This window comes from Aythya ferina (genome assembly GCF_964211825.1).
Source record: "Aythya ferina genome assembly, chromosome: 3".
NCBI lineage: Eukaryota > Metazoa > Chordata > Aves > Anseriformes > Anatidae > Aythya > Aythya ferina.
Genome location: NC_140298.1, coordinates 88,564,336 through 88,852,693, shown reverse-complemented (window position 1 = coordinate 88,852,693; position 288,358 = coordinate 88,564,336). Strand labels below are relative to the sequence as shown.

Below are 288,358 nucleotides of genomic sequence, written 5' to 3'. Positions count from 1 at the left end.
CTGTTTGCACTGTTTCTGCTGCAGTTGCTCAGTGAACAAATATGAATTTATGGCAAGAACAGTGCAGTTTACAGCAGATTTATACATTTCAAAGAATACAGCTAGACATTTCCCTGCTGATCTTTTTTATTCTGTTCCTGAGTTAGTCCCCACTACGTCCACAGAAATAAATGGAAGTATTCCTCATTTTCAAAGCTGTAGACAAAGTCAGAATCTAGCCTAGGAATATATACTTCAAAATAGCTCATTGACATTGTATATGAAAGCCCCCTAAATGAGTAAGGAACTCTTTGAGTGTGTCTGCTTTGAGTGCATCTGATCTGCTGCTTGCATAGCAGACACTGAAAGAGCTGCTAGAGGAAAGATAGAGGCAGTAGACAATTGGGTTTATCACAAGCAGTGAGGCTAACAGGGCTTGGGCAGCACCTATTCAGTGAGCCTGTTAACTGCCAAAAGCACTCCACTGTGAGAGAAGCTTATGTCTACCCATATTTTTCTTATTGAAGACAGAGATATTTTAGAATTCATGATGGTGTTCCCATGGAAACTTTCCCTACGTCATGCACGTTTTCTTTACTACAGGTCACATCCTATTTCATCGTTAGTCATTTGTATTATTAAGGTAGACAATAATTGTTTTATGACTGTCTTGCAACTCTATAGCTTGAATGCTCCTAAGACCACCCTTTAAGATAACTGGCCTAATTGTTAGGATTTCATCTGTCATTTTCTTCCTGTGTAGAATATAACAAGGAAAAGACCCTCATAAAACAGTCTGTAGGCATCAGCAAGAAAAGCTTAAGTAAAATACTCACAAATATCATCCAATTTGGTTTGCATAGGATACTTATTTATATATTTAAAACATTTTTATGTCCTAATAGAACTAGCGAGGGTCATTAACAGTAGTTTTAATAGTTGGACTTTTTACAGGGCAATACACACAGGACAATTTAAGATTTAAAAAAAAAAAATGTATGTAGAAAAAACAGCCAGTTGTGCTTGCTTCATTTTGACTAGTAACATTTTAGGTGTAAATATTTCTGGACAGATGCTGTAGCACTCTCCCCTGTGATCTTCATTCTCCCAGATATTCGTTCCAGAAATTTTTACATGTTGGACCCAGATTACTTTAGTCCAAGACAAAGCAATCCTGGAGCTTGACTGAGTAACAAAACTTATATATATATGTATATATGCGTGTGTATAAAGACATTTTTCTTCTTTTAAGTAGCTGCAGTTCCAAAAGTGCTTCAGCAGAAAATTGATTTTTAACAAAATAGCCCTCACTCAGGAAAAGTATATGAATGTGCTGATGAAAATCAGTTTAGATCTGGCCAAGTTACAGTTTGCTGAAAATAATACTTGGTGCAAAAGCAATCTTTTTTTTTTTTTTTTTTTTTTTTTTGTAGAATGATCACTTAAAATTGAAAAAATACTGTACCTGAGTGCACAGCTAGTATTATCATGTATTTTCTTTAGCTACTGTTTCTCAAACAACTCTCTGTAACGTACAGATTTTTGCTGCACCATTTCACAGTTCTTTTCAACAAATTACATTCTTTGTTTCTGGATGCCATATGCACAATATGATGTAAAAATGAAGAAAATGCTGCACATTTATGGTTAAGGTGTAGAAACCACACAACCGCAGACAGATGAGATGTCCTAAAGAGTGATTGAGCAGACAGATTTGGTCGGGACTGATGTCCCAGTTTCCTCATGTTTTTGCAGAGGGATTTATCCTGGCTCTTTATAGATTTAAGATGATGGAAAACTATACCTACCCTTACTGGCAGTGCCCTATTGTCAAGTGTCTGCCTGGTTACAATTTCTTACCACCCACAACAGAGTGTGAGAAAATGTACAGACAGGGAGTAAGAAGTAGGGCACTGACTCCATTGATGCTGCTTTCCCTACAGTGGGCTGGAAAGGAGGAAATTAAACAGCGAATTGTTTTCTTGTTTTTTTCACTATATTGTAGCAAGAGCAGAAGTCATAACATACTTCTCTTTTACATGGGCTTTTACAATATTTTTTACCATGTACCCTTGTCTTTGTCCTAAAATAAGTGGTGCCAGTATTTTCAGTCTTCTTTCTCTGGAGAGAAACCTTGCTGTACCTTTATCACTTTTCTCGCCCTTTTTTTAAGCATAACGTACAGTATCTCTGAAGTAAATCTGCATAGCACAGTGTATGCAGATGAAGCTGCTCCAGTGATTTGGCCAGTTGCATGTTTCTGCTCTTATTTACATCTTTTTTCTTGTGCATCTTAATATGTTTTTGTTTTTCAGTACCTAGTGGCTCATGAGCTTAATAAATGATACATGTTCTTTTCACAGTGAGATGTTGGTCTCTTGTCAGTTTGATAGAAAACAGTAGGCAAACCTGTGATTGCAGGTGACTTTTTAATATTCAGTTACAGAAGAGGGCATCCATATTGACAGTGCACCCTGAATTCAAGATGGTTTTACTGTGATGGAGTCAGTGGTATTACTTTAGTGTTCCCTGAACACATTTCTGAAGAAGTGTAGAAGTCACCATGATGAAGAAAAAAAAATAAATTGAGTGAACTCTACTTAGTTGGAATTCATGTGTTATCAAAACTATCAGAATAATAAAATCAGGATGACAAACATCTCTGCTCAGAGTATTTCATGTATCTCCTCCTCTGCAGTGTCAGTATCTTCAATCAACTAGCTGATTTCTTGAAAGAGAGTTTTCATTAGCAGAAAGGAAGGGTGACATATCCCATCTTTTAAAAACTGTAATAAAATTATTAAAAAATACATAAAAATATGTAGTGCAGATTGAAAGCAGGTGGTTACATGTAACTGATTCTGTAGGTTTTAATTTCTTAAAGCAGTGACTGGACAGAACACAACACCTTTTCTTAGATCTAAGTCTCTTTCTGACTGCAATAGAAGATTATGCCTTTTAAATCACTTTTTATCTATTGAACTGTTTCAGAGAAACACCTAAACAGGCTATCTCTATTTCCTCAGGATATAATGCCCACAGAACATGAGACTTTCCTGTGTTAGGATGCACAAACAACCATGGAAGATAATACAAGGGCATTCAATGACAAATGACTGTATGGCATAAATATAACTTCATAGTTGCTCTGTGCAGCTTTATTGGGAAATAAGACAAGCTCAGAGGCAGATTGCACAACTTAGCTACAGCATTACTCCAATTTCTATGGATCCCACAGTATTATAAGAAAGATTCATTAAAACAGAAAAGTTATCAAAAGCCTCCTGGTTTAGTGCTGTGTTTGTAGTCTAAATGGAGACCCAGGGGACACAAGCCAATGTCTTGTTTGAGCTCTCTTCTAAATTTATAGTTTTTTAGTTATGCACTGAGTAAGGCTGCAACAGACCCTGGCTGCGAATGGTGTCCAGGCAAGGGAAAGACACTCAGGAATAAACTGGAATAGCTGTAAGAACAAATCAACTTAATGACAGCAAGAAGGCTCCTGAGTCATTTAACTTCCATTAACTCTAATTAATCAGAATGAATTTTTCTCCATTCTCCAGTGTGTTTAGAAGTTGGGTTTTCTTTTAAAATCTATTTTAAAAGCCAATCCATTTATCTTAGATCCCCACAGTTGGCCAGCTTTTGCTCCAGATCCACTGTTGCCTTAAGCCATCGATACCATACATCAGTTTTGGATTGCAACATCCTCCACGAAATTTCACAAAAATAGTTTGCACAGCCCCAGGCCCTTATCATCTATGCATGACCATCCGAGCTAATTTTAACTTGCAGTTTCTTGAATACTCTGCAAACCTATAGTTGCCATGGAAACCCCTGCACCTCAGCATGCACGTATAAAACTTCCATGTGGAAAACCAGACAGGGTAGCGGTGCCTGTTTTCAGCTTAAACACTAAGGAATGGTTACGAATTTTGTATCTCCAAAATATTAGCGTTTATGCGTTTCATAGAATGATATGGCTGAATTTCACATGCATGAAGTGATGCCGGGTGAACATCGCCCATAACAGGAGGGAAAGCATGTTTTGCTATTGTCAGACTAGACAACTCAATAAGAACTTCGCGAAATTTTCATAAAAATTTAACAGCCTTTGTATAAAAGTCATCTTGTCCATGCTTATTATGCTGAGGAGAAGAACTCAAAAGAATAATAATGTTTTCACTTGACCATACAAAAAGTGACCTCTCTCAGGCAAACAAGCAGCTGGAATTTTGAAACGATGTCTCAGTAATAAATGCTTCAGTAAACCTTATAACGCTAATCTGAGAAAAGACAATGAGCTGAAATAAACAATACAGACAAACACATTAATACATTAGTCAATGGCCATAAACATATGCTATTTTGGTGATTTTTTGTTTGTTTGTTTGTTTTTAGCAAGGGCAGGCTAGCAATAAGCAAAAAGACATACCACAGAAAAGAAGAGAAATAATATGACCCAACTGAAATGATCCAGATGATCTTATCATTGGGTATCACTACTATTACTTGTAGTGCATGTTTATTCTGTATTGATTGTTTCAGATGGTTAGGTCTTATTTTTTTTTCTTTTTTTTTTTCTCTTTAATTTCCTATTAAATTGGAAAATATAAAAAACATTCTCAAACTTATATGGACAAAATATTGGTCAACCAGCAGATGTAAAGGTCACAAGAGATATCCCATATACTTCCACTCCACTGGTTATAGTTAACATTTTTAAAATTGTTTTGCCTTTTACCACCCCTCTGTACTTTGTAGCGGGTTAAATCTAGAATAGAATTGAGGCACGCCTGACTTCTGGTCATGGTACTGACACTTTCGGACTGTTTTGGCATGGCTCGTTTAACCTCACTCTGTTTGGTCTCCACATTTGCATAATGGGAGGTCATATTATCTATTTTTAGTGTGTACTTCTGGTTCAAATTCATTATATAACATTGTAAACAAACAAAACAACATAGATACTAAATTTTATAGTTTAGTAAAAAAAAAATAAAGTAAGCGTTATTGCTTACTGCAAATAAGTATCATAGCTAGATTGAAAAAAATGAAGAAAAAGAATGATACCAAATGAAGGAGCCACATATAACTTATGATTTGCATGTTCCTGATCCTAGCTTACGGAACTTTGTAAGCAAATGTATGAATTTTAATCACAATGATTGTAATTTTTAATATAAAGAAATAAGTATCTTTGCTGCAGAACTCTCTAAGATCCATTAAGAAATAACACAGTAGATAATTCTTTATCGATTTCAGTAGATTACCTCTTCCTGATAAAAGACTTCTCTATTGATTTCTTGCCTATTAAACTCCACGGGGTCTTTCCAGAAGAAAGACATGCTTTTAACTAATAGCATTACAACATCACTTCCACCTTCTCTGTCAATAATAACATACAACAAAACAAATCATTTGTATTGGAACATCTGTTATGGAATAGGAAACAACTTTATTCACCTTCGTGTTGATGGGCAAAGGTCATTCAAAATGGAAAACTAATCCAAATCTTAGTAATTTTCATATACAACCCACCTGATTTGAAAATGGGTTCTCTGTTCTGAAAGGACTTGGTATCCTTCATTCAATGTTGTATTTCTACATATGTTTTTCAGTCCACTGACCTCAAATACATGAAAAATGCCATCAATAACATCATAAGTCTTTCTTATGATCAAAAGTATTTTAGTTCTACTCCGTACCCCAAACTGAGCTGTTGGGAGATGGTTAGGAGTTGCTGACATGTTCATGTCGAAGTTAGACTTGATGAAAATCCCTTATTCAGGTCAGGTGCCCTCTTTTCACAAATGTTACAAATTCAGTCATTGGGTTGAAAATATACAACATATCAAGTTCTATTTAAAAAATAAATAAAAGTAGCCTTACATGTGCAGGATGGAATTCTGACATGATAAGAATCAAATTTAATTGCATTAAATTTAATTTCTTTGCTCTTTACCATCCAGTGGAAGAGAGGGATTCACTAACTCCTTTGACAATATAAGAGCATAGAAAATCAATGTTGTCTATGTGAACATGTCTATTTGCATGACTCTAACAGATCCCATCTAAGACCTTGAAGGAATTTTACAAACAAAAATAAACCACGACAGTAAAATAACATTTCAGGGAGGTGCATTTTATCTTGGTTTCATGGATGGAAAAACTTAGGGAAACTGCTGTGTCAAAGATCAAACAATGCATCAATAGTAAAGCCAACACAGAAGATTCGAGTCCTGACAGCATATGTTAGAATTGTAATTTCCAAATTCATAGCATGGCCAATTAGGTTGCTTGCTGAATAATGCTATGATGATGCAATCTATCATTTTCTAACTACAAGCTGTCAGGATTCCTGTCTTCCATGCTGAAGATGCTTACTTTCTGAAGAGTTTGAAAGATTGTGTAAGTCAGAAAAATATGCTGAAGAACTTGTCATGAGGTAACTTAGTAGCTGGTGGACATAAAACTATTTTTATAGGGTAGGAACATTTTTCTTGTTCTTTTCCCATGTATCTGAGCCTCATACAGGATCTGGAGTCATGTTATAAAAGGAAGGTGATGGTTGGGTGATAAAGAGGAAATCTCTTCTCCTACAAATGTTTGTTTGATCCATTAGGATGAGGTTGAAAAAGGAAGTTCAAACTATGCACTCTATCAAGGCTATTTTAATAACCTTCCTAGTCTTTTTCTTAATGGTTTCTCAGCTTTTTAATTGTTGGTTTGGAGATTTTATTGCTGGAATCATTTTGGTAGAGACAGGGACAAAGAGAAGGCAGATGTCAATGGAAATGATGTTACAGTGCTGTATTGACTCTAGTTGCTGTACTGGACACTTTTTTTTTTTTTTTTTTTTTTTTTTGCTGAACTGAGGCCAAAGAGAATCCATTTACAGGATATGATCTTTATCTTTTGACAAGCAGCTACACTGCTGCCAATACCAATTTGAATGTTAGCATACACTTTTGTACTTAATATCTTTATCTATACACTCAGCTACTTAAACTTAGATATTTTTTCACTTTTTGTGGGTCTTTTGAAACATCCAAGCAATCCTCTTGTGCCAGAGAGCATATAATTACTGTGACCACAGGATACAAGTCAAGGAGCATCTAAAGCACCACAGCATTTCAGCCATAGCATTTGGGAAGCCCTTCCCAACCAAAGGTGGGGAAGTTGGTGTGGCTGCATCAGGGCAAAGCAGATATGAATGAGGGCCAGAATGTGCAGGCAGGCTGTCTCAGAGGAGGGGAGGCATCCTCGCCCAAGCACACCAAAGGCTGCAGCTTCCGTGCCACCTGTCACTTCTGCACTAGGAGAGCAAACTCTCTCCCCACAGGAGCTCCTGCATGTGTTTTGGTCACCGGTGACAAGGAGTCACCTTACAAGACTTTACAACCAGTCTAGGTGGGAGATATTTTTCTCCACATTCATCTCTGCTAAGTGATTGATCACACTAACACCCTTGTCATCTCTCACTCTTCCTTTGTCTCTTCCTTCAGGGTTCTTTCATGTCTTTCTTATTAAAGGTTTGTAGTCTTGTAATCAAACATACCTCAAGCAAAAGGCAACAAAAAAATGTCCCTGTGTAGGAAAACACTTCTGCTGCAAAGTACAGTAAGGCTGGTGAAGCTTAACCATGCCTTTCTACAGTGAATAAACTCTATGAACTGAAAAGTGGTGAGCTTGGGCAGCAGTGGATTAGACGGATGAAGCAAAGAATTTGATTGTTATGAGTGTACTGCTTGCTGAAAGGCCTGCGCAGTTCTCTTTTAGCAGCCCATAGCTCCTGCAGTCTGTGTACCTGTTAAGTAGAGAGCAGGATATAGGGGATGCTGAGTGTGGTCTACTGTTACTGCAGAAATGAATTTAGATATTCACCGGTGCTCCTCATACATCAAAGTCAAGCAAATGACATATATATCAGTGAGTTATGTCCTCAGAAACTATGTGGATTTAGATTACCATTAATCACAAGCACTTGCTTACATGTCATCATGTTATACTTCCAACCACAATCTCAGCAGCTGTGATGTGTCATACAGCCTCTCATGCTTTAGGAGGCGAATCCCTTTATCCAGATTTTAACCTCACTTTTTTTTTCTCTTCCCCCTTCTTTACTGCTCATCCTCTTTTGCTTGCCCTTCTGATTCTCCCCTTTCTTCTATCACAGATTTTGTTCTTCCTCCAGCCTTCATATAGGACTTAACCTGGCACTGCCCACCAGAGTGGGATCGAAGCTTTTAGCCAACTGATGACCATGGAAAGTGTTACTCATGAGTGTATGGTATGTGATAAGTTGATCATTTAAAACATGTGGTTGCTCTTTGCAGTATCTGATGAAGTTATTTAGAGGATGCAAGTAGATGTTGAAAAGGACCAAGACAACGTGTATGTTGACACTGAACATCTATACATTGTGTTAATTGGTGGATGTAGAGTTTCCAACAGCTTTCATTAGCTGCATTTCTACGAACTAGTTGCTTTCCTTTTTAATTTAGCTTCTGTGAAACTCAGGGAGAAAGGATTATCCATCAATGTCAATAAATTAAATAAAACTATAAGAATGGATAAAAGCTTTCTTTAAGTGAATAGACGGTCATCAGAGACTTTAGTGAACAGGTCTAATGAAAGAACTCAAGATTCATTCACTTACTGTAGGACTGAACTCAGTTTTGCAGGGAGAGCAGCCACTTTTCCTCTTACTTCTGCACACTGCCTCATACGCCACAGAACAGCCATGTTCCTGTTGCTTTTCAAATTGGTCAACAGGCACAGATTTGCACAAAAGTAAGGAAAATAAGCAGTGGCTGTGCAGTGTGGAATGTACAGCATAACTGGAGAAGGGTATTTGAAGGGAACTCGTAGTGCATTTGGTCAGAACTGGCAAAGCCAGAAGCTGCGTGGTGTAGGCAGCAAAGCCCAAGTCAGAGCCCAGGTTGCCTTTGGTGGGAGCTGCTCTACGATGCTCTGCAGCTTGGCTTTCTACTCCAGTTTCTCAGTTTATCAATGACGGCTTTGAAGATGCATTTGCATAGCCCAGCTGATAAATGCCTCTTATTATGGAAAAATTTTTGAAAGTCTGCATTCAGTAAATTACAAAGTACTGTGAGTCTGTTTTGTCATACTCTGGTTTTGTGGTTAGAAAGTAAGTTCTGGTAGCTAGAGAAGTGTTACAAAACAGCCCAATTAAGCAATCATGTTCAGATGAGTGCAGACAGAGAGACCAATTCCTGTTTAGATTTAGTTAAGTACACATGGTGAAAGAATAATATTAGCTTAAGTTTTCTTGGTTTTCTTCCTCTAGTAATGTAGTGACTTCAGACCACAGGAAAAAAGGGGCACTACTTCTGTCATGTCAAGAAAACAATACTTTTCTGTAATTCTTATACCGTGGCACCCAAAGCTGCCCAAAGTACTGATGTAAGGCCACACCAGTGAAGAGTGGAGTGGGACATTCATTTCCCTCGGCCGGTTAAATAGGGATACTCTTACATGCCTGTGTTCCTTATACACACAGGCACAGCACAGCCATCTCCCATCCCTTCCCTTCTGTGTGTAGTCTTTGGTGTGAAAGCCATTTTAGGGACAGTGGAGGTACGTGGTGCATCTCAGTGCACTAGTTCCTAGACAGTCCAGATCAAGGTCTCTTCTGGGAATGCCATTACTCCCTTCTAGCCCTTACAGCTGAGTTTGCTCATGAAAAATTGAGATTTCTATGAGAAAATAAGGATTTGGGGGAGATGAGGGAAGGTGTGGTGAATGCTGAGACCTCATTCTGACATGGAGGTGATACATGAGCAAGCAGAGGATGTGACTGGCCTTAGGAGCCTGGAAATGTTCTCGTGTCCCACAGGACAGACATAACCCTGGTCTGTTGTTAGGATTTCAATTTATCCCTAGCCCGAGGCTATACTGTCTGAATCTGTTCTCAGTTACAATGCCCTTGGATGAAAGCCTGACTTACTGAAATCATCTGAACAGCTCCAGTCCTCAACAGGACTAGAATTTTGGCCTTTATTTTATGCATTTTTTAAAATAAATGCATATATATATGTGTGTGTGCAAAGAAAAAAGTCAGAGGTGCTGCTGTTCTGTGTTCATTGAATAACTGAACATATTTCAGTCTTGCCATCTCTCCACTCAAACCAGAAACTGAGGACAAATGTTCCGTTTTATTTAAAACAATACCATGATTTTCAAAGAAGAATCACAACATGATTTCTTTTTTCATAAAAGAAATGGTATTTAAAGTCTTAAAAATATGGGTGACAATCAGAGCTTTTTATTTTAAGTTATTTATAGCTAATAGTTTCTGCAGAGCAATATTTGTGTCTTGAGGGGGCGACTATCACAGTAGCAAACTGAGACTAAGGTATGAATATTATACTTGCTGTGACAATTGTACTAACAATCCTTTGTTATGAGTGGATATAAAACTGTGTGTTATAGGAAAAGACCTCACCATCTGTTTATGTTCTACAGATTTACCAGTTAAGGGTGTGTAATACCAGACTCCTAAGTATCCATCTGAGTTCTTAGTCCCCTTTCTTTCCTACCTTGCTCAGTATCATTTTTACTTTATGTGAATATTCACATTACTGTTTTCACAAATGTCAACAGTAAAAAAAAATACACGTTATTTCTCTTTTTTTAATGTTTATATTAGAGATTCTCTCATCTGTCTTGGTTACAAAGTCTAAGCTCAACACGTAACCTAAGGTAATAACCATAACTTTGAAAGACAAAGAATAAGTTTGTCATGTGAGGAATTTGCAAATGAATATCTATTGTACACATTGTTGATTAGTGACTATGGATGAATCACCAGATGTAGAATTCAAGAGAATAGATGATATCGGTAGTCTAAGAGCACATGACATAAGTGCACTACAATTTAAAATCATGCTGTTTTTCCAACCAGTACTCCTCTGTGTCACTGAAACAAGAATATATAGTAATCACACTTCAAAAAACATGACGGTGCTGAAGGCAACAGCTTATACATGATAGTTTTACTTTCTGCTGGGTGAATACAATTGTGGTAGCGTAAACTTCCATGTATTCCTAGTAATTCCCTTATAATTAACCAGATGAAGCTACACTGGGTATCTATGCTAAGGAATTCTAAAGAGTACTGATTGTTAACTTCATTTTTTGACATATAAAAGCAAGTGTATTATGAAGAATACATTATGGACCTTTGAAAGTAATTTGTTTCTGTGTTTGAATAAATATTCATTTAACTCAAAGCCCTGAAATCATAATATTTATGGAAAAAATATCAAAAAAATAAAAGAGAAATGTATTGCATTTTAATCCTCCCAATTCTAATTTCTGATTTCCTTCCACTCACTTGTAATCTTATAAAATATTGAGAAATTTAAAAAGTGAAACCCTTCACTTACATAATAAGGAAGGGGAGGGGAGGTAAATAGTGTAGATTCTATATACTTTACTCCTCGGAAGGCTGCATGCATTTGCAGTGCTTGTTTTGCTATGCACACATGTATACAGCAGTCTAATGCTGGGCAATATCAGCATCACAACTGTTGCATGTATGTAATAAAATTCAGAATGTAGACTGTGTCTACCTGTTCCTAAAAAAAAAAAAAAAAAAAAAAAAAAAAAAAAAAAAAATAATAAGGCCTTTCCTCCATCAGTTATTATATATTAAACATTATCTTGCTGCCTACGCTTATTCTGCAGGCTCCTGGAAGATCACATATAATGCCTTTGCTAGCTCCAGTAGAGCTTGATATCTGTTCAATCAAGTTTGCCTTCTGGGCATTTCTAGAGATTCTTACGGTCTCTGCACGTACATAATGCTTTCTGTCTGAAAATGAAACCATTACCACAGTGAGTTTTCAGAACTGCTGAACTCCTAGGCATCTGCGCAGCCTGCGGTATCTTGAGGAAAAGTCATACCATGCAGATTGTTCTGCTTTTTGTTTTTATAAGAATCGCGAACAGTTCAGCTGTGGTTTTGTGGACAACGAGATACAAAAAAGAGGTACGCATCTGTAAAATGCAAAACATAGATATGTGGAAGAGACACTAAGGACCGTGTGCTGTTTTCTCTTTATTTATATGGTATACAATGGTGTTTGGGATTTTTGTTGACAGGACTGCAGTTAACTCACAGTTTTTAAACCAATGTGACAAAATAGCACAGGCTTGCTTAGCCTGTGTCACAACACCCCACTGGGACTTCATTTCTGTTAATTTATTAGTGGCTTAAAGGAGCAGAAATTTTAAAGTTACAGGGTATATATCATATCTCTCTACTTATATAGTTTTCTGAAAACTACCCATCGAACCTTAGGAGACCTGTATTGCTGCTGTTCTGTGTTCTTTCTAAATTGTCATAAGCATGGCTCAGGTATTATTTATTTGTTTGTTTGTCTATTTTTGCAGTAAGTACAATAATTTTTAAAGGCATGAGGGAATATTGTTGAACCTGGTTTAGATCCAAGCCTTCCTTTTGAGCAGAGTAATATTCAGCCTTACCCACGGGATCTGTCCAACCGATTGCCAACCATTCTGTTGTTGCCTGATCCTTTTTAATCTTGCAGTTCAGTTACATCCTAAAACCTCCTTTATCTTACTGACATTTTACATACACAACTCACAGTAATGCTGCTATCCTTTCAATTAAGGCAGGCTATCGCATTATGCTGTTGATGGACTGTAGTGGCCATCCATCAGAGCTGTGTTCTCCTTATCTTTGAAAGAATGTTTTTCCCTGTTTTTAGAACAGAGATTTGGTTGACACTCCAGATCCCCTATAACACTTTCGGAAGTATTGAGGAAATCCTGTGACTAGTCAGGGAAAACTCGTGCCAAACACTGTTATCAGTTAAAAAGGGTAAGTTTGTTTTTTTTAAAAAAAAGTCTATCTGTCAGCCTATAGCAGGTCCTGAGTATTCACTACAAAACAGGAGCCACCATTGACTGGGGACTTGAGCTCCTTGAGAGTCTATGCAAAGCGTGAAGGGACTTATTCCTATTTATTCCTTATGCAAATAATATGGTAAACAGAAAAACTGAAAAAGGTCTGGTTTATTGGTAGAGACTTGGAGTGAGTTTCCACTATTACCAATCTCATTCTCTGTGAAGCTGGCATTTCTAATCTTGGTGTTGACATTTATATCATACTGTGAAGGGGTTTGGAAGTTCTGTTTATCGTGTTTGCTCATATTCCGTAATACGCTTTGGATAGATGATTCCCATCTGGGAAGAGTGGGCATAACACGCTCGCCTTGCTCAAAGGGAGGGATTACCTGCTTGAGCCAAAACAATACGCAGCACAGGCATTGGAAAACAAGTGATTATGGAGCTGATGATGCTGTCAGCATGCTAATGAACTCAGTATTACTGTTTTTACCTAAGCCAAGAGGTTGAGATTGTTTTCTGTAAACTGAGATGAGAAAATTCACAGCCTACATTTATGTTCCAAAAATAGGGACTTTCATTTTCGCAAGTTTTCTACTGAAGTATGTAATTTCTGAGTTCATCCATAATATCCAGAGATTGGTTAATTTGAATATAAATGCTGAGACAGTGGGTCTTGGAGCCAGATGTATTGAAATTGCTGCCCCAGTTATTACAGAATTCATAGCTAACATGTTTAATATGTCCTCTGCAGTGGCAAATTACCATTTTGCTTGGCAGTTTATTGAAATTAATTTAGTACCTAGGAAGCCTGTCTCCTCATTTAAATAATTATTGACCTACTTTTTTTTTTTTTTTTAAACAAACCTGGTGGCAAAAACTGCAAACTGATGGTAATATAGGGATATCTTTCTGAACAAAATGACTGGCTGTGTTTTAATCAAGCAGAAATTAAGAGTTCAGAGGTAAGTGGAAAAAAAATAGAACCAAAGAAAGGCTTCCATATGAATAAGAAGTTAAGAGTTTAAGTTCAAAATAAAATTACTATGAATAAGAAGAGACATAAAGAAACCTGTCAATGAAAGGAAATTTGCCAACTGTAAGCTGCAGAGGTTCTCCTACCTACCTTCCACTTAAGCATCTTTGTGGGGACCCTGTTCAGTTACCTAACTCTGCTGTGTCAATCCAAAATTTCCCAAGGTCCTCTTCAACTTAAAAGGCACACAAATGTTGCACCTTTTACCCCTCAAAATCTGGAAGTGCTTTGTTACCCCCTTCATTTGTTGTTTTAAACATTCAAAGTTGCTGGGGAGAATGAAAGAGCTCCCACAGAAGTGCCGGGCAGAGCCCATGGGCTACTTCAAACCTGCCTGATAAATGCCCAACAAAGACTTCATAAAGGCTGTCCTTGCTCCCTTCTCTGTCAACAGGACTTTGAGACAAGAGCAGAAACAGGGAGAAGTGGCCCCATCCTGCCTGTTTTGGAAGGAGCCCAAGGGCTCTTCTTCCTGCCACAAGGACATGGCCAGGACTCTGTCTGCCAGGTAAAATTCTCCACTGCCTGTCCACAAGTGGTGTGAAGTAGTAGCATGTGGCTAGTAGATACCTGGACAGGCATATTGACCCTTCTTAGGAGGATTTCATAACAAGGGATGGCTGAATTTCTACACAGCTAAGCTAAGGACTTGTGCATCACATGCCAAATATGCTGCTCTCCTTACAAGATAATATGGACGTGTCCATTATCTATTTTCTGATCATTATTGTGCTACTACCACAGAGGTGGTTTTTATTTTCTGAAAACAACTGTGCAATCCTTCTTTCACTTGGATTATACAGGAGACATTTAAGGGCAAAGTCCATGTGAAAAGCTGAGTGTAACAGACCAGGACACCACTTCAATGCACTATAAAAGTCGGTCATTATGTGCTGTGCAAACAACTCCTTGAAGAAAGGAACCATAGAAAAGCAGTTGTGCAAGGATATGCATATGAAGGAGGTAAGCATAACTCGTCATCCCCATATTGTCAGTGTTTATAGTTCTTCCATGGTCTCTGTACCAGAGTACCATGCCTCACCACACCATGCATATATGTATATGCTATGCATGAATAGGTGTGTCTGCATGGATGTGCAGGAAGCAACAAACATGAACAGGACAGTTGTATCAATAATAATGGTGAGTTCACGTGGGTGAAGGTAGATGTACTGTCTTATAAATCTAGGACAACAGGAAATAATGTCTCATTAAAGCCATATGTAAGAAACAGACAACTCATCCATTAAGTCACTGATTCACATTCCAAAACTCCCATATCAAAATTCAGAGCAATTACAGCTGAGTCACGCAGACAAGGAGACGACCTCTGAGCTGCAGTAGGTATTGCCAAGACAAGATGTAGCAGCAGGGGTGGGGAGAAGGGAGGTGCTGCATCAAAATCTTGGACAGAGCCCAGGGCCACACGATAAGATCAAAGTATCAGTGTTTAATTTAAAAGAAATGTTACTTCTTCTGTCTGATATGAAGAAAATATTAAAAAATATAACAAGCTACCTGTTGCTTGAAATATTAGCCTGAAATGTGAGCTTGATTAGGAGTAAATTGTTCTGCTGTGCCTCTCTCTACAAACTGTTGCCAGATAAAGGAGGAGCATGTACTGCAGAGGCAAGGGGGAGCAGAAGCGAGGCAAGGTTGGCCAATGCAGTTGTATGCAAAGCATGCCCTGCTTTTGGCTCCAGAAGGGCCTTGTGAAGCCTCGGTATGATCTTCTTTGTGAAAAGCCTATCCACTTACATTTTCCTGATTCCCTTCACATGGTGACTTAGTGAAACCATGAAAAGATGATTTATGCATGAAGTACAGAGGTCTGTGAGTCACAGTCAAGCCGTACCAGCTCATTCAATGAAGTGTTCCACACTCAACCAGCCATTATTTGTACTGACTGTATTGGTTGAAGATTTCCCTGCTCCTTTGTGCAGCGTACTAATAAGGTGCATAGTTAATTAAGCTACCTCCCAGGAACACAGCAATACATCTTTAGAAGGCTTGTCCTGACAGAGCGAGGGATCAAATAAAGAATGCTTTGGGGACATGGTAGCACTCAGGAGAGCCGAAAGTGTCAAAGTTTCCTGTCAGCACTCTCTAATGACTAAAGTATTTCCAGGCATCTAATCCCCATACCATGAATGTGCAATTCCATTGTAGTTGCAAGGGACAGACGTCTCACTCTCCAGCTGCAGAGTGCTGCACTTCTTCCTTGGCCCGTTGCCTCTATCGTAATGTCTCTGTGTGCCAGCACTAAGGCTGCCACTGCACGGTAGAGTGTTGCAGCTCTAAGAAAGTGCAGACTCTCCATTTTTTATGGATCTACAGCCTCTGTTTTTTTTTTTTCTCCAGTAGAAGTGTGCCAATCCTGTTGGCTATTTAATAAAGTACTGATAGACAGACAGATTTCTCCTGTATGAATTTATTGTGGCAGCTTCATGCTTTCTTATTTAAAATATGCATAAGTTTGTAGAAATGCATACACCCTGACATAATGATTTAAATAAAAAAAAAAACTCAATGTTCTCCAAATATATAATACTCTTGAAATACAACAGGCTTAGCAAGATTTTTGTCTTGTTAGTACCTATGTGATTAAAGATATCTTGCGGCAATACATTTCCATTATCACTTTGGACAAAAATTCTCTCAATCACTTAGCTAAAATAAAAGTGACATTGTTATTTCCTAAGCAACCTTCACTCTGCATTCTCTGCTTATGTAATGTTGATTAGAGAGTTTGAGAATATGGAAATGGAAAAATCCTAAAACCTGAATTGTGTTTCTGTGTTTGCTGCTTTTTTGGATAGATGGGAATATAGTTATAATGACCACTGATGGAAAAATTGCAGAGCTGTCTTTCCGTATGTGGACTAGAAAAGTTCACATGCAGGGATAAATGTGTGGTAAAACATGCCTCATAAGAGCACAAATTACCTAAAAAGAGTTAAATATAGATGTCCTAGAGAAACAAAAGCAGTAGGCCAAATTGGAAGAGCTGCTGCCATTGGAAGTTGTTACTCCTGGAGTTGGGGACTGTTTTTGCAATATCACTCTGCTTGTTGGATATAAAAAACCACCATGACTAGAATAAAACAATATAGTTGATATTGCTTACAATGACTATTTTATTATTAACAAAAGGAAATGATATGCTGGAAGGAACAGCATTGTAAGGAATAGATCATTTTGTCTTTTCCATATCCCTCTATAGAAAGTTACTGCTGCTGATAGCTTTGAGAGTGAGTCTGTTCTTGGAGGGGCGTAATGAATCTGTGGGATAAAACACAGGGGAGACAGTGGAACAAAAGCTGTAAAGCTGAGCATGGGACAGAAATCCAGTTACTGGTCCTAAGGACAATTCTGATCTCTTTGTTAGGGATTCTAATCTCTTTGTTTGGTGAAGGATCTAGAAGGGAAGACATTATTAGAAGAGGTATGAGAAGAGGCTGGGGTCCCTTGGTTTGTTCAGCCCCGAGCAGAGCAGGCTGAGGGGAGGCCTCATTGCAGCCTGTAGCTCCCTCACGAGGGGAGCGGAGGGGCAGGCGCTGAGCTCTGCTCTCTGGGGACAGTGACAGGACCTGAGGGAACGGCATGGAGCTGGGACAGGGGAGGGCCAGGCTGGGTGTTAGGGAAAGGTTCTGCACCCAGAGGGTGGTCGGGCACTGGGACAGGCTCCCCAGGGCAGTGGTCACAGCACCAAGCCTGCTGGAGTTCAAGAGGCACTTGGACAACGCTCTCAGCCACATGGTCTGATTTTTGTGTCATCCTGTGTGGAGACAGAAGTTGGACTCAATGATACTTGTGGGCTGGGATACTCTACGATTCTATGGTTCCTTCAATAACAGGAAGTCTACTTATTATGTATTATAAATACCTGAAACAATGTGTAAAAGGACTGATAAATTCTTTTATGGAAAGATAGATCCTGTTTGCTATCACAGGTAGCCTATATAGCCTGTTATCTATATACTCTTTATTAACTGTATGTTGTGTATGATATAGACCAGTGAGAGAAATGAGGCTCAACATTTTAGTAAATCTCCTTCATTTAAACTACATTCAAATGAGCTAGGTTTTATATTTTTAAATTTAAACTCTGTTTCCAATAAATCCAAATAGCTTTACTCATGCAAATCTTGCAGCTCACCAAATGAATGGTTTCTGACTTTTAAGTAGCTGTTCAAGAATGCATTATCATTTTTTCATAATCTTTTTTCTCGTATGAGAGTGGGTGTCATCTGAGTCATTTCTTTTTGAGTTGTATAAGCCAAAGGCTTGTGTATGCCAGCTGGCTAAATTAACTTCCCAATTAATATAAATATTCTAACACAAATAGCTGTTTTTCTCAGTAACCACTATTGCACCTTACTATACTGCACATAATATTCATTCACACAATAAGGGTACCAGAAAACTACTCTGTGGTACATGTTGACATATATAAAACATTTGCATCTGTAGTCTTAAAAGAGATACTGTTTTAAACATTTAAATAAACAAGGTTTTTTTAAATACAAATTATACAGAGCTAACAAATAACCTTGGTAGAAAAAATTGAATGATAAAGGCTTGCTTTGAGATGGAAGATTTTAAAATGTTCCCAGAAGAAAACATTTTCAGCAAGAAATGCTTTAGCATCTTTTTAATATATTTAAACAGAAAATTGGTGCCAAGAAAGAAAGTGCCATGAAAGGCCACCATGACTGTCCTGACTGTCCATGAGCACCACCCAGGCACCCCCCGGCCCAGGGTCCCACCATCCCCAGGCTGCCAGCCCCTGCCCCAGCCAGGCTCCAGCTCCCTGCAGCCCAGCCCTGCCTGGCCATGGCCCCCACCGACCAGGACCACATCCCAGCCTGGTCTTGGCCTGTCCCTATTCCCCAGGAGGTGCCTGGTACTGGGGCTGCCCCTGTTCCCCCACTGCCCTGCTCCTGGCTGGGATGGTGGGACAGGTCCTGGTGCCAGGCCCTGCCCTTACAGCCCCAGGAAACTGTTCCCAGCCCCACCCCAAGGAGCCATCAACCCCATGGTGCTTTACAGGCCCTCTTATTTCTGCAAAAACATACTTCTAGCCATATTTCTTTTTCTTTTCCTTTTTCTTTTATTTTTTTTTTTAATCCACAGATTTCAATTTAAAACACGACTATGCTACAAAGCCTGCTTTCTTGAGATAAAGAGCATATGCTTGCCAAACCTTGAAAGGCAGAAATTTCCCATTCTTCACAGAGGAATACCTGTTGTTAGATTTATTGAGTGCTTCTTGACCAAAAAGCAGGTACCTTCAGAGTCTGCTTTTTAATATATTTTTAACTTACAACTGAAGACTTCATGCAAGTATGTCTTATGAATAACAATATCCAAGCTCACCTAAATTTTCTAACAGAGATAAGAGAGAATGGTACAAAAAGTTAAAGCAAGTAAAAACTAACATGTAAAATACAGATTTTAGTGTAGCACAGAATCACAGGTTAATTTACATTGGAAAGGAGCTCTGGAGGTCATTGAGCCAAACTCCTTGCTCAAAGCAGGGCTAGTTCTCAAACTGGATCAGGTTGCTCAGGGTTTTGTCCAGTCAAGTTTTGTATTTCTGCAAGGAGGGGCATCCCACCACTGCTTTGGGATCCTGTTCCAGTGTCTGCCTATGCTCATGGGTGAGAATCCTGAGCCTCCCATCCTCAGGATGAACAAGTCAAACTCCTTCAGCCTCTCCTTATACATCATGGCCCCAGACCCCATGGCTTCTATTGCCTTTCAAAGGTCTCACGATACTGCTGGCCAGTTCCCTCAGAGTACTGTCTGAACCTATGGGTTTATGTCCAATGTGCTTGAGCAGTCCGTAGCTCAGTGCTCTTTTACTACAGGCAGTACTTTTCTCCCCTAGAGTTAATCAGTCACCATAGAGATGCCTGAGGAAATACCTAGTTTGTAAAGACTAAGGCAAAGAAGGTACTTCCATGTGTTTTCAGGTTCTTTTTTACCCATCCAGTTCTGCAGCTGGACACATATTTGCTTCATTTTGCTGCTGATGAACCTGCAGAAGCCATTTTTACCTTACACGTTTCTCAACAGCTTCAAATTCAGCTGAGCTTTGGCTTTTCCCTGCATGCCTGGGCAATGCTGCTACAGTCCTCCCAGTTAGCCTGGCCCCACTTCCACCTCTTGTACACATCCTGCTTCTCTTTAGGCTCAGTGAGGCACTGTCTTCACACCTGGCTCCTAGTCATACCATACACACTGCCTGCTTAAACATATGTAGGACTTTCAGAAAAACAAACAAACAAATGAAATTCTCTAAACTAGTTATATATTCCAAGCATTTTGGTTATAAAATATGTAGGTATTATTAATAGACATTTTGAATAGCTTTGAAGTGAATCACTAAGGAACATATCTACTTCGAAATTTGGATTCATCAGCAAAAAATGATTAAAAATATATTTTTAAATGTCTAAATTTTGTCCTTTTTTCCCAGATTTATTGTATTATTTCTTACAGCCAAGATGCCTTTCTGTAAGACTTTTACCCACTTCTTTACAGATGTATGGGTAAGGTAACATGCCATCAGTCTGTATATTTTTGTGAGAGTAAAAGAAAATGGTAAGTCATCCAGAAAACAACACTCAGTAGTCATCAGATGACAGTAGTCATCTTAACTATTTTCTTGACTGTTAGAAATTTAAATAGCTTAATTGATTTATCATTATTAGTCATCTATTTAATTTTATTTTAATACTTTTATTTGGATACATCTTTTATTCTGATAAATTTTATATTCTAATACATTTCATTCATCTTAAGATATCTAATACATTAAAATATCTAATACATTCTAATACATCTGAACACAGATCCAAGAGTTTTGTTCATAAAAACTATTGAATCACAAATTGCTAGGAATCATACATATCATACATATTTTAATGCTTCATTACAACCATTGCAATTTGTACACAAATTACATCCTCTTATTTACTCATTTAACTGTCAGATAAGAAAAAAAATGAAGAAAGTTATAGAAAATATGGGAACTGCAAAGAATTTACTTACAAGTGTTGCAAAAATCCTTAAAAAACAGATTATATATATTTTGAGATTATGATGCATAATTATCTTTCATCTGTTTTATTGTCTGCATTTATGGCAAGAAGGTGGTTTACCCTGTGAACTGAAAACTCCTTAACCACTCATTCTGTCTTCCTCCTCACATCTCACAGACTGATCAGGAGGATGTGTCACTCTGCACAAGCAACCCAGGTAGTATTTCAGCAAGGACAGCAACTGAGAGGATTACTTGTTCATACATGGTGCATGGTGACTCAGTGGCTCTTGCTGGAACCTCTGAGGTGAGAGAAAATCTTCTCTCCTATCTGAGTGCCCATGGCACCTGGCTTTATAATTACGATCTGACTTGAATTCTGGTTTTGGTTCTGCTGAGTCACAATGATTCCTAATCCTGACCACACTGGAGAATTAAAGGATACTGTTTTGCCTAACTATCCTTTTCCCACCACTGACACTGATTTATTGATGTGTCATATGTGATTTATTTAAAAAGTATTTATGATGCATGGCTTGCAAAATGTTACAAAACCCAGATACTTTCACAAGGTAAGCTTGTAGCTGCAAGTCAACTCAAGGCGTGACCTATAACACCTATAGAGATGGAAGATTCAGCCTTCTGAACGCCCTCTTCTCATGTCAAAGGGCAGTCATTCCAAGCTAGCCTTAAGATGTCTCATTTGGATTCCCACTGCAGGTCTTGAGGCATTCATGTAAATTGTTTAGTAACTTAATATTAGTAGATCTAGTCTTCCACTCCTGGATGTATTTTGGAAGGATCAAAGATGTGCTGGGACAGACCATGCCCTTTGCAGGCAGAAGGGCCATGGACCAGGTTTACCTTGCAGACTGATTTGCACAGTGGCTGAGTGCCCTCAGGAAAATAATCTTGATATGCATCAAGTACTCATCAGGAAATACATTCATAAAGAACTGAGAAAAATTGTATTCTTCAGTACACAATTCAATAACTAAATACAGGAATAAAGAACAACCCCTCCACAGTCCACAGATCAGTTTAATGGATATTTCTGGCTATATCATGATAGATTTCCAAGGGGTGGATGGGGATTTAAGAACCAGTTTAAGAACTGATTACATCATCTTTGGTTATCAGAACAGTTCTCCTAAGCCAACAAAATGAAAAAAATGGCACAAAATCTAAAAAATTGTGCCCAAAACATATTTATACCTGACTCTTAGAAATACTATGTAAGATTTCTGACAGAGGATGAGATGAGAGAAAGAAATGACTTTATTCCATCTACTTCATGCAGTTGACAGTATTTAGCTGACTGCTTTTCCCTAGCGTGGCCTGATCAAGCAGCTACTTGCATAATTTTACAGACAGGTAAGAAATTCCCCTCACTTCAACACCACCTGGCTTTACAAAACCAGGGTTCTCACCAGCTTGAGGATGAGAACGTGAACCACCATTGCAGCAGGTCACAAAAGACAGAAGAAAATCAGAGACTTAGGAAGACAGCATACATTTTTCACAACAGTTTAAGTGACAGCCAGCCATAGCTGCTCAGCACTTTCCTTTCAGACCATATATCCCACCTCTGTGCTGGCAAACCACTTGTTGGATATGAGCAGTTCATACAAAGAACCAGTGAAAAGCTATTTTCTTTATATTTTTAGTAGGATCAGTTCTCTGATCATTTATTTCCTGGGATAAGCTCGCCATGGAAGCAGCTCTAGGCTGTCCAAGTGATAGTGCAGAATTTTTTTTGCATTTGTTTTTTATGCAAGGCAGGCTACAATATTAAAATAAGCAGACACATCAGGGGACATGTGTCAAAATGCATCTCTGGGGCTTAAAGCAAGCAAACCAGTAAAGTAGCTTCTTGACCTAACAGTGTTCTTTCAATTTTATACTAACTTTGATTTATAAGAACCAGCTGGTTTGGCTCCAAGGCACTGCTAGAAATCATTAAGTCACTGAGCAAAACTTGAAATGATTATATGAAGCGCAACGCCTTGAATCATAATTCAATCAACAGCATCTTCTGAACCCCTACTTTGCTTCAGTGTGTTTTCTGCCCCCAAATAATATTTCTTCTATTGGCATCCACAGGTGTCTAAATTTCTGTCCTAAAGACTCTCATACAACCCCTGTGCCTCTCCACAAAACAGGCTGTCCTCTCCTCCACCTGCCTTAACTCATGACCCATTGGAAAGTCATTCTCAGAGCAGTGTCAGTGTTTTTTCCAAGTCTTAATAGTTGTGCTACCTAGCCTAGGCGGCCTCTTTCTTAGCTTGCCAAATTCTTTTGATCCTGATGTTAGCATCTACATAAGCACGTGAATGAAGGGGTAATGCAGAAGACCTAAACTCAAGGAGAAGGGAGTCCCCACCAATTTTTCACTTGTGCAAAATTCTGTAGGTGTCTCTGGTTTAGGTGTGTCTGGTTTTACCACCACAGCCTCTGAGGCAACAACATGTAGCTGTTACTTGTTGTGGACTAAACTGTGCTTCACATTACCTAAACCCATTTGGATCCAATCCAAGTGCTCATAGTCTTTCCCTCTAAGTCCCAGTCAGGTGGGCAAGACACAGATGTTGCTAAAAAGACTTCTCTATAATACTAAGCAGTATTGTTGCATTATGAAAAGTCCCTCTCTGGCTTGGGCCTCTCATCTCTCAGACATCAATAGTTTTCATGTACACATGAGGCTTTTTTTTTTTAGTGTTACAAGTATGCTTTGTCATGCTCTTAGTCCTGGTTTTCTTATACCATTTGACTTCAAGAGAACAATAGGAACTAGACGACAGTGCTTGTGGTATAAACACTCCTCATAAAATTATGTCCTTTCTTCACTATTTCATTTCTTTTTGACAATGTTCAGGTACATTTATTTTCCCTCTTCTTGTTTTCCCTTGAAATGCATCTTCCTTAAAATATGGTTACACTGCCAAGATTCAGACAGGGTTCCTTTCCTTTTCTCTGCATTGCATTGTACTTATTTTTATTTTATTTTTTAGATATTCATGAAATTGATAGAATATTTGCACTGAAAATTGGAGTCCAACAGAAATAGAGATATCTGAATTGAGCACAGAAGTATCATCAGGAATCAAATCTTATTTTAAATGCTCTCAGAATGGGGTACAACTTACTGAAAGAGGGAGACAATACCTGTTGTTTAACCATGCTGCTCACTTTCCTGAAGACTTTAAGCCTTTTCTTTCACCCAAACCAAAGCTATTTCAGCTCAACTGACTTTCAAAACCAAATACAATTTCTCATTTATTTATGTGACTTCGCGCTGTTTGGTTTAGGTCTCAGCCACAGGCAGCATTAGCAATTCTAATCCTACAAGGACAAACAACGTGTACGCGGGCATGGAAGGTTAAAATTAGGTTGTTTGTTACTTGTCACATGCTGTAGTAGATTGTATCAGATCCATTTATGTTACACTATACAAAGATAATCAAAGCCAGTGAAAGGAAAATATTGCAATTTTAATACACTGTAAAGAAAAAAAGAAATAAACTATGTATTGTAGCAGTCCAAGCCTTGCCTTCAAGTAACATTTTCAAAATTATTTTTATTGGTGTTTTGCCCACTTTATAAAGTTGTAGCATATTTTTAGGGAAAGCAACTAGTTTACAGGATTACAGTGTTTATGCACACAAAGTGAATGTAGAGCAAAATGGTTCCACAAAAAGGATAAATGGTTAAATGAGTGCACGATTACCCATGGAAAGCTATGTCTGAATGTCTGAATCACAGATTCTATTAATGAAAGAGATGTGTTCAGTAAGACCAAACCATCATGACTCATGATTGCATTAATTAATTAATTCAATGCAGTACATTTTTCACAGCAGCTGTAGTTAATAACACTCAGGAGAAATGAGTGGCCTTTTCAGCATAGACTGCTCAGACAATGACTCCATCTTTCTCTGTTGCTCTTTATGTGCTAATAAATGAAATGGTGGAGAAAAATTCTGAATAAATCCATGATTAAGTATCAGACCCAGGTTTGCTCAGGGCACTGGGAGAGATCCAGAGCCAGTATAGAACTGGGCAGAATTCTGACTGCTTGATATGTTTGATATAATCAGAAAATAATTTTAAAACATTAGGGAAGATGGTTTATACTCCCTTCCTAAAAATAAAGCTAACAAAAAAGTTTGAAATGATAATATTCTCTAGTGGTCTATCTTTCCTGAATTAAAAATACTGGCATTGTTTGAAACTGGTCTAATATATGGACTTTATTAATATTGTGTAACACACACACACAAAGAATAATCTATGTCATTATTGGGTGATATTTCATAAATTATGTATTGAAATATCTTTCATAGTGATAATATTGTTTTTCAAATCAATTTTTACTTCATCAGAAAAAGTGTTGGGCCAAATGTCTTAATGAATAATTAATTTGCTTAAAAAATGAGTTTTAGCCAAAAGTAAATGATATTTTCTGATGTAAAAATTAATATACTGTTTCAGAAAAATGGAAATACTTTGCTTAAACCCTTTAAATGATTTCAAATCCCATTACTCTTAATTTCCAAAAACATTACTTGTTTAAGAATGTATCTAAATTTACTACTTTGAAATAATACACATCTAGAAGCAGCATTTCATATTCAGCTAAAAGAATATTTTGAAGTGAATTAAACATATTTTAGAGGTTTTTTTTTTCAAATGTTTATCCATAACAGGTAAGAATTTCTGTTTCACTTGACCTAAACAAAACAAAAATTTCCAGTTTCCCTGGCTAGTCAAACAAAAAAATACTCAGGAATTTCTACTATATGTACATTCAACTACTAGAAAAGAGAGCAGTGCCTTATATTGGTGATTCATTGGTAAATATTAACACAGATGTTAAACATCATACTATACTCAAGTAACAAACACAGGTTATAAATATAGGATTAAGCATAATGTGAAATTACCAATGTAATTTCTTAGAGTCCTAAGAAAAGATATCCAGGCACAAGCAAAACGGAAGTTTGCTGCATAGCTGGTAAGTGATAAAAATAATGGAAAACATTAGAAAAGTTATTTATAGCATTTTGCAGTGATTTGTCAGAATAAAAGTAATAAATTATGTTTTTAAATCACATATTTAGCCAAATTCTAATAAACTAATATAAAAATTAAAAACAAAACCATATTAAATATGTATCATGTAAAACCTACTTTTTATGATTGCAGTGATAAGGAAAGGTGAGAAATAAAGACAGAACTTTATTTACCCACTGAATATGAACATGCTTGTTCCTTAATTAATTAAATAAATACCTGTAATGGGTTTTAAAATTACTGACACAGTAAGTTGATTGCTAAAAAGAGAAAAACATGCTGTCCTTTATCAGACTACAGTGTTTCTAAAATATCCTGTTTTGAATAGTAAACAGTTTCAAAAGCTTCAAAAATGCCTAAATAAGAAACATTCAGAAATGTTTGTTTCATTCTTAGAAATGAGAAATAGTTGTAAGTAGTTACTTAAATATTTATTGATCAATAAACTGATAACAGTCTTCAACTGCATGTTCCCCATTTGCACTTCCATTACATAATCAAATCAACATATCTTAAAATATGTTCATGGTCAAGATTAGCAGATGGCTATCTTTCTCTGCTCAAAAAAATCCTTAAAAAGCTGGTCTCTGAATAGCAATTGGAAAAAACAAATATGCAGATGCCAGAAGTAACTTTTATAGCCATCCGTTACTGATATTAAATCATATGGGATAGATAATTTCACAGCGTAATCACTGATGATTAATTGCAAACAACAGACAATGTATACATTTCACTTGCTTGTTCTGAAAGTGGACTGCTGAGACAGCTAGGCATTGAATAAAAAGATTAAATCGCAAATTAGATGTGCTGTTGGCAAAAACAAACCCAAGAAAAATATCCATAGCTAGTCAATCAGCTGCTCAATAAAATAAACATCTCTTGCACTGTGCCCTGAAGGGCAGCAGTCTGTGCCTCTGCTGGCACGTCAGGAAGAGTGATTTGCTTCAGCTGAAGGAGTCTGCACACAGCATTCAAGCTCAGGAACTAGTCAGGAGAGCATCTAAACAAATCTGAATTGCCTTTTCCAGGGCAAACATTATCATCGTTAAAATATAGCCGGTCTGCTTTACATTTAGATCTCTTCTTCCCTCAGACACACAGGAGATAATCTGTGCTGTGCACCACGCAGGCATAATAAAGAACTTGATGATGGAGCAGGCGTCAGAGAGCTGAAGCAGCTTTAGGCTGTCTTTCCATTTTTCTCGTCTGGGACTATGAAAGTATGGGAGTGACTCCTAATACCGTTCAAAATGGTCAGGGCAGCCATTAGGCTACATATTGCATTCTGGGCATTCATATCTGTAGGACCATGCCTGCACTGCAGAGCAAGCAGGCCTCCCTTCACCTCAAACTATGCCATACTCCATGCTGCTTCCTCATGCCCACATCACACACGCCTTGAGGGTCCTCGTTGTCCTCTTCCAGTCTGCTAGCAGTGCTCGCAGGGCTCGCGTGTCCCTCTGACCCTTCAGAGCGATGGAGTTCTTTCCCCAGAACCGGTGGGTCTGCGAAGTAAACATACGGCAAACACAGCGTCTGCATCTTGGTGATGCTCCAGCCAACATGAGAAAGGTATGAGAAAGGAAGAAGATGGCCACTAAAACTACAAATGGAAAACAAACAAACAAACAAATAAATAAATAAATAAAGATAGTCCAGAAAAGAATAGCCATAACCATTTCTGTGGGTTATTGCAAGTGAATTTCCTACACTTTTGGGCCTTCAGTATAAAAAATAGAGGCAAAAATAGGTTTTATACCATACATTTTAATCTTTTTATTTATCATCAGTCCTAAATATTAGTGTGATTCCAATTCCATGCCATATTTGCTGTTTCCTTAACTACATACACGTTAATAGAGAGCAAGAGAAAACGTGGAAAAAGCAGCATCTCTCAATAACCTTTTGTTAGAGGAAGGTTCAAGACAATACACTAAACAACGCCACATTTTCTGTGAGGATGAAGTGCCTAATCGCTGCTCCTTCAGCTCTTCCTTTCACCAGCAAACGTTAACTATACTTATCAAAAAGGGACCTAATGGGTCTGCACGGCTTTTTATACTCCATCAAACTAGCTATCTGTGACACAGTAATTACTACAGTATCTGAGCACAGCAGAAACTGGGGTAGCTTCACCCTGGTGTGATTAACAGTGTGATCAGTGATATGTCCCTCAGCCCAAGTCAATTTAAAATGTTTATGTACAGCATCCTGAATACCAGTCATATTAGTTCTGCAGTTGTAGCAATGATAGTTACATATCACAGCTCCTAAATATTTATCACTGGATATTCCTGCTGTGTACCCACAGGAGTGGTGACCCTGTCTTTGGGATTTATTTTTTTTTTCAAAATACAACTCTAAAAAGACAAAGTATTGATGGAGATAGTGTTCAATGGGTTTGCCAGCAGGAAAAGTGTTCAGACACAAAGAGTCGTAGTATTTTCCTCTCTATTGACAATGTATTCCTATGGGGAAATCAGGTTTCAGTCACTGTAAAACTAACGATCAAACTTTCTAAACAGCAATCAAAGCAAAGACAAGACCCTTCAGTAGCTCTAATCACTTCTTCTGTTTGTTTAATTGTAGTTTCTAGGCCTACCTGTTTTGAAACAATGGCTTTCAAAAATTTTTTTAAGTATTTGGAAAACAGCAATGTACCTTTGCTTTCTCAAATTCCCATGTCTCATAGCCATTTTGTCATGTTTTTTCCATCCTCCAATGGTCTATTCAGATTTACAATAAAATATATCCCTGAGAAACTTCAAAAAGATTGAATGCACCTAGATTAATCAGGAGAATAAGATTAAACCACCTCCACGAGGTTGGAAGAGCTATAGTTTTGAAGGAAGTTATCATCTCCATTTCAAAAACAGCTGGTTTATTGTACAAGTGCAGTCTTTCAATGAATTTCAGCTTGCCAGCAGGACCTGTGGCATATAGCAGAACTGCACAAGGGTAATTGAACACAAATTACATACTTTCTGGCCTACTATTGTAGTGTGCCAGTTCCTTCAACTGTCATAGGATGGGAAAATAAAATGGAAGATACAGAGAAGAGAAACAAAAAAGGATATTTAAAACCCCTAGACCATATTTTCTTTCTGACATTTTAAGACAAAATTTACAAATATGAATTTCATGAAAGTGATAGCAGCATTGAAACTTAAACATTTGTGATTTCTGAGGACAAAGCATGTTGCCAAACGTATTTATTTCTTAAGCACTGATTTATTTTGGGGGACTTCTCAGCATAAAGGAGAGATACCATTTGTGCCTATGGACATGAAACAAAAAAAAATGCATATTTTTTTCTTGAGAATAAAATATATTTGAGGGTATTCAACATCTAGACTTAAATTTGGTCCTGTATATTATCTCAATGACACCTTTGTATAATTTTGCCTCTGAAATACATACATATTTCTTTGAAAAGTTTTATTAATAAGATACGATCATCTTCATGATAGATAATTGGTTTCACTAAAGAGCATTAATGATTTTCTGTAGAAACAGATAGCAGTGATCAAGCATAATTTGAAAAATTATGAATGAAATCATTATGAGTTAACCTAAGCCATCCAGAATTTTGATGTAAGAACTCTGTTAGGGGGGTGCATTGATTTAATTGCACTTTTTATACTTTTATTCAAAATGTCAAAGGTATGCTCTGAATTTTATATTATCAAGGGCTTGATTACTCGTTTGTTAATAATTGTATCACTCAGCTGGAAATAAATTCTTCTGACATTTAGCTTCATGGTGTTTGCTTTTAAAAGTGAGACACGATTTAGAAAAGGCAAAGAAAAGAGTATGAAATAGGAAGTATACGTATATACTTATGTAAAGTAGGAAGTATATATATAATTCTTTACTCTGTAAAATGACATTTACATTAAACTGTCTCAGACCAGACCAGCTGTGTTTTTTTAAATGCTAGCTGACTAAGTCTGTGAGTGCTGTGCTTTTCTGGATTCATCTGCCTTGGTGCAAGAGATTACCATGCTCTGCCCTCTGCTCTGCGTGCCCTTTGTGCTCCCACCCTTCTGGTCTGCTGAGAGAGTTCCTTGGATTTCACTCATAAGTTCCAGTTTAGCAAGGACTGAATAGTTTAAGCCATTGTTGCATTGTTTGAGCTAATATAAAGATGTATAGCTAGTAGTATTTAAGCTAAAACATGTCACTGCAGTAAAATGGAGTGAGAAGTGCTCACAGGAGCTATTGCTGCTGAGCACAGCAACTTCTTACACAGATTTTGGAAAAGATACAGATCCACAAGTAAGGTTTTATGCCTTACTCAGGGTTCAGTGTGGATAGGTCATAGTCTGGTTAGATCACCTCTTTCAGTAATGATGTTCCCATATAGACATAAAGTGCTTTGATCATACAAACCCTGAAAACATTGAGCAAGAACAAGGTCTGAGCTGGTTCCCAACATGAAGAACAGAACACAAATTCTAACATGCTTTGGGTTCCTCTGTACTGGATGTCTAACCATGCTAAATCCAAGCTACTTTCTGCTGCTTTGACCTGTCCAGGCTTGCTCATCAAATGGAGACTGAATGCAGGAGAAACTGGGGCTGTCAACAGCACAGATAAAATTTCATCACTGCATTTGGTTGCAACATATTTTGTTTGAGGAAGTATCTTCATCATGGTCATACAATTCCATTTAGTACTACAGGGTAGACTAGTAGCAGTTATCATTGGGCCTGGATAAACAGCATACAAAATAACTGCCTAATAGGTTACAAGCAGATTGTATTCTATTAATTTCACTAATTGTTAGTTAAATATTAGCAAATTGTTTCTATTGCCTGGGCAGTTACAAAAAATAATTGACTGTAACATACCATTTTTTTTTCCTGTCACTTTAAGTTGTTCTTGCACAGAGAGCTGTTCATTTAGAGAAACTGGGATTCTGGCAGAGGGCAACCTTGTACTTCTGTCCTTAGCAACATTATTTCTCATATTTTATGTAGTGGATTATAAACATTAATAGATTGTCTCAAGTGAGAAAACTCAGTGCCTTCTGACCCTTTTAGTCATGCTTCATTTCCCACAAGGGCTGGCTCAGTTAAGGATCTCCAAGTTTCATCATAATGTATGTCATCCAAGTCTGAGGTGGAGAATGCCTCGTCCCTTGTTACCAGTGCATAGCCAGAGCACTGTGCCTCATGGTCTGAGAAATGCAGAACTAATTAGCTGTTTTCAAGCAATCTTTAGATATATCAGAGCAAAACTTTCATGATATTTATTGCATAAATATTTTCTGTTGTTATGCTGAATGCTGAGGGTCTAACGCATGATGGATGTGCTGATTTTCCTTTTCTGAAGTGCTGATCTCACATTCATCCCTTTCAGTGAGTGGCTGGTGCTGCGCTACCACAACCAATTTGGACATTGTCATTAATTTAAATGTAGTTAGAGCCCAAATGAGATAAGAAGGAGGGACAGCCATGTTTCCATTTGCTTCTTAATCAAATGCTGTTGTTCAAAGAAAAAAAAAAAAAAAAAAGGGAAAAAAAAAAACTACCACCAACAGCAATTACAACAAAAAGGAAAAACTAGGACAGGTATGGCCAAGTCCCAGAATTACTGCATCTGTCTGAGCTAAAGTGCCAAACTTATTACTTGACATGGTCTCAAAGGAATTGTGTGTCATCCTGCAATGTCTGGGCTGCTTCTTCCTGCCACCTTTCACCCTCTCCCAAGATGCTGTGAAGAAATACCATGCACTATTGCGTTGGGAAAGAAAATGGGTCAGGACCTGTTCGCTGGTCCCGAGAGAAGGTGGCACAGCACAGCTCATGTTCATACAGCTACCTATATACAGCTATATTCTCCTGCATCGTGAGAACAGCCCCGAGCCCCAAGCTCTTCCCTAAACTCTGCCTGGCCATTGCAGGAGAGAATACGAGTTAGTGCAGGCCAGAAACATGCAGAGAAGCACACAACCTCCGTGCCTGTGCCTGAGCACTGTGTGCTGGTCCCGATTAATTTCCTGGTATAGGCAGTTATAGGAGCTGTGGTGTGGGGTTAGAGAACTTGGTCCGTGGTTTTATGTAGAGAAATACAGGACTGTCTGTATCAGAACAGGCCAATTATACTTGTGGAATATATTGTTCTCATTTTTCACTTGTACAAAATGCTTCAAAATTGTTTTTAAAGAACTCGGCATACACTTATCCAAATTAGCAGTATTACAGCATGGGTAAGATTTGTTCCCGATACTGTAAAGTCTGGGGATTTTAAAATATTATCTACTTACTGAAAATCCATACACTTTTTGTACTCCTAAAATCAATCCTTTTCCTGTTAATAGAGGCCAATCATTCAAAATACAGTAGTCATTCAAAATACACTGATCATGATCCATAAGAAAACAAATACATTAGCTGAAATAACTCATAAAAAGGGAGAGATTTTGTGGATGGGATGATGTCTATATATTTTATATGACTCTAATGTACCTTTCATTAAGAAATAATACAAAACATTTAGAGAAGATTATCATGCATTAAAAACAACCCATAAAGCTGGAGAGTATCATCTGATGAATCTTTGGCATGCTAACAGTAATGTAATTCGTAATGAAAAAGCCTATTATCCTCAATAGTTTGGGTTTATCATTAGGAGCTGCACACATGCCCTGCAGTCCAGCAGGGGCAAGGCTGCCAAATCCTGATGTCCCCAGCTGCAGCGAGTGGCAGGGATGAGTGTGTGCTCCCAACAGCCTGGTGTCTGGGCACTAATGGGCCTGACTGTCCTTGCCCACCACCTTGGGACTCCTCACACCCTGTCCATGGCCCAGGGTCCCACGTCAGCCCTGAGGCCATCAGCCCCTGCCCCAGCAAGTCTGCAGCAGGGCCGGGCTCCAGCTCCTCGTAGCCCAGCCCTGCCTGGCCACGGGCCCCACTGAGCCAGGCCCACCCATGGGCCCTCAGCCCAGCCTGGCCTCAGCCTGTCCCTGTCCCTATGGAGGTGCCCGATGCTGGAGCTGGGGCTGACCTGCTCCTGACTTATCTGACAGGTGTCATGATGGCTTTTTTGGGACAACCATTGACAGGGCTGGGCCAGGGAAATCCAATCCATTTCCATGATTAGATGATGGGGGCCCACACCCACTGCTATTCCCCTGTGCCTCACCGTGTTTGGGAAGATGCACACTTCATCATATTATCTTACATTCACTATAAGCCCCAAAAAGCAGCAGTGGTGCTTGAGAACAGAAGTGAGACGTGACCTTTTGCAGACACCTCTGTAAGCTTCAATTTTGCTCAGACAGTGCTGCAACCTCACAAGGATGATGACAAAGCTATTCTGGGTTATAAAATATCCCTTAAATTTCAGTTAGTCACATCATGCATATGTTCACAGCAGTATCTTCAGGTGTCTTTGGACTATGTGATTTTACCTAAAGCACAGTGTTCTTTCCTTTTTCCACTAAGCATTAAATCCCAAACCATCTACAATTCAAATGCCACATTTTCTGAAAAGACCACTGAAAGTGTAGGTGCAATCTGTAGTTGTGTGTGCACATGTTTACACACAATGTCACAACGCCAGAGTTGAAGGATTAAATAGTTCTGTATGTATTCCAGTGCTTTGGCTTAGTTGTGAAGGTGCCATAGCTGGCTCTACTGCTGCTACTCACTGTCACGGGATCCCTGTGGTACATTTTTTGGATTTTTTCATCCTATTTTACCTGGTGTTTTCCCCATGAAGTCATGACAATCTCACCTCTTACTTGCAAAATATTATGTCTGTAGCTTTCATGTTACAAAAGTAACAAGGGTTAATGCAACGTACATTAGTTTATTTCGTTTTAAAAAAATCAACATTTTTTAAAGCTCATTATTGGCAATTTAAAGAAAATGTGTTACAGGAGGAAAATAAGGATTTTCTGCCTGGTTCCTACCCATTTCCATATATAATAGCCCATAAACAAGTAGAGGGCATTGGATCCATCAGGCAGTTCTTTCATACTATAGCTAGCATAAGCTATAGTACTTGGTCTATTTACAAGAAGCAGACACCAAGATACCAAAGGACAAACTGAGCAGGGATCAGGTATAAAAGAAAAGAAACATCTCACACAAGAAAGACATTTCTGCTTCCTGGTTTTGAAAGATTGCTAGCTGTATGTATCTATGGCCTCTTCCCTTTGGTAAACCTTGTGTTCTTGACCACCTCACCTCACAATGAAGAGGATTTACACAGTAGGACTAAAGGGAGCATAAGCTTTGACATGAAAACAGCTGAACATCTTCCCCAATGCCCCTCTTCCTTCCTTTCTCTGAAGACCTTCTTGTGCCATGTCTGAGTGAGGTTTTGACAACTGGCCTCCTCCTTGGAGTTCAACTGAAAATGCATGCTTGGAGTCATTTAATACTAATTATTTAGGGCATGGTGGCCTGATCCACAACGAACGATTAATGTAAGTGCAGTGATCAATATCAGCACTGTATCCGCATTTGGCCATAACAAGCAATTCAGCTGACAGAGAGCGTGTTCTGTAATCCACAGCATCGTAATTCATTGCCTTGCCTCCGTTAACATTTGTGGAGTGGTCTACAGCAACATATTGTGAACATTAAAACATGAAAATGGTCTAGGACTGGGAAACATTTTCTGGAAAGACTCGATGTGATGGGGAGTCTAACACACTGAAGGTCTGTATTTTTCTCTCTTTCATGCCTTTTTTACTGGAAATATTATAGTGGAAATGGAATATGGATAGCAGCGGGCTCTTGAAATTTCTGCATTCCTGGAACATTTGGGGGACTTGCCTTAACAATTGTGCCAACCACTGCTCAGAAATGTGTTGCTTTCACTCTGTGGAGCCTGGCAAAACAGAACAAAATGAATTGGCCATGAATTCACTGTTGGCAATTGTATCATTGGCCCAGCAGTCACAGATGTTTTCAAGGCAACTCCTGCTGTGCTGTCCACAAGCATAGTCCAAACCTGAAATATTCCCCAAACAGTTGCCCTGAATTGGGTTTAAATTGGTGGGTTATGGATTGAATGCCTGTGTATCACCAGATACGAAACAAGCAAGTGCATTAACAGAAAAAAAGCATTATTCGCAAACTTGAAGGCTACTGCTTTGTGTGAATGGATTAATAGGACACAGGATGCCTTCATTATCCAGAGATCTGTTATTATGTCCATGCCAATATGTTGTTCTCTCTTAGCAGCGTCATAAATGTTGTGTCCGTGCCAACTCTGGTTTTAGGCAACCCGAAGAACCATCTGCTGCCTTGATTGCAGACGCCTTGTCCTGCTATGTGCCAGCAGGACAAGTGGCAGCACAATGGCACATGGTGGTGGAGGAATGTGACCCCAGCTAAGCAACAACAAAAGGGGCTGTTTGCTTTCTTGTTTCAGTACTGGGCATGTTTTCCTCTTCACAGTATATTTGTGAACAAAGGAACAGCCTTACAGCCACCAAATGCTTAAAGCTGCTAAGGGTGCATTGTCTGTCACAGCAAAGACAATAAGGAACACCTGTATGCATTTTAAATTCTCAGGTTTATCAGTAATGTGTTGAAACTTGGTCAGTAAGATTGCAGTTCACTGGTGCACTTAGCTTGTATTTAAATTCAGCATTTTTGCAGGCATTCAATGTGAGTGAAATAGCTGTCTGGCTGCAGGGAAATACTATGCAAACATTGCCCATAGCTTTTTCATGGAGCTAAAAGCACAAATGTACCTGTTCTCCTCTTGCCATCGATGTTGAAACAGAGAGCAGTAGAAGCTGCTGATGGTGTGAGGTTCCACAAATCTGGTGTGTGGAATTATTATCCACAAATAAAATGATACAGATTTTAAAGCCTGCTTATCACAGATTCACTCCTGTGGCTAATAAACCTGAGCATCCTTCAACACACCCCTACAGCATGCCACTTTTTGTGATTATTGCACGCACAGTTTCCTGCAGCACTCCTGTGTGCTTTCCTTGCTTGTGCTCCAAACACGTGTACATCCACACAGTCCTGTCCATATGCAGCTTGACAGTCATTTTGCCCTGGCCATCCATTATTTTGATCTAATTCCTTGAAGGCTGTCACTAACATTGAAGGAACTGATCTTGTTGCATATGAATCCAATAGAGAAAAATACAGTTTGGAAAGATATAATGTAATTTCCAGTATGCAGCCATAACTGAGAAATAATGACTTTTATCTCAAAAAGAATCCATAGTGCTAGCTGAATCTCTGAGACAGTAAATTTCTGCATATTGTGAAACTTTGTATCATAGCTCTTTTCTCTAGGAAAGCACCTGGAAAGTTAATTATTAATTATCTGTAAATTATCTATCCGAAATATAAAGTAGTGTAAAGGTGGAGTCTAGATCTTAGCAGAAAAATCAGCAAGTAACTGTTTTAAATCCTTTTCAGTCTGCTGCAACTTCATGAATACTGTGCTGTTCAGATACCAGCATGGAGGAAAGATCTTATTTAAGAAAGGAAGATATCTGTGTGCACAAGCAAAACCTTCCCATGTCATAAATGAAGTTTTCAGATAAGCAGATTTCAAGTTGCAGTGACAGTGAGACATGTTCTCTATCAAAATAACTCAGAAATGCATTGGAATTTTTAATGATCCAAGAGCTATATTTTATTAATCTACAGGAACAGGATGAGTAAGAGCAGCATATTATGTCTTAATATCTCAAATACAGAAATGGAAGTGACTCTAAGGACTGTTACAGTAAGTCATGCTTTGCTGGGTATGCTCCGTGAAGCTTTTTATTTTTGTATTAATGCTTTCCATTAAAGGACACTACCGCATACAGTCACTGCTGCCAGTTTGCAGGAAGGTTTTTCCCATCACCACTGTGAGTGTGAGCAAAAAAAAAGGCTGCGTGGAGCTGGTCTGTCGAGTAGGGAAACATCGTCTGGCTGTTGCAGCAGCAGCAAGGGACTGCAAGATAAGTTTCCGAGATTTCATACACTTTGCAAAAAACAAGGATAGGTGAGCCTATCATATCCCATGGTGATGCTCATTTCTCTCTTCTCTCTCAAGCTTGTTCACAGTCTTCATGTCCAAATTAAGGAAGAGATCATTTGAACTGAGAGTGATCACATCAGCCTTTATGGGGAGCCACATGGAAGGAGAGGCTGGGACATTTCTTTGCAGACACCCCTGTTTTGAACGCCTACCCTGCATTAAATGGGACTCATTGCTCTCAGCACTATGTCCTGGTTCACATTGCTGAGGATGTATTGGATTTCCAATACATTCTCCTGAGAGTGATATATTATATTAATTGAGTCCACACCCTGGCGAATTAGTCACATCAGTGCCTGCTCACAATCTCTGCAGGACACATTGATAACTGGTACATTATAATTATCAATACTCTCATACTTGGCATTTTCTTTACCTAATTCTTCCACTCATATCTGGTTGCCTCGACACTGCTATAAGCCCCCAGGTGTGTGGAGCTAACACTGGACAATTCAGTGTTGCACTCTGAAGAATTAAAGCCATGCTTTCTTTTTCCCTTTGCTATCTTTGGGTCACTTTTTTCAGCTAAGCAGCTGCAAGGTCTGATTCCTAGGTCCCTACACCAGTGCACAGGATGGATATGCATCAGCTCATAAAAGAGCATCATTTTGATCTGAATTTAGCAACAGTTAATTTTATTTAGCATTGGCAGCATATGCTTTTTTTGTGTGTGTTTTTTTTTTTTTTTTTCCTTGTGTATACAGCAGTGGGGTAGGTTTGCAAGCATCCAGAAAGAGTTCTGTTAATGCAGTCCACACAACACTAACTGCACGATGTCTACAAAGAAATAAATGCATCCAGCAACACCCAAATGTTACAGGCTGTGTATGTAACCTGCATCTTACCTTAAGGTATTGTAATTTGCAGAAATCCTTCTTCTACATAGTCCCTGAGAGGTTAATGCCAGCCTGCTTTGGGTCTGTACCAGGAGTAAAGAAAGGCACCTGCTGCTGGCTAACAACCGTGATAGGGAGAGCCAAAGTACTGTCCATTTCAGCTCCATCTGCTTAGAAACATAAAGAAATGCTTAAGCCCAATATCTGGGCAACCACAAAGAGGCAGAAAACCATTTATTTTTACTGTCTTGCCTAGACAATAATAAAAAGACATAATCTTGCCTGGAACCAGTTTTCTTGCCTGGAACCTGTTTGCTTACGTGCAAAAATATATATATGTATTTTTCCATAGTACCACTTCAATCACCAAAAAGATGTGTAAATTAAAAAAAAAAAAAATGAGTTCATGGACTAGTTTAATTTGCATTATAGCTTTCTCAGCTTTTGGAGTTCACATTTTCCAGCCTATTTTTATAGGCATAAGAGCAGAGACGTTTGGTTTACTGAGAACTGACACTAGGAATGTGTGCTTATAGTCATTTTTCTAGTAGATGTGTCATTTAAAATCCCAGATAATGTGAGATTTAGAATAGAATAATGAAAGAAAAAGCCAATACTTTGCAGCAGACGTGGCAAAGGACGAGGACTTTTTCTCCATTTTATTAGTTGAAAATGTTATTTTGTGTCAGAAGTGTCTGAAGCACGGTACAATAGCATAAATTTGAACAATAATCTGCAACGCATTTTTAACTCTGTGAGCAATAGTTTTTGTATGACTTATGGTTTTGACAACCATTTGTGATGTTTTAAAGACTCTTCTTTAAAAAATGGGTGTTAGAGTTTTAGCAAATACCAGGGCTAGATCATATCTGAGATAGCTGAAGAGAAAATTGAGTAACTGTTCTTCTGTTGGAGATACAAGCTGGTCCACCCTGACACAGAATCATGTTTTTTTTCCTCAAGTATATATTCAGTTCGATCCAGGGCAACTGAAACCTAGAGCACTATCAGAGTCACAGTGGCGTTGAGAAGACTTCATCAGTTAGGGAAATTTGGAAGTAGACCATCTGTAGTAATAATGAAAGTGTTTGCCCTCAGATGCAACTTCCCTTTCATCTTGTAATGACATCTTACACTACTCAAAGCCAATACAACTTCAGAATATTTTTTTCAACCTCAGTAACCTTGAAAAATAGAATATTTTATTGCAAAAGCTATTTGTTCTCGCTGATTTTTTAAAACTCTTGGGTGATATTAGAAAAAAAAAAAAAAAAAAAAAAAAAAGTGTCTCTTTTGACTTAGTTGTTTCAGGATGGTATTTTACCTGTAAATTTCCATTGTTATGCCTTTCGTGTTGTTGTGATCTTAAAACCCCAGTATTTCAGAAGCTATTTAAGCAATAATTTATTCCTCAAGACCTAAATTTTTATCCAAAATACAGGTACAGCATTGGTAGACTTAAATAAGTGATCTAGCAGTCCTGAAACTGTGCAATTTGAATCAAATTCTGCGAGGATACCTTCTTTTTAACAGTTCAGGTTGTAAACTTGACAGTAACTCTGCAAAAAAAAAAAAAAATCAATAAAAGACCATCTGGATGTCTTAGTGAATTTCATACTCTATCTAGTTGCACATGACAATTTAAATAAAACATAATTCACGGCTGTTTGCATACAGAAACTTACATTAACACATTTTAAAATCAGTAATGTCATAGATTTGAGCTTATCTACAAATTACCATCCCACTCCCACACTTCATAAAACTCATTTTTAAATTTATTTTTTTTTTTTTGCATGCGTGTGTGTGCGTGCGTCTGTGTGTGATTGCAATAATGACTGTGGTGATCTCTTCTACCAGTCCTGTAACAAAACAGTACGGTAATTCTTTAAGCTCTGGCCTCAGGGCCCACATTACTGCTCAAGTCCTTGACAAATCCAAAGCAAAGGACTGAGCAAAACATGGTTAAGTCCCCCAAACTTTGTTTCTTCTGTTTTCTTCATGCCTGTTACGCCATACCTCTCTCTCTCTGTCATCTTGCCAAGCTTATTATGAGAGCTGAGAGCTCATTTCGGCCATCAATCACATCCTGTAGAAAAGTCAATTTGGATTTATTCTATTGCTGGACTCCCCAGCTCTCAGAACTATATACTCTTATTAAAAAAAATAATAATAATAATACAGAAAATAGCAGTAAATCCCATACTACATAATCAGACAGAAATCTGGGAAAGATACTGTACATGAAATACAACGATAAACGGCAACAAAGAACTGGGAAACTAGATGCGGAAAAACATCTAGCTGAATTTTTTAACTTGTTTTTAGGTTTGGTCTTAACAATTTTCAGTTGTATTAAAGAAGGAGAATCAAGTAACACATTAATTATACTTAGTAATGACAGCTCAATTAAGAAAAGTAATCATCACGAGAAAGAATAGATAGGATCCAGAGAACCTAGGTATATGGCTGGCAAAAATAAACTAACAGCGAGCTCAGAAAAAATGCCAGCAAATACAGCAAGAGTGAAAATACTCCAAAATATCCTGGAGGTGGTAATGGATAGAAAATGGTTCATGAAACACTCATTTGCTATGGCAGAGTAGCACATAAAAAAAAGCTGGGGGGCATTTGACTGACCCAGCACCACATGCAGTGGTCTCTCTCCATCCAGCACCCGTGGGGTTGTACCTCGAATGCGATGTTTTGCTCTGTATGAATAATAGAGAAAATGAGAAAGAGTTTATAAACAACCAAGTCAGCGAGCGGAGTTATCTTATGGAAAGAAGCAGTAGTCCTAAAAACTTGTGCAGCTCATCAAGATGGCAAACGGCGATTTCTGGTGGGAACAGAAGTATCTGCAGTATGCACTGCATCCTGTGAAACGATAGTGGCTCGAGCTAAGGGCAGCCTGTGGCAAAGCAAAATGTGATCTGAGTAGGAGGAAATACACAGTGCTATGGGATACCTTTCCAAGAGCCAAGGGGCTCTGGTGCAGAAGTCATTTGACATGTCACCTGACCGCATGGCCAGGCACTGGGAGAACCCAGCCATGGGTACCCCCAAATTGGGGGCATTTCGCTGCAGGTACAGCTGGGACCAGAGGCACGAGGATCATTTCCTCCATGACAGGGTCAGAGAACGACAAACAGAAACCCGTCTTCAGAAACCCTGAAGATCTTTAAGTGCTACTTGATTTAAATCTTCATGTTCAATACGTCTTAACTTTCTAAATAGCAATGACACTTAATGGAGATATATTTTCTGTGGTCTCTCTTGGCACTAGACTTTTAAAGTAGATGTCCAAACAGATAACTTTCATTGGTTCTGGCTAAGAGACTCAATTATTTTTCACATTTCCTTCCCTCATTGGTTTTCACTCGATGAACACTAACATAACATACACTGTGCCTTTCTAATGAATAGTTTGACTCCTGCAGCTCTTCCTTGAAATACAAACCTGTAAACAAAACCAAATGCAGTTTTCTCTGTAGAATCTGTCTTCCCTGGGATTGCCAGCTGACCATGGGTGTTTTATTCCTACACCCTATGGATTACATTTCTTCCTGTCTTTGTTTCTGAAGGATAATTAATATGCCGTATCTAAAATTTTAATTCCCTGTGAGTCTCACATTGCTGTCTTCTCGTGCCTTCTCTCCTTCCCTTTTCCTTTTTGAACATACTAACAACCTTGGATCATTTTCCTCTCTGTAGCTTCAACTTCTCTTTAACTGATCTCCTTGCGTTAACTCTGTTCCCCATCCTTAATTGCATATTTCCAACACCTAATTTGTGTCCGTTCATTTAACCCTGTGTCTAGCCACTTTCTTCGGCACCTCCTGAAGGGCCTTTATTTCAGGTCAGTACATCTAAACCTGAACTCTTGCTGCTTCCTCTGAAACCAGCGACAACAGCAGTGGTTTGAAAGGTTCCCCATGGCACTGTCAGCCCTGTGCTGAAAGAGCAAGTTCCTTATTTTACCTAAAAGCATGCAAGCTGAAGCCAGCTGCAGCACTGAGCTCCCTGTTTTCCATGTAGAGAGCCTCTGCTGACAGGTGAAGATCGATCCTTTAAATTCTGTAGCCATAGTTTTATACCGGTAATTTATTTTCTATATATGATTCTTCACCCAAAAAGACCAAAAAAATCTCATTTTTCACCATGTGAGGAAATGATCACAGTTGTTAAAAAGTAGATTTTAACCACTCTTCCATGAACCCTGTACATATTGCGTCCATTTATTATGTAATAAAGTTTCAAAGCTAATTTTAGATTGTCCTAATCAAATTCTTTAAAGTAAAAAAGGACATCCCGATCGTAACACTTTCTATTTTAGTAGCATACTAGTTTAATTACGATTTTGTAATTACATGTTCCAATGAGAACTCTGAGATCCCTTTCAGTACATAAAAGTATCTTTCCATTCACTATTTTCAACACAGAGTTATCAAAATGTTCTCACGATGCAATTAGCTTCTATGTTTTCTCATGGTTAAAGCCATTGCAGAGGATGTTTCACACAAATCTGTTATCTGAAAATGAACATGCCTAGCGCTGTGTATCCTCTATCTAGATATTCGTTTGGGGAACACAGCCAAATCTGGCAGTTGTCTAGAATTTTATTTTCATTGAGCAATCAGTTGAAAGTTCATTCAGCATTTTTCCATATTTTGACAGCAAAGAAGCACAATCAGCAGCTGCTTCTGACAGGAATCGCTCCTCCAGTCATTCAGTTTTAAATCCTAGACACGGTAATACATGAACCACTCGTGTGATATAAACTCGACTCAAAATCTGGCAATCTTTTTCATTCCGTTCCATGTCCAATTTTTTCTTCTGTGTTAATTTTTCCTGAGATTGAATCCTTCTCTTTGTCCACCCATACAGACTTCTCCGTCAGACTCTTTTTTCTTATTTACTCCAGGCTCTTCTTGAATATCCCCCTGATACACCCATGCACAGTTACCAAGCTTCCTCCACACAACATCCATTGTTGTTTTTTTCTTCTCCCTTGAATCAAGATCAAGCTCCACCCAATTTTCCAAGACTTACGCAGCTCCACTCTGCCTCATTTTTACCGTGTTGTTCTTTTCCCTCAATGTGCTTGCTGTGCTACGCGCTGGAGCTCCGTGGAGAGATGCCCAGCTCCTCACTGGTCAGACCAGCTCTGAAACTGGAAGTGGTGCAGTTGCTTTCCTGTGGTATTGCGTTCGGGTTCTCAGTCCTGTTTCTCAGTTCAGCTGCTGGTGTTACACCGCTTTTCAGTACCCTGGGCTGGTCACGCATTGCATGAGTTCGGTGCTAGTTTGAGGTGCAGCCCAGTATCGGTGCTGCGTTAAGCCATGCAGACATGCTCATAAATCAGGGAACTATTCTTTTAATGAAATCCTGGATTAGTAAAAATGCTCAGAGATAGGAGCTGAGGATTTAATTTAATTTCCCACAGAAAAAGCAGTTTCAGCAGAATCATATGGCAGGAGTGAGCAATTAGGGTCTCCTGCATTGTACCTAAGTGATCTCTCTGTGCTACTTAATAATGACGATAATCTGCAACTTCCAGATATGCATCTCTAAATTACATGCTTGCCAGTGCATCCAGTCTTGAACGGGGTACTCATTTCATGACAGTTTTCATGTATAGCACACCTATACTTTAATAATCTCCTGGAAATGACAGCAGCTTTGTGTAGCACTCAGTGAGCTGCTATTCCAGAAGGTTGTCTTAATTCAGAAGAGTTGTCAGAGCATCCTTCTTTACGTTTTACATTACAAAGGAGGTCAGCAGACCCCATCCCAAAAGAGTACCCTCTGTCACATCCAAAGGAGAGATGTGGTCAGCAGTTGGGCTGATTTGCGACAGATCTTTGCAAGTGGATTTTGGTGAGGGAGCAGCAGTGAATCAGATGTCTCTAATGGGAATGCTGCCATTTATGGGAACAAACTGCCAGTTTTCTGCTTGTATCAGGGGAAAAGGGTGTTGCCAAGAAATGCTTCCTTGACTTGACAGGAAAGAAGCCTGCTAGATACATTTAACTTATAGGAGAAGTCAAGGCAAGTTTCAGGAGAGATAAAATACCAGTATGATATTGAGCCAGACAAGTGTATGTCTGTGCAAATGTATAAAGCCGATCCAAACCGTCAGCCCGACCCTGGCTACTCAGAAACCAGACCACCTTCAGCAGAATCTGGCTCTCGAGAGCCGTGGCCACTATCTGGTGCTGAGCACCTTTTAATATAAAAATGCTACATTTATGGGGCAAGTAAGTTGGAGGTGTGTTGTGTTGAGACCTGGGGGGTCCTTTTGTAAGACATGCACAAACTGCTTCAGTATTATTTCGTATGTCAGAACTGACTCCACAAGACCGCTCAAGCCTGTCCTGAATCAAGGGTAAATAAGTAAAATGGCATGGATCGATAGCAGTGCTTTGGGAATTACCTTTCTAAAAAGCTTCAAGACACTTGTACAGTCCTGATAAATCAGATGCAAGCTTAATTTAAATCATTAATTTCTCATGAACTGAGATTTCTTTTATGAGAATTAAATTCCCTGATAGCCATGAGTTTAGCCTCCAGTGAGCAAGTTCCTGCATGTAGTGACCAGAGCAATCTTAATCACATTTTAGGGCAATAAACAGGTGCTGGGAACTCACAGGGGTTCCTCACGAAGCTGATCTCAACTCCGCACTGTGATCAGCGTCTCATCCCTCCGTTGTTCTTCCAAACCCAGTACCACTCAGGCTTCCTCCTTGGCCAGTCTTAATTTTCTGTTTGCATCTTTGGATGTTGAATCAGTTGACAGAAGTATTACCGAAAGAACCATATCCAAAGTCTAAGAGATCAAATTCAACAGTGCCGGCCACCTGGCTGGCCTAAGACTGCGAGGCTGAAAGACACATTATAACCAAGTGAATAGGAAAAGGCAGCCCTGCTGCTGCTAGCCTGCCTCTTAACTTCTTCTAACACCGATTTCTGTATAACAGCTACGGGTTTAGGGTTGGTTTTCAGAGGGGAAGCCCACGTTGAAGAACTATATTGAAGCTAGGATGCAAGTTTTCTTCGCATCAAGGATTTTATTTATTTTTCAGGGGAAGGAAAGCAGGTAGAAGGCGCCTAAGATGATTTTTGTCTTTTCAGGGAGCCAATAACTTTGGTTTTTTGGCACTTTTTTTTTTTTTTTTGCACCTCCTGCCTTTCAGGCTGCGCTTGCTGACGGGAGGCTGAAGCACCTGGGCCTCCCAGCCCCTCGGCACCGGGACGATCCGTGCTGCTCCCCTCGCAGCCTCGCCTTCCCTCTTGCCCCAGCCCCCAGCCCCCAGCCCCCAGCCCTTTCCCCACAGCAGGGCCGTGGCAGCCCGGCCACCACCCCCGGGGCCCCGCGGGCCATGGCGGCGGCTCGGGGCCGGCCTCCTCCGCCCTCAGCCGCCGCGGGGGCTGCGGGGGCAGCGCTCCGGGGCCTGTCCCGGGCCCCTCCGGAGCCGCAGCGGGGCGGCAGGGGGAGCACGAGCAGCGGGGCCGAGCCGGGAGCCGGGGCTCCGGCTGCCAGCGGCCGCCACGGCGGCGGCGGCGGCGTCTCCCCCGCCAAGCGGCGCCGGCTCGGGGAAGCGAGGGATGCGGCTGCCGCCCGCTCCGCCGCCCTCCGCATAACGCCGGGGCCCGGCCCTCCTCCCCCCCGGCTGCGGGGAGCAGGAAGCGGCGTGCGGCCGGCTCCCGGCGGCCATCCCCCGGTTCCCCCCCCCCTCCTTCTCCTCCTCCTCCTCCTCCTCCAGCCGCCGCCGCCGCCTCCCCGCCCAGCGCAGAGCGGGCGCCGGCGGCGCGGGGCCGCTCCCGGGAGCAGCGGGCGGCGGATGCCTGCGCCACGCCACCCCGCTGCCGCCGCGGCCTGGGCTCCGCCGGGCCATCGCCGCCGCTCCGGGCCCCAGGTCGGTGCCGGGAGCGGGGAGAAGGGGAACGGGAAGCGGGGGGACGCCGGGCTGGACCCCCCCGGCCGGGCCCGGCGAGGGGACGGAGGTGGGGGGGGGGACACGGGGCTCGTCTGTGCCGCCCCCCCCGCCTCGCCGGGTGAGCCGCGGGCGGGAAGTTTGGTTGATTTTCCCTGATTTTTTTCCTTATTTTCTGTATTTTTTTTCTGCCCGGGGAGTGTTTTTGACGTTGCCGCCGCTTGTTTACGGCTGCGGGGCGGCGCTGCCAAGAGGGCAGGGAGGGGTTTTTCCCCCCCTCGCCCCCTGCCCGCAGCGCCCCGGCTCCGGGCACGGCCGGCGCCGCTCGCAGCCTCCGAGGGCTTTTTGGGAGCCTGCCCCGAGCCTCAGGGTGCTGGGACCGGCTCTGGGGGGCTCCAGGGGGGCTCCAGGGCTTCAGCTTTCCCCCTGCAGCACCTCCCGGCGGTGGGGTGAGCTGCCCCAACCCCCCCAGCTGTGCACCTTCGGGAACTGCTTCCATAGAAATAACTCTTGGCTTTCTTTCTGGAGCCGTAGGGGTTTCTTTACCTATTATTTCTTCCTATTAGGATATAAGTGAAGCTGTATTTTGTGGCCGAACGTTACCGACATGCTGCTTGGAAGGGACATGGCATGACAAAAAAAAAATAAAATCTATTTTGGGGGATTTGCGGTCACGGTCGGGTTCCAGCTAAAGAGGTTGTCATGCCAAGGTGCTCAAGGCCGCTTCCCTTTTCTCCTCGCGGTGGGCTTTTCCAATGGCAAAGGAAGCAAACTTCCCTTGCAATCCAACGTGTTATCGAGTGGCGGGGCGTAAATGCCTTTTTTTGGCTCTCTTGGGTTTTTAAGGCAGGCAACCGGCGACCTTAATGTTGTGTTATCCATAGGCAACGTGAGCAGAGATCCCCCCGCGCTGCTTTTCCGTTTGTGGGGCTGATGAGTAGGGAAGGCTGTTGGCGTGATCCTCAGTGCCCTGGAAGGGGGTGTATTACATTTGAGGCCCCTGAAACTCTCACACTTTGCGTTTGGATTGTGAAGCTGAACTCCTTGGCCCTTGCTGAAGGGTAGCCAAGCCTGGTTCGGTCAAGCTGTGTTTTCCTGGAGTGTTGCAGCTTTTTCAGGAGGAAAAAATTCCTGGTTTGTGGAAAAGCAAATTACGTATTTCAGCATAGTTCTCCTTATTCCATTCAGCAGTGTTTTGCCTGCTAACACCAAAATGCTGTTTAATAGGAGGCGAACGATAAGCCAGACTTTATTGTATCTTTGCAAATACTCAAAATGAATAAAATGCAGAATCGTCGTATTGCCCCGTTTCTGCCATGTGACGGTGGCAGTCGTGGTGGCAGCACCCACGTTTGCAAGGTCAGAGTACAGCTATAGCTCTTAATCTATACTTCCGTGGTTGGCCATGCTTATTTTCCCTCTCCTGCCTCATTTTTCACCCTGTAAGTATCATAAGTCAGTTCTTCAGCTTTCCTACAGTAATCAGGAAAGACTAGAACATTAATTCAAACTTCTTCTTTGGTAAGGTTTACATTTGTTCCATGGGAAGCACGGTTCTATAAAACTGGTAAGGATTTTCTGATATCATATGTGGAAGTACTGTTTTTCTTCTTAAATCTACACTTGTTTGGTTAATAAAATGGATTTGTTATCTTCGCTTTAAATTACAGTCTGCATGACTGGCCTGGGTAGGGTTTGGCACGCAGAGTAATCAGTAATAGTCAAGTGAACGCAGCAGCTGAAATCTGTCTTCAAAACTGTGATTTCTTGAAATGTGCCAGACAGCCCAATACATTTGCTGATTGAATCTAATTCCACTGCTATAGAGTTTAGTTCTGTTCTGAGTTCAGCAAAACCTCAAAAGCAGCGTCTCATGTTGTGTTCAGTCTCCAGTAGAAATAAGCCTTGGTGTCTGCTGTGAAGCCACCAAAACCCTCGTGCAGATGAACTGTTACCTGGCGCTGTAGTTCTGTGGTTGTAATGTCAGCTCTCCACCAGGGAAGGCTGACAGCCTCTGGTGGACTTGATCGTTGTGGTTTTCAGACGTTGTTAACACCCTGCAACAGGATGTTTCTGTCATTATCTCACTCTCGCCAGGTTACTGTCTGATATTTTGGTGCAAGCTTCTCCTTGGCAGTGTTGGAAGTGATTAGGATGGGCTATGCGTGCCACAACCATGCTGTGGAACTGGATAGGAAAGCAAATTATGGCAGCAGGGCGAAGCAGATTACTGTGAGTGGCAAAGCCTTGAACTACTGGGGGTAGACAGATAGGGCAGTCCTGTCTGAACTCTGATTCTTGTACTACTATTTTATATTTTTGAAGAGAAACTAGATGTCTATGCCAGTGTAGGAGGTGGATATATAGATGTTTGTCGATAAAATGCTGAGATTACTGGTGCCTTTGTGTCTCTTTCTCAGCATGGGTGCTGTCCTGAAGAAACACAAAAGTTAAGCTGTTAACAAAGGTGGACCGTAATGTGAGAATCACAATAAATTGTTTTGGATTCTTATTACTGTTGCCCGCGTTTCAGTATTTGAAGTTATTGATAGAGACTAGTGCTTCTCACCCTTGTTTGGTAAAGGATTCATCTCCTTCTTTCTGTCTTCTGTCTTGAAATCTTTTTGTTCTTTTGCAACCCCTGGTCCCTAAAGACTAAAGCCTAGCCTTGGATACCCTCTAGTTAACCAAGGTTGAAGAGTTGTGTTTTTTTAGTTCGGGATTTCTTCCCTCCCTCTTTTCTCCTCATGGAAAAATACTCTCTCACTGGTGCTTTATGTCGTTTTCATGACAGGGTGGACAAGTAGCATCTGTGTATTGACCAGTAATTGTTCACCATGGGTATTTGTTCAGCGAGCCTCCTGTTGTATGTCAGGCACTTCTGACAGGCCGCTGGCTCAGAAAGCATGTAGCCAAAGCATTGGTGTGAAATACAGGCATGGTCAGTTTCTGCTTTGGTTAAACTACAAATGTAACTTAATGTTTCTCGAGTTATGAATTACTTAGTCTTACAGTCATTCTTCCCTGCTAGTGGAAAAGCTTGGAAAATGTGATTATTTCTTTTAATGAAAAGTTTGTTTATGTAGGAGCCTTCAAAGCTTTATGTGTAGGATATAGGAGCCTTCAAAGACTTTGCATTTTCCTGTTTTAAATCAGGAGCAGCAGACTGGGGTTTGGTTGGTTAAATACACTCAAAAGCCACTTTTTCATCTCCCCGTGAAGTTACTATAGTCAGACTGTTTCTGAGTAAGTACTGCTTCTGCATTTTCCTGCCACAGCTAAGAAGAACAAAAAAGGATGTCCTTATGTTCTGGTAATGTTCATGCACCTCATGTTTTCTGTGCGGCACGGCACATGTTTTCAAGTTCAAGTATTTGCTGGTTTTGGCTTCCTCTGGCATTTTACTGAACACATTTCAATCGCACTAATTCACGGAATACATCTCAGAAAGCATCGTGTATAGCAAGCTGTGTCACTGTGGAAGTATGAACGCGGCAGTTAAATATTTATGCATTCATTTCTAGCAAAAGCAGTTGGTATGTTTGCAATGCAGTGTAGCTGATATTTCTAGAAGCCTGTCTTAGAAATTGTCTTCCTCAGAGAACAATACGTGGAACATTTGTGGTAACAAGACTATACAACAAAGAGTATACAAGAAAAAAATCTGAAAGGGAGGAAATAAGTTTGCCATACTTCGGGGTCAGGGAGAAGTGAGGTGAGCGAACTGTGTTTACTTCAAGCAGGAAATCTGTGACAGCACTATTCTTGGAAAGAACAGGCAGGGAAAAGAAACAGAGTGAAGCCTCATAGAGTTCAGTTTATAAGCAGAACAAGGGTTGAAAGTGATAAAGTAGACTGAAATGACATCAGTTCTTTTTCATTAGATGGTTTCAGTGCTGTCTTTTTCTTTTTTTTTTTCATGGATTTGCTTTGGAGGGTTTGGATTTGGGAACATTTTCAGTGCTAAGCCTTGAAGTTTAATATTCTGCCAGCAGTTTTCTTGGAAATAAGACATGAAGTCACCCTTATCAATATTCCTTACTAAAAAAATATATTTTATATATGTATATACCTACATACATATACATACAGTTTGCTGAATCTCATTTACCAAATAAATCACCAGTCCCCTCCCCATCCCTCCCTAATTCATAGAGTTAAGCAGAAAAAATCCACAGCACTTGTCAGTTGTGCAGGAAGCCTTACCTTTAACTTATGGCATTTTGAAATACTAAGCAGTCTTGCTTTTCAGATCTAGTTCTGTTTGCTGTAGTCACAACCTTGTTCACTTGTTTAAACTTCATAAATTTATCACTGCTATGTGCTACTGATCATGGCATAGGTCATTTGTTACCTTCTCTATACAGGATGTCAAGCTAGATGAGCAAATCATGCTTCCTAGCTATAAAATAAATAAGCTGAATTCTCTTTATGCTTTAGATGCTTCTGAAGTTAATAAAGCAAGTTTCCCTTTAAGGGCTTGAAATTTTGCTCTCAGAATGACTCGCAGTATATCTTTTATCTTCTTTCTATTAAAGCTTATGAAAGAAATGTAATAGTATTTGCTCTCCTACAGGTTTAAGAAGTATTTTTTTGGAGAACCTACTTTATTCTCAGGCTGTCAGTTCAGATGTCACTTTATGATTTTTCTGCATGATGATTGCACATTTCCATTTTATGAATTTTCTGGGCAAACTGATATTATAGCAACTACCAGATAATTCCAGGGCCTGTGGTTCCCCATACCTCTAACCTTAAATTCTTCAGCTCAGTGAAATAAGTTGGTGCAAAATATGCCAAGGTAGTGAGTATCTCTGAGGTAACAGAAGAACGGGGGTGTAGCTAATAGAAAACACACCTTTAATGCTTGTGATGCGTGGAGAGAAAGCCTTTTAATGGTTGAGATCAGTAGCAGAGCTACAAGTGGAAGTGACACCTAGACCTCCAACCTTGCACCTCTTCTGTCAGACTGGACCTGTTCTAATGAACCCCCTTGTGGGGCAGGCAGGGGCTGTGTGCCATCGGTTTTCACCTGGTAATTTTACCTAATTTTACCTTGAATATTCTCGAGATACGGTCTCTGCTGTGGAAAGGACATTGTGTTACTCTGAAGTAACTTTGAATGTCAGCTAAGGCTGCAAATATTTGGTTTGGCTGTTGGTTGGCAACAAGGAGCTCTGGCAGGTATGTTCCCGTCTTTTGATGTGTGAAAGGTACGAAAGCTGGTGGAGTTTAGATGCGAAAATAAATTTATATGGCCAGTCGGCGTGATCAGCTGTGGTTTCATCCCTCTCACCTAGAATAGGAGGTGATGAGAAGCTGTTTGAAAACTATGTGTCCATAGGGTAGGGAATACCTGTGCTAACTGGGCTCCTGGCTGTTGGGCTTTTTTCTTCTGGATGTGTTATGTTGTATTTAAAAGGCGATTTTCCTTATCACAGCTGTAGCATACGTGAAAGGAGCGTATAAAGGATTTAATGATTACCAACTGCTAGTATGGTATTTTCTGACTAAATATGACAAGTAAATTGTAGGAAAAAAAGGAATGAACAAAAAACTGCTCCATATAAAACATTGCCAGAAATTGTTTAAATAGCAATGGTGATGGTTCAGGCTAATTTAAAAATCAGTCTGCTGCTTTGTTTTGATGTAACCCTTCAAGTCTACCCGTTGAAGGTACTGAAGGTGATCATTAAGTTTGTTTTATTTTGAACGTGTTGTTTCCGAAACACAGCGACGCCGTTCTGCGCTCCTGTCAGCTCTCCTAGCAGCTCATCAAGTGTCAGCTTTACTCTGTCAGTGAAATGGCATGTGGGGAGGAGAGATAAAAGGGGCATCAAGCTATTAAGCCGTAAAATAAACAAAAGCAAAACTTGAATTTGATAAGGTTGCTATATTTGCCTGTTTAACAAGGGTTCTGTACGTAACTCTAGGTTCGGCACCGTGCTGGAGCGGGAGGAACTGCCGGCTCCGTGAGGGGCCAGCCTGTGGCGTGGGGCGCAGGGCAGGCCCGACTCTTTCTTCCTCCATTTCGGGGAGAGGAAGAGCCCTTCTTCAGCAGCAGTTGTGCCTGTCTTCTGAGGCTGGCACTGTAAATTAGTGATCCTGTGAGCAGAGTTTGTTTCCAGACCTGGCAGGACAGAGGACTGCTGGAGGCTCCTCACGCTTCCTTCAGGAGGTGCATGTTGCCATCTTCAGCTTCCCTCCCTGAAACACAAGCCCTTGGAGGAGGGATTGGGACATCCCAAGTGCTGAGCTGAGGCGAAGTCAGGTTGGGGCCCATGCTTGGGCTCTTTCAGCTGTATCCATCCCAGCAGGAGGAGTGCTGTGTCCTGCCTTGGCTCCTTTCCTCTTCCAGCTTGTTTGGTTTGTATAAGGACTAGTATAGAGTGTAGGGCTTTTTACCTCTGGAACGATTGTGAAGAGGGAAAATTGCTCTCAGACTGCTGCTATTCAAGCCTCCTTGCTTGGCCTCGCATTGCCTTGCAGAGAAAGGAGCCCTGAGGGGTTGCTGTCTCCGGCTGCAGCTCGCCGTCCCTTCCCCAGCAGTGGTGGGGACACAGCTATTTGTGGAGCTGTGCTTTGAAACAGGATAAGGAAGTGATCCGATCGAGCCCTGCAAAAATAGATTACTCTGAAATGGTAACTAATTCGTTTTAAAACGCTGTCCCACAAGCAATGTGTCGGCATGTTGTGGGGGTGAGGCTCTGATGCTGTGAAGACAGAAATGAGCACCTGGGCCAGGATCTTCTCGAGCTGCTGTGGTGCTCACGACCGGTGTTGATTCCCGAGAAGCACTGGCTTCAATTCGTGCCATGTCCTTCTTCAGGGTTAGATGTTAATACCGGCCTGACTGCAGATGGTCCCTTCTCTTCTGAAGCTGCAGTATGTTTTTGAAAACTTGTCAATGGTTTTGACTCACAGTCTGAGATACTTTTGCCATGACCCCGTTAGCTTTGTGAGGCCACCGCTCCCAATGGCAGCCTGTGTAATCGGCATCCAACCCTAACCGAACTGCACTGTACTAAAATAATACGGATTGGACTGTAAAGTTAATGCATGTTTTGGGTAACAGAGGAGTCGCAGAGAACATTGTAGAATATCTATGGTGAGAAAACCATTAACAAAGAACAAAACAAGAAGCTGTGGCATTTCTCTGACCAGTAGTAAATAAAGGCAGTGGACAGAAGTTGAGAGGATGAGAACAATCCTTTGTATTTCCAGAGTTTTAAGATATTTTTTTTTTTTCATTTAAAATCAAAGAAACAATCTTTTAGCCTAAATTTATGTGACGTAATGTTTGCCACTTTTTTTTTTTGTTGAAATTGTGGGAAACTGGAAGCCAAACCGTAAGGGAAAAAGTGATGTTGGAGACCATGTTTTTGTAGATATATTCCTGTACAGTCAGCTCCAAGTCAACTGGCTTTGTGTTAGGTTATTAACATGATGTGTTAAAAATAAACGAGGCTCCGATACCGTGCCCCCATCTGTTTATGAAATGACTTTTCTCCGCATAAAGGGCCTGGTGGAGTCGCTGTTCCTCCGTGCTGGCACATCCAGCCTGTCACCACAGATGGTGTTGGTGTAGGAGCTACCAAGGAAGTGGTTTTGTGATCGCTGTTCCTGGATCAGATTTACTATCAGATTATCCTGTAATGTAACTTTGATCAGGTAGGCAAACTATCACCTTTCTTAAGTTAGTAAGAGTACACAATATATCATTTGTGCTGACTGTGGGAGGACAGACAGTAGCTATTTGGCATGAAGCCTTCCAGTATGAAATCGACCTGTCAAATCTAAACTTTATTTACTGTCTTGCCAAACTGTGACCTCGGAGCAGGTATTGGAACAGTGACTTAAGTCAGTAAACTGTACTCTCTTTTATTTACAGAATTGCTTAATACGGATTTATTACCTATGAAGAAATAATACACTGTATGCTACAGTACCGTTTACTTCATGTACTGTTAGATTTCTCCTTTATTTCTCTTAAGCTTTATTTTTTTAACAATAAATCTGCTTAGGCTGGGAAGGAAGTTGCGACAACTGACTCTTTTGAGCATTATTCTGATTCATAAAATATGGCAGAGTAATGATAATAACAGTCATTGCAGACATTTTAACGTGAAATTCATTCATGCATATGTGAGAGTTAATTTTCATGTAATGGCACGTGGAGTTCAGAGAAGTGCTTATTTTCTTTCCCTAAGTAGCAAAAGGAAATAAGTACACTTCAAGTACACTAAAATAGACCCTTAGTAAACCCTTTATGAAGAAACTTTTCAGTTGGACAGAATCAAACTATGTTGGAAAGCTTCCCCCTCCTAGTTTATTAATTCTTACATAGCACAGCCTTCATAAATCCTTGAGGTTATGAGATGGTGAACGTATTGTTATGCAATTTGTTCCTTAAGCCAAAATATTACAACTTGCAGGTTTGTTTGTTTTGTTTTTAGTGTATTGTAAGATCATCATGTGCTTTTCATGTAAGTTCAAGAAGACTTTTAATTATCTAGAGTAAGCACTTATTTTTTCTTTCTCTCCCATATTGAGTAGCTTGTTAGGAAAAACAGGTAGATTGTGTTAAATAAAAATTATATGCAAAATAAGTCTATTCTCCTTGGGTTTTAGGACATGAGTGTAGTAGTATTTGCTTCGTTTTTCTCACTTAGCTGATGGCTGGGACCAAAGTGGGACATGGTCTGGCTTACACAGCAGTATGCGTCCTGAACCACCACTGCTTTTCATGGAAATGCTACGTTTCGCTGGGACAGACCAGATTGCAGTCCAATTTCTGCTAGTTATTTCCTACCCTTTGAACCATAATTTTGTTTTTTAACTTTTTTTTTTTTAGGGGAAGTCTTTGTGAAGGACAAATACAACATTCAATTTGGTTTTTTCATGTTCCGTTTCCTCTTTCTGTGCAAATTAGGGCTGGAGACCATTGCTCAATTCAGCTAAATGCGAAAGAGGAGAAGGGCTCTCAAAGATGATGAATTGTGTTTTGTGTAAATTGGCGGCTGAAGAGGGAAGACACTGAAATTAATGCCCTTTCTGGGAGGAAAAATGCAGAAATCGGCTGCTATGTGGTTTTGTAGCAGCTGGCCCCTCACAGAGGGTATACGTTCCTAGTACCTGCAGGACGTGTGATCTTTTGCCTCGTCAAGGTGTCACGGCAGATAGGGGGTTATCGTGGTGGAGGGGGAGCAGTGTGTCTGTAGGAAGGCAGCTTTTTAACTGTGCTGCTTGCAGAACTTCTCATGGTAAACTTCTTAACGAGGAAGCTTAGAAATGCCATGTCATTTGTCAAAGGCCAATGTTAGGGTAAAAGAGAATAAGCCTAATAACTGCTCAAGATATGTTGTTATATCAGGTATGTGGTCTGTTAATAGGTTAGAAGAAAAGAAAGGCAACATTTTACTGACTTCCACACTTACTGAGACTAACTGAGTCGTCAGCTCAGTGTAGTATGTTGTTTTTATCAGTGCTGCACAGAGGACCAGATAGTGGTGCTAAATTTAAAGATAAAAGTGGGAAAACTTGAGTTTGTATACTAGTCGATTATCTAGCCCATTGAAGTGTCATAGGTATCCTGCATTAGCTTGGTTAGAAGAGGGGAATGAACCCTTGTAATGGCTGTCTGCGAGTAATACAGCCTCAGAGAACCCTGCAAGAAGGAAATTGGAATAGTGGGGTTTTGCCCTGAGCCTGTGAAATTGGATCGTTGTTTAATTATGTTTAAGTAACTGGGGATATTTATACTCATATGGATATGTAGAACCATGCAGATTTTAAAACGATACAGTTTTCATTAAAATACTAAATCCTAGTGTGAAGCAGTCTATTCTGTTGTGGTTTTTTTATTTTATTTTATCTTTTCTGAGTGCTAGTCATGGCATCTTTTAAAAATTGGGATAATAAATTTGCATAAGGTATCCTAGATACCTCTACTTACCATTACGTTGATGTTTTTTTTTTCCCATGTTTTACAACATAAAGTTTATGCAACCCAAAATTCAATTAGCACTTTTTTTTTTTTTTCCTTTCGCCCCTCACCTTTTTAATTCTGGAGGAGCAGGGTTTGTTAGTGGTGCTGGGAAGCTCGAATCTGCAGCCAGGACACAGTGGCACTGTTCAGCTCCAAAAGGATTTCAGAAGAAGACAAGTTAAGTGATGCTTGATGCAGTAGCCTGGGCTTTCCCTGTGGGGGATGCAGAAGGAGAGGTGAAATGATCAAAATCTGAGGCTGGTTCTTTGCAGCACCATGCTGGAGTAACGCACACGGTGAATTTTTTCCTTTGCAGCTTAACAGTAATTAAAACAAGAGAGGATATTAGCTCAGATGTGTTTTGGCCATCTAGATGGATAGGACACATTTCTGATCACATGCAGACAAATTTGGCAGGAGCTGTGCGTAGCCTTGCCAAAATCTATGAGAACCAAGAGAAAACTAAATGAAAAATGCTCTCTAGGTTTGCAGTGGGGTTGTGCAATGGTGCCCGCTCCCAAAGTAGGTGTCGGGAGTAGCCGTGCAGGTCAGGTTAAGGGCTCTGCTTCAGCCACAATGAGCTGACGGCTGTGTCCAAGAAACAGCTAAAATTGGAACTGAAGACAGTTCTCAGGTGGGGGGGGGACAAATCTGTGAGTCATCAGCACAGAGATAGATGGTGGCGGAGTTTGTGTTGGCAGATACTGGGTCGCCGAGTTTGTACGCGGGGAGGAGAGGACAGGAAGAAAGGTCAGGCAGAGAGGTGCACAACGCTCCTGCAGGAACTTAGAAGAAAAAAAAGTTATCTGAAGACTTAAATGCTAGAAGAAAACTGGAGGAAAGTAAACATTTTGGTGTATTTTCCTTTGTAGGATTCTGTATTTTTGTATTTGACTTCCAAGTATAAAATACTAAATTTAAGGCCAGAGTGATTTTAACTACTCTGAGGACTTTGCACTGAGCTTCTTCCTTTCAAAGGCAAAACAAGAAAATACTGGTATGGCACAGCCTGCACCATGCAGTTAAATGGAATATAAGGAATTTTGCAAGTTGATGGTATCAGAATTTCATCAGGGCATTACTGATAATCGCACATGACAAGCACACACGTTTTCTATTAAAAAACAAGCAAACAGGTAATTTATTTTTTATGCTTCAGTGTCTCTGTTTTCTGTGAAGTGAAGGCAAAAACAGTTCAGTTGCACAACTTGCCTGCACAAGCTGCAGTAGGTTTGCTGTTTATATTTCTCTGAAATTAATACAGAAAGGACATAACTAAGCATTTTCTTCTTTTTGTGTCTGAAATTTAAAAGATGTCAGATAAAGTGGAGAATGAATGATTTTTTGTTGATATTTTAAGTGTCCTAATGCTTCAGAAGAATACAGGGGGCAGGCTGATTCTGAGCAAGTCCTTTCAAGATGGGGTCAGCAGCAGCTTCAGGAGGGTTTTGGAATAGCCAGTGGCATGGAGCTAGCTGCAATGGTTGCTCTACGCTGCTGAGGTTCCCTCTGGAGACCAGGGGGGCTGTGGGGCCCTGTGGGAGCTCAGCTGTGGATGGGATCCCTCAGCGAAGACGGGGCAGGTTTGGCTGAACGTGGTAGTATCGGCTTTGCCAGAGCACTGGCTTCAAGAAACACTTTATTTTTTGGCTTTGTTTTGGAAGAATACCTGTCAGGCTGTTAGACTTGCAGGAGCTGAGGGCAAATTCTGGTATTAGCACACAGAAAAGAGGTTAAAGAACGTAACTACTGAAAAGTTCTAGATAAAATGTTCTTAATAAAGCTTTTTTGTTTTTATTTTCTAGTTCAAGCAGTATGCTTCTGACAGCAGTAGTGGAGAACTGGACGACTGGTTAATTATCGTACTAAAATGGAGTATTTACCAGTAGAGGTAAGATAACCTGTGAATATGCTGCGGTTTCATTTCTTAGCAGTGTCTTACAGTTCCTAATACAAGTAGCACTGTTACACAAACATTTCTGTGAGAACAAAGCTGGTTTAGGAGGTTTCTGTGCACCTCCATCTGTCTTTTCATTGCACTCAGAGGTGCCCTGGTGCAGCTGCTGTAAAGTATCACTAAAATGATCAATAATTTTAAAAAAGAAAAAGAAAAAAAAAAAAAAAACAGAATAAAGAAACATTTTTTTCCATTTTGGTGGACTTTAACAATCTGATATTTCTTTGATCCATTTTCTCGTTTTGCCCCAGAAAAAATGGGTTTGGGTAACTAAAGAAGCAATGAGCTGCTGTGGGGACAGTGTTGACTGGCAAGGATATGTAGGAAATTGTCTCCTTGAGAAAAGATTCATATAGATGAACCCTCAGAGGTGTAAAGGAAAGTAAAGTTTTGGTCCTCAGTATAGGATCAAGTGGCTTTAATGCTGCTTTAACTATCGGAGATATTCAGTCTCAGTGCTTTAATGCTGCTGGGTTTTAAAATGCTGTTTTGATTATTCATAAGTTCTAAGTAGCCACCAAGAGTTGTGAAACCCTCTGTTGTCTCTAACCCTCTGTATTAGGATATTCCTCTCATTTACTGTCAGATCCTCTGATGCGTGTTTATATGCTGCATTAACCTCTGTTGTTCATAACGTGGTTCTTAATGAAGGATTCTTCTGTTTCTTGCAGGCAGGACAAGTGTCAGTTTCTTTCTCTGTTTCTTAATGATAATTATATGATGTAAAATGCAACAATCAACTCATTAAGTATTGAAACGAGTTGTGGACGTGTAATATTATTGAAGTTAGTGCAGGTATAGCTGTAAATTTAAATGGAATCTATACAAAGGAATATCTCTACAGAAGTTTAACTTTTTATGTTGTTTTTTTTATGATTAGCAAAAAAAAATTCAAGACGGCTTCTCCAAGTTTGGTTTTCCCCTTTGAAATATTTAGTTGCTGCATAACACTTTTTGTTACACGGTTCAGAGAACTCTGTTTGACTTTGCGCAGTTATGAAAGCCTTCGACAGAAAGTGGTGATTGGGTTTATGTCAGACCAGGACAGTGACTGCTCCCCGTCACCCAGGAACAAGCACGGAACAAGCCGATGCTTGGCAGAGGTCAGCAGATTGCCTGCAGCCCCCGCCGCTCGCAGTGGCACGCCGTACTGCTTGCTGCGTGCACAGCGTCGTTGGCTGTGGCTCAGCAGTTCGTGCTGCTTTAGCAATACATCCTGGAGCAAGGCAGGGGTGCCACTTTTCCACATATTGTTGATAGTTGATTGCTGCATTACTGCTTTAAAACAGGTGGTACGGTGTTGTGCACACGTGTGTGTGCTTGTGTTCACTCTGCCGTGCTGCCTGCCCAGGTAATTTTCTGTGGGCTGGTTGGGGATGTTGAGTTGGCTCAGCAGAGTAGGGAGGGACTGGCTCTAGCTAGAGTCGTATCAGACCCAACAGAAATACCCCAAGTTCATGGGGCAATCCTTTTGTAATGCCAGATGTGGCGCTCTGTAGCTTTTCTGTTGTTGAAGTAACTCTCATAAAATGAGCCTTTAAATCTGTGTAACCAGGCTAGTTCTGGGTTGTTCCCACCTGGTTTCCTCCTGGGGAAACGTTTGGGAGTGTTGGCTTGGCTCAACAACTCCTGCAGGAACGGTTTTCCTTCCTCATAAAAAGCCAAATTTCAGGGACAAAAGACAGTGCCATTAGTGCTGGGGAGTCAGAGGCGTGTGATGATCTGATGTCTTGAAAATGTAGTTAGCTTCATCAAAATGCAAACTGCCTCAGATTTTTGAATGGCATCCTTTGTCCTCTGAAGTCCTTTCTCTTTGGCCTGAGGATTTCCAAATGGGGTCCTGTCCTTTCTGAGGTGTCATCCAGCGTCATCACGTGTTACATGCACTGCCTACAGGGTTTGCTCCCTGGGGTCACGGCAGGTCCAGGATCCCTGCTCGGTGACAGGTCAGGTTCCATTTGCAGAAGATGTGCTTGCTGCAAATTGCTGCAAAGTAGTGTAGGTTATCAGTGATAGCCCTTGCACTGCATGCTGTGGCATCGTTCAACTAGTCAAAATCCCTTGATTTGAATTCAGATTATTATGCAGAATTTTTAGACAAGCTGTGTTAAATGCACCACCTGCATGCTGTAGTCCTTACCTGGCATGAAGGGTCCTTGACTGCAGTTCTTCACATTGTCATAACTCAGCTTTAGAAGCAAAATTCCTCTTTCCCTATTCCCTGTTAAGTCAGAAGTACGAAGTTGCTCTTTCTGTGTTCTTAGTAAAGTGTGTGTAGAGTCATTGTATAGGCTGTTAAACCAAGGTCAGAATTTACTTGTTTATACTTAAAAATCTAAACCTGCACAGCAAGTGCAGCAAGGTAAATCTTATCTTCAGTCATATGCCAAGATAATTTAGTTGGTAGGCTAGACGTAGCCCCTTCAGATAACTTTGCTTTCAGGTGACTGATATCTGCTGTGGCTAGGAATTTTCTTTGCCAGCTTTCTATTTTCTGTCTCAGTAGTACCACCTGCTGCTTCACAAACTCCCACATGCTTGTTTAAGCTTGTTTTATAGAAACAAAAAAATCCCATAACCCATTCAAGCTCAGGCCAGGCTCAGTATTAGGTTTACTGCTTCTGCACGAGACCCAGAAGGAGGACTAATGTGCACGAAGGGTTGACCATTTTAGGTTTTTTTGACAGTGCTTGCAGGAGCTAGGAAGTTTGAGGACAAGTGTTTGCAGAAAGAGTAGTCTGTTTTATTAACCCACTTGATATTGTTGAAGGAAAACCAGCAGAACTCGTCGAAGTCTGTAAGATTTTAATTTAAGTATCAGCAGGCAGCTGTAAATTAGCAGCGAGGTGCCAGTCTGTGGCTGCAAAGAAGACAATGAGAATTAACACTTTGCTGCCAACAAAGATTGACTAAGAGTGGGCACGGTGCCCTCCTTAACTCCTGCCTTCCCTCTCCAGTCACTCCATCAAAGATCCTACAGCTCCTGTCAGGCCTCACTCTGCCCCATTCAGCTGTCCCTGCCCTTGTGTTGGGCTTGAGGTGGTGCCTGCTACCTGTTGGGCCATTCTGCTTCAGCAGGGGCTGGAAGCAGACCAAATACACTTTGTCTCCTTGGCAGGGCTTTTTCCTCTCTCCAGCCAAGTAGCAGAGCAGAGCCGCAGTACGTAGGTATCAGTAAGCTCCAAGGTTATATTATGCTGATCATATCGTGATACTTCTCTGATAATACTTGATTCCTTCACAACAAAGCAAGAAGCTACTGTGGGCAGGATTTGGCATATCCTATATAAATCCTATCTTCATGTTTACCCCAGGACGTGTATATTTAAGGAAGCTGTGTAAAATTGAGTAGCGTTTTCCTGTTAGGGACCAGATAGGCATTGTCCCCAGCTTGTGTTTTAAGTTTGTTTTCTGTTTGTTTCCAGTAACGAAGGTGCTGACAAGCTTTGACTTCTTCATCCTCATAAACATGAGCGAAGTTCAGGCTATGGTAGAATTCTCCGTGGAGCTCCACAAGTTCTTCAACGTGGATTTGTTTCAAAGAGGGTAGGTAGTGTGTTCCTTAAACCTTTACTGTGATGTGTGGCTGATGTTAGAAAGACATGAATGGGGAGTGTCATGCAGCATTGCTTCATGTGTTATCGACTGTTTTTACAGCGATTTGAAAGTTGTTAATTGCTTATTGGAAAGGTATATGCTTGCTAGAATCGAAATGCTTGAGTAATTTGGCCTAAAACTTAAGTTGTAACAAGTATTTATTTTCTGATTGGAGAGGAGGGAAGTTCTGTAGAGTTTGAGGATAGGTTGTGTTCTTACTGGGCTCTTACCCTTTCATATTTCAGTTGCTGGGATTCCTTTTGCTTGAAATATGTCAGGCATCTTTTGAATCTTCTTAAAACGTTTCTGCCCCAATTAACTTATTAATTTATTGATTTGGCAGCAGAGAACTTCACTGGCTTCTGTCGTCACGCTGTGCTGTGCCTCCACAGTAGCAGAAGAATCTGTACTGCATAGGTCTCTTGACTTCCACTTAACTCCATGGGGTCTCTGTAGAAGACCCTGTCACACTCCTTTAATTTGTTGTTACCTGCTTGTTCCCAGATTATTTTCTAAGGTCCTGCTTTCCTATGGCTACGTAGGAAGTAATCCTTTGTAGCTTATTTTTGAGTTATTAAAGCTCGCTAGTCATCAGGCATTGTGGTACATTGCCATTCTGTAAGCTTTCTGAAAGACCACAGTAAAAGTACAGTCAGTCTTTTAGCTGTTATGATAATGGTTTTAGACAAGTCTGTTTGAGGCTGTGTCACTGCTTACAGACAAGGAACATTATATATCAGTGTTGATTTATGATAGCTCTTTCCAAAATATTGTAGAAGAACTTGACTTGGAAACATTTGAGTAATAATGAAATATATTCTTGTTTTTTAAGCTGGTGATAATGCAAACAATTTTTGGTCAGAGGTGGTGGGAATGTGTCCATTTGTTTTGTTTTTCCTTTCTGCAACACAGCTATCTTTGTATTAAATCTCTGAGGTGGATATTTTGGGGGGAGAGTGATATGAAAAGGAATTGGGAAGGAGATCAGGAGAAAGTGGCGTAAGATGATGTCATAAAACACATCTTGGCTATCTAGGCTCCAACTTTGCTGTGTTTCTATTAGTTTTCCTCTAGAGCTTAGTAAAGCCAGCCTTTCTCTAACTTTGCCTTGAAGCAGGTACTGAGAAGTGTTGACTTATGTTCGCTACCATTTGCAGTCAAACTGTATGCAGCTGACGAGCTGTGCCCATCTTTTAGAGGAAATCGTAACTTTGCTCTTCATTGGAGGAAGAGGATTAAGGAAGGCTTAAGAGGTCTGGGAAAACACTGAGAATGTTCTAATTACTTTGGCAAAAAGTACACTTGCTTAAACTGTGTCCTTTCTTTTTTTTTGTCTCTGAAATCAGCGTGTAAGGAGAGGATAGAATATGGCAACACATTAACTCTCATAGAGAAGAACCTGAAAAAAAGGAAGTCTAGGTTTTCTTCACCCTCTGATTCAAATGATTCCTCAGAAAGGTAGTTTGGAAGCAAAGCACAGCGTTATAATTACCAGTGTTCAACTCGGCTTGTTGCTTTTTAGCTTACTCTTTAAAATGCAGGAAACTCACACAGCAAGCTGAGGGAGGTGAAATGCTGACATAATGAGAAAAATGGCTAGCAGATACTGCCTCTCTGGTTTCAAGCTGCACCTTTAACTCTGGGCATGTTCCCTTAGAAAGCAATGTCAAGAAGGAGAAGAAGCTGCCAGAATAAGTCAAAAGACTGAGTAATGTGAATTCTGGCATTTCTGTCAATTTGGGCAAGTTCTAGCCTTTGTGTTTAGTGGAGATAGGAATGTAATACTTATATGATAATGCTGGAGGAGCTCTTTGCTGGTGGATTGAATCATCAGAAAAAAAAATATCTCAATTTCATTGTTGGCTTTGCGTTTTTGAGCTACTGCTGCATTTACCCTGGTTTCTCTCACCAGAAGTCAGGTACAGAACTGAGCGTGTTGTGTGTTTGCTTGGGACTGGGTGCGTTCAAGCCAACACAGCTTAGCTTGTCTGTCTCATGGTGTTAGAAGCACAATGGACTTTTGGACTGTGTAAAATACAGTTGCAGCCATTTCAAGTAATCACATCAAGCAGATCAAGCTCCTTCTTAAAACTTAGGGGATTTGTATCTGAACCGTTTGGTTGGAGAGTGAAGTTGGATTCTCACTCTTCTAATTATTGGAGATATCATAATGTCCAGCCTGAATTTCCTTCTGATCAATGTCTAGTTGTTTATTTTTCCTACCAGCTTTGTCCTGTGCTTTAAATGACTTTTTCAGCCTGAATGTTCACTCTGATGTATTTTTAGATGTCAGTCATTTGTCTTTCCCATTAAGTATAAACTGAATCAGTTTAGTCATCTGAATTGGTGACAGGCTGCTCCCCCCACGCTTTTCTGTGGGGTCCACATATCCCAGTACTCAGTCTCAAACAGCATTACCTCTTCCTGCTTTCAGAACCATCTGAAGACATCTGCCATCTATCGCATCTCACTGTAGCATGTTTTCTTGGGTCTGTATCTGTAGCGACATTGTTTCCAGAAGCATGTAGGACTATATTTATGCCAGGAATTAATTTGGTACGTGCAGAATAAAGTGCTAGAAGCAATGTTGAGGTCCCTGTATCTCTGTGGTTTCAGGATTACTTCAGACTAGGTTTAGTCTGGTCCTCTGGGGCAGATGTTTTCATCATGAGTGTGTTTTGAAGTTGTTTGTACCAGTGGTTCGTTCAGACCTTTCTGTCCCCTGGGCTGAAGCACATTTTATGGTATGCAGATGTCACAAACTGGTGGTTTAATTTTCTCTAGGAGAGATCAAGTTCACATACACAGAAAACAGTCAGTGAACTGGAACCAGCATGTAGCAAGTGGGGTCCTTTTTGGACCCAAATGGCTTTTCCTGGAAGTTGCACTGCAGCTGTAAGTAGCAGAGGAATGTAACGTAGTTAAAGAACACAACTTCTTCTTATCTAATTTAGCTATCTCAGTATGTAATATTTTCTTATAGCTCTGCACTGCTTGCTTAAAAGCAAACTTGCTCCAGGTTGTCCTGCTGGCTTATTTTAACTGTTGCTACATTTAGATAAGGCTGCACATAGTTTTCCTTTTTCAACCAGGGTGATGTGATCATGGGAATTTTTGCCCAAACAGTCAGTGGTTGATACGTGAGTATTGTATGACAAAGTGAATAAAAGAAGACCCATCTGAGATGGCAGGGCTTCAAGCTCTTCTGTTGTCTTACTTTATAAAGGCTCTGGTTAGAGTTGGGCCCTGTAGTGCTGGCCTTTTATAAATTCCCTTTTACAAAGGGAAATATAACGCAGTACGAGGGAGATGCGGGATGGAGAAATGGAAAAGGAGTTGGATGGAAAACTGGCTGGGTGACTGGGCTCCAGGCGTTGTGCTCAGGTGGGGCAAAGGCCAGCTTGTCATTAATAACTAGTGGCACCCCTCACAGGTGGATGCAGCATCAGTTCTGTTGGGTGTTTTGATTAGCAGCCTGGATGATGAGACATCGTGCCCTCTCAGCAACTTTTTGAATGACTACGCTTTGCAGGGAATGGTTGGATACAGTGGAAAACAGAGCTCTTTGGAAGGACCTAGACAAACTGGAGAAATGAGCTGATATTGTATTAAAGGCAGTGATACACATGAGACCCAACAACCCCATACAGCAGCACAGGATGGGGGATAACTGGCTGGAAGACAGCTTTGCAGAGAAGTACCCAGGGGCCCTGGTGGACAGTGAAGTGAACACATGAGGTGAAAAGGAGACCTTACTAATTTGTATGGCAGGAGAAGACAGATCCAGGCTTTTCTCGCAGTTTTCCAGTGATAGGACGATGGGCAAGGGGCTCAATCTGCCATACAGGGTGTTCAGATTGTGCATGAGAAATGCTTTTTCACCAACTGGACCAGGTTGCACGGAGAGGATGTGGAACCTTCATCCTTGAAAACACTCAAAGTCTGACTGGACAGGTGCCAGCACAGCAGGGTCTGATGGGACCTGCCTTCTGCAGGTGTTTGGGCTGGATAACTTCCAGGCTTTGCTTCCAATTTCAATTATTCTGTGATTCAGGTGCCTCTTTTCAGCCTTTGTTCAGAAAAAGGAAAATGCCATGTCTCCCAGCTAAGCGCTGTCTTTTTTAATACTCTTATGATTTTGTGTATTGAGGGATCTAGCTTTGTTTTGTGATTTTGAGATTTCTCAAACATTGTGATTACACCTAAGACATATCAGTGATATTCACTGCCTTTACGCTTTTTGTATGTAAAAATAAATGCATAACCTACTGAAATAATCCACAGGCCATTGCCCAGCACAGTATGAATTACTCTGTTTTGCTAACAGATGCCTGTGGAGGTTTATAACTTTGAAAGTATGACACTTTATTCATGCTTGTTTGTGTCAGTGTGCTGAGTTTTGTCACTGGATGGCAGTCATATTTACTGTGATTTAAGGTCCCCTCATTATGTGATACTTGAGAATGACAGCCAGTCACACTATGACACATTAACAGGTCTGGTGCCCGTTTTCTGCCAAAGTTGCCCTAACCGAAGATTGTTTTTGCCCTGAACTGAAGATGTGGCAGCCTTAGGAAGAAGTGTGGATTATGGGCTTGCTTTTGTTGTTATCACCAAACATCTTCCCTACCTTGTCCTGTAGCAGAAACTAGCAAATTCCCTTACTGACTTCCATGAATTTTCCTTTGGTCTTGGCATGTGTTATGTTCTCCCACTTTCAAGGCTATCACTTTGACCTTGTCAGCCTCCTGACTCCTTTCCTCAGAGCATCAAGCACACTTGGGAAAGCGAAGTCTCCATCCTTCCTGTGTTGTGCTGCCTGACTCCTGTCAGCAGCGTGGGCTCGGTGTCAGGCTCTATTTCTCAGGTAGTTTTGAAACCACAATATTCATTTTTCCATACTAATTTACCTCTTGGAAAAATCTATAAATGAGATATTGTAGATTTAGTCTACATTTTCTCTACCTGTTTGCATTCTTAAAATCCCAATGTTAAATTCTTATTTTGTCACTTTTTTTTTTTTTTTGTCAGTGATAGCTGTGCATACACATCTAGCCAGATGGATTTAGAAGCTTTTCCATAGCATTGTCTCTGTCTCTGCTTTGTCTTGTTTTTCCAAGTAGAAGTTTCATTGTGGGGTGCGATATCACAGGCATGTGAAAACACTTTTTGGATGCATATCACATCTGAAATTAGGTTATTGGGAGGATTTCAGTGGCACTGATTTGCTTGTGAACCTGAGCCTCATTGAAAGGCAAAGGAATTTAAGCTTCAGGAATTCAGAGACTGTTGGAAAATTAGTGTTATGGTATTCTTCTGTGCCATGGATTTGTTTTCTCATGTGCAGACTCTTGCTGATGTGTCTCAGCAGCATTGACATTTTATGCTTCCATGTGTCTGGTTGTGTAAAAGACAACACACTGAATCAGAGTAGGAATCTTAATGAATCTTACTATCATTACAGGGTAATTTAATGAGGAATCAGGCAACATATGAAAGGTTTTTTGGTTTTGGTTTTGGTTTTTTTCCTGTATCCAATGAGTTGTCTGAATTAATTTTATAATTTGTTAACAGTAAATTAAAATTTGAAGAGTGGGGCAACTCATCTTTCTTCTGGCTACATCAGGAGATGGACAGTTTCTGTTCCTAAATAAAGGAGTTCCATGGTTTGTGCCATTAGCATATGATCAGGTAACAGACTGGCGGGGTACTTGGCACATTCAGGCTGAGCTGTTTGGTTTTCTTTGGAATTCATAAACCTCAGTCGAACTTTTGCTTTCAAACTGCATTAGTGTATGACACAGCTTTCTGGAGGTAAGTGTTCTGAACTCCCTTCTGTCGTGTCGCGTATCTTCTGAAGTATTGTGCTCTGATCTTTCCTTAATGTAATGCCATCTCTTCAAAGGGAGAAGAAAGCTGTCAAATTTGTCTAACAGTTGCAAGATAAGCGCTGTTCTTCAGCTTGTGATTGTACAGCAATACGAATAGCAGTATTGCAGATTCAAGATTTGGAGGGCTGGGCTGTAAAAATGGGAATATTCTGTCCGGGAAAAAAAATGCAGATACTTTTTTTCTTTTATTCATATTTTTTAGAGGTGGATCAATTTCTGATTCTGGTTGTCCTGGTTTCAGTTAGCACAGAATTAATTTTCTTCCTAGTAGCTGGTGGAATGCTGTGTTTTGGCTTAGAATGAGAAGAGTACTGATAACACCCCGATGCTTTAATTGTTGCAGAGCAGTGCTTATACTAAGCCAAGGACATCTCAGCCTTTGCTCTGTCCTGCCAACGGGCAGGCTGGGGGGTGCAGTAAGAGCTGGGAGGGGACAGACCCAGGACAGGTGACCCAAACTAGCCAAAGGGGTATTCCATACCATCTGACGTCATGCTAAACAATATATAGGGGTGGCTAGCCGGGGGGAGGGGGCCGGACTGCTCGGGGTTAGGCTGGGCATCGGTCAGCGGGTGGTGAGCAATTGCATTGTGCATCACTTGTTTGTACATACTATTATTACTTTCGTATTATCACCATTGTATCATCATTATTATTATTGTTATTATTATTTTGTTATTTTTTTTTTCCTGTCTTATTAAACTGTCTTTATCTCAACTCACGGGCTTCACTTTCCATTTCTCTCCCCCGTCCCAGAGAGGGAGGGGGGAGGGTGAGCGAACAGCTGCGTGGTGTTTAGCTGCCGGTCGGGTTAAACCACGACAGTCTTTTTGGCGCCCAACGTGGGGCCCGAAAGGTTGAGATAACGGCAGATCTGATCAGAGTGTGTTAAACTAAAATTGGTGTAAGGATTAGACCTGCTTAATAGTCACTTGTCATGATGCTGATTGCTTTAATCACAACTCTGCTGCGCCTGTTTTCCAAATTGAGTATTATAGTACATTATTTTCCGTATTTGCTCTCTGTAGTGTTGTTTCTCCTCTCCGGGCCCTGGTTTCAGACCATTATGGTACTAAGTGTTATAGCAATGGCTTATGAGACGATAAGATATCTGGTCATGACTCTAACTTGGTATTTATACTCAGTAACATCGTGGACTCTGTACTTTGGAAACAGCATCTTGGGAACTATTAGCAATTATACCTATTGTTTTTCTCCATTAGAGAGTCAATCTGTGGAGGGGAAAGGGGAGGATATTTTTCCTTACTTGCTTACTCTCCCTTTCTCCTTCACCACCCCTGTATCCTCCTGGGTCACTCTGCCTTCCTCCTTCACCACCCTCTTATCCCCTGAGCTTGTCACAATAGCTCTCCAAGATATTGAATATTTCTGGAATACTCAGAATACCATAGTCTTGTTGTTCTGCCTCATGAATGCACTTCAGATTCTGCTTAAAGTTAAACAACTACTTATGAAGCTCATCCGGAGATCTGCCCGGAGGCAGTATAGTTGTGGGTGGCAGGGAGTATGGGTGGATATGGGCAGGCATCTAGAGCAGTTGGCACCCCCAGTGTGTTGGAAATTCACCCCTGAACAATGGCAAAATCCTCAAAAACTGGCAGAATGCTTGAAAAAAAGGTGTAATGATTCTGGCAGTTCCAAAGTAACACAAATCATTGTAACGTGCTGGGGCCTGGCTCATGCCTATCGAGCTGCCATTGATACTGCTGTCAACTTAGTGACAGACCCTGCGGCCACTCCAAACCCTGTGACAGATCCAACGGCCACTGTGACCCCTACGGTGGATTCTGCAGCCGCTCCAGTCCCAGCTCCTGCAGCCGCTCCAGTCCCAGCTCCTGCAGCCGCTCCAGCTCCAGCTCCTGCAACTGCTCCAGTCCCAGCTCCCGAAGCTGCTCCAGCTCCAGCTCCTGCAGCTGCTCCAGTCCCAGTTCCTGCAGTCGCTCCAGTTCCAGCTCCGGCCGCTACTCCAGTCCCAGCTCCTGCAGCCGCTCCAGTCCCAGCTCCTACAGCCGCTCCAGTCCCAGCTCCTGCAGCCGCTCCAGTCCCAGCTCCTGCAGCCGCTCCAGCTCCAGCTCCTGCAACTGCTCCAGTCCCAGCTCCTGAAGCTGCTCCAGCTCCAGCTCCTGCAGCTGCTCCAGTCCCAGTTCCTGCAGTCGCTCCAATTCCAGCTCCGGCCGCTACTCCAGTCCCAGTTCCTGCAACTGCTTCAGTCCCAGCTCCTGAAGCCGCTCCAGCTCCAGCTCCTACTGCTGCTCCAGTCCCAGCTCCTGCAACTGCTCCAGCTCCAACTCCAGCTCCTGTAGCCGCTCCAGCTCCTGTGGCCGTGTCAGAGAAACGAGCTGTAGCAGTGCAAGTTGACCCTGCAGAGGGCATTCCAACCCCTGTGGCAGACCCTGTAACAAAGTCAGAGAAACGAGCAGTAGCAGTGCAAGCTGCCCCTGTAGAGAAGGTGAAAATATGGTATAGAAATTCAAGTCGTTTAGAACGCAGAGAGTCTTCTGCCAATCCAGGTAAGGCTTCTGCCAAAACTAAGTATAGAGATGACGAAGATGATGACGACGCTGGGCCGTCAAGGATTCAGGAGGAGGAAGATGAGGATGCCGAAAGAGCAACAGTAACTACCCGAAGCCTAAACGAGCGCGAGCTACGAGATGTGCGAAAAGATTTTGGTCGCTGTATAGGTGAGCAGCTTGTCACCTGGCTGCTCCGGTGCTGGGACTCTGGAGCCAATTGTGTGGAATTAGACGGCAGGGAAGCCAAGCGGCTGGGATCCCTTGCTCGAGACGCCGGCATTGACAAAGCAATTGCAGATGGAGCACGACCCACCAGCCTCTGGAGGCGTCTCCTCTCAGCTGTGAGGGAAAGGTATCCCTTCAAGGAAGATATTTTATGTCTACCAGGCAAGTGGACCACTATGGAGAAGGGAATCCAGTACCTGAGGGAATTAGCCGTACGGGAAGTGATTTATGAGGATCCAGACCTCAAACAAACATCCACAGATCCAGATGAAGTCAAGTGTACACGACCCATGTGGCGGAAGTTTGTACGGAGTGCACCATCATCATATGCCAGCTCATTGGCAATAATGGCCTGGAAAGAGGATGAGGAACCCACAGTGGGTGAAGCGGCTAAACAACTCCGGCAGTACGAAGAAAGTCTCTCCTCTTCCTTACAGGCCTGCGTCTCAGCTGTGGAGAAACTTTCTGAAAAGGTTCACCAACTTGAAGAGAATCTATTGTCCTCCCCACCTGAACCAACCAGTGCCCACCGACCAAAGGAGAACACTTGGGAGAAACTTTCTGAAAAGGTTCACCAACTTGAAGAGAGATTATTCTCCTTCGCACCTGTACAAAGCAGTGTCTCAGCTGTCAGGGGTAGGCGTTCACCCACACAAGGAAGACGATATGGTGGGTACTCACCCCGTGCCACCCTGTGGTTTTACTTACGAGACCATGGAGAGGACATGAGAAAGTGGGATGGAAAATCTACCGCGACCCTAGAGGCACGGGTACGTGAGTTGCAAAAGAAAACAATCAGGAAAAAGGGATTCTCCGAAAAGTTTGCTGCTCCAACTTCCAGCAGACAGTCCTTCAAACACAGAAACGAGGAAGATTCTGACCAGGATTAGGGGGGCCCTGCCTCCAGCCAGGGGGAGGAAAGGGACAATCGAGTTTATTGGACTGTGTGGATTCGATGGCCTGGCACATCACGCGCACAGAAGTATAAGGCTTTAGTAGACACCGGTGCACAATGTACTATAATGCCATCGAGCTATAAAGGACCAGAGCCCATCTATATTTGTGGAGTGACAGGGGGATCTCAGCAGTTGACTGTATTGGAGGCTGAAGTGAGTCTGACTGGGAATGAGTGGGAAAAGCACCGCATTGTGACTGGTCCGGATGCTCCATGTATCCTTGGCATAGACTATCTTAGAAGAGGATACTGCAAGGACCCAAAAGGGTTCCGGTGGGCTTTTGGTATTGCTGCCTTAGAGACAGAGGGCATTAAACAATTATCTACCTTGCCTGGTCTCTCAGAGGACCCCTCTGTTGTGGGGTTGCTGAGGGTCGAAGAACAGCAAGTGCCAATTGCTACCACAACTGTGCACCGGCGGCAATATCGCACCAACCGAGACTCCCTGATTCCCATCCATAAGCTAATTCGTCAATTGGAGAGCCAAGGAGTGATCAGCAAGACTCATTCACCTTTCAATAGTCCCATATGGCCAGTGCGAAAGTCTAATGGCGAGTGGAGACTAACAGTGGACTATCGCGGCCTGAACGAAGTCACGCCACCACTGAGTGCTGCAGTGCCGGACATGCTGGAACTTCAGTATGAACTTGAATCGAAGGCAGCCAAGTGGTACGCCACAATTGATATCGCTAATGCATTTTTCTCCATCCCTCTAGCAGCAGAGTGCAGGCCACAATTTGCCTTCACTTGGAGGGGAGTCCAATATACTTGGAATAGGCTGCCCCAGGGGTGGAAACACAGCCCTACCATTTGCCATGGGCTGATCCAGTCTGCACTAGAGCAGGGGGAAGCTCCTGAACACCTGCAGTACATCGATGACATTATTGTGTGGGGTGACACAGCAGAGGAAGTTTTCGAGAAAGGGAAGAAAATAGTCCAAATCCTTCTGAAAGCCGGTTTTGCCATAAAACAAAATAAAGTCAAAGGACCTGCACGGGAGATCCAGTTTTTAGGAATAAAATGGCAAGATGGACGTCGTCAAATCCCAATGGATGTGATCAACAAAATAACAGCTATGTCTCCACCAACTAACAAAAAAGAAACACAGACTTTCCTAGGTGTTGTGGGGTTTTGGAGAATGCACATCCCAAATTACAGTCTGATTGTAAACCCACTCTACCAAGTAACTCGTAAGAAGAATGAGTTTGAATGGGGCCCTGAACAACGACAAGCCTTTGAACAAATCAAGCAGGAAATAGTCCATGCAGTAGCCCTTGGGCCAGTTCGAACAGGACCAGATGTAAAGAATGTGCTCTACACTGCAGCCGGGGAGAACGGCCCCACCTGGAGCCTCTGGCAGAAAGAACCTGGGGAAACTCGAGGTCGGCCTCTGGGGTTTTGGAGTCGGGGATACAGAGGATCTGAGGCCCGCTATACTCCAACTGAAAAGGAGATATTGGCAGCATATGAAGGAGTTCGATCTGCTTCGGAGGTGGTCGGTACTGAAGCGCAGCTCCTCCTAGCACCCCGATTACCGGTACTAGGCTGGATGTTCAAGGGAAGGGTCCCCTCTACGCATCATGCAACTGATGCTACATGGAGCAAGTGGGTTGCACTGATTACTCAGCGGGCTCGAATAGGAAACCCCAGTCGCCCAGGAATATTGGAAGTGATCATGGACTGGCCAGAAGGCAAATACTTTGGGATATCATCAGAGGAGGAGGTGGGTCGTGCTGAAGAAGCCCCACTGTACAACCAGTTGCCAGAGAATGAAAAGAAATATGCCCTGTTCACTGATGGGTCCTGTCGTATTGTGGGGAAGCATCGGAGATGGAAGGCTGCTGTATGGAGTCCTACGCGACGAGTTGCAGAAGCTGCTGAGGGAGAAGGTGAATCGAGTCAGTTTGCAGAAGTGAAAGCCATTCAGCTGGCTTTAGACATTGCTGAACGAGAAAAATGGCCAGTTCTCTATCTCTACACCGATTCATGGATGGTAGCAAATGCCCTGTGGGGATGGTTACAGCAATGGAAGCAAAACAACTGGCAGCGTAGGGGCAAACCTATCTGGGCTGCTGCATTGTGGCAAGATATTGCTGCTCGGGTAGAGAACCTGGCTGTGAAAGTACGCCACGTAGATGCTCATGTGCCCAAGAATCGGGCTACTGAAGAACATCAAAACAACCAGCAGGTGGATCAGGCTGCTAAGATTGAAGTAGCTCAGGTGGACCTGGATTGGCAGCATAAAGGTGAATTATTTATAGCCCGATGGGCCCATGACACCTCAGGCCATCAAGGTAGAGATGCAACATACAGATGGGCTCGTGATCGAGGGGTGGACTTGACCATGGACGCTATAGCACAGGTTATTCATGACTGTGAAACATGTGCTGCAATCAAGCAAGCCAAACGGTCAAAGCCTCTTTGGTATGGAGGACGATGGCTGAAATATAAATATGGAGAGGCCTGGCAGATTGATTACATCACACTCCCTCAAACTCGCAATGGCAAGCGCCACGTACTTACAATGGTGGAAGCAACCACCGGATGGCTGGAAACATATCCTGTGCCTCATGCTACCGCCCGGAACACCATCCTGGGCCTTGAAAAGCAAGTCCTATGGCGACATGGCACCCCAGAAAGAATAGAATCAGACAATGGGACTCACTTCCGAAACAACCTTATAGACACTTGGGCCAAAGAACATGGTATTGAATGGGTGTATCACATCCCCTATCATGCACCAGCCTCCGGGAAAGTTGAACGATACAATGGCCTGTTAAAGACTACCTTGAAAGCAATGGGCGCTGGGACGTTCAAAAACTGGGATACGCATTTGGCAAAGGCCACCTGGTTAGTCAATACTAGGGGATCTACCAACCGAGCTGGACCTGCCCAATCAAACCTGTTACGTACTGTAGATGGGGATAAAGTTCCTGTAGTGCATGTAAAAAATATGCTGGGTAAAACAGTCTGGGCTACTCCTGCCTCAGGAAAAGGCAAACCTATTCGTGGAATTGTTTTCGCTCAGGGACCTGGATATACTTGGTGGGTGATGCAAAAGAACGGAGAGGTCCGGTGTGTACCTCAAGGAGATTTAATACTGGGTGAGAATAGCCCATGAACTGAATTGCACCATGTTAAATAGTATGTTATACTGTATGTTATCACTACCATGATTACTATAGGTGACTAATTAGAATGTATGGAAAAGAGTGTAACCTGAGCATGACATAAATGGTATGGAATAAGGGGTGGATAGATGTCCTGGTTTCAGTTAGCACAGAATTAATTTTCTTCCTAGTAGCTGGTGGAATGCTGTGTTTTGGCTTAGAATGAGAAGAGTACTGATAACACCCCGATGCTTTAATTGTTGCAGAGCAGTGCTTATACTAAGCCAAGGACATCTCAGCCTTTGCTCTGTCCTGCCAACGGGCAGGCTGGGGGGTGCAGTAAGAGCTGGGAGGGGACAGACCCAGGACAGGTGACCCAAACTAGCCAAAGGGGTATTCCATACCATCTGACGTCATGCTAAACAATATATAGGGGTGGCTAGCCGGGGGGAGGGGGCCGGACTGCTCGGGGTTAGGCTGGGCATCGGTCAGCGGGTGGTGAGCAATTGCATTGTGCATCACTTGTTTGTACATACTATTATTACTTTCGTATTATCACCATTGTATCATCATTATTATTATTGTTATTATTATTTTGTTATTTTTTTTTTCCTGTCTTATTAAACTGTCTTTATCTCAACTCACGGGCTTCACTTTCCATTTCTCTCCCCCGTCCCAGAGAGGGAGGGGGGAGGGTGAGCGAACAGCTGCGTGGTGTTTAGCTGCCGGTCGGGTTAAACCACGACACTGGTTCAGTGGTGGATGCACATACACAGGTCCTTCTTGCTCTGAGGCAAGAATGGGTAAAACTGGGAATGAGGAATAAGAAGGTCATATCCTCTGTTGGTAGAGCTTCAGAAGTGACATGTTAGTGTGATCAAATGTCCAATTAGCCCTTCCGATGCAGGATGTCTGAGAGGCCAACAACATGGTGTGCTCCCAAAGAGGAATAACCATTTGAAGTACCATAGAATTGGTCCTTTAGAATTGTGCCTTTTAAAAATAAAAAGCCCTACGTTTATTGAGAGTAGAAACTGGAAAAGTAAGTGTAAATTGAGCACTGCTCCCTTTGAGTTAGCTGAAAAAATAAAGCTCTTGAAGCGTGCTCAACCAGTTGGTAATTGTAGTTTTACTGGAGGGATGTTTTACAGAATCTTCTCTTTTTTATTTCCTCCAACCCTCCCCCAGCCAATATTTGTTCAAAAATACACCTCAGGCTTTGTCAAATGTTCATGGGTATTTATTGCATATTTGAGACTTCGCAGATATTGGGTTAAAATCTCAAGTCACAAAGAAGAATTTTGTCCAGGCTTTAGCTCTTAGACCTACATCGTCCTTCCGGAAGGAAACTTAAAATCATAACATTTGAAGTTCATTATTTTGAATGAGTCAGACGTACCCTCCAGACATTGAATTAATCAAAATTCACTTTTTAAGAAATAAAGTGCTCAAATATGTGCTTATGCCACCTTAATCTCTTGCTGGAGCCTGGTAGCACTGTGGTAGGTGTAACCGTTTTATGTGACAGTAAGGTTAAATGTAATTATGACATGCCTTATGTCATATGGCCTCCTTCGAGGACTATGCTTGGAGGTCTGTGTGTAATTCCTTCTTCCTGTGATCAAAGAAAAATGTGCCTTGTGTTTGTAAGACCAGGTACCATTTCACATTGTGGTATAAAGATCGAGTGTCAGCATGGCACAGGGCTGTCCTGCTGTGAAGACTGCCAGGAGAAACACGATCAGTGAGCTCAGTTTAGTGAGAAGGTAAATGACAACGGAGACAGTACTGAATATAAAATGATTTTCTCCAGATAAAACCCTTTTTTATTTTAACCTTTAGAACAATATAATTGGCTTCTGTGTGTTGTATGAAGGTAGAATGAGAGCAGGTGTTCACTGAGGTGCTGGTTGAAGACATCTGTGTAATGGTTTCTTGAGTATGTGACTTCTCTTTCTAAATCTGACTTTTACTGAGCTGAGTATTCTGCAGTGGCATGTGCCAGCAGCAGCAGCTTTAACGTTGCATTAAATACATGCTTAGTCATTAAAATTGCTAATTTTGAGACTCTTTCACAAGTTCAGCAGCACCCTTTTGTAGCATGTAGATTCTGCATCGGCTTACAGTTCAGACCAATCTCTATGTGATGGTAATGAAAAACAGAGAAAAATCTGACATTTCTAAGTGCTCTGACCTATTTTTGTGCACGTGGTTATAGCAGAAAGATGATTATGTTAGTCCTTTAAGTTAGTTTGACATCCATTAAACATCTTTCTCTGCTTCTTCAGATGCCATTGAGTATTCCACAGCGTTGACTGCCTTGTGGTACAACAGGAGGTCCTGGCATTGGGTCTTGTTGTGCCCCTTCTGCTGCATGTACATCTATTCATACATTTATGCAGATCTGTGTCTGTAATCACAGGCAGCAGCTTACTGGATGATGTGAGAAATACAGCTTCATCTGAATATGGAGCCAGGCCCTGTCACACCGCCAGGCCTGCTGCTTCTGCTTCCATCAGGTGTTTTACTCAAGCATCACAGAATCATTTAGGTTGGAAGAGACCTCCAAGATCACCGAGTCCAACCTCTGACCTAACACTAACAAGTCCTTCACTAAACCATATCCTATCTAAACGTCTTTTAAAGACCTCCAGGGATGGTGCCTCAACCCCTTCCCTGGGCAGCCCATTCCGATGCCTCACAACCCTCTCAGTAAAGAAGTTCTTCCTAACATCCAACCTATACCTCCCCTGGCGCAACTTTAGCCCATTCCCCCTCGTCCTGTCACCAGGCAAGTGACAAAAGACTCGTGTTGCTTCACATCTCTCCTTAAAATCTTCCTCTTTCCCTCCTTAGACCTCCTGGTACCTTTGCCAATTACTGTATGCCATACAAAATAACTTTTCACACTCTCAGATTTTTAACCATTTTTCATGCTCCTGAACTTGTTCCCCTTTCCTAGCTCTGACTTGTGTTGACAGGTAGGAAGCTCAAGACACTTCAGAGAGTTAGAGGCGCTCTAGACTTAGGCTGCTAAGATGACTTAAGTACATATCTGAGCTCTTCAACACATTCATGTTTATCCACAGAACTTTGTTTTGCCTGCAGTGTGGCTTTTATGCCTTATGGTGGGTTAGCTCAAAATGCTAGGCCAGCAGAAAAATTAAAAAACAACACAGGACATGGTTCTGCTTTTGCCAGTTTGTCTCCCTGGCTCTCCTTCCACAAGTTCGGTGCTAGTCGGTGCCAGTGCAGGAGCAGAAGGTGAAACAGAGGAGTGGGATCCCTTCCTGTCTCACCAACCAGCACCAACCTCTGTGCTGGGAAGACATCTCAAACAGGAGAGTCTGCTGCATCAGCACACCTCAGGCTGAGAGAGAGCAGCCCAGAGATGAGCATGTGTTGAAAGAAACCCTCTGTTTCAGCTGCTGCCTTCACCTCACTTGGCATCCCTGCCCGCGGGGTACAGGATGGGGGCAGACATCAGGTGCGTCAGTTCTGATTTCCCTGAGCTGTCATTTGGGAGCTTGGGTGGCAGTGCCAGTTCGCAGGTTCTGCTTTCCTTGCTCCTGGCTGTTTCTTGCTCTCCCTGCTGCCAGAGCTCCTGCACGAGCGCTGCAGGACCAGTCCAGTGGGCAGTGTTGTCTGCAGGTAGCGTGCTGGTGTAACTGGGAACAGGCTGATACACCGCAGCACAGGGGCAAGAGTGAGGGTCTGGGAGGGCAGGGCAGAGGGAAGGGGGAAAACAGAGCTCTTTAATCCTTTTTTTCCCCTCCAGATCTTTATATTTTAAAAGGCTAGGGTCATTTTCAAGCCCATTTAAACTGGTATCTGAAGGTTAACTCTGGTCAGTTCGGATTTTTAACTTTGCTCTTGTAAAGGTACAGGAGAGAATGAAGATATTTTAGCTGTAGGAGGTGGCTCCAACTTGGCAAAAATAAAAAATACAAAAAAGTCTGTCCAAGAAAAGCAAGTTGTTTCCTTTACACAGATGGGTAAGAAGTGTTGTGTTTAGGAATCTCCTGAGTTCATGTCTTGAATGCTCACCGTACTCATTTGACATTCATGAATGCTTTGGATCACCTGAAGAAGAATTTAGACAAACAGATCTCGAATTCTGCTGCAGACCAAAAAAATGAACTTGAGGAGCTGATGTGACTTCCTGGAGTGATGTAGCTTCCTACAGGGGAAGATTAAGATGTTAGTAAGGGTTAAAAGAGTAACACCTTTATGTAATGTATCATACAACATGATGGACAGTTAATGTGCATTTTTGATCACATTTTTGTGAGAATTTCCTTTGTGGTACCTGAATTTCTGTTTCTGGTTAAATGTATGATATATTTGCTTTTAAAACAGAGATTGCATTTCATGAAAGCAAGTCACAAAGTGAATTGTAAAGCTTGTGTATTTGATTGCTGGCAGATGAGAGGAACAGAATTGCACAGCTGCAAAGCTTGAAAAAAAGATTTGAAAGACCATTGGCAGTAAGTACCAGAAAATGAGTTGTCAGACTTGTCTTCTGGTCTCCCATCTGTTGTGTTTGCTAAACCTTGATTTCAAAATTAACATGTTATGATGTGTCTGAATAAGAACCACTGCCTGTTTGCAAGAGGTGGAGCTTTGGAAAAAACGGTGGCCCTACGTGCCAGCAAAACTCTGCATCCCATACCTTTGTCCCCAGAAAGCTGTCGAGCCAGTCAGCAGATACACTCGTAATACATCATTTATGATGCTACTATCCTTAATCAATAAATCAACTAAAAAAAATTAAAGCTAAATAAGTACAGTTAGGAAGTTCTCTTATTAGGGAACGTAGGAAATCATTAGCTCTGAAGATGAGCTTCATGGAGCTGTTATAATTTAAAGAGGCAAGACAGCGTGATTTCTTTTTTTGTTCTCTTCAGTAATAACAGGAAATAAAAGGGGAACTAAAATTATAAACACACTGATACAAGTTAAGAGTTACTTGATTAAATGAGAGCTATTACTATACATTTATATGGCTCTTAAAATAAATGTTCAAGAGTATTTCCCTTTCAAGTTTTTAAACAAACATTGATAGCCACTGCAGGACTTCTGCCCGAGCTGCTGCTGATAGGAACATGGGGAAAAGCTTTGTGTAGTAATAAGGCAAAATCCCTACTGCATTTACTTTCCGGTCTCCCCTGTCTGTTGTATATGATCCTGTTTCATAACAAGCTGCTGTGACTTATTTGAGGTATTCCAAATAAATGCTTCCAAATAAATGTCATCAGACTTTTGGCTTAATAATTGTTTTGCTTTATTTCTTAATAAAAATTGTCTTACCCATCTGAAAAATACCTGGATTTTTCATAGATAGGTTTGATAAAAGAGTTCAAACAAAGTCTTTGGGGCGCAATGATTTCCTGTTGTTCAATGATCTGAAATGGAATTTGTTAAATGGCAGAAACCCCACAATTACAGCAGAGTGTAATCTCGTGGTGCTATATATTGGAAGCACTTACACAAGGTGAGTGTAGGATGGGAAGTTTTGTGTGTGTTCTATGCCTGTATCAAATGCTTCCCTGTTTGGATAAGCTCTGTAACTGGTTTTAACTTTAACAGAATACCAAATAATTCTGAATAATTTGTAGCAACGTTTAAAATAGAGTTTTTGTGCTCCAAGGTCATTTAAAATGCTCCAAACATCACAGGCAGGCTCAGATTGCCTTGAAAACTGCATGGATGCTGGCATTTACCAGTAAAGGCTTGTGGCCGGTCGTGTGAAATGCCAAACACCTTCATTGCTTTTAAGATGGATTTTTATGAATCCTTGAAAGAATTAGTAGTGTGGGATCTCTGTAGTAGCAAGGGGCTCAGCTTGTAGGACAGAGATGTTGAACAGAAGTAAGCAATGTTCTTTCTGTCACTCTTGGATTCTTTTAATACGTGGCTGCCTCGACCCCTCAGTGCAGTGGGAGTTTCTGTTCTGCATTTGCCTGTGCACCAAGTGAAGCTTGCTTGCCTGAGCTGCTCTGCCACAACTGTCTCTTTGATGTCCCCTTGGACAGCAGAGAAGGAGAGAAGTCTCAGTGGTGGTCTGCACCTGAACACGTGGATTTCAGCAGGGCCATGCGTTCGGTAGATCCCAGGAGCTCTCCTGAGGTTTTACATCTGCAGGGTCACAGCTGTCCCCTCGTTTCGAGGACTGAAAGATGTAGGAGCTGCCCTGCAGGTGACCTGCTGTGCATGTGAGTGCTGCAGTCCAAGACGTTCAGTGTTTGCTCTTGTTAGTGTGACTGACGGCATTTATGTGTGCATTGAGCACATGGGGACTCAGGGACAAGGGAAGGTCAGAATCTGCTGTGTGCATTTCTGCCTGTCCTCTGCTTGGCAAGAGGAACTGCATAAAACTTTTACCTCAATGATGAACTGTATTATAAAGCTTTTTCAGGACGTACGCTTCCCTTGGAATGTGCTTTAGCTGGCAAAGTAAGTGTTTTTCAAGTAAATGCTCATGCGGCTATCTCTGTAAAAGCACATACGCTTTCTTATGCATGAGATTTTTGTTTTAATAATGGTTGTTCTTTTTGACTGCATTTGCACGCATTACTGCCCGTGGTTCCATGTGGGAGCATTAGAAAGTCAAATAACCATTCCTTCTTATATTTCCTTTTCTGTTAGTAGCAAGATAAATTCCAATTATTGTCGAACCCACTTCTTGCTCAGATTATAAATGATGTTTTTCAACACATTTAATGGAAAAATATTAGCTACCTAAATGATGATCCCAGTGTTAAAAGAAACCTGACAATGTTGCAGTGTCAGAAGGTAATTCTGGCTCATGCCAGATCCTGCATCTTGAAGATTTTAATGCAGCTCATTTGAAAAAGATCTAATCCTTCATGCAGTGTGGGCAATAAACGTCTTTTCTGTCCACTGGAGAGCAGTAAGTCTAACTACCATTTTCAAAAGGACTTTTTCTACAAGGTCTGTAGTAATGACACTAAGATGCAGGTTTAATAACATGATTATGGACTTGGATATGGTTATTTTCAGGACCAAATGAGACAGTGGACCTCGGCACGTGCACACATTTAGCGCACTGCAGGTACTTGGGTTGACAGACATCCCTTGGATTTTTAGAAATCCTCCATTTCCAAAAACTGACTTCAGACATTTTTTCCTGTGCTCCAGCCCCAACCAAGTTGATGGATTTCTGCTGAACTTGCTTGAGCCGAGGGTCCCAAAGCTGGATACATGATTTCAGATGTGATCTGATGAGTGCTGAGTAAAGAGGGATCATCATCTTTGTCAAAACCTGGCTGTGCTTCTAGCTTTAACAAGGTGCATACCTGGATGGTCTGCCACTGTAGAGCCATGCTAGCAATAGTCATGGTTTCCTTTGCTGAGGGGCAAATGGCCTGATGGTGTTTGGGAAATGAGCAGAATGCATTTCCATAGGTACTGAGTTACATTATCTATGGGAAGGACAAATAGGGGCCCACAAGGGAGTAAACCCTGCAGTGACCCCTGTCTCCAGGGAATGAATCTTCATTCTCCAGGTAAAGCAGTGATACCACGAATAAGTACCGTGCTTCAGCTGTGGAATCTGGGGGAAGTGAGATAATGCAGGAAGAAAATAAACCTTCATAATTTTGAATGCAGTGGTGTCTGTAGAGGTTTCAGAATTGCTCGCTCTCCCTCCAACAAAGCGAAGCTTTTAAAAAGTGTTGGATGGGAATTCCTCTTACAGGAATGAAGATTCTCCATAAGAGGGCAAGTATCTACTTTATTCCTTCAGACTAAGAATTTCTGCCAAGTGTCCGTGGTCTAAAAGGCCTCGGTACAGGCAATTTATTGTAATATTGGATTCTTTTGATGACATCCATCTGAGCTCTTCTGGGTGTTCTTAGCCACTAAGATCAAAGTACCTCAAAGATGTGCTGCGTATTTGATCACTCACCAGGAGAGCTGTTTTTGCAGCACCTTGTAAATAGTTTCATAACGCTCAGGAAGGCTGTTTCGAGTCTCACTTTGCTTAGTCTCCCTTTGGAGACTTTCTTTCATATCATTTGTATCAGCAAGCATCATGCAGCTGTCGCCTGCTTGTTTGCTTTGCCTTGACAAAACAGTGCTAAAGACTTGCTCAGAATCATTTTGTTGTGTGGTGCCAGACCTTCATCCAGCTCTCGCTCTGCTTTTCTTCCCAGATCGGATTCGGGCACTGCCCATGCTGCAGTGACTCACCTTCAGATTCTGCTTCGTGAGCTGCTGCTGTAGCCTAAGCTAAAATGCCAAAACCATCTTACATCATCTTACATGAATTATCAGGTGGTGGGTCTTATAAATGCAAAATCTATAAAGTGATCCAACAACTATCACATATCATGTTGTTGCTTCTGGTCGGGGTTTTTAGTGCGTTTTCCATCACACTGTAAAAATGACAGTTCTTGGTGATATTTCTCTTGGGTTTATTTTCTGTTTAGTTAAATACTTGGTTCATTTCATGGGACAAAAGGTAGCCAAGGGTCCTTACATACGGATGCTGATGTTCTCATATGTATAATCATAGAATGGCCTGTGTTGGAAGGGACCTCAAAGATCATCTAGTTCAGATCATCCAGTAATATATGATATTTTCCCCATTTAAGGAGGGGGACTAAGGGAAAGGTTGTAACATGTTTTTTGTTTGTTTGTTTCTCAATATAGTAAAAGAATCAAGAATTCTTGTTCAAAAATACCCATCCAGAAAAATGGAGGCTGGAAAAATTCAGTTTTCTCAGCTTCTCCTAAGAACGTGCATGCCAGCCCTGACCTTCCTTCGTGACAGCATCCCTAGCATCATTATTGTCTGGGATTTTCCACTATCCAGAATACCTTCATTCTCCCCTTACGAAGATAAGATAATGGAGAGTTGATTGTATTCAGATCCTACTTGCAGAGTATTTTAAGGATATCTGGGATAATTGAATGTGACAAGTCCTTTGGTGCTGAATTGTTATCTGGACTCCCAAGCAGATGCAATTGAATAGAGCAGGTTTATGGGTCACTCATAGACTCCATCAGAACCAGACGATGCTTCAGTTCCATATTCATATGGGAAAAAGATGGAAGTCATTGGTTTGTGTTGGCATTGTGTTGCTTGTTTGTTTGCTTTTAATAGAAAAGGAAGGATTGTGACACACATCAATGAGTTGAACCAAACAGAGATGGAAAGATGAGGAGAGCAGGGCTGGGGGAGAAGAGAGTAACCACACTTGTGCATTTTTTGAAATCTCTTTTAGAAACCTGCTGTCGCATGAGGAATGTCTCAGCTTTAGAAAACGCTTCCTTGTTTTATGCATTACAAATGCAGTCCCATTGTAAATTAAATACCCTGTTTCAGTATCACAGTATTGCATTTGCAGACAGATCCTTAATCTATACGGTATTTAAAGATGAGTGGCAGTGATTAATTTGGGTAAATACTGTGTAGGAGGTTGGGCTTGTCATTTAAATATCTTGATGCAGTTACATAATTGTTTCAAAGACCTGGGCACAAGATTGGAAATTAAAATTTAAAAAGTTGCCCTAAAATGAACTCCTACAGGATTTAAATTTTCAGATTAACAGGTAAATGTTTTATGTTATAAACTGCTTACAGTTTAAATCTGTGCTGAATATCAAAGCCACCTGTCTCAAACAAGCAGACAATACACCTCCATCTCCACATTAACCTCACATCAAAATCCATCGGGTTTACTGGATACAGGGTCGAGTACTCTGCTTTTGATGAATTGAATGTAATAATAGGAAATGTAAGGGTGTCACAATGGCCTTTGGTTTCACAAATTACATTCTAAATGTGAACAATTCAATTGATTATTGTTCTCTTTGAGGCCTGGTTTGTAAACAGTCATATAGTAGCATCACCAGGACAAATGGGTCTTAACTGGTTTAATAGGGATATTGCCTTGCGTGATACCTTGTTGCAGTCCTAATTCAGTCATCTCTCCACATTTGTTCAAGTTTTTAAGCTATAGTTAAAGTTATGCTGTGTAGAGCTGCGTCCTGATACTAAAGGTGAACTGAGAATGGTGCAGATTTGGGCTGTTTTAAAGGCTAGTAAAGGGGCTCAGCTTGGTAGAAGATTAGTGTGACATGAAATAAAATACGTGGCGTGTTTCTGAACTGCTGAGAAATAGTATTTAACCACATCAATTACTTTACATTCTTTTCTTAACACCTGAAGCAACAAGCACTGTGGTCTGCTAGCATATTCAAGTCATTTGGGTCGTGAGAAGATGTGGCTTGTGGGGTGTCAAGCTCTTGCTTACTGGGGATCAAAATGCTTACTGGGGATCCAGAAATGCTTACTGCGAAACTGGAGCTGCTGAGAAGTATCTCCTTGCTGAGGTTATCGAGTATTGTGAGGACGTGTCCTCGGTGTGCTGAAGCGGGTAACTGACTGGATGATGGAGGCTGCATCTGGCCCACGGGAAAGGAGACATCAGTGGATTGCATCCTGCTGGGGTATTGACAAGAGGGCTCTCCTAATCGCCTTGATGCCTTACACTCTTGTAGAACAAGATAGTGAAAGCTTAATGTTTAATATTATACTTTTTATCCAGTGCAAAATTAATTCAGAGTTTACTGGTTGTGAATCACTTAGGAAATGTATTTGGAATCGTCTTTGCCTTCAGGTTTCTAATACAAAATATATAATTACTACTTCGCAGTAGGTTGCTTTATTCAATTTTAAAGTGGTAGGAATGATTTTGCTCTCCACTCTTACCTCTAGCCACATCACTGATTTATTAAGTATCTTCTGTTATAAGGCATTCTTTGATACATAGTTTTGACCAGGCTATAGCTGATTTATTAGTTTTGTGGAAGGATTAAATTAAGAATTATTTTTATTGATTGACTGTCAGACTAGGAAATAGATGCATCATTTGCTGATGAACTACTGGATTGTCAGGTGTAGCAGAGGTGCTAGTAACCAAAACTGGAACAAGAAATAAGCAGGGATGGTTTGGATAGTCCAAACCATGAAAATGAGAGATGAGATTGAATGGAATACAGAAGAGAAATTGCATACAAAAGGTATTTGAGGCTGTGTTTCTGCCTCTGCTTGAGGATGTTCCTGCTCTCTCGCTTCGGTGGTTTCAAGTTCGTGCAGGTCTGGCTGCACCTCACCCCTTAAAATAAAAACAAATTACCTGAAATGGGATGAGATGGAGAGAACACACCATCTAAGTGTGTATTTATGGGTGCTTGTGTCACGTGAGGAGTCCCATAAAATCAGTATATGAGAAAATTAGGGATCATAGATCAAAAACAAGCTTGGAAACAATATGGAGCTGAACAGGTTTAAAAGCTCATTAAAGGTGGGGGCAGAGACTCAGAAAACAAAGACTGAAGGTTTTGTGGTGTTGGTGGGTTTTGTTTGTTTAATTTATTTTATTTTAGTCTGTATGCCTGCAGCTGCTGCCCTTGCTATCACAAAGGCAGTAGCACTATGTCTTCATACTCAAGTGCTGCCAAATTTTGCTTAGTGTGACCCTCGGTTTGCACCGGGTGGTGGTGGTGACAGGCAATGTCAAGAGTGTCTGGCAAGCAGGGTATTTTGTGGGGTTCCTGGTGCTGTGTGTGCTGCGGTTTCAGAAATAGTTTCCTCAGCAGCAGAGCTGGAGCAGCCTATAGATGTGCTACATGGTAAATCATTATGAGATGGGTGTGTGTGTAGCCGATGATCCTGATTTTTCACTCATATCAGTTCTCCAATAAATTACCCTGTATCTACATAAAGACTTGCATTTACACTGTGGAGTGTGGAAAGTCTAGCTCTGCGTTCAGACCTCCTTCTTATATTCTTATCCATCTGGGTGATGACACACAAGAACACAGTTTTAAGCTTTTTACTCTCCCTTGCTCTGTTCCCCCTTCTCAGTCTGTGTTCCTGCCTTTGCCATAGTATGTAAGCGCATATGGTAAATGAGCTGTACTGTACAGCATGTGTTGCAAATCACTGTCTTTTCCTTTAGCTTTTACCAGATCCGTGCATCTATGAAAATTCCTCCAAGAATTCCACACAAGTTAGAAGCTAGTTTGTTACACGCAACTGGTAAGTGCAAAGCCTTTTAGTAAGCGAGGCCGTTATCTCGACCTGTTGATTAAGGGAGCATCCTTTTTGTCTTGTATTATTATAACTAATACAAAAGTGATTTAATTCAGTCATTGACACAATGAAATGTAAATTATTTCATGATGACCTAATGAAAAACTACTTGTTTGTAGTGATGAGACTCAAAAGCTGATTGCAAAATTTGTGTTACTGATTTTCCTCTGTTAATTCTCTTTGCTGGTAGTGAAACGTGGTGATTCCTTTATGTTAATATCTTTTGTTTTTTCCCTGATATGCTCAGTCTTCTTATGTTTTGGACTAAGGTTACCAAGGACAGTTCTCATTTAACTAGATATCCTCAAAGTAGTGGAGAACTTCAGATACAAACAATTATATGGATTGCTACTTACTGTCTCCCCTTTTTTCCCCTCCAAGAAGGCTCTGAAAGGATCCAGTCTTGCTGTTTTCAAGCTTGCTCTCTTGCTGTCCAGCAGCAAAATTGAAAATTAATTTAAGTCCCTGCACAGAATTAGCTACGCCCTCTTCCCTTTTTTACCCTCCTTCCCCCCCACCTTTTCTTCCCACTTCCCCCCATTTTTTCCCTGTACCTGACCTAGAAAGCAGAACTGCCTTTTGGTTTCTTTGTTGAGGCAAGTTGAACTGGAGAAACCTGTTAGCACTCTTCTAGTTCTGTACAGCCCACACCTCAGTGTGCTGTAGAAATGTGAAAAATGGAAATGAATGAAGTTTTCAAGTGACAGATGAAATTCCTGGAAATGCCAGGTAGAAGAACATGCTGCAGTCCGAGAAAATGGGATGTAAAACTGGGATGCTGAAACCTGAATTTTTGACACTGTTTTAAAAGCAACTTTGAGAAGAACCACAATATAGACACTGAATTTTAATCAAGCTTCCTGCATATTTATGTTTGCTTTGATTTATGTGAAGTAAATAAATAATTCTTACAAACCATGGCTATTCCATTTCAGTGGCAATGTGTAGGGTTGTTTAGGGAATTTAGCTATGCTAGACTGATCCTTTCACTCTAATAAAACATAGTTTTTAATAGCATTACTTAACGATGTTTAATATTGCTAAAAGAATGTTTTATTTCCATTTCATGGTGTATTTTAGAACAGTCTCCAGCTAATCTCAGAAAGCTGCAGTTTTGTTAATAAATTCTGTGATATGTGTTAGCTCTTTGGTCTCTCATTACTAGGCAAAGCGTTAAAGACTGCAATTTGACAGGAGTTAAGATCAGCAGTGCTGTCAAAACAAATCGGCCTGTGGTTCCCCCAGCTGCTACTCTTTACCTTCATATTGCTCCATGCACTGTATTGACACGAGTGTCTGATTTGGCCTGGAAAGCCAATTGGGAAACTGAATTCAGTTCAGATAAGCAACCGTTTCACAAAAATACAAACCCTCCAAACCCCCAAAACCAGGGTCCTTTTCAGATCAGTCTCTCAGTTTGTGCCACAGCAGCTTGTGTCTTTCTCCCCACTTTGGTCAACAAAAGAGTGGGTATGGCTGCTTTTTTTTTTTTTGACAGTCACAGTTTTCCCATAGTAATCCAAGTGATCTCGCCTAGCTATTTCTCATTCTCCCCAGCCTGTCCACAAGTCACCAACAGTTTCCTTACCCTAGCTGTGTTTTCCCCTCACCTGCAGACTCTCTGATCTAATTCTTCCTTTTATTTCCCCAGGTTAATTGTACGTGCTCATTTGTTCCCTTCTTCCTGTTCCTCCTTCCATCCTGTTTCTCCATCCTTTGCAGCTTCTTCCATCCCTTGCCTGGTCCTTCCCACCTTTTCATGAGGTCCTGTGCTTATTTAAATCCGTATTTCTTCCATTTCTATTTCCTGTGTCTTTTAGCAGTTCCCTTGAGTTCCTGCAGACCCCAGGACAAGTGTCATTACAGTGGTGATACGGCAAGCTGTTTGCCTTAGGGCTGGACTTGAGAATGTCTCCTGGCATTTTTGTGACTTGAAGGGAGATGGAGATTTCTCTTAATTTCCTTTAGGAAATTAAGAGAAATTTCTCTTAAGAGAGATTTCTCTTAATTTCCTTTAGGAAATTAAGAGAAAAGCTTAGGCACTTGTAGTCTGTATGAGATTATCTCCTGTTTGATGTTCTTCTATAAGGCAGTTTAGACACAAGATGACCATGTCCACAGGTTCACAGCACAAGAATGAATTCAGTCCCCACTGATGTGAGACCTCGATTCCCAGGTAGACGTGGCTCAGCCTGTTCCTGGTGCTGGCTTTGCCTCTTCTCCTTTCACTTCTGAGGATGCAATTTCACGTTACTCTCAAGTCAGCAGAACCGAGAGCTGTAACTCACGGAGCTGGACGGCGTGTAGGAAGCAGACCTTGGCCATGTGTCTCCATTACTTCTTTTCTATCCAAATGCAGTGGCAGAATCCCTTCTGCTGATGGTGTGTGGTTCTGGCAGCTTACACGTAACGTGAAACCCTGCCCTCTCTGCCCTTCACCTGCAGCATGCGACAAGGACTGGTGCAAGGTGAACGTGCCATTATTTAGGGAAATTGCCATTTAATGAGTCATCCTTTGTAGTTATTTTGTCCAAGAGACCTAGATCAATGATGCATATCAAAGCACTTCAGAAAAAAAAAGTTTTTGGTTTCTAGCTTCTGTAGGATGGTTGAACAATAATGAAGGTTATAGAGTGGGAGTGTTTGCCATACACAGACTCGGGCAGTGATTTTCTGTCAGTGGTCCATAGACTCCAAACCTGTGAAGTGTCAGCTCTACAGATGTCTTTTTCTTTTGTGGACACCTTTGAAGTGATTAAGAATCAAAATGTTTTAAAAAATGTTTCACGCTCCCATTTGCACAGCTTATCAGACTCAGTGTTCTGAGAGAGGTTAATGTTGTTGAGGCTACTTGGTGAGGAGAGATAAGAAACTGTCGATATTTCTGTTGACTTAGTTCTTCCAAATTCCGCCTTCTTTTATGTGTTGTTTCACAGGGTAGTGGCCATCATCATATTTCCTTTGTGATAACCCTTGGATAGTAATTATTGCTAAATACTTCCTCAGTAACTTTTTAAAACTATTCCTTTTCTCATTTCTTCCAAAAGTCTTTTGACCTTTCTTGGCAGCGGATTCCCCAACCATATATCACTCTCTTGTGCACTCTTCGTGATGAACAGCTTCTGAACTGAAAGCAGAAATATCATCCTGAGTAGGAAATGTAAGGTTCAGGTGATACACTTGGAACTAGTCTGGCCAGAGCAGTACGGAAAGATCTGGAAGGAAAGGAGGAACCACCGCTGCTCTTGATTAATTCAGTAGAGTGGATATATATCAGTTAACCTCTGCCTCATCGGTAGTTAATTCCGAATTCTTAGTGTGGTAAAACCTTGTAAAACAACACGAATGGTGAATGAAACAAGACAGACTTCAAGGGGGTTTATTAAAATTTTTGATGCCTAGAGCGTTTCACTCCAACTTGGAACAAATCAGATTCTTCAATCTAGAAATTGTATAAAAAGTGAATTACATTGATAAATATTGATAAAGCATTTCTTAGAAACAAAGTGCTTCCCTTCAAATTCCAGTAGTTGCTGACTGAAATGGAAAACCACAGATATTGTTGGTGTTATGGTTTTAATTGTGGTCATGGAACTGATAGTAATGGGAAATTCACTTATTAGCTGCTCTGGAGTTGCCAGATGCTTGGCCAGTAATATTAATCCTTGTTTCTCTTTTCAGGTGCTGATCTTGCCTTTCCTGCTTCAATCCATGACAATATAGTTTGCAGTAAAACATTTCAGATTCTTTACAAAAATGAGGAAGTGTCTGTGAACGATGTGATGATTTTCAAAATAAAAATGCTGTTAGATGAGAGGAAGGTAATCTGTTAACTGATTTAACTGTATTCAGATACTTAAATCCTTGTTATGTACAGTTTGGATTAGTATAAATAAGAGACATGGAAAGATTTCACAAGTCCACAATTTCTTTTCAGATTGAGGAGTCTCTTAATGAAATGAATTTTCTGCTAACATTAGATCTACACTTCACCGATACAGACTATTCGTAAGTTTAAATATAGAAGATTTTATTAAAGCAACAGCATATGTTAACTTTTTAAACTAATTAAATCTGTGCTATATATAGATGTACTGTGCTCATATTAGACGTATATGAGAGTAAGAAAGAAATCCAACACTGAAGTCTGTTAAGATTTCATAACTGGTTTGACTCATTCTGTGTTTTTTTTTCTCTCCTCTGGGGTAGATATTATTGCATTCCAAAGTATAGACCAATGCTGTATTGTCTATTTATCTGCATTAGTTATTAATAACTCGCTTGCACGTTGCACCTTGAATGTGGTCACTGTAATTGTATGTGTTTGTTTTTTTAGACCAGATGACCTGAGCACACTACAGCCAATTAGTAGCCGAACTTTAAAGTTGCACTTTAACTTACACCGGGGCCTTCACCATTACGTCAATGTTATGTTTGATTACTTCCACCTTTCCGTCATTTCGGTTATAGTCCATGCTTCTTTGGTTGCTCTGCATCAGCCCCTGATAAGGTAATCTCTTGTTAATAAAATACAAATAAAGTATTGGGTGTCCAAATGGAAACGTTACGAGAACTGAATACTTAGGAAGAAGTTAAGTCAACGTAGTTTTCTTTATGATTTTGTAACCCAAGGTTCAGAGTGAGGAGAAGCTTGTTTTCTTAGTTACCTTAAACAAAATTTTGAGTTTGTTTTTATTAGAAATAAGAGTATGCAATGTAATAGAGAGATAATACCCACAACCAGAGAAGAGAGAAGGAATGTATAAACATTGGTATTTATACATGTATATTTGTATGTGTAAATATTTATTCATGTTTTTAATCACTGAGATCTGCTGCTGACTGTAGTTAGTGACTGAAGTAGGTGCTGTTAATAGAATATCCTGAGTTGGAAGCCACCCACAAGGATCATGGAGTCCAATACAAATTGAGCATCTTTTGATGGCTATCTTCTCAGTTCTCAGTTGCTACTGTAGTGGCGATGATTTCTGCAAATGATACATTTACCTCCTCTAAAATAAATGAAACCAGGGGATTTTGTTTTCTCTTTAAATAGAATTTTGCCTAATTTTAGTAAAGCTTTCATTAAGTCATGTCATCCATTGCAATCACTGTTTATCTCGCTTACCGGTTCGTTTGTGCTTTTTGCAGTTTCCCTCGCCCAGTGAAGAATACGTGGTTGAACAGAAATGCACCAGCACAAAACAGGGACTCTGTGATTCCTTCTCTTGAAAGCGTGGTCTTTGGCAATAACTACACAAAGCAGTTATCAGCAGATGTAAGAATACTTCAGTTGAACATTTCATTTGTATTTTGTTGGGTGGTGTGAATTTTATCTTTTCTGCACAAGTATTGTTTGATAAAAAATGAACTTTGTTAGAGTTACTTTGCTGTGCCAGGAATATAATATAATATGGAAAATAATAATATGGGAATATTATATAATTTAAATATGGGAAAATAAAAGAATTGTTCCAGAAGGCTATGTTACTTGTTTCAAAACTGTGCAAATGAAAGCTTACAGTATTTACTGTTTAGCCTTATTTTTTTGAGATATTGCAATCCATTGAAAATTGCAAAAAGATGGATGAGATTCATAAAAACAGGCAATTTGCATTGTTAACATGTCCTTTATTGTATGACATTAGTATGTGCCTAAATCTTTCTTCTTTTTTTTCTTTTTCCTAGGGTTGCAGTTTTGTTGTTTCAGAATCTTTCCTCAGTCATGCCTATAATTTCCACTATACACTTTGTGCCAGTTTGCTGCTTGCTTTCAAAGGGTTACATAGTTATTTCCTTATGATAACAAAGGAGCTCCCCTCTTCTCACCGAATTGAACTAGGTATGTTGAATTTAATAAAATATATCACTTTCCTTTTGATGGTTATTAAAAATAACCCCTTTCCTAGGCTAAACTGGCTCTGATTTCATACATCTTGTATATCTAAAATCTTTTTATTCAAACTGAGCTGGAATTTAATAACTCAAGAACACAAAGGAAACAAGTGTGTTAAAAATCTGTGCATAGAAAAATACCAGAAACTGAGGGTTTTCTTTGTAGAAACAAAAGTACTGCTACAGTTACAGTACAGAATATTTCTGTGTCAGTTATCTTAATCTTGATATGGAGGGAAACACCCTATTGAATGACTCAACTTTTAGTCTGTCTTGTAAGGACAAAATGCACTTTTTGCCAAATAGAATCTGTTGGCACTATTGTTACTGTAAAGACAGGCTAAGATTGTGTCTTGATACTTAAATGGTTCAGGTAGGACCTTCAATTCCCCTAGAACATTCTTACAAAATACATATAATGGAAAGAAGCTGACAATCAAATTGCATAGTCAGAAGGTATCTTTTAGTCTTCATTAACATCACACCAAAACAAAACAAAACAAAACAAAAAAAACACCCTTAAAACCTTCAGTGGTAGTTGGATCAGACCTTTAGTCGTGTCTCTGGGTGACTTAGCTTACCCTAACGAGATACAAGCTTGAAAAGAAACACTCAAAATAAATAAATAAATTAAAAGAAAATTAGTACTTACATTTAACATACATTGTATATATTCTGCTCATGGTTTGTTTCCTGTGTTGTTATGGTATTTTGCTTTTTGTTTTAATTCTTAAGTTTCTGCTATAATTATTTTCTTATTTCTGAATCTTTTTTTTTTTTTCATTTATTGCAGTTATTTTGTATATACATTGATTGGGGAAATTGATATAACAAAAAGAACTAATAATGTAAATACTAATTATGCTATTATTACTCACTCTTTGCTCATGTAAAATAACCAGTGCTTATCATTAACACTAATTTCTCTAAAATCTATCAGCAGTTAACAATAATAATTTAAAAAGGAACAAAAAGCCATGTTTCTGTGATGTCTATAAAAAAATGAAGCTCTCTGGACTTCACAAAGAACAAAACTCTCTCTTGCATTTATTTCTAATTTTTAAAGTAAATGAACTGTTTTTTGGTGGAGATTTTATATGTTAAATTTAAATGACCTTTGCAGAAGAGAATCTCAAGTCCCATTTAAATCTCAAATCGTCACTTTTTAATTTTCAATTAAATTATAACCTCCCTAATTTTGTTTCTTCTGTTCGCTTTGCTGTTGCTCTCTCATATAATTTTTTTAAAAGACAGTGATTTTGCAGAAGCATGTGGAGACAACTGTTGGACTCAGTAACTGTAATTGACCATTTAAGTATTACTGGTTTCAGAAAATCAAAGAATGCTAGCATAATGTATATCATGAGTGATACCTAATCTAGAAATTACACCAAAATTATATGCTTTCGTGTACTGATCTAACTGCACTAATTGCTAGGCTAGCAATAAGCTTTCTTACTAACTTTAAGGCAAATAATAAATCAAAGATGAAAAAAGGAGTGTAGTAACTAGTCATGTGTGTGCAATCCCTATAACTAGCCAAGGCCAGCATGCAGGTCCTTTATGAACGCCTTCTCAGAAGAAAATTTCCACGAACCCAGAGAGACGCCTACCTAGGTATGTTTGCAAAGCAGGTGATATAACCCCTCAGATATTTATTAATAATATAAAACGTTATGTTATTTTGTAAACAGGAACACTATTTCACTATTTAGCCATAGTGAGAGTATGTTGAACTCTGAAGTCTTTAGAGCTACTTATTTTTTGATCTGAGTGTAGATAATAAAATAAGAAAATATTATGCTTTGTTTTAGTGTTGTTTTATTTTAATAAACAAATGATTGAAGAGTTCAGTCAGTTGTCACCATTTAAATAAAATAGCTAAAATTATTTTTATTTCTTTATAATTCATTTTATTTAGTTCATTACAGGCTTTGTTTTTGTTTGTTTTTAATAATTAAAGGCTAGTATTTATTCTTCCTGTGAAATCTTTCAGATTGCTTTTGGTATCTCAAGGTTTGATTCTTCCAAACACTACACAAGACATTCTTAAAGCTTAGGGTGCATTTGTCCACATCTAAATTGGATGACCTTCTCTTTGGAGAGAGTCACTGTTGGTTTGATGTTGGACAAAGTACAGTGCTGTTTAAGCACAAGGCGGTTTATGATGAGAGAAGAATAAAATGGCAGTTTAGCCCATAGTAGGACACCAACTTAATCATGAATAACTGCATTTTTGTTTAAAAAAATAAGTCAAAACTACTTTAGCTGAGCCAGTAAAATTTTATTAGACGTATGAACAATGCTGCTATAAAACAGTTAATTTTTTCTAGTCTTGTATTGTCTAGTGGGGTTTTTGTTGTTTATTTTTGGTATTGTAGGTTTTTTGATAGCATTATAATTTGGGATTTTCAGAAATGACTTCAGACGTCAGCTTTACCTATTGTATCAAACCTACGCTCAGTCGCAGTGTGGCAAACAATATGACTACTTAGTATCGTGTCTCAAAAGTGAACCATCTAATTTTTTCACTAATGACAAAATCTCTGTGGCCACAAACACTCCAAAAGACATATATAATGTGTATATAAAATGTTTTCAAGTGTTTTCAGAGCAATTATCAAGTGCTGTCTAGTTAACAGGTGCAAGTAGTTTATTTCAAAAACATTTCTAAACTTGTTTCTGAGAACTTCATACGCTTCTATATTGCATATTTCCTCAGAACATTGAGTTGTGTGAGTTAATTTGTCATGAAGTTTAAACCTAGACATAAGGTATTGCAATTATTTGAAAATCAATATATGCTCAGCAAATCCAGATGGTATCATTCAAAGACCAGATGACTAAGCAAGCTATTGCTGTTCTGCAAGCCTACGTTCATTATCCATATCCTAAACATATTATTGTGGGTTTGGAAGCATGTTTTTTTGGTGTATGCTTTTAAGTAAAACTGCTTTTTTTTTTCCCCTTAGTACTGTTTTCCAAAAAATAACTTAAATATATGTCAGAAATAATTTTAGGTTTGTGAATTACTCCCTTGTTACTAGTACCTCAGATGTAGAAGGAAATCTTATCATAGTGCAATGTTATTATTTAATTGATTGGATTTGGTTGAGTAGAAAAGCAATGATTAATAAGGAACAGTATCTTACATGAAGGAATAAAGACATTGGATGTTGTGATGCAATTTAAGCTGCCATAGCATGGAAGATTGAGTTACTCGTGACATTGAGCTTTTGAGGGAAAGATGAATTAGAGTTTTATCTGACCAAACTATAACTCATCAGACAAGAATCTATGTTTATTTATGTAGCTTACAAATCAGGTAAATAATATACCTGTAGAAAAACAGTGCTGAATTAACAAATGTCTGGAAAATCTGAGGTAGAAGATAAGTTGTGTTACCTTGGTTTTGAGTGATAATATTGCTGCTGAATAGTTGAGCAGTTCTAATAATGTGCAAACTAATCTACAATACAGTGCTTGCAAGTGTAACTCAGAATAAAAAAAATTGTATCCTTGATGAGGTCTGATGATAAGTCTTCGTGATACCTGGCTGCAAACCATTTTTTATTGACCATGTTCTGTCCTCAATCTCAGTCATTAGTAAGAAATTATTTTATCATTTACTTAATTTGAAGTTGATTGTGTTATTTAATGTGACATCAAGTTTTATTTGATAGTTTCATTTCTTTTTAAAGTTTGTAAATTGTTTTGTGAGATAATAGGTTTTACTATGCGACTCGGACAGTATGTTTCTCATAGTTATATACTCTCATCTTTCCAGAAAACATAGATGTAGAAGTCCGTCTTACAGAATTGTGTGAAGAAGTAAAGGTACTACTTTATGTTTGTTGAATAGTAGAGTATGCTGATTTTACATGGTACTTGGGAATAAACTGTTTAGGTGATAACATCCTGTATTTTTTTTTGCCAACGTTTCTTTTGGCTGTTCTTTCAAAGAGTAATCACTCAACTGACTCAAAAACTTACCTACTGATCTAGTGGCTCAGCAGGGCAGTAGTAGCCATGGTAACTATTAAAGATCATAAAACTGAAGATTATAGAAAGATGGATTACTTGTATTAAAATCATAGTTTGAATTTTATGCGTTCATTATTTGAATCCCTTCTTCCTGAAGATTTCAAACAACAGTTACAAGATCAAGTGTGAATAGTAAGTTGTACAAAAGCAGATTCTCCAAGGCGTATCCTCATCCAGAAGGATCTGTCCTGAGGCTGTCTGCTTCTGTTTTCCATGCATTCTCAAGCAAATACTGTCCAGTATAGATTACTTAGACTTGTCTTCTCAGCTCTCTTTCATGTGCACCGGACAGAATTAGCCTAAGCTGATTTCCTTATCACAGACAAATTTAAAGCAGAAGTTTGAAAACGTTTTTGCAGGATGGTCCATGCTTTGCTGCTGAGTGGGCTCTCTACCCAGCTTCTGTAGTAGACTTCACTTTCATTCATGCTTTCAAAAGTAGTGCCGCAATTGCAAGGAAATGTAATACTGACATTGAAAGGATGCTATTTGTATAACGGGAGACAAAGAAAGCCAACACAGTTCTCTCTCTGTGAGCAACTGATAATCTTATTTTATAAACTAGAAAGGCTTTTTTTTTTTTTTTTTTTTTTTTTTTACATTTACATAGTTTCTATGTATTTTCTTGTACTTAAGATAATTTTTTGTTAGTTTTTCCCTTAGCTTGCTAAACTATATTTGTTCTTTCCATTTTCTCCTTTCTGTTCTTTTATGCAGTTCTCTTCCAAAGTTCCTCTTATTTCTACTGTTGCCTACTAAGTTGGTGTTTCAGTATTTGTAATCCTTTTTTATGCTTCCCCTTTAATACTGTTGGTGTTGGATCTTTACTATACTTACTTTTTAAACCCTTTGCCTCAATGCCTTATCTGTCTCCAATTAGTTTTGGAAAAGCTAGATTTTTTTCTGAAGTTGTAGGGAACATAAGCCTAACAATTTACAGTTGACTTGTATGGAACCAGATCACAGGATTACAGTACACTCTTAGAAAGAAAAACTTGTTTTGCATTGAATTTGTATGACCTTGTTCTAGGAAACCTATTCTATAACTATCAAATAGTGTAACATTGACTCCTGAACATGTTTCAAGTGTATGTAGGCATATAGTGACATATAAGCATTATTGTAAGTTATTAATACTCCAAAGTGGAAATGTCTTCATTATTATTATTTTTTTTTAAGATTGTATCAAATTTGGGCTAATATATCTAGAATCAGTTTCCTGTTTTCTAATTCTGATTGCTTTCAGGCACTATATTTTTGCATGTTGGAAAATCAAACAGTTACAATTCATAGTTATGGTTGCTATTAATGGGTTTGTTGCCTCAATTTAAGATCATGAGTCCTAACGCTAATAGACATCTAGATAATATTTAAAATAATAAAAAACTAATTTGTTAGCATTGTAATATAACTTAATTCAATTCTAATACTTTGACAAAACAGTTCTCATTTGGAATTTATTTTTAAAATTAAATTTCTTACTAATACACTTTTTTTGATTTTTTTTTTTGTCTGTTCACTGTGGTCTAGTAATCATGTAAATCTTTCTTCCATACTTCAGAAAATGGAAAATCCCGATGAACTGGCAGAACTTATAAATATGAATCTTGCTCAGCTTTGCTCACTTCTAATGGCTCTCTGGGGGCAATTTCTGGAGGTCATTACTTTACAAGAGGAGGTCACAGCATTGCTTGCACAAGAGCATCACACGTTAAGAGTAAGTATTAACTCTGGTGTTATAAAAGGGATGTTCATACTCTTATTGGGACACGTTATAATGGAAATGAGACTCCAAATTGTAATTTTTCTGGTTTTATTGGGGAAAGGTAGTTGGAATCACAAAGGGAGCTGTTACATTGCATTGGTTAGTTTGTATGTAATGTTGTTAGAGCATATTCTTGGAATATATATAAAGTACATACATATAAAATACACATGAAGTACGTTGTTTATGTTTATTCACTGATTGTTTGAATAAGAAACGCGTTTCAGTAGGCAAATTGCAGTCTGTGGGAGATGTGTTTGTGTAAAATGATGTATTTTTCTGCAGGAGCAATGTCTAGTGCCCACTCATTTTCCTTCCCTACTGCAGTTAGGCTGCCAGATTACATCATAAAATGAAATGTATTTTTCTTCTGAATTGAGAACTGATAACGTTCCTAAGCTTTGAAAGGGTTCTGAAGTGGGATTTCAAAAAAGAGACAATTTGGCATTTATGTGTGTGCATGTACAAAAACTGATGCATGGTAACTACACACGCAGTAGATCTGATAATGTGTATATACACTTGCTGCTTTCTACATGCAAAACCAGAGCACATGGTGAAATATTTTCAAGTATGAACTAAACCTTTGCCTGTATCTTCTATTAAATATATCTTTTCCTCCCCTCTTTTGTGGTCAAGGATTTGAAGAAATATAACATTTAAAATTTTTCAGGGAGTAAAATTCATTTAAACAAACAACACTTCCCAGCACCCTTGTTCTGCAGTCACACAACTTGATCTTTAGCTAGCGTCACATTTTTACTGTCTGACATCATAATCCATACATATACCACATATACATAAGAGGTCATTTTAAGAGTTTTTCTGGAGGCTCTCCTTGTAAAACCATTTGCAGAGAGTTTATTCGTAGGTCTGGTTAGTGAGAGTATGGTATCAGTGGTTTGTAAATAGTGACAATCCAAAATAAAGTTTTGCAAATTTTAGTTTACACAGATTTGACTTGTTTAATCAGCTTTTCTGTCACTTGCATCAGAAGCCTTCTTCTTTTGGTTCTGTAGGGGAAACTGATTACAAGGGATACTTGGATTGGGGTCTTACGTAAAGCCTTGAAAAATCACACTGTTGAATGAGGGGATTGTGGTTGTGCCAATAGTCTGTTCTGGAGAATAAGTGAGATCTTTCAGAAAGAGTGCAAGACTTATTTGTTAGAATGAACATGCTAGCAGTAGCAAGGTGTGATCAATTTACTGGCTATCTATGAATCTTTCTTGCCTTTCTCTGCTTCTCATATAAATTCTGGAATCCTTCAACGGGGGTGGAAGCTATAAAATGAGAATATTGTTTCAATTAACCTGCATTTGCATTCAACTGCTGCTAAGGTAGTGTTTGTACAAGTATACGTTGAATAGAGCCAAAAGTATTAATATTTTTATTTTAATTGGACCAATGTAAAATATGTGTGTATGCTAGTAATGATAGCTTAGCTTCTTAAATGTGGTTCTCAAAGTCTCCAATTTATGTCATTTTCTCTAGCTCTCAAATACTTTAAGAACTGAATTTTACTGCAGTTCTTTTAGGGAATATAAATCAAAGTATTTGGGGCATGAATTGAGATACTGTTGTGTATTAAAAATATTTTTGTGAAAACTGGAAAGCATCACAGAAGCTGGATAGGAGTTCCCTTCCTCCCTTCCTTCTGACTCATGATTTGTTGGAATCATGCCTGACCAGTCCACAGTCCCGCATTACATCTTCATCTCCAACTTGGAGAGCGATGGATTCAAAGGGTAGATCGTTCACTAGAAAAGGAATTGGCTTGAAGGCTGCACCCAGAGGGTGGTGGTCAATGGCTCAATGTCCAGGTGGAGACCAGTGACGAGTGATGTCCCTCAGGGGTCTGTCTGTGGACCGGTGCTGATTGATATCTTTACCAATGACACAGGCAGTGGGATCAAGTGCACCCTCAGCAAGTTTGCAGATGACACCAAGCTGAGTGGTGTGGTTGATACAATAGAAGGAAGGGATGCCATCCAGAGGGACATGGACAGGCTGGAGAAGTGGGCCCATGTGAACTGCACGAGGTTCAACAAGGCCAAGTGCAAGGTGCTGCACCTGGGCCGGGGCAATCCCAGGCATGAGGACAGGATGGGAGAAGAACTCACTGAGAGCAGCCCTGCAGGGAAGGACTTGGGGGTTCTGGTGGACAAAAAGCTTGACATGAGCCAGCAGCCTGTGCCTGCAGCCCAGAAGGGCAACTGCATCGTGGGCTGCACCAGCAGAGGGGTGGGCAGCAGGGCAAGGAGGGGATTGTGCCCCTCTGCTCTGCCCTTGTGAGGCCCCACCTGGAGTGCTGCATCCAGGGCTGGGGCCCCAGCACAAGAAGGATGTGGGGCTGTTGGAGCGGGTCCAGAGGAGGCTCCACAAAGATGATCAGAGGGCTGGATGGTCCTTAAGGTCCCTTCAAACCAAAGCCAGTCTGTGATTCTATGTAAAGTGTTCCTTGCTATCATACTGCTTTCCAATTGTTTTTATGCCCACTTCTCCTACTAGCTGTCACCCTGCATAAATAATCTTGTTTCAAGCATCACATCATATGCAAATTTTGCTTCTTAATAAGAGGAAAAGAAAACATTTTTATTTAATAAAAGCAGCAGAAATACCCTTTTCTTTAGGTATTAAGCTGCATTTGCAGCGTAGTGGTGGGGAGCTGAAGATGGTTGCATAGTCCTTCATGTAGCTTGCTACTGGGTGATACTTTGTCTCTAAAACTTTGGAGTTTTCAGGGTTGAACTCAGAGCTGACCCTTGTTATTACTGAAAATGTTCTTTTTTTTTTTTATATACATATATATATACATGTTTATATATATACATATATATATGTGTGTATATATATATATACATATACATACATATATAAAAGCTTCTTTTATTTTTGAAAGAAGTGGCCAGTTGCTATTTCTTACTGAGTTCTGCAGTTACTGGATACTACAGTATCTGTCCAAACATCGAAGTCTGAAAAAGAGATGCAGGACAGAGGTAATCTTAAACTTACCTTTTATTTAGGGCCTGATAACGAAGAGCAAGTAGGCTGTCTCCTAGGCTGCCGTCTGGCACAAATTGAATAATACAGCATTGAGAAGGAAATTTTACCTGAGCCAATTTGCATAGAACCAGCAATGTGATCATACCTAATTTTACAAGCACTAATTTGCAGATACTACACTGGTTTCCTGTAGTCCCAAGATGTGAAGAGCTGGTGCAAGCAATTTGCAAATATGTGCAATTAAATATATATAAGAAAACACACTGCCAGCTGAGCAGGAGTCAGCACTGCGGAACTTCAGTAAACTTTAACATTAAAAAGGGATGGTGAATTTGAGCCATGGTATTTTTAAGAGCTTTACTGATTCTGGATACTGTTTTTGAGGGCTTACTATAACATTTTGCAATTTGCATTAATAGTCTTGAGACTGTAAACCTTTTAAACTTTGGGGAAACCTGGAATGCTCATGTTTCACTAGAGGCATAATCTGCATGTTAAATGATGTAGACTTTCTGGTTAGTGAATGTAGGTGGAATCTGAGAGATGACCTACTAATTATAATTACTCTCTTGAGAGAATATCTGTCTTTTCTGAAATAAGATTTTTTCACGATACAAAATTTCTGTCCTTTTATTTTAGAAATTGATGTTCTCATCTGGTCTATATTGGATCCTAAATCTTTTCTAAATTTACCTTTTCATCTTGCAGTATTTGTAGACTATGCTCTCCACTGGAAATTTCTCCCTGGGAAAGTTTTATATTAATCTAAGACAAATGAATGCTTTTAGGGACTCATTCATCTGACTGGCTTAGATGTCTTAAGTAAAATATCCCCTAGAAATGCCTGTCATCTGTATTTGGTCAAATCATTTTCACCCTCCGTGCATAGGTGCTTTTGCTGGAGTATTGGTAGAAAATAAGGTCATAATGAAATGCAACATCTTATTTGAGTGCATCTCTGTAAAACTAAATCAGATTTTAATTGCTACATAAAAAGCAGGAAGAATTCAGATTAAAACATCCATCAGCTACAATAGCCCATCAACAAGGTTTGCAACTACATTGAAAAAAATGATTAAGATATTTTATATTACACACAGTTTGCACACTATCTTTGTTTCATAGTGACATCTTCTGGTAGGTCTGAACACGTTATTCCAAAATGATTTCTTACCATTTGGTTAGTCCTAAAATAGGAGAACTGGGAACCAAGATCTGAGTGCTGCTACTCATTGGTGTGCCTGGGACTCAGTATGTACTCCACAGCAGTTCTTCTATCCAATTTTTCTTCTGCTTACATTGGGAAGACCATCGAGTGCATAATTTGGGGAAGCCTGTAGGGGCTAGGAGCAGTGCCTACAATTGCCTCCTGCAAAGCTGTTGCGGAGTCAGCTCAAGTTGGTAGCATCTGAGTCACCAGTGCCAGCTGGTGGGCACTCTGCTGCTGCAGAGCCTGCTTAACAGTGTCCTAGCAAACGTCTCAGTCCCTCCATAAGGTACACACTGATTAAACATAATAAACTACTGTTGTGAGGGTTTTTTGTTTTGTTTTGTTTGTTTTATACTCATCATTTGGGCATTTGGAGCAATTTTGGAGCTTGCTTCCAACTCGTCTTCTACTGTTGCTGTAATACTAAATGCTGTTGGAGCTGAGAACCAGATTTTCTTCAAAAGCACTGGAATTAATTGAGCAATTACAAATGGGATTTATTGCAACTGAAAAAAGCCTTACTTTTCTGTTGGAGGTATTGGCAGAATTGCCAATAAAGATTTGTTGATCTGTTTTCCGTGTAAGCCCAGGTTTGGTTGGTGGTAAAGTGATTGCTTGCATCCAAAACCAAAAGCACTTTGCTCCCCTACTGGGAAACAGCTATACGCCCTTTTCTTGGCTCAAATCACAGACATCTAATTGGGAAATGCTCCTGGTTTATTTTCTATTATGCAATCAATTAGGATATGTAATTAATTTTTAGGTTGCTGAGTTTAGAATGATAACCAGTCCAGTCTTAATGATTGAGTTCTCTGATACCTAGTTTTTAAACAGTAAAACAACATTGTACCTTTCTGGGGTAAAGGCTGAGGATTAGCCCTGACAAAATGACGTATTTGCAAGGTAGACGTCTGTTTAGAAAAGGAGCTGGAAAAGCACAGGGGCATAGTTAGGAATGCTTGGTTTTAAACCAGCATGTGTGTGCATAAACTTGGAGTGCCATTTCTGAAGGTGTGTGTGTGTGTCTGGTCACTGCTGAGAGTAGAAGTTGCATTTACAAGGCAGTATAAAATGTAATGCTTTCTGTTGCTTCAAAACATTTTCTGTGACTATTCATAGGTGATACATCACTGAGATTTATTTCATATACAAAGCAAATAGGATTTTGAGAGGTTGGGATGGAAGGATTTTTATCCCCTTGTACAGCTTAGAGATAGGGAGTTTTAATGTTTGTGTGAGGTTTTGGTGTTGTTTTGTTTGTTTAGTTGGGTTTGTTTGTTGTTTTTTTTAGGCACCTCAGAGCATTTTTTTTAACCAGGTTTTCTTATATTAAGACGGGGTGGGGAAAAAAAAAAGAAAAAGGTGGAAGTTACAGAAAGTGAAACTCGTGGTCGCTGTCTGGGAAATTAGATAAAGCAAGAGGAAAGCCCAGAGTACCTTGGGAAAATAAAAGAGTATGGGGCCAAGAAGTGGTTGGTAAATAATAATTGGTTAAGTAGACTAGCTGCATATACGTATGTGGTTATCTAAATGGGATAGAAAATTTGTTTTAATTTCTGTAAACAAATTGGCGTTTATGCTCAAGGTAATGCATAAGCAGTTGCCAACAGCTTCTGTATAGCACATTCTCTTTCTTGTATGTCATGCTACAAGAAACAAACTAAAGCGTACTAACATAGTGCATTGAATTGCACATTTTGATGCAGTTAATCGGGCAGTTGCAAAAACAAAAGCTCCAAAAATGCGTTCAGATTGAATTAATATTTTAATGTAATACTGGAAATAGGTGAAATCTGATTTGCAAAATTTTGGCTTTTCTAGATATTTTAGATATATATTATCTAGTAAATTGCTGTATAATTCACACTATTTCATGTCTACATAGCTGATGATAAAAAATAGGCTTCCATATGTTATTAAATACCATTTTAATATTGTATGGTTTATTAACTTCAGGCATACAATAGTCTTGAATACAATGCCTATAATTACCATACATTCTGTTATTTATCAATCACAGCTGAAATCTTTACAAACAAAAGATTTTTTGCACAATGTTTTAGTTATGGGCAAGAGGGTATTCATGAAATGTTTGAAACATACGTCTCAAGCTCATGTAATGGGTTTCTCCTTCCAAAGGTAATCCTCGAGCCCATTCAGAAGTGTCCATCAAACAGTTATTTCCTTTCCTGTCACTGAAATTTCTAATAGTTTTTTTGTGTGTTATTATTTCAGGTGGGCCTGGTTTAGATGATTCATTTCTTGGTAATCAAGTTTTCAGCAGGCAACTGAGTCTAATATAATTCCCCTCAGTCATCTAGTGCACAAGTTAAAATTTTCATTTCACTTTCAAGTCTTGTCCATGGTATCCTCTTCCCCCTTTGCCCAGACTGAACATGAAAAAAACAAACTACCACCACCAAAAACTATACATGTAATTTAATTATTATTCAATTATTATTATTACTACTGTGTAATCCAATTCAAGTTAATAGCGTTGCAGTGTAATAATCCTGGTGAATTTTCAGAACTTGTGTGTAATACACAATTAGCTCTAACGTTATTTGGATCTTTCAGGTGCGCAGATTTGCAGAAGCATTCTTTTGTCTTGAGCATCCTAGGCAAGCTGCCCTTGCCTATCAAGAACTACAGTGAGTAGCCTTTTGAAGTTCATAATATTTAGCATGTAATTGTTCTGTAGTTAACATTGCAAAAATACTTATATAAGTTCAAAAGAAACTTAATTTTCTTAAATAGAGATTTCAAGTTTTTTAGTGAAGAACATACAAGTTAAGACAGTGCAATTCAAATGAGTAATGGAATAATTTTTGTATTAAATAAGTGATTAGGGGAAAAGCTTCTGCTAAAGGAGTTGAACTACTGATTTCTGTTAATGTAAAAATAAACAGTTCTATTTTTTTCATGTAGGACTACTTCATTTTTTTCAGTGCTCAGAGTCATCTACAGATGTGTGCAGCTATCAAAAACACTTCCTTCTGCAGTTCTCTTCCACCCCTCCCTATTGAATGCAGTGAACTAGATGGAGATTTGAACTCCTTGCCCATAATCTTTGAAGATCGGTATTTAGATTCAATTACTGAAGGTAAACACACCTCACAGCGCAGTTTCTTTTTGAAAAAAAAAGAGCAGAAGCAATGTAAAAACTGAGTATTTTTATTGTAATTTCTTGATGGCTTTGAAGGAGTATGTTTGTTTGTTAGGAAATGTTTTTATAGTTTGAGTTTTGAGGATGTGTAAAATTCTGTAATTACCAGTGTTTGATAGCTTCAGCTACTTCCATAATCTTATTGTAAACAATCCTTTTTTTTCTCACTTCTTTTGGTAAAAGATCTGGATGTACCCTGGTTGGTAGTTCAGAATCTTCCAAGGTCAGAGTCCAATAAACTGGATAAATTTGAAGCTGAAGAAGGTTTTGTAGCTGGATTTACTAGCCCGGAATTGAAAATAAGACCTGCAGGTGCTTCCAACCTTTGGCATTCAGAAAGTGAAAAGATGCTAACAAAGTCTTTGAAAGGGAAAAATGAAGATGCAAATAAACCTAAAGTTAAGGTTACTAAGCTCATGAAAACAATGAAACCTGAAAACACAAAAAAAGTCGTGAAACAGAACTCTAAGGACTCTGTGGTCTTAGTAGGCTACAAATGTTTGAAAAGTGCAGCACTGGAAGATGCCTCTAAAAGCTCAGAAGGCAGGCCTTCATTTAATGCTGGTGAAGGGCTGGACCCTACGTTAAGTGGATTTCCTTGTGATACAAAGACCTGCTCCAGGCAAATGAGTCAAAGAGAGTTTACGTGTTTGTCATCTGGAACTGAGGAAAAGACTGCCAAGACTGAAGGCGTTCAACCAAGTCAGGGTAGCCCCGTGCACTGTGAAAACGCGGCTCTTTTTGGTAGACTTACGATCTCCCAGGCAGGTCCTGGAACTGTACAAGTAGATAGTGCTCTGCAACCCAGAGGTACACTTGAAGGAGGTCAGCCAGCTTCCTCGGGGGTCAGGACGATTGAGGTCAAACCAAGTAATAAGAATCCCTATGAAGGGGAGAAAGTAACTGTTCATATTGGATCGTGGTCGGAGTTTCCGCAGGATGGAGTACAAGGGGAGAATTTGCAGACGCCCAATATTCAGGCTTCAGAATCTGGAAATAAACTGCATTCAGTAGAACCAGTGCTTGAAAAGGAAGACATCCACGAAAAAAACTTGCGACACACCAGTGATGTCTTGACAAAATTGAAAAATAATCAGCCTAGTTTATCTACAAAAGAAAGCCAACTTTCTGTAAGTGGGGACATGACTAAATTACCAGATGTTAGTGTGACGTATGCCTCTTCTAGGTTTTCAGATTCTGGTATAGAAAGTGAACCAAGTTCTTTTGCAACTCTCCCCAACCCTGATCAGGTTTTTGAAAATGTTCAAGGGCAAAGTGTATACAATACTGAGAGATTATTTCCTCAGCTTTTGCTAAAACCAGACTGTGCTATAAAAAATGCATTGGAAAGCCATTGTACTGAGAGTACCAGCGCTGTAAGTGAAATACAATCATCCCTGACATCCATAAATTCTTTGCCTTCAGATGATGATGAACTCTCACCTGATGAAAATTCAAAGATAACTATTGTACCTGAATGCCAGCTAAGTGACAGTAAAACTGTATTGGATCTTGGAACAGTTGACTTGCCAAAATGCGATGACATTAAAAAATCAAATACCAGTTTGCAGCAACAGTGTGTTCTATTTTCAGGGCATTCAGATAACGAAATTCTGTCTATACATTCCTCTCTCTCAGGAACAAAAGATCTTTTAGGCTTAGTTGTTTCAGATGAAGTTACATCTACTGATTTGAAAAGTAACAGCCCACAGGCAGACCTTGGCACAACTTGTAAAGGCTCTCAGGACCTTGAAAGGCATTATAACACTACCGAAGAAACAGTTAAATTGCATTTAGAAATCACTTGCATGAGTGAGCCATCTGTTGTTTCAGGTTCTTCATCTGTAAGTGCAGGGTACGAGGTTGAAAAAACAAGTGAAGGAAAATATAATGAGCCTTTAGAACTAAAGGAAACAGCGGAAGAATTGTCAGCAGCTAAAAGTGAAACTGGTACAGATAATCCTTCTCCCACCAGTAGTACTGATATTGTAAAGCAAGGGCTTGTAGAAAACTATTTTGGCTCTCGAAGCAGCACAGATATTTCAGATATTTGGCCTATGGACAACAGCAATCCTGTTAGCCCTCAAAAAGAAATGTATGAAAAGCAAATTATTTGCTCTTCCCAACAAGATGAGGAAGAAGAGGACGATCAAGAAATGATTGAAAATGGGTATTATGAAGAAACGGACTATGGTATATTAGATGGAGCTTCCAGTGCTGACCAGGATCATGGTTTAGCAGAAGAAAGAGCCCTGAGATCTGAAAGGATTGATAGTGGGCATCTGCGAGACGGAATGACTGTGCCTCCCGTCTGTACTCCTGGTTGTCTGTCTTTTCCATCTTCTCTGAGAGACTCTCCTTGCAATGTTATCTGCTCTTCAAGGAGTAAATCTGATGCAATTACACAGCAGCCAGGCAGCACATCCTACAGCTCAGCTTCTTCATCCGTTTCCTGGTATGAAAGCTCCCCAAAACCTCAAATGCTAGCGTAAGTGACTGTTTTAAAACAAAGTTTATTTGCTTTTAGAAATGATGTTAATATAGTGTAAAAGGGGGAAAGAAATGTGGTTATGCTCAAGTGCCCCCAAGACAGTGTCTTGTGGATCCTGTATATTCAAGTAACATCACATTTTAGATGTTAATATGGAAATGTGTTAGCACATAATTCCTTATATGATTTACATTGCAATTTCATGTGGTTTCACAAACTTCAAGCAAAATGCATGTATCTTGTTTCTTTAATATGTTCCTTTTTAAAAAATAAGCATTCAACCGAAAAGTGATGTTGGAGTGGCTACTGAGCATAAAAAATGGTGTTTAATGAAATGGAAGCTGTTAAAATAGCACGTACGGAAAAATACGCTTTGAGTTTAAAAGCATAAAAGCAAAAAGTATCTGTAACTCACTGTCTGTTCTATTTATTGTGAAGCTATTTTGCAATGCTGGCCAAGATTGCAGCCTTATTTTTTAATCTTAACTTCAAATATCCAAAATGTAACACCTCTAAATTACACTACACTTTGGGTACCAGGAAGGTCAAATTTAGAGGAACATTGGGGATCCCAGATGCAAAAATAGGAGTTTCTCCGATAAGCCCTGCTGCTAATGGAATATGGGAAGCAGCAGCTTTATGAGCTGTGTTGTACTGGAAGCAAAATGTTGCTATCAGAATGAAGAAGGCTTGGAAGAGAAGTAGGAACGAGGAGAAAAATCAGCAGACAAAAGAGATAAAGACCAGACAGTTTGTGGTAAGCAGGAGGAAGGATCTAGTGGTTGTGGAGGAAACAAGATTGGAAGTGAGAAGACAGAAATGCAGCTTTGAGATAATGGGGACTGGCATGGACTAGGTTGAAAAGCTAGTTGAAAGCTCTTTGTGGCTTTCTGTAACAATAAAAGAAAGAGGACACTCAGAGTAAAATCAAGAACTTGGCCTTGGGGAAAGCAGTCACTTGGAGACCAAACTTGGGTACATCTCATTCATTAAACATTCCTGTGGTTACAAACTAAGTAAACTGCTGCAGAGAGATAAGACCAGCTCTCTGCAGTGGTCTCTGTTCAGGCTGACTTTATTGAGGTTTGCTCTTACCAGTTAGTGAGGAATGAGCTAAAGAAAAAGCTGGGGAACCAGAGAACAAAAAGCAGAGTGAGAGGAAAACAAGGAATGGGCAGAAGAGGACAGACTATGGGTTGACACCGAGGGGTCATGTGAAAAAGACAAATTAAGGAGAGAAAGAAGCAAGGCTGTTTGAAGCGTTGCAGGGAAAACTGATGCACAACTTTGTAGAAAGGTCATACACAAAGAAACTACAGAAAGGGAGAAGCACGAGGAACTCCTGGCACTTGGGCAGCTTATAGAAGCTATAGAGTAAGTCCTCTCTTAATAGGTAAGAGATCAGAGGTCTGGATCTAGTTTCTTCTGAAGCAAATAACAATTACTCAGCATATTAAAGGAACTTTATAGTGAGCCAATTCAGCACTAACTCTGCTAACCTAGCAAATAGGTTTTAAATTTGGCAAGAATTATCAGAAGTCACTGGAAATCTTTATCTGGACTTTACAGGAATTAGAACCAGATCTAATGTTGTTATTGCAGTTAAACAAAGCTGTCGCTTACTCAAGACTGGAACTAAACCAGAATCTTCTATGGTTTCAGAAATATTTTACAGTTAGCAGAGATATTCAAAGGAAAGAAGAGTTGATCTTAGGGTACAGATTTTGTTACAGGGGAAAGGGACTTCAGGAAGCTGAAATGAAAAAGTATTTTGAGGAACTGGGTTATTTTGTGAAAACAGTAATTTGGTAAATATCTTTTCTTTGTATTCTTCAATTACATAGGTGACAAAAGTAAAAAGTCAATAGAAAACTATATCCTAGGATACCCTAAATTTGCCTGGCCATAGTAGATGTTATTTTATCATAAATATTGTTTCATTCCAGTTTCCTCCAGGCTAAAGAAGAATTGAAGCAACTTAAACTTCCTGGATTCATGTATAGTGATGTTTTCAAACTGGCTTCTTCAATACCTTACTTCAGTATGGAGGAGGATGACTGTTCAGGAGAAGGAATACATCTTATAGTCTGTGTCCATGGCCTCGATGGTATGCTGGGAAATATGATACCGAATGAGATGGCAGTTCAGATTACCAGTCAGGCTTAACTTTTGTTATTTGAACTGTGAACTGAACACTTCTGGAATAGGTTCACCTGAGGCAGATGGGAATCTGACATTGTATTGCGATGTTTAACTGTGTTCTAGAAATTAATTTAGATTTAGAATTTTATGTAAGATTTGTCTTGAGTAAAACTTCCATGTGCATAAACCCAATGTATGGCATAATTCACATTAGTTATATCTTCCAGTTCTTATGTCATCTAGCTGTTTGTCTGTACTGTGGTAATAGAAGAGAGATAGTAACAAAACAGCTTTATTTAGAATTTGTAGTGTTACATTGTCAAGGAAAAGGTGTGTATATTGTTATGAAAAAAAAAAAATGTATGTATAAAATGCAGTCAAGTGTTTATTAGGTTTTAAAAGCTTAGATCAAAGTGACTGAATGGTGAGGTCCAGTTCTGCTCAGAGCAGGGTCACCTACAGCAGGTTGCCCCAGACCATGTCCAGTGGTTTGTTGTTTTTTTTTTTTTTTACTGTCTCCAAGGACAGAGACTTTGCTGTAGTAGAAATGAGAACATCCCTTGCTAAATGAAAGAATATAGGAGAATTTAAATACTGTAGAATAAAACGGTATAGACTAGTTCAGCTGGATGGGATCTACAAAGATCTTTGATTATAACTGCCTGAACACTTGAGGGCTAACCAAATGTTAAAACCTGTTGTTGAGGCCATTGTCCAAGTGCATCTTGAACTCATGACAGGCATGGAGCAACCATCTTACCTAGGAAGCCTGTTCCAGCATTTGATCACCCTCACGGTGAAGAAATTTTTCCAAATATCCAGTCTGAGCATCCCCTGGTGCAGCTTTGTGCCATTCCTGGGCATCCTCTCGTTGGTTACCAGTGATAAAAGACTGGCACCTCTCTCTGCACGTCCCCTCAGGAAGCTGTAGACAGCAACAAGGTCGCCTCTGAACCTCCTTTTTTCCAGACTAGCCAAACCCAGTGTCCTTAGTCTGTCCTCATAGGACGCATTCTGGCCCTTTTACCAGCTTTGTTACCCTCCTCTGGGCACATTCCTAAGTTAGAAAAAAAATAAAATAACAAAATAGCTTTTCTTTCCTCCTATGAGCAGAAGGCATCCGTTATTAAGCACTTCTGAAACTGAACTCAGAAATGCTCCTTCTTACTAGTGTAGATGTTTGTGTGCTGTTGTATACCTAGAGTTAACACAAAAGTTAACGTGGCCATAAAAAATGTTGTTATAAGAACATGTATTCAAAGCCTTAGAATAATCCGCTTAGTAAAAATTTTATTGTAAAACAGTACATAAAGATTCTTTCCTATTAATGAGATTTATTTTTTTTCTCTGAGGCAGAAAGGGTACCCTTTCTTCAAAAGTATGCATGATCACTGATACAGAGGAATCTTCAGGAGTCTTATAAAGTAGCTTTAGTTGTCTTGTATACCAGTCGAAGCATATCTTTATCTACTGATGGTCCATTTTGCCTTTTTACTGTATGAAAAACTTTACAACTTGCCATTATTCCTTGCTGCTTCACTGAATCCTTTAAGCTAGTTCTGAGTTCTTTAATTGACTTTTATTAAAGTTAATTAGGTTTTCAAGAATTTAATGTTCACAGTGCTATGTATCTCTTGGATGCTATAAAAAAATGAAACGCCTTCCTAAATCCTTGCTTTTTTAAAACGCCGTCTGCAATTGAATGTCATTTTCGTTTTGGCACTGCATTTGACATTGCAGTTTATCTTCCTGAGTCTCACTGAATTTTAATTAGGTCTGAGAATATCATTAACTGTGTTTAAATATAAACTTGTGCCATAGGTTCATTTTAGTACTCTAAATGCTTTTATTGCAAATTCACTTTGCAGTATATAACTCTTGATTGTTTTTCCTCTAAAGGTAACAGCGCAGACCTAAGATTAGTGAAGACTTACATTGAGCTAGGGCTGCCTGGAGGGAGAATAGATTTTCTTATGTCCGAAAGGAATCAGGTATTTACCAACAAAAGAATTTTTGTAAAGCAATAAACACTATGTTTTCAGACATGTTTGTTTAATAGTACTGTTGTATGCAGTTTACCACATTCTATATGTTTTTATTGCATTCCAGCAGAACCTGTGATTTGTTCTGTGGCTTGCATTAAAGTAGTTACAAAACCTAGTATGACATTGAAAAATGTATAAGGAGAAGTATTTGTTGTTGCCATTTTGTTGTGTGTACTGATATCTCTGAAATTCTCAGCATTATCAGTTAGGATTGTTTATAAAATACTTTTTTATATTAATGGTAAAACCACTAATAGTAGAAACTTGTGTGGCAAGAAGGGAGATGTGTTATTTTGCAGGATGTAATCTTTTGTTAGGGTATTGCAAGATCTGCATCATGACACTGAATCCATATCAAGTTACCTCTGTCTTCATCTTTTGTGAACTTTATTATTTTCAGATGAAGTAAACTTCGAAAAGCACAGAAGACTAATTTTTACTTTTTTGTGTGTGTTACATATTGTATTAGACATACTTCAGGGAAGTATTAGAACAGAGTCTCTTCAGTGGCTCAGAGGAGAGGTTCATTTAGTGCAGTGGTGTGTCTGCAGATAGCTGCTCGGATGCTTTGAGAGGAGGCTGGGCAGACACTGAGCCGTGCTTTCTCTTCTGTAGCCCTATAGTTTTCGGCAGTCAGCAGTTCTGAAACTTTGCGATTTGGGAATTCCATTGAGACCACTGAGCCTAATAGCTACTGATGGACATCTCTGCTTAATGTTGGCTGATTTGTTTTTGAATGTTTTTACTTACAGTTTACACAGCATACAGTTGAGATTAATTCCATGGTTCATATACATGAATAATTCAGTTGCAAACAAAGAAAACCAATCCTACATCTTGTTTGGGGGAAAAAAGTGTCAGTAATTATTCCCCATTTGCTGCTTCAGTTAATCAAGTATTTCCTAAGCAAGAATAATTTCTCCTTCCTAAGGAGGCAACTGAAGAGACCTATTTCATTTAGTATTTCTCAGGAACACATGTGGAACAGTTCCTGAATGATATCCTTCTCTGCCCATTTTCAAACTTATTTAAAATAGTTCGGTCAGAACTTGACAGGGCATTGAAGATGTTTGTGCAGTATGAAATTTTAAAATGCCATATTTATATTTTCTGTTCTTTCCTGATTTTTCTATTGTAGATTATTATAAAGAACACAGATATACAGATTACTGATTACGTGTGCATTTAGGGCTGTTTTTCCCTGTGTAACAATGTTTTGCATTTCTTGCCATTTTATCACTCAGTCGTGCAGTACTATTAAGATTCTTCTGAAATTCTGGTCATTGCTAGATTTGATTATCCTGGATATTTGGTTTCATCTACAAACTCCGATGTCTCATTATTCTCCTTCTTCCCTTTTTCAGATCATTGTTCAATATGTTGAACACTACAGATTTTAGTGCAGATCCTTTGGAACTAGTGTTTAAAAGTTTTAGGCAACCTTTGCCTACCTCTTTTCAAATTTCTTACTGTTAATCATTGTAGAGAATCAGTTATGAATTGGGAATAAGGTTTAAAGGGTTTTTTTTGTGTGTTTTGAATAAACAACACTAATGTAGACTCTCTGCTGTTGCAGTACTTGTCTCATATTTTTATTTCATGGGCAGTGTGATTTAGTTTTGAATACGTAGTTGGGTCTTCAGTTTCACTAAAGATAAGAATATATGCAGGGGAAGGCATGGAAGTAAGGCTGGTTGTGTCATGTTGTTAAGATTTGTTTTGGTGTGTTAGAAGAAAGCAGTCTCACAATAAAATGTATATTACTTTATTCCGTGTTATGAGAAAAAAAAAATTAAAAATGAGAACACCAGCTCTAGTGTTTGTAATCAAAGTTAATATGAATGCTTTTATTTGTGTGTTGTTAATCGAAACGCTGGGGAATAAGAGTTCAGACTGAATGCAGAATGTATATTGCTGCATTAGAAAACACAGTTGTTATTTTTTATTTCTTTTATTTTACAGAATGATACCTTTGCTGATTTTGATTCCATGACAGATCGCCTTTTAGATGAAATTATACAGTATATACAAATTTATAATCTAACCCTTTCAAAAATCAGGTAATATCTGTTCTATACTATTTATAGAAATAAACTTAACAGTAGAGCCCTTTGTTGTTCTGAACTGTGATGCTCAAAAGCAGGCCACGAGAGATAAGGGAAAGAGAAATTCATGAAGGGGGAGGAATAGGGAAAAGGAGGATGGAGGAGAGAGGGAATTCCCAGCTGAAATCAAACCAAACAGTACTGTGAGTTCACTGAGTCCTGTTGGTGGTTGTAGGGCAGAGTGAGTTACTCATTACATGTTTCCGGACCTGCTGTCCTGTGCCTCCTCAGAGATCCCGTGTGGTAGTGGTCTGTGGTAAAACTGATAATATTTTGAGAAAGTAGAAGGAAACCACAGCAGCGCTATTTCTAGATCAAGTTATCTTTCTTTTGGTTTTAGTCTCTTCACCAAGTATGAGGTGGCAGTTTGTCATTCCTACAGGAAAGTTCAGTGTGATATGTGACGTTAAAGGGAAGCTGCATGAGAACAATACTTCATTATTTTGATTTTCTGATTGTTTCATCTGCTAAAAAGCGTGTTTTGCATCGTAATACAGAGGGCTCATCCCAGTGCTCTTCTTCCCTTTTTTAGTTATTTTCAGGATATACCTGTTCCATTTATTTTTTCACAGTAGGGTGCACCGTTTGGACAGACTTTCTAACTGACACAGCTGGAGTTAGCTCACTGTTAGACGACAGGAGCAAATAATGTCCAACTTCACCCATTTGCTTAGACATCCTCAAATTATCCCTCTGTAACGGGTTTTGACTCACTGGTCACTGTTGCGTATCCTACAGCTTGTCATCTAGAGAAAACTTCTAACATGTTTAAGAAGTGAGATGACATTGAAACAAATGTTCATATTTTGAGATTTGACATGGTTAATTTTGTCTGATTTGGTGATTTTTTTTAAAAAAAAAAAAAGCATTGTGCGACTGTGTCTGTTATGCAGAGTGCGTGTGAACACCCTTGGCATCAGAGGCTTCTGTACCCACCAGCACACGCTGATATTTTCTCTTTCCTGTGGTCAGAAGGCAGTGGTAGATGTACCCACACAGTTCCTTCTTATTGTTCATATCTGAGAATTGAAGTCTCTTCTGGTTTGCTGCATATTTTCTCATAAAACTTTTGATTTGTAAATATTTTTTTCAGCTTTATTTATTGCCTGACACTTGAACAAAAAAAAGAAATTACAATTTTTATTTTAGCTTCCTTTTCAAGATTTACAGTCGTGTTTTGGCTTCATGAAGCAGAAGTCTCCATCTATCAACTTTTGCTTTTCTTAAGAGAAAGTTGTGTCTATAAGCAAATCCTGCAGCTGTTTCCTGGTAGCTGTGTGAGAGATCTTTCAGAAAGACGTGCTTATGTGCAAGTCCTTGAAGGGATAACCAGAAAGCCCAGGAAAGTACTCTTGAGAAAACCTCTATTGAAACAGCCACTGTGTTCCTAACTCATTTTGGCTGTCCCACTGTGAAGGAAGTGGGCTTTGTCTAGCTAGCCATGCTCTCCTGAATGGTGCTAGCTTCTCTTAAATCGTCTGTGTACTGAAGGAAATCTCCGTACAAGTGGTACTCAATAGCCGAGTCAAATTAGAAATCAGCCTTCAGACTTGTAACGATGCCATAAGGCAAAAAGGACTGGGCAGTGCCCTGTCTTAGGACAGCCTGCTCTTTTACATCCAAAATCTTGCTATAGGCAAAATGGAGCACACCTTACACGCAGAGGTAGGTAGTTATCTGTTCTGGAAGGGGCTCCTCAGGGAAGTGGTCACAGCACCAAGCCTGCCAGAGTTCAAGAAGCATTCAGACAACGCACTCAGACACATGGTCTGATTTTTAGGTGGTCCTTTGGGGACCCAGGAGTTGAACTCGATGATCCTTGTGTGTCCCTTCCAGCTCAGGATATTCTGTGATTCTGAGGCGGTAGGCTCTACTTCCAGCAGCTGTCAGAGTCCTGAGGTTGGTGGTTTCTCCCTTCCTTCAGCAGAACAAAGACAAACGGCTTGCAGTCAGACTTCAGCATTTGGGGCTTCACTGGCAGAAGAATGATGTTCTTGATGGGGTTTTCTAACCCCTTGGCCTTGGGCCTGCCTGGATTTATCTTCTCATCTTCTTGGTCTGCCCACATGATCTTTCTTTTCATTGTTACCGAGTCACTCAGTCTCTGTTCTCTGTTGTTCCTAACACCATTTTTATTTCCTGACTTAAGAAACTGTGCTTCTGCAGTGGCCATTAATTGGCTGTTGGGGACCTCAGGCGTATGACAGCTGTGTTTGCACTCCTCCACAGTGTTTTATTCTGGTGATACACCTTTCAATCCACACAGAACATCTATATGTTATTACTAGAAACTACAGAGAAACTAAACCAACTTTAGACCTGACTTGTTCTTGACTGCTAGACAGTTGTTGTCACAGCTAAAACAAACTAAAATCACCTCAGGCCAAGACAAGTCATGAGAAACTCTGAGATTCTGTACTGGCCAGTTATAGCAAAGCCTCATGCTTTCAAAGTCATATTTAGCGTGCTACGTTTTTGTACTGAGATAGAAGAGGCTCTCCATGTACCATCAGAACCCTGAACCATACAATATTGTCAACTTAATGAACCAACATGTTTGGTACTGCCAAAGGTAATACCTGTTACTGTACCTATACACCCACCAGCAAGTGCATTCGTTTGCTTTGAACAAAATCTTTTTTCTTAGAACAGCGTGGCTTTGAGGAGTGAACTGGAATCTTCATTGAAAGCAACAGCAATTTATTTCTTTAAAAAAGAAATGGATTAAGAATCACACAATACTTTTTGGTTTAACAGACCACTGAAGGCCATCTGGGCCAGCTACCCACCCATAGGAGTGCCACCTTAATAGTTAGATCAGGTTTTGATCAACTTTAAGAAAGATCCAACTTGGAAACTGCTCAGTTAGAGCCATTCAAGTTTTGAATATCTATAAGGATGGAAGCCTTTCTAGGTCATGATACAACTAGGAAATGAACGACATGCTTTTGCAGATAGTTTCAGAAACCATCTTCCTCATGTATGGTCCTATATATATTTCTGATCACCTCTATTGGTCTTCGGCTTCAATGGATTTTTCAACTTTTCATCCTCTTTTAAGTAACTTTGGCTCACCCCCGACCCCAAAAAAGGCAATTTTTCATGCTCTGCATACATGAAAACATCTGTTCCCCAGTCAGACTCTGGACTCTGTCTAGCACAGTCAGTGGTGACCAGAGACAAATATTTAGGGAAAGAGTATAAACAGAGGACGTACAATAGGGTATATATACCCTATTATTCATGTACCTCTTGGCACTTTAGATAGCATTCCTGAGCTTGAGATTGTTTCAGCAATTTCTTCTGTTTCTTTTTGATTATGCCTTTTGATGGATATCTTTTTCTTCCATAAATTTTTATACTTGGACATGATCTTTCATGTATTAGCACAGAAAAACAAGGTTGTACTGTGTGTAATTTCCCAGTATGATCTGAGTTTGAAAACCTGGGGCATAAAGCAAATATAAATACTACATTACAATTCTGTTCCTTTAGTGTGTTGAGTTAGTAATACCTTGTATTCAAAAGACGGTAATGTTGCCACCTGCTGTTCAGAAATGCATTGGTTTTTCAGAGCATCCCACAGTTGTAGGTATCTGAAACAATGAGTAGCATGAGTTACGTTTTTGTCTTGCATTTTTCAAAGCCTTTCTTCTCACACTTGATTTGAGAAAATTCCTGAACCTTTCTCTCTTAGAAAATCCTATTAAAGGCTTATTGCATGTTCACCTAAACACCTGGGTTTGAACCCAACACATTACAGTAATTTTTGTTGTTTTTCAAGATCTTTACAAATTAAGAAATGTTTAATCTTTGAAATATGTTCACAGAGCTAATTGCAAGCATGTTTTGTTGTGCGTGTTTGTTTTGTGTTTTTTTTTTTTTTTTCTCAAATGGGTCTTTCATGTTTCTGAAGTTTTGGTTCAAGTATGCCCATATTCTTGAGGATGATAGGATTAAAAATTGTCCTTTTTATGGTATAATACAAGAGTTTCTTATCCCCTTATGTCATTTAGTAAATGGTGGTTGAACTCTCAAAGAACTGCCAAGAGATCATCTCTGCTAATGTCCAGATCTTGTTCAGAAAACAATCTCTTTTCCAAGAGCTGTAACTGTGGTGCAGACCATCTGCAGGATGAACTTGCTCAATTTCTATGGGCATTTTCTTGTTCCTAAAGAAATAATAATAATAACCTACAGTTTTGGTTTTCTTTTATGGTCTTCATGGAATACTCTAAGAGAATATTTTTAAATCTTAGTATTCAAGAGATTCAGCAACTCAGTATTCTAGTTTGCAAGCACACCTCTCTTGAGCTTTTTAATGTGACTGTGACAACACAGAGGATACCTATTTTTTGTTTCAAAGTTAGGTAAACATAGCAGGCAAACATAGTGGCAAAGGATTTCTGATACTGCAGCAATTTTGAAAATCCAATAGTAAAAGTGACCAGAAAAAATACACATATATTGTTAAACTCTGTTTTGGTAACAAACAAATAGCCTGTTCCATCACCCAGAAATGTACGGTTATGGCAGACTTTAGGAGTGGCTCTGCAATTCTGTGGCCTAATGTTTGATTTTTTCATTTAGCTTTACATTGGAATTTTCAGAGCTAATAGTTCTTGCATGGGAAGAAATTGAATACTCAAATAATTTGTTAGCAGTATATTTTATGTAGATATTGGTAGCTTTGGTGTAGCTATTTTTGTCGAAGAATGCAGTGATACAAAGCGTATTGGAAAGGTGGTATTATGGATATAATGTTGTGGCAATTACATGATTCAGCCACAATAGTTCTAGCATAGATTTCCCATCTATTTTTGGATGGTGGCTTGTTCTCTCCAAGTCATGAAATTACTTCTGTAAAACAGGAAGACAACTTTTTCCTTTCAATTTTGCCTGTCTTACCTGTACCATATCCTCCTTAACTCAGTGCCTAAGTTAGTATGGTCCTTACCTCAGCAGGGATCTGTAAGCATGACTGCATAATAACTAGAAATGCTTTATGTTGTAGTGTCCTTGCTAAAGAAATGCTTTGTATGGATTTGTAGATAGGACTGGAGGCAACTCAGATGAAGTAATAATTACAGGCACATCAAGTTAAAGAGTCCTATCAGTCTTCCCTCTAAATTGATTAACCAGGCATACAACTAAATGTAATATTCTCCTGGTAGACAGATAACTTCAGTTGCCTAGCTCAAGCTGATTATCACTTTTTTTGGTCAAACTGTTAAGCAGATTTGAGATGTTGCTTCTACTTTAAAATATTCAGATTTGTTTCAGTAATGGTTTTCCCCCTTATAAGAATCCTTCTCCAGCAGGTTGATTCAGTAACTCTCATGCATTTATCATACTGAATGTCATCACATGTTGAAGTTGTGATTTATTCAGTCCTGTACATCTCAAAATTTTTTCTGAATACTTGGTGCTAAGGGAAATAGACCCAGCAATAATCTTGGTTTTGGGTGGGAGGTGTTGGTCAAAGTATAGTTTGTTTTCACAGTTTTTCAAAAACAATGTGTAAAATAAATTTGAAGGAGCTCAGAATGTTTTCCTGAGGAACTTGTGTGACTTGGGATATATGGAAAGAAAAGCTGTGTTTCTATTATTTCCTAAAGTACAGGCTTTTGAATGGAAACTTTCTTTTTTTTTTTTTTTCCTATGCTCCTTCAGCATTTTATGATACCAGTTTTATTTCTTGCTGTCTAAAAGAAAATAAATAAGAAGTTTGCCTTCAAATTCTGTTTTTCTTTTTAAACAGCTTTATTGGACATTCACTGGGTAATTTAATAATCCGCTCAGTGCTCACAAGACCTCGATTTAAATATTACCTCAACAAACTTCACACCTTCCTGTCTCTGTCTGGACCACATCTTGGTACCCTCTACAACAGCAGTGCTCTTGTTAATACAGGTATATTATTATTATTGGTAGTATAAGTTTAGGGGAGGTTTTGTCCTTGAAATGCATTTAGCAGTTACATGTAGTGTGCAAGGTTATAAAAATAAAGTATCAATAAAGATGTGCAGAAGATGGCTGATACATGAGTTTTCCAGTATGTTTGATTCAGGCTTTTTTGTTACATCTTAAAGAAACTCCAGCTTTAATGGACTGAATTCAATTTATTATAAACTGAATTTTAGTATACTAAATTTGCAAAGCAAGTGGGTAAGACACAGTAAAGCAATTCTGAACCATTAGTACTGTGTTTTCTCTCTCAAAAATACCTTACAATTTTTTCTTATATTAACAAAAGAGAAAAGGCTGGATGCCCATGAGTTATCCAGTATGTTTCTGCAGATGCGTGTCTCATCAATGTCTGTTTTTCTGAAGACTAAATATAGCTCTAGGAGAACTTGTAGAAAATGCTTTTCAAATAAATTCTAGAGTATATTTTCAGGTAGCATACAAATTTAAAATAAATTAAAGATGAAAATTTGTTTCTGAGTTTACCCCCTGCCTTGGAGGGTGCAGAAGCAAACTGAGTAACCCTTATTTTCAGTAAATACAAACATGCTCATTAAACTGTTCAGTGTACATGCTAAAATCATGAAGAAGATTACTTCATTTGGTGCCAGTTTATTGATTGTCCAATTCCTTCATAAAAAAAAAATTAAAAATAAAAAAAAAGGAAAAACTTTTAACTCACATAGGATTGGCTTAAAAAAGTTAACAGGAATTGTTGGCTAATGGCAATTATGATGGTATGTTATGGAAGCAGACTCTAAGATTTTAGAAAATACCAAGAAAGACCTTCAGTAAATTGTTATTTTAAAAAAATAAATAAATAATTACTTCCCTGAGGGTTGAATCAGCACATAAAGAAATCGTTGAGGCTATAAGGACTTGATTGTGTGCTTTTCTCGTGTGTGGCAAGGGTTATAGGTTTTTCTGAAAAGCCAGTTAGCCAGTTGACTTGCTCATTGACCAATAAAGAGGGTACAAAATCATAGAATAAGTATTAGTATGGTTTTGCTCCCAGAAAATTTTGCTTCCTTTGTTATATTCTTCTTCCTAGTTATATTTGATGTGTAAAGCAGTGCTGCTTTAAAGCTTATTTCCCAGATTTCTAAAAATATGCTTGTTGTTTAGGGATATATATTTCAACATCAAAATGTTCTAATATTCTGTAAATTATGGAAATAGTTTGTACATTGCCTTATGTCTAACAGCAATATATTTTCACTTTTTTTAAGTATACTTTGTAGGAGGTCATGTACATTAGTTGAAATAATGGTCTTCATGCTTTATTACACATATAGACAAGAAAAAAGGAATAAAAATGTAAAATGCCTAAGTGTGACAGTGCTGACATGAAAAATAGAACAGTCACATCTGAGAGACTAAATATATGTATGTTACGTACTTTACATTCATTTTCATATTTTATTTTGGATCCATACTCATATTGTACCTTACAATGCAGGACTGTGGTTTATGCAGAAGTGGAAGAAGTCTGGCTCTTTGTTGCAGTTGACGTGTCGAGACCATTCGGATCCACGGCAAACGTTCTTATACAAGCTTAGTAAAAAAGCAGGTAAACTTTGTTATTATTGGTTGTCTTCTAAAGACCACTGTGCATAAATCTGAACAGGAAACCTAGAAAAAAGGTTTCCAACAAGGTCTTGTTTCAGTTTCTTTAAGCTACTTTGGTTTTAGTTCTATATTTTTCAAGTAAGTAAATGGTAAAACATTATTTTTTTCTGGAGATGGACCACTACATTTAGACTTGCCTTCCTAACTAAGGAGTCTTAAGTTTTGAGTGCAGCCACTACTCTGTATATGTCAGCCTCCTCTTCAGTCTCTGAAGCTAGTTATTGCAATGTGATGAGTCAAGTACCTCCACGCTCCATAAAGTTTATTGAGGGTTCATTTGACAGGTATTTTGAAATGTGTGTCAGCCAAGCCAGAGGTGCTCATGATGTTTTGTGGAAAATTTGGGCACGTTTCTCTGTCAAAATGTTTGTAGCAGCTTGTTACAGCTGACATTTGGTTGAGAGCTTTGGGCAGCAAGAGACTGGCATCCTTGTTTCTGTGATGTTTGATGTATTAAAACTTACAGGACTTGGAAGAAGCAGAACAGAGTAAGAATAGAAATGATAGATATGTCGTAAACAAATCCCTCCTGTCTATATCATGCAGCTCTTCCTTTGTACAACTTAAATCCATCTGTCAGTATTTGCTGAATGAATTGTCACCCAGAGCTTATGCTACTCAAGTTCCTTAAGTTCTTTACCTCAGTTCTCCTTCACTGTAAAAATCTTTTGGTAGGATTTTCTTTAAAGCAACCAGTGAAAAGTGAAAAAAAGTTTTCTTACCAGTTGTTACAGTGCCTGCTATTCATGTATTGTAATTCACCCTGTGATAGCACTGAATGATAATTATCCAGTTCTGAGATAAAAAGTGAACTTGTGAAGATGACATGGTTCGTACTCAAACACTAGATGCTTATTGTCATTAGTTGTGGTCTGATTTTTGTTTGTTTTAAAAAAAGCTGGTGCAAAATTGAGTTTGTACTTCAAGTTTTCTGGCAAATAACATCGATGAAAACCATACCTATGTTGTGTTATGCCTGATAAATATCACTATATGCTGGAAGAGTGATTCATCTAAGTGACTAACCTTTGTGTTATGAGGTTGTTGTTGACATTACTTGTTATTAGTACCTTTAAGCTAAAAGGAAATACATCCACCTAAACATAGATATCTATGATTTACAATGTGTTCATTGGATTGTTTGTGTACAAGTATGTCTACATAAGAGTTTTGTTTGCAGAATTTCCTCAGATCTAGTATACAGCTAACTCATTTAGAAAGTGATGTCTGGGAGCGTATACATTTTATTCTCTATTGAATTGTCAAGAGTGACAGGCAGGGTATTTTAAAAATCCTCTTTATATCTTTCTGATGTATAAATAGGAATTGATTCTTAAATTATAAGTGCTTTTTGAAATGATTGATTCAATAAATTATAGCAACTGACAAGCAATGATGATAGTGATGAACTAAGTATCTGCTTTTCTGTAGCATTTTATGAGGCTTGTCTTTGAGCTGCTTTTGCTTCTCTGCATTTAATGGAGTGTTATACTTGTAGAATATTTTTAAAGTCCAGTACAACTCATTTATTGCTCCGTTACCAAGTGTCTTTGTCAAAGCAGAAAGAACAACATTAAAAAGTTAACTTGTTGTTGAAGCAACCTTAGAAGGACCACTTGTACATTATCTTCAAGGATTCTGAAAACAAAATAATTTGGGGGGATGTGTAATAAGTTACCCTATGAAAAGAAATCTTTATTTTGAAGAATAATAGGGTGCAAGCAGGAAGAAATGGAGACTTAAATATTTTGCAATTTCTGATGGGATTGTTATTTAAACTAAAATATATATATATATATTTTCTTTCTGGACTTGACCATTCAAAAGTTCTTAAGTGAAAGGTATTTTATTTCCTACAGTTAGCATCATTGGTACTTGCTGATAAGGTGCAAAATCTAAACTTACCTGCTCATAAAAAAAAAATAAATAGTAGTAGGATAATTCAAAATGAAGAGAGTTCAAGTTTATGATAATTCCTGAATTTTAAGTTACTTAAAGTACTGATCACTTCACGTTGGCAGTTGAGGCCAATTTATATTGGCTTTAACTGGTGGAAAATAGAGATTTCTGCTGTTGTTTCTTCGTAATGACATTTCTAAGAATTATCTTCTTTAACAACAATCTCCTTAAAATTTGCTTGTCATATCTTCAGCAGCCACAATCTGTCTGGTAACTTCTGGGGTCTTGGAAATGATTGTTAGCTTCATACTGCGACAAGAAATTACAGCAGGTTGCCAGCTATGATGACACACAAGCTGTTCGATACAAAAACAATTGTAGCAGCGCAGATGAAAAAACACATGAAAATTACTGTGTTCTGTGTAAATAGAATTTCATGTTGCAGTAATAACTATTCAATAAAAAAAAAAGTTATTTGAAATTAACTCGATAAAATTTTTGGACAGAAAAATAAAAAATATTTAGTATTATTTTCTAATTGCTTGGCTTTTAGACGTTAGTGTGGTCTGTTTGTTTAGTGGAAAAGAATGCTTCTTGTAACTGAACACCTAATATTTGCCATAAAACTTACAAAATGGTAGTAATACAGACCTGTCCTTAAAAGGATAACTGGAAATTAGTGAAGTATTATCTGAAACCAGTGCATGGATGCATTGCGCAGCACAGCACCGTGTTGTGATTCAGTGGCAAGTTCAGGAATTCACAAAGCTTCTGATATCTGCTCCCATTTAACCTACCACTAATCTTCCACTTACTATGAGAATCAGGCATGCTCAAATTCTACAAGTGATACTGTACCTTCATTTTTTTTCTAACAAAAAAATGGAAGAATTAGGTAGTATATGAAATTCTAAGTGTTTATTGGCATATCACCAAAATAATCTGACTTTGTTGTTGTTGTTTGTTTTTTTCTTTCTTTTAACAGACTGAGGAGGGATATGGATTTGATCAGGGTTTTCAAATACATTATTTTTTCAATTGGAACACATTGTAGTTTTTGTCTGAGGAGTGGAAGGGCAGTAGCTTGGGTAGAACTGAAGATGGGGTAGGCTGGTTTTGACATTCTGATTGACTAAAAACAGTGTCAGGGATGTGTAATATTTGGCTTTAGCTTGGTTTCAGACAAATCTTTTGTGTGTGAATACCTTGTTTAGAACCCCAGCACACTGTTCAGTACAGGTATTAAAAGCAAGGAGCCCCGTTCCATCAGCTGGTCTTTGCTGACAGAAACTTGAGCTTCTCAGTCAGCTCAGACACTGAGAATGAAGACCCTGGAGGTAAATCCCAAGTTGATATAAATTTTTACAGGTCATTTGGAATTAAGGACTTCCCAAATAGGGTGCCTCCAGAACTTCAGACAGCACTAGTTCTCTTATAATGAATGTGTATGAGAAGCATGGCCTGCTGAGACTCGCTTCCAGAAGGAAAACCTCAAAGTGCAATTTTCCCCCCCAGTCACAGACTGTTTGCTCACGGGGAGGAGTGCTTCCTGCAACAAACTTCAGAGCTGCGAGTTTTTCTTCCTCGGCTTTATGTATGTATTCTTTTAAGTCCTGTTAGTCAGTCGCAGACTATGCCTGCATCAGCACTTCAGTTTGGCTGAGGAATGCATTGGGAAGCAAATCTCTTCATCATCTGTTTGCTTCAGAACACAATGAGTGAGCATCAGCAGCCAACGCCTGTTCCAGCCACAGGACCAGACAGAGCTGGTCCAAAGTAAACTCTCCTGAAAATGGTCGTTGTGATGGATGAGGGATTCCTCATACCAACAGGGTTGCTCTACGGTTCTGTTCCTTTTATGCCACAGAGTTCACAAATGTGAGTGCATAGCTGTGGTCTCTTTCCGGGCGTTTTTGTACTTACGTAGGTAGGCTTAGATTCATGTGTCTTAGGGCTTCCACGGGTCTTGGTTAGCAGGACTGTGATCTGCTTGTTTATTACAATATCTCCCACCTTTAAAAATACATGTTTTCCTGATCTCTGAAAGGAGGAAAGGACAGTTCTTTGGGTTTCAGTCTATTAACAACATTAACAACAGAAAAGCCATGAATAAGCATGGCTGATGTTTTCTGCTTTGAGATGTCTGTTATGGAGAGTGAATTTTGAGGTCATGATTCCAGCTTTGTGTGTGCTGTACTAACTTCACAAAGTAGCGCAGAAGACAACCTGCAGGAGAGAGAGCTGCCTTTCACAGCGAGTTTCTGAAGTCCCTATTTTCAGACTGCATTTTTGGCAAAGCTTCCAGATCCCTTTTTCCAGACAGGTTTGTAAATTGATAGAATTGTAGGAAATGTTTGCAATATAGTAGCTTGACAAAACTGAGGAGTTTCATTCAAGTCAAAGTAACCAGATATAATGTGAGCTACTGATCTAACATCAAAGCTGGCCCTGTTTGAGCAAGTAGGTAGGATCAGAGGATCTCTAAAGGTCTCTTACAACCTAAATTATTCTATTATTGGATTCTGTAATTAGTATATTCCTAAACAAAATGAGAGGTTATTACCAAAATCAGATTGCTATATTTTTTTGAAGCTTATCATAAGTGATATTTCTTTATGCTCAAGAATTGTATCCACAGTATATACTGTCCATTGCAAATAATTCAAGCCTTGTTTTGAATTAAAGGGGGTTAGACAGAACTTTGTCATTCCTTTTGTCATAAAATGTCAGAGAAAATCTCCAGCCCATTCTACCAGTGGCTTCATCTTCCATTCCCTACTTGCACGTTGACTTCAGCTAGAGGGCAGACTTAGCTTTAGATTTACTCTCATTCTGCTACTGGAATGTATATAAGAAAACTATTTCTCTCTGATTGTAGATAGTTTGGGATTACCAGGTCTCTACACCTACTGCTCCAGACAGATTTTTCCAAATGACAAATTATTTGGGAAAAAAAATTGTCATGAATTTTTAGATACCATTCATTAATAAGGACTAATGCCATTATCCAGAATTCATTGATGCACTGACATGAATGGAAAGATGGTTAAATGATAAAAAATGCACTCTCTGTGTGTGCTTAAATTAATTTTGACTGAAAATGAAGTTCCATTAGATTATGAGAATCATCATAAAAATTTGGAAAGCCTATAAAAGGTTTGTTACTACAGAAAAGAACATTCTGTTGTACGGTACAAACATTATTATTTCAGCAGTGATCCTTCAATTGGACTGTTTAGTTTCCTCCAGGCCGTCTCAAATCCTGTTGAAAAATTCAGTCAGTGCTTTCTAGTTAATGAAAACATCAGTATTTTTATAGTACTCTGCCAAAATGTGATCTGTTTTGCAGATGAGGTCATGTGGTGAGTTCAAATATATTTTGTTCTGATAGAATTCAGTTTTAATCTTCTAGTGTTTTGCAGGAATCTACAGGAATCTAAAAATGTTAGCCTAATGAGATTTTTGGGGGTGGGTTCCCAATTCAGTAGCTGAAAATTTTGCTGAACAGGTGAGATTGGTTCAATGATTGCTTAGAATAATTTTACGTTTGGGTTGTTTTGTTGTTTTTTGAATACTTCTGGTGTGTGTGATAGACCTTGTTTTATGTCTGGTGAGTTGTTTATTATTATTTTGGTTTCTTTCTAGAGGGAAAATTAAGATAAGGGTCATAGAAATTAACAGAGCTTTATTCTGGTTTTCAGTCTATTCAATTTCAAATTTAAAGGCAGGGTATATTTGAAGTCTAGGAAGTAAGTGAAAGAACAACATGGAAAGATGTCTGCCATCCAGTTTTTACATCTGCATAAAAGAAAGATAGTGATAAATTTCTTCTTTGTCCACAAGTATGCTTAAGATAGGCACAGTTGAGCACTGCACACTCCCATATTAGAGATCATTCCAAGCCCGTGCCCTCAGTAGTCTCACAGACTGTCTGGAGAGCAGAAAAGATGCTGTTGAACACTGTGCAGGTTTTTCTCATTGACAGATGGTTTGAGTTATCTCACGTTGTAGACATCCAAGGGGTTGCCAGGCTCTGTATGTTTTATATACACCATTTGAATCCTCTCGTTCTTGGAGTGCACATTTGTAGTCAACCGTGTCAGAAAAAACAACTCCAAAGCACGAGACTTGGATATTTTTCTTCAAAATAAGCACAAAGAACCATCCAAAAAAAAAAACCACCACCAAAAAAAAAAAAAAGAATGGTTAAAGAATAAAATTCATGCTTATGAAATATGCTGTATGCCTTTTTTGTTCCTACGGGAGAATTCCCTCAAACACTTGAGGAAAGATTCCTTATATACCTGAAGTAAAGGGAAGTCTATTTTATGGAAGTTATTTTTATGAACTATAAATATAAGTTATTGTTTCTATTTTTATATAAACCACAAAAATGAGTCACTGTGACCAAAAGGGGGGTGCCTAATTTATTAACCTGTGATGTCCTAAGCTATTTTTGTTTTAATTCTGGTTTTGTTTGTATGTGAGGCTGAAAAAAGACTACATAAATGTGGATTGATGGAGACTGCTATTCCTCTAAAGATTCCGCAGGACTTTCCTTCCTTCCTCAGGTTGATTCTACGCAACCCACTTCTTTGTACCTTTTACATGAATGCTAACGCGTATTTCTCAAGGGAAAGCTCATATCAGAAATACTTAATACAAGATAGAGGATAAATTCCCAAGGAATTTATAAAACAATTTCAGATTAGCCTGCAGAGAATTCCTGCCTTTGATTCATTCCAAATGCATTGTTTGCAGCCTAGTACAAAGTTTTTGAACTGGTATCTGCATCTTTGTGTAAGATTTGCTGCAGTCATTTTTCATCAGATGTCAAATAAAAGATTCCGGTGATTTAGCTGATCTGCTGAGACAGTATTGTTTTTGCAGCGGTCACAGGCAATACAAATAAACAAAACAAAAAAAAACACAAACCAAACAAAATGTAAAAGCCTCTCAAAACCACAACAGCCAAAACAAACGAACAGAAAGACGGGATTTCATTTTTGAAGAGCACAGGATTTAGTTTGGATGGATTTTCTGTATGTTTTTATAGATATGCAGAATTTTTATTTATTAATTTATTTGAAATCTGGGAAGGTCCAGTTACTTTCTCACACATTAAAGTTGTTCAGTTGTTGAGCAATGCAGGGGCTTTACTCCCTTCTGTCAGCCAGAAATTGAGCACTTGATTCCTGCATCTCCTCCAGTTTAAGAAGCCAGAGCAAGTTTTAAACCATACTGGTTTTGATTAAATAGGAAATGCACTTGAGTCACGCCTGTATATGTGTATTAAAATATGTACAGAGAAAAAGGCCAGTACTCAAAATCTAATTGTTCTGTGTTCTGTCTTTTGTAACTAATTCTTTCTGCCTTTTCATGCAAGGTCTTATAATAAATCACTGCCAAATTTCAGCTGTAAAATATTTAATTATTCTGTACTAACTGTCAAGTGATTCATTATAATATATACTTTTTTCTCTTTTCTTGTAGGTCTTCATTACTTCAAAAACATTGTATTAGTAGGATCTCTGCAGGATCGTTACGTTCCTTATCACTCCGCTCGCATTGAGATGTGTAAAACAGCTTTAAAGGATAAACAATCAGGTAATAAATGTAAGAAGACCACTCATATGAAAGCTTACAGGTTTTGGATTCATCCCATTTAATTTTGAGTGCTTCAGGCACCTCAGCTACGTCTTAGACACCCTTGGTTTACTCTGTAGTACTGGAGAAAATCTACGTAAGAACAGAATTGCTTTCTGAATATGTCCTGCAAAAGATGAGACTGAACACATTTCTAGCTTATAAACTTCATTGAAAGTTAGGTGGGACAAACACAGCCCCTGATGTGTTACTCTATGAATAGGGAGGACAAATAGCTTTCATTTTTTGAAGATGTCCAGTTGTAGCTTCAAACACGTGGGCTTTATTTAGTTGAGGCTTAATACTAGCAATGAAGAAAATGCAATTTTCCACTTTTGCGAGATCCTGGAATCACAGAATGGTTTGGGCTGGAAGGGCCCTTAAAGACCATTTAATTCCAACCCCCTGCCATGGGACACCTCCCACCAGACCAGGTTGCCCAAAGCCCCATCCAGGCTGGCCTTGAACACCTCCAGGGATGGGGCATCCACAGCTTCTCTGGGCAGCCTGTGCCAGGGCTTCACCACCCTACAAGTGAAGAATTTCCTCCTTATCTAAACCTATCCTCTTTTAGTTTAAAGCCATTACTCCTTGTCCTATCACTACACCTTGCCTTGGTAGAGTCCCTCCGCAACTTTCCTGTAGGCCCCCTTTAGGTACTGGAAGGCCGCTGTAAGGTCTGCCTGGAGCCTTCTCTTCTCCAGGCTGAACGACCCCAAATCCTTCAGCTTGTCTTCGCAGGAGAGGTGCTCCAGCCCCTTGATCATCTCCATGGCCCTCCTCTGGTCTAATTTGAATACTTCCATACCCTTCCTGAGCTGGAGGCCCTGGATGGCTGGTTGTTGTATTTACTGTTGAGCTATCCTAGCACAGTCATATTCTGATATTATATGTTGACAAGTAAATACCTTTTACATAGCCAGTATAAAAAATGAATACTGATAAGCACATTCTCACGCTAAATGTAGAAAGAACAAAATACAAATCCCAGGTATCTGAGGAAATTAAACTGTACTCAGTCTTAACAGAAAAGCAGCATAACACATGCTGTTAGTGCTCTGGAATGCATTCGTTTTCAGTTCAAGGTCATAGAACTGTGTTTGTTCCTGGTGATTCACGCAGTGCAATGTTTGTTTTCCTCTGCAGGACCAATTTATGCTGAAATGATCCAGAACCTGCTTCTGCCAGTTCTTCAAAATAAGGAATGTAATTTGGTTCGTTATAACGTAATTAACGCGTTGCCCAATACGGCAGATTCGCTCATAGGGAGAGCTGCACACATTGCTGTTCTTGATTCAGAAATATTTTTAGAAAAATTCTTCCTTGTTGCTGCCCTCAAATATTTTCAGTAGAGAAAAGCATTGTAAGAGACTTGGTTATTACCTCATTAACAGATGAATCAAATAATGTGTGGTATTAAAGTATAGCTGCAGCTGTATTTTAAGAGATATTTATACTTTTTATATGGAAGATAATTTATATCATCCACACTTAGGGCTTTTTAACATCAACTTTACTTTCTAGGTAATGTGGCTGTGCAATATTTTTTTTTTATTTTATTCTTTTTACTTTTCTATTACTTTTTCTTAATTTGGGGTACCTGATTATTTGGAGATTAAAGCACAGTGTGTACTTTTGGTTTGTTTATTACGGGCTTTTAGACTACAGAAGTCAATGCTACTTGGCTCATTTTACAGGAGGGTTTAGATGCCAAAATTAATTGGATTTAAAAATTCTGATAGCGGTATTACACATTCAGTCGTCGTATTTTAGCACTGCAAGAAGTTTTAACTGGAAACACAATGAGCTGCTAAAATACTGGGAATTTGAAAATGACTACATCCCTGAGTCTCGCAAAGACCATTAGTGAGTTGTCTGTTCAGATATCACTACATCTTAACAATTTTCTACAAAGTCATTGCCATCGTTACTAAATACGTTACGCCTGTGGGAATATATTTTCTACTGATCTCAAAAACATGTTAGTTTACATACTCAATTTTATTACTGGAACTTTAGTTTTCAGAAGCAAATGGCAACTAAGGATTTTTGAATGTTTAATGATAGCTGCCTTCAAATAATTGGGGTTTTGCAAACTGTATTAAAATTGCTCCTTACTCTGTCAGTTCTTCAGATGAACATGGACAGTTTTACATGGACTTCCTTGTATGTACATAAAATAAGTAAATGTTATAAATTTCTGCAATACTTTTATGAATTTAATCAATTTTTAAATATTGTTAAAATGTTTTATTGACTACAAAGTATTGTAAATAGAAACCAATACATCTTCAAATGGGACAATATTGTAAACTTTACCTGTTTAGTGATACAGATAAAATGTTTTTGATATACAGGAATGTTAAAGGTCTATTGACTTTCTACTGGTGCTGAATAGCATTACGTTGGGTTTCTCCTTCCTTCCCTTTTCTCTGTTTCAAACAATAATTCACTAAAGGTGGGGGGAAAAGGGGGTGACATTGTGCATTCACTAATTGTAATGAACATTTTTTTTTTGAAAAATATAAATTTGTTGTATAATGCATGTTTATTTTTAGCCTTGTGTTATTGCATCTGGTGTTAATAAAATGAACAAATGGCTCTAATGGAAGCAATTAAAGAAACTGAAATCTTCTGCGAATTACCAAAATTTTGGGGAGGCATTTTTGCATATAATTAATAATTTTGTATTATTTGAAATGAATATAGCAATAATAGTTTATAATGACGTGGTTTTGCATTTGATATGGTTTGTTAATACAGTCTTTGTAATCTCTTTTCTTCTCTGGCTTCCAAGTTTCAGCTGAGCACCTGCAGCTTGGCAACGTGTCCATTTCAGAGGTTTTTATTAGAGTTGGGTTAAGCAAGTGCTTATGACACAAAGATACCTTAACATTCCCCCTCTAACAAAATCTAGCTTTATTAATGATTCTTATATTATGATGGTGCTACCATGTTTGAAATATTTAAATTATGTTCTGGCTTCTTGACTGCCTTTTGTTTAAGAGTATTCCAGTAGCTTAATTTTTTAATATCAGTTTAGGGAGGTAGATCTACAAATTTTTCCTTGATTCACCATGATGAAGTTAAAATACTGCGAGTACAGAACTATTTAGACATTTCTGTCACTATTGAAAAATGTTTTGCTGGATCCCTCTGAAAATCAGAAAGTGTACATCATGCTTTTGTGATTTGCGAAGCAGAGATATCCTGCACTGTAGTCACTTTTTTTCTTGACTTCTTTTTTAATACTTGAGCCCATACATTTAAGCAGTCTTGCATTTGGCTTGTTCTTTAAGGGAAATGGATGGTATAGAAAATCATGTGATATTTGCACGTAGAGATCTTCTTTTTCTCCTAATGTGTATTGCCCAGTGCAGTCCATTTGTAGTCTGGGAGCCCTCTCAGTACTGCAGCCTTCGTGGGGGCTGTTCAACATCTTTAAGTCCCAAAGGAATGGCCACTACTTGTTGTAAGACAGCACCAAGTGGCATGATGACCCCAGCGTGTCCTGGAAGTGCATTTATTAACTGTATGGTATGCTTGCAGTTGCTGTCTGAACAACACATGCATTCATCCATGTTTTGGACAACTGTGTACGTGTTGCACAGCATGCTCCCCCTACTCCTGTTTATTTCTGTTTACCAGATAGAAGTACAGACTCATATGCAAAATTAATTCAGTGCTGTGATCCAAAGCAGCCATAAAGTGCTCCCTCTCTCCCTCTTCTGTTTGAATCAGGGCTTCATCTTCCCGTGGTGATAGCGACCTCTCCTCTGTGCAGGTATTGTACAACCACTTGACAGAGGATTATGCTGCATCAGATGCTGCTTACAGGATGGGAGTTATATATTAGGGTCTTGTTCCTTCAGGGAGCTGCCCATCTCTCAATCCCTGAAAGGGGTTTGTTGCTCCTGTTATTCGCAAAGCTCCCAGTGATATTATTAGGACATCATTTTGTAAAATGACAGTGTCTGAAATTCTGCTTGTGTGCAGTGTATATAAATGAATTTCTTGGTTTGTATTTGAATCTTCCATCCAAATTAAGCGTTCTGATCCCATGGGTCTGGATACTGATTGGGGGAAAAAAAGAGAACACTCTGGAAGTGACCAGGCTTTGCAGCAGAGCCAAGAATTTCCACATTGGTGGAAAATTTATTCTATAGCCACAAAACACCCTTCATTCCAAGCTAATCTTATCAGCACAGGTATGTTGTTCACACAGCTAAGGTTTCTTGACTTCAGAAAGGAAATGCTCAGAGGGAGCCTTAGGAATCAACTTCTGTTGGCGGCGGTGTGTGACAGTGGTGGATGTCATACTTTCCAGATAACACTCATGGAAAGCTTATGTTCTGGCTCATCTGAATTGACCTGCTGGCAGAGTGTGTGTTAGCTCCAAGTCTCCTATTCCCTGCTTTTTAGAACAGCAAAATAAATAATACAATTTTTGATTCCTCCTTGCAAGGCAAGCTGGAGAGTAAGAGAGAAATGATCAGTACATGGAGGGAGGGAAACAACAACAGCAAGCATTTCTTTTAATCACAAAGTGGCAAATTCCTGTGGCATGTGCTAAATTTGTACTTAGCTATGTTCAGATTCACAACCTTCTCAACTGCAGGATCCGGAAGTACGGAATTGAGGAGTAAAATGTGCATTTTGCATTTTTACAGGAATATAATAAATAAAGCGTAGAAAATAATGCTTTGAAGACTTCAGCTTATTTTTTTGGTGGAAGAATAGTTCCTAGCTAATCCTACATTGCTATTTCATCCTTAACATCTGGGAATGCATGTCAGCATGATTATCATGGATTTGCTTTAAGCCCTCAAGCCACAGAGCATACTGCTACTTGGTACCTGCAGACAGCTTGGTATGAGTATTTTTTAAGGTAAGGATTTTGTGATAGCTTTTACTGTTGCAAGTGCATACATAATTCAGAATTTGTCATAGACCTGTGGGCTTTTTCCTTGCTGCTTTTGGTCAGAAGAGCATTTTTCCTGCACGAACCACCAGTATTACATTTTATTCTCTCTAGTCTAGAAGCCCAGCATCTTGCTGTTAGAATAAAGAAGAGGGCTTCCCATTATTTTCAGTCTCTAATGTCCAATTAACCATGTTATAAAAAGCTTATTGAGGAAATATCACACAGAAGGCAGTCAGTTAAATTTAATCACTTCCAGCGTGTAGGCATTGCCAGTTGCAGCGCAATAAACCCAGCGGAGCGTGGCTGTTAATTTACTTTCTTAAACTGCTCAAACACAAAATGCTATTTTAGACTCCCATCTCCACAAATGGCTGAGTGAGTGAGTGAGTTATCTTCTGCGGCTTCCTATCTGTGCACAGAGTTTTGAATTCCCTTTCCTGGAGGAGCAAAGTTAGCAGGAGGTGTTAGGAGATTGACAAAAATGTCAGTATGCTCAAAAGAAATCAACTGGAGCTTGTGACAGGACCTCCACCCCCCTATGCCCAGACCTTATCTGTTCCAGGCTTAGGTTTGTACTAACGAGCTTAGGGATATGGTTTAGTGGAGGACTTCTTAGTGTTAGGTCAGAGGTTGGACTCGATGATCTTGAGGTCTCTTCCAACCTAGAAATTCTGTGATTCTGTGACTGTAGAGGGTTCAGAGCACTTTCTCAGTGTATAAATTGGAAAAGTTAAAAAAGATGTGGTCTGAAGTACACTATCAGGTTCAGTGACTGGGCTGCGTTGCTTGGTTTCTTGCTGCCTTCTCCCTACCTACTCAGGTGCAGAAAGAGCATCAGCTGGGGGGAGAGAGGTCAAATTTATTAAATAATGAAACAATTAAGTGAAGGGAAAAAAAGGGAAAAGTCATGACAACCTTAAAGTTCTATAGCCTTTAATTTATGAGGAGAAAGCCAGCCTGAAGCTCAACCCTGTGGTGCCAGCCTGACTCCCTTATGCAATCATAGATCGTTTGGGGTTGGAAGGGGCTTTAAAAACGATCTAATTCCAACCCCTCTGCCGCGAGCAGGTTCACCTCCTCCTAAACCAGCAGCTCTCCCGTCCCAGCTCCCCTCCGGGTGCTATTTCCCCGCTGTCCTTTAACTATTTTTTATTTCTCTCCGCCCCGCCCGGCGCCGCGCCTCCCGCCCCTCCCTCAGCGCCCAACGGCGGCCGCGCCAGCTCCGCCCGCAGCCGTTGCGCACGCGCCGGGCGCCTGAGGCGGCCATGGCGCTGCGGCTGCTGCGGGGCGCCGCGGGGGCGGCCAGTAAGCGGCGGGCGGGGCGGGGAGGGACGAGAAGGGAAAAGAAAAGAAAAAGAAGGGAAAAGAAGGGGGTGAGGAGGACCCTGGGGGTCTTCCCAGCTTCTCCTCCTCCTCTTCCTCACTTACGGGCGGTTGCCTCGGTGGTTGAAGGGCGCCTGAAGTGGCGGCGGGGGGGGGGGTGAGGGGTGAGGGGCCCGCCTCGGCGCTCTCTGCCCCAGTCCCGGTGTGTGAGGGATTTTCGGCTTCTCTTTAAGTCCAGATGGGTCATTAACGCGTTGCGTGGCTTGGGGACTGCCCTCAGGGGGTGAGGAGGCCGAGGGCAGCTTGCAGAAGGCGCTGTGCTGCTGGGGTTGGGTGTGCCTGTCGCAGAGGTGCTTGGTGTTCAACTTCTCGCACCACTGTGTCAAGGGGAATGCATCTTGGTCAGCAGCAGCAAGTGTTAAAAATAGGAAAAATGGGTTTTGTCTCTCTGTGCTGAGATAATCAATCTCATATCAGTAGCTTAATGTGACTTCTGTTTGAATTCAGACTAGAATATCAGCCATAATTTAGCCATATTTTTCTAAGTGGCATCTGTTTCAGCTTGCTGAAGAGCCAGTTGATTGGCAGGAGTAGAAGGGCCCAGCGTAAGAAGGAGAATTAAATTCCTCCCTGTTCAGTCTGCTATGTCATAGCTAAAGGAAAAAAAAAAAAAAAGATTCCTTAAGGGCATTGGCAGTGGGTGGCAGGTATGGTATGGTTTATGTGACCATAGGGTTGAATCTTAAGGTTGTGGGATTTCGGGATGAATGGATGCTCTGGTTGTGGCAGTGCAGGTGGATCGTTGTTTGGTGTAGGGGAGGTGAATCCGCACTGCTCGCAGAGGCTGTCTGCTGCGATCCCTTTAGCACGGTGGGGTAGTTCTTCACAGTGGTTTGCACCTGGGTGTTACCTGGAAGATTCCTGCTTGAATCCTCCTTAAGAAAGGTCAGAGCCCCTTCAGGCACATGTCCACAGTAACAAGAACTACCCTCCAAAGATACTTTGGCTATGGCCTTGGCTTTTTAACCAAGTGCAGAAATATCAGTCGTTTTGAGAGGTTTTCCCAAGTAACTTCTAACTTGGTAATGACTTTTGAACAATTCGTGACTTATCCTATCTGTGTACCTCTTTGTTTTTAGACTACGTAACTTTGAGGTACAGCTGATTGGCTTTCTCCATTCATGTTCAAAAATTCTTAGTAGGTCTTTGTTAAACACCTTTTCTTTTTTTTTCTCTTTAAAGCATTTGCACAATTTGCAGTTGTATAAGTGAACATAAATGTGCTTAAAGTTTGTCGTGCTTTTGCCTACCAGCTTAATTATTTTACCATCATAAACAAAGCCCATCTATTCTATAGCAATTTTCTGGAATACCTGTTACTAAAGGATCAATGTTTTTTTCTTTATTTTTTTTAATGCTTTCCTTTGGGAAGGCGGAAGCTTTTTCTGACTAAAAAGCTGCTGGAAATGAGCCAAAACCTGGAAATCAGCAGGTTTGGGGAGGTCAGGATTCTTCCAGGAAAACAGAATGTACTGGTCTGTGCTAGCACAACTACTATTTAGAGTCTAAAATACCAAGAAGGTAATGGTGAAGAGAAGTTCAAGCAGTTTAAAATACACTGTTTATGTGAACAGAGTTACACAACTAACACAGTTTTCCCTGCATATGTTTCTAGGACTGAAAATAAAGAGTCTGGCCTTAGGTGGTTGTGAGTTGAGTTTTCAACTAGTATTTGAAGGGTTTTTCCTTGGCCTTCATTCCCTAGTTTCTGAAGTTAGGTGGTTTGTTTTTTTTTCCCTTTTTTTTTTTTTTTTTTCCCAGAGGTTCTCTAAACAGTGCTAGAGCTGTTCAGTGTTAAAGCCTCATGTTTACATTACACGTGTCCATTCATTTGACAGGGTCATCAGTGCTTTGCAGCTCTCTGAGGAGCACGAGCTCTAACACAGGAGGAAGACCTGAACCCGCTAAGCAGGCACTTAAGAAACCAAAATTGCCAGTAGGCCGATTTGATGAACCGGAGGAGTCCAGTATAGAGAGGGAACCCCTGGAAAGTAAGTCACGTTTTACAAAATTGAAAGCTGTATTTTTAAAAGTCACGGTTTGGAGATGTTGTGCTGAAAACAAATGGAGATGGGACAGCTGTGACAAGTAACACAAAGGATGTATGAGCAGAAACTTCCTCGAAACAAGGGTGGTCGAACGCTGCAGAAAGTCACCCAGCGAGTTTGTCACCTAGTGAGGGTTCCACTAAATGTCACTGGGGTGGCCAGCATTAGCCTGTTACTGTATAGCTCTAACTGGTGGTGGTGAACTCATGAGGGCACCAGCTACTTTTTGTTATCCAAAAAAGTCAGTTCTGTTCTTAGTCCCCAAAAGATTCCTGACCTGTGCTGTATTTTGGGGTTGCTTTTTCTTAGCTGTGCATGGAGTGTTTTGAAGAGCACCAGCAGATGCTGTTTCCTGAGCCCTCGGTGGGGCCCTGATGAACTGCAGCTGCTGGGGCTGTGTTCCCCTGGCCTTAGTGTAGGGGGCCTGGCAGCCCCAGGTACCAGATGTGTCACTGCTGAAAGCTGCTGTAAACATGTGCTTATTTATCAGACAGGAGAGAGAAGGAGTCTGTTTCCCTCCCTTTTTGATTAGCCATCTCTCCTTAAATAAAAGCACTAGGCAGACTTGATCTTACACGCCAGTGTGCTGTTTGGTTACTCATTGTTCACCAGTAGCGATAACCCGCGTTGATCCATTTCGAGGTCTCCAGGATGGGCTTTTTCAATATATTGGTAGATCCCTGTGACTATCCAGATGACAGAACGACTGAAAAATTACAGCATGGTCTGCAAAATGGCTGCAAGCAATTTCAGATTGACTCACTTGAGCACTGACTCAGAGTTGGAGTTGTTCTTTAAGCAGTATTTAATCCTTCATCTCTTGTCCTTTTAGTTCTGGGGAAATAAATGCCATTAGTGCTTCATTTAAAATAAATGCTTAATTATTATCTTGTGCTTTTGGCTTAAGTGTTCTATATTTAGAGCAAAATTGAAGGTTTCTTTTGGCTTTAGATGTAGTTGTACCTGGGTATTCTTACACATAACATGAGTTTGTTAAAACGCCCACTGCCCATAGTATCCTTGATGGCTGTTAGAAAAAAACGTGAGGGTTTGAGATGGCCATTTGCGATTCCCTCTGCCGTGTAGCTGTTGTGGAGAAGCCTTCTGACCTTCTGTGTCCACTGTCAGCACAGCAGCAGTGCTTGGGTATCAGGATGATGACATCTACGGGATAATGTGAGATGCTTTTGTGCTCCTTGAGCTGTGGGGAGTACTCGAGTACTTGATGTTCCCTGTCAGGGTCCCTATGAGTGTCCAGGCAGGCCTCAGGGTGTGTCATCCCGCATCACCTGTAGCCATATGAGTCTGCCTCTGGCACTGCCCTTTTTCATCGCTCTCCAGGGTTCCTGGTGTCTCCTCTCATTCTCAGCCCTGCTCCTTGTTACCTGCGTTCCCACCGGTGCTGGCTCAGTGATGCGACAGAGGGAGCCCAGAGCTGGGTGTACCGGAAGGTTCTGGAATCACCGTGGCAAGGGTGGTGTGGGGTGCAGAGAGCTTCAGAGCACTCTGCCGTATGCCGCAGGATGAAAAAATACCCAGTGTAGGGTGGTGCCATGCCAGAAAGTGACTCCTCTGTGGCTTGGCCATGCCTCTGCAGCCGGCCCTGAGTCCCATTCGGAGTCCCATTCACACCCTGCTCAGGAAGGGTTCCCCTCTCCTGAAGGGGCACCACAGGGACTTAGCAGCCTCATGCTCAGTTCTAAAAAGTAAAAAGTCTAATTTTAGTTATCTAGGATTTCATAGATGGTGGTGTTTAGCCTGTTGATACACCTCAACATGGTATTTACTGAAAAAACTCTGTCCATGAAAACACGGTGTTTTAAGTACAAGAATTACAGAATCTCAACTAAAGTTCTTACACCTGTGAGTCTAAAATCAGAAACCTGAACAAACGCAGACAACAACCTGATATTTTAGATGTAGCAAACATGTTAACAGCATACCTGCACGATGCCAGTTCTTTCTGTGAAGTCACTGTGGTGCTTTGGACATGAGTTGCTTTTTTGTTTGCTGAACAGAATTTGATGACGCTTTTAACTGACTGTAGTCCCAAAACTCTGAAATGATTCTATTATTGCTCGGGGAAGTGCTTAACTCAAGGTTGCCCTTAACAGGATAATTTGTATTTAAGTGTGGACTGAGAGACAAAGCTTACAGATGATGACAACTTTCTATTTCACAGAAAGGTTGGGGTTGGCAGGGCCCTCTGGAGGTCCTCTGCTCCAACCCCCTGCTTGAGCAGGGCCACCTACAGGTCTCCAGGGAGGCAGACACCATGGTATCTCTGGGCAACCTGTGCCAGTGCTCTGTCACTCAGGCAGTTTAAAAAAAAAAAAAGTGTTTCCTGATGTCCAAAGAGAACTTTGTTTCAAGATGCACCCATGTTTGTCAACATTATAGGCTTTTTAATGACTTTTCCCTGTCATTCTAGAGTTCCCTGATGGAATCAATCCTACTACAAAAGAGAGAGGTGGACCTAAAGGCCCTGAACCGACACGTTTTGGAGATTGGGAGAGGAAAGGACGTTGTATAGACTTTTAATGTGTAAATGTATCAATATTGCTAATAATGTTCCTGTGAAAAATGTATCATGTATAGAAAAGCCTCAGCTGGATTTGCTGTGAAGCTTCCTGTTTGTGTCATGCTTGTGATGAATTTTCTGAGATATTTATGTAAATAAACACAATAACACGTCAATTTTGGGAGCTGTTGGTTGTATGTGCACCTGATCTTCAATGATATTTATCCTGTGGCGGTATGAATGCAGGCAAAGCGATATGGAGGTGGCGGAAAAGATCGAGATGTCTGTTTGAAAACTAGCTAAATGCTGCTCGGGGGAAAAATGACATTTTCTCACACCTTACAGTCCAAGGTGAGTATTAGATAAGATGATCTTAATATTGCTGGCCTTTAAATATCGCTAAGGTACCTGGCACGGAGCTGAACACCAGTCAGATTGAACTCAGTCACTTGTTCAAGAACTTGCCTGGTCTTAAAATACTTCAGTAGAGTGTGAGCCGGCTGCTTCTGTATTATTAATATGAGAATAAGCTGACATTAAAATGTCTGAAAATGCTAACACTCTAGGTACTTGCTGTGGAAGCTCTTTTTGGTAGACAAAACAACCTGATTTTCTCTAATCTTCAACAACTGAAAGTGTTTGTTCATTTTTTTTCATCCCTTCGTGTTTCCTTGCCTGCGCTTTGCTGATTTCCCAGCTCTACGCTCCCTGATTTTATACGTTCACAATTCCTATTACCTGCTTTTGCCATAGCATCACAATGGGCATTAAAACTGAATTAAAGGGTTTTGGAGAGCCCAGTAGAGTCTTCCATTTTATGGCCTAAATTTCTTTTTCCTATACAAATATTTTTTTGTGCCTTTTGCTATGCCAAAGCAAGTTCTACCTGACTGAATATCAGCTTCAGTCATGATTTATGTTGTTCTGCATTACTCTGGCTCAGTAAGAATGTACCAATTCATCCACTTTTGCCTTTTGCGTGATTAAGTGTGTCCTTGTACAGCTCTCGCTAAAACCTCCCTAAAAACCCACCTGACCTGTGGCCGGTGGGGAAGCTCCTCCTCCAAATCTGTCAGTTTCTTTATTGAGTGTGTATTTTATTGATGTAGTATCATGGTGGTTGGGGATTAAGATGTTTGACTCGCTGCCATGATACCCTACAAAAGTACTATATGTGTTTGGTTAGGTTTATCAACTAGATATGTCACTGAAGAATGAAGTGAGGATTATTAAAGACTATTTTTTTCAAAAAGGGTCTTAACTAGTGGCAATTAGGTTTTTGATCCCTTAATCTTCTATAAGTTCTGCAGCACTGCTTGGATATCAGAAAATCAGTCTGTATTTACCTTATTCATTCTTGTTGCCCTTCTGTAGTACAGCAGCTACATTTTCCCCAAATCTGTTGAATTTCGAAGTTACCTAAAAACGCACTGGGTAGACTTATTTAATGTATGGTGTTTATTAAAATGTCTATTTCTAGTGGTGCTTTGCCTCTTCAGTTGCTAGTAGAGGGAAAAACACGTCAGCACCCAACACACCGCCTACTTCTCACACACAAGGCAGAAATTTTAATTGGAAACTTCCGCCTTTTCTGCATCATTATCAATAGGCTTAACGGCTTAATTAGTGAAGAGGCAGGAACGCTACTGCAGTTATTTTACTGTAGCATTCTGAATCCTACCCTTCTTACCCATGGGTTGTTGCACGATTTCATTATCTCCTGCCAGATTTTGCCTTTCCCAGCACCAGCTCCGTGAATGTTTATCTTGTTCCACTTCTTGGTGCTCCTAATACTCAGTTCCAATTGCTGCCTTCGTCGCAGACAGCTTTCTGGCTGCAGCTGCGCTTCTCTCTGGTTACAGAACAGCATTTTTTTGGCTAGCATATAAAAATCATCCTTACCAGCCTATGGTTTTCTTTATTTTTCAGTTCTTAACATTGCGATTAAGAACTAAATCTACCGATGATTTTCTTTGCAAAATGGAGATTCCCGTGTCAGAACTTGCCATCCATCCCCTTTGTTGCTATCCTTGAAGAAAGTAAGATCACTTGTTTCCTCCCTGATGTGAAGGCTCTTCAGGCACCTGTGTGTCTGCCTCCAAACAGGTGATGGCTGTGTCAGCCCAAGCCACAGGAGTTGTTTGCAACGGAGCTCAGGCACATCTTAGGCACTCGCTGCCTGCATCCCCTGAGTTCCTTCATTTGAAAGCTGCTTCTCAAAGTGCTGTCTGTACCAAGAGCACCTCACAAAGGTGGTGGTGGTGTTGTTTTTTGTTTTTGTTTTTTTTGCCTTCCTAAAGCTAAAAAAGATGCTAACCAATGTAAATACAAGTTGTCAGTGGGTGGTCACTCAGGAAATAGAGGAGACTTCTGTAACTTAAAGGAACGGGCCTTCTTCACCTCCCAAGTCAGTGCTGCTAACCACCACGTATTTTGTTAATTTGCTTCAGGAATGTATCGATAAAGACAGGAGAGGCCGAACGTTTGGGCAAAATAAATGGCCACAAGGCCAATGCCAAGGAAGGAGCCTTTCGGTCTGGCAATGGGGTGTTTACCAAAAAGAGAAGCCCTGGGCTCCTTTATTGATAAGTCCAAAATACTGTTTTGTGGTGCTGCAAGGTCCCCGTCAAAACCAATCATGGTTTCAGTGCAATAACCAACGCAGTGACATTGTGGGGTGTAAATGATAATTTCTGTTTGGTTTTCTTGCAGTGTCTGCAGTTGTGAAGGAAGCACTTCAGCACTTTTTCAGTGCTGTCTTCCTGCTCTTTCCAGATGACTAATATTAGCAATTCACTGTGATGTGGCATAAAGGGTAAGGCATTAGCTATTAGATTAGCCATGAAGGTATGTCTTTATTGTAAATACCAATTGATCTATTTTTGTAGCTCTTTTTTGTTAGTATAAGAGGAATGGAAAGCATCGGGGGTTTTAATTCCTTTTCTGTTCCCTTAAATTTCTGTGAGCCAAAGAGTTGTTCTGCCTGTGTAAGCAAAATCTCGTAATTCAGGAGGATGCTTGTTGGCGCTGTCTACTATAAAGCTGGATGTTGCTTTTCTGCAGTAGTTTTTCATTTTTAAACTTGTTTCTGCTAGTTTGTTTACACACATTCAGTGCATTAGTAAAATTAGGAAGCCTTTATTGTTCGACGGAATTGCTCTGTAATTACTTTGTTACAAAATACATGAAGTCGCACTCTACGTTTAAAATGCTTGCTATGTGTTGTCATGTTTGGAAAGTATGTATTTCAGCGCTGATTCTACTGAGTTAAAATGCAAGGTTGTATTATATAGTTGAATCAGTCAAATTATCCTGTCTCGCAGCAGATGTGTTTAAGGGACTGTGGAATGCTGTTGTAAAACTTCACTGCTTGTTTAGTTGACTGCAATAAATGGATCACAAGCACCATCAGTCTGTAGCGATGTGGCATTTTTATGATGCTGACTTTGGTTTTGTCGCTTAGAAAGGACCACAACACATTGTTCTGAAGCAGCAGGAAAATGATAGAAAACAGTGTATTAATTTGTGAGGGAAGAGGATTTGGAGATTTTCGGGCATTTGTAACTGTTCATCAGTCATGAACGGAGTCATGCATATCATGCATATCAATGCATATCATTTTGGCAAATCCTGAGAAAAGTCCTCTATTTAAAACAAGTATTGTGAAGAGTAGAAGTCATGAAGTCCTGTTTCTTACGAGCTTCTTGAGCCTCCTGTAAATCCAGTTTCTTTCCCTGTGTTCTCCCGTTGATTGACATTATCTCGACCAGGCAAAAGAAAGGCCATCTTTCTGCTCATCTCCTCCCTGGAGGCACTGCTTGGACTTCTTTCTTCTGCTCCCCCCTCACCTGCACTGACTTTTGCAGAGCTGTTGGGAGCTTACTTACCTTGGAAACTTTTCTCTTCTTGATACCTTTTCAGAAGAGGTTAAAGTTGCTCAATGACTTCTAAAGTAATGGGCCAGTGCAGACATTAGCCTTTCATCCTTTGACCCAATATTTTTTTTGTTGGAAATACTCATTGTCTCTCTGCATTTTTCTCTCTAAGAAAAGATGCTATTTTTCCCCCTCAAAGAACATTAAAAGTGCCAATTAAAGCTTAGGGCGGTAAGACTTTGACAGGCTTTTTCCAGACATTAAGTCTCCCAGTCAACTGTAGTCTTGAGCCTTAAAAAATCGCATATTTTAATGGTGTATTTTTAGGATGAGAGTGTTCACGGCTCTTTAAGGTCCTTAATTAACAAATTCATTTATAACAAAGCTGACATACCCAGCCATTAAGACACACAGTTGTAATTTTCAAATGTTAGTCTCTGTCAAAATGAGGTGAGCCACGAAGTGAGTTGGTGGCGAGGTCAGTTCTGGAGGCCAGATAATGAACTATTGTTTGCACTGAGATTCCCACCTCATCAGCTGCTTCCAAAACTCAGCGACTTCCCTAGCCATCTGCGCTCCCTTCCTAATTAGCTGCAGCGGAGGAGACGCCTCCCAACAGGAGCCCGTCTTAGAGTGGGGAGATGAATTCCTCACTACAGATGGTGAATGGGAGGAAGTTTGAAGCGTATCTTCCCCATTAACTAACTATAAAAGCTGCCTAAATAGCGATCTGAAGGTCTCCCTTATCTGAAGACAGCAAGAGCTTATCAACCATTAGATAAGAAGAATTGACCACATGGCTTTGTGGTCATGGCAGCAGAGAAGCCAGAGTGCCAGCAAGTGCCGCCTCCTCCTCCGAGTGAACCGTGTGAGGAGACAGCGGGACCCGCACTGCTCCTACAGCCTGTGCCCTTCCTAGGAGGTTCTAGTGGCAAAGGACACCCAGAGCCAACTCGTAGGCACCGTGTGAACAGCAAATTGCATCCCTTAAAAGGAGAGAGAAAAAAGCTAGTGTTAAAATAGGCTACACCATACCTGGATGACAGCAGGTATCTCAAACCTGGGAATTTGTGATTTTTTGTCGCCTAATAAGGAAAGGCAATAATAAGTGAAGTGTGTAAAACAACTAAACTCCAATGCCCTGTTAAAAGAGGGGGAACCAATATGAAGATAAAACTGGCAGACTAGAAAAAAAAAAGAATAGATTTGCTCAGCAAACCCTTAATCTGTGTGGTTTCCTTATAGCAGGGCAAGGAACAAAGGGCTGCGTGTTTCCAGTTTTCATTTGAAAGATGGGGAAAATTTCTCCGTCTCCCAGAACATACGTGAGCAAATGTTGCTTAGCTCAGCGAGCATCATGCCTTCAGATATTTTTTTTTCTCCCAGGGCTTTCACTTGCAAGTTCTACAGTGTCTACGTGTGATCATTAGATTTTATTTTTCCAGTGTTCCACTTGAGATAGGAATGTAGTGTAATAACAGGTAACTGCTTGGTCTGGCAGGCACACTGCTTCATCCTTCTTGTATATGGGGATGCCATTTCTTCAGCCTGGTAATGCCAGCTACAGCTCTTCTCGTGGTAATTACGTGTTATTTAATCCTGCTTTTAATTTTTGTCATTTGGGTCATTTTTGATAGGTACCTTTAGTTCCTTTTCGAGTGGTAGCAGTATGCTTCGCAAAAATGAATTGCAAATTGCAGATGTTTCTTCTTCTTTCTCTGAAGGAAATCAGATACAAAATACAAACTGTCAGAAGATCTTGTTGACAGACAAATAAAAAAGGTAACCCCAGGAACTGGAACTCCACCATCAGAACTGTGTCTGAGTCTCACGCTCAGATTCGTTATTACAGTAAAATGTAGCTCTTGCGGGAAGTCAACGATGCAAAGAGAGAGAAAAAAAAGAGATGCCCCAGGCCTGGAGGTGCTCAAGGCCAGGCTGGATGGGGCTTGGAGCAGCCTGGGCTGGTGGGAGGTGTCCCAGCCCATGGCAGGGGGATGTGACTGGGTGATCCTTATCCCATCCCCTTGCTCAGAAGGACCTCTGGTGTGCGAGCACCTGGCAGGGAGAGGCTGGCCGACACGCTGAACAGGTGCAGGAGGGCAGGGAAACACGCGCTTGGACAGCTGGAGAGCAGATGGCCCTTCCTCTGAAACTATTTCCCATCTGCAGCCAAGTGTGGGTAATACCAGGCATGTCACTGAGGCCTGCTGTGCTCCGCAGGCTACGTGGGGAGAGAGCGGGGTAACGCTGAGCTGGATCTGAGCAGCGACTGGGGGGCTTCACGGGAAGCCAGAAAACACAGCACTACAAGGACGCAAGGGAAGCAGAGTTATTTCACCATATTTTTGATAAATAAGGGGGGAGAATGAGGTGACTGGAGCATTACAGTAGCAAGCTGTGTCCCCATACCTGAGATAACCCTTTCTGTGAGTGTTTATTACGAAGCAGTGACAATACTGACTTACCTGTGCATTGACATGCCTCGTGTTGTCTCTCTTCTGGCCCGTGTCCTCATATACTTTGGGGTGGCAGAGAAAAAAAAAATAAATTTGGTAGCTACCACCACGAGCAGCTTCGTTGTGATGGGGCAGACGGGCAGCAGAGCAGGTGGCGGGGGTGAGTCACGAAACAGGTGCCCAGTGGGCTTCACCAGTGGCAAGGTCACCCTCAAATCCAGCTGACCCCTCCTGGCCTTTTCCTTGTGGCAGTGAGTCCCGGGCTGGCAGGAACCCCCGCAGCTCAGGCGAGCAATAGCCCAGAGCTACTGACAGCCCTATGTGCCCTTCGTGTCTGGTTATCAGAACAAAATGGAAAACTTACTTGTTCTATACCACAATAAAAATTGCAATTCTTATCTCTTCTGTCTCTGCTTTGACACAGTCCCAGGGTTTTTGCTGTCACAACAGTGTATGTGCTTTTTTTCTCTCAGTTTATGGGAACGAATAAGGTTTGTGTCATTTCAGAGCATGTTGAAACTGATAGTTGCTGCTGGTGCTTGCTTTATTTTAGACCACACTGGCACTGGAAAACATGAAGTTAGTTTTTTTATCAGTGAGCAGAGGAATGAACAATTGCTTCTGGTCTGGAAGAAAATGAATGCGCAGATTTTCATCGTTTGCCGAATGCTGGGAGAGAAATGGTAAGGTACAGACGGAGCCTGCTCTGCAGGAAATTCTCATGTAACATAATCTGGGCTTTGTAGCCCACAGAAGCCTTTCCAGCTGCTCTTCTGTACTCCAACAGCCAGATCTGTTCAGAGAGTTTCAGAAGTGGTCTGCACAACAAATTTCTTCTAAGCCCGTGTTGATGATTCTTTTTTTTTTTTTTTTTTTTAATTTAGGCTATCTCCGAGTTGCCTTATCAGAGCCAGTCCCAGCACGAATAAGCTGCTTTGCTAGCCTCAAGGACAGGAGGCCCAGACTTACCAGGAGATTTACCATCAGTCCTGAGAAGGACTCGGTGTACTGGAGACTGGTCACTGAAGCCTCGGTAATTTGTTAACGTTGCTGGGTATGTGGGAGTTATTTTTACTTATCCCATGAGTAGAACACGCTGCAGCGAAGCAGGGCTGGCACACACAAGTTCTGTGGGAAGCCACTCTTAATACAACTTAATTTCCTATGAGTAGTAAGGAATGTACAGCATGACCTAGTACATCGCTAAATGTCACAATTTCCTCTCGCATAACTCCTTTGCTGCATCCCAAACTCATCTTGTCTTCCTGTGGCCTCTCTCCCAGCACTGTTAGCTCTCTGCCCCCATTCCTTGGCTAGGCAAACCCCAGCAAACATCTGCAGAATGGGTGAGTCGCCGTGCTTCCCCGCTGTCCCGCGTAGATAAGCTACAGCCTCACGTCCCAGCGCTGTCCTCTGCAGGGGCAGCCGTGGTCTGTAGGCTGTCCTCTGAACTACCCGAGTGCTCTCAGCCACCCCATCGGCAGCAATTTGGACTCCGAGCACTTTCCGCTGAGTACAGGCATGCTGTTCTCCTGTGGCAAGACAAAATGTGTGTGTTGTTTCTCTCCATGGAAGGAAATTATTTCACTAACAGCCTCCTACACACAGCTGAAATTGAAAACCGTAACCATTTCTAGAATGTGAATATCCACATCCACTGCCATAGCCTAATGCAGAAGTGTTTGCAGCTTCCATCCCTGTGTGGGAGGCTGTCACTTCATGAAACCAGTTCACAATGCATCAAAATTCAATAGCTAAAACTTATAAGGAAATATTTTCTGTAGTAAAACTACAGCTAATGGTTTTTCTTTTGGAGCCTGGCTAGTTTATACATATTTTAGATCATTCTGAAAACTGAGAAAGTTACTGAAGTAGAAAGCAAAGGCTGATGTCTTGTCTCCAGTCCTGAGAAGCTGTTTACCAGATGCACATTGTTTCGCAGTCATGAAAGAGGAATCCTGATGGGACACACCAAATTGTAAGACACCATGGTAACACCTGCTGGAAGCACACCCCAAATCCAGCAAGGCCAGCAGCCTTCAGCTGACTGATGAAAGTATTGCCAGGCACTTTGGCAGAAGCCCCTCCTAACAGGCACTGTGGGATGATAGCGGGACATTTTCCTGATTCACCCCTCCATAGAGCTTACCGTGGTCTTGCAGTTTAGCTTTTAAGCACATTCAACTTTTCAGCACAATTCCCTTCAAGGCCCCATGTTCCTCAAACAGGCCCACACCTTGTACACAAAATCAATTGTCAAGAGACAGAACTGATATACAAAGGTATAAATTTGCTTAGGAAAAGATTTAAGGAACCATTTGATCAGCTCCCTTGAATTGTTTCCTACAGTTTATCTTGCAATGCTCTGATTAGTTGTGAGGCCTTGAGTGTTTCCTAAATAAAAAAAAGTCAATAAAAAGATAAACTTCATTAAAGAAAGTAATATAGAGAATACATTTGAGATACTACAGACCTGATCAACTGTAATGTTTCTACTGACTTTAACAGATGTGAGACTGAATTCAATGTGAACAAAGATATTTTTTCCTCTGCAAATATTCAACTGAAGCTAAAAGAAGACTTTGGCATTTTTCATTTGTAACAGTAATGTCATTATTCTTCTAGAGCATAATTTGAAATGCTGTCAGATGCAGTTACATTTCTCAGTGGAGAAGCGCCTGGTTATTATCAGCTACATCTGGGTAAACCTTCTGCTTAGTTTTGCTTTCAAAATTTACACTCATAGGTGAACATGTACTTTTGTATGTTCATAAGGGGCTCAGTCCTATTCAGGCTATTTTCTAACTTGTCTTTCCACATGAAATTCTAATATAAACAGCATCTAATTTTCATGACCTATGTCCTGCCTTCCAATCACATGCACCAAAACAAGAGGCTGTTCTTGGTAGTTCACTGTATCCCCTGACATTAGAAAACAATTCCTGGCCAAATATAAGTCATACTTCTTACTCCTTTTATCCACTTCTTACTCATGTCTCACTTCTCTTACCCAGCTGAGGCTCGTGCAGCTCCTGTGCTTTGTGATGTTTGCTGTCCCACTTGTGGGCTGTATCGTTGTCCTGCAGCAGTCACAGAACCGGCACAAAATGCTCCTTTTTGCATCATCACTAAACAATGGGAAGAATGTGGAAAACACATGAGCCTAATGGCTGGTAATCAAAGTGTTCTCAGTTTATGCACAACAGAACTCAGAGCACTCCGTCATCCAAACTAAACTTCATGCCAGTGGTGGCTGAAAGGTGTTCAAGAACAAGAGGAGCAAGAGGGAGTGCAAGAAGAATGAAGAACGTCTGTGTAAATGAACAAACTCCTTTGGAAACGTACCTGTACACATACCACTTCTCCCAACAGATGCTTTCACTTTTGATGTTGATGTGTCTGGTGACAGGACGAGGGGGAACGGGCTAAAGTTGTGCCAGGGCAGGTTTAGGTTGGATGTTAGGAAGAACTTCTTTACCGAAAGGGTTGTGAGGCATTGGAATGGGCTGCCCAGGGAAGTGGTGGAGTCACCATCCCTGGAGGTCTTTAAAAGACGTTTAGATGTAGAGCTTAGGGATATGGTTTAGTGGAGGAGTTGTTAGTGTTAGGTCAGAGGTTGGACTCAGTGATCTTGAGGTCTCTTCCAACCTAGAAATTCTGTGATTCTGTGTGATTCCGTGTAAGGATCACAATTCAAACACAGTGTGTTCGAGTATTTTACATCTCCAAAGTTGACAACAGCTTCCACAACTGGAAACACGTGAACAGAACCTGCGATGGCGCTGCTCAGCCAGGTGGGGGTCACCCTGTTTGTGGAGGAGGCTGGGAAGGTCTGTTTCCGAGACTCCCCGACAGCCAATATGTGCAGGCTAATTCATACAGCACCAGGGCACACGTCTGGAAAAGCCAGGTAACTGGGCGGCACCAAAGGCCACATGGAGAGAGAAACTTGGGAGAAGGCCATCTCTGCATCTCTGCATCAGGTCCACTGAGGTAGAAACAGACACACATGGGGTCCTTTGTCAATTCTTACGTGTTCTCAGAACAAGTTTTTCTGCACATGACTTGAATAAAATCCATTCTCAAAAGGAGCAATCTCATCAGTGCTTTTGCAGCACCTTAGGCTCTTTTAGTCACTTTAGAGTAATTCTTTTCTTTAACACTCAATGTTTTTCTCAGTTTTTACCCTTCCTGTAGATTTATTTTTGTGTCAAGGCTTCATTAACATTAAATTCAGGTTATTTGAAGGAGGAAAAACTCAGTTGCTTCTTAATTTCCATTTACTACCGAGTTCTTCAATTCTGTAATAACAGCCGATATTTTTTTGTAGTGTTTATTCTAAAAACATTTTCATTCAAACAAATTGCATCTATGAAAGCTGTTTATCTTTGAAAATTTACAGGAAAAAAAGTGTTAGATTCCTCACAGCAATCATTCACTAATAATAAGGCTTCAAATTCTACCAACTGTGTAGATTTCATCGGATCTATTTTTAAACATTTTCCTTTGTGCACATCCTCCGCTGGCTCTGCAGTCTTCGTTCTGGTTTTCTGAGGGGCTAGAGCTTCTGAAACTTCATCAAATACTGCTGGCTACAAGCCAGCTTTTTCCTACAGGGTCCTGCAACCTCCTCCCAGATACTTACCTTGGAGGGTTAAGGACTTGTGCATGAGGTATTTTCAGTCTCAGCCAGAAGTGGGATCAGAAGTCAAAAAACCTTATTTTACAATGCTGCTGCTCTGATGGGTAGATCTGGGAGCTGTGATTCCAGGAGGAGTCATACAATTCTGTGTTTGGGACAGCTTGGTGCCTAAAAGGGTCAACAAAGTAAGACAGCTGCTCTCAAGTGCAGAAAGCAAGTGCTTCTTTAAACCTCAAAATCCATGCCATCTTCTAAAAATACATACAAAGCAGGTAGGTATTTCAGGAAGAACACATGAGCACAAGGCAAAGACTTTCACCTTAATCCAAGCTCCAGGGGTGCGAGACGTAATATGTTCTTTGGCACTTTGCTCCTATAAATCAGAATTAACCTTTAAAAGGAGGCCAGTACTTTATCCTCATCTGACAGAAGGGGAAACTAAGCCAGGGGAGGTGGAGTAACTTGGCCAGAACCAGACCTGGGTCTGCCTGTATTGGATCAGACCCATTTCATCCAGGCAAAAATGCTATCTCTGACTACAGCTGCTAGACTCGTCAAAGAAAAGTACAAGAAAACCCACATGACGTGTGCTGAGGAGTCTGCCTGGTTACGGTATCGTGCGGGGCAGGAGTGCAATTGATGTAACTGGTACCAGTAAGTTATGCCTTCAGTCCAAAAGAAGAAGCAACAGGAAATTATTTTTTTCTTCCCTTTTATATGATACAAATAGGTAATAGAAGTGTGTGCTACAGAAAAAAAAAAAAAAGATAAAAGGCTCGGTTATTGTAGTTTTAAATTACACCATCAATGTCACGTAAACCACCCTGAAATCAGAGAGCCACTTACAGAGCTTCGTTAATGTGTTGTATCTCTGAAAGCGGCAGCTCAAAGGACATGAAACCTAGTCTTTATTGAACTGCAAAGTGAGAAAATAGCAGAGAATATAGGGAACTTGTATAACACAGGCATGGGTAAATCTCAATACTGCTGTGACACCCAGGGAAATTTGCTCCTTTATGTGAGGCCCAGCCAGTGAAACTCATCTGAAAGCAGAGGAAGCTGTGGATTGCTTGCAATGTTTGCACTTACGGGTGGCTTCAGAACCGTCAGGGAGACAGAAGAACCCACTGCTGATCTGAGGGATTTCACGGAAAACAATCCCAAACTAGAAATGAAACTAAATATTAACATCTGAGTCCGATCAAACTAAAAAACACCCTCTTCCATGTCCAACAGCACACTTCCGCCAGTACAATGTCGTCCAGTTTTATTTTGCATTTTTCCATCGATTAAAAGCCACACCATCATCATCAGTCCCCACTGACTGGGCTGAAGGGCTTCAGAGGCACATCTCTGCACTCCACTTTGGATTCCTACTGAGTAGCGTGTCAAAAGGATGCAAAGAAGCCACGTCCTTATTTGCATACCCGAATGATTATCTGAATTTAAGACCCGTTGGAATTAGGTAAGCACGAAGATTTGTTAAAATATACATTTTTTACTTAATTAACATGAAACGCTCACAGAGTTTAAGTGAACTATCGTTAATTCACATTTCAAAACGTCAGAACTATTAAAAGCCTACAGCTAGGGCTTATCCTATCTACTTCACAACAAAAAGTCCTCTGACATTAAACAGCTGTCATGGACATGAATGCTCTAAGCTTGTATATTAAAGGCAATTCCCAAGAGACTGCCTGGTGCTGAGAACGCACAGGGATGCCGGCTGACCTTGGGTGTGTCATTTAAACTGCAGATTCAGAGATGATTTCACATCATCAGGGCTGTAAGGACAACATTGCTCATTACAAACCATCCTTTAAAGAACAAATGATTGTGTCCTGCCTAGCACTAGACTATTATTAAACGCGCTGCGTAAGCAAAACAACATTTCAATAGAGCTCCCAGTCCAAATTGTGCTGACACACGAAGTATCCAAGTGTTACGCTGGACACCTTATTTCAACAAGGTGCATGTTCCAAGTTGTTCCTGCAGCTGATCCAGTTAAGAAAGGCCCCCACAGCATGCATGAACACAAGCAGGGTCTAGCAATGTCATAAAGCCATTAGCGTGAAGCAGCAGTTGTTAGAGCATCACTTACAGTTTTTTCTGCCTTTCCCACAGTAGGAAAGGTCCACACCACTCCGAACAACATGCCCTGAACTGCACTTTCGAGGAACAGAAGCAGTCAGTTCTACTGCTCCATGCACTTACTTCTGTCTTCACAGCAGCAGCTACTGACATTTTTTTAAAAACTCGGTGTTTGTTAAGTAATGATCCCCCTTAGCAGGTGTAACATCACATAGGATATATACTTACATCAACTTTTTACAGTCTAGAATCTCTCAGCTTTCTTTTTTATTCACTATTCCATCCGATTCAGTAACACGCTTCCTTCTTTGCAGGAGAGCTCCACTGAATACCTGCAGCGCATTCTGGAAGCCTGCATGGGAGTAGAGGCTGAAAATAGACCATCCTTCTGCGCTTCCGAGGCTCTAGAAGCATCTGGCAGACAGTGACATTACAGAACACAACATGAAGATTCAGAAACAAGGAACAAGTTATGGAAAGCAGATCTTAATCTTGCAGCCAAACAAATGGACCTTGTGTAGCACACTTTTAGAAATGACACATGGGTCTTGTCTGGCAACCTTTAACGGTCTTTCTTGTTACTACGAACTGTCTTAAATCTGCCCCGTGATTTTTGTATGATCTTTTTTCTTTTCTTCCCTGTAATTTCTGCACCCATTACCGAGCTGGACCTTTTGTTCTGTAACCTTTTCTGCTCAATTCCTAAGTTAAAAGATCATTTCACATTCAGTGAAGTCAATGCAGGGATTTCAGTGCATGTCTCAGAACTGTACACTTTTCTTCAAGAAAAAGAAATATGCTTTCCAGATAAGATGTCCGAATGAAATAAACACAGAAACAATGTCCTCTGGGGAGTAAGAAAACACTCCAGGGCTGATTATACCTGCCAGAACATTGAATGTGGACCCATCGGATTGATTAAGTCTGTCATAACAGCAAATCATTAAGCTGTAAAGGAGAAAATTCAATTCTTTCTTTCAATTCTTTCTAGAGATAGAAGTCTATTTTTAAAAAATCCAAGCAATATTGATTTTAGCCAATCCTTGTTGCTTTACTGTACTAACACCTCGAGCAGGACTTTGTCATCAAAGATGCTGTAGTAACAAAAGTACAGACATTGCAACATTATTTTTTTCTTTTTTGTTATATGACATACCTAGTTGGACACGTGTCAGCTCCTAGAGCTGCAAATTGTTGGCATCAGAGCTCCCATTCTCCTGACGTTACACCTTCTGTGCAGTGTAGCTGGGCTTTACATTGTACACAAGATAAGGGAAGCAACCCAGGAACCATCGCAGACTTCTTCGTGCTTGGAGAGGCAGTCACCCAGCTGCCAGACACAGACACAGCATGGTGAACACAGCCAAGCCTGTTTCTCAAGCGATCAGTCACAGAGGGCTGAAGGAAGAGACTTTTTCATTTCTTAAGTATCCACCGAGTGAAAAAAAAAACATGTTTTCCTGCAGATAGGAGCTCAGCTTGCGAGTGCTAAGGACATTCTTTTATTGATAAAAGGCTCACTGCTCACTAAAAATAACCAGCTTTTGAAGTAGAAATGATACTTCTCCGGCATCTCTGGACTTCAGAGAAATCCAGAAACCAGTGTGATTTGCATAGCCAAGGCTATGACCCAGCCACTTCAGCCTCCCCCAGTAAGAAATTATCTTGAAGGAGACAGCAAAGTGAAAGTACTTTAAATGTTTCTCCTTAACATTTTCACTTCTTTAAGGATGATTATACTCTAACACTAAGACAAAACAGGTGGCATTGGCAAGGAGCACTGCAAATGTTCAAGCAGGCAAGATCTAGCATGCAGTTATTAATTGTTCCTCGTTGAAAAGATTAACACAGGTTTATTTACACTAATACTTAAGCAGCGCTACAGAAAATCGTAGGAAAAACATGCTGTTACAGAGGCAGACCTGTGTACAGACAGATTCTTTTGATAGCAACAGGCTGAAACTCGTGGTTCATCGGCTGGTTTTCAACCTGCGCTCTCCACAAGTTCGTGATTTCAGAGGGCTGAAGAAGCGTGCTACATGACTCACAGCTTCTACTGTTAAGGAGCTAAAACTGGGATTTGTTCCATGTGAAGCCAAAATGAAAACCTTTCCTAGCTGTAGGGTCTATCCTGTCGTTTACTGAGTCAACAAAATGTTTTTAAGCTCTAAGACTACCTATTGCATGTGGAGGTGTAAATACAATGGAGCTCAGCTGTCTCACTATGTTTTCTTTTTATATTTCTCCCTAATCTTTCAAATGTATGGTTTTGCAACCAATTTTACATCTGATTGTTGCTCTTCTTCTTGGCTAGGTATCAAGGACTGCTGATACCTAAGGCTGGTATTCTTATCCTAAAAGCCCGAGTGCGCCAAATGCATGACTCACAAAGTCTCATCTAATAGTCTCTCTTTTTGAGCTTCCCTTCAGAAATCCCAGTCTTAGAATGGAAATGAAAAGGCTCAGGCTGAAACATACACATAGCTTTCAACAGCTGAAAATACACAGGGAGCTGGGGAAGTGCAAAGCATTTCGTTTTTAAGATCTCTTCTTGCTTTGGAAACGTGTGGAGCTTCCATTCCCTTACGTTGCACACCCACACTATTCCGCACGACATTCCACGCAAGCATACAGCGGCCAAATATATGCAGTGGTTTAAATTATAATTGCATACATGCTTATTAGCTGTACAGTAATGATTTTTTTTTTCTGAGCTTACACAATTTATGACTGACAGCAAAGCTCATTAAAATGCACTTAGTCATTTGCATCCGTCTATTTAATTCATAGTTTCCTGCCAGGTACTCATTTGTATTTACAATTGCAATGCAGGTTTACTAATAACTCTCAAGAACACAAGATTGTTTGTGGGGTGTCACCATGTGCTGGCATGCCACTAAGCGATGCCACGTAGTAAGAGACGGAGCTCCATTTCTAGTTTTAATGATTTCTCTCTTAATTTTTGGAAATCTTTAGATTTCAGTGTGTTTCAAGCAGTCAGCACCTACAGAGATCAGACTGCATTAGCTGTGATACCATCATGTCCCTAACTGCATTCAGTACCTGCTGCTTGTTCGCTGTTCGTAGATGTAAATGAAGAACCAAGAAACTGGAAGGAGAATTTATTACCTCTAATATCTCATCCCTCCAGTCGAGCTGCTGTACAGAAACAAGAAGTCACTGAAAATACTGCCTCCCCTATAAATCTGGCTTCTTTTATACCTTTTAACCACCTCGGGCATGACACCGTTACTGTTTGCTTCACCGGGCAGGCACTAAGTGCTGAAACTATGGGGCGAACAAGTAACTCCTGTGACTCCTGGGGCAGGTGTGCTATGGTTATATCAGACTTCCAATTGCAGTGATCATGCAGGGCTGCCAAACATTTAATACCCTGTTTGGGGAAGAAGTGAGATAAACTTGTTGCTCCACTACTATATTTGTACTGTATTCAGCTGTAGTTCAGACAGTCTTGTCCTAATAAATTCTGCATTGCATCATTGCATAAGGAATGTCTTTCCATATCAATACCTTCTGTACTGTTAAAATTTTGTGAAGCATAAATTAATGCAAGTAGTATGTTAAAATATACGTATAGTTTAACATTTTAATGTTAGCATTAAAAAGGTTTATCTAAGCAGAATTAAAATTGAGCTTTGAAAACTAAACTTTCTGATTTTCAAAGGCTTGGTTTTTATTATTATTATTATTATTATTATTATTATTATTATTATTATTATTATTATTATTAAATACTGCTTTTTAACACTTTGTTGAATTTGTTTATGGAATTATGTTTTTGTTTATAAGCAAAGAAGGAAAATAACAAAATCCCCTGGCATAGGTTTAGATGCCTTTGTGCAGCTGTTACTTCATTTTCCATGAAGTTACTAGTGCTTCCTTTCTTCTTTTTGTCTGAAGATATCAGAAGTAGAGCTGGGCAGGAATTTTGCTAAACAGCGCTGGAAAATTCTTAATTAAAAACAACACTTACAATCTGTTTCTTAAATGACCAACTTCTGTACACTCAGGTACAAGACAGCCACCCTCCCTGCCCTTTACAGCCAATGGGGAAACAAATGATGCAGCAAGTGGTTCGCCTCCTTCTAACGCCAGCTCTTCCAGATGGTAATTCACCTCACCCGAGTTAGACGCTTGTCTCAGAAGAAGACAAATCACCTTCTGGAGCATCTGTTTCTCTCTGCTGACTATAAAGGGTGGCCAGCTCACTGCTAAATAAAGATTTCCTTAAGCACCTCAAGTTTGTGAAAGAAATTCCACCTGAAGTGCTTTCTGAAACACAGTGGCTAATACTAACATTTTGGGTTTTGCCTTTCTCTGACAGCCACGGGCTGCAGCTACCACGTTATCTGAGTCTGTGGGCATCCCAGGCTCTGCAGCCTGAGGAGCCATCTTCAGAGCACTGAGTTTCAGGAACATTACTGAGATGTCCATTTCCCAGAAAGATACAGATCTTTATTTTCTTTATTTCTCTCTATTTTTTTTTTTTTTCCATAAGAGCATGAAAATCTCTGAAGGAGTGAGGTTTCTTATGAAGAGGAAATTCTCAAATTCAAAAGCTCTGTAATTGGAACCCATTTATTTCTGGACTTTGATATTTGCAGATGAGACACTAGGAAAACACAGCTATTTTAACACCTGGTTTCATTTCAGTTAATAACTTTGCACCTGATACATCCTCCTCCATTAAGTCAAATTTATGCTAATACTGCCCTGATTAGCAAATACTATTTAAAGTTGGTTTATATGGAGATTTCTGAATAAAGTAAGTATTTAGACTTGGTGAATTTCAGCCAGGAAGATTATATGCAGTGAACATCAGCTATCAGATTATAAAACAACGTGAGCTTCAGAAGTTGCCCGTAAGTACCCCTGCAGAACAGCGGGGTTGCCCACAGGAGGACAAGTAGCAACAGCTGGGAGAAGCTTTTTTTCATGCAAGGTCGGTGTGTGCATTTTTACTGAACACCACACAACCTCTAGCACCAATGATGGCAGAACTCCGATATTTGAGTTACTTCATGGAAAATTCACTTAGCCATGTGAAACTCGCTTGCTTTGGAAGATACAGCTCTTCAAACACCCGAGTATGTCCTTTAACAATTCCCAAGCCGGATTGTATAGGCTGTGCTCTGCAGGGCTTTATGAAAGGTGAAGCAAAGGGCACCAGGCTGACAGGCTCAGTGAGACAGCTGCCTGTCTTCTCCTTCTGAAGTAGCCCGAGGTGGTGCCATCTCTGGCCTCTGTGCACTACAATCACTGCCTGGCCATTTCACTGCAGACCATAGCTTTTTCTAAAATCCATACCATATCCTGAAATGCATCTTCCCTTTTATTTTCCTTCTGAAAAATGCTTCTGGCGGTAACTTCATATATACAATACTTTGCTGTTCTTTAGGGTCTAGGAAAAGCAGCAAAGGCACAGAGGGGATATCCTTTCATCTTCTTCACATTCATTTAAGCTCTTAGGGAAATACCTAATAATGCATTTACAGCATGCTGTTTTCAAAGCACTACCTATTAAAATATTAATAGCTTACTCATCTCAGTCCCCTAGGGAAGCAGGAAATTTTATGTTTCCACTACTTTATAGAAAGCATGGATAAGTATATTGAAGGAAAGGATAATTTTCAGAGCTGAACACATGAAGGACATCTTAATGCTTGACAGTTAGAAGAGGATATCCCATACCAATCCACTCAAGCATGCATGCAAAGTGGGCGTTAGTCCCACAAAATAAACAATTGGGACATCTGGGTTTAAGGCACTAAGGCCAAAGCACAGACTAAACAAATACACTTACTCTGCACTTCTGTAATTTTTTTCAAACACAGAAACTGGATCAATAGCCACTTTTCATGGCAAGTATCCCTGTATTCATTTTAGGATCAGAGAAGCTGATGCACATTAAGCTAAGCCGATTGCTGAACTTGACACCTTCTGGCAGCACAGCAGATGTTTTCAGAGCATATGTAACGTACAGGTCGAGTCTGTCACAAAATGTACAAGCAAGTACTATTTCCTTCTAAAATGGCAGTGCTGCTGCCACAGTCCTTTGATATAAGAACACAAGAAGAACTTACCAAGCATATAAAACGCAAGCTCGTTTCCTTTCCTCTCTGAGGGCATTTGTGCCCACAGTCCTCGCCTTTCTGAAAAGCGTTCTGTTCCCCAGAGCCCTGGGATGAAGGCGAGGAGCAGAGGCTTATCCTCTGCCCTTCTAGCTGGAGCTGTTTCTCTCTACAAAAGACACAAGAATTAAAGATACGTTGGGCTAGAAAAGGAGAACAATTGTATGCTCACAGGTAAAATACTCAGCTGGAACTGTTCACCCCTGTTTAATGTCATGTTGAAACAGCCGGGACTATTGCACCCCAATAACCAAGTCCCTTGCAAAGCATGGCTAACACCAAACTACATTGTTGTTAATTTTACAATCCTTCTGGTGCAGTACCTCTTTGGACTCAGGCACTGCAGCAAGGCAGCTGTAGGATGTGAACCCGTCTTTTGGACTCATACTTCAGTACCATGTCCACATCCTGCGGCCTCATGCCCAATACCGGGGCACTGTGAGTGTCTTTATTTATTTGAGGGAGATTTAAACACGGTCTCCCATGTGTTGGTCTATTCTCCCACGTGCCTGGTGACAGGACGAGGGGGAATGGGCTAACGTTGCACCAGGGGAAGTTTAGGTTGGATATTAGGAGAAACTTCTTTACCGAGAGGGTTGTGAGGCATTGCAACGGGCTGCCCAGGGAAGTGGTGGAGTCACCATCCCTGGAGGTCTTTAGAAGACGTTTAGATGTAGAGCTTAGGGAAATGGTTTAGTGGGGACTGTTAGTGTTAGGTCAGAGGTTGGACTCGGTGATCTTGGAGGTCTCTTCCAACCTCGGTGATTCTGTGATACCAACTTAACTGCTAAATTATTGTGATAAGCATTTTCTTAGTTCTATCATAACCTTCCAAATTTAGAGGATAATTAATTAACCATTGGAGTTGAGTATAAGAAAGATACAGAGTGTGATTCAGGAGTTTAACGTCTGAGGGAGAAGAGACCTGAATTCCCATATGCCTCACTTAAGTATTTTATAGGCTATGTATTTAGGCTCCAGCTCTTTCCAGAAGAGATGGTTTAGGAAGAAAAAAAAAAAAAAAAAGCTTGATAGGGGCTGACAAAGGGCCATTACTGAGGGGCAGCCGGCACAGAGCGAGGCGAGGGGACCCCACACAAAATGGCGGCGGGCAGGCGGCACTGCCACGCGGTGCTGAGGGCGGGAAGGGACGGAGCCTTCCTCCTCCTCCTCCTCCTCCTCCTCCTCCTCCTCCTCCTCGCCCGGTCCCAGCGCCCACCCCGCCCTTTCCACGGGGCGGGCCGCGAGGAACCCAAAACCCCCCAGGGCTCCCGGGAGGCGGCGGCAGCACCCCGCGGACTATTTTGCGGCTGTGATCGGAGGCGGGGGGGAGGAAGAGGAGGAGGAGGAAGAGGAGGAGGAGCGAATCCCTCCGCCCGCCGCGAAGTAGCGCCGGTCGCGGAAGTCGGCGCTGGCGGCTGCCGGGGGCCGCGGCTGGGCAGCGGCGGCGCCTCCCCCCCCGGCGCCTTCCCCCGTTCCCCCGGCCCGGCCCGGCCCCGCCGCCGCCGCCATGGCCACCCGCTCGTGCCGGGAGAAGGCGCAGAAGCAGAACGAGCAGCATCAGGCCATCCTGGCCAAGCTGCTGCGGGAGGAGGACAACAAGTACTGCGCCGACTGCGAGGCCAAGGGTACGGCGGGGGGCAGCGGGAGAAGGGGGGGGACAACCGGGGGGCGAGGAGGGAGCCGCAGGCGGCGGGGTGCGGGCACCCAGCGCCGCCCCGCCCCGCTCCACGTCTGCAGCGGCGGCCCCGGCCCCGGCCCGGCCCTGCCCGGTGCTGCCCGGCCGGGCTCGGGCGTGTGGCGGCGCTGCGGGCTCGGGAGGCGGCCCCCGGGCTGCAGGGGCCGCGGTGAGGGGACGGGGAGGGCTAGGGCGCTGCCTGCCAGAGGTGCCAGGCCTGTGGTATTTTGCAGGTAGCCCTCCGGACCCGTTTGCTGGCACAGCTTGTTCGGGCCCCCCAGGCTGTGCTTTTCTGGAAAAATCGTGTGTTTTGTGCATTTCTGGCACTTGGGAATGCAGTCCTGGGCGCTGCTCGGTCCTTGCTGGCAGCTCGGCGCGGGTGCTGCTCCCCGGCACAGGCCTCGGAGCTTGGGTGCTCCTCCAGTCGTGCCTCCAGCTCTCCAGCTGTGTTTTGTCTTGGCTGATGTTTGCTCTTTCCAGCCACCACCTGGTCAAGCTGTTCATGAATCTCTGTAGTCCTTGCCTGGTATCTTTTGCCACTTCAGTCTAGCAATGCTGATGCTTCCAGCCTCCTCCTACCTGTGTTATCAAGTATTTTTTCTGCACCGTTCTTCTTTCTGTGATGCTTCCATGCCTCTCGTCTGTCCCAAGGCAAAGGAACTGGCAGAAAGCTCTTACCTTCAGTCTGTGTGTGCCTTATGTCCAGGTTCTGGAGCACCTACCAGTTCCTTAACCAGATGCCTTCTGCCCGTACCTGCCACTTGTCTTTCATCTTTCTAGTAAGTTAGATAAGGTAGCCAAGTAAGTCAAAATTTGACTGCATTTCTAAAGTCTTTTGTTTTCTATTTCAACAAAACCTCTTCCTCCCACACTGTCTTTCTGCTTGCTGGAGGTGGAGTGGTGAACTTAGCTGAGCCTCAGCTGTCCTGGGAGCTGCTGACAGGAGGTGGTTATACGTGGAGATGCCGTGTAGGTTTCCTTTCTTATGTTGAAGAAGTTTCCTTCCAGGCAGCAGAATTGTGTGAGCAGTGTTGAGGTGCCTCCGCTATACCCTGGACTCTGGAGATTTGTATCGTTCCAGAAGACATGGTTCAGAAGAAAAAGCAAAATTGGTTTGCCAGCTGAAAATCAAGCCTTCCCCACCATCAAAACGTAATGACACTGTTGAACTCCTTCATCATATCATTCCCTTGTTGAAACTTCTTGAGGAAAAGAAGTGGAGGCTGCTGCTTGCAGATACAGCCAGCTTTTTCTTTCTCCTGATGTTTCACGCTTGACCCATGGTTTCGATATGTGCTGGTGGCTGGCAGAGGTATGGTTTTGTTAGTCATGGCGCACCCGGATGTCTGAGGCAGCAGTTTTTAGAACGGCTCTGCGAGGAAACCAGGTCTGTGAGCTCTCCCCAGGCTCTGGCAGTGGCCTGCTCCACTGCATGGCTAGCAGCACCCCTGTCATCACCAAAGGTGTAATTACAGGCTGGAGTTCCCCACTGTCAGTTGCACTAGAGGAACTGACTTCCCTTAGTCCTACCTTCTGGAAACTGACCTGTGAAATTGTTCATGATGAAATATTGAGGACTTCTCTGGCGTGAGCTCCAGTTCAGACCTTCTGTTTCCTTTTGGTGGTGTTACTGATTCTGTTTTCATGGAGCTATTGTCTGCTTCAGCTTAGGTTACTTTCCTCTTCATGCAAGCTTTGCTTCCTTGTCTGGCATCCTCCTTTCTGTTGGCTAGGATTCCCCGAGTTCAGTTTATTCACGCTTCCATGAGTTGCACTTGCACCTTGGTTCTTCCTCTGCCGATATTCAAAACCTTTCTGCCTGGTAGGGCCTTGCAGCTGCCTAGCATCAGCCCAGATTCAGCGCGCTCCGAGCTGAGGCGCAGTGCCTGTCATCGCAGATTCCTTCCTCTCGCCGGAGATGTTGCAGTCTTCCCCTGGATCTGAAGCCTCAGGTGCTCTATTTACCCTGGGCTTCTGTTCAAGTAGTTGCATCCAGGGGATGTTGTAACCTCACCCTGTGCCTGTGTATCTCTATTAACTGCTGTTCTCTGAGGCCCTGGGAGTTCTCCAGCAGCTAGATACCGTCTGAAGCCTTGTGAGTATCCTCTAGCCCCTAACCAACTTAACGTGGTCCCACTTGCATTTTTATCACACTTTGCTTTGACCACAGCTACCACTAAGGCTTCTCTGCTGGCTTTTACATCTCGCATCAGAAAGGGGATCTTTGGAACTTGTCCTGATCCACTCCCAAATCCCTGAGTTGGCTCCTTGCTCTCTGAGGACCTTCTGCACTGCTCATGAGGAAGTGTTGAGCGTGCACCTTTCCCATATTACTGCCTGCTTGCTCTGTGTAAGAGGATCTTTCTTCTTTTTAAGAAAAAACGTGTCTTTCTCAAAATGATAATGCCATTATTAATAGTGATTGTGTATCAAGAAGAAACCCATCCATGGCTTTCTGACCTACTTCTTAACGCGTGAGGTACGTGGATGAGTTAGGGATTACACCTCCTTGCTGCTTTGTTCTGCAAATCCTTCAGAAGGTGGAGATACAGCTGAGGATGCATCTGCCGGAGTAGGCACGAAGCAATAATTAGGACTGCTGACTCTGGGTACAGCTTGTGGAAGCGTTTCTTATTCTGTATTTGTTTGAACTGTTGGAAGAGCTGCTGGGAACCTGACTGCCACTGCTAGCACGTGTTGGGAGCTACCTGCTGTAGGGCCGGGCTGCAGTCACTGTCACACTCCCCACTGCACAGGAAGGCTCGATGCCACCTCTGTGGGGAAGAAACCTCCAAATGAAATGCTCTGGAGCTGTCTCTGCAGCCACTGAGGTTTGTGAAAGAGTGAGGAGAGCGGGCTGACTTGTGACAGTTCTTGTCTGCGTGCTGACTGGTCTTGGTGTCCCTGCCTGAGCAGCTGTAGGCTGTAAATGTCTTCCTAATATTGTACTACCTACTCCTAGTATTTGGAGGAAATGCTGAGGCATGTAGGCAGTAACTTCAGTGATCCTGAGTTTCTGAAAGAGACGAGCAACTGAAATTCCCTCTAGTGCATCACTGCGTGGTGCAGCTCTTCGCAGTCCTTTTCTGTGTGTGGGTGGGTAAAGCTGGCAGGAACTGGAAGGCTCTGGGAGAGAGAAATAGCTACAGATGTGTGAGGCAGGCTGTGCCGAATGCCACCCTGAAGCACCTGTGTTTTGTGTTGTTTTTTCCCCACTGTATAGCGAGTCTAAATGCATTGTTGCTATTTGTGCTGATGTTTGAGTCTCCCAAGCAAAACCAGCCCTTACGGATCTCTCAAATGGAAGCACAGTCAGAAAGCATCACCTTCAGTCCCCCCTTTGGCTATCAGGGTTTGCTCTTTGTGTTTATTTAGTGCCTCGTTGTAGCGTGCCAGAAGTCTGCCAGGCTCGTGGACCTGCTTGGCAGCAGGTATGGCTTGGGCACTGCCATTAAACAGCAGCGCCTTGAGTACTGGGGATCTGAAGAGCGTGACAGAGCCCCCGGGGAGATGCCCTTTGTTAGAAAGGGTCGAGGTGCTCACCGCTATCAAAGGAACAGCCACCTGAGCAAGAAGGCCTGCCCAGTAAGCTGAAGGCAGGAGACCTCGTGCTAGGGAGGCTCTGCTGGCTGTTCCTGACAGCGTGCAGGTGTGGGACGTGTTTGAAGGCAGTGTGAGCCTACTCCAGCATCTTGTCTTTCTCATGCCTTGCATTTGGGTGTTGGCTTTAACCCAAAGGTGTGGACTTGTGAGCTCTGCTGGGGAATTCACGTGTCTGTCTGTCAAGAAGACAATTACCTGGCTTGGCAGCCCCATTCGATTTTTTTTTTTAAGCTGGAGCAGTTACAGTGAAGTAGTTGGAAGCTTGCAGATCTTGTATAGACAATTTGAGATGCTTTGGACCATCAGAAGAGGTGAATAAACTTGTGTCAGCTGTTATATCATTTTTTCTTAATGTTTGCGTCTAGTGCGATGAGGTACGAAGCCTGGATAAACGATCCCTTACCTGAGCTCTGGCAGAAAAGGACACATTGACACTGCTTCTTAAACCAGATACAATCACAGTATTAAGTGTTTTTCAGTACATTCTAGTTGTACTGTACAATTCTTAGATATTTGTCTATGAGCGATGACTTGGTCTTTTTTGTCTGAAGAAAAACAAGTATGGGCTTTTAGGGAATGTGGGGAGAGACCGAACAAGAAAAATCGCGGTGCTGAAATTTGTGCAGTCAAAGCCAATTTCTACAAACTTGGCTTTAAGTAAACCTAACTTTAATTTGCCTAATCACCTGCCTTTTGAAAAACAAAAAAAAAGAAATTGAAATGGACAAACCAGCAGTCAAACCAAGCTCCTGCTGGGCTTAGCTGTTCAGACTCCTTTTTTTTGCAGACAAACGATTCTTGGGTTTATCTTCTGTGTCCAGGAGACCAACTTAAATGCAGCTAAGCCTCAATGTCTTTGAAGCTACTTCTGCTCTTTGCTTGTTTTGGTGACCGGGGGTCTCAGCATCTTAATCTTGCTTCTATACTTTAATTGACTGCTTCTCCTTAGGCAGTACCCTGAAGCTTATGGCTAACTCTCAGCCCACTGCAGCAGCGCTGGAGCTTTTGCCTCTGGCTGCCAGTGTCAGCACACTTTTGGGTCAGCTCATCAACGCTATTAGCTTGATGTAGCATGAGGTGCTGGCTGCTCTGCCTCCCGGGGTCAAGGCTTTCTCCTGCCTCCAAAGGTGGAGTAACTGCTGAAGCAGGACATGAGGGCAAGTGGAGCAGAGTTTGCTTAGATGGGAGTTGAAGTCCACAACTGACAGCTCAGGTGGAGCCTTTAGCCTGATACTGAAGGTCAGGCACGGAGCAGAAACCAAGCAGCTCGTGGTTGCACTGTGGTACCTTGTCCTAGCTGAGGGCTTCTACAGCCACTGTCCTTCCAGGGTGGGCTTTGACCTCTAACAACAGGAAGGAGCTGTGTCGCTAGAAATCCCGCAGTTCATCTGGTTACATTACTATTTTTTCTCACCTCTTCACAGGACATCACACCATCGAAGACCTTAAGGGACCAGAAGCTCTGTGCTCTCTTGCCACTGTGTCTGTAGGGTTTTTCTTTTTCCTGGTCCTCTGCTGCTACAAGCTGTGCCAGCCCTTGATTTCTGTTCTGTGCTCTCTGACCTTTTGCTTGTCTCATGCTTGCATGAGGCTGAAACTTTAAGAGTGAGAGCTGGGAAGTTAACTGCCTGGGGTGAGATACGAGCTCTGGAGGAGACGCTTCTCTTCCCAGCTGGGAGAGCGTGGTGGCACTGGCTCATAACCCATAAGCAGGTGGAACGGGGCAGTGGGGTTGTTGTAATGCTGGGTGACTCCACTGGTGGTCTCTTTACCCGTGTTTTGGATTTGTTTCTATCTCCTGACTCTCAGTAAAGAAAAATATCCTGACACGAGCCCCAGGAAATCTGTTTAACTTGGAATAGAACAAGGCTTGTTTGCAAATGCCTATTCCTGCTTTTGAAGTTCTGCGTGCTGCCTGAAGGCGTTTTACCCGAGCCCACAGCGGTGTTTCTGTAGAAGCCCCATTCTTCGGCGCTTGGCAGAGCTCGATGGGGTGAGACCCCAAGTGGCGTGGTGCAGCTTTGAAGTTGGCCTTGTTTTGACGGGAGGCTGGGTGAGCTGACCTTTGCAGATCCCTCGCAGCTTAAATCTCTCTTTGACTTTTAAAAATAAGTGCAGGGCTTGTGTAGCTGATGCTCTTGCACAGCTGCAGCCGTCCTTACCGTGGTTTGCAGCCCCTACATGCAGGAGCACAGGCCTCTGCGATCTGAGCTGTTGCCTTTGTGCCGACCATAAAAGTGGGGCAGTTTCTGGAGCAGTGGTGTTGGTGGGCCCATCTCCTGGCCTTTCAGTGCAGGAGGTCCCAGAGCTCTTGGCCAGGAGCTACCGGTGTCTCCCCGCTAACCACATCTCACCTGTGGCCCTGTCACTCCTCGGTGACACGAGAAAGGGGCCGCTGCAGGACGCTGCTGAGGCCAGATGTTGATCTTTGCTCTGTTCCCAGATCTCCTCTCGTGGAGCTGAGGCTGTTCCCGTGCTGTGAAGCTGTGAGATCTTCCCTCCTTGGTCCCGATGAACAGCAGAGCAGCGTTGATGCAGCCCGAAGCAGTCCTTGTCAGCAATGCAGAGGAAGCACTTAGACACGTTATGTGACAAGTAGGCTTGCAGGGAGGGACCTTTCTTGGAGGGGTGGCTCCCTCCTTAATCCGGATTTCCTGAGGGGATTTCATAGAGTCAATTAGCAGCTATTACTCTGGGGTAGTCAGAGGTTAATTTAGCTCAGGTGTTGCATCTTCCCTCACTGGCTCACGCAGGTTCATTTGAGCATGATTCAGCCCTACAGTACTGACCGAGGTGCTTTGTTTTGTTCTCTCTGGCGGCCTCAAGTAAATTCCCTGAGACTTAATGAGTTTGCCTTGCCAGCAGGTAGTGTTTGGTGAGATCTTAGTCTCACGTTGAGGTTCTTGGAGTATCCCTGTTGGGTCTGCAACGGCTGGAATCCAGCCCAGGATTCAGGCACAGTAGCCCTGGGCTACCAGAAGTCTTTTTCTGTCAGAGCATGGGCCTGATGAGCTTAGGGGCTTATGGGTCAGGGCTAGAGGGCAGCCCAGCAGGGGTGCTGTTGTCTGTTCCTGGCCACCTGGTCAGGCAAAAGCAGGAATGAGAAATGAATACCTTCCTCAGGCAGCTTGAGGGCTGACATTCATGAGCCATGGTGCTCGTGGGGGACTCAAACCACATCAGCAGGAAAGAGAGGGCTGGAGAAAATGTGGACCTGCTGTTGGATGGGGCAGGGGACCTGGTGATGAGATAAAGGCTGAGGCATCTGTTGCCTTCTTCACCCTGGTCTTTACTTGTTGAATTGCCTTCAAGGAATCCTTTAGGTGTCAGAAATCTCCCTGGATCTTAAAACTTCTGGTTGGTTCTCTGGGTTGTGACTAAAAAGGATACCCTCTGCTCTGCCTCAACAACTTCACTCAACTTAAAGCTGCTTCACCCTCTTTGTGGAAAGTTACCCGTTCAGATCGAAGCTCACTATCTATTTTATGTTTATCTTTCTTTACAGTGGTTGATTGTAGGGTATGGAGCAAACCCTTGCTTACCCTCCACTCCTGCATCGATCCCTCACTGCTTTCCAGCAGGCAATAAACACATATGTGGTTTCAAGGCGTTCCTTCTTGGTGTAAGGGTGCTTGCAGGGGGTGCTGAGCTCCTGCTCTGCTCCCACCTTACCCCAAGCACCCCAAGCTGCTCTGTGTCCCCTCCCCAGAGCAGCTGGGTGCTGCTGTGCTGTGGGGCCACCGTCTGAGGCAGAGGAAGAGCTTGGCAGCATGGAGAGCATCCCAGTGCTCCGAGCCTGTACCGGGCACGGAGAGCTCTCATCCTGCAGCTGACAAAAGCGGAGATGACTTCTGTGAGGAAGGTGAGAAAGTGCCCAGGTCAGCTCGCCAAGCATCTCCCTTAACCTGGCCCTTCAGCAGCTCTGCCTGCCCCGAGGGAGGCGCTGACACCCTGCACGTGGCCAGAGCAGCAGCAGCACCGCTCAGGCTTGTCGGAGCAGGGTTGCCAAGCAACTAACTTTGAGCTGTGATTTGGGGAAAAAAGTGGCTCTGTTCCTTGAAGCTGTGCCTGGCTCTGATTTCTCTGGCAGAAAATGGCTACGTTGGGGAGGAGCCGTGCTCCTGGCGTGGCTGGGGAAAGGAATTTGGTGTCTGGGTTTGGTGGCTGGTTGCTGTGCTCCTCTTGTATGCTATTGATGTATTGATAGGATTCCTCAGGAGGATTAAAGGCTGTAGTAGTGTAGGAATTCCTGCAGAAGGAGGTGGAAGTGATTTATTGCCCGTAACCTGAACGCAGCAGAGCTTGCAGGTGGAGTCAGAGTGTGGCAGTGAGTCCAGCTGGGTTCAAGTAATAAATCTCAAATAAACTTTGTGCCGTGTGCTCAAGTCAGCTGGGTTTGTTTGTCATCCATGACAATTTCTAGAAACAGCCAGGGTGTGAATAAAACCCAGTGCTTCTCTGTGTAGCATCTGACTTCACTAACAGGGTAAATACCTGTGGGACATCGGTTCTGTTGCCTGCTACCTCTAGATAAGGGCAAAAACATCCATTCCTTCAAACATAACAAATGCCATACTTAACATTCACTCTTCAGACCTTCAGCAGAAATTGTGTGCATCTCAGCTCCCTTCCTAGGGGCTGGTTAAGCCGCAGACACCCCCACCAGGCGGACTTTGGTCTGATTACCAAGTGACACCTACGTGGCTCTTTCTAGTGGCTCACTGAGCTGCTGAGGGCTGCTTCGGTGTTTCAGAAAATCACAATCCTTTCTGAAAATCACAATCCCTTCCTAAGCTCCAGGCTTCACACTCCTTTATTAAGCAATCTGCCTGGGTGCTCTGCTCACACAGCAAAGGGCCTCAGAGCGGTGCTGACCGCCCCTTGTCGGGCTCACTGTAATTTCTATGGAGTTGCTGCTCTTTAAGAAAAGTTACTCAAAAAATGTGCTTTATTAGCAAAAAGATTGTCATGTGTTTGGTCTTCAAGACTTAAGAATACAACAGAAGAAGTCCAGGCTCCAGATTACATGCTGGAGGATCCTTTCAAGTTTTGGGAATACATTTTGAGAGCTGATACTTCTCGAGCACCCTTGATGCCACTCTAAACACTTATTTAAATCGTGTATGTGAAAATAAATGCAACTGATTACTTTGGTGGATTATTCAGTTTCTCTTCCTGGCTTCTGAAGAAACGGATATTTTGCAACAAGTATTTTCCAGCCACAACTCTGTGTCTTACTACTCGAGGAAGTAGTAACCATGTTTGGGGTGAAAAAGCTTCAAAAAAAAAGAGCTTTTTTTTTTTTTTTCCTTGTGAAATACAAATCTAGTTAGAGCCTGTGTGAGGAGCACAACGCTGTTGGGCCATCTCTTTGGGCAGCCTGGGCCCCCTGTCCTGCCTGTGTCCCCTCCCAGCTCCTGGGGCACCCCCGGTGTCCTTGTGGGCAGGGCAGCACCAGGAGCAGGAGAGTCCTTGGCTCTGTGCAAGCACTGCCCTGCAGCCACTAAAACACCCACGTGCTATCAGTGCTGTATCAGCGATGCTCTCAGTGCTTAGCTATCAATTTCTAAAAACTTTTGTAAGACCTTACTATCCCCTAAATTATCTTTTATTTTTGAATTACAGAAGGAATATAAATTGTTCACTTTAAAAACAATTAAGCCTTTCAGTATTTCCTTGCTGACAAGGGAAAAATTGCAGTCAAGACCACCTCCAGAAGCCTCTTACCAGTGTGCAATGTGTGCTCCATGGCCGTGTCCTCTTAGAAAACCACAGATGCTGTTCAGAGGAAATGACAGCTCGCACGCTTCTTTCTCGCGGCTTGAACTCTGACACGAGCAGTGCTTTTTCTCTTTGCAAGCAAACAGGCCGAGTGAAGTCAGAGCACTGCTCCTTAACCAAACTGGAATTTGATTTCTGGAATTGCTGGCTTACTGCACGTGGCCGGGTTGGCTCCGCTGACGATTCCCATGCCAAAGGGTTTGCTTTTTGCCTTTCCAACGGGGATGCTGCGGCGTGCTCCTAGCCTGTGAGGCTGAGAGGAACGCTGGGGCAGTGTCCTGTGGACAGTGTTTCAATAAGAAACGTGTTTTATTTAAATATCATCATCTTAGAAATAAGATGAGTAGGAAGTCTTGGTGATACTTTGGGAACAAACCTCCCAAAAGCCATTATTGATCTCTCTTTTCTGTTAATATCCCACGAAGACTGGCCAGCCACATATGGGATGGATGGATGTGTATAACTTCACACTGAACTTGGAAATACTGCGTTTTCATTTGGTAAACAACTTAGCGTTTGCATCAAATCAGTCCCTAATTTGTGGTGACATTATTATTGTTATTTATTTTGGAAAAGCAGACATCTCATGGTCTCAGCCAGTCAAACTCAGACTTTTAGTAACTGGCTGTCAGCAAGGCCAAAATACTTGGATTCCATCTCTTACAAAATTTCTTATCTAGTAGCAATTTGGTGTGAGTAAAATGCTGTTCATTGCAAGAACAAACTGACTTTTCCTGTGTGGCTGCGTGGCTGCTTCAGAGCTGGGAATAAAACCAAGCTTAGGGGCGTTGTTGTGGATGACTTCAGTGAAAAATGGTTATCCAGATGGGAGAGAGAAACTTGGGGGAATCCTGTCCTTGAAGCTCTACGCCACTTACCAGATTTTGGCTAGCAGTAGCAAACTTTAAGTTTGTTCTCAGGTTCTGGCCTTGACTGTGTCAAAATCACCCCAAATCCTGCTTTGAGAATAGCAAGGTCTAAGGGAGGCATAAACTAAGGACTGGAGCCACCCTCAGACCTGAACCTGTCCCGTGGCAGAAGCAGCTCTGCCTTGCACGTGGATGAGAGAAGGTAACTGGTGTGATAACACCACGAGATGTTTACATAGTTTGCTGGTAATTGTATGTAGCCTGCTGGAAATGGTGACGTGACCTCTCCTTTTCCTGATAGAGGAAGAGTCTCGTGATCAGGACTGAGCTTCAGTGAAACCTGTTGTAAATCTGCCTTTGGTCCTCTTTCCTACTTGGTCACTGAACGTCCCAAGTGTCATGTTTGACACAACTGTCAAAGTACAGGCTTATTACTAAGCCAGCTACGAGAGATTTCTCATAACGACTTGGAACAACCCATTCTGTGGTTCTGCAGATCTGTTTAAGCTACAGACTTCTGTCACCTTTTTTTTTTCGATATAAAAGAGCTTTTTGCTGGATGCCTTCACATCTGAAAAGAACAAGAAGAGTGCACTCACATGATTTTCTTAGCCTTTGAGTATAAAGGTAAAGCAGGGAAGCCTCTGCTGCACAGAAGAAAGAGCTTACTGTGGGGAAAGGCAGGAGAATGAGCGTACTGTGACACAAGATTGCTTCAGGCTGTTTGTTCCTTTTAATCAGGAACTAACCCAGTGCAGCAGGTGGTAGGTAAATAGTCCCATATCTTCAGTTTGTAAAGACTAAAGGTTCAAGGTCCTCGAAGAAGTCTTTATTCAAGAGTAAAGATTCATGTGTTGTGGTTCTTGCACAATTTCCCTTGCGTAAAGGCCTTTGTGTAAGATCCTCAAGATTTTTGCTCTTTCTGAGATCCGGTCCTTAATTCACAAAATCCGATGTATTTCTTCACGGCTTCTTCTTCTTCCTGACTTGAACACTTAACTGATTGAATAGGCATGATTAAGATTGTAGTTGCATTATTTTTTGGTTCTGGGGTGCTTTTTGTGTGCGTGTTTTGTGTTGTGTGTGTGAGAGCCTGAACCGTACGTGGTAGGAGGTGGTGGATGGGATTCTTCTTTCAGGGGATCTGAGCAGCTTCCAGTGAGGCTGGTAAGAGAGTCTCTGAAAGAGCAGGGAAATACTGAACGCGTGTGACAGTACTAGTGCTGCTTTTGAGCATTTTAGTCTCATCTTGATTTAATCCCTGTCTCAAGTGCGTTGCCTTGAGGGGAGGAACTGATAGGAGTCTCTGTGGTTCTGCCTCATATTTTTCTTCTTCCCCATGTGGCCAGTGGAGGCAGGACTCTAGTGTTAGTGGTGCTGCTTGTTGAATCACACAAAATACAACTGCTGCTTACATATTTTTCTGTTTTGGTATATCTGATACATAATGCTTCTGGAAAATGTTCGTGGATAACTTCATTGAAGTCTGGAGTAGCAGAGCACTTACACGGCCCAAATTGTGTGGGGAGGTCGTGGAGAGAGCACTGCACGAGCACGCTGACGTGGTGCAGCCACCCAGCCTTTGGTAAAGCTTTGGCAGAAGAAGTGACTTCAGGAACTGGCTGGTGACCATCAGCTGTGTAAATCTCCTTGCAGTTAATTCTCTATTCCACAAGATGGAGCCAGTTATTTGACAAATACAGTCTGTCAGCCAGCTGTGCTCTTTGGAGGCAGAGCAGCGTACTCATAGTCGGTGACATTGGAGCAAAGGGAAGAGCCACGGAGCCGGAGTCTGGCAGAAGACACGGATGATGCTGGCCTGGAGAAGTTTGCTGTGGACTATTTTGAGATGCACAGGAATTAGTGCTCTGTTACCTGTAATATTTGCCTTTTTTCCTTCTAGATTTTATTTTTTTTTTAATATATCTGTGTGGGAAGTGCTCCTGCCCTAGCCTTGGCTAAGCGTGTAGCTGTACTTCGACTTTGGACCTGCAGGAGCTGATGGACCTCAGCCCGCAGTACCTCGTGTAAGGCGCTGGAACTCGTCCAGTTTAAGTAACACGGAGGAGAAACATACCATCAGAAATCATGCCCTGGAAAGGGAAAAGTGGGAAGATCTTTGAAACCTGTTCAGGGAAAGCATCTGGTTCAACAGAAAAACACATGAAAATGATGGCTATTTTTCACAAAATTCATACTTTGAAATCATCTTAGAATATGTGTTGTGTGAAGACAGATCACTTCAGCAGCTTAAAAATTGGATGAAAATCAACTTATGTGAAGATTTGTGTTTAAAATTGTCGGTGGCTTTCAGGCGCTTTATTGCTTAGGTTTAAAGCAGCTGAATTCTGATGTTGAAATATTCTCATCTTTTGGGAGCTGTGGATGTTTTTGCAAGTAGGGAGAAGTTTTGTGCAGTAACTGTAGGGGCATGGATGTTTACTGGAAAAGGGGGGGGGAAAGGCTCCCCAGTTTGTTTCTGAAATTCCCAAGTTACTTGGCAATTTCTAGCAAGAACACTTGAGACGTGTTGGGCAATGTGGAGCCCTGTGGCTGTACTAATTTCATTCTAAAAGTCCAAATGGTCTCTAATAAAAGACTACTTAAATACTTTAAGTACGTCGCAGTCAGTGGTGTTTCTGTGCATCTGGTTAAATTCTAGTTTCTGATCCCAACCTGACCCCATTCCTGGATGCCAGTGAATCTGGCTGTGGCTGACCCCGGTGACCAGCCAAATGTGCACCCGAGCTCTCACTCCCCTCTCCTGTGAAATGGGGAGAAAACAGGAGGGCGAACAGACTTGAGGGTTGAGACAGTGGCAGCTGAATAAGGAAAGGAAAAAGCCCTGTGCACAAGGGAAACCGAGGAGTTCATTCAGTGCTTCCCATCGGCAGGCAGCTGTCTGGCTGCTTCCTGGAAGGCAGGGCCCCATAACCACATCTGTCCCCTCTTTCTCCTCCTCTCCTGGGGCTTTTCCTGCTGGGTGCAGTGGCACAGTGCAGGATGTGGCCCAGAGAAAGCTGGCTGGCCCAGCCACAGCCAGCCCCGGGGAAACGTCGTTTGCTTTTCTCCAGTTAGCATCCAGGAATCCAAATTAATTTATGTGAATGTGTAACATCGCAAATACAAGTTCCTGTCTGGGTTTTATGAAGTTTGTGAAGCTTAAATTTCAAATTGAAATTTTGTCCCCGTTCTGCTTCTTCAGAAGGTAACTGAATGGCAGCTACAAACACAACTAAATCTGCACGATAAACCACGTGTGGTTGTATTTGGTACTGGTTATTGTAATGGTTAATTGCTAATGTCAGACTGTCCTAACAAAGACTGCCAAATGTTCACAAGAATAACCTAGTGCATTCAAAACCTTGTCTTAGAAAATAGCAGGTAGCAGCTGGCCTTACCTAACTACCTAGTAAGAACTGAAAGGTAAACTTAAGTCTAATCAGGAGACAACATAGAAGAGGAAAAGTTTAAATGAAACAAATAGTTCTCATCTTTGAAGCAGCAGTCTGCCTTTGGATTAGTGAAGTGTTTTCCTGGGTGTACCCAGATAGTGTTTGAGAGGCTTCATGGACTGCTGGAAGGGGCCACCATAAGCACATTGCACTAAAAGCCTTGTGGCTTTTCTACCTGCATTGTCTTTAGCCCGTGATGAAAGAGGCGGAAGATATTTTGAAGCAGTTAACTGTATCTTAAATGGCAGAAGTTATTTGAAGTGGATTTGGTATCAGAAATGGTACCCTGATAGCAGCAGCATAGCAAGTTGGTGAAGTTCAGCCCAGCCATTCTAGTAAGAAGCTTGTATTAAATGGCTTTCAAAAGAGTAAAATTAACTATTGTGTTAAAACTCGTACCAGACAACATTTCCTGCTAATGTTGGCCAGCTGGAGTTGGTGTTCTTGAGAGGTGAGGTATCTTTGTTACTGCCATGTGGAGGTGTTTTAGATAACATCAATTAGCAGTCATCGACTTTCCTAATGTTCAGTCTCCATTGCTGAAGCCAAACGCCTGTTTTCTTATGTCAGTAGCAGAATATGTACAGCAGATAAGCTAGCTTACTTTTCTAAATTTGTGAATTGTTTATTGAATCAGTACAATTTAACCTTGAACGTCTCTGACACGGAAAGGTTTGCAGGCTGCCAACTTTCTGGCAAAGTTGAGCAAAGCTCAGTGGCATAAAGCACACAGTCGGAGTGGTTCTTTTTGTTCAGACTGCCCTACTGCACGTACAGCAAGCGTTTTGGTGCCCATACAGACAAATTATTTTAAAACTTCTCTTTTCTACTGCTTACTGTGACACAATTGATTTGTATTAATTACTTCTTATTTGAAATATTTAATACTGCACATTGTCATTAGTCTGAAATAAATTCAGGGATTACATATATGCATTTTGGTCTGGCCTCAGGTTTATTAGTGTTATGCCACTGCTTAGTTTGTTACTCCGTTGCTCAGTGAAGTTTTATTTCCCTGAGTTATTCAGAAATAAGTAAAAATTAATGAACTTTGAGCTTCTGGGAAAAAAACAAAACCATTCCTCTCCAGGAGAAGAATAGCTGTTACGTATTATGATCTTACTGTTTGTTAGCAATTCTAAGCTAAGCTATTAAACTACCAAGTTAGCAGTCTCCCTCCTCGTTTGTTAAAATAGATTTTGGTCATGTTGAAACCTCATCCCAGTCTTGCCCTGTTGATGTATATGGGGACTATAACTGAGAGAAATCTGAGGAATAAACTAGATAGGTGACCTAAAACTGGACAAGCTGTTGGGTGCACAAGACCTTGCTGTAGTTGTTTTAAACCATCTTGGCTACATTCAGCAGCTGCACAAGCTAAGGTACGTTAACCACAATGGAGTATTTGTAATATGTTTCATCTGGTGCATATGGTGCATAATTTCAGCTGAAACTTGGTTTCTGGATGCTAGCAGCCTGCACACCCTATGCACTGTATGGACTGACTGAATAGGGTGCTTTGTGTATGGAGTATTTTATGGGGAGAACGGCAGGTCAGGAGGCTGCTAGCTTTTGAGCTCTTTTCAGATGTATATCGCAAATAGTTTGACTGTTAGTTCGTACCTGGTGAGTACTTCTGTAGAAGTGTAGTTTGTGCAGGGTTAGTTTCAGTGAGTAATGGTTAGCTCTCCTGACCCCTGAAATCTAATTTTATCATCGTAGCACTTCTTTGTAAAACTGCCAGTCACCTTAATCACTTTGGTCTTAAAGGTCAAGCGCTGGACATCAGGGGTCTGACTTGTTAAGGTCATGAGCAAGACAAATTAAAAGCAGAGTGGCTACTCCTGCTGTAGCTAGTAAGAGGAACACCTCTCGCAGTAAAGCCAGGGCCCTGTGTATGTGCTAACAGCGTGTCAGTGTTGTAATGCAAACTGCTGCAGTTACGGTAATGGGCTGGGTGCCCATCTGTCCTACAGAAGGGAAAGTGATTGCTCCAAACAAGCTCCGGCTCTTCAATGTGTGTCTTCTTTGCTTCTGGGTGTTAATTATTTGATCGCTTTAATTGTGTAGAGTTCAGAACTAGATGGAGTTTAAAACACTGCCTTTAATACTGGCAGTGTTCAGAGTTGGAGTAAAACAACATAAGTGAGAGTCATGGAATCACCCCAGGACATGGTTGGCCCTTTTGGCTTCCAGGGCACGCTGCTGACCCGCATTCAGTTTGCTGTTGACCAGAACCCCCCAGATCCCTTTCTGCAGGGCTGCTCTCTCATCCAGCTGCAGAATTGGACACTTGGACTTGCTCTCATTCAACTTCAGGTGCTTGATGATTGCCCAGCCCTCTAATTTGTCTCAAGATCTCTCTGCAAGGCATCTCCACCCTCAAGAAAGTCAACAGTTCCTCCCAGTTCAGTATCATCTGTGAACCTACTTAGTATGGGTTTGAGTCCTGCATCCAGATCATTTATAAAAACGTTAGAGAGAACATTAAAGGGCATTTGACTCGAAGTTACTGCAGTCCCAAATATCCCAAGTGTCTGTGAGATTTCAGGTCAATGTATATTAGGTCTGTGTCAACATGTTTCTCAGCTGCATTAACAGTGATAAAGTTCATAAATCATCTTGATTCTATAGGAAAATTCATCGGGCTGTGAATGGCACCTCGTTAAGTAGTTCAGGCATCAAGGGGACTGAACATATTTCATTTTCTACTGTACTTTGTCTTGGGTATTTTGATCATTTGGCTGTGTAAATCTCTGTATAATCATTCCCCAAAAGCTTGTACGCTACTGTTGCATATGTGAGGTATCAAAGGATTTGGTGCATTCATATATGATTGCTCTGCATTTTATTTCAAGTTTGGTACAGGTGCGTGTCTTAGGTGGCTTTTAATTGGAGAGAACAGAGTCATGCCAAAGAAGATTGTCACAGTATATGGAATTTTGAGAATAACTCATGTATTTCCCTATTTCCTTTAGGTCCAAGATGGGCTTCCTGGAACACTGGTGTTTTCATTTGCATCAGATGTGCTGGAATACATCGAAATCTTGGGGTCCATATATCAAGGGTCAAATCTGTCAACCTGGACCAGTGGACACCAGAACAAATACAGGTAAAATATTAGAATGTTTTCAAATTGGAAGGAATTCAAGGAATCCTTTTTGAATGATTGAGTTTATCATGAATGTTTTACAGTCAAAGTACAGAGACAGGAGAGCTACTGTGATTTTCAAATGTTTAAGGGCAACTTTAACTGTCTGGCAAGGTAACTTAATATCCCTATGTGCACAGAAAAGCTACAGAATCAAAGAAAGATGCCTCCAGTTTTGAGGAGGTGTACTTAAGAGTATTTATTCTACTTTCCTTTATCCTCAAATCTTTCAAATGTGTTTCTGTATAAATAAAATATTGAATGTACTCTCTAGCTCTTCTGATTCATTGTAAAGAGACTGTGTCCTTTATAGATATTGCAAGCAATTTTGTAGGTTTCATTCCATAGGATTGAACAGATTGTAGTCAGCTACAATCTATTCACAAATACCTAATGTATTATTTAAACCTTTTTTTTTTTATATATAATCTTGGTACACAACTTGAATTACTAGAGCAAGGGATCAGAAATACTCATGTTCACATGAATCTTTATTATGCTGAATGAGTTTGAGAAGCTGAAGCTTGTTAAGTGCTATAAATTTGGGACATCTGAGTTCTTCAAAACCTACAGCATCATTTAAGCACACCTTTAGCATTCTGACCATCATGATTTGAAGTATAAATGGTCAAGAACTAACTGTTTTCTATCACTTTTCCTTAGTGCATGCAGGAAATGGGAAATACTAAAGCAAGACTACTCTATGAAGCTAACCTCCCAGAGAACTTTAGAAGACCTCAAACAGATCAGTATCCTTTTTGCTTTAGCTTTCACATTGAAATGACTTTAAATGCTATATAGAAATTAGTACTATTTCAACAAAAATCTGCTTTTGACATCTTGTTATTTTGTTGATACTGTTGTGTAAGAAGTAGCAGTGGAAGTTGGGTACGGTTCAGAAAAGGTTTAAATTACTTCGGTTATAGCAAATCTACTTTGTAATGAGATTTGGCAAGCCCCATTTATTTTTACTGTCAAAAGAAGTGACTTCATAAAGTCCATGTATGTAAGAAGTTAAGAGTGATACCAAAGAGCTCTTGATTCTGTCCCTATCTTGAATAACTGCCAGCTGAAGTTAGAAGCATTTGAACAGGAAATAATGAGCTGAACAATAGAGAAAAATAAGTCATTGGATCCTATGGAAAGTGAAGTACAGATTTCTTCCTCTAGATTAAGTATAGTTTAGTTTTCTGAAGTTCGAGTGTGTGCAGTCTATGGACTACGTGAGCATAGATGATAAGTATGGGAATATCTGAATAAACCAAACATCTCTGAGAGCTGCCATTTGTGTTGGTGCCTGTTTGTCACCAGGTACCTGGAAGGGGAGGGTTGGAGGAAAAATTGTCTGCCACTGATGGGATGGCTTTACTCAAAAATTAGCTTTCTGGAATGTACTGAATCCTTTGGATAATTTATAGTAGCATTAACCTAGGTTTGTATTAGCCTCTGATTTACTGATGGCACTCCGCAGGTAGGATTTGCTTCACCTGATCTTATTGGAACTCTTAACTGTAATGAGATACTAAACACTTACTGTTAAGTGAGCTGAATCTTTTCCCAGCTCTCTTAACCTGACACAGGCTATAGAGGCTGATAAACTGACTTAGCTGTAATTGGAACTGAATTTTCTTTTTCTATATCCCAAAGTGATCTTGGTTCTTCTGTTTATTAGATACTATGCTTGATATGTAATGTGCTGAAGATTTTTTTGAAGGGTAACACTCTTCATTTTAATGAGCACTTGGGGAAAAAAAAATGTGTTTCTTGACATTCCAGTAGGTTTTGCATTATATGTACATAAGTTTAAGGGAAAAAAACAAAAAAACAAAAAAAAAACACAACTGGAACCACATAGTACTGTAGTGTCCCAGCTGTAATACTTAGGTTAAAACTTAATCAAAAGTCAGTGTACACCTCGAGATAATTATATAGTCTTTTGTCAGTTTCTAACTGGTTGAATTGGTAAACTGAATTTATTTAATTGCATATGTCCTCTCATTAAAAATACAGTGCTAGGAAAAATGATGACTGTTTTCTGTTTTAATTCTCTTCTCCCTCAATTTTGGCAGCTTCTTAGCTGCTCGACGTTGGTAATAACTGCTGTGATATGAACTTTTTGGCCATCTTTTTGACCTTTTGTATCAGTACAAAATCATTATGGTCTCGAAAGTATTCTGGTTGTGAATATTCTTAATATTCTGAAGCAGCTTTTGGATGAGCTGTGAAAACCCTTTGCCTTACAGTGATCGTTTTTTTATATATCATTTTATCTTAGCGTTTAATTTCTTGTAGCACTATAATGTACATTCTTCTACTTTCTGGGTAGTTGAATGGAGAAATGGAGAAGCTTGCAGGGTTGGAATCTGCCCAAAGTCTCCTGATAAAGGTCCCCCAATCACAAGACCCGATCACAAGACTGACCTTTCTGAGCATTTTCATTTTCTCTTGTACCTGACAGGGGTCCTCTGGCCTGGAAGCTGGCTTTGAGGATCTTCTTGATGTGAACATTAGTTTACTGTTTGAAAGCGGTTTTGTTCTAAGAGTAAATTAATTTCCCCCCTTTGTTTTACTTGTCTCTTAAAACAGTTTTGGCATCTGTTGAGGTTGCATTAAAGTACTCTGCTAACAAGGACACGGTGGGTTCCTGACATAAGACATCGTTCAAAACTTGGCATACATTAACGTGGGTTATCTTGAATAAAGTGGTATCTTTCAAAATGCACCAGTTCATGCCCCAGTGTAATAGCATCCTGAAAAAGTAAACCTTCTGAAATCTAAAAACTTCTGAGTGTTTGGTATGTATAAAGAACAACATATGTATAGCTTGGAAGTAATATTTTAAAGAGCTCAAGATACCCTTTAGAATGTAGATACATTTGAAAAGAGAAAGAAAGTAATGTTTTCTTTTTGCAGCTTTTTTATGAGGCAAGTGTTTGGGTGACACTTGCATGCCTTTGAAACTAAGTATTATTGTTGAATATAAAACTTGATGTGTGAAAGGAAGTAACTGAGTGCTCTGAGCTCAGTGCTAATCTTAAGAGATACAAAAGAGTACTGGGAACTAAGGTACCTTTCCCTTGATTGAGGAAAAAATGGTACGGGAATTAAAGATGCAATGAACCTCAGCTTTCACAGCTGAAATCTTGATTTCTGAATGGATAATCATATTGCCAAATAGATAAGTAAAAATTTAAAATTTATTCTATAGATACCAGAGAGTCAGCTTTACTAAAATTCAAGTATTTACTCTGCTTTGGATGAGCTGCTTTATTAAGCTGAGATAATACTTGAAGAAAATAACTATTGTCCTTCCTGTGTTTGAGCTAGCAAGTTGTCTGTTCTGGTCTTCCTTGTTAGGATGCTTGCTGTTATTTCCACCTGTGGTTCAATACCTTTTTATCACTGCTTTAGTTTTCTTTCCCTTCCACAGAGATGTTTGTTGTAGTGGAATATTCTTATAGAGGACTTGCTGATCCCAGAGGACTTTTTATGATCAGCTTTTGATGCATGCTAGAATTTGTGCAAATCAAGAAACAAGAACATACATCTCACCTTTTTTTCTGAAGAGAGAGCGTTTTTTCCAAGTTACGATGATAAATGATCCTTTAATTATTTACTGTATTTACTGCGAGTACCTTTGCAAGTATTTGCAGTGCTACAGTTCTGCAGCTTATAAATACAAAGTGCAAATATCGTAACTGTGGAACGCTGGGTTACTTCTAGTATATCTTTCTGATACTTCATTAAGAGGTGAAAATGACTACTTTTCTGCAGTAAAAAGCAGCTCTTTTTGGACAATACAATAGCAATTGATCTGTGCAGAGTAGTTTCTGTTCCATTGTTTTAAAATGACAAAATGGTTTGGAACAAAATCTGCAGTTCTTTAATTTGAATAACCTGTCAGCCATTTAACTTACTGTTGCTATTTATCGGAATGCGTATTTTCCTTAATCTAGCTGTTTCCAGAGCCGTGGAATTCTTCATCAGGGACAAGTATGAAAAGAAGAAGTATTATGATAAAAATGCAGTAAACACCTTCAATGTAAGTAAACAGTTTCACCAATAATTGTGTCACTTTTCTTACTTGAGAGCTATATGAGAGAAATGTAGAAAACGTTACACACGTTAAAATGTCTTTCACAGTAGAAAACTTTTTGATACAGAGCTAAATGCTTTCTTTTATCTGTTGAAATCTGTTCCTAGATTCTGTAAGTACAACATGCATTGTCTATTGCATTTTTAACAGCAAACTGGTGGATCGTAATAACTTTCTTCAAGCCTTTTATATTGTGTTTTGTTCTTTCAGTAATGGATAGTTCTTTAACAGTATACTTTTGAGTCCTTTCTGAGTATCTTTTTCTGTCATAGAAATAAAACAGAATTACTGTTCCTGCGTACTTTGGTTTTCCTCTTTCTCTGTAATATCTTGATGAGAGGTCCTAAGGTGTTTTGGGTCCCTTTTATGAGGGTTTTGTTGCTCTGCCAAAATGCTAGAACCTTGCTTCCAGTGAGGTGCACTGTAATAGCAAATGAGTAATAAGCCAATAAAAAATGAAATAGTCATACATTCACCAGTGTAAGCTGGTGAGAGATTTCCTTGCAAAGCAGTTTTGAGAATGTCAGTCCTTCCTGAAGTTCAGAATTCATTTGTTTTCTTGATAAAGCAGTTCATGGGGTGTACAATCTAGTTTATACATCTCAATTTTTGTATAGGTATATGTATGCTTAAACTCCCGTATATCTACATTATTTAAGTATGGCCTAACACAAAAAAAAACTTACTAGTCCATCTGACCAGGCAGTGAACTTTGTCAAAATGAGCCTAAGGATGGGAGTAGACTGTGAATTTATGCTGCCTTTGCCGTTTCAAAAATGGATCTTCAAAAGATGTTCTTATTTTAGAAAATTTAGAAAACTGTGGAAATCAGAGAAGTGAATTTCATCAAGCATTATTGCAGTAGGGGAAAAGTCGCTTCACTTAAACCACAATTTATATTTTACCTCTTGAATTACTGTTAGCTACCTCTGTTATTTTAATTACAAAGTAGAAAATAGCAACAATCAGTTGAAACTAGTATAAAAAGCTCAAAAGACTCGCAACGTACTTTTAAGCACAAAGCCTAGGTGTCTGGTATAGTAGTCTACTGCTGCTTTAGTAGATTTGAATGAGTAATCAGATTTTGCTTGTAATACTGCAAACTAATATAAATCGTTTTTAACATAGCATTGAGAATAGAACCCAGGTAAGCTGGAGAGATTCACGTTACTGCTGAGTAGGGAACAGCATTTTATTTCTTCCTACCTGGACTTTTCTTTCCTTGACTAGTATAAATTGCGTCATTTTTCTGATTAGGACCAAAATCTGATTATGAAATACTTTAACAAACAGACAAATCCTGCACACTCACATTTACCTGCGTTTCTTCAGGGCCATCAGACATTGGGTTTGAGGTAGGCAATTTTTTGCTACTGTAGTATCAAAGTCCTAAAAGTACACAGATTCACTGAACTAGTGCAGTGCCTGTCATCCTGGTCTGCTGCTTGTTTTCAGTTGCTCTGCTTGGCTCTGATCCCAGTCCAGCTTGTGCACGCTTCTGTTTGTGTGCCTGGTATTCTGTGATCACCTCTTTGTGGGCTTTTGGACTGACAGGGAAGAGGAAGAAAAGGTGAACTGAAGGTGGGCCTTCATATTCTGCATGTCTGATGCGCTTCTTTTCTCCTCCTGGAGAGCCTTTTATCAGTATCAGTCTCAGGAGCTGTTGGTTGTGAACAGTTTAATTTGGAGATGCATATGTGTATTGTCATCTGGTACAAGGAGCCCCTTCTGGGTTTGAGCAGGTAAAACAAGTGCAAAAATCGGTTAGCTAGACCTTCAGGGCTGCTTTCCTTAATCAAGTGATTTTGCTGAAGTGGTGTTTAAAACTTCAAGGGACTTCCCTGGATTTGATTCACCGTTAAAGGTGCTTGTGATAAAAGCTTCAAGCAGCGTAAAAATTGTACATTTTAAGAGAATCTGTTCAAAACCATACACAATTTTTCAAAGATAAGTTTTGGCAAGATCAGAAGCTTTTCAAGTTTGTTAACAGCACAGTGTCTGTGTTAATGTATTCTGTCTGGTGGAGTCAGGAGTCTAAGTGTCAGGGCTCCCTTCTTGCTGCTGTGGTTATCAGGATTCTTGTATCAAAATGTTAATTACATGAGGTGTTTTTTCTGACAAGAAGACTGGTGTAGTACTAAATTGAGTTTTGAGAGACCCTGACTATAAGAACAAATTTCTCTAGTGGCCAGACTTGTACTGCCATCAAACACGCAGGCCAAAAATAAGCAAATATGAAAAATTTAATGACTCTTCTCATATATGTATATATTTTTTTTCTGTTTAGCTTCTGCTAATGTTGCACTATTTGACTTTGTTTTATTCTGATCGGTGGAAAACAAGAACAACAAAACTATGAATAAATAAGCCTGCTATGAGGCAAACTGTTTTATTTTTTGTGCCCCATGGAAGCATCCTCAGATAGACTGGGTGCATATGACATGGTGCTGAGTTTGCACAACTGAGGTTTTTTTTTTTCCTTTTTTCCTTTCCTGCTTTTTCAGGCATCTGCTCAGAGGGCAAGGTATGACCAACAAGCATGGAAGGAGGCAGTAACTTCTGTAAGCTCCACACAGCCAAATTCAATTCAAGCTTTATAAGCAAGAGCATCTTTTTTTGAAGTTAAGGTGTAGTTTAGGGAGACATAATCCTCAGGAATCCTTTAAGGCAGGTGGTTTTCATTTGCAAAAGCAATTATCATTGAGCCAGCCCAAAGACTGGGAATTTCAGAGTAACTTAATGTGTGTCAGCTCTTTGAGGAATCGTTACTGTTGTAATGCTCTGTAAATGTCTAGATACAGTTGTAGGATTCTGACTGAGACTAAATTGTCAAGACAGCTGTATGGTATTTATTGTATTCAGAAAAATGTATCCTTATTATCAATGCATATTCCATGTAAGCAGCATAGCCTGTGACAGAAGTAGGATTTCTCAGGCCGGTGCCCATCATATTTCTCTTTCAACATTAATTAGTCACGCTAGTATAAAAGATTACCACTTCCTTTCTCAGGAAATACTTCATAGCCCTACTGTGGTGAGACCTTGGTTTGTCAAGATTTCGAAAGGCCAGTTGCTTAAGGAAGCCGAGCGTCCATCTGACCGGCTGCCTTCCTGGTTTGCTTTGTTGTGATGGAAATTTGAAACATGCAGGACTTCATGTTTGAATTCTAAAACTTGAGGAATAATACAAATAGAAACAAGTGAAGCTGATTATGTTACTTAGGAATATGTTATCTTTGTATGAATACTGTCGGATTTGACATTGCTAACCGCAGGAACTTTTTTTGCTTATTGAATAATCACTTTGAGAGCAGCAGTAATTGTTAACAATTTGACTAATTTAAAATACTTCCAACATAATACTGTCCACCTAAGTCTTTTCTGCCAAGCCCCCAAGTTTTTGAGCAATATGTAAGCTGTAAAGGATGCCACGTGCAATGTGGAATCTGTTAAAACAAACTTCACATAGCCAAAGGATCGGGGTCTTTATGAATGTGATGCATCTAAGACAGTCATGTGAACAACTTGCTGTGCACTGTGCTGTGGTATTCGACTTGATTTACCCCAAAAGCTTGTACACAGCAACTGAGGGCTTGCATCGCTTCTGTAATTAACTACAGATACTTACCAGAGGTCAGGTGGTGTGAGGTAATTTTGCATGTTAAAGCTCTTCCTCAGGTGGGTGCTGATATGAAGCTGTTCAAGAATATCATTCCACTTCAGACTTGCACCTGAGTTTCACTACAAAGCAAAGGCAAATCCTTCTGTACTCATCCTGTGGTGTTGCTGTACAGAACAATCCGAGACATGAAGGGTAAAGCATGCAGAGTGGTTTCTCCTTCAGTTGTAAAGACTGTTGCTTAGTAAATCTGTTGTTTGCTGTAGGCTCTCATTAAACTCTTTATGCTCTTTTATTTTTTCCTGGAGCGCTCTTAGACGAGCACAGCTTACAGTTACACAAACACCTTTCCACAAAAATCTGAACTTGTCTGCTTAAATTAATGACTTGGAGGACTTTGCCAGACTTGTTGCAGTAAATAGAAGTGGAGCAGATGTAAGCCTAGTCAGAGACACGGCGTATTCCAAGAGAACGTAGTATAAAACTGTCATTATTTTTAGGAGAATAAACTGCCTTACTATTTTTGAGGGCTGTTCCCTGTTACAGCAGAGCATACTTACATAGCTCTAAAGTTGGGTATGAAAGGGGGTTCCTAAATGGGAAAAATACCATACAGAGAAGGCAGCTGACTGTTTTAATTCCCTTGATTTTCAGTCTTTTTTTTTTTTTTTTTTTTTTTTTTTTTTCTGGTTGGGCTTTTCTACTGTATTCCTCCCACCAGACTTTAGTACAAGTGCAGATAATTCTTCTGTTTCTGTATTTTTGACTATACTCTTTTATTATTCTTATTTTTTTTCTGGTACATATTGATATCTTTCTGGATTATTTAATATTCTCTTACTTCCTCATACCACTTCCTGCTACTTCCAAGAAAGCCGTGGATGCAGGCAGTGATGAAGAGCCAGAAAAAGAAACTTCGGTTGTTAAGACTTCCAGATGCAGCCTGTAGTTGTCCAGCCTATGTGATTGTGCAAGGCGATTATTATTATTATTATAAATTTCTTCTGGTGATATTTTCATTGTTGAAGCTGTGGCAGATACAGCTATTCTCGACTTTGAGGTCGGGTTCTTTTTCCCAGCTCGTATGAAATTTGTTCTCTGTATTGCAGAAACAACATTTGCCGTAGGCTTTGTAACGCCGCCTGATGATGTAAGATGTTCAATGAGTTGAAAATGGGTTGTATGCAGTTCATCAATAAAACTTAGGATAGAGGCTGAAAAAAAGAAAACAGTGTATTTACAGCTAATGGTATTTTTAGTTGAACTATCATAATTTTTGATTCTTTTGAAACACTTGTATGGCGCTGAAAGCAGATTGGTTTGCAACTGGAGCAGCTTAGTTTGAATGCAGGCTGAGGAGTGTTCTCAGGAATCTCTTCAGAACATCACAACAAATGTTAGGCCAGTTTTCTCAGTGAAGTAGAGCACATTTCCAAGTATTAACTCATTTTTGTGACTATCAAGACAAAGCCCTTATTTGTCAAGTGCACTTTTTGGCCTTGTTTCTTTCCCTTAATTCTCTAACCAACTGAAGACAAAGTACTTGAAAACAGAACTGGAAATGGGGAGAGTGCTTTTAGAGATCAATTTCTAGCCTGGAAGAAGTTCAGAGATTAGACTTAGAATATTAGTAACTGTAATAACTAAACGTGAAAACTAAGACTCGATTGCTTCCCCTCCATACTGTTATCCTAAGAAATAGATATGCATTATCTGCTCGAATAATAGGTAGGTGGTTCCTAGTTGTATAGGAATATGAATGCGTGTTGTGTTTCTATCATTGCTAAACAATTTAGCTGATACCAAAGCTGCTGCTGTACTTAATATTCATATATAATTTCTGCCTAGCCTTTAGTAGGTTTGTCACCACTATGTGGAATGATGTCTGAGGTGGCAGTAGTGGGTGGAATTCGCTCTCGTTGAAGGGAAGGTGTTGTGAAAAGTCAGAGCCCTGGGCTTGCTAAAGGTCTGAACAGAGCTCCTGAAAGAGCGTTGATTGGTGTCTGTGCTCGGGCATGAGTTGCTGCCTGATTTTTGGTCACAAGTGGAATGATTCAGTGCTGTGATTATACCCAACAATGTGAAGTGCTCAAAGGGTAGCTTGTCTCGTCTTCAGCAGAAGTTACTTGTTCACTCTGGAAAGAGGCAAAAGGCGTTCTGCATCTGCAAAATCTTTTTGAAAGCTTTTTCTGAACAGAGCATTCATCTCAACTGATGATCTCTGTATTGAGCTCCAAATACTTGTAATCAAAGCTGTACACCTGGTAAGGTGGCAGGAAAGCTGATAATGAGGCCAGGTTCTTAGACGCAGTGGCCAGGAGAAATTATTCAAGTTGCACAGAGGTTTGGGAGATCAAGTTTGAAGCCATCCTATTTCCTAACAACAACAACAAAAATAGCACCTCTCTTTGATATAAAATAAAAACTATGAAAAGACAAGCTTGTTTAAACGTTTGTTTATATCAAATGCAGAGACCCTTATGCCATATGAGTAACAAGGAAAAGAAGCAGTGAGGTCACTGTGTTGGTTGTGTATAAAGATGAGTGGTGTAGCTATTAACACAAGTATCTCTGCAGTTTTTAATAAAAGTATATAAGAAGAAACAGCATGACTTCTCGGAATGCCTATGGAAACTGCCCTGTAAGGGTGGATGGTAAATCAGCTTAAGCTCCCTCCAGATACTTTCAGCCTCGGGGAAATAATGAACTGGTACAACTTATTCACACTACGTGTAGTGTGAATATATTATCATGTACTGATGATACTCAGAATAATAAACAAAGTTTATACATTTTAGAAAGGGTGTGAATTATGTATGCAGCAGAAGTTCTACGTAACTCTTAAGTTCATGGGAAGAAAAGAATAATGGGCCTACATTTTCCATGCTTTAAGATGCTGTGTATAATTTAAGAGATTTGAAATCAGGCAACTGGATAAAATGTGATGTGAATTTAAAGAATGTGGTAACACATTTTCCAGAAAGTTATCTTAAAGGAGATTAGTGTTGTAAATTTATTATGGATTTAAAATATACCGCATGGGCAATTTAAGATGGAGAAATTGGGGTATGATAGAATGGGTGAACAATTGCTTTATAGTAATGAGCAATGAGCAGCATTCAGAGTCATTGGCTTGGGGAGAGGTTACTGGTGGCTTAAAAATCAAAACAGCTCCGCTCCCAATATTACAAGAACCATAATCACAGAATCATTACGGCTGGAAAAGCCCTCCAAGATCACCTGGTCCAACCATCCCTGTGTCACCCACTAAACCATGTCCCTAAGCACCACATCCAACCTTTCCTTAAACACCCCCAGGGACAGTGACTTCACCACCTCCCTGCTGTTTTTAATGTTTTTCCAAAATGGAAAATGTGTGAATCAAGTGATACAAAGCATCTTTGAAATATGCTAAACATGAGGAAGCACAAAAACACAATATGATAATGACTTGAGGGCAGGGATAAAACTATTTTGCAAGATCGTGCTGTTAGAATGAGTTAAACTACAGAATTGCAGAGCAGCTGTTTGCCTCAGTCATCTTTGTTCTCCGCCACTGGGTATTTGTACACATTGCTTATATTTCTCCCTCCTCATTAGCTCTCTGTCCTCCAGACTGAACAGTCCCAACTCGCTAAGCCTCTCTTTGCCTGAAAGATGCTCCAGTCCTTTAATCACCTTAGCAGCTCTTGACTTGCTCCTGTCAGCCCATGTCTGTCTTATGCTGGGGAGCCCAGAATTGGATGCGTTGCTGACACCTGCCCAGCTTGTTCACCAGGACCTCCAGGTCCTCTTCTGCAGAGCTGCTGGTGATGGACTGTCCCACTGTGTAGGTCATCGATGAAAACGTTCAGTGATACTGACCCCAGCGTCAACACCTGGGCATAAAACTAGTGCCTGGCCTTGAGCTGGACATCGCCCAGCAGTGGTTAAGCAAATAGTTTGGAGAGGCCAAGGTGTGAATTTTCTGTGTGCAGCTGCATTCCCAGCAGTAGTCACGTGTGGTGTCTTGCTTTCCCCTTTTCCATAAGGAATAAAGGACTTTCATTTGAGGAGTAGTTAACACAGGTGAATTGCCTAGCTACAACTTCCTATGTCCATGTGGACAAAAACTCTGCCAAAGCCGAAATCGGTAGTGATTGAGTTGCCAGTTCAATGTCAGTCATGAAAATGTAAACGATCCTGGTGTGCAGCGGAGCAGGCATTGCCACTCCGGAGGAAAAAAGGTTTTGTTGTGAAGTGTTGGGAAGCTCTCACCGAAGAGAGCTCTTTTCCCCGGAACAAATGCAGAAACATCTGTTGGGTTGGACAGGGGAAATGGAGAGTGCTCCAGTAAGAGATTAAAAGCATCTGTTCTGTTCATCCAGTGTCAGCCTTTAATCAAGACATGTTGACTCTGTAACATCCCAAGAGGATAGATACCTAAAGAGAAGCTAAGTAACCTAAAGAAACATGGGCAGCCATAGGTATGGATGCTCGTGAGGTTGGGAAAAAATATGTATTTTGCACTGAAGTCAAATACTAGCAAAACAAACTTCCAGATCATTGAGTCTCTATGTGATGTAAATGTTCTGAGTGTCTGTATTTCTGCACACATACTAAAAGAACTACAGGCAGGTTTTGCACAAGCTTTGCTGTATTCCTGAAATGAGATGCAAGCACTCTAAAGGAATGGAGGAGAGACAAACCTGTTCAAAATAGTGGCTGCACAGCAGTACTGGGTTCTTTGAAAAGCCACCGACTGCTGTGTTTTGTGAAACGTGGGGCATTGCGTCTGTTCTCCATAGCGTCCAGCAGCTACAGCTGTGAATGGCAGAAATGTTTTACTGGCAAAAAGCCATCGCAGTTAGCCTGAGGAACTTCTGCAAGGATTCAGAGATAAGCGTTAATAATAGTATGTTAACATTCTTATACTTCTTTTAAAGAGATCTACTCTTGAAATACTAAAAAGTGGTAAGCAGTTGTGTGTGCATATCTGCTAGGACTCAGTGATTGCTACTGCTTTGAAATTGTTTTTTCAATGTGTGTTGGAGATGTGCAGTAATAAAGACAATGAGAAACACACCTAGTAGCCAAACTTAAAACCTGCCAAAAGAGTATGGAGTAGTCCCCCTGATTTAAGTTATTTCCCTGTGTATTGTGTGCATTTAAAACGGCCACTCGAGGGCACCTTTGCCTTTGGTTCAGCTGCTAACTTCCTGAATGTATTGACCTGGTTTGGTAATTGACTCATTTTTTAATATCTTGAATCTTCTGAATGATAGCACCATAAATGTCAGGTGTAATGGGAGCTTGTTACAGGTTTCTAAAGCTTTAACTTGAACTCTCTAATGAAAAGTTAAATAGTCAAATGCAGTACTTCAAGAGAAAGATTTTGGAAAAACTGAAACTAAAAGTTGATGAAAACTTTTGACATTAATGTTCGTAAGTGTTTGTATGACTGCTGCCTATCACCAGAAATATCTTAGTAAAAGCTTAAGTAAAATCATTGTTAGATTTTGTGCATGTTCTCTGATAGCTTCATTTCTTTTAACCTTACTTTTCACTTGAAATAGTTTCTGGTGTGTAGGCTGTAGCAAAGCTGTAGGGCCAAAGACTGCTTGTATTGGTGCCTTCCCATTGCACTACTACCACGGTGTGTGTTCGGATAGTGCTACTACTAAGAAATCCTATAGAAGCTTTTAATGGAGAAAATAGGAAACTGGTAACCCCTTTCTGTGTAAGAAGGACAAGGAATTGGATTAATATTTTAAACTTGTAGGTCCATGCTTTTCTGTTCTTTCTTTCTGAACCAAAGAGCCTCTTAGAGAGCATAGTTGGAAATGAAGTCTTATGGTACCATTACACGTGTACGTATTTTCTTGTTCTGCACTGAATATTCTTGGTGTTTTAAAAGACACTGATGAGTTTCATTGCACAAAAGGGTTGTTTTGGCCAATACCAGCTTTCTTAAAAGTACTCCCAAAACAAACACTGGAAAGAGATTCAAGAATTGCTAAAATGAAATGGTTGCAAGTCCTTAAGTCTCAAACTCAATTAAAATTTTATGATCTTAAGTATATAAATGCAGAGCCTTAATAAAGAGCTCCATACTTCACTGTCTCTTTTAGGCACTTCTGAATTCACTTCTCAATCACAAGGCCCCACTATTCTTAGGTTAAAAACTAAAATGAAATATTCAGATGCTGGTTGTCAGTTTGTAATACATTTTTAATGCATACAGGCATGTCAGTTTTATCCTCTTCCCAGCAGCATGTACGGTTGGTTGTAGGGGTTGCCACTGGTTTTGTCTGGTGGTTTCAAGTGCCAACAATCAACTGTTGCTGACAGCTTTCCAGAGCAGAATGCTAGCATATGCTGTTGGAGTGGATCAGCGTGTGCTGCTTTACTTGGATTCAGGAAAATGGCTAGAAACAGCTTTTAGGTTTTTGATACAGAAATTCAGATGAATTTAATGTTTTATACTTGTGGCCAAAAGGCTTCGGTCATTTATCTTTAATGGCTTTGGTGACAAACCTCACTCCTACCACCTACTTTCTCAAATGCCTTTCTGTTGCATCTGAATTAAATACAAAGGTATTTTCCATTGTCCTGCTGTCTGCTCTTCAGACTTCATAATTGGTATCAGCACTGGCCTGTTTTTCTAGAAACTTTCTTTTTGCTTCCAATGGAGTGTAAGAAGTGAATTAAAACTGACAAATCAGGGAAGTGGTAACAGGATTATTGCTGTGGAGTGGTGGTTTTGCAAACCGTGTTTTTTTTGGCACTCTACAGAGGGGGATGTCTGCTTGTAAACAACAGTATTTTAGGGACTGGAACTTGCTCTCAGTTGGAGAGCTGATCTTCCCTAGCGATGTTTCTGATCACCCCCACAGAACATTATTAAGAAAGGCTGGTAAATGCCAAACAGAAACCATGTATTACTATGAGATGGGATCACATAGTGCTGCTTTGCAATGATCTCAGTCTACTAAAAAGGTTTTAAAATTATTATTAAAAACCATGGTCGGCCATCCTGCGCGGTGATCAGCTATAAATATTCAAGGTGCGTTTGGGGCTTTCCACTAATTAGGGGCAGTGTGAGCAGCACAGCCTGCAGCACTGCGGAGCTGGGTGAGCGACGGGTTTGATCCAGGAGCTGCTCTGAACCTCAGCACTCACGCTGCTGGCCAGCCGGCGCTATCAGCACAACCGTGGAAGTAGGTCACCGAGCAGATGCTTTTTCAGTTGCCATTTGTTAGTCAAATGAGCTTCGTTAGCTTGCCAATAAACTGGGACAGCTTCATGAGCTGCTTTAGCACTGTAGTGGTTTTAAAAACAAAGATTTGCTGGAACTGTAAGGCAGCAACACACAACTTGTCAGCTACCGTTCCTCGTCAGCGTTTCAGTTGTTCAGTGACTTTATGACCATCACTAGTGGTGTGCCAGCAGTGCAGGCAGGGTCTAGAAGCTCTCAATGCTAACTTTGAGAGTGCTCAACATGCATTTTTGCAATAAAATCATTGGAATAGTGTTGAAGTTGTTTAAGGATGATTTATGCAAACGAGAAGGATTATTTGATGAGGTTTTTGCTGTACATTATAACATACACATCTGTGGAGTGTGCTGCGGTTTGAGAACAGGAGCACACCACAACCTTGCAAAGTAATAGTCACGGGACAGTACAAGGTTTTATTGAGATCTCAGAGCATCAGGCAACTTCAGTGATTTGCAAAAACAGTACATGTGGCTGAGTTTGACTTAAAATTTTTGCAAACTGGAAAACAAGTTCTCGATGATTGAGTCTTGTCTCTTTATGCTTGAAGACAGTATCACAGAATCATCTGTGTTGGAAGAGTAGATCAGCTTTTATAATGACTTTGATACTAGTCAAAATTCAGAATCCCAAGATAACAAAATGCCCGTACGTTGCAGCATTATTACAGTTCTTAGCTGTGTTTGGTGCTCCTTCTGGTATATGGACGTGACGCAGGGAAACACCTGAGCATCAGCTAGGGGCAAAATAGCTGGCTCTGCCGGGGCTGATGCTGGCTGCTTTGCTCCAGCTCTCATTAAGGCTCCTCTGCAGTCAGTGCCACGCTGGGCTGCTCTTAGCTCAGGAGGGGCTTGTTCAGAGCGAGCTGGGAATGGTAACGGGATGCTGCTGGTCCCTCAAGCATCCATTTGTACCAGTGGCAAGTAATCCTCCAGGCTTCTCTGGTACCCTGACAACTCTACAGCAGACTGCATCCATCTGTCTTTCAATCCTGTTTCATGTTTAGCTTTATCCAGCCACCCAGTCTGACTCGATGTTTTTTTAATTCAGATTTCCTTATCTGGTGCAGCACGGTAGATAACAATGTAACATGATACAGTGATGATAGAAACTGGTCGACAGCCTGAACTCACGCCATTACTTCCACTATATAAATTTAATCAGTTCTATACATTGTAAAGCGTTTTCTTTTAAAGATTATATTCACTCATACACCTTTTGTATTCCTGCTCAGTCAAGTGTTCGCATATGTCAAGTGTGCTTTGAAGAGCTGGTGTTTAGCCTGAAGTGAATGCAGAGCTGTGTGTCTATAAACGCTTCCTCTGGGCATTTCTCAGCTTGTACGTCCTGATCCTATCACAGGACAGACTGCCACTGCTCGTCCCTGTCTAGCTGCTTACAACTTGCATGCCACTTCTCCATTGCTTGATTGGCGAAGGTACAATAATTTCAGGCCTTTGTAGGATTATCGCATCCCAGGTTAGATGATCCCTTAATTTTTGAAGATGAAATACAGATTGAGAAGAGCTATTGTAGAAACAGAGAAGTGACACAAACATCTATAGTGCTGATTTCTCCCAACACCCAAATGCACTTCTGCTCATCTGGTTCTATGGGGTGAGTAGCTGCTACCTGCTGCTCACCTGTGAGAGCAGCTGTCAAATTCTCTAAAATCTGAAGAATTCCAAAGAATTTTTTGAAAGCAAAAATTGTACTTTATCTATAGAAACCATATGTAAGATGGTATCACAATTTCACACACTTGCATTTAAGTGAAATGTTGATGAAGAGCACTTTATTAGAGCTCATTGTTTTGGGTATGTACCTACCTATTTTTCTGACACCTTTATTTGGCTGCAGCGTGGTGTAATTGGAATAACCAGGATCCCCATGTTCCTATAGCAACTAAATGCTACGGTGTAGGACTGCTTTCTTGCAGCAGATGTATCCCTAACTCTTTTGATAACCTGAGGATTTTAAAACAGTAAATTCAAAACAGAGGACTCTGTTCCATGTCTCTGTAGGTTAAACCTGGTTTAAAACTGAACGCTTTAAAAAGCTTTGCTGAAAATACTCCACCTTCCAGGTTAAGTATAGTTTGAGTTTGTGAAAAAAATGTTTATATATACTCTATGAATATCCAGATATATGGGCTATGGCACTGGCAGGATTGTTTGTAGCAAATATGAAGTATGTAGATATAAGATACTTTTATTTAACAACAACAAAAAAGGCACTAAAAGGAAACTGAAAGCTACAGGAAAAAAACACTGTCATCTAAATTGGTTGTTTTGATCCGGCATAATGGCCTGCTCTGCAATAGCTTCATTTACTTCTAAGTTTTCCCTGTAGATAGTAGAGATGATCCAAGACATAGCAGAAGTGTCACCTTTATAGCTCTCAGGATCTACTACCTGTTTGGTAAAGGTAATTCTGTTGCATTTTTGTAGTAAGTGTAACAGAAAGATAATGTTTCCATTAAAGTGATCAACTATGCATAAAGAAACAGAATAGGAAGATGTATGGAAATGCATTTAGAGAAATCCCATTTTCTTGAGCAAACTGCATCGGCTGCATATCAAACTTAAACCTTTTGGACCACTCTGCAAGTCTAGCAGTGCTTATAGCAAATTTATGTACTGGGTCCTAGGAAAGAAGCATCAACTGGCAGGTCTGGCATCCTACCCCTAGGATGCTGCCTTGCATTAAGCTGTTTACTCCTCTGGAGTGCTCTTAGAGGACAGTTAATTACAACTTTAATTACTGAATAACTTCCAGAGTTATTTTGCGTTGTTTTTAATAAAATTACTGAGGCAGTGAACAAGAACAAAGGCACTCTTTCTCCCCCCCTCCTCTGGGGACAGTATGCCTTCATGCTTCAGGACATTAATATTTCAGGAGTCACGTTGGAAAAAATTGAAAAATGGATGAAACCTAATTATTTCTCGTAGGCCTGTGATACGATCATATCCAGGTTCATTTGCTTACATGCTGTTCTAGTGAACCTCATTAGGAGTCACTCGTTCCTACTTGACAGATCTCCTTTAGAAATTGTACTGAGAAAATTTATGAAGTTAAGTGGAAATACTTTGTTTCTTACTTTTGCTTTTTCTGTGTTGTATGTTTCTTTTTTCTATACTCTCAAAACTATTAAAAGAGAATGAAAATCATGTCTTAGCTGCCTCTGTTCCCCATCCACCCATTTCCCACCTATTCTTGCTTATTTTCCTTCTCATTTCTTTCCTCTATTTTGTACAGATATCCTCTTCTGATACTGCTCAACCTTTGACATCCTCTCCTCTGCAAGCTGCTGCTGAGAAGAGCAAAGCAGAGGTATATTGGGTTTTCTGCTGTAACTCTTGTCAAGTTATCTAATCTGCTCCTTTGCACAAATGTTTGCATTGCTATAGAGTAATTTCAGCGAGCTAACCAGGTAATTTGTATTGTTAGTAATACTTAAGGCATTTAAAGTACTTCTCTCCCCCCTCGCTTCCAGGGCTTGATAAATTAAAAGAACTGATAGAGTGGGACAAAACATATGCATGAGTGATATGTGCTAACATTTACGTGTCACAATTCAGATTTTACGTGTCGAAAGTCAGATTTTGCTCTGGTTTAGTGTCTCAGAGCTGTGTGGAAAAACTTTTTCATTCCAAGCTAATGGGCTTGAGTGACTTTGCCCTTTCTCCTCAGGAATAGTTCTTGATAACTTCTTAATATTAATTGTTTCAGAACCTAAATGATCAGTGCTATTCCAGCCAGTGACTTCAGTTTCCTTGGAGATGAGGGTCATGGAATTAATTCTGTATTTCTGTTAACTTACGTGGTTTTCATATCCCTTCTACTTGGGGTATGTGCGCATGTATTAAAGTTATATTTACTGTGTAGAAGGACCTTTGAATTTTCACACATACCCAGGTAGGGGATGAGATATCATTTGCCTGAACGTTTGGTAAATGTTACGATTCATAACAATAATGAAATGCATATTTTTAAATGAGATTGCTGGGTTCTTTTGTGTATTTCACTCTAAATTGAGACTGTATACAGTATATGACAAAAGTTATGATCTAAATGTATATCATGCTTTTTTCTTCTAGACAAAGAAAATGTGACCAGATGTTATAAATTATTTCAGTTCAGCTGTATTTGACATTAATTAAAATTTAAGTTAGTGTCATGGACAAGACCACAAGCCTTGGGGAATGTGACATGCTCTTAACGTTGTAGCAGGAATCTCAGCTGCCATTCTGTAACTAAACTCACCTTTCATTTATTAACCTCCTCTCTTGTATTCCAATTTAAAAGTTCCGCTATGTAACTCGTATACCGTGTTGTTGGAAATGAATCTTGGGGAAAAATGAATGATTTTTGCTTAGAATTTAGGACCAGTATAAAGACAATTTCACATTATGATCTTGATAGTGTCTTTTGACTAATTTTGCAAGTAATGAAACACTTGAGTTGAAGTTCTGGCATGAATACAGCCTCTGAGAAATGCTTTTATTTAGTCTGAATTCATTTTTATCTAACGGAGCTGAAGCAGAAAGCTTGCATATTGGACTTGTGAAGTGTGAAGATGAAGTTATGGGTTTTTAAGTCCTCAGTGAAAATGTGTTTAGCAAAAATAAAGTCTCTGGGAATTGAGAGAAGTCCTGTGGGCTTTGTGAGGTGTGGAGGTGGAAACATGGGTGTACAGTTTGTCTTCACATCTTCACTATGAAGAACGCAGGAGTTTTATAAAGGCCATGAGAGGCATTTCTTATTTATATTGGTCACCTTTATGGAGTGTTTGCTACATGAAGCTTAATGCAAGCTCTCTTCTTTCCTGAAGTCTGAAAAATTAAAATTTTCTGATACTTCTCCCTCTGAAAGTGAAATTTCTCTAACAAAATATATTTTAAAAAATGTTAAAGTCAAACTGGAAATCAGGACATCTTGAAGAAGATCATATATAAAAAAAAATTCTCTTCTTTCACTTGAGATATTGTAGTAAACTTAAAATACTCTATTTGAAAAGTAAGTACTGCTATGGTACTTCCAATAACCTTTTCCAAGAAGAGAAGAAACAAATAGCGTCTAAGACATAAAAGAGCTTCCATAAGGGAGGAGATTAAGTGTACTTAAATTATTCAACTTGAGAAAGCAGCGAGGAAAGGGATAAAAGACTTTTGGAAAAAGAAATCTCTGTTGCTCCAACGGTGTATTTGTGCCCTATACATTATTGCAGTCACAGGATTTGGGGAGTGTTTCGAATGCAAGTTGATGCTGGAATCAGTAATGCAGCAATGATGGGAAGATTAAGCTTTGTTTGAAAGGCCTGGCTGTGCATTTGCAATCTTACTTCAATAAACCTGCAAATTTCAGGTTATTATGATGGCTTCAACATAAAACCCTGCTCTCAATACTTGTCCCGGTAAGCTTTCTCTTATACCTGACACTGCCACAGGTGAGGTGCAGTGTTGGCTGGTCCCCTGGTTTGGACTGCATTTTGTGTTCCTAGTAGTTCATGTTGCTTGACTGACAGCTACCAGCGCTTCAAGTTGGTTTATGTGGTAGTCTCACTTTTCAGGGTCAGAGATTAAGTTAATACAAGATTAAATAATACACAGGGGTTACTTGGGTCTTGAGAAACCTCTGTTGAATAACCTCAATCCATCTGGTAAATACAGTGAAGCTTTTGAAAGCATTTTTGAAGCATTACTTGAAGCTGTGAAGAAAGAGTGTTCTTGGAGTTCCTTAAAACAAAAATTCTGGTATCAGAGCTGTTTATAGGGAACACCATTGGTGAATGCCACCCATATGGAGCTCCATTCACTGCAGTGAATGTATAGCTTGAAGCAATAGTTTGAAGGCTGCATTACACTTGAAAGTTTCCTGGTAACATCCTTGATCTGAGCCCTGGGGAGGCAGCAAACTGCTCCGTGGAGAGGGTCTGGCCTGCAGATGGGAGCCTCCAGTCCCTTGAGGGTGGAGTCGACTACAGCTACAACCCTCTGTCATTTCTTCACGGTGCCGGTCTTGGTGCTGCACTTGCTGTGAGGCCTTGGCTGATGTGACCATGGAGGGAGAGTTTGCGTGGATGTCTCTTCTTCCTTCTTTGCACATTCCTCCTCTGCCACTCCCAGAGCCTTGCACCTCTTCGGTAGTGGAAACTGAGCAGGCAGACAGCTCCTCTTCCAGTTCCATGCGGTAACTTGCTTCCACTCTTTCATGTCCCTCAAGGTGCTGCCTTGCTTCTGATGCAGATCAGATGCCAGGTTGGCACGTGCATACCTGAGAAAGCAGAGCATGGCTCCATTCATCTATCACCTTTTCAGATTCCCAGGTGCTTCCCTGTCTCCCCAGCTCTTCCTGAATCTTGGCCACCAGTCAGGGCAATCCATCTGCCAAAGCACACCTCTTGTGTGCCCTCACCCTCCACCTCAGAGAGCAGCGCCAGGCCCTCCCCACAGCCCCAGAGCTGGGTGGTCAGCACAAGGCGACTGCTGCCACCACCATTAGAAGTGACGGTGTCCTGATGTTTTTTTAACCAAGATTGCAAGATTTATAAAAATCTGCTTACTTGTACCTTTTGATAATTTTTTTCCATATTTCTGAAGCAGAAATTCAAGGCAGATTCTGATTTATGAAATTATGGATGATGCAAGGAAAGTAATTCCTCTGATGCTAAGAATCGTTGGTACTAGTCAAGGATGGCACACCTGGTTCTTTCTCTTCTTTGCATGGGACATCACTATTAGTGAGTAGTAAGGGGTAGTTGCAAAAACAAAGTTATTGTGGAAAGACTTCTTTACTAGGTTATGTAGAGTGGCTAAATCAGGTAAAAAGGAAGAAGCAAGCTTTAGTAAGTTTTGTTTGTTTTTGTGACTATGTGGCCTTTCCTGAATTGTTTTCTGTGGGCAGCTAGAAATGTTTTTTCTTTTTAGATCTCCTTGGCTCAGGAAAAAGCAACACTGATACTTTTACTTTCTGCTTGTACACAGACACAAGAAGAAATGCAAATAAGAAGGCAATATAGTATTTTCTTAAATTTGGAAAAAAAAAAAACCATGGATTTTTTGGTAGTACTATTTGAACAAAAGATACTTCTGGAAGCAGAACAGATAAAAGCATAGCCTCTGTATTTGAAAGGGACTAGCTGAAGATTTTTCTGTATTCAGTATGTTTGTGAATGTATTGTTATTGAGTACTAGCAAAATGCTTTTATTCATTTTTCAGAAGGAAAAAGAAAAGAAGAAAGAAGAGAAAAAGAGAGAGAAAGAATCAGAAAAAACATCAAAACAAGTAGCAGTTGAAAAGGTAAGAATATTTTTCCCAGTTTCTTAAAAATTACACATAGTGTTAGATGTGTGAGGACTTGAAAAAATGAAATTTTTAGTTGCAGAGGAAATAATGTATATACACATGTGCACACATGAATAGTTACCTCGTTAACCACATGAATGGTGTACTTAATGTTTGTACTTCTGCTTGCATACAGACATTGGTTGACCATTTGATGAGGAATGTGTTTGGTGGAGCAGGGAAGTGAGTTAGGATTTGTTAAGATTTAAGCTCAGATGATTCAGGTTTTCAACATGTGCCATTAACATTCTTACATAGAAAATTTGCAGCTTTATTGAGCACAGTGTGATCATTTAATGCTGTCTTTCTTAAATGAATCATTTTGAACAGGTGTATAATTATAAAATTGAATTACTAACTTCAATCTAGGTAACTTGAAAGCATTCGACAAAATGTGACAGACAAACCAGCTTAAGCTGCTTTTTTCAGCAACTATAGTAAAGCATAACGACCAGTTTTAGCAACATATGTACATTTAAAATTTAATGTGCACTGATGTACACTGCTTGTAGAGTTAATATTAACAGAAATGGAAGGGATAATTTAAGTATTAGATAGAACAGTTTCTTCTGAGACAAATGTCCTCTCACCAATTAGGTGACTCCATTAGTATGTTTGTATCTGCTGCGTAGTCCACAGAACACAGTGGGGACTCCCATTTGTCAGTTAATTTGCCAGTAGTGCTGTGTTACAACTATGAAAAATGTGTATTCATAAATTATAATTGTGGGTATATTTCTAGTTCAGTTTTTATTTTGTTTATTAATTTTCTATATATTTTATATTTATTTTGCATAACCAAAAATAAGTACAAAAATATATGCATCTGTGGATGAGGAAAAAATCCTCCCCAATTTAAATATCTTTTTTTCCTGGAATTGGAAAGCAGTTTTGGAACAACAAAGCAAGTTTGTTATGACAGCATGAGTCTTCAGTGAGCTAGTGGGAAAGGATGTCCTTACACATATGTTAGGAGGTCAAAGCATGTTTAAGGGTGGTAATACAAATATTAAAATTATTATTTTTTGAAATTTTGTAAAAGTACAGGCTTTTTGCATCCAGCCAAATTAAGTGTTTTATTCTCGTGATTAGAACAACGTTGTTCAGTTGTATGGGCTAAAAATATTGCTGTGGTTTCTAAGTGTTAACTTTTTGAAGTCTAGAGGTCTAGTGTTGGTTGTGGGGAGGGAGAAGTTGCTTTTGCAAGGGACCCTTAACCATGGGTAATCACATGGCAAGATTTAAGTGAGAAGAAAGAACAGCAGTGCACAGTTAGAGCAGAGGGGCTTCCCTTACACTTGACATAAAGCCCAAATCAAATGCTACTGACAAGATTTATATTAACATGATTAGATATCCATGATCACGTCCCAATGTCATTAATGTCTACTGTCATTAGGTTACCAGTTTAATGATTAAGCAAGAAAAAGACGTATTTTGATTTTAAATGCTTGTGCTACAAAACGTGGCATTTTGTAAATACATCTGCATTAGGTAATAGTGCTGTTGTAGCAGCTGCAAAGTGTTTGAGCATGCAGTGCATTTTATTTCATTATTAATGCAACAGCACTGGTTGCTCAAATGAAACTCATCTATGTGTCTGTTTGATTTAAAAGATTCTTTAAGCTGGGGCTTTTCAAGGCTTTTAAGAATCACTCAAAATACACTATTTTTAGATACCACCTGTAAATGTTACTTTAAAATTGCAGTCAGTTTCTAGAATCCAAGGGAAAGAGACCTATATTGAATGTTTGTGTTTCCATTGGAAAGTGGTGTGGTGAGATAGAGGATCAGAAGGTTTTTATTTATGTGTATAGAGTCATACATCGCTGTTTTTTTTCATGATTCAGCTTCAGGAGATCATAAACAATAATATTCTTCTTAGTTTGACTAATAACGATGGACTTTGTGTCCAGTTAAGACTGACTGCAGGGTATCTTAAATGTTGCGTGTTGAATCAGTAGGAGGAGGATGGAGTCTTGACCACAGTATATTCCCAGCAACCACCACAAGCAGCAGATGGCAATTTATCCCAGTTCCGAGCTTTCTGAAGAGGAAACAACTTAAGAATTCTTTGGACACTTCCTATGTGCAGTCACTGGTCACCTTCATCAGGCATTGTATACCAAGTGTAGACATTCCAGGCTTGAAAAGTCAATAAAGTAAAAGCATGCAACCAAGCAATTGTCAGTTTTACAGGAATTTTGTTGATTAAGATGATTCAAGCAGTGTTTTAGCCATCCTACAGAAGAATCAATGAAGACTGGGGGGGAGGAGGAGGCTTTAAGCTAGCAAAAAGTTGGAAATGAAACTATTAAGAAAACTTCAGATAGCTTTCCAAAAGTGATGTACCTCTATGAGCCTTAAGTTCCTAGTGTCATTTTTGTATCTTATACTGAATTCAAATTTGTTAGCTTTGGAAATGAGTTTTAAAACAAATGAAAAAAAAGCAAAATGTTGACATTCAGTGCTTATGTTCTGGTCTCTGCGTCAAGGAACCAACTGATCTGCTCCTGTGGTTGCATATAAGAGCTTTTCACTGGTGACTAACTGATCTTTAGTCTTTCACAAGCTGAGTATCCAGCCCTGTTTCTCTTGCATTTTCACATACTGCTGAATGCTTATAACATGGGTTTAGTAAACAGCATTATTTCAGTATTGTATTACTGTGTCAGGTAATTAGCAATTTCTTCAAGGTCCAAACGAGATCTTCTGCAGAACAGTGAGTAGCAAGGATACTTGGTTCTGACTCGATTTTTCTGGGCCGTTCCATTTTCTGTGACAAAACGGCTGGGTAATTTCTATTTTAACAGGCTCTTGTTATGTCAGCTGCAGAATGAGTCTAGCCCAGTGGTTAGTGGTTTATTGGGAATAGCCAACACTGTGGTGTTCCACATCAGATCCTGCAGTTTCTAAAAACTGGTGATGTTGCCAAGCTACTGGCAGTTGTAATGATTTATTTTCAGTCTAATTGAGATCTACCTCATGAAATCTTACTATGGAATAGTAATGTTGTCAGCCTTGCTGTTATTAATTATAGCTTCTGGTGCTTCATAAAGCCTGGTCTAGTGGTCTGAAGGTTTTTCGTGTTGGTAATAGGCTGATAGCAGTCAGAAAAGACAGGGAGTTAGCTTTCCTCCGACGTGCTCATTTGATCCTCTAGTACTGCATGCTTGTTGGTCATGGGTCTCAGTTGATAAAACTGTTATTATTCCTATATAAAAAACTTCTTGTAACCAGTAGATATCAAAGTTTATACTGAAAGCTTCATTGATTCAGCAGTAGTTTGTGTCTTTCTAAAGATGATGTTTAAGACTTGCTAAAATATAACTAACCTACCAATACAAACTACAGTGTTCAGTGTCAACACTCTTCAGTTTCTCCAGGAAAACTGAATAATAAATGAAATACTAGACGCTCGGCATACATGAGGTTATACACTAACCTATCATGTCAGGAAATTAGAATTTTATCTTTGCTTTCAGAATTTCTAATATGGGCCAAATATTTCAATTAGGGCTGGTATGGTAATCTGTCTGGATTCCAATTTGTGTTTTAAATTACAGTAAGTTAATCAGTAAAATGACTATTTCTGGGATGTCAAAATTGTACTCTTAGTTAGTTGCCTTTGTTAGATCATCTCTACAAAGGTTTGAAAAACAATTTTTTGGGGCGTTGCTACTTGGACAGTTAAAATCCGATTATTGGCACACCTCGGGAAGATGAAAGTAAAGTCTGGGTGAATGTTAGTCCTTTTAGACTTCTCTTTGGCTTTAAGAGGGTGCTTTCCAAGAACAAATCATGCTAATTTTCAATGAAATATTATTTCCATGGTTTGAGCTAGAGCTTCTCGTAACACAGAAGACTGGCATTCAGTTTTAAATGGGAAGTTAAATGACTTGAAGGCCTCATGGGCTCTAACTATTGGCAGATTGTATTGGCAGTCGGAGGAGATGGGTGCTACTTTGCCAGCACACTCCTTTCACAAATTCATATCCGGATTTTAAATAAAGCAGTTCCAAAATTAAAGGGAAGTAATATCTCTGTATAAGGGTGGGCAGAGAACTGGAGCATGAGGAATGAAGCTCTTGAATTTCTAACTTTAATAAGGAACGGGAAATAAAATCTCTCGTTTTGTGTGAAATTGCAAACTTCCTTGAACACGATAAATAACCACCTAGTAAGTATAAAGGGACATATTTCAGGAGTAAGGGACTACTGAAGGAATACTCTTCAGAAATCTGGCAGCTTATTCTGGGAGCGGTTGACCTAATGAGGCCTGGACTCTCTGGGGATATCTCGTATCCTCTTTTCCTTTCATTCACTGCCAGCTGATTCTGCTCAGAATAAGCAAGATGATGCTTTAAGGATAAAAGCAGAACTACTTGTCACGTTACTCGCTCAGAATTCAGGAACTCACATTTGTAGTGTCAGACCAGCAAGGTCTTCTGGCATTCATCAATTTTCAGCTTAAAGTCTTTCATTAATGTCTTTTCTGAAGCCGGCAGGGACCAAATTCTGCCATCTCCAGCACTCCGACACCGCTCTTTCAGTGAATGCCCTTGTCTCTCAGAAACCCAGGGTTCTTCTTCCCCCTCTCCTTGTGCCATTTCCACAGTTACAGACTTCAAGTTGCTTTTTTTCCTCATGCTTTAAATAACCTTACCTTTACAGCTGCTTTGAGAAAAGATTGTAAGAAAACTGCTGGAACAATCACTGTGCAGTTCTCCTTGACGTGAAAACCGGGGACTGAGCACGTGGAGCTGAGGTGTCCAGCCAAAGCCCAGCTTGTTTGCGAGCAACAGAAATGCCAATATAAATAGCAATATAAAATGTCTTGAATTGCAAGAAAAAATAAATGGGGCTACTCATGTGTTTCCGAATGTTTCTTAAGGGCCAACAGCAAAAGTAATAGCACAAGAGAGACTGTCATGCACGGAAGGAAATTTTTAGATGTTTTGTAAACGCAATTATTACTAAGATTTTGAATTAGCTGAAAAAAATCTGATGTATTAAGACCCAGTTTGTGAAGGGAGAGGGAAGAAAGTCTGTAGTCTGCCACTAGTCCTATGTATTCCACTGATGGTAACACAGGAAAATTTTTAATTTCTTTGAGAAAAACCAGCTAAGCTTTCAGTAGTCATCTTTCAAGCTTCATCATCCTGCCCACCCTTTCATCAGCTGCTGAGTAGCTTTCCTTTCTTATTAATTAGTCCATTGCACAGTCAAAGCAGGTGAACTTTCCTAAATCAGCCACCACTTTTAGTTTTCCTTTTATGCCAAAGCTGATTGAACTAGTTCTTAGTTGGGGAGCAAAACACTGAACTCCTTTTTATTTCTAGCATTTCTACTGAGGAGGACTTCTTCATCCTCAGGAAATTGAATGTGTTCATTTTAGTCATTTGGTAAATTTGAGAAGAATACCTAGCCTAAGTCTACTACTGTGTAAGGGAGCTACCAAAGCCTCAATAGTAGTTTTTGGAAGTAAAACTTAAACTGTGTGTTCCTTTTGTGTAGAGCCTCCACTTGTAGCCCAAAGGAGCACTTGAGGTAAGTTCATGCTGCTGCTTCAAGCAGTGTGCACCCCATCCATCTCGTACCTGTTCCACTGAAAGGAGGGATGGGGTACAGTGCAACCTGGTCATTAAGGCTGCACAGAATGGAGCCAGGAAGTTGGTGTTTGGGGATAATCAAATGGAATCTGATCTCTGCAGAATCGACAGGAAACTCTTCGTCATTTGGCAGGACTTCTAATAAGTGAGGCCTATTAAGGATACAATACTTCATTTAGTAAAGGTACTTGTGTTGCACAATGCTTCATTTAGAACAGAACTTGGATTGAGTTTTATGAATGAGACTTCCTGAATATCGCAGTGACTAAGACCATTCTATTTTTTTGTTCCAAAACATACATTATATATCCACCTGCAGTACAAATTCAGACAAAAATAAGCATAACCAGGCATGATGCTTTCAAGTTCAAGCGCTTCCAAAGTAAGGAAGAGAGAGTCCATGTAACTAGAATGTTCAGATTTTTGTAGGTTTCAACTTTTTTAGAGATTTAATTTTTAAATTAAATGAAGGAAATCTGATGTATTTGTGTGCTAGCAATCCAGAACTTAGCCAGTAGTGATCTGGAAAACCATCCCCAAAATTACAAAGTTCAGTGAAGCCCATGGCACTGAGTGATTTCTAAGTGCTTGGATTCAGCACAGTATAGCTCTTTATGGTGTTTATTTTAAAGACTTTGCATCAGTCGAAGGCTTTCATGATAACATTGTGATGATTTCTCTGTAAAATACTGCATATTAAGGGTTGTAATCTATTTTTGTGTTCACCAACTACTTGTGCTTTTGCAAACTAATAATGATATTCACAGTTAAGTTTTTCATTCTCATGAACATATCAGGATGAATGTTTCTAAAGGACTGCAGCAGTTAACTTGATTAATTGAAGTACTGTTTGACACTGAGTGTAATTTGCTTTATTATAGCGCATTTTGAGTTTGAAATTGGCTCTTGTGTATAGAGTTGAGATAAGTGACAGGAATGGGTAAGTTAGAGGCTGTCTTTGAGTGGCAGTCAGTCAAATTCTATTTTTCTTTCCCAAGCTGAGGACTAAATTGCCAGCTTAATCTCAACAGTAAGAGTAAGCTGCTGCCTCTGTCTAGGTAGGACCAACTTGCACCAAATGGCCAGTGTTACGGAGGTACTGACAAGTTTATTTGCACTTTAAAAGTTCTTGCAAACCCCTGAAGTAGAATTGGGGGCATATATTAGCAGCTTTTCCACTTCATATGGCACAAACGGTGTCAAATATTCTTTCACTGAAGAGGAAGAACATTTTGTTGTTGTTTGTGTTGTCCCCTCACCCTCCAAAGACAGGTAAAACTCCCACAAAAACCAATCCATCCAGGCAAGTGAGGCAAGAGGAGTATTAGTCCCCATTGGCTGGAAGAAGGAAAACTTGCTAAAATTTTTGTCTCCACTTAAACACCAGTTTGATGGAGGTGGTGTACTTAGGTGTTTACTTTTAAGCTGTATGAGTATCTTTGACTTGATGGATATTGACACGAACAATAAAATGTAACTACAGAATTAAATCATTGATATTGTAAATGTTTTCTTGATTATATGATTGATGAGATCTGCTAAATCACTTGAACTTGATTCATGTTCTCCTAGCCCTATAACCACAATTTTGCCTTCCTGAATGATTTTTAAGGTTTTTTTCTTTGTAATCGTACATAAAATGTTAGTATGTAAGCAATTGAGTGTTTATCAGAGGAACAGAGAAATAAACAGGTTTTGCACTATGACTGTCTAGTCTATTTTATATACATAGTGCCTGTCTCAAAATTCATACAAAGTCGATTTGATTTAAAGCTCAGGAGTCAGGAGTAAGTGGTAAGACATAGGACAACCTGTTTCCCTTCCTCCTACTTCCACAGAGGGTGAAGAGTTTTCAGGCTTGTTCTGTTTTCTATGCTTGCTCTGCATTTTATGGACTATGCAGACTGGTTTTATATTTCTAATCATACCTTTCCAGTCTTTTGGAAGAGAACGGATTATTTTTGAGTTGTTCTGTTGCTTCTGTTGAATGGTTTACAACACGATTCTTCTTCCCAAAGCTGTGCAATTCATTTTTTGTGCAGGGAACAAAGGATTACTCGTGTTTAAGGACTGCTTTGAAAAATAGTCTTTATTTCACAGAAGTAATCCGTCATGGGTATTATTATTTATTAGAGTTGTAGACAAAGATATTAAGAAATAAATATTGTAGGTTGAAGCAATTGAAAGAGAGCCTTGTTTTGTCATATAGGGGATGAGAGAGGAAGGACATTTGTTTTTTTAGTTCTGGAAAAAGAGCCACAGGAAGGGTATCACATTTTTTCTCTTCAGTGCAGCGTGCTTTCTCTGCATCTGCTTGATTCTCTCAACTCTGCTCCGTGGCATAACAGTGTTTTCACTTTATTATTTCTAAATAAGTGGAATCTTAAAACTTTGAAAACGAGCTTGGGTTTGGGCCGCTTTGGTTAAATTTGCCTTTGTTTAATTTCTTAAACTATTTTTAACCAAAAGGTATTCTTAAGTATGCTTCGTTTTAGTTGATCCTCAGTTGTTTTTCCTGCATATGGAGTCAAAACCTAAAACAGGCCTGGGTTTTGGGTTGACAATACATATTAACAGATGGCATTTTCAGGTTTCTCCTGCTCGCTTGTGATAAGCTTCATCTTTTTTCTGTACGACATTGAGACAGTAAGGAAGGCAACTCACACAGAATTGCTGGAATATGTTAGACTGCAACTTTCACTTTCATGCATTGATTTTTAAATTGGAATAAGTGCTGAGGTACATTAGTTCTACTTTTAGTCTGTTGACATGATTTTACTTACAAATTTACATATACTTACATATATTTAACAAAAAGAAAATGTGCACTTAAATTAGCTTGAACTAAATCAGCCTTATTTGCAGATGGACATTATCTTTAGATTAAAAACATCTGTATGACCAAGTCTTACACATTTTGAGGCATTTGAACCGTAGCAGCATGCATGATTGAAAGTGCAAATATGCAATCTCATGTAAAGCATATTATAAAAATTACAGTACTAGTTAAATTGTGTACAATCAATCACATGCAAAAACAAGTATGATGCTTTTACAGAAGTGGTACTGACACGCAAAATTGAATATAAGGAAGGGTAAGGATGGGATGAGATAGGAAGTTGAGAACAGGGAAAATAAATTGAATTTAAAGAATGTTGCTCAAAATAATAACCTTACCTTGTTTTGTATAATAAGCTTCCTTTGTTTTTCTAATATAATACAAATATTGGATCATGAGCAAAGCAGCAAAGTGCCTTTATGTTCATTTTCATTTTACTGTGCTTAGGCTAGAAGAACATGCTTAAAATCCTTGGGAGGATCCATACTACAGTGTAAGGCATAGACAGGGCCTTGAGATGGGACAACTGGGTAGCAGGAAGAGCTGTCAGATGTGTAAATCTTTCTTAAGAGTAAAGATGGTAACCCATTTTTTATAAAAATAATTTTAGATGCCACTGGCAATGTTAACAGCTCCAATGTAACCTTTAGCTTTTAGTATTTTCTTTTTTTAAATAGTGTGTTGTAAGTTTTCAATAAGAAGTTAACAGACATTGTCGTGAAATTTTCAGAGCCTTTCAGTTTAGGTTAACAGTTGACGTAGGTATTGATTGTGCAGCTTTTTATTAAAAGGCAAGAAGGCTATTCACACTGAATTTACTATGTTTTGGTAGTTGCTCGTGACACTAGAACAATTGCATAAAAATCTTTATGGCTCTGGCATTAATCCTGTTACCTAATTATGTCTTCACACTCTTTACTCAAAGGTATTTGGAAGATACTGCTCTAGCTGTGATAGAGATATAAGCAAGACAAGGTAGGGAGCAGGATCTTCTAATCCAAGCTATCTCCCAGCTTGAGGATATTGTAGTTCATCCTGCAGACTTGGCTGCTAGGCAAATAGTGCATTTTATACTGTGGAGTAGCGTGGGTAACTTCTGCTCAAGATAACCTATGGATTTTGTCTTACGTACTTAAATCCTCAGTTTACACAGTCCGTACATACCAAATATCCTTTGCCTTCATTTAGAAACAGACTAACCCAGTGGTGTAGAAGAAATTGATTTGGTTGCATCTGAGCATAAATATTGAAATGGCTGCACAAATAAGCAAATCGGAGTCTTGTAACATCGCTTTGAAGGGTCAGTTGTAAAAGCTCAGAATCCCTTGAAGCTATGAATCTAAAGTTTCAGTGATCCTGACATTTAGTAGGGATGCTTTAAAACAATTCATTTTCAGAACACACAAATTTCATACAGGTTCATATTATTTAAGCTGGAGGAATAAAAGCAAAAAGAAGTTTGACCCATTTGCAGTACAGATGTAGACTGCGAGGCTGGATTGCAGTTTAGCAGGTGTTAAAAAAATTACAGTTATATGAAGGGCGAAGAGAAAGAAAATAGAGTTTACTCAAGTAGAGCGAAATCCATTTTGGTATTGATTGTGATAGGTTAAAATTAGCTTCTAAAATAATTGTTTCAAAGTGGTTAAATTTGAAATGGGAGCAAAACTGAGGGAAAAAAATGCAGGAAAAACTAGTACATTGTCATAGACATGAAAAGTTAATGATGCTTAAATATTTATTAAACAGTTCTTATGGGATGCAGAGAGAAAAGAATGTGGGGATTGGGCAGAGGGGATTGGGATTGTGAAAAGTTAATTATGCAATTAACATGCAGTTAGGTGACAGGTTAATTATGCAATTAGGTGACAGACCAAAAGCAGAGAAATTAAGGCATCAAGGTGGGTGAGGGTGGATCAAGCACGAGGATACGCAGGGAGAAAGGGATATAACGGGCTACTCACATGCATGCAGGTTCGATGCAGGTTGCTGGGCGCTGTGCTCATCAGAGCAGACAAGCAGGATTGAGGATCACTGCAGGCTACCCTGTGTTTGTATCAACTTCTGTTTGCAACCATGACATTCCTTCTTCCATACCTGTGTGAACACTAGCACACATCAAGTTGGACTACCAGACAAGTAGGGTAAAAGGTTAGTGTTGGACACGGGAAAGGCTTCAGGTCAGCAACTGGATTCACTCAGCATGCTCACACAGGCAGGTGTGTAAGAGCTAGCAAACCTCAAGCTGAGTTAGCCAGTGAGCAGGAAAACAGCATCTGGAAAGACCCAAGGCCTGAGCTGGGGACTGGCTGCAGGTGTAGGGTCCTGATGCCAGATGAACTTCAGTTCCATGCAAAAAGCATTTTTTCAGCAGAAGAACACTTCTGTTGTGGTCAAGGAAAAGAATGCAAACCACAAATAGGGATAGAAAGCAAGGTTCCTATTAGATTGCTTTTTAATTATGAGTTCAGTCAAGTGCCATGCCCACAACAGCTTACTCTTGTCTGGAGGTCTGTAAAAAAGGAATTACACATCCATCTGTCTATCTATCTATCTATCTATCTATTCAGATACACTGATGTTATATCATGTATGGCTAAAGATTTTTAGAAGGAAAGTTATTAAAAAAAAGGAATGGAAAAACAGTTGAATCCTTTCTAGGATACATTTACAAAACTCAGTACAGTGCCACATGGTTATGAATGAGCTGAGGAACTGGAGCTCATACAGCTGTATTACCGTAATATTGTCCAGGCTAATTATACAGGCTCTGTATAAACAGAGTCGAAATACTTTTTAACAGAGTTCGTGTAACCAGAATGTGGTTCTAAAGCTGAAGACATCTTTAAAACAGCTTATAGAAATGCAAGGCACGTGTATTGCATTTCACAGCTTGCAAACTGAGGTGCATTAAAACACTCCCACTCTAATCTGATTTATAGATGCTGTAATGGGACACTGGATCAACCCCAGCTTTATGACGGATCTGTCCAGATTTTCTGCTTTAAAATGACTTATCAAAGATTTAGGAACAGGTTTTATTGGATTAAAAGTAGAATGCTTTAGTTTTATCTAACTAATTTTCATGACCAGATTAAGACAAAACAGGAAAAGGGTTGATAAACAGCTTTTCCTAGTGCTTTACACAGCCTTGTAAGTGGGTCCTCAATTCTAGGTTCAAATGCAGTCATTTCAAAGATTGTGAGCTGCAGCAAACTCTGCTCACATCCTGAACCCCAGAATCCCTATAAAACTGTTTCCTTACCCCCAGAATCCCTGTAAAACTGCTACCTCTGCATGCAGGCTGTGGGTCTCTCCTTCTCAGCAGTCTTGCCATCCCTCCCTCTTCAGGTTCCTACTCCTTGTGGCTGTAACCTAGTGAACGTACAGTCTTTCGATGCTTTTCTTCAAGCTCTTGGGAGAAAGAACTTGTCCCCTTGTCTCAGACCCTATTGTGGACTTGTCACCTCGAAAACGAATGCATACAATTAGTGCACCAAATGCGGGTTAAATCTTTTTAATAAGTAAATCTTGTACTTGCCCTTGAAATTCTTGTGTTCAATCTTAGATGTTTTGCCTGATGTAGTCTCAGCAATAAGTATAAAAACCAGACATCTTCATTTTAAGAAATGATGCTTCTACATTGCTTGTGTTACTTTGAACAAGGCTAAAAGGGCCTCTCGGAGCATTTGATGCAGGTACTAGAAAGGAGCTCAGTATGAGACATGAAAGGTTTTAAGCTTTCTTGGAATACATCGACTGAAGTAAATGAGACCTGAGCTAACATTTTATGTTCTGTTAAAATGGCAGCACCGGGTGGTCAAGAAGTGATAACAAAAGAATAGTCTAATCCACTTCATAGATATTAATAACCTCTTAGCCTTGATAAACCTATATTAATGGGACAAGATTAAGGTGCAGCTGTCTGATAGCTCAGCCATGAAGTTTTTCATTCAGGTGACTGAAGATACGACACATTGTACGTTATCTTCTGCTAGGGCTGTCCTGGTTTGACTCCAGCAGGCAGCTCAGCACCACGCAGCCGCTCGCTCGCTCACCCCACAGTGGGTTGGGGGAGAGAATCGGAAAGGTAAAAGTGAGAAAACTTGTGGATTGAGATAAAGATGGTTTAAAGAAAAAGCTGTGCTCACAAGCAGAGCAAAACAACGAATTCATTCATTTTTTCCCATCAGCAGGCAGGGGTGCAGCTGCTGCCAGGACAGCAGGGTTCATCACGGGTAGTGGTTCCTTGGGAAGACGAATGCCATCATTCTGAACGTCCCCCCTCTTCCTCCTCTCTTCCCCCAGCTGTTATTGCTGAGCATGACACCACCTGGTGTGGGACATCCCTTTGGCCAGCCTGGGCCAGCTGCCCTGGCTGTCTCCCCTCTTGGCTCCATGCAAGCACTGCTCTGCAACAACTAAAATACCCATGTGTTACCAAATTATTTTAATCAAAAATCCAAAACACAGCACCATACCAGCTACTAGGAAGAAAAATAACTCTCTCCCAGCCAAAAGCTGGGCAAGTACTTGCCCTACACTGTGAAAAATTAACGAAATCCAAATACTCGGGTTTATAAAATGGAAACTTAGATCAAGGACAACTTAAAAAAGTTTTCCTTCAGACTGAATGGCCTACAAGTGTGCAGATTCCAACTAAACAAAAAAGAAAAAGTGTTTCAGTTTTGTTGGTTTCCTTGATACAAACACTCTAAATTAAATTACCTACATCAGCATGAGTAGTTCAGTGTCCAAGAGTGATTCATTAGAATAATCGCAATAGACTCATAAATAATAAAATCAGGACTTCTCCTTGGAGTAACTGTTAGTTTGAGGCAGTTCTTCTTTAAAGAAGAGTTGCAGCTTTTTGTTTGGTTGACATGCAGTGGTTTTTCTCTTGATTAGAAACGCATCAGAGTTTGCATGCTGAGATATTGCGATCTGTACAACTTCAGGGTGATACCATTGTAGTGTCTCTTGTGCTTCAACGCAGTATACTTGTTTTCCGGCTCTTTTTTTATTATTACTATTTTTTTTCAATTTAGTCAAAATGGAAGTTCATTTATTAAAGGTATCCTAAGTTTTCGATCTGTCATTCTCATTGTTGAATTTCATCTTATATAGTTACAAGTCTGAGAAAAATCCTGATAACTTACAGGAAGGTAAACAGAACAACACCTTTCATTTTTGACTTGATTTAAATTTAGTATTATGGAGGAATTTAGTTTTTACTTATTTCCTTGTACAAAAAGTACAAAAGCTGTAAAATGTCCTTTAAAAATTCTGGGACTTCTGTGAGTGATGCTTTAAATAGATACTGGCCAAACTAACTTGTATAGTGAAAGTATATAAGCTGTCAGAAAAATCCCACCTGCTGCAAGTTTATAGTAAATGACTAACATTATTTTCTCATATCGAAATTCTCAAATGTTTATGCTGTCTTCAAAAGTTTTATTGCAAGCAGGTAATGAAGAAGGAAGGAATCCAATTACTTTATGCACAAGGCATGAAGTTCCTACCTAATAAAGAGCAAAGGAGGACTTTTGTTCAGTAAGCATAGAGGCATCTATAAGCTCTAGTGAGTAAACTGGAAATTGCTTTTAAGTAGGTTAGGAGTGATTTTCACTAAATTATTTGATGGATCTTCGGCTTTCATAAACCCTCATGTAGCTAAGGTAGAGTACAGGAATAAATGCCTGAGTGGGTCTGATGTATATGAAACAAACTAAATTCTAGATTCATGTGAATTTTTCATCGAAGCATGAAATTGAGGAAATGTTCAGAGAGGTTTCCTGTGTGTATAATGTTTAAGTATGAAAATAGGAGCAGATAACTGGACTGGACAGCTGATGGATCAATCTTTGACAGTGATTGATTCCTTGCTTCAAAGGAGGAGAAGAGGGATTTACAGTAGTAACTTCTGACTGCTTGTACTTTAAACTTTTTCTACTTCAGAGCTACTAGTCACGTGGCTTGTGTCTTACCATGTATGCTACCCCTCGCAATACTTCTTAGCTAAAGTAAATGAGAGTAAGGTAACTTTTAATCCTAAATGCTGCTGTTGAAACTAAATTATTTGCATGAGTATCTTGTGGTAGTGAATTCAGCAAAACTTCCATTTGTTTTTTGAAGTGTTTTTTCAGTTTTACATTTCTGTTGGGTGTCACTTCCTTTCTAGAGCTGTTGAACCCTTAAAAATTGTACATACGAAGTAATTGTCATGAAGTTACAGAAGCAGAAAATGGACACTCGAATTACCCAGCATTATTCTTTTATCCCAAAGCCAGTCATTTACGATGAAAAATAACCACAATATGTTCTCTGTGTGCTGGCTCTTTCAAACCTACCCTTCCCAAACAAGTTTGTTTCACCATTGTGAGTTTTATGCAAAATGTCCTCAGCTGCCTCTGTCAGAGGAGAGCAATCTGGTGAACAGGGACGTGCAGACAAGTAGCTCTTAAAGGCAGAGTTCAGACTGACCTGTAGGCTCTGCAATGTGTAGTCATGTCTGAAAATGTTCTGAAAGGACTGCAGTGTATGGGTAGTGTGTCCTTAAATCATTTCACAAACTTGGATTGATCTCCTATTTTGTTACAATAATGATTAAAAAGAATGTGGGAGTAACTGACAAGTGGAGTTGTTGGGTCTGAATATTCTTAGTTTTTCTTCTTCAGGGTTTAACTCATGTAGGAAGACCTCACATTGTCCACCAAGCCAGCTGGGATGAAGCTTTCCGTTTCCCATTCCCCTACCCTTCTTGTACACCTCGTAGTCAAACATCCATGTGGGCACTTTCAGAAAGGGAACTTGGGTTCCAGCAATAAACCTTGTAGCATCCTCCTTTTGTGAATGTAATAGGTGTGTGCCTGTTGGTCAGGGTCAGGTACTGACCTTCCTTCTTGTCTTGCCCATGAGATAACCATATCCTTGTAGACAACATCGTACATGCTGAACTGTAATCTTTGTGCAAAGGAGGAAGATTGACTTGGCAATGCTTTCATTTTTTCTCTTTTCTCTGATGAGACAGAATGAATTATTCATTTAATGGTTATCTTCAAAAATAGCTGGCTGAACAAAATCTGATGAAGTGCCTGACTGAGACAGCAGACTTTCAACAGTATGCAACTTAGGCTTCAGTGCTACTTTTGGGGTTCTTCACAACCCCATCTTCTGCAGAGCTGCTGAGTCTCTGGGACAACACATGGCTGCTGTTCAGTGGAGTGGGAGCTCACCTTTGGATGAGGCTAGTGAGAAACTGTTAAGCTCAGATTCAGAGCTTTGAGGCTTGTATATGCTAAACTTCAGTGGCAAAACAGACTGGGAACTCACTGTGATTTGTGGTTTGCACTTTCTTGAGGCTGTGCAAGTGGTGCTCAGCAATAGTCAAAAACACTGCTGTGCTACCTACAGTGTTCTAGTCAGAAAGTCAAAGCACAGCACCACAGTAGCCTCTCTGAAAAAAGTTAACTCCACCCCAGCCAGACCCATACAGGCAATTTGTTTGCAAAATAGATGGTGTAAATCAGATTTCAGTTCTCTTGTCCTTGTCAAAGAAATGTTTATATTTACTGGAAGATTTGCCTTAGAGGAACATATAAGAGAGAAACAAATCTCTAAAATCTACCCTAGACCTTGATGTGTGATAGAGTAATTAACATTGTTACTTGCTGATTTATTTGGTTTAAACTAATTCAAAAAAAGTGTTTCACATAAATTAGATTGAACTAGAATGGTGTTATTGGTATTATATTGAGAGCAGTGCATTGTGAGAGTTCAATAAAATGTAATATTGGTTTATATAAAAGCTTTGCTTTTTGAATTGAGACCTGGTAGGGACAAATAAAATGATTTATTTTTTGCTGGTCTAAACTAGTATGCTTACAAAACCTGTTTTTCAAATTAAACCTTTATTACTGCACAGAATGAGAATAGAAAGAATAGCAGAGGAGAAAACAGCAGTGCATCATTAAATGTAGGTTGCTAAATTATTAGTTATTTTTTCACAATCGAATGGAAAACTTTCTCATCCTATGAAAATAGTGCAGTTCTCTAGAATGATGTTCTTTTGATTTTGAGCAAAACACAACTCAAAACTTTGATTTCAGTACAAATATTTTAAAATAATCTTAGCCATAAAATGCTAGGAAAGGAGCTAGATGGATAAGTGATTTTGATTATATAATACCTAGTATGGCTATGGATTAGAAGCAGACCGGTGTGAATCTTAGGAAAAATTACATTACATAAAATTATTCAGGCAGGCTTAAGTGCTTGCTTAAAAATTGTAATAAATTACAGATGGCCTGATTTTATCCACAGTTGACTGCTTTTTACAGCCATTAGGACAAGAATTCTGTTTGTGATAGCTTCTGAGCACATCATATTAAAGTTGACCAAGTTGCAAAGTGGAGGTATATGCAGATTGCCAGCACATAATGTTCTGTCTGCTAATTTCAAGCCAATTAACTTCGAGTGAAGATGTGAGGTAATTGTTAAGATCCATATAGTCATTTCTGTATTTCCATTTTACATAAACAGAGAAGAGATGTTTCTTATTATCTGTAGAAGCTATTTTCTCAACTGTTGATTCTGTTTGTTAGAAGTAAAGTTATGGGAAGTTCCCAACTAATTTTAAAAGAAAGAATCTTTTTTTAAAAGATTATTTATCTTGTTACCTAAGGACTACTTATGAATAAAGTTTTAGTGCTATGTTGTCATGGTATGTTTTTATTGTATTGTAGATGGAGATTAATTTGGGAACAAAATTGGGAGTCACTCATCACTGGATAGTAAATAGAGAATGGAGTGGGAGCAAAAACTTGAAGTGGGAGCTGATTCAGTGAGAGCAACTTGATCAGTTTTAAGCACACAGCTATGTATGTTTGTCTTATTAAAATGCAGCCACCACAGGTATTGTGATTATCTGAGGTTCTGACAGTTAGTTTACCTCCTAAATAATAAACCAACATTCAGGTATTCTGTGAAGGAGTAGCACTTGCATTAGTCTCTTGTATCACGTGTTCTTGTCAGAGAATAATAAAGGGAAATTCTGACCAGACAACATAAGAAAAAGCTATTCTTGACCTCTGTCTATTCTTACTCAAGTCCTGTTCAGTACTCACCTTTCCCCTACATCCTGGCATGCCTCTTGGGATGCTCATAGCAACTGCAACCTCTGCTGCAGTTGAACTTGATCGTTTTTCCCAGTTTTATTAAGTATGGAAAATGAATGTCACATAATATTTATGCAGTAGATACTTTTTCATTGCTGAAGCAATCTTCAGAGGTGTTACTAAAAACGATCTCTCAGAGAGAGCTTCAGGAATAGGCTCTAGTAGATGAAACAAAATCCAATACAAAGGACTGATTGCTTATAAATGAGAGAACTCATTGGTGTAAAACCAATCCTAAAACAGTGGTGTCTGTTCATTCAGCATCACACCAGCCAAGATCGATGAGTGGCTTAGAAGTCAGTGTTTGATACTAAGAATTACTTGCCAGTAGTCTTCTACAGAAGACTGCTTTACCCCCTTCTGTTGAGAACTTAAAACACTGTTAGGGTGCCTGAAACTGTGGAAAGCCTTCAGCCTTGTCCAGGCACTTGGCACCACCGAAAAAAGCCTGGCTCCTTCCCTGCGGGTGTTTATAGAGTTTGATGAGATCGCCCCTGAGCCTCCTCTTCTTCATACTGAGCGGTCCTAGCTCTCTCAGCCTTTCCCTATAGGAGAAGTGCCTTAAATCCACATACTGGCCTGTCGCTGGACTCTCTCCAGTCAGTTCATGTTTCTTTTGTACTGAGGGGCCCAGCACTCCAAGTGTGGCCTCACTTGGAGCAGAGCAGAAGGATCACCTCGCTGGACCTGTTGGCAACACTTTACCTACATTACTGCTGAAGTAAAGAAGTAAAGCCAAACTGCTTTCCTGCTTGTTGGCCTTCAACTTGTCCTGGTGCCTGGGATTGTTGCTTCCTGGATGCAGGACTTTGCTTCATGAGGTTCCTGTCAGCCTGCTGAGGTCCATCTGGTTGGCAGCACAACCCTCTGGTGTACCAGCCAGTTTTTGTCTTGTGTACCAGACACTCCTCCCAATTTTGTCATCTCCAACCGTGCTGAGGAGTGCACCATCCACTGCCCCATCACCCAAACACTTAGCAAAGATGGTGAACCCGACTGGACACAATTTGGGTCCCTGGGGTACACCACTAGTTACTGACCTCCAAGGAGACTTCATGCCACTGATCACCACTTTCTTGACCCAGCCACTCAGACAATTTTCAGGCCACTTCACTGCTCATCCAGCTCATAGTTCATTAGCTTCTCTATGAGGACCTTACAGGAGATGGCATCAAAGACCTTACTGAAGTCTGGGCAGACAGTATGCAATGCTCTCCCCTTTCTACTATGCTAGTTGTTTCATCACAGAAGATTATTAGATGTGTCTAGCATGACTTCTCCTTGCTTGAATCTGTGCTGACTCCTCCTAACCACCTTTTGTCCTTCGTGTGCCTAGAAATGGTTTCCAGGACCAGCAGGTCTGTCATCTTCCCAGGGGTCAAGGTGAGGCTGACTGGCCTGGTCATCCTCCTTGCCCTTCTTGAAGATAGCTGGGATAGAAGAATGTGCTTAAGTAAAAGGTTAAAAGGATATAATTGGGATTGGGGGGGTTGGGGAGGATTACTGTATCTCAGCTAGATATTATCTGTGCAATTGCAGAAAATCATGATGCCAATACCGGATCTCAATAATAATTGTTGCCCCGCTTCTCTGCTGAAGAGATTTGCTTTATGGATGAAAATTGCAAGACTTGCCAATCTGAGGAGCTATATAAAGAGCTGAAGTACGCAATACCTGCTGAACAAGCGATAACTTCAATGGATTGTTGTTGCCCTCTTCCAAACAGGGGCTCAGTTTTTCTTAAGGTAGAAAATTCCAAGTCATGTTGGATACCAGGCTGATAGCACAGGGGATGCAAAATAATTGACTTCCAAGAAGCTTGTTGTGGCCTCAGGTGTTTCTCCATGACACTTGCAAATGATCCGCTTTCAGTTATCTCGGAATAATTTAAAGCTTACCACATTGCTTGGTTTCAGTAGAAGCTTGAAAATGAGAACAACCGTAAAGTGTAGTGCCCATTTGTGACAACTGTGAAAAATGGAAGTTTAAGGCATGTGTATAGAAGACCTTTGCTCTGCTGTTTGCAAGGACAGTGTTTCAGGGGTATAGACTAGTACCATAAAGATTTAGTTTTTCAATCCGAAGTTGTTTATGTATGATGAAAGTAAATGTATGTAGAAATCACTGAAACTGTGTACTTGACTTACAAAACCACACATGCTGCTATGCCAGCCTGGAATATGGTTAAAATGGTAGCCCCAGTAATTGTGAAGACTTCACTTGAAAGTAAATACAGAAATACTGCCTACTGTCCCTTCATACAGACTCCATTATAGCAGGTTTTTATGCCATTTTTTATTTATTTGATGCTGCTTTGTCTCCTATTTTTCTGCAGCCTTTTTCCAAAAGATACTGCAAAGACTAATTAATCTATTAGTGGTGTTGATAATTAACAGTAATTGCTGTGATATTCTAGCAGACTAGTTATAGTAATAGACTGAGATGAATCTGAGTGCAGCACAAGTCCCAAGCAGCCTTTTGTCACGGTTTATGACACTGCTACAAAATTCAAGCAGGTCACTAAATGAAACACTAAGTTAAAGCAATTTCACTGCCTTGTTATGCAGTTCTTTAGCCCATTGCACGCTTCTGTGCACACTGCGTGCAGGGATTTTTTTGCTAGAGCAAATCAGTATTTCTCTGAAAGATGAGCAGGGATGAGTTTGGGTGTGCAGGTTCCTGTTTCCCATCGCTGCAGATATTTCCTAGAGGTTTTCAATGCTCGTTTCAGAGGAGCATCAGTGGTATGTTGGGTTTGGGGTAGTCTTGAGTTCCTTCACTGCTCTTCACAGACACCAGCCTCATTTACTCTTTATTCCCAGTTTGCAGGAGAGGAAAGGAAAGGATGATGTAAACAAAGTTAACTCCGTACCCATGCAGTGATGTATGTTACAGAACTGTGAAATTCTCCTAATACTAAATGCTAAGATTTAAGGACTTTAGCGACCTCAGCAGACTCAGTGGCTCTGTCAAAGGCAGCTATAGGGATGATAAAGGTGGGAGCGAAGCACATCTTCTTGATCTCAGCCCAGTGCCCAGCTTGATAACTCTACTGCTATCCATCAGGAATCCGTTCTTGTTAAAAGCTGTGCAAAAGATTGACCAGTTCACTTCAGGTGTGCTTTTTTGTGATTAAGTATGGAGTAAAGGCATATTAGATACATAGAAGAGGATACATTTTCCATGTCACTACTGTAAACCAGTTTATGTTCATTTTAAAAAGTGATGTTTAGATGGATTAGGATGGTCAATTGATATTAGTATGAGACAAACTATAAATAGATCTATGAAGTCATTTTCATAGTCAAATTTCATGTCAATACCATCTTACATTCTCTTAGAAGTCTCTTGGCAAGAAAAGATGAGAAGTTTCCTTCTCCAAAGGAGACAAATGGTGTCACTTGCCTTCAGGTTTACAAAGAAGGACCGTGAAAACACATCTGTGTGGAAGCAGATTTGCACTTAGCAACTATGAATTCTGCACATTCTGCAGATACTGTTTTCAAGAAGGGTAAATAGTGGCTGTCTCTAGTCTGCTTCTGAATTTTTACTACAAGCTTTTGAAAAATAGAACTCTTTTCTCTTTAATGATGCAGAACGGCGTAGTTTGGATGCTGAAGTAAGTCAATAAATAAGAGCATAGAGAGATTTCTGGCTGGTGCATGATAAGCAGTGGCTCAGTTTAAGATTTCAATTTATTTTTAATTTATCCTGGAATTTTTATTTAAAAATTGATTACATATCAGTGAAGGAATAAGGATAATGTTTTAGAGTAATACACCTTGTCCTTTATACCAAAACTGTAATTTATCTCCTTATAAATCAAATTCATTACAATAAACAAATAGAGAAAAGAGTTTTTATTTCTGACACTGTAATAGGAATTTTTAAGCACTTTATACTTATCAGAAAATTTACTTGTGATTTTTTTTTTTCCTTTCTAAAGCCACAGAAGAAGGAGGATCAGCAATTAGAAGTTAAAGCAAGTCCCAAAAAGTCATCAGAACCCACTATTGACCTTTTAGGACTTGGTAAGCAATAGATAATTACCTGTTTTTCTATCAAATACGGATACATCATTTTATGTTTCAATAAATATTCTCTCTGCTTACTGATGCTGTTAGCTGAATTTGAAAATCGTAAGATTGAGTCTATGAATTTGAAACTATAAAGGAAAATGCCATGGGGACGTGTGTATATCAATACTTGTGTTTTGCTAAGGAGAGTAATGAGCTCCTGTGGGAAGGGGAAGTTATCAAAGTGATCTTCAAAGGGCTTGCGGATGGTGGTATTTCAGAGTTTATGGTACAAGCATACTTTTTAATTGAAATGCTGAGGTAATCTGAATTGTATTTCTCTAAAATGCCTTATATCATAAAACTCCTGTCTTTGTTAAAAGAATAATAAAGTGTCTCACTGCAACTGACCAGTATCTTGTAAAATTTAATACACTGGGCACTGCTTTGCTGTATACTGACTGTGACAGTCATTCAGTTTTATGTGATACGGCTTTTGTTTTCTTGACTGGCAGGTAACCATCCATTTGTCTTGTAAATAAACTGTTTCAGACTCCGTAATTTTTATGTGTTTCCTCTGCTTGTTGAAGGCCATATTTGTATAATATATGTGTTTGCCCATTGGATAGAAACAAAACCTAGAAAAACAAAGTATTACAGTAATTACTTTAAATCCCTTTTATTGTCTGAATTATTTGTTTATTAATTTGAATATTGTTTATGAATTGGGAGTGGATATTAGTATTTTCAATTTAAACTATTCTAGATTTCTACATAGTGTTTACAGGGTGTTAAATGAGGCAGATAAGTTTTTAAAATGGAATTATTTTTCTAGTCTGTAGTACAATCTGGAATTTGTTGGAAAATGTTTTGTTGCCTTTTAAAAAAAAAAAAAACACACTTTGGGGTTTAAGGTAATAATGTTGCAACAAAGCAAAAAGCATCTTCCCTATTTTCGAATTTACAATGGCATTCAGAATGCAATTTATTTTCCCTCTGTATGCAGAGTAGCTGCAAAATACTGTTTTTGTACTGGTTATGCATGTGTGTTGTGGTCCGTATCTCATCCCAAGTAATCTGCTACTATAGGCAAGCAAATCTTAATTAACACAGTAGAAGTTAGATTATGGATATAGAATGAACTTGTTAAAAACAAAAGTAATTCAGATGTCACAGAAAACTGGTCCTCCTTTCTTTTCCTTTACCAGACCTAATTAAGAATTAAAATTTAATCAATATGTGGTTCTGAGGCTGTCAGACTTCTGTATCCTTTTAGTTATTGTTTGAAAAGCATCTTGGTAATGCCGCTTCATGATGTGGTAATGAACTCGGATCACATCGAGATGCAATATGCAATAGAAAGAGAATTGGAATTGTGTTCAGCAGCTGTGGTTCTTCATTGTAAGGAAGCACAGCGAGATACACAAAGGGCAGGGTTTATAATTTATATTGTAGAATAAAATGATTTTAGAGGAGGGGGTGTTAAAGACTTCTTCAGTAACAAATTGAAAGGCAGTGTAATAAGCCAGTATCACTTAGAGTCCGCTGAGCTACAAATGAGGTGGATTAATGAGAGCAGACCTGCGTGTTTCATTTGGAGAGTTGTCTCCTAATTAATTCCTGCAGTGGACTACTTGTTGTTAATTTGTTGGTATTAAAAGAGCGATCACTTCAAAACAATCTATATGCCATATCAAACAAGAATAGAGTGGACACGATTGTATAGCTCATTTTTCTTACTGAGTGGTCACATTTCTAATAACAGTGATTCATTCCCTCGGGATTTTATTTCTGCAAATGGAGAACGATAGAAGTTTTCACGAGATGGATCAGAATCACTTGTAATAGCAGATTAAGTAATTTTAATGGATCACAATTCATGCTAGAAGAATTCTGGCTTTCAAAACAGCCTGGCCTCTTGGGGAGTATTTTCTTGAGTAAAGAGCAGCTTTGGGTATGAAGTTAACATCTGGGTGATTGCTTTTTTTTTTTTTTTTTTTTTTTTTTTGTCTCCAGTAGTTTTTTTTTAATAGTGACCTCATCACCTCATCAGAAGGTAAACCTCATCCTGTGAAGTAGGACTTACCCTGAGAAAACAAGCGGCAGTTATAGCTAGACAATATAATTTTCTGGAAACATTTTTTTATTATCATTTTTCTTTACAAAATGCAAAATTCTCAAGGTAATATGCCTGGGCAAATTGCATCTTTAAAACTTGTAACAGCAGCAGAAGCATGATGCAGAAAAACAGTACAGTCACCAAGGATTTCTTCTGAGCTTTTAAAATAGATTCATGTAGTTTCCTTGAGTTTATCCTGTTCAGGAGGCTATTAACTAAGATAGCATTTCAAAATTCAATTTTTGATGATCCAGCTAGATAAACATCTGTGCCTTTTGGCCTTTTGTTTCAATGCAGATTTTAATTCAGTCATCCACAGACATAGAAAGGTGGGAAACAGACGTGTACAAGCTAAATCACAGAATCACAGAGTCACAGAATTTCTAGGTTGGAAGAGACCTCAAGATCATCGAGTCCAACCTCTGACCTAACGCTAACAGTCCCCACTAAACCATATCCCTAAGCTCTACAATGTTCTTACATTCTTCACAAGCAATAGCGATAGTTAACGTTCATGCTGTGCTACCTCAAATTCTTTCCCTTATTTCCCAAGCTATGAGGAATCACAGCCTGTTTCTGCAGGCTAAAACTGCTGCCGCATTTTGTTATTGATCTCTACAATTAGCTGGATCTTGCCCACACTGAACGAGTGCCCTATTGAGAATGTTAGGACTTGGAAGTTAATGCCAAAATCGGTAGCATGGGATTTTGTAACATTAATTTTTAATAGGGGAATTATAGGAAACATTTTTTCAGTTTGAAAGTCACAGCATGTAAACCAGAGTTGCTCAGCATTGAAGTCACTGTCACTGCTCTCTCCATCGCAGCAGCGTTAATCTTGCATTCTGTGCTGCTTGGTGCCTTGGGGGTTCTTCTTACAAGAATTCTCTCCATTTATGTCAGATCAATAGAAATAAGACAATTTAAAGAAATATTTGTAAAAAAGTTGTATGATAGCTATTTAAGATAGTGAGGTGTTTTTTTTTTCCTGAATACTATCAGCGTATGCCTCTTAAATTATTTCAGTATTACATGAATACAGAAAAAAGGGAGAAGTTAATATTTTTAAACTATGTTATCTTACAGAATAATGAGAAAAAAGGAAAGTTCATTTTACGTATTCTGCACCATTTACTGTGTTCAGACATGCCTTTTATAAACCAGTTAATTGCACATCCTTGATTAATCAGTGTAGTAAGCTGTTACAAATAATCAGGAGAAATTGAGTTTTATTATGTTGCATGGTTTGTCTTTTTTTTTTTTTTTTTTTTAATATTCATGCTTATTTAAGATACTCCTAAATATACCATAATTATTGTGCTGCTGGAAAGAAGCTCTAATACAATAAACCAGAATACTGCATCATTAATTGAATGGAAGGAAGGTAGCATTATGAAAGGAAGTGGTATCATCATAGAAGGAAGCTGTCATTAATTGAATGAGATGTGTGGGGCACTCATCTGATGTGCTTGGAGGTAAAGTAGGATATGCCAAAAGCTGCGTATCTGTCTGCTTGTGAGGGGGAAACATTCTGTGAAGGATTTCTGTGAAGTTTTGAGAGCCTCATCATAGCATGAAATGTAGCACGGTGTTGCATATGAGAGAGATGCGCTTGTGTCAGTGCTGTCTGGCGAGTACCAAAGCAGCATCGTTGGTCATAAATTGGAAAGCTGCATTTATGAAATTAAAAAAAGACATTTATAAGTACATAAATATCATATGCATACATAGATATATGTTAATATTTATGGTATTGCTGCTATGTTAAGATCATGTTTAGGAGGTCTCCACTCAAAACGAAAATGTTTACAACCACTCGGGGCATGTGGCATTGTTAGCTTTCTGGCTTTCCACATTTCATTTTGAGAAGTATTATTTAGAAACAACCTTCCTATGAGTGATTTTTCACTTCTGCAAAGGTTTTAGCAGTAAACATCAGTTTAATAATGCAGTATATAACTCCACAACAATTTGGGATATAAACAATATTTCTGTCCCAGATTTTGTTTCAAGTGTTCGACTATTTTTCTCAGCTCTGCCTTTTTAATAATTTGGTGCAATAAATAATCATATGCATACTCAAAGTCCTCTCTCCTTTCCTTGCAAGTTTTAGTATGGCTGTCATAAATATATATAGAGAGAGATATTAAAACACATGGCAGCTTAGTAGCAAAGGTCTTGTAAATGGCTTGCCCCGTAGAAAATCAGCTTCAGAAACATAATGCAAAGTTTAAGAATAAATCTTCTTGCTGTGCCCTTGAATCTCTTCTGTTGGTCATTTCCACTGTTAGCAAAGAAAATTATACCACACATTAATGCTGTGTATTAAAGCTTTCATAACAAAAGGCAGCATGACTTGGAAAGTTTCAGAAACCAGCAAAATGTATACAGAAAAGCACTACAATGGTAAATCCTTTGCTTACTGAATATATCCTGGTAAATGGCTTTTGTTTCTACTAGCCAATTTAAATAAGACTTCCTAATCTGAAAGCAGAAGCAGCATCTGCTGTTGTGTAGCATGGCAGACAGCAGTCGGATATTACCTGTCACATTGTCATAGATGTAGAAAGAGCAAGTTTGGGACCACAGATAGGAACAGCAATGAAAACGAGCATCTACTGCGGTGGGGTTGTGCCACATCTTGTGCTTCACCCGCAGCTACTGGTAAGGATGAAGAGATGGGAGTACTTTTGATTAAAAGTGCTTTCCAAGCAACTTTGTGATCGTCTCCATAAGACTTCTGTTGGTTAAAGCTAGAAATTTCTCGAAATTTAAAGTGAGGAGAGAAATGAGAAAGTGCTTTCAAATCAATGGTCTGGTGCACTGCGGTTGAGAATACCCAACATGTGAACTATTGCACTGAAACACAAGTTTGTGTATGCCTGCATGCATATATTTAAATGAAGACACTCATATTGCTACAAATGGTAAACACGATTGAAAACACTTAGTTTTTGTTTTTTTTTATATCCTGAAATTAATCACATTCTGAAATCTTCTAGTTTCATTGTGGAAAAAAAGTTTTACAAATCGTACTTTTTAATAGATATAAATATTCCAACCATTGTGTTTTTTAAAAATTAGTAATACAGGATCTCATATTATTCCAGAGTTGAACTATGTTGTAAACAGTAATTCAGAGTGGCTGGCTTCTGCACTGATACAGACAAGGAAATGCTCATTTTTAATGTAAAATTCAGTAAGAGGTTGAAAGTATGTACATTATCAAATAAAAGTCTTTGTGAATACGTATAGCTGTTAAAACAGCTTTAGATTGATCTGGTGAAAACCTAAGTTTTCGTAGTACTAACTTATAAGCAGGTTATTAAATACCTGAAAGAAAATGTGCTCTTGCAAATGTGTTCTTCCAATGAATGCTCAAACATATGAAATGTTTGTTTTACTAAATGACTATGTTTAAATTTAAAATTTAAAGTCTTACGTTAAACATTTTTACATTCAGGGAAACTGCACCACTTTGGAATGTAAGATTTTCTCTTTAATACACGTGTCTCACTGAGAAAATGAGAACGTTAAATTATTAATTCTAGACAAATCCTTTTGTGTGAAAATTATGCACTGTTCATTCCTAAATTTATCTGAAACAGTCAACTTTTGGGGAGATGTTTTTGGAACTGCCTGTCTGCAGAATGACCTTAAATGAATAGAACACTTGGCACTGCCAGAAGCTTGTTCCTTGTGTGCAAATACGTTTATCTGCACATATCTTAAAGCATGGGTGTGGATGAATGGTGGACCAGATTATTTGTACGGTGTCTGCTGGCTTCCAGTCATCAGAACAGAAATAAGGAAAGGAGATCTTCATAGCTAAGATGTAAGCAGGTTTGCCATGATCATAGATGACTTTGTGTAACTTTGGTTTTCAGAATTGTTGAAGTGGTAATCCTCCCAGCAAAGTCAAATCATGACACAGGAATTAACTGTGATGTGGCTACTGCAGTCCTGTCGTCATTGTTCAAGTCACTAACTTATTTAGTAGAGAAGATCTAATATGGCCAAGCCATTCCCATGGCCGTTTTGCCTCTGTGGAGTTCTTGGGTCTCTTAGTCCTTGCAGATATCATAGTTATCCTCACAGACTTTGGGGAGCTTAGGGCAATAAACACACATGCTGAGGTTCAGTTTCTGAAGAATGCTGCTCACTTGCATCCCTCCTGTATCCCTGCCTTGTAGGTATTTTGGTCTTATTACTGGGTCTGCGTGCCTTTGCTGGCGTGCACAATTTGGTCTGAATTTCCTATTGATAGGAAGTGGATTTGAGAATTAGCAAACAGGAATTAGGAACTATTAATGTTCCTGCTTGATACTGAATCAAGGCATAAAATCACGTTGTGTCTGAAGGAGTCACAAAAGCAAGCATACAGCTTTCAAAGAATTGCAACCCAGCACCCTTCCACTTGGTTGTTTCCTAATTCCCTGCATGAAAAAGGTGCAGTAAGTGCTTTAAAATATGCTGGGGGTTTTACATATACCACAGCCTGTTCTGTTGCAGTTTCTATAGCAGCTGTAGCCATGCCACATTTTCTGTACTTACAAAGACACAAAGGTTAGCATCTCTAAAGTAAGGCAAAAGATGGATATGGGTGGGTGGCGGTAACTTCAGACACATTCCACATTGCCAGATTTTGACATTTGTGACTTCAGTGTCAGCTTTTCAAACACACAGCAGTACCAGGCTGTGCTTTTAAAATAAATATTTACGAGCAGCGTGGCCAAAGGGGTGGGGGTGTCATGGATGGACGGTGGGCCATCGGAGTTTGAAGGCAGGCATCATTGAAACATGAAGACATCTTGTGGGGATATTTCGGACGGACTGTTTCCGATGCATTGACTTCTAATACGAGTTAACAGCTAAAAATCTTGTCAGCTCTTCTGTGATAGCCTAGAAACCACTTGAGTGAGGAAACTGATGAAGTGTCTGGTGATGCCTTCAGGCTTCTTCTAACTTGTCAGCATCCTGGGCTACTGGGAGCAGTAGTCTCCAGCTGCTGGCACTGCAGCAAGTTTTCATGTGACTGAACAAAATAATGAAAAATGAGAATATTCTTCATGCAAGGTGACAGATTTTACTATATTCAGCCAGTTATTCGTGTTTCTAAAAAAAAAATAGAGGAGCAAAAGGAGATCTTATTTCTAACTACTAAACTTACTCTTTTATTCTATTCTGTCTTTAATAAAACAAAATGCCAATTCATTTATGATTGTTTTCCAGATGGGAAAGAATGCTGCAGTTATTTAAGAGATGGACTTGTATTATTTTAAATAAGTGTTGGAAGCCTCTTATGATTTGCTTTTAATTAAACATTGCATTTCAACCATGCTCTTCACTAATCAGACTGCTTCTGTGCTTTTATTAGAGTTGTAGAAATTTTAATATACCAAAACCTCACATCTCCCTTCTGCCTTACGTATTTCTCTGTGGTAGCAAGGCATATGCTTTGTGTGTTATCACGAGATTGCTAATGCTGATATTCCAATGATAGACCTCTGCTCTGGAAATAGATCTTTTCACTGTGCTTGATAATTTTCATGGTTGTAGGATATTGGAAAAAAAGGCCATACATTGTAGTAAAAAGGAGCAAGTGACTGTTTTTTCTTAAATAAATATTATCTGTTTTTGAAGGTTCTTGAAGTTTTTTAAGTTTAAAAATGGTGATCAGTAGTCTGTGTTTTAAATTTGGAATATATTACTGAGAGTCTGTAAGTGTTTCAGAAGTTTCTGGTAGATATATTTGAAGTTAGCTACCTGTGTGTAATTGTATGACTTCAAAAAAAAATCCTTTAATTAGAACTCTACATAAATTAAAATTTGCTTTACAGAAACTTACTCTGAATAATGAGAACAGTCTTATCTTAGGAATTGAATACATATTTGATGGCAGTGGGGAGGATGGGCAGCTTTAATTATTTTTTAATTATTTATTACCCATTAAAATATTAACAATTTTCACTTCAAATGCAATTCCATTGTCTTTTTAAGATGGTCCAGCTGAAGCATCTGTTACAAATGGAGGCACTGCTACTGCCGCAGCATTGAACGATGACCTGGATATCTTCGGTCCGATGATCTCTAATCCTTTACCAGCAGCTGCTGTATCTCCTGCTCAGGTAGAATTTATTTGGCCATATGTGTGCCTCAATTTGTGTGTTGGTGCGCATAGTTTCTTTCCAGGAGTTGTTCTCATGGAGATTCAGAGAGAAGGAATGTGTCTGTTTGCAGCTGGAGACTCTAGCCATAGTGACTACATTTTTCACACTTCTTCAGGCTTCCCTGCGCTTGGATATAGAACTAAGAGGGATATTTAGGAAACGCTACAGCAGATGCTTCTATCTTAAAGCTGCTGACAAATTGGGGTCTCAAGCATCATACCCAAAATCAAGAATGGATACCAAGAAAAACTAATACTGCTTCCTGGACTGATCTGTCTTTTTCTCATCTTGGAACTTGTGTGTCCCTCCTTCCTCAAGGAAGGGGTGGCATGAAACCCCTACACCTGGCCTCCTCCCTGTCATAGCACCATGACAGTTCGAAAGAGACCCCATTGCCTTGCCTGCCGTAGCTGGGAAAGGCAGCTTTGGGATGCACAAAGAAAGCACTTCATGCTGCAGCTCCATCAAAGTAGCTTTCAGCCTCAGAGAACAAAGTGCTGGTGCTGAACGTGGCAGGTACAGATGAGAATGCACACGGGATGACTTCCTTACCCAAAGTGGCTTCTGACAGGGAGGTTTCGCCCCATCTGTGGAGACCTTTTAAGGTTATTTGGAGGCTTCTGCTTGCAAAAGGCTTTCTGCCTGACTCAGCTGAAGCAGGAAGGTCGTCTGTATGTATTCTTGAATTTATGCTTTGGGACCTATGATCCGTACTTACTTTTCCTTCCCCAGTAGTTCTGATCATATATAAACTGGAAGGAATGGTGATGGAAAGTAATTGTGAGTGGACTGGCCTATCGTAATTTTGTTCCCAAATGATCCGTTTATCACTGTGGTCACCTCAAAGCCTTGAGGAGCAATTGCTGTTGTCACAAGGTTTGATTGTAATTGTTATTCTATATATTTTGCTCTCCCCTCATCTAGTTGTTGCTGAGGGCTGGCTTTCTGAAAAATGCTGGGTAGGGTTTTAGAGCCTGAAATCACGCTTCTTTTTCAGCATAAAAAACTACAGATAAGGCAGGCTTCCCAGCATGCCTTCAGCCAGCTGTAAATGGTGAGAGATGAGTGGTTTGGATGTGTTAGCTCAGACTGCAAAGGAAATTGTTGGTATGGATTTTCTTGGCTCTTGTGGATGTCTGTGTTCAAAGTACCAGAAAGGACGGTATCTAAGTGCACGCTGTCTGCTATTCTACCGCCTTATGTCAAAATTGATCTAGATAAACCTACCTGTAGAGCTAGATGGGAAAAGCAGGAGCCCATTTCCAGCTTCACTGAGCTGTTTAATGTATCCAATTTTGGTGTAGATTGGGTAAATTGAAATCTAGAATCATGCAGTTTCCACTCGACCCCATAATAAACAGACCAGCAATAGTAGCACGTGTAATAGGAAGGGCTGACTTGTGTTTTTCCCCTTTTCCTGCCTTTCTGATGCTGGAAATGATTTCCCCTATATGTAGTTATTGTCTGCACAGGAGAAAAGATTTTTGGGGTGCAATTAACGTTGCCCAATCAGTCTTTTCAGGGAGCTTTCAGAATTGCAGCTTTCTCTTGATTCCATTCCGTGAGCAAGCGGTGAGATCCGCTGGTTAAACAAGTGATGTAGCTGCGGAGTTCAGGAAGCCAAAAAGAAGGCTAAATGCTTAAGAGTGAGAAAAAGTTAAGTGAAGGGTGATTATCTGGATGGTGATGATTTCTGAAGCGTTAAATAATGGGGTGGCTGCTACAGCATATTCAATAAAATGTATTAGCAGTTAAAGGTAAGAAAGTGCATTTCTGTGATAAAGATTGTTCTGATATTTATAGTTTATGTGTGATTGTGCTAGTTTGTAGACCAAGGATAGCACTTATTAAATAGATTACAAAGTAGTAAAAAAGAAAATATTCTCAATATCTGCTAAGTATCAACTTGTTTGTATCCTGGGAAGTGTGGCTATATTTACTTGCAGTTAACAAACCAGTCCAGATTTTTAGTGATAATTTGCTTTTTTCTGAGAGCCATAATCAGGAGCAGCAAATAGAACTTTTATCAAATAAATGGCCCTTATGGAATCTTGCAAGATTTAATTCTTGGTTGTCTTCCATTTTTAATCAGTAGTCTCAAAGAAAATGTGATATAAACAGATAATTTCCCTAGATTAGAGACAGGGAAATGGTAGGTAGCAGAGGATGGGTTTCTGGTGCTGATTAAATGGCTTGCTTGGTAAAGTGAATATTCCATTTCCCTTTAGGTCTAAAAAGGCCTTGCAGGTCTTGGATGTTTGGATGGTGGTATCTAGTTTGGGCACTGATTCTGGAAAGGACTTGAGGGTGCCTCTCATTTGGCAGCAGGATGGGTATTTTGCAACATGGATAAAAGTTGGATGGGATTCAGGGACCCTAAAAGTTGGATGGGATTCAAGGAAGTGTCAGGAAAATACTGGAGGCTGGAAACTATGCTTTGTTATGAGATTTTAAGGATTCTCTCTGTTTAATGTACTGAAGCAAAGAGGTGGTGTGATTATGTTCTGTAATTATTTTGTATGAGACTGCAAATGGGAAGGTGGACATGGAGTCCAGTAGCTGAGTAACCCTACTGTGCAGTTCCTACATTTGGAATTGGAAAATTCAGAGTAGAAATCTGTGGCCAATTCTGAAGTTGGGATGAGTAGCACTTGTTTGAATATCTAATAATAGAATGAACTGACTTCAAAAACTGAAGGTAGAATAAGGGATCAAATGCAAAATAATATGGCTTACATGCTCACCCAGATTTGCTGTGGTGTTCTGCACAGGTGTTTCTGAGATACCACAGCAGGGTTTGTGGGCATCAAAAGAGAAGGAAATATAACTTCTGTTCCTCAGACTGATTTGCAGGAGCAACATACGCTCGTTCATTATTCACAGGATTGCTTTTCTTTTCCAATCTAACCTTTAAGATAGGACTTAGTATTCAATGAGTATTTTTATGGCACTGCAGAGCCCAGAAGTGTACTGTTTGAGTGTTTTATTATGAGAACAGAACAGTGTGATGTCTGAAGAACTTAGGATTTGTTGTGACAGTCGACATGGCCAAGACATGATTTTAAATGAAAACAAAAGCATTTATTTATTTTTTGTTCTCAACCATTACTTCAGTATACAGTGTTTTATTGACTTTTACTCTCCTTTCAGATGCGTCTTTATTATAGTTTCCATAAAAACTAAAAATATTTCTTCCTACTTCTCTGTGTAGCTGGATATTAAAAAAAAAAACACAAACAACAGTTGATTTTGTGAAATGCACAATATGGGAATGGGTAACTTTTTTTCTAGAAATTTGCTGACTAGCAAATTCAAGAGGGTTTCAGTTAGCTTAACCAGCTCCAACTATAAAGCTAGATAAAAGGCATTTGCTATAAAATTTACCAATTATGCAGTATTCGTGGACAGAAAAAGAAAAAATGACATTTTGTACGGTTAGTGACACTTTGTAATGTGAAGTGAGCATAGCTGAATTATAATTATTAGTACAAGGTTTTTTGTTGCCAAACATTGGATGGGAATTGAACAACGATCTATCACTCTTAGTTGTAATTAAGCAATTTCCTAAATTGTTTTAGCCAGATTGTAATTTCAGATTTTGTATGGGAATATCCTCCAGCAAAAATGTGATCCTCAGTCTTTGCGGAAACTTGTAGCATGGGGGAGACGTGGAGAACTGTAGGTAGTAAGTTAAAAAGTATTAATTCACTGAAACACTTCACATGCATCTTTAATTGAGCAAAATACTAAAATCCACTGAAATTACACTTTGGATTTTTGTGTGCCTGTTTTGGATCATATTGGGAACTGAGAATTGGAGCAAGGGCTATCAAAAATTGTTTTTGTAGAGATGCTATGTGTTCTTCATGAGTGTTTGAAGGCAAACTTTAAAGTAGTGATGTGGTTTAGATAACTATGCATTCTCAAATACTCGTTTTTCCCTGAGACCAGATGTATGCACATACTGTGGCTGCTATCAATCAGCCCACAAGCTTTAACTTTTTAACAAAAGTTGTGGTAATGATGATGTGTCGTAGTCCTTGTTTTTTTCTGGACAGAAAATGACTTACTCAGAAACTTGCTTTAAGGTGAATGTTCTTTGTGTGAGGCCTTACTGGGGAGCTATTTAGTTCTGTTATATTATGATCTGCTGGATTGCTTGTGGCTTCTGCTCATGTTTATTTTATCCCTCTAGATTTTGAGGTAATCTGAAAGATAAGTTTATTGCTTCATCTGAACGTGGGGGACGTGGAGTGACTCTTCACTGTGACTATAATTAATTACTACCAAACTTACCAAATTCTGTCTCTAACTGTAGAAAGTTGTCTTACTTCCTTTCCTAATCACTAGTCTGCTGTACTTGACCAGTTTATCATCGTTGATACAATCTGTGGTGTCTGGTGATGACTGGCAGTGTTCAGTGGCAGGCTGGACTTGGGGTTCACACTGAAGCTTCTTACTCAGGCAGTCGCTGTGTGTTTACATATGGTAGGCAGAGCTGAAATCCTGCGTAATTATTGTCTGTATCCACAAATTGAAGCTATTCGGATCTCTAGTCTGTGTTTGGGAAGTTGGTCACTGGGAAATCTTCAGCACCGTGCTGCTCCTGGCCCTTCTTCAGCAAATTGTTTAGATGCAGTGTCAGTGATCAGATTACGGAACACAGAAGTGGTCAAATGATCTTTAAATTATTGAATTATCTGTTTTGGTGCCAATAGCTGTTTGTTTATCTCACAAAGAAGCTTAAGAGGATTTCTGCACAGTTTAGTATAAACTAACATTGGTTAGCGCTGGTCCTAAGTTCATTTTTTTTATATGTGTGTTCATGTTGTGGTAATTCAAATATTGCTGGAAGCACTGATGCACAAGATTTGAATCATTTTGAGGTCATGGAATCATAGAAGCATTGAGGTTGGAAAAGACCTCCAAGATCATCTGGCCCAACCATCACCCTACTACCAATGTCCCTAAGCACCATGTCTAACCTTTCCTTGAACACCCCCAGGGACGGTGACTCCACCACCTCCCTGGGCAACCCGTCCCAGTGCCTGACTGCTCTTTCTGAGCAGAAATGTCTCCTCATTTTCAACCTAAACCTCCCCTGGAGCAACTTGAGGCCATTCCCTCTTGCCCTATCACTAGTTCTCTATGAGAAGAGGCCGACCCCCAGCTCCCCACAGCTTCCTTTTAAGTAGTTGCAGAGAGCGATAAGGTCTCCCCTGAGCCTCCTTTTCTCCAGGCTGAACAACCCCATTTCCCTCAGCTGCTTCTCACAGGACTTGTGCTCCAGGCCCTTCACCAGCTTCATAGCCCTTCTCTGGACACGCTCCAGGGCCTCCATGTCTTTCTTGTAGTGAGGGGCCTAAAACTGAACACAGGACTCAAGGTGCGGCCTCACCAGAGCAGAGTACAGGGGGACAGTCACCTCCCTGGTCCTGCTGGCCACACTATTTCTGATACAAGCCAGGATGCCGTTGGTTTTCTTGGCCACCTGGGCACACTGCCATCTCATGTTCTCCCAAGTGTTGTATTTCTGTTCTTCGGTGTTGGCCTTTTTCAGTTTTAAACTCTTGAAACTTCTGATACAAGTCTCAATTGTTCTTGTGTTGAGTAGCAAGAACGTGCCCTCTTTTATTATATTCTTGATGAAAAAGATTGCTTCAAGCTACATACAGAAATTCCTTAGTTTACCTTTCTCCTGTTTTAACTACTCTTGTGCTTCTTTAGTTTTATGTTTAAAGAATGCAGTGCTTCAGAGAAGACCGTGAAGTCTGCAGTAGGGTGACACCTCTTCTTCCTGGGGAACTGGCAGAACAGTGGATGCTTGTAATGTTGCAATCTTTGTGGTTTTAGTTGAATTACACTTTCTTCCTCGTCTGTGATAGACAAACCAGAATCGTGACCCAGGTTCCCCTCTGTTTCCTGAAGACATGGCCCAGCTGAAGAGGCTTGACAGGGAATGAAGAGTAGAAGGTGCTTGTTCTTGGACCTCTCTGCATGCTGAAAATTTGTAGGCGTTATGAAGTGTCTCCAGCCTATACTTCGCAGTATACTACTACTACTTTTTTACTTTCTCTTCAGTAACTTTACATTCTGGGCCGTGATGAGTAAAAATGTACATAATTCAGTGCAGAAGCTATACCAGACTAATGAATTGTTGAAGAAGAGCTGGAATTTAGATGTGATGGATGTTATTACAGTAACAGGATCTGCATCACTCTGCACCTGGGGGAAGAGAAGGAACTAAGGAACTCCTTATATAAGTCTGTATCTTGGCGTGCTTTTGAAAGCTGTCTTATTAGTATGCATGCTGTACAGTTCGGAGTGGAGGTAACAGTGCTAAGAAGCTTACAGTCTAAGGGAGAAATAATGTAGATGTGCAAGATTCTGTGAAAATAGCCACGTGCAATTTGTGTAGCCAGATGGTAAAGCGATGGATTCAGCTACCAGATTTGTGGTCCTGACACATTTGACAGATACTTTATGGTGAAAATTTCCCTTGCTTAGGTGTTACCTTTACAGGTAATAAATAAGCTGTCAATAACTAAACCAACTTACATTTGAACGTGACGCACATTTGAGATAACTGCTAGTAGTTCAGATAAATTGTGCTGTATTAAACAGCTCAGCAGTGTTATTTCTTAACCACCTGACAAGTGTTTAGTTTTGATACAGCGACTGAGAGTACTGCACGTAGCCTGTCTTGAAGGCCTGATACTATATGTATTCAAGACATGCTTATCTAGAGGCCTTGGAGAGCATGAGAATGTTAGGTATGTGAAAATGATCTCAATGTTTTTTTAACTTGAATGCCACCTGCTGTTTTCTTGCCATGTATTTTGCATTATCTTCCATCTATTTAGCTGTTGAACACTTAGGGCAGTGGTTGTTCAGTGCCTTTGGCTCCTCTTACAATCTTCCCCAAACAAACTGAAGGAACAGACGTTCATTGAACATTCATTTCAAATGTAGCAGCTGATCAGTCCCCATGGTCTTTAGCTGTCTCTTCTCTTTTGTGCACACATGTATGATATGCTTTATTTCACTAAAGCATCTCCAGGTAGCAATATTTCATGTATCTGGAGACGATTTTAACCTGAGGTCATCCCAGATGAGAACAGTTTATCTCTGATGCTATTGTTTATTTAAAACCAAACTAAAATGCACATGAAAACAAACAAAAACCAGAAAAAACACAGATACTACTGTTCTCCCTCCTAGAAAAAAGCAAACCTTTTCCTTACTGCAGCATGAGTGGCAGAGAAGAAGATGCCTCTGTTAACTCACCTCTGCTATTAAAATATCTTTCGCCAGTATGCTGAGCATGGCTGTTGTACAGAGGCTATCGTATGCAATAAGAGGAGAACATCTAATAATTTGGTAACGGGAGAACATACAATAATTCGGTAATGGGACTTCCTGCGTGGATGCATGGGAAACAGGTGCAACTATTTAGGGTGGACTTTTACCTGAATACATCATTTAAATTCATCTCTGGTATTTTCAAAGAAGGTCACACCAGCCTGACAAATAATGCTCTCAGATTGAGAGGACTTCCTACTGCCCATTACAAAACTCTTATTTTGGCTTTGCAATCACAATTTGTTGTCAGTTACAAGCAGGAGGCACCAGCTTTATTAATACGTGCTGAAGGAAGTTGATAATTTAAGTACGTGTCGGCCAGAGAGATGATTTCATGGGAGTTAAACAGTTCCCGGTCTTTTTCTGTCTTCTTTCCCCTTTGTAGTGCCATCATCCTACTCTTTGTAGGATGGCTTCCATGGGGTCTCAGTTTGACTTTTGCCCAAATTGACTATTGTATAAATGCAGGGTTTTCAGTTGCCAAAGAGTTCCCGTTACTTACTCTCTGCCCTTCCTACAGTAGTCTTGGAGATACTGCCCATCAATCATCCGAATCCACACTTTTTCTCCCTATGGTTTCTGACCAATTTAGTTGGTATCACTTTTTTTTTTCCCCTAATTTATAACACTGCCTTATCCTATAGCTTTTTAACACTGCAGCAGTCAGATACGCTTTTTGAGGCTGTGTACCCAATGCTCGTATTGCAGTGTTGGTACAAATCCAGTGTCAGTATGTGTAGGGGAGTTTTCAGGGCCTGCCAGCAAAGCCAGGAAAGCATTGAGGTTGTTGCTCCAAGGGAGAATACAGATGTCTTACAGCAGCTGCTTGTTTTGGGGTGGCATCTTGTCCTACAGGCGTTGCTGTGGGATGATGGTGAAGAAGGAGATGGACCTGACTGCAAATCCAGTCCATTCATTGTGGTACTGCAAGTAGGTTTTTGTGTTTTGTAGAAAAGGGTTGAAAAATCGCATAGGTTCTGGCATCAGGCAGATGTATGCTAACTGGGTGGCGTTGTTTGGCTGGACCATAACTTAAATACGTGCTGTGATCCTGGCTTTCTTGCAGTGTGCATACAGTTGATTTGTACTGAAAGTTCCCACTGCTAACAGAATGAGTTGGCTTAAGAAATTTAATGGGAATGCAGCGTATTGCCTTGTTACCTAAGCAAACTCTGGTATGGAAGTGTGTGTTTTAACAGCAAAGTAACGTAACTGACAGACACTTGGAGGAAATTTGTTTATAAAACACTTGGTGCAAGAGCAATAAAAAGCCTGACAGCCTGAGTGTGGTTTAGGTTTTCAGTCCTGGGCTACAGTAAGCTTCAGATAATTAAGCTTTCTCAATAACTCAAATGTGCTTAAAGAACTAAAAGCTAATTACGTTGTATTTTAGAACTTGTATTAGTTTATCAACTGAAATTTTATTTCTGCCTTTTCTCCAAAAAATACGATCCTCTTAGCTGGAGTATATTCTAAAACACTGAATCTTTTGTTAGCTCCTCTCTAATTTATTCTATGAGAGGATTAATGAGATGTGAATTGTAATCTCCTTATTGATTTCCTAATTATTTTTCATAATCTAGCTAGAGCTTGTGATTTATGCTGCTCGCTGATAAAAAATAATAATAATGTAGGAGCACCAAGAGTGAATAACCTGTATGTGTAATCCCTGGTGTTGGTCTGGGTTTTAGTCTTGTTTCATAACCTGTCTGGGTGGTGTTCTTGCCATACTGCATGTACTGCTGTCTTGCTTTTCAAAGCCTCATTTAATTTAATCTCTACAAATGAACTAGTTTTCATGTTAAGGGATGAGGGTGTGCAGTAAATATTTAATGTAACAACTTCTGCTGCTTTCCTTCAGTAGTCTGTCTTGACCTTTATTTCCCAGAGCGCTTCCACTAAACCAGCAGCTGCCACCTTGTCTGCAGCATCCGGGGATCTCGATCTGTTCACTGAGCAAACAACAAAATCAGAAGAGTCGGCAAAGAAACAGCTCTCCAAAGACTCCATCTTATCGCTGTATGGCACAGGAACCATGCAGCAGCAGAATGCACCAGGTAAATCATGTTGTGACCGTTTCTAATGCAATCCTATTTTAAGCTTTACTTGGAATGCAATAATCTCCTACGAGTGTACAACCAAGGTGGGGTATTCTGCTGCCTCTCTTCAAATGAGGAATTCTGTTTTTACCATTTACAAGCAATGGGAAAATTACTGAAACATGAATATTGAAGCTGCAGAACACAATAGTGTGATTGTAATGTATTTATAGCTGTTGAAATTACCAAGTATGCATTTGACTGAAAGGTTTGTGAATTCAGCTTCTGCCATCTAATTCTGCCAGGATGAGTGCAGAGCTGTCATGTTTTGATTTTGGCTATATTTGTATGAAACCAAAGACTTGTAGTACAGCAATTGAAAGATTCTCACTGATCACAGGCATTTGCCAAACTCTTTTGGGCAGTTATTTTGTGGTGGTGAGTCCCTTTCCTTTGACAGATTTTAAGCAACTTCCTACTTTTAAAGAAAGTAAATTAACAGCGCTGACATACAACTGGATAAAGTTATCCTTGAAAATTATTTTGATGCGTTTCCAACTTTGGGGCACGTGGGTTGAAAATCACAAAACACTTTTTCTGAAATCTTCCCTTCTCTGATACAGGTATGTTCATGGGCTCGTCCTCTATGCCATTTACCACACAACCATCAACTCACTTTCAAGGTTTTCCAGCCATGGGAGTTCCTGTGCCTGCAGCAACTGGAATGATGGGAAGCATGATGGGACAATCGGTGCCAGTCATGGGACAGAGCACGGGTGTGATGGTAGGAATGGGAATGCCCAATGGATTTACTGGTACTGCACAAACTGGTGTGATGGGACTTCCTCAGAATGTCGTTGGACCTCAAGGTGGAATGGTGGGACAAATGGTTACTCCACAAAATAAGTATGGATTGCAACAAAATCAACAAGCTCAATGGAACCTCACTCAGGTAAACACTCCCTGTTCCCAAATAAAGATGATTTAAAAAGAAAAAAAAAAGATGCTGCTTTTCTGATACAAACTGTTGAGCTGTAGGAAGACAGCTGCAGTGGAGCTGAGTTACAGGCTGCTGGACTATGAGTTGCTCAGACACACAGGGAAAAAGAATCCACAATGAAATAAATTAAAGATAACTAATAAATAAGCACAGAATAAATTTTACCAAGGGAGACCAAACTCAGCTCTCTGCTACTGTAGCTAGTCTCAGCCCATTGTCTGAATTAGGTTAAATAAAATAATAACCTACTAGCTTCACTGTAATCATGCCATACTGAAGTGTAAACACAGCAGTATAGCTAAAAGCAGAATTTAATTGCTTGAGGATGGCTATTAACAGTTAATACTTTAATTTACAGACTTCAGGATAAATTGCAGTGGAATGTGCACTGCTTTATACTGCGATATTCTACTGTACATAATTTGCTTAGATCCATGTTACTTATCTGTAGTATTTCCATGCTGTTTTTTATTTCTTAAACATGTTTAAAGGGTTCTCTAAGTGTCAGTATACACTTAGTACTATATGTATACAGTGTCCAATTAAACATCTTAAAATCATGTAGTTGAAAGCTTTTTTTTTTAAATAAACGATTCCCTAAGAGATCAATATGGATGATAGTAACTCTTTTTTTTCATATGTTTTTAATGAGAAGAACAATACACTATTTACATGCTGCTTACTCTAGTGATTCATGAAGTGAACCTTAATGACTTATGTAGATTTATGTATATAAAGTCCTGCAGTATGAACAGTTATGAAGGTAAGCAGTATTTCTTAAAGGAATAAAATAGTCCTTATTTAAAAATAGAGGCTGTCATTTGGCTTCAAAAATTACTTTTTAAAACGTGAGAATTCCAGAATTTCAAATGAAAAAATCCTCTGTGGTCTTACTGTTAACAACTGTATCTTTTTTTTAAGATACCTGACTTTAAAAAAGCCCCATATCAGCTTTGACATAAAAATCATGCTTCTTATCAAATATATATTAAAAGTTGGCTCACAGGACAAGCTCCTACCTATTTCTGCACTACTTGCACACCAGATAATAATATCAGTATGCTCATATTCAGCAATTTGTAGGGGAACTGTGTTTCAGTTAAAAGGGGAAGAGCTTGCTTTACTTACCAGAATAGCCTGCTATATATAGTTTGCTTCTTAAGAATTCTGCTCAAGAAGAGATTAACAATTAGGTGAGATGTTCTCATCAGCATTTTTTAATTTCCATGTTCAGTGATTGGTCAGTCATTTTTGCAGATAAAAGTGTGAAAGCACACAGTACTGAATTTTACCCTGAAATACTAGCATGCAGTTCATTTAACAACTTCTTTCACCAGTTTTTCACAATTTCCTTTTGTACACTGGTGTTGCATGGTTTTATTCACATGAACTCTGAAATTTTACCTAATGCAGTCTCTTACTTTAATCTGATGCTGCTTAGCCAACATCCCTGTTCGTTGCTTCTGATTATTATTTGCTGTCTTGCTCTCAAACACTTAAGAGGGGACATCTTTACTCTGTCTATATGGTTAAGTTTTGAGCTTGTCAGTAAGTGTTTTTTAGAAGGTAAGAGGTTTTTAAAGGTTTTTATATTGGGTGCTGAAAATTACACCAAATAGATAATAGTTTTAGAAAGTAGAAGTATTTTTTGCACTGTCCTTAAGATGAATGTGCTTGATTTTGAACTGTTTCCCACCTTTAGTTACCTTTCTTAATTTCAGGTGAACCATTTGTTTTAAAGTAGTTAGTGTATCTTGAGTTGCTTCTTTAGCAAAAATGCTTAGATTTAGACAACACTCAAGTTAATAAATCTGTATCTTTTTTGGCCAGCTAAATGGACAATTTATATAAAAAAGTGTAGTCAAGATTTTGAGGTCTCCAAAGAAATACTGCTGAAACAAAAACCATGTGGAGTTGCAAATGTAGATAAGGCTATGCTACCTGCTTTGGTGTTTCCTTATTGCAGTTGCCAACATTTTGTTGGTTAGCTTTGAAACTTCAGGCTGGTACCAACTGCAACACATCAGATTTCGTTGTCACATGCTCTGTGAATTCACCAGCAGAATGTTTGTAGGCTTGTCATAGACACCAAGTGCTACAGCCAGCCAACCTATGTATAATGATGATCACTTGAGCAGAAACTGGTTCCTGACAAGCTGGTCCCTTGAAAAATGTTCAGAAGCTTATCTTGAGTCAATATTTAATAAGAAATATTAAAGTTAGGAAAATATAATTTAACTGGGTTGCTAATTTAGGAGGCATTACTGCTTTTTGGCTAATAGCGTGTTGTTTCTCAGCACCAGTACTAACAAGACTTGTGTATGCTTCACAGATGAATCAGCAAATGGCCGGAATGAATCTCAGTAGTTCCAGCAACGTGATGGGCTTTGGCCAGCCCCCCAGCACAGTGGCAGGATGGACTGGAAGCTCCTCTGGTCAGACTCTGAGCACACAACTGTGGAAATGAAAGTTGCAATAGAAGTTTCCTCCAGAACAGCCACCTAACATTCCTTGTTCAAATGCATTTACTTTTGCTGTTCTCTCCATGTACATACTCTTTTTCTTTTTCCCAAGCTGTTCAGATTAAGAATATAACTGACTGACCGTGTTGTGGTCTATATTGATTTAAATTTGATGTAGTGAAAAGCAGATCAAGAATACATTTATATATCATTGGCAGCGTTTTCATACAATGCATATGATTTCATAGACCATGTATTTAAGAAGCTGCTTAACCACATACTGATTTTTTTCCCTCAAAATTCTAGATCAAATGTTTGCATATAAGGGATGTAGCTATCATGTTAGTAATATCCAAAAATATAAACCCTGACCCCACCCCCCCAAAAAAAATTACCCAGTAATCCTGTAGAAGGTACTGTATGAACAAATGTTTAATCATATATAAATAGAATGTAAATGTATCACTGAGCAATGTTTTCTAGTGTATCAAAGAAATTTTGTTTCATCATACATTTCACTGTGATGTTATTATGGTGTGCATAACAGGGAATATGGTTATTGAAAGAAAGATAAACCTGGATGTTACTGTAGTTCTACAAATTAATAGTTTATTCTTTTAAAAAATGAGCATTTGATCCATTTGAGTTTCCTGTGATAAAGTACCCAATCTGGCTCACGAGGCATGTACACAGTATTAATGCTGAGAACTAGTGGCACAACATGTATACAAGGTAACTCAGTGTGAACAGATATATTTTTTCCTCGCAGTGATCCAGGTTTATGACAGTGATTGTGTTTACATTTTATGGTGCCTCGTAATGATAAAATGTTATTTCCCTATATTAAAAGGATAAATCCATAAATGATTGTGGGTTTTTATTTCATCATTGTACGATCAACTGGACAGCTATTTCTTCCAGAAGTCTGCTTTTAATGAAGGAAAACATATTCAATTTGGAGCAGCTATTTATGCAAATATTGAGATCAACTGTTCATGATTTAAAATCAGTTTATAATTACACCATTAAGCTGGATAAATACAAAAACTATGTACATACATGATGATTTTGAAAATATTCCATTGCAGTCATGTTTCTCTTGCTTGTTTTTACTATGTGGAAACAGCCTTAAAATAAAGGTAAGTGTCAGTTTATTAAGACGAGCTCAGAAATGCATGCAAACAAGTTAGAACGAAGCACATCCATTTGATTTGCTTATTAGAGTATCTGACAACTTTCTTTTTGTTTCCACAGAAGTCCGTCAGGTGACTGTTTAGAGATCTCACACGTATAGACTGTTGTAACTGGCTGATTGCGAACACCTTCTGACACGCCCATTGTACTGCACCTCCTGTACAACTTTGTCTCCAGTTCATACCTCGATATTGACTGTGTCCAGATGGTATTTTGGCTCATTAGCTAGATTGACTTTTTCTGTTCGTGTGTGCCATACAAGGACCTATAAAACAGCATCTGTGTTAGTACAGCCTTCTCCAAAGAAAACACAAGAGCTCCTTAGGAAGGAAATTAGTACCTTTGTGCAGTTGTTTGCTTTTGGTTCCAGTTCCTCCACTGTAGTTATCTGTTTCAGAAAATCCGACTCTTGCATTCCCGGCTGAGAACCACGACGCTTGAATACAGCTTTTGGATGCGACAGAATCACTTGAAGACTCACAGCAAACCCTTGAAGAAAAAAAAAATGGTTAAGAAAATGCTTAAGGTTTTACATTTTCTGCAGATTACACTTAAGCCTAGAAATCTCCATGTTCCTTTTAAAAACATGTAAATTTGATTATATGGGTAGACAATATTTAGTAGTTCTGTACACCCCACGTTGTTTTGTTTTGCCCTGGAGATGCACTCATTTTTTTTTATTGCACTGTATTTTCAACACGTTTAATCAGTTTCCTGTAATGAAGAGAATGTTTTTTGCCTGAGAAGTCAGCTATTGCTAAGATGTTGGACTATTTTCCCTTTCTACTCCTAGTTCAGAAAATAAAACTAAATTTTTACTAAAATAAAATGTATGACATTGACACTGAACAAACACTTCTAGGTTTAAAGGTGAGAGTAAAAAAAAAAAAGTTACATAACTGATGACTGTTGTCTTCAGAGATTTTTCTACCTTGTTGATGAGACAGGTCGTTTATAAGCAGTCATCTGCACGACAGTCCATAGCTGATCTGTGCATTGCACTATGCAAAAGATTTTATCTGTGGGCATAGCTCTGTTGGCAATGCATTCCCCCTGATAACATACACTAGGCCCCCCAAAGGGAGATAACAAACCAAGAAATCAGGAGTTTGAACAAACTCACCCTTTCTGAAGCAGAAAGGTTAGTCTTCCCATTTGCTGTTACTTACAGAAATGTATGTGTTCATTCAGTAAGGTTCAGTCGTATGCGTACTTCAGGTATGACCCAAAACTGTTCTGATACACTTGTGGAGAAAAAATACGTTTGCAATGCCTTATGTCTAATAGCCAAGACTACCACATAAATAAATGCTTTTTAGTCAGTTCTGAGTGGTGCCAGCTGCCCCTTTGTAAGAGAAGCTGATGTCCCTTTACTACAATTTTGACATCTGCTTTGGAAAACGGTGAGCATGTTAAGTTCTAAAGACAATGTTAAGATTTTTCTCATTAAAAAGGAGTATGATTTTCTCTAATGGAATATAAGTCTGTCTCCTTTTTTACCGGAACTGTCTTGCTGCTGTATTTTCCTTGAAACTACCTGGGTCTTTTATGGGAGTCTTTTAAAGAGGAAAATAAAAGGAAGCAGTTAATACATCACATGCAAAGAAAGTGTGTTGAAACCACATTTACCTTACAATACAGTAAGACTCCAGAAAGTGATTTTTTTTCTTTAAAAGTAAAGAATGGCCCTGGCTCAGTTCAGTATTTTTGGTTAGGTTTTCTTCTAAATTAGAACAAGCAATTACAGTCTTTGGTGTAACCAGACTTCATGCTGGTTGATAGTTTGGGCACAAAACCACATAATTTGCTCAGCAAGGTAAGTCAGTCTTTGCTGGAGCCCTGATCAGCTGCAGGAGCTGCTGTTTGCTTTTAAAACGCTCTAAGATTTAAGCTTGTCATCCGTGAAGAAGAAAACCAAGTAAACACCAAAATTAGTACCATGTCCTAGATTTAAAGAGTGGTGAAAGCATCCAAGGTAGAACAGAAACACATTTCCTAGCATTTCTTTGCACGTTTCACCTAACTTGGCCTCTGATTCCCCATAGTCCATACTCATCAATACAAGAATTCCTTCTAGGGTCTCTTGGTTCAAACCTGTTCCTGCATTGAGAAATGGAGTCAGGTCTAAGGATGAATTTGTCCTATGCTTATATCTTCAACAATGCTGTAGCCTCGGTACCGTGTTACTGCAAACCACCCCCCTAGAGTGCTGTCAAAAATCCCCTGTGTTTTCAGACATGAAATTAAGTCAAATTATTAAACTGTTGTACACAATAAGGATGTAGACTGCTGTGCACTGACTGGCCTGAGGCTTGGTTTCGCGAGCAGTGGTCACGCATTCTCTGGGTATCTTAAGAGACTGAGTAAGCAGCAACTTGAAAATAATTCAGGGAGACTTATCTCCCAGCTCTGCAGTTCTTCAGCCCTGCTGTATAACTGCTTTACTTTCACATGACATATTTCTGTAGATAAGACTTCCAGCAGACTTGGAAAACATTTTCCAGTGCCAGCTTTCGGTTGGCTTTATCACAGATCATTTTGGCATCAAGAAGAGATAGATGGCTGAAGTTTTGGCCACGCTGGCACTAGTTACTCCCCTTGGTAGCTCACAATCCCAGGACAGTAGATGAAGAGCCACCGTTGTGTCTGAATTCTCTCCCCACCAAGGAATTACGTGGAATTAATGTCTCCAGTGTAGCGTAACTGAGCAGCACCACGCTCAGACAACTCTTACTTCATTATTCCTGCAAGGTCACACTGAGCTTAATCACTTGAAATACCACAGGACAATTTCATAGACAAAGTGTAAAGGGGCGTTTTGTTTGTTAAGTGCAAGGCTGTGACCAAAATCTAACAGGCTGAATCTCCACCTGGATACGAATAAGTTTTTGGAGGATGAGACCTCTGGAAGATGTGGCAAAACCTGCATCTGTGCTTCTTTCTGTGGAACCGATCTGTTAATTCACACCTTGGCTTGTCTTGGATCAACAGTTTCTGTTCGCTGATAAACATTTTTCTTCACCCAGTTAGACAGCCTTTGAGGACTGAGTTGCCACAATAAATGCCTCTGCCTCCTGAAGGCTCTAGATAGGATACTAGCTGAACACAAGCTAGAAACTGAGCATCTTTATCACTTTCAGAATGATAATGGGATAAATGTTTAGCATTTTAGCCTGTTTAGCTCAGTGCTGGTGTTGACACAGGTACACTGGTTTCCACACAGTTTGTGGTAGTACCAACTTTGATGTGTTAAACATGTCCTGACCTGGGATCTGCTTCCTCCTTCTCCCTGTGATGGAAAATTTGGGTTCAATTTTTAAAAATATATATTGTTTGTAGTTCAGGACAGAGAAACATTCTAACAATTCATTCACCTGAAAGAGGGTCTCCATTATGAACTGGGCAACCTGTAAAATAGTTGTTACATACTTGTTGGGGGGGGGTGGGGGCTCTGAGATTGTCTGCTGTAGCCACTCAATATTTTCTTTTTTGTTTGTACTTCGTCTTGCAGCAGCGGCTCTATGCAATGTGCCATGCTTTGCAGTGTCTTTAATAGACTGGCTTTTTTCTCAAGAGAACCGTGAGAAGGATGAGATGTATTAAAGATCTCATCGCCACAGCATCCAGGAAGCAGGTGGTTGCTCAGGCCCTACCAGAGGGACTCGGAGCACAACGAATGACTCAAAATCTGCCTGCCCAGTGAATCTCAGGTATAGATTAATCTGTATGCCCAAAGCAGCTGCTGCAATGCTAATGTGAAGCATGCATCTGTTTTCCTTGACCAGGCTTGACATTGCGAGTTTCATGATCTAACTTGTTCTCATGGGTGGTGAAAAACTCCTGCACTGGAAACAAGCTGTAAGTAAATCGATAACAGTGTCACTTACAGAAGATTTAGAATCAGGTCTATAATAAACAATACAGCACACTCGCTTCAGCTGCCCAGGTGGCTATGGATAACTTCTACGGTTAACTCCTTTACCGAAAGGGTTGTGAGGCATTGGAACAGGCTGCCCAGGGAAGTGGTGGAGTCACCATCCCTGGAGGTCTTTAAAAGACGTTTAGATGTAGAGCTTAGGGATATGGTTTAGTGGGGACTGTTAGTGTTAGGTCAGAGGTTGGACTCAATGATCTTGAGGTCTCTTCCAACCTAGAAATTCTGTGATTCTGTTACCTGAAAATAGTTTGTGGTGATTTGTTTTTTTCAGGGAAGGCACAGAGAGGGATTTTTTAAATTCCCCCAAAGCCTCAAAGTGTTCTTGTTGCAGCCTGCGTTCTTTTAGATATCAACGATATCTAAAATGATAGATATGACGTACTGGGGTTGTTATTTGCATCAGGCTCTCTAGGTCCAGAGAAATTCCAGTATGTCCTTGTAGACAGCCTAAGTATTTGTGCAGCCTGATGTTAGGACAAGCACAGGTAGACCAAATCTTTAACAGAAATTATCTGGCAGTACACAGGAATAGTGTTCTAACCAAACCAAAAGCAGCTATTGCTTCAAGTTATTATTTTCCCATCCATTCAGACCAAACTGCCTAAAAAGATGTAAAAAAACCGATGCCATACTCAATGGGAGTGCGTCCTTCAGGGATAAAAGCCATGACAGGAGGCAAGTTGGTGAAATAAGGAACGGTGTTCGAGGCCTTCTCAGGCAGTTTTGCATCAAGGCAACCAACTACTGGAGTGTCACCTCCTTCACTACGGGACTCCCCTGAAAAAGGGAGTGAGATGGCTCTGTCACATCATTTTTCTGCCAACCTATTACAAAAAGAGTGCCTCAGCTAGAGTCACCAGGAGCAAAGATGCTTCGCAGCTTTCACAGTCAAATCCTGTTCAGCCTGTGACAGAAATACTAATGAAAAAGGTGTCTGTCTTGCAGTAAATTTTGCTTAGATTAAGATGAAACCTGCCTTGAGTGACAACGCATTTCCATACTTCTAGTTCCTAACATGATGGTATAACTTTTTTTTTTTTAACCTAGTTTTCCTCAGTTTGTGTTTAACCTAGATTTTAATAACACTTTTAAAACCTTAGGACTGTGTGTTTGAAAAGACACTATGTTTCCTTTCCTACCCTCCGGGCAATGTTTGTCTGTATCTGGAGGAAGATTTTCTTAATTTCATTCTTCGTGTAATACAAGAGCCCAACTTCTGTACCTTTCATGTTGTGGATATAGAATTTTGCTTAGCTTCATTTAATAAAATATCATCATAGTCTAGGTAAAAGTACAAACAATATTTATTGCAGAATCCAGTAAAGTACTGTTTTCACTGAGAACTACAAAGCCAACTCTTCAACAGCTCTAGGTAATGCACGTTTCTAAAGTAATAAGCACAGGTTGAATTTCAGCCAATGGTAAATACCTTTTACCATTCTCATGAAACCAAATAGGTAAAATTTACCTTAGAAGTTGAAAATTAATTTTGGCTTGTTCTGCCACACTGCTTTCCCTACTTAAATCTGTTCCAAAGCCAGTTCTGCAAACATGGAAATACAGCCCTGGCACACAGGCTTTAGCAAGAAGACCACTTCTAACCGTGGAAAAAGAGGGGTGCTTATTTTATCACTGAGCCCTGTGGATGAGTCCAGGGGCTCTCAGGAGGCAAGAGAGCAAAGAGCAGCTCCTTTCTTTTCCCTCCTCAGCCCCGCTCTCCCCTGCTTCTGCTGGACAGAGCAAAAAGGGGAAAAAAAAGACACACACTCTTCCCCTGCCCCAGCCTTTTTCTGAATGCACACTTATCTATCTTCCAGGTAACCTGTGCTTTTCCTGCTTATTTTCCTTGAACTCATATTCTTTTCTCACATCCCTTTTCTCTAACAGCCAAATGCTCTCCCATGTGTTTGCCGTCATTTCTTACCCCTTCTTCCTGCTAGCTCGGACTCACTGTCACATTTTGCTTACAACACCCAATTCTCCTTCCCTTTTCTTCCCTTATGATAAGGAAGTCTGTCAACCTCTAGAAAACACCTACTGTTAAAACTGAGGCAGTACTTTAAAAACACCAGAACTAATTTGTATGCTCTGTTGGTTGCCAGACAATAAGGAACACAGGAAACAGCTCCTCTGCTTTCTGAATGCAATTTAGCACCGGGGAATAACAGTGTCAACCACAAACTTCTCGAAAGAAATCAATGTTCACTGAACAGATAAAATGTGACTGCCACATGTGAGGACGTTTCAAAGAAGAAACTAGAAGTTGGCCAGCTAGGGTCTTCAGCTGATCCCGATGAAATCAGCAGTACCTGTCTCCACTTGTGGTAGATTTGAATTTGGCCCTGTATCTTAAAGTCGAGAATAAAAGTTTGTGTAGTTAAACACAAGGATGCACTTCAGCTGAACAGCCACAAATTAAATCGGGGACCTTTTGAACAGCCATCCTTTTCATACCAAGCCTCCTGATCAAATCCTTGTGAAAATCACTAAGAAAATACGGTTCTGTAAAAGAACAGAGGCCCCTTAGCATTACCTTGGGAACCAGAACATTAATTAGAAACAGCTATAGACAGCTGGACAGCTTAACTTACACACTATTTATTTTTTATTCCTGATCTTCCCTAGGTGCAATATATGAAATAACCTTAGTTGCTTACATAGTTGGTGCCAGTAGGAGGAGGAATTCCAGTGATGCAACAAGCATGCACTTCAGTTTACTAGCAAGTCCTCTAAGTCCCTGAAGGTATAGAGGTGTGGTAGGGGTGACAAGGCTGGAAAACAGTGCTCACGCACATCCTGTACACTACACCTCTTCAGACACCTTTTTCATTCTGAATTCACAGCTTCTGTTCTGATTGTGCCCTTCTGCTGTGTTCCTCAGGGGAATGAAGATGCAAACTCAAAATACATATTTACCCAACTACATAACACCCATTTTCCTCTTTACTGAAATAATGGTATTAAAAACTTTTTTTTCCTGATTTTTCTTTTTTGAAGAAAAATACAAGTACTTTCACAAAGTAGTACCTCCTTTTTGGTGATTCTGCAATAATTTCCTATACTCTCAGCCCTTGTATCTGTTTCCGTAACTCTCTCTTCCATGACTTCTGTAGTCATGTCAGAGCAGGTCATGCTCCTAATGGAGCTGCTTTTCCCTCATGCCAGTGTTTCAGCCAGCCACTGCAAACTGTAAGCAAAGATGACATGAACTTTCCATGCATCTCTTCGTATCAGGGTTAGAGTCCTTTGGCTACTGTCATGTAATGGCTTTTTGCCTGCTGCTAATGAATTATGAACCATGCTATCATCCTTACAATGCCCAAGAGCAACCAGTTCTACTACATAGTATCTGTACATATCTATATATCCACAGGCAGAGACTGTTCTTAAAGCATGGAGCTGCAGCCAGGCTGCTGGCATTTTGGGATTGACATACCTAGGTATCCCCCTGAGGAATGCCTCTACCTAGGGGCTTCAAAATTTTTCATGCTAGGTGATACTAGTAACCTGTAAGGTTTCTACAGTGCGGAAAAATTCACCTGTTGATACTTCTGCTACTACTTAGTTCTCCTAGTGCTATTTTTAACCAACTGTACTATAAATACTGCACGTATTTGTCATCAAACACTTCAATCCATATAAAAACATTCTGTTGAGAGGAGAAAGCAATGTCCCTTTCCCATTCCTGAAGCATAAAGGTTTTAAGAAAATTGAAAACTGCTGGCTATTTCTATCCCATTCTTGCCCTTGTATCCCTACTTTTCCCCCTCCCTCTGCTCCCTTGAGTACAGAATATGCTTAAGTGCAAATACCGTATCATTCTGGGAAACCAGCTGCTGCTACATCAGCAACCAGAATTCGGCACCGTGGTGATTCATGTGGCAGTTGTGAGTATATAAAAAGAGTGTCTAAGCATGGACTGACAGCAAGACAGAGCTCTGTGGTGTGCTAACTTCATAGCAGAAGATTGAGTAGATCAATTTTGAAGCTTTTCTGCCTTCATCTATTAGGCTATAGCTGACAGTGATTTTTTCCCCCCCCTCAGCACACCATTTCATACTATATCCATCTACCGTTATCACCATCATTCCAAATAGCCAATAAAAAATGAATTATTTCATTATAAAGTAGCATTTTACAATATGGGGTCTAAGAAGGGTTTCCATTTATACTGGCTGCAGTAGATTGATGACACAAGGAAAGGGAGGCGTTCCTTGCAAAAATTAACTCGTTAATTTTTTAAAAAAATTAACAGCTTAATTTACAATTAACTTGTAAATTGTACTTGTAATTGTTTCAGACAATTTATACAACATAACTGCCAAGCTGCCACATAAAATTAAAAGCAAGTGAGAAGTAAGTTCAGCTATCACTAAGAAGCAACTTAATTAAACGAGATGTGCAAGCTAAGACTTCCAGGATATTTAACGCTAAAGGGCTACGTACAGCGGCTACACTTCAGAAGTTTTAACAGCTGCTTACCTCGAGACATCTGTTTCTGTCCCACTCACAGAAAACGTAGGTCTGGGTGTTACAAGAAACACGTTCATGCGCCATGAAGCTTGGTGCTCACCTGCCATGTCAATAGCAAACGGCCTGTCAGCCCTCCAGCCCGTATACCAGCCGACGACTTTGCCGTTTTCCACCACGGGGCGCTCGTACCGCCGTCCTCCCACGAGTCCCACGGGCCACACCGACACTTTGCGGGTTGTACGCATCTGCAAGAGGCGGGCACAGCGTGACTTTGGGCATGCTTTTTTCCTAGTAAGCTTTTCTGTAAGCGTTGGTGGAAAGCCTACACATTAATCATCAATACTAGGTACTTACGAGGAATTCTAGCTTATAGGTGTCAGCCCAACAGAGTAAACATTTGGAAGCTGCATAGGCCCACTCATTTTCTGTGAAATCTCCAGCTCCCTAGCTAGTAGGCACCTCCTTTCTACTGGAAATATCTAAATCAAGTTATTTTTAAAATAAAAATGTTAAAAGCCATGAAAAAAAATAACATTACTTGCTTGAAAAAAACATCACTTGCTTACTTGTTTGTTTGGGTTTTTCACGGTGCATTAGATCTTTGTTGCAGGCAAAAAACTACAGCATACTATCAGTAGGTGTATTTCTATAGACCTCTTATCAACTGTGAGAGAGATCCCAGTGAGAGAGTTTATAGGAATGATTAACAAATACGCATTTCATTAAGACATGTATAATTAGAGACTGTTAACAAATACACGGAGTACAAGATACTGCAACACACAACCCTTCCCCTACCTGCAACATACCAAGTTTGGACAAAAGATGCAGATTAGATCAACTAAAGGCTCACAAATAAATAAATGTTGGGGTTATCCCTTTTAACATTTACATTTCCTCTCAGAAAGAGCCGTTATGTTTCTGAGAAGGACAGAAGGCAGGTTGGGCAGTGTGCTGCTGCGAGTTTGTTGTCAGTAATGGGAGTTTTTTCCCCAGTGTAACCAAATGTAATTCTGGAAATGCAGTCTTCATCTATCCTAGAATAAACTATAGGTACTGGAAGATCACTCTTCTTTAGCCACAGGCATGTTGTACTGGGATTCTTCTGTTCACAGGCTAGAAGACCACTACCTACAGAACACAGGAGACGAGCCCCAGGCCCTGCTCCCCACAGGAAAATGTCTGCCTGAGGACTTGAGAAGCCAAGCACAGAACTGACAGCAGGGACACAACTCACACCATTTTAACATGCTAGTTCAAAAGCCACTGGTTTAACTACCATGCCAAATATGGTCTTACTTAAGCAAGCAGGAAACTATTCCAGTGTGGCATGGGTTTAATTCGATCAATTTTTAAAACAATCTCATCTTCTAGTGCAGTTGAGGCCTATTCCTTAGGGAAAGGTTATCCCTTTCTCCTTCCAAGCACTCATATTAGCAAGAAAAGCAAATGAAATTTTACTTATTTGTAACTGCACTCCCCTATCGATAGATGTTCAAGTAAAAGACAACCTTGGTTAAATATTAAACACTTCCCTCTTTCCATCAAGGTGAAAGATTTATCATATGTATCATCTACACTCCCAAGAGATCCACTAGAAAAAACAAAGAGAACACTTCACTCTTGTTGGCATTTCTAAGCTAGACGCATTAGCAGGTTTTCTTAAGAGAATACAGGAAATGTATAAAATACATATTTAAAAATCCAGATATGTATGTGCACACAAAGGAGAGGTGTACACCTCCTTCTCCTTCCACTTGTTTGTGCACATTTAACGTCAAAACTATTGACTATTTCAGTGTCGGTAAGAGACTGCAATGAATGTCTCTACAGGCTACTGTCAAAGGTGTTTGCCTTTAACCGTTCTGCCTGCTTAACAGTATTTTTCTTTTCTCTCCCACTCCTACATTCAGAAAAAAACAGAATTAGCAAGTAACTATTCAGATATGGAAATCAGATAAACCTTCTCATGAAGCTCCTCTAGCTCTGGTTTTAATGATACATCCCATTTGCAAGTTTTTCTAACAGCTTATTGGCATTAACATCTAAGCACATGGGATATGGACACAGGGCATGATCCTTTCGGGCCTGTCTACGCAGCCAAGTGTGCCTTAGGTTTCCAGGGGCACGATCAAGCCGCGCACCCACACACCGGTGTTAGGACATGCGTCCTCTGCCCACTTTCTGTTGGCACTAATACCTTCTGGAGTGCATGGCTGCAGGAGCAACTTCTCGGCGTCTGGATTTACAGCACTTTGACAGCTGTGTGCTAGCTGCCAGCCTGCACCCATGCTGCTCTGCATGGTGATCACAAGCTGCCACAAGGTATGGGCAGGATCCCAGCTGCACCACAGCCCTGCCTTCTCCCACAGGAAGCCTTTGGGCAGCTATGTTGCAAAGTGAGCCCGACCACACAGAGCTTCTAGGCAAGGCAAATACTAGCTGCAGCATTTATGCTAACACAGCTAGACAAATTTTCATCAGTACTTCGGCTTACAGTCTGTAGGGAAACCTTGCTACTCAAGAGCATCCCACTGACCTCCAGAAAGTAGCATGAAATGTCCCAGGAAGGTTTAATTATTACAGTCCTGTGCTCATCTCCATGTCTGTGAGTTAAGTTTGTAATGCCACCATACCTCAGGGGAAAATAGGCACACATTTACAGAGCTCTTCATTTTGCACTCGTGTTACTTTCTTTGTTCTCACAGGTTACATTTGTGGAGAACGAAATAAGTAGGTGTCAAGAATACAGCAATCCCTTTAAGTACAAACTGAAAGAGCACATCTAGACCGGTATTTATGCTAATTCTGAAATACCTTACAGCCTCAGGATTTGCTAGGCAGATGGAAGTAGGAATATTTCTTTTAATCTTCTGAGAATTGCATTATTGCATTTAATGTACTCACGTGTCATGGCTGTATTTATGTACGATGGGAAGAAAGCTGTATTTGGATTAAAAGGTCAGCTTGCAACTGAGATTTGACACTACTAATCATTAGGACACAAAAAGGTGATTGAAAAACATGTTAATTCTAAATGGCTTTGCTACTGTGGGTTAAACTACCGCCAAAATCCTATAAATTACAAACAGCTTCCTAAATTACTCTTCTAGCTGTCACTTTAATGTGTGGCAGCACATGCTATCTTAATGTTCACCACTTTTAAGTCCTATTAGTTTACACGAATAAGATTCATCTTTCTTACACATAACTCTCTGAAGGGTAGGCATCTAGTCAATCCTAGTTAAACTTTGATAGTTAATGAGCAGAGATGAACCTGCCAATGTGATTCATCCTGCCCAGCCTAGACAGCAATCTTAAGATAGGATGAATCTCCCTCTGGAAATGTTTTGTTTTCCTCTCTTTACTTTTTCATTATCTGAAGGTGGTCAGGACACAGGACACAGGAGGAGAGTGATGTACTGGATGGGGAAAGATGTGGAGGACATTGCAAGATGGCAGAACAAGCAAAAATGAAGCAATTGAGAACTAGGAAGGAGTGGGCAAGGAAATGACAGGACAGAGCAGTAACAACTGACAAAAGAAATCCCAATGAGGTGATGGGAATACAGCAGTAGACATAGTACTAATATAGGAACCACTAAAGAATAACAAGTGAAAATGCACAAAACGTAGCTGAGCAATAAAAGAGATAGCGTTAAAAGCATTGCCAAAAATAGCACCGCAGTCAATCAAGAAAAGCTACTTAATGGGATGTGCTGATGGATAGGTAAGATGCCAAGCCAGGAAGAAAATAAAAAAGCCCTAGGGGAATGAAGGTAAATGACAAAGAGAAGGAAATATACTTCCTACAGTGAAAAGGCTTCAAGGCAGGAACAACAATTCCTGTGTTTTTGCAGGCTGATGTTGATGTGTTTCTATTTGGATTCAGTGTTGACAGCAAAAACAAACCTGGCTGCCACATGCAGTAAGCTTTGTTCTGTTCTCTGTCACTTCAGCCCCTGTGTAGTTTGTGATCTGTACTGGTCAGCCTACAGATTATCATCCAGGCTCACCTGGATAAAACTCCATCCCAGTGAGTTTCAAACAAATCTGTATGCAAAATTCCAATTTATTACTACCAAAAATGTGATCCAGAGCCTAGAGCTCCTTCAGTACAAGTCTTTTAAAGCATGACCATAGCCAGGTTCTTTATCAGTTCTCAACCAGGTGTTGTGCGTTACTCTCAGGTCACATCAAGTCAATTTCTACTTCAACAAAACTTACTTGACTGCACTACAAGCTAGGACAGCTCAGCAGCAACATTGCCATGTTCGTTTCCTTAGACATAAAGAGGAGCTCCTTACTTCAGAGGAGGTCCTGTGTCAGAAAATCTGTGCCAGTGGTTTTCTGGTTCAGGGACTGCGAGTGAGGCTTTGGTGACAGTAACTTTAAGAAGCAAGTCTGTTGTCAGTAAACAGGGGTCTATGTCTCCACCACAAAATGTGTAGGAAGGGTCTACAAATTGAAGAACGTGTCAGTCACTGACCTAGCCTGCCCTGCCCCGCAGCTCGATAAATGGCATTTAAACTAGACCTGAAGGATCTATGTCCAGGTGGAGGCCCATGACGAGTGGTGTCCCTCAGGGGTCTGTCCTGGGACTGGTATTCTTTAATATCTTTACCAGCGACAAAGACAGTAGGATCAAGTGCACCCTCAGCAAGTTTGCAGATGACACCAAGCTGAGTGGTGCAGCTGATACAAGGGAAGGAAGGGATGCCATTGGGCCCATGTGAACCAAATGTGGTACAACAAACCCAAGTGCAAGGTGCTGCACCTGGGCCAGGGCAATCCTAGACATGAGGACAGGATGGGAGAAGAACTCACTGAGAGCAGCCCTGCAGAGAAGGACTTGGGGGTTCTGGTGGACAAAAAGCTCGACATGAGCCAGCAGCGTGTGCCTGCAGCCCAGAAGGGCAACTGCATCGTGGGCTGCACCAACAGAGGGGTGGGCAGCAGGGCGGAGAGGGGATTGTCCTCCTCTGCTCTGCCCTCATGAGGCCCCACCTGGAGTGCTGCATCCAGGGCTGGGGCCCCAGCACAAGACAGATTTGGGGCTGTTGGAACGGGTCCAGAGGAGGGCCACAAAGATCATCAAAGATCCCCAGGGAGCTGGGGATGTTCAGCCTAGAGAAGAGAAGGCTGTGAGGTGACCTCACTGCAACTTTTCAATACTTAAAGGGGACTTATAAAAAAGATGGAGAGTGACTTTATGCTCAGACAGATAAAGACAGAATCACAGAATCACAGAATTTTCTAGGTTGGAAGAGACCTCAAGGTCATCGAGTCCAACCTCCAACCTAACGCTAACAGCCCTCCACTAAACCATATCCCTAAGCTCTACATCTAAACGTCTTTTAAAGACTTCCAGGGATGGTGACTCCACCACTTCCCTGGGCAGCCTGTTCCAGTGCCTCACAACCCTTTCAGTGAAGAAGTTCTTCCTAACATCTAACCTAAAACTCCCCTGGCTCAACTTAAGCCCATGCCCCCTCGTCCTGTCACCAGGCACGTGGGAGAACAGGCCAACCCCCACCTCGCTACAGCAAGACAGGACAAGGCAGAATGGTATTAAACTAAAAGAGGGGAATTTACATTGGATGTTAGGAGGAAATTCTTCACTCAGAGGTGGTGAGGCACAGGTTGCCCAGAGAAGCCGTGGATGCCCCATCCCTGGAGGTGTTCAAGGCCAGGTTGGATGGAAACCTGATCCAGTGGGTGGCATCCCTGCACATGGCAAGAGGGTTGGAACTGGGTGATCTTTAAGAGCCCTCTTATCCAGAGCCTTTCTATGGTCCTCTGATGTTTGTTTTATCTTTTCTTAAAGACCACAAAAAACAGAAGCTCTACAACCCTCACAGCTAATCTGATCCAGTGCTTTATCATCCTTACTGTTAGACTTTTTCCAAATATCTGCCTTAAGCTTCCTTTGCTGATTTTTACCCAATCCACACCACATAGGAAAGATGATAGATTAATTTTCCCTTCTCTCAAGCAACATTTTATGTATTGGATACAATGATTAATGCTTCTAAATCCATGGGTACAAATGTCAGTACTGCTTCCCTAGGGGAAAAAACAGTACTAAACTACAGCAGTTAGGAGCCAACTTGGGAAGAGTTCCAAAAAATTTGTTGTTCATGTTTCTTTTGGCTCTTCTACTTACTAATTCTTTTTCTTATCCTACTTTCTGTCATTCCATTCAGCTGTGTTCCTGCATCTTGCAAGGCACCCCCTGAAAGAGCCTCCAACCATTCATAATTAATTTGATAGTAATGGCATTAGTTTCACAGGTAAAAAGGAAAAGACTGTTGTCAAAATACAGAAATAGACAGTGCTTAGCACAAGGTAATCCAGAGTCCTTCACTTAGATAAATCTGCTTCAAATAGCTTAAAATGAGAGGAAACAGTGACAAAAAAGCTATTTCATTGTTTCTCTACCAGCCTTTTCTCATCCAACCTTTTTAGCATAGGTATTACACATCTACGTGCAAGGGGAATTGTCAGTGTGCATTTAAAATCTGTCACGTATTCTTAAACCATTTATATACCAGGAAGATATTTAGTGTGCTGCTAACTCATATTTAGATCTTTTTTATTACGAAGGAAATAACTAATGACAGCCAGCTAATATTTAATTCTGTCTAGGCTACTGAGTGTTATTTTTAATGCTATGGCAAAAATCTGATTTTCTAACCAGTTCCAAGAGATGCGACAAAAGATCTCCATGTTTTTAGAGAGAAACAGATTAATTTACACTACTTTAAAGTCATTTGCATAAATATATCCATTAAAAGATACATGGAAGTCTACTTTTACATAATTGTCATAACTTGAATATACTTTATTAAGCTTTCAAAAGAACACTAACCCTTCCCTTGTTAAATTTGGAGTAAATTGAGTAAATACTCAATTCTTCTCGTGCGTCTTCTCTGAGTTGCTTTCAAACTATGTTACAAAGGAGATCATGGGAAAACTGAAGCCTGAGTTCAATTTCCCACTGTTCTTTCCCAGAAAAACCCCATCTAATATGAAGCCTTCTTGGGGGGATGGGAAGAATGACTGGAAAAAAAAGATTTTTAAGAAAATACTTAAAACCCTTTGCCCTTCTTATGCTAATAGAGAATAACAGTCATGAACAGTCAGAGATGCAGAAATTTTGTCTTCACTTTCATAATATTTTCCTGAGATTTTTTCTTTTGACAAAGCAGATATCAATGTCACTTCTCAATTAATCCAGAAAATATTCAAATGGGGGGAAAAGCTCCCGTTAGGTTTCTCTGATCACTGCATCAGATCAGAAGTCCCTGGAATGTGAATGGGTTGGTCTGCTTTTGGTGCTAATTTAAGTCCATGGATAAAGTAGCAAATTAAAACTGCCACCTCCTACATGCAAACAAACCCAAACCAATTCAAGCCCTTGACAAAGAACACAATACCCTGAAACATGCATAAAATTAACTTTGATAAGGGCCAACGCCTGCATCACACATGCATTTGACAAGTCAGTGTGTAACAGGTAGGTGAGTTCATGAGTTCCTTGCAAGGGGTGCGTAGCACAGCGATGAGAACAGCATCAGCATGGAAACACCATGCTGCGTTCAGTCCCATAACAGGATGGAGGCTGTCCTGCCCTCATCACACACCACAGAAAGCCCCACACCATCACAGAGGGCTCTCTGGAAAGGAAGGAGAACTGTGCATGGCTGACAGACACATCCACTGGCCATCCAATGCCTACACAACACAAAATGCCTGCAAGTATTTCTGTTCTGATTTTACTAACATGGGTATTTTAAGCCACAAACTGCTACCCAGCACGTAGGATACCTGCTACTTTGTACAAATCCTCTGGGAGAGGGAAGGGCAGGGGCATGAGAAAATGTTTTCAGTGTGAATCACTCTCACAGCTCATCCTCTGCTCCACAGTGCCACTACGGGAATTATGAGTGCCTATTAGTGAAGGCATGATCTTTACTATTTTTCCTCTGTTCTTCATGAATCTTCATTCCCATCTGGCTGATTTGAGGATGATCCTGCCTGGGCAATGTAGGCCACCACCTAAGCATTAGCATACTTCCAAAATACTAGAGAATTTTTGTTTTGATTTTGTTTAAATTATTCCTTTGAAGAGTGACCCAGATGACTGTCCTCTTCACTGATCAGATTCATATCTTTTTTTTTGTGGTTCCACAAATTATCTATAAAGACTACATCAGATTCAAGCAAAGGAGATGGAGATCTCTCTCCTCCACCTCCTTCCCTTCTAGCCTGACAGGGCATTCTCATTTAGTCAACAGCTGTGGCAGTTTGAATTCTGGTCCCCAACTCAGTGAGCAACCAGACTAACTAAGCCACTAAATAAAAGGATTATTTTCCCCTTAGAAATCATGATTAATGCTTTGCACTGTGTTCTGCAGGTCTGCATTCAGAACACACCTTACAGTGCAAATTCCTCTAAGGAGATTCAGTCTGTGAATCCTCAGCTCACACTCAGACAAGACAGTGGTGTGTGCTTGCACACTTGAGACACCCAGCAAACCTTGCTATGAAACCTTAGACACCAGTGACCAAAGGGCTATGGGTGGCAGTGAGGGAGATAATGGTTTTAGATATAAGCACTTGAATTTCACAGTTACGTGTCTGATCAAAATACAAGCAAAGGTGACAGATAAAACTTAGGACCCTCTGAAAGTCAATGCATTTCTGAATAGCGCAAGCTCACCTTCTAGCACGTTAAAGACCTTTGTTCCTGCTCTTTGTACTCCTGAAGCAGCATGGCCCTCATCCCCAAAGGTTTCAGGGGAGAGTCCACACAATCAACAGCAGAATGGATCTCCAACTTCATCTCACTTGCATGTACAACCGTCTGTGGGCCAAGCAAGTGGTGGCCTTTGGCCAACTACTCAAAATGCGGGCAGAGAAAACAACTGAGACCCACAAACACATGAAGGATGTGAAGAGGGAAGGGAAGTGGAATTTCAGCAATGTCTGCCTTCAGTTTCCAGTGCTCAGGTTGATCTCGTTTAAAAAAAAATCCTCTATGAAGGTGGAATGCCAGCCTTATCTAAGATTTTCTTTCTGGAAGTCTAAAAATACAGAACTGCAGTTGCTAGGCATCAGTCACAATATTACAATAACTTGCATTCAGGAATAAGATGAAGCACAAAGACAACAAACCATAACAGAGTCACTCCAAAAAGCACAGCCTACAGTAAAAAATAGAAGTTATGATGACTCATGTAGGAACATCTGTATAGCCTATCAGATACTGAATTTGGGATTTCAGGCCCCTCAGAAGCTTTAAGAACCCAGGCTGAGGTTCAATTGATAAAAGACATTTTCAGAAAGTGGCCTGCTTTTCTGATGGAGAGATGCAGTTGGACACCTCCAGGCAAACACACCATATCTGAGCCAGGAAAAAAAATAAATCAGTTTTGAGGCCTGGATCCCAAAAGAATAAATGACAAAACAATACACCAGACCCAGCAGCACTGAAGTAAAAGATTTTTCACCTGAGCACCATTACACCCTCAGGTGAAAAGAGCTGGGGATAACTTAAAGAAGCCACACCTCCACTCCTGGAAATATTTCTTGATCATAACTGTAGCCACACTTAGCTCTCCAAGTAATTTTACAACCCCTGAGCCAATTGCTCCTTTCCCCAAAGCCTTTTCATGAGGATTAGCCCGAGCTCAGCCAGCAGGGAATACAGTAGCAGTGGAAAGACACCAGCTGCAACTAAACATGTTCAGCCCCCCTCCAGCCTGACAGCGAGGAAGTACTTTTGCCAGTCAAACACTAAGCTACACACACACACGCCATTGTACGTCCTACAAAATAAACCATTATAAAAGCACCAGATTTACTGCAGATGGTGACACCGACCAGCAGCCAGCTGGCACATCCCCTGCCCCTTTCTGACTACATATATAAACGAGGAGACCTGTGAGTGAAACACACACCTGACACCAACCCAGCTGGAGGCCACCCAGCCAACACAGGTGGGACCAACAGTCCGAGATCCTCTCTCCTTGCTCCACATTTACACTGCTCTCCCAGGTAAGCAGACTACAGTTAATCAGACCTCGGGATTAGGCAACTGCCCATCTGGAGAATCCACCTGGTAAGGTAACCAAGAGCAGGCAGAAAACACCTCCCTCCCAGGCTTCTTTACACCACTTCCACGACGGAGTTACTGCTGGAGTCCTTCTGCATGCAACACGTTCTGAAGTTGCTCTTTTTGTGCTTGGAGAAGAGAAGCACAGTTTACCCCCATAAATCAATCAATCCTTGAAGGAGAGAGCAGGATTTACTACAGAGCTGTCAAGCCAGAATCTGTAACTACAGAGAAGTTGTTTTTATCCTTCCTTTTTTTTTTTTTTTTTTTTTAAAAGACAAGAAATAAAATTTCAATCAGTGCCTAGACTGAAAACAAGGCTACTAGCTCCCTCCAAATGTAACCTCCCACTTGTCAGAAAGGCACATCCAGCCAGCAAATGCTGCCAGAAGACTTTGGTTACCTTGGCCAGGCCGACAGGGCATTCATTCCTGGAGTTACTGTCAGTGGCATCCCAGAAATCTGCCCTACACACCGCCCGTCGGCACTGCCAGGAGACAGTGATAGCTGGAGCAGGAGCTCTTCCTCTGCTCCTGCACTGGAGCTTTCCAGCTGCTACCTCTCACAAGGAGAGCTCATTCATTCGCAGGATTCATAACAAACACCTCCTGCACAGCGGCTGAACCCTGGTCAAAGAGAGGCCGTGGGGCTGCGCAGCTGCAGGTGTGAGGTTACCGCTCCTGCCAGCAGGAGGGAGCACAGGTTGCCTGCTCCACTGGTAATTTCTAAGGTTAGCCCTTCAGACATTTATTCCTTTGCCTTCATGCATTCTGTGACCGAGAGATCACTTGTACCTTTTCATTTCATCATCCACAACAATTAAAACAACAGTACAGGGAATAATAAAAGAATAAATCTGACACAGACCCCAATAGCTGTGGGCCACTCAGGTGACACGCCTGCCATGCTGTTCCTTTAGTTTGCCTTAAACACTTGCACTCCAAAAAAAGTAGAGATTCACCTCCAGGTATTTTCTCTCACACTACTTGTGGTGTGAAAGTGCATTTTCTGAATCAATTCACAGAGTCCCTTAGAAAGAATGAGGTTAGTTTCACATCTCTGAGCAGAGACGGGCACTCCCATCCCACTGAAGATCAGTATATGGGATTACTCCGCCTCATAACACCCCAAGCACAGCCGTGAGATCTTAAGGAAATCAAGCACAGCAGGGGCTTAGCCCCCAGGCAGAGGTCCCCCAATTAGCAGTTTTGATGCCGAATGCCAAACTGGGAAAGGAACTAGGGCATCTCTGCTCAACGGGACCTCGTACCTGTCGACACGCAGACAGTGGAAGCGGATGCACTACAAATCTAAACACAAGCCAACATAAGCATTTCTAAAATAACCCACTCTGGGGAATTTCCCGTGCTTCACATTTCTGTGCGCCACGATCCTCTTAGCCTACCAAGAGGAAAACATCTGAGGGAGCACGATGCCTGTGAAGTGCAGATCGGGGCTGCACACTGCTCTACACCGCACCGCCTGCCGGTGAGTGGCAGGGGTCAGGATCCATCCCGAGCCCTTCACCTTCCCCACCTGCCTGCCAGCCTCCTGTCCCGTCCCCTTCCCACGCCATCCTGCCAAGGTTACCCTCCCCAAATGTCACGGGAGATGCGAGTGCTCATCCTGCTGCTGCTTTACATCCATTAATTATTATTAAGCATCCCTCCTTCCTGCCAGGGGAAATGAGACAGAAAGCCGGATCACCTCCCCCAAATCCTCGCCAGTTCCCACCGAGAAGGAGCAAAGCCCTTCACCGGGGGGCTGAAAGCACATCTCTTTATGAAAGAGCCTGCTGAAGGGCTGGTTAGTCCTTACGGGGACAGCCTGCTGCTGCTCGTAGGGGCTGCTTTTAGGGTCGGGGGGCTCAGGGAAGTCGGGGCGGCAGGGGACGGCCCCGGAGGATGGACGGGGCAGCTCGGTGCCTGGCCCCGGAGCAGTTTTTTGCCTCCGGGCAGCGAGAGCACAGCCTGAAGGACCCGAAACTTGCCGGGAGGAGCAGAAAACCCCTCCGCAAGTTGGCGGGGTGCCCCAAAACCGCGGCGGCGCGGGGCGTCGGGGTTGGGGCAGAGGGCTGGGGGAAGGAGGGAGGAGATTTTTAGGGGGGGACGCTGCCCGAGGGGAGCCCTACGCACCTCGTGGAAGAGCTCCAGGCTGTAGGTGTTGTCGTCGTCGGCGAAGAAGAGCACCCCGGGCTGCGGGGGGGGCAGGTGCTGGTGGCGCTGCCGCAGCCAGGCCAGGCCGGCGTTGCGCTGCTCAGTGGCCCGGGGCAGCCCCGGCCTCTTGTAGCGCCGGGGCGTGGGGACGTGCAGGTGGGTGCAAGGCAGCCCGGCCGCCGCCACGAAGCGGCTCACCAGCTCGCTGCGGGCCGCCGCGTCCTCCACCAGGATCCAGTGGAGCCGCGACACCTGCCGGAGGGTGTTGGCCAGCCGGGTCAGCTCGGCCTTCTGCACCGGGCGGCTGTAGGTGGGCGTGATGGCGTAGATGGTGGGCAGCGCCGCCTCGGGGCCGCGCACACCCACACCGGACCCCCCCACCCCGCCATCAGCCCCGGCTCCGGCCCGCGGGGGCAGCGGCGGGCGGCTGCTGTCGATGTCCAGCACGATGATGACCACGAGCACCCAGGGCAGCAGCAGGAGGAAGCGGCCGAAGAGCAGGGACTTCATGCTGCAGCCCCCCCCCAGCCCCCCACTCAGCGCCGCCCCATGGACGGCAGCGGGGGCGCTCAGCGCATGGCCGCCCCCAAAACCCACCGCTCGGCGCCCCGAGGGGCTCGGGGGGTCGCCGGTGTCCCCCCTCGGTGCCCTCCCGGTGCCCCCCGGTCTCCCCCCGCTGCCTCTCGAAGACCCCCGGTGCCCCCCGACGGGGGCAGCAGCGCGGCCCCGCCGCCGCCGCCCCACTACCAGCGCCCTTCCTCCTCCTCCTCCTCCTCCCTCAGCATCGCCGCGGCTCCGGGGGGCTCCGGGGAGCGAGGCTGCTCCTCCGCCGCTTCCCCGGGCGGCTCTGACGGGGCGGGGAGGCGGCGGGGAGGCAGCGGAGGGAGGGTCCCCGCGGGCGGCTCCGGGGGGGCTCCCGCCCCGCTCCGCCCCGCTCCGCTCCGCCGGCCTCCCCCCGGGCTCCGAGGCGGGGCACCGGGCTCCCCCCGGGGGGCTGCGGCTCCCCCCGAACCCCTCGCAGCCCCCCGCCAACTTCTGCCGCCGCCCCCCGACGGCCCCGAGCCCCCCGCCGGCGGCGCTTCCCCCTCCAGCGGGCTGGGCCCGCCTAATTCATTTTATTTCTCCCTCTCCCTCTCCTTCTCCTTCTCCTTCCAGGGGCAGAGCGGGTCGGAGCTCGGCAGGAGCCCCGAGTTGTGCATAAGGCTCCGGTTCCTGCTCCAGATCCCCCTCGGGTCCCCCCGACGGCCGTGGCCCGGAGCCCTCTCGGCGGCACCCCCGGGCCCTTGCCGCTCGGAGAGGGGGTACCGGGAGCAGGGGGCAGCACCTGCTGCCGGCACCTTTCTGAATCCCGTTTCGCTGCTTTCTCCCCCGTCTTTTCCTTTGCCTCATCTCCGAAGAGCTCGGAATGACGTGAGAGCCCCTCTGTAAATCTTTCGTGTACGGGAATTTGCTAAGAGCCCACCTTTCTGCACTTAGCTTGAATAAAAGGCATTCACCGAGTGCCGTAGCACGCCTGAAATGCATGATCTAAAGCCCCCGGGAATAATCCCTCAGCGAGGAAGTTCCCCGTGCATTTTGCAGCACTCGCTGCTGTCGCAGCTGAAGACCTGCTTGCAACTGGAGCTGAACGCTTCAGCCTTCGTCTTGCACGAAAACACGGGGGCACAGAGCGAGTATTTACAAACGGGGGAACCCTCCTCGATTCCCTGACTAAAACATTTACCCCTTTATAGACCGAACTGTGGGCTCACCAACTTCTGGGCGATTTGAGATCAGAAGCAGGGTGATTCATCGCCGAAGCACTGACTTATCAGTGGGAACGGTGTGGGCTAGAGAAATTGATAGTGTCTTCACATCAGCCTCCTTGTCTCAAACTGCTCCTTTCATTTCTGCCTTATATGCATCCTTCACATTTGCATGTGTATTACCAGCGCAGATAATGTAGATGCTGCGTCCATCTATCACTCATATCTCTGTAGCAATCAATTTGTTACCCAAAAGGACATATTAACCCAGAGGGCTCGCCCACAGGAAGGACGTCGAAGTGATGTAATACAAGCTGAAATGCTCGGGAAAGTGGGGGTGACACACGGCCACGCACTGAATATCTAAATGAGGAAACATCTGTGTAGCTGAGAGGTAATTGGAGTTAGCATGTTCAGTCGGGAAGTGGAAGGCTTGTTATGTGATTAATGAAATAACATGGAACAATGCAGCAGCCACAAATAGTTCGATATATCCCAACCAAACGCATCTCAGACATGAAATTACAGTTGCCCATTTTGTGCTGATGCAGTTTATCTAGAGGACAATAATCTAAATAACATCTCTCCCCAGTGAATGAACATACCCTTGTTTTCTCATTTATAGTACGGTCCTGCTTACAGAGAGATTCATTCAAGTAATGCAACGTATGTGTGAAAGCCACATGCCAGCGAGCTGCTGTTTGTGCTCCTTTGGAAGCGGGGAGTCTGTTGGAAAAGGGAATTCAAGGCTCGTAACTTCCAGCCATTGTGTTACTGCGTCAGCACCCTAAAAACCTGCTGGGGCAGAACGTGGAAACTAAGGGTTACAAATGAAGGTGTTTAATTAGCGCTCTTCGCAGAGCCTGCAGCCTTTTTTTCGGCCAAAAATAGTCTTTGGTGGACTTTGAGTCCGTATTCAGAGCTTAGCTTGGAGAGGATGCCTAATAGTTCGTGGCTATAAAACCTCGATAAAGGTAGCAATAAGAATAGCTGGGTGTAATTGCGGCGGTTTAGGAAGGAGCACAAACTAACCCAGCACCAGGGAGATACCCTGGTGAACTGCGTGGCGTTATCCCGCCTCTTTAATTGCGTCCCTGGAAGCTGGTAACTACATGTTTGTGTGTGCTTGCTAACATAGCATTTACTGCTCCTAACTGCGCACGGGATCTGTAGCATAATGATTCCAGATACTCGGCTGTTGGGTAACAAATTACTACAGCTGTATTTTCACTCCGGAGCTGCTGCAAGGTGTTTCCATGTGCCACAGAACAGACTCGGAGGTCACGATTCGAGCGCGTCAGGTGTGATATCAAATAAAGCAACATCATTCTCTGCTGGCTTTAGGTGTAGATTGCATTAGATGGGGAGGTAAATGATAATAAGACACTGTGTACAAGCCAACTGCTATTTATTAAACTGCTGCTTTTTGATGAGCAAAGAAAAATGTTCTTCCTTTGGACACTGGAGGAACCCAATCAAATAACCACTCCATTTGTGTGGACAAACATCCACAAACATAGTTTTTTTCTGCAAAACACCTTAGCTCCAGCTATTATAAAAATCGTCACATTTGATTTGGGGCCTCAGGTGCAACTCGGAAACAAAGGACAAGTTTCTAACTTGTGATGGATGGTACCAATCACCGTGTGACTCGGGTTGTTCCTATGGCTTCACACACAGTATGCAGTACAGTGCATATTCCGGGTTGTATGATGGTGTGTGGGCAGGTGTTTCTCTTTAGGATCTAGTCCAGCGCTGTTTGTTTGCAGTACTTTATTGCTTGGCTCATCTATTATGAGATTGCTGATTGCTGCCCCCGTTCTCCAAAGATTTTTGTCAGAGATGTGTCAGGATTTGTCACACAATTTTTCATTTGTCTTCAAAAAACAATCAAATAAACCAAAACAAAACAAAAACTCCAGTTTTGTGCACAGTTCTTACCAGCGGAGGGTGCCTGGCTCTGGCAGAGGAATGCTTGACAGTGCTAGAAAGCAGCGTGTATGTGTAAGTATCCATATACCTGGTCATACACAAGAATTTTTATTCTACAGGAACACACAGAAGCTGTTTTTTCTTCCTTTCTTTCAAATTAGAGCACATTTCAGATTCTTCTGTCTTGTGCAGGCTGGACACAGTCATAAGGGATTGATTGCATTGCTAGCCTGTGATTGTGTGCCCCTGTTTATTTTCTTTTTCATTGGTTTCAGTCTTTCCAACATCCGTAGAAAAAGACAGGCATGACATGAGAGTTTCTATCTCCATGTACGGCTCTACTGGCTCTAAAACAATTCATTTCTTTTTGTTTTACTCTCTCTTACCACCCTGAGTCACCCTCCCACTGGGCAGCTCAGCCACAGCTTCTGCTAGGACCCCCCAGCCTCCCAGCTGGATGTGCTCAGACCCTCTCCTTGCTCAAAACATTTGAATTTCCCCGTGGTTTTTGAATGCTGGGATTTGTTCAAGCTAACTACAGCATTACAGACTGTTCTTCAGATATTGGAAAGACAGTCAGAGTTATAGATAGCATTTGAAAAAAAAAAAAAAAGCTATTAAAATTGATTGTTTTGTAGGTTCTGTGGCTGATGGAACTATTACGGTCCTTCAGGAACAGAAGCAAAACCAGTTGGATAAACATATCAAAATGTGCAATTATTTTTAACTCGTGGATAAAACACTGTAGAGAAAGAGTTCCTATTTCATATGTTTGTAATTGAAAAGATCAAGCCCAAGGACAGTTCATTTCTTCAGAATGTTTTGAGGTTTTCCTTTCAGCAGCACCAACTGGTGATAACTGAAAATGGGTAATCAGAGCTGGCATGCAAAGGTGGCTCCTCAGCTTAGTTTCTGTGATAGGCAAAGCCAGATACGAGCTGACTCAAATCACAGCAGGCAGTAAGGCCGGCCTGCCTATCTAAATTAAATATGCGCAGTATGGTTTCTTGCACCTTTTGGCACCACTCAGTCAATCAAAATGCACGATTAGCCAAAAAAGAGCACCGGGGCCGCATCTCGCAGGAGATGAATGTACGCTGTCTACGGTACGTTCAAGGGCGCGAGCCTGATCTTGGCACTATCTGGGCATGTAAATGAGATCAGGTTTATTATACTTCAGCAAAGGCCCGGAAGACCAGAGCTTAAGCCAGACTTCCTACAGATAATGTAAAGTTTTGCTGTCTGACAGGCACAGATCACCTCTCCCTGTCTGCTTAGAGGGATCTTGACATCAGCAAGAGGCGAAAAAAAAAAAAAAGTTAGCAGAAGAGGATGCAGCAAAGACATTTCTTCTGTCCTCATCTGGTCCTTTAGAGTTATTCCAGCCTTATTAGATCACCTCACACTTTCTTTAAGAGACCGCATTTCCCTACACGGTCCACCAAGAAATTTTGTTCTCCAACTTAGAAGTAAAGGACCCCACACTCACACACGAGATTTGAGTGTGTCAGAAGGGACGGGCAGTGGAGACAAGGCTGGACTTGCTAAAATAACACATAGGGGGTCTGCGCTGTTCCCAAAATGAGAAACCAGCTGCCTGAGCTGATAATGAAGGATGAGATTGCATGTTTATGTATGCACGTAGGCCATTTTGAAATCATTTTCTCTAGTGCTTTGTTCCTCTCCCTAATAAGCCAACTTGTTTATCACTATAGCAACCGGCTCCAAATTCCTGGAAAGAAGAGCTGCAAATGCCCATTTGGACCTCTGTGGTCACAGGCAGTCTGCACAGGCAAGGTGCCGTGCCTGCCTCCTTGGGGGCTGACGTGCACCAGGAGGACAGAGCAGGGTGAGGCAGGTACCATGTGGTGTGAGGGGACATCGGAGGGAACGTGGCTTTGTACGGCATGATGGAGGCCATCCCAAAAATGAGCAGTGTTTTACTTGGAAATAAGTGCTTTAGGAAGGATGAGGTTGAAACAAAGCTGAATCCTCAGCTGTGAGAAGGATCAATTATTTGTGCTAAGGCTTTGGGATGAAGGCTGGAAGAGGTGAGAAATGGACGTGCAAATAGCCTGCTCAGGGGAGGTCTTCCAGATGCAGGTATGGATGGAAATCAATGCTCTCACCAAACATCTGCCAGCAGACACCTCTGAAAACACCTCTGAAACACCGCTGGTGCTGAGCCACATCTAGATGATGCCTCACAACTACGGCATCTGCTCAAGGGGCAGAGGTCAGTGAAGTCAAGCCAAAAACACCATCCCTGGAAATAACCTGCAGGGTAATATGGTTGCACAGAAGGCAAAGCTCTTACTTGCTTCTCAGCCTAGGCAACTGCATGCGAAGAATACCACGTTACAAGAATATTTTCAGAAATGCAAATTTAAGAATTCAAAGAGTGGAAAAGCCAGAATTAAAACTGTCTCTTATGTTGGTGTCTTTGAGCTCTTGCCTTATGATTCAGCCTTTGCACTTTCCTGCTTCTCTTAAATCTACATTTTCAGATAGAAAAAGGATCATCCTTACACCATTTGGGTGCCCCTCCCCTGTATCTACATAACTTAACTCAGAAGTTACCGAGCTTACTCCTAAGTCCTGGTACATGGTCAGTTTGTTTTATTTTGAGCAGGCCCCAGGTAGAAACAAACAAACAAAAAAAAAAGAGCAAGTTAAAAGCTGCATGGTTGAAAAGGCTGCTCGACCATTAGTCCCGATACTAGCAGCGTTGAGAGTTTTGTTCTGTGTTTGTAGTGTAATGTTATACTAATGAGGTAATGTTGTTGTAGCTCCAGTGTCCTAGCATACGAGAGGCACGCTTGTAAGGAGAAGCTGTACCTCTTCATAGACTCCATGATATGGTAAAACACAAAATGAAACAAAAACCAAGCAAACAAAAGTTTTGGCATACTAGCTTTTCGTAGGGTTGGAAACGGCAGCTTTCTAAAATGCTCTCAAAAGAGGATACCTCCAGGCTACTACCAGTCATTGCTCATAAAGAAAAAAATTTCAACATCTTGTGAGATTTTGGTAAGAATCTTAATTTTATGGTTTTGACAGTAGATCATTTTAATCAACCAGACATTAACTTAGACCAGCACAGCTAAATACAAGCAAACTTCTTTCCAAGTGCACTCAATTTAGTGTTAATGTGGTGGTTTTCTGTCCGGCATGATTTGATCAGGAAAAGGCTTAGGGTAAGCCAAACCAAGCCACTCTGAAATTAATACCAGTGACAGAAGTGGTACTCATGAAACTGTATCATTTGACTAATTAATAAAGGAAAGTTACTTAGCCCTACCTGAAGACCAATTCATCCTTGTATGAATCTATTGTCCTCTATCTCCCTGGCCAAAAACCCACATCTGATCTGACACCACACACGGAGACAGCTGGCAATCACCACGGAAAATGGGTATTGTCTGACAAGGCTTGCAAGCTATCTTGCAAGGCAGCTGAGGGATACCTTGTGTTGTGAACCAGCAGACAGCAAAGTTTCTTGGTCTTGGCAGAGGACTTGGTTCCATGATATAATATTTACTAGTTGTCATATGGAGGTGACTGGCTGAACCTGGCTCTGTTTTATGTAGAGATAAAAATAAATAAATAAACAAAAAATTGTGCATCTCTGAGATGTTGAGTGTTTTACAGTGCTGTAGGGTCTATCAGTTTAGAGACTGGTAGATCCCTTCAAAGTCCTAGAGCATATACCTGCCTCCCCAGATCTCCAGGGACATTGTAGAGCTGACTGGCCAAGCTGGAGACAACTCCCTACCGTATGCTCCTCTATGTGTTGTATACAACAATTGTGTAACAATTGTATGAGACATCAGGCTGGCAACAGGAAAAAGCACGTACAAAGGTGTGACCTCTGTCTGATAACCTTACAGTCCCAGAACAGCTGAGAAGTCATCATGGCTAGGGGACAGCAGGCACCTTTTAGCGTCTCCTCCCTAGCTTCACTTTTTTTTCTCCTTGAGATGGGCTTGCCCATGCTGATCTGACAAGGAAAGGAAAAAGGAGTTGGCTGCCTCCTGGTGCAGGCTGCGAATGGTGGAACTAGTGAGAAGGAGATGGCATCTTTGTCACGGGCAAGACAGGCACTGGAAAAAGGGTCGCACTACATCAACACTAACCAGAAATTCATGCACCGGGAGTGTTACTTGAAGCTCTGCCTCTTTTTCTCCCGAACAGACTAGACCAGAGAGAGGGACAGCTGGGCTTGGTCAGCGCCCAGTTGGCCCGCACGCCTCACCAATATGTCTTGTGGCTTGCTGCTGCCTTTCCATCTGTTCATGGTATCTCCTCCCACACTGAAATTCTCATTAAACCCTAGCTATGGCCATGATACCGTAAATATACATTACATAGTACCTTTGTGCTGAGTTTGCAAACTTCACCCATCATTAGCAGAGCTCAAAGACACTGAGGATCTGGCTCTACTTTGGTGCTATTTGTAACACTTCCACCAAGCCAGAGAGCTGTCATGTCACATCCCTCCCTCCCTCTTCTCTCACCTTCCCAGTATTTCTTCTTTGCGTTGCTCCAGCAGGGTGTCCCTGGAGCCTTCCAGCTTGTCAAGAACAGTAGACTGCTCTGTGCTTGAAAGAATATGGCCAACAAAACAAAGAGCTTGCAGCTGGAATTTGAATGCGGTACAAAGAGAATTGCCTTAAAAATCAAGGTACGTGCTGGGAAGAATCAAGCTGTGGAAATGCCGGGCACAAAAGGTCATGCAGTCCAGACACTGATCTCAGGCCAGGAGACATTTGTCTAAATGTCCAGTGACGATATTCCATCCACCTGATGTGTAAAAATAAGTCAAAGTCTTATTACACTCATCTATTTAATAAAATGTGGACTCTGATACCAGAATTATTACTCTGCCAAAGGTTCTAACAATGCCACATGAAGGATTGTATTTACCACCCATGTCTTCCATATGACACTTTGAACAGTTGAGTTCAGTTCATTATTCATCACAGGTCCTTTTCTGTGTTACTGTTACTTGCTATTAAGTTTAAGATTTGTTAGGCAATGGATCATAGTTCATTTTTCTAGGAAGGGATAATCCACAAGAAGAGACATTGCACCTTTCAGTCTTAGGATATATTTTATGGCGGTCTGTTCTTAATATTCATGTTAGTTTAATGAAGTTTAAAAGCTTTCTAAAATCCCTTTCTCATTACAAGAGAACAATGCACAACAAGTCACCATCCTTATCCTCCTCGATATGCTCTGATTTTGAAAACTTGCTGTAAGCTGACTGTCACTCTGAAATATGATCAACAAAATGCCCTATGGGGCCATTGCTGAAGGTGTGGTGGAACAAAATGAACCTTTTCCATGAATGATGGGATAAAATACAGCCATAGAAACATTTTGCTGAGGCTGCTGGTAGGCTCATACATCCACTTTTCTGACAATTTGATTTGCCTCCATGCTTGCAGCCAATGCATGAGTGCAGGACAGGGTGGGAATGAGACTTTGGGGAGGATACAAGAAAGCTTACTGGGTTAAAGAGCAGACCAGGGTTGGGAGAGGTATTGCAGCCACCCAAATCCACCGCACCCTGGTGGTAAGGCAGAAGTAAATCACCGCATAGATCCCCCAAAATGAACTGTTGGAATCCCATAATAGATCGGAGCAGACCCTGTCTCTCCAAGGGACTGGGGACATGTCTAAGCAGCTGTGGGCAAGCATGGGGGTCAGGTAAATTTTGAAGAGGCTCAGGCTGTGGCATGCCTTAGAGGGGGTGCGTAGTGGGAGGAAAGGTCTCTTCTTCATTGCAAGGCAATGGGTGAGGACACGCTATTATTCCCAGGAGTTATTTTTCAAGGGCAATTTGCCCTCAGGCACTGTTGTTTTGTTAATAAGGATGTGGCCAAGCTAAGCAATTTTCTCTAAGTCGTTGTGTGCATTTCTTTCTCAAACCATGTCCATGGCAAATTATGTATAATTGGGCTGTAAGGCTCTCTGTGTCCTCCTTAATCTGCTGTTTACTGATATGCTCTTTATCAACACTGACAATTTTTTTTTTCTTGACGATTTTGTCACCTCTAACAGAATGCAAACAGTGATTATGTAAACAGCTTACATTCCTACTCACCATGTTCAAACACTTTGATTTCTTATCGTTGTAAGGGTGAGGGCTGGATAAATAAACGTGGCAGCATATTCTGCAATTTAATAATTAGGGCTGGATGAAAGCACCACCCTGCACCAGGGGTGCTCCCCCCCACCCCCGCCATGCTCTGCTGAGGCTTGAAGGTAGGAATTCAACTTCAGATAGTGCTTGTGGTGGGGTCTCAACCAGCTCAGTGCCCTCCTTCAGTGGATGAGGCTGTGCCAGGCATTGCTATTCCAGAGGATTTCTCTGATAAACACAAGTACCAGGTCCCAAGCAAAAATGTGCCTTAAACCAGCCCTATATGTTAGTGTAAGGATGTGCCTTTCACAGCTGTGAAGTCCTGAAGCATTAAAATTGGGCCTTTCCACAGAAGATTGCTTGCCCTGCAGCTTGAAATTCAGTACATGTCAGTGAGATATCATATGCAGAAACTTTCATTTCTTTTCTTCCCTGGCAGGTGGAACTTTAGGGATTCAGATTTATAATAATGTTTTAGGGAATATTATTCTTTCAGAAATCCTTGACCAGTTCTGGCATTTGAGAAGAATTAGGTGTCTCATCCTTTGTGAGGAGACAAGGCAAGTAGTTGTACCTGTCACAACCTTCCTCCCAAATTACTCTGTGTGTAATTCTCAAATAATACAATTTTACATAGTTTAGCTATTTGCCAGAAGTTTTCACTACAGATGAGGGGTTGTATAATTCTCAAATGGCATAATTAACACCATCTCTTTCAAACCTGCATTAACTTTCTATTAGGTGTAGCACAAATAGAAAAGCCTCATGAACTTGCTATGTCAGTAATGGATACCAAATCGACACCATTTTTTAACTATTATTTGCTCTTCCATTTTTAGTCCTGCTGATATTCCAAAGGTGACTGAAATTATTCCACTATTTCACAGATACCTCTGCAGTATGAGGCTGAAAATGACCTCAAGAGGTCATTTCATCTAATGATTTCCACACATTTTGAAACGGTGGATCAGTGCCAAGGTTCAGCATATTTCCCAAACTACTTCTAGCTTTATTGGTGAATCTTTAAAGGGAAATAGCTGTAGGATGATCCTGTAGGCCAGTTATGGACCACCAAACCCAAAGCTTATGGGTGGCCAGGTGTCTCAGCATGGAAATATTGAGTCCAGGAACAGCGTCTCAGTCACCTCCTCCTGCTGCAGACTCAGGTGTATGCTGCTGATACCCTTGTATTTCACACCAAGTGTTCTTGGCTCTCCTTTTTTCCAGGTAATCCTCAGACCTGAGCAGGGAATGAGCTCTGAGCAGACAAACTGCACTGGCAGCAGCCTGTTCCCAACCACCATCCTCCCCAAATGGCTCTGGTCCTTCTCCAGTCCGAGAAGCCAAGATGCATGCACCATATGAGAGGGCCTTCTGTGAAACTGTGAGCTGGGCAGAGGCTGCCACCCCCAAATGGCTCACCCAGGTCACAGCTGGCTTCTGGCTTGGTAAATTGTCCAAGCAATCTACTGATGGTTGGCTGAACAAGCAGCCCTGATTTAGTCTATTCTTTTTCTTGAGACAAAATCAAGTAGATTTATACCATTCTCAGCTGCTCTTAAAAATGCTCAGTGTAGAGAACAATGCCAGCAGCCCTTGTGGTAACCTACGCTCAGTTGTCCTTTCAGTTCTTCCCTTATATCTAATCCAAATTACCTTTCTTCTCAACAAACAATTTTACTTATTTTCCTACTGATTGTTGAGGAATAGTACATATTTTGTGCCTGTGAAGACTCACACTATCATCCCTCTTTTCTCCCTAGAAAAAAAAAACAGGCTTGATTGTTTCAGCTGTTCCTAAGAAGCCACATTTCTTACCAGGTGTGTTGCTCACCTCTGAGCCGCATGATTCAGAGAGTTAAATTCTTCTAAAAATACCCAGTCCAAAATTGGGCACAATATTCTAGCTGAGGTCAGTAGTGCCAAGCTGAGTAAAAGAAATGCCTCCTATATTTTATAGCTGTTGATGCATCCCAGAAGGGCATCTGAATGTTTTGCAAAGTGCTGTGTTTTCCACTCTAAGTCGTGCTCCGCTGTGATCTTCTGGATCCTTTTCTGCAGCAGAATAAAAGCAAGCACAATAGGACAAGCTTCTACAGGGCCCCACCTCTTGCATTATCTCAATGGAGGGGCCCACTGAAGGATAAACTCAACCAGTAGGTACCTATTGGTTGGACATCCACCTCACCATTTTTTCTGTATCATTTTCCTTCAGCTCATGTAAGCTCAAAAGTAGTGGCTTGGTCAGGATAAATTCTATCATTCCTCTCATTTGTGCTTGGTTTCTAACCATGATAAAGAATTTTGTTATAATGGTATCAAGTGAGCTGCAGAATATTGTTTGTTGTTTATGAAGTAGCTTTTTAGTAAGAGTATTTCCAAATACTGAAGCCGAACTCATCCATCTTGTATGTACCACAGATTTCTTCCTAGTATTGCTCTTAAGATAGATTTTGTTTGCATTTTTCCAGCCCTTTGGGACTCCCCATCCACTTACACTTTTCAGAAATGATCATTAACCGTTCAAAAATTGCTCAAGCTAAGTCCTAAAATGCTCTTAAATAAACTTATTCAAAGCCAGCTGACATGATTACAGCTCGCCTGTTTAAATAATCTGTCCTCTGCTCCTGTACTCATATTGAAATTAATTATCTAGTCAAAACTAACTTATTTTTTGATGAATAAAAGAAAAAAGGAACTTGATGGAAGCTCAGTCATATATATGTACATTTAAAGACTTAAAAAATATTTAAAATGTTTTAAAATAGAAAAAATATATATTTTTAATTAAAATATTGTTAAATTACTTAAAATGTTATGTATATTTGTGTAGACTTTTCAGAAAACCTCACCTGTAGTGCTATATACAAACCCTCACAGATCAAACAGCACAGGGTTTTCAAATTCCACCCTGAGATCCATATAAGTATTAAATGGTTATTTTAGCAGTTGCTAGCTAGATTAAAATGTAGAGACGGAGTCACAGCCACCAAAGTCGTTCTATGAAAAGATCAGTTCTTCACAGCTTACTGTTTATTGTAAAGTCTGAATCATTTCTCTTTCTCAGAATCTTTTGAAGGTGTAAGTGTCAAATTATGTATCATTTTAAGAGCTGGGTTTTCTAGTCCTTACTCTCTCTCATAACTCATCATCTTCACCTCTACAGTATTTATAGCATGCATGAATGAAACTTGTGCAGGCAGAACGTAAGATAAAAATACATCTGAAAGCTAGTTAATATCTTTATTTCGATGCACCACTTTGCAATGCTCACCCTTATTTTTTTCACTTTCCTCTTGTTCTTCCAGCCTTCTGTGACTGACGTGAATTTATGCCTAGACTTTTTTTTTTTTTAATGCAAGACTATTATTGTTGTTATTATTATTATTAATTTAATACAGCTCCTCTTTCTTATGTCGGAGTGTTTTTCTGTGATAGGTGCAAATCATCACCTGAAATCCTGGATGTGCTCCTTTTACACAGTCTGTCTTCGTGGATGCAGATTCACATGTTTACAGTGTCAGGTTAGATATTGAGAGGTGTTAGAATTTCTAAATGAAATTTCTGCTGTTTGGCAGCCGGTGGTAGCTTCAACGCTGACTTCAACAGGGTCAGAGCATCAGCCGCTGTTTGTCCAGAGCTTTCAGTAAGACACTCATTTTGTGTAATTCATATGACTACAGCATAAATAAAATGCATTTGTCCTTATTTGAGCACTGCCTCTTCGCAGGCAATGGGTAATCACACAGAAGGCAGAGGGATGAAGGGCTCGTAGCACTGGTTGCACTACAGAGTAGCTGCAGCCACAAAGAATTCATAATCTAATTTCAAACAGAGACAATAAGTGGCTATAGCACTGAGGTAGAAAAATAAAGGAAGCACAAGGGGTTTTCAAGCTCTTACAGAAAACTAAAATACTTCCTTCAATGCTAAACAGGCTTTTTTTGGTGATAAACAGACCTTTTCTCCTCTACAGGGAGCCGTGTGCTTTTTATACCTTCTTGATATTGCTGCTATAGACAGCAATGCAATAAAACAGGCATTTTCATTATTAAAACCTTTTCTTCAACTGCTTATAGCTTTCTGGAAATAAAACTTGCTTGCCTGATTTCTTAACATTGCAACAGGGAGAAAACAACAACAACAACAACAACAACATGAAGCAGACACTGAAGGGATATAAAGACCATGTTAAATATTAAATAAGATCAAACAACAAGACCATGGTTGTCCAGTTTCCTAGATTAAAACAAAACAAAACCAAAACCAACACATCAGGAACAGTGATTATAGGGGGGATGATATTACTTTTCTGACAGGAGCTGTTTGCAGAAGTTTACTCTGAATTAAGATTACCTAAGCCTTTGCCCCCTTACAACGTAAGCAGTGAGGTCCAGTCTGGAAACCTGGGGAACTCATCTGCCTTATCTGCATCCCCTCGATGAGCAACTCTTCCCCAGACACAGAAAAAGAAAAAAATATTCAGAGAAAAACAATGTAAAGAGAGTTTTGCAGGGGGCTGAAGAGGGGCTTGTTGGAGGCAGAAGTAGAAAAGAAACAGTCAACAAGAAAAAGAGATGGTCATTAGGGATGGCTCTTCTCTGCCCTGTTGGTGTTTTCCCTTGCCCACCAGTGACAGTCTCACACCCCTGCTTCTCTCAGCTCAGAGTTTAGCATGACATCTAGCTCCAGCCTCCTGGCTCATCACACGCTCACTCTGTTCTGGATCTACAGTGTCTGCAGCCTGAGCGCTGGCGTGCCCACTTCTCGCCTCTGCCTGCTGGTGATGCCTGCCAAAGGGACACCTGCCACAGGGGAACCTTTTCCCTTTGTGATACCCCAGCACTGTTTGCCCGAGGTTTCATTATTAAACTGTTCAGGCTCCTGCTTAATGCACAGCATAAAAGAACAGTAGAATTTTATTATCCCCAAATTTACAGCGTAGCTGCACCTTACCAGAATCACTTCTACCAGTCTTAGAAATAAAAAGCAACCCCCTCCTGGGCAAGCCCCCTTTTTTAATCGACAGACTCCAGCAGAGGCTGGCAAAGAGCCCTCTCCTCTGCAGGGCTCCTGCCCTGAAGCTGCTCCCAGCCCTGCTCAGCACCCAGGCATCCTTGCAGGTAACCACCAGGCGCCCTGCAGGAGCTTGTGCAGGGGCTTGTGATGAGGGATTCATTAACAACACCCTGATCCAATGGTGCAGACAGACTCCTACACCTGTGCAGGGCTTATGTAAGGCTGGGATCAACATAATTCACAGCTCTACTACGCATGGTATCAGGCTCAGTTACTCGTATCAGCCTCTACCACAGCAACGCTGAGAGAGGAGGTGAAACTGGGAGGATGAAAACCAAATTAAACACCCAGGGTAATAGGATTCTCCTACATTATTTCCCCCATCAAATGAAAAGTCTCTGTCTTCCCCAAACTGGTTTTGTCAAGCGCCCTGTCTGATTGGTACCGGGGGGTTGCTTGGCACGATTGTCATCTGAAAAAAACAAACCTCACCCCCTGGAGATTTTTGCAGGGAATAATGGAGCTGTGTGAAGGTCTAAATCAATACGAGTCTTTCTGAATGCATTTCCAGGAAACCTGGACACATTACTGGTGACTTCGACTGAAACACAAGGTGCCAGACGCTGTTTGTAAAGCAATTTATAGTTAAGTAGTTTAAATTTTGTAGTTAAGAAGGCCACCCAGCCACCCATGGCCAGAGGGGGATGCCAGAGGCCTTCAGTGACTGCAAAATACCTGTGCAATTTTGGGAGGAGGTTTGAGGGTTATTGCTTTATTGCTTTCAGTTATGATTTCTGGATCCCATTCTGGTCCTAAGGGTAAACCCTCTGCTGCTTCCCCCAAATCACAGCAAATAATCAGCTTCTGTCTTTTTTTTTTTTTCCCTACAGTTCATTTTCTGTCAGAGGATTATTTTTCCTGCTATTAAAAGCTTTTTCTTAGGCTATCAGAGTAGGTGTTTAAGGTCTCAATTCTGCCACTTCTTGTTTACATTTTTTTCAAGTGTATTTCCTCAAGCTTAGGCTTAACCGAAGGAGAATTATATACTGTGGCTTGACAGCCATACATTCAGATGAAAAGCACACCAGTGGTTCTTCCCCTCTTACCATCCACTGTGCATATCAGAGCTTATGAGAGGTTTGATTTTCCCAAGCCCAACTTTTCTAATAACTTGATGCCATCCCCACACCATCCCCCTCAGCTGCAGCACGACTCTGCAAACATCTGAATTTGGGAAACTTCCCCGTCTGCTGACTGCGAGGTTTGCCAGGCTCCGTTTGCCCTGGCTTCTCCTTGACCGAGTAGCTCAGCAATTACCTCCAGCCCAAGCCCAGCTGGAAGGGCTGAAACCCACATTTGTCACCGTCAAGAAGAGCGTCCTCTCATCGAGGATACGTGTAAGTCATGCAGGAGACAAAAAGGAGAAGGAAAGTGTGGTTTCTAGATGCTGGCTGGAGCACTGCCACTGGATGGCAGAGAAAGCAGGAATCACAGGGCTAGAAAAGGGGAAAAAAGGGATTTTGTGTAGCCTGATGCTCCCACCTCAGAAGGCAGCTGGTACTGCTCTAACCCTGCATTTCTCACTTCTTATGTGAAGTGTTCCCTAATCTCGAGGATATTAACCAAAAGATGGGCTCAGCTTTCTCCAGCCACTTTCACCTTTTCTCTCAGTTTACCAAGCAGCAGTTCCAGTGCTTCCCCTGGGAGATGACCTGCATGTCCCCATCCTGTCTGGAAGGCAGCATCCTCTTGCACTGTGCCCCACCACATCCTTGCCCACAGGCATTCAGCCTTTTGAGGGGACAGCCTGGCTGGGTGTACAGTAGGTGACCACAAGGCACCAGGGCTCCCATGGCCCATGTTGGCCTGTGCAGCTTGATGGCACCCAAGCACGCTCTGGGGACCCAGCCAAAGCCCACTGCCAAGTGCTCTGACGATCTGTCGATTTAAAGCCTCTTTTTACCACCAACAATGTTATGAACTGGAGATTGATGACTCTAAGTGTTGGTCACTCTCTCTTGTCTAGGTTTGGTTGACACAAACTCAACCATTGCAGCCTTGAAAGACTTAGAAAGAAAGCTCAGAGCGCAAAAACCCATAGCAGCAGTAGAGAAAAAAATTTTCAGGAAAATAGACCGCGGCAGGAAGAAAGGCAGCGGAAAATGAAGCAGCTCTCCAAGGCTCCCCCAGGGCACAGTGAGGCACTAAACTCAAAAGAGAAACAGCAGGCAAGCCCCAGTCCTGCCAGTGGCAAGCCAGCCATCGGCTGGAGCACAAGGAGGCTCTTGGAAATGAAACTGCTGCTCATCTCACCCCTCCTTCAGCAGCATCCCCGGTATGGAAAGTAAGATACCATGGGACATTAGCCAGTTCTGTGCTCATGAATATTTGAAGGTAAAAGCTCATAGAAAGTTAGGACCCCCCTACTCTTTTATGAAAACAGTGGGCTCTGTTTGCAGCTTTGGACAAGGCTTTAAATGGGCTTTGAGGGCCACCAGAAACTGCATGCCCTTCTCTGACAGTGTCTCTGCCAGCCCCTCCTAGTGCTGAACACCAGTCTTTGAAACAATTAAATGTTACTTTAAATTTCTCACTGTAGATCTCCTATATCATATAAAATACTTTCATAACAGAAAAAAAAAAATCTATTGTGAATTTTTTTCAGTGGTGTCCTCACCTTGAGTTTCTCTAGTTGGAGAATTACAGCTAAGAATTGCAAGCTCCAAATACAAATGCACATTGGAGTGTGTGCTTAAACCCACAGAGGAATATGATGAAACATTTATTTTGGCAACCCCTGCACTTTTCAAATTAGATGCAGAAAAGTTATTCTAATTATTTAAAGGTCTCTGAGTCTCAGCAAATTGTATTGGCAGAGCTTTCACTTTCAATAAGACACAGAACTGAAATGTTTGTGTAAATGTGTTGTTTTCATCAGGATTTTTTCCACTGCTATTTATCTTTCTACTGGGCAAAAATTATACACATGGGCACATTTGGGCACACCTTCATCCCCGGCCTCTTTCTTTCCCCACCAACTATTCCTGATTTCTCTGGCCTTTTTCATCCCCATCTGTGGATACCCCAGGAACCAGCTGTACACAGAGGGCAATGGGTTCACTTCTAAGTGAAGGCAGAGGCAGGAATGGGGCGGGGGAAGAGGAATTTGAAGAGGGAATTTGGGAGTACGAAACATGAAGCTGGAAGGACAGTCAGTATGGAGAGAGCTGAGTACTGGTGAAGCAAGAATAAAATGAGCTGGGATGACTGAAGCAGAGAGGAGAGAAGATTTTGCTACAGATTGTTGTGTCATGAAATTGAAATATGGGGCTTTAAATTGCAAGGTATGTGAGGCAGAGTGAGATAAAAGAAAGCCAAGGGAGTAGTCCTGAGCAATAAGCTGTGTTAGTGATGCACATGCACAGTAAGCGCATAAACTAATTAATGGAAATATTACATTAACATCTGCAGAGCGATCTTCCCTCTGCCATGCCCCCACAGCACTCTCCTGGGTGCCCAAAGTGGTCACATCTTTGCAGGAGGGACCCACTCGTGCCTGTCTATGTTTTCCATTGGAAGAAGTTGTACCGCTCTGGTTTTAATGAGATCCCTAATAAAGAGACGATGACTGGCAGTGTAATTTCCTTTCTACACCTTGTGCTTTCATGACTGGAGTTTATTATTAACCTCACTACCACATTTTCTGTTATTTTACTCTGGTGGTTTAATTGTATTTCCACCCCAGTCATGTGCATTCATTTTCTAATAGCCAGAGTCTCCTCTCACAAGATTGCTTTCATATGAGCAGCAGGGTTTTCTGTTAAGTACTATGTGATGTTTTTAGTATGAATTTCTTTCTGGTTTAATCTCTTTCCTTTTTTCTCTCTCTGTCCATGTATTAGTCATCCTTAATGGGGTACAGCACCTTGTGCTCTCTGACATGGAAAACAGGGACAATGTAAGCAAACATCAAGGACAAAGCATAAAAATAATGGAGGCAGTCTCGGCAAAAGAGGAATTAATGACTCGGGCAAGTAGGTGCCACATGTAAGTAATTTTAAAGAAAGAAAGCATCAGCCATGCTTAGAAATGCAGATGTATTTATCGCCTTTCAGACCCCCTGTTTAGCTATTACTAATGGTGTATTGAGAGGGAACAAAAGAAATTTTCTGAATGCAGAATCAGGGATGTCTTAACAAGGTGGTTAGGGGTAATGTAAATTTAGGGCACAAGCAGCAGGCCTGATTCTTATTTCCTTAATGGTGACATAAATCAGGTGTGTATTCACTGAATGGGTGAACGAAGTTATGCCCTCGCAGAGGTCTGGAGAGAAGTCAGTTGTGTCTCACAGCTCTGCCATAATGCAGGGCAGCGGCCCCTTCAGTAATGGCACCTCTGCCCTCACCCAGTGAAAGAGGGCAGAAATAAATCTTTGTACTACACTGGAAAATACTAGGATGGGTGCACTGCCGAGTCAGGGCGAGTGAGTGCTAGTCTGTATGTTCCACTCATAGTGCAAAAGTGCAGTAACCCTAACAGCACAGTCAGGGTTTTAGCATTAAGTCAATATAAATGATTGAGTCAGCTCCTTATTTACAGCCTGGCCCCTTTGCGATGCTGGCATTTTAGGGGAGCATTAAATTGGATATAAATGTAATGCAATTTGCCAGCATTAGGTAAAGGCCCCTAATGTGAATGAGCATCAGGACCTTTGATTTTACATCACTGGGCACATTTCCATTTGACATGTTACACACAGATGCTATTCATCTGTGAGAACGAAGGGCGGTCACGTTCATTTGATGAAAAATTGTAAGCAGTGCAGAAAGGCTCGTGAAGATGGAGCAAGGCTGGAGGGATTGCCTCACAGAACAGGGTGAGCCTTCCTTCTGAGGAGGCTATAAGAGAGAACCTGAGCTGCCTTGGCTACCCTTACAAACACCTCCACGAGAAGGGGAATCTGGGTGATAAAGAGCTCTTTAAATTACTGGGGAAGGGTATCATAAGAACCGCAGGCAGCCAGATAAAACCAAACAAAATCAAGTGGGAAATGAAGTGTGCCTGAAATCGTGAAGCTGACTGGTCCTTCCAGTGACACAACAGAAGATGATGGTGAACTCTGCATTTCTGTTTTTCATATCAATGCTGGACACTTGACAAGAGGACGTACCATGGCAACACATATCTACCGGGCTCAGGAAGAGACCTCATGTAAATTTAAGGGCTTATACTAAATAAAGATGAGATTTGATAGTCTAAGGGTTGCCTCCTGGGTCGCCCCCATGAACCACTCATCCTCATTGCCCATTGTGTCAATGCTCTTGGCTGGCTGCCCCAGGGCCAGGCATGGCATGGGCACTAGCTGGCTGTGAGAGGAATGGTGGTGTGTGAAGCCTGCAATGTGCCCATGCATGGCTGTGTCAGCAGGAGAAGGCTTTTGTTAGAGTGTATTCAGAGAGAGAGATGGGCACAGTGTGGGAGCTCCTTCAAACCACCCATGTGAGAAGCTCCTCGGCCTTCTGACAGAGGAGCGGCCTCAGCTCCTAAGATGGCGGTGAACACAAGGCTGCCACACAAGGGAAACAGAGACCGGGAGCGCTTGGGGCGGGCACGTTAAGCTGCAAGTTGCGTGCGAGCTGTGCTTGCTACAACGAGGCAAATGCAGGGCAGGCGTTTTGATCAGTGGAAAAATCAGTTATTAATCAGCCAAGGGCTATTGATTTTCCAGCAGCCATTTCCAGGGCATAGGATATCTGCTGCTGCGGTGGGCAGTTGTGAAGTGCCAGCGGGGAGCACCCCTGGCCTGAAGAAGCGAGTCCATGGGGACTGCAGGGAGGCCAGGGGTGCTGCTTGCAGAGGGCAGCCTGCCAAACACGTGGGGGCCTTCATCTCTGAATAACAAACCTGCCAAATCTGTCTTAGTAATAAGAAATATTTTCAGAAACGTAGGTTTTGTTGCAGTAAATTCATAGTGGACCTGAGAAATTTGTCATTTTCCTCCTTCAGCATTCAGTCACCAAAGCACTCTCCTTTTCTCTCCTTTTTAATGCAGTGGAAATATTCATAAGGTATTCAGAGCAATAGAGTCTTCTGATCCCCTTTCTTCTAAATCCAGATCATTTGCAACACACCCAGGCAGACGTGTGCTGATCTGGAACATATGCATTTGCTTATTTATTTTAGATAGGTCTGTAATGAAGTTTTTATCACCAGCCACTGAAAGTCAGGTTATTTTTATGGAACCTGTCCAGAAAAGGGAACATCTGGGGACCTGAAATTCTTTCACAGTCTTTATCCTAACCCACCTGAGTCATCATGTCACTGAAATACATCCACAACACCGAGGTTACGTGGACATTTAGCCAGGAGCACTCCAGCATCAGCAGTGTATAATGCTGCATAATACAAACAGGCCACCGCTCTTTCATATTTTATAGTATGAAAATTATAATTTCATTATCTAGGAGATGCCCTGATTTAGATCTGCATTTTAGCTGTCCAGCAGTCAGCAGAGAGTGAAGGCTGGCTTGCATCTATTTTAAATGCCTTTTCAACATGCACATAGTCAGTGTTACTCTGCATTTCACTGCATTTTTCTGATCAAATTGTGGTTGTTTCTTCAGTCATGGTCCAGCAACACAATGACAGTATCAAAGACAATAGCTCTCACAGCTGTCATTAAGAACCACAAGTTCATTTACTCGCTACTGAAACTTTTGTTTGAAATAATCCAATACCAAGCAACCATTACAGGCAATTGTGGAAAAAAAAAATCTCCTTGAAACTAGAACTACACAAATATTACCCTGGACCTCAGTAAAAAGAGCATGGTGCATAGTTCTACTCTGGTGGTCACCATCAGGAGAACATTGAATGGTAGGTTATATCCTAAAATTGCTTGTGGAAGATAGTGTCCCTGGTGCCACAATTACTGCTACCGCTATTGGTAACACAGTCCTAGCTTCATATAACATCCCTCGCATGTGCAGCCTACTGCAAGGGAAAATGGTTTCATATGGTTTAAATCAAATTGGGATTAAACCAATTTATTGATTTATTACCAACATTAATTTAACACGCAATCAGTGAACCGTACATATTCAGGACTGAAATCAGAAATGTATCAGATAAATCACAGTACTAGACACTTGCAAAATGTTAATAACCACCTTCAGTTTTCTAAGGATGCTTCTAAAACCTCAAAATTGAATAATCCCCCTCCCAGGTGGGCTATAACCCCCATGTCCTGTGTGTGGGTGCAGGTGTCCAACATGCAGACCCTCCCATGGCTCCACATGCACCCCAAGAAGGGCTCCCCCAATGCTTCCCTGATGCTGTGGGTCCCTGGTGGCAGCAGGAGCTCTACGTGTCTACTCCTTGATCAGGTGGATAGGAGACCACCTGCAGTAGGTGGCTGTCCCAGAGTAAGACCTTAGGAGCTGCGAGCCTTTTGCTGCTGCCTTCCTGGACTGGCCATCTAGATCACGATCAAGGCATTACTTGTCTTCATCTAGAGATGTTGCATGTGGGTAAAAGCAGGGAAAAGAGGGTTTATACTTTGCAATCACACTGCATGAAAAGACAAGCCCCAAATTTTAAGATCCTCTGTGAGTGCAGCTTCTTATAAAACTGTATTGTTTGTTGCAATGGCCTCTCTCCCTCTCTTGTAGTGATTTTCTTCCTGTTTAGGTGGTGTTTATATTTCTAGATATGCTTATTTAATTTCAACCTGATATTGCTCAATCTCTTCCTCATTCTATAAACCTGGTTTATTTTGTCTCTTAACCTTGTTCTCAAGGCAGCATTCCCTTTTTATTTAACTGCTTCCCTTTCTGTGCAGTTTGCCATGAAATTCTTTCTTCCTCTATTATTTTCCTGTCTGTATCAGTCCCTCTCCAGTTTGAAAGGACTTAATGTTGTTTTTTAACTTCTTAGGTTTTCTTATATCAGTTTCAGTCCTTTGGTCCCAGTACTGTCCAGAAGCAGCTGAGAGCATCCCAGCAGTGCTGGAGTGACAGAGCTCCTTGCATGGTCACCCTCCAGATGCCCCTGAGCCAACATCCTTGGGGCTACACCACAGCCGACCTCTGCATGGCATGTTAGTATACACTAGTGCATAACAGATTCTCGCAGTGTTGTGAATCTCAGCTTGCAGCTGTTTGCATTTGAGCAGAACATGGAAAAAGAAACAGTAATTTGTGGGTACGGTTTTATCCTGTTTCCTTCCTTCCTTCCTTCCTTCCTTCCTTCCTTCCTTCCTTCCTTCCTTCCTTCCTTCCTTCCTTCCTTCCTTCCTTCCTTCCTTCCTTCCTTCCTTCCTTCCTTCCTTCCTTCCTTCCTTCCTTCCTTCCTCTTTCTTGCTTTCTTTCTTTTTACCCTAAGAAACTAAAAATGGGCCACATTTAGACAGTCATGCTGCTTCTCTCTTTTGATTCTGTGGCAAAGCTTGAACAACAGTACAGCAGGGAAGTGTAGAGAAAAATTAATAGCAGTAGTGATATTTTCAGATTAGTGTTGCTCTTTTAGCTATGGGCATTTAGTGTTCTCCAGCTCAAACAGTATTGAGTTGTTCTGTAAGGGAAAAAAAGAAGAAATAAGAATTACAGTCTCTTTCGAGTCCCTTCTTCTATGTCACGTGCACTCGCATCTTCAGTTTCTTCGACCA

General features: G+C 40.8%; 5 protein-coding genes across 16 annotated transcripts; 3 read left to right on the top strand and 2 right to left on the bottom strand.

The window, feature by feature from the left end:
• Positions 1 to 45,678: 45,678 nt before the first annotated feature.
• Positions 45,679 to 131,849, top strand: FAM135A (family with sequence similarity 135 member A). Of its 3 annotated transcripts, XM_084515954.1 has the most exons (22): positions 45,679 to 45,813; positions 57,625 to 57,710; positions 61,202 to 61,322; positions 86,082 to 86,161; positions 89,897 to 90,036; positions 90,153 to 90,223; positions 90,552 to 90,725; positions 91,367 to 91,493; positions 91,904 to 92,057; positions 93,650 to 93,727; positions 95,898 to 95,947; positions 97,716 to 97,871; positions 104,713 to 104,786; positions 105,084 to 105,238; positions 105,485 to 107,789; positions 109,739 to 109,899; positions 111,834 to 111,925; positions 113,942 to 114,039; positions 119,846 to 119,997; positions 121,511 to 121,621; positions 129,073 to 129,186; positions 130,372 to 131,849. In XM_084515954.1, exons 3-22 carry the CDS (start codon positions 61,246 to 61,248, stop codon positions 130,575 to 130,577), a joined length of 4,575 nt encoding a protein of 1,524 aa, XP_084372080.1. In that variant the 5' UTR covers positions 45,679 to 45,813; positions 57,625 to 57,710; positions 61,202 to 61,245; the 3' UTR covers positions 130,578 to 131,849. The 3 variants fall into 3 exon arrangements, with proteins under 3 accessions (XP_084372080.1, XP_084372081.1, XP_084372082.1); XM_084515955.1 differs by lacking the exon at positions 93,650 to 93,727; XM_084515956.1 differs by lacking the exons at positions 113,942 to 114,039; positions 121,511 to 121,621; positions 129,073 to 129,186; positions 130,372 to 131,849 and having other exon boundaries at positions 119,846 to 119,992.
• Positions 131,850 to 135,380: 3,531 nt separating this feature from the next.
• On the top strand, positions 135,381 to 140,277 carry SDHAF4 (succinate dehydrogenase complex assembly factor 4). Its single transcript, XM_084515965.1, has 3 exons — positions 135,381 to 135,454; positions 137,371 to 137,523; positions 140,012 to 140,277. Exons 1-3 carry the CDS (start codon positions 135,415 to 135,417, stop codon positions 140,119 to 140,121), a joined length of 303 nt encoding a protein of 100 aa, XP_084372091.1. The 5' UTR covers positions 135,381 to 135,414; the 3' UTR covers positions 140,122 to 140,277.
• A 6,979-nt stretch (positions 140,278 to 147,256) lies between these two features.
• Positions 147,257 to 160,225, bottom strand: LOC311435205 (uncharacterized protein). 5 transcript variants are annotated; one of them, XR_014691991.1, is made up of 4 exons: positions 159,909 to 160,225; positions 159,273 to 159,429; positions 149,446 to 153,582; positions 147,257 to 148,829 (listed from the first exon to the last, which is right to left on the bottom strand). XR_014691991.1 is itself a non-coding variant. In XM_084515964.1 (3 exons), the coding sequence occupies exons 1-3, from the start codon at positions 159,962 to 159,964 to the stop codon at positions 153,457 to 153,459; spliced, it is 339 nt and encodes a 112-aa protein (XP_084372090.1). In that variant the 5' UTR covers positions 159,965 to 160,225; the 3' UTR covers positions 147,257 to 153,456. The 5 variants fall into 5 exon arrangements, 1 of the variants encoding a protein (XP_084372090.1); XR_014691992.1 differs by having other exon boundaries at positions 147,257 to 147,967; XR_014691993.1 differs by having other exon boundaries at positions 147,257 to 149,563; positions 149,781 to 153,582.
• A 367-nt stretch (positions 160,226 to 160,592) lies between these two features.
• SMAP1 (small ArfGAP 1) lies at positions 160,593 to 243,833 on the top strand. 2 transcript variants are annotated; one of them, XM_084515957.1, is made up of 11 exons: positions 160,593 to 160,948; positions 177,685 to 177,818; positions 178,521 to 178,606; positions 181,824 to 181,899; positions 196,086 to 196,160; positions 200,049 to 200,129; positions 221,748 to 221,832; positions 229,937 to 230,064; positions 239,357 to 239,525; positions 240,131 to 240,459; positions 242,840 to 243,833. In XM_084515957.1, the coding sequence occupies exons 1-11, from the start codon at positions 160,831 to 160,833 to the stop codon at positions 242,972 to 242,974; spliced, it is 1,416 nt and encodes a 471-aa protein (XP_084372083.1). In that variant the 5' UTR covers positions 160,593 to 160,830; the 3' UTR covers positions 242,975 to 243,833. The 2 variants fall into 2 exon arrangements, with proteins under 2 accessions (XP_084372083.1, XP_084372084.1); XM_084515958.1 differs by lacking the exon at positions 196,086 to 196,160 and having other exon boundaries at positions 160,599 to 160,948.
• B3GAT2 (beta-1,3-glucuronyltransferase 2) lies at positions 243,557 to 265,695 on the bottom strand. Of its 5 annotated transcripts, none has more exons than XM_084515962.1 (4): positions 265,633 to 265,695; positions 252,674 to 252,861; positions 244,504 to 244,652; positions 243,557 to 244,428 (listed from the first exon to the last, which is right to left on the bottom strand). In XM_084515962.1, coding segments are annotated over exons 1-4 (426 nt in total). In that variant the 5' UTR covers positions 265,635 to 265,695; the 3' UTR covers positions 243,557 to 244,341. The 5 variants fall into 5 exon arrangements, with proteins under 5 accessions (XP_084372088.1, XP_084372089.1, XP_084372085.1 ...); XM_084515963.1 differs by having other exon boundaries at positions 252,674 to 252,842; positions 265,638 to 265,695; XM_084515959.1 differs by having other exon boundaries at positions 252,583 to 252,818; positions 264,829 to 265,642.
• Between the last annotated feature and the right edge of the window lie 22,663 nt (positions 265,696 to 288,358).

Coding starts and splice junctions, on each gene's coding strand:
- SMAP1 (XM_084515957.1), top strand. CDS start 160,831: ATGGCCACCCGCTCGTGCCGGGAGAAGGCGCAGAAGCAGAACGAGCAG. Junction 178,607..181,823: donor AGAAGACCTCAAACAGATCA/GTATCCTTTTTG, acceptor AGCTGTTTCCAG/AGCCGTGGAATTCTTCATCA. Junction 196,161..200,048: donor CTGAGAAGAGCAAAGCAGAG/GTATATTGGGTT, acceptor TTCATTTTTCAG/AAGGAAAAAGAAAAGAAGAA.
- FAM135A (XM_084515954.1), top strand. CDS start 61,246: ATGAGCGAAGTTCAGGCTATGGTAGAATTCTCCGTGGAGCTCCACAAG. Junction 90,726..91,366: donor CTGCATCAGCCCCTGATAAG/GTAATCTCTTGT, acceptor TGCTTTTTGCAG/TTTCCCTCGCCCAGTGAAGA. Junction 114,040..119,845: donor CTAACCCTTTCAAAAATCAG/GTAATATCTGTT, acceptor CTTTTTAAACAG/CTTTATTGGACATTCACTGG.
- B3GAT2 (XM_084515959.1), bottom strand. CDS start 265,359: ATGAAGTCCCTGCTCTTCGGCCGCTTCCTCCTGCTGCTGCCCTGGGTG. Junction 252,819..264,828: donor GCCTGGAGCTCTTCCACGAG/GTGCGTAGGGCT, acceptor CGCCTCTTGCAG/ATGCGTACAACCCGCAAAGT. Junction 244,653..252,582: donor ACAGAAACAGATGTCTCGAG/GTAAGCAGCTGT, acceptor TTTTTCTTCAAG/GGTTTGCTGTGAGTCTTCAA.
- LOC311435205 (XM_084515964.1), bottom strand. CDS start 159,964: ATGGTGACTCCACCACTTCCCTGGGCAGCCCGTTGCAATGCCTCACAA. Junction 159,430..159,908: donor AATGCCTCACAACCCTCTCG/GTAAAGAAGTTT, acceptor TGTCTTTTGTAG/AGAGAAACAGCTCCAGCTAG. Junction 153,583..159,272: donor GCTTGCGTTTTATATGCTTG/GTAAGTTCTTCT, acceptor ACTGTCTGCCAG/ATGCTTCTAGAGCCTCGGAA.
- SDHAF4 (XM_084515965.1), top strand. CDS start 135,415: ATGGCGCTGCGGCTGCTGCGGGGCGCCGCGGGGGCGGCCA. Junction 135,455..137,370: donor GGGCGCCGCGGGGGCGGCCA/GTAAGCGGCGGG, acceptor TTCATTTGACAG/GGTCATCAGTGCTTTGCAGC. Junction 137,524..140,011: donor AGAGAGGGAACCCCTGGAAA/GTAAGTCACGTT, acceptor CTGTCATTCTAG/AGTTCCCTGATGGAATCAAT.